This window comes from Carettochelys insculpta, chromosome 19 (genome assembly GCF_033958435.1).
Source record: "Carettochelys insculpta isolate YL-2023 chromosome 19, ASM3395843v1, whole genome shotgun sequence".
In the NCBI taxonomy this organism is placed as follows: Eukaryota; Metazoa; Chordata; order Testudines; family Carettochelyidae; genus Carettochelys; species Carettochelys insculpta.
This window is the reverse complement of record NC_134155.1, coordinates 6074150-6322530: the sequence shown is the minus strand read 5'-3', so window position 1 is coordinate 6322530 and position 248381 is coordinate 6074150. Positions and strand designations below refer to the sequence as shown.

The window sequence follows — 248381 nt, the reverse complement described above, 5'->3', positions numbered from 1 at the left end:
ATCATGAATGCAGCATACACCCACCTAACTCAGAGAGGCTACATCTACACTAGGACACTACGTCGAAGTAGCCTATTTCAAAGTGGCCGTGTCTACACTAGCCCCAAACTTCAAAATGGCCACGCAAATGGCCATTTCGAAGTTTATGCATTTCAGCGCTTCATTAGTAAACTTCGAAATGGCCATTTGCGTGGCCATTTCGAAGACTGGGGCTAGTGTAGACGTAGCCAGTAACAACATCAAAATAGGCTACTTCAACGCATATTGTCCACACGTCCTCCAGGGCTGGTGCCATCGCTGTTCAATGTGAAAGTAGCGACGGGGAATGTCAAAAGGGGCTGCCCCAGAAGGAAAAGCAGAGTGTCCACACACACACAAGCGTTCCCCTTCGAAATAAGGGGCTGGGAAAGCCTGCAGACGGGCTCACAGGCTGGACTAGCCCTTCTGGGGCAACAGCAAGCCGCTCCTTTCAAGAGCCTCTCCCCTACACACTCAGCCTGCAGAGCACTAGCCACACTCTCGCAGACCAAAGGCACAGCAGCCATGGACCCTCAGCAGCACCTGGAAGCCTTCCAAGTTGTCACCCAGGGAGCAAGTGCCTGCTAGTTGCTGCACGGGAGGCCAGCCAGCAGCTCCTGGCCGCAGAGCCCTCCCCAGGGGCAGACAGGGACACCCCTGACCACCAGGCTCCTCTGTTCCTCCACTGCTGGGTGCTCCACCACCTCTGGATCTACCCCACAAGCTCCAAGTGGTGGAAGCAGCTGGTAATGGGGGAGGGGGAATGACGACGTGGCTGCAGAACTTCCGCATGCGCCCGCAGACCTTCATAGAGCTCTGCCAGTGGCTCACCCCTGGACTCAGGACACCCAGATGCAGCACACCCTCCCCATAGAGAAGAGGGTCACAATAGATGTCTGGAAGCTGGCCACGTCTCAACCTCTCAATTGATTGCCACCATGGAGGACCCCACTATTTCAAAGTAGCCGGACGCAGATCGTCTACACCTGCCCTAATTCGATGTAGGGCACTACTCCCATCTTCGGATAGGAATAGTGATTTTGACATCTTGAAGCCTACCATCGATTTCAATGTTGAAGTGCAACAGTGAGCCCGCTACTTTGAAGTAGCCGGCTAGTGTAGACGCAGCCAAGGTGTGTCTACACTTGCATTCCTCTTTCAAAAGAGGTATGCAAGTGAAGGAAATTGAAAATGCAAATGAGGTGTGTATTTGGCACCTTATCTGTGTATTCTTATTTCAAAAGAAGAAAACCAGTGTAGATGCTGATCTTTCAAAAGTAAACCCCATCTTCGAAAGAATCCTTCTTCCCATTAAATAAAGAGAAGGATTCTTTCAAAAGTAAACCCCATCTTCGAAAGATCAGCATCTACACTGGTTTCCTACTTTCAAAAGAAGCTCTTTCAAAATAATATGCAAATGAGGTGCCAAATATGTACCTCATTTGCATTTTTAAGTTCCCAACATTTGTATACCTCTTTCAGAAAAAGAGGAATGCTAGTGTACATGCACCCAAATAGATAAGGGCAAGCACTTGAGAAAGAAGTGTTCTACAATTCTATAGCCACCAAATCTACCCTGCTGTAGACCTATGCTCCATTCTGAGTAAAGTTTATGCAGCATGCATCGTAGAATAAGCTTGTTCTTAGAGTGGTATGTAGTTGAAGAAGCAGTATGAAATTGTTCAGAAAGAGGTATTATAGAACCATTTAATTTTAAAGTTATTTTTAAATAAATCTTCTATTAGACCTCTCCTAGCAGTTCTATTCTATAACATTCGTTAGGTTGCAGGTAGAATATAAGCTTTAAAACTTTATTATTTTATGTGACTTCATATATATTTTTGATACTGGCTGTATTTTAAATATCCAAAAGTGCTCAGGCAGAAGATAGCTAACATATTTGAAGGTAACATATTTACATAAAAATATGTTTTCCTGCTAACCTGACATAATAGCTCAAATCTATGCAACATGACATTTCACAGAATCATAGGGCTGGAAGGGACCTCAGGAGGTCATCTAGTCCAGCCCCCTTCTTCAGGCAGGATCAACCCCCACTAAGTCATCCCAGCCAGGACCTTGTCCAGCCGGGATTTAAAAACCTCAAGCAATGGCAAATTCACCACCTGTCTAGGCAACGCATTCCAACGCTTCAGCACCCTCCTTGTGAAGTAGTTTTTCCTACTACCTAACCTACACCTTTCCCTCTTCAACTTCAGACCATTACTCCTTATTCTGCTGACACCACTGAGAACAATTTTTCACCCTCCTCTTTAGAGCTCCCCTTCAGTAAGTCTTCTCTTCTGTAAACTAAACAAGCCCAAATCCCTCAGCCTCTCCTCATAAGTCCTGTGCTCCAGACCCTTAATCATTATTTTTGTTTTCTGCTGAACCTGCTCCAGCAAATCCACATCCTTTTTATTCTGAGGGGCCCAAAACTGGACACAATATTCAAGATGTGGCCTCACCAGTGCCGAATAGAGGGGAATAACTAGTTCTCTAGATCTGCTCAAAATGCTCCTCCAAATGCACCTTAGTATGCCGTTAGCTTTCTTGGCTACAAGGGCACACTGTTTACTCATATCCGGCCTTTCATCCACCATAACCCCTAGGTCCCTTTCCATCGTACTGCTGCTGAGCCAGTCGGTCCCTAGCCTGTAACAATGCTTGGGATTCTTCTGCCCCAGATGCAGAACTCTACACATCTCCTTGCTGAACCGCATCAGGTTTCTTTTGGCCCAGTCCTCCAATCTATCACAGGCTCTGAAAATTATTTCAGGATCAGCAAATGTATTTAGTGTCTACCTTCTACACATCTTAAGTAGGAGCAGGAAGAAAGGATATTTTATAACTAAGTTGATAATTTTTTTTTAAAAACAAACAATGATCAGGTGTAGAATTGTTTCTAAGAAAAACTTTATAGATATACTTCTCACAGAAGGACTATTTTTATATGCCATTGTATGTATGCAGGACTTTCTTTTCTTAATTATAACTAACCTGGAATGTTTCAACCCAAGAGGTTCATTCCCTCAGTTCCTCTCCTTTCATTCCCTTGTAAATACAGGAGCTAGGAACAGGCATGGAGTGTTCCAAAATGCCCTCCTGCCACACAAGCCCCTTTCAACTGAAAGCAGAAGCAGATGGTTTTCTCCATAGCTGCTAAAGAGGAGGACAGCAGTAGCAAGATCTGTTCTGCTCCAGTACTCAAAACTGGCTCCTCTGGGCTGCTTAGGGTACTTAGATGCACACAAAAGGCCTTGGAAATTTCAGTAACACCACTTTGGTCATTAGAGTAATTATCTCCCTACACAGCGATAAAGAGTTGTTTGCTATGGTATTAAGTCACACCTCCCCAAGGAGAAATTCACCACTTTGAAGGAGCTAAAAGAAAGCAGTGTTCAGCAGTAACACAGAAATATGGGTGTGATTTCTATCAAACAGCATCTTTAGGAAATGAAAGGATTTGATTACAAGAGCAGAAACCACATACTGTACTGTAGGCCAGAGTTTCAGCTGGTATAAATAGACCTCTTCATTGATTGATTCCACTAGAGCAACATCAACTTCTATCCACCAAGAATCTGCCCATCTCCTTAAACAGCACATCCTAGTAGAGCAAATCCAGAGCATAATATTGGCTTTGCCACTGATTCACTGTATAATCTTGGGCAACTCACTTAACATCTATGCCTCAGTAGCACTTTAAAGACTAACAAAATAATTTATTAGGTGATGAGCTTTCGTGGGACAGATCCACTTCTTCAGATCATAGCCAGACCAGAACAGTAGTCTTTAAAGTGCTACTGGACTGCTTTTTTGTTTTCATAGTATACAGACTAGCATGGCTATCTCTCTGTTACTCTTCTATGCCTCAGTTTTCTGATCAGGAAAATGAAACTAAGAATTAACAATCTCGTATCACAGGTTAACTAATATTGGTAAAGCACTTTGCTATCTTTGTCTAAAAGGTGCCTTATAAATGCAAATATCTGTCAAAATTGATAGAAACGTGCACCTTCACAAGGGGAAGGAAAAAGAAAATTTAAGAAAATCTTCAAGTACTACTTGATATTACTTCTCTTTTCTCTCTCTGTATGTTTGTGCCATCTTCCTCCTGTGTTTTATCTATAGCATAAAATCCCCAACCCACTGACTTCTGTGTTCCGTGAAGAGTGATGCACACAAATGGGACTGCACAAACGAGATACCTGGACAATTATCTAAGTATATTCCTAATCATGTGTGGCAAGTTTTGACTCTTGTTAGAGAGCTTTGATTTGGATTTAATACTGCAAATGCAGTTTGAAAATAAAGCCCCTTGAAACACATAAGAAACAAAGCAAAAATGTGAAATACTGGTGCTGGAAATAAACTCTCCACTTTAGACAGCTCTCCATCACTATAGTATCTGAGCAACTTCAAGAAATTCATTAAGGAACACAATTAGCATCAGTCACATGTGCTTTATCTTTCTCCCAGTCCCAAGAAGGAAAGTGTGTTTTCTTTTTATTAATTTTAATCTAATATCTTATAAGTAGAAAATACACTGTTGTGTGTGCTAGCTAAGGCAAGATCAGAGAAACACACCTTACATTTAGAGCAGAAGAAAGCGAGATTTGTGGTGGTTCTAACACTCAACTTTGTGTAATACAAACTGCAAGAGTTAAGAGAATGTTGATTCAATTTAAAAATTAACCAGTCTTCAGAAAGGAGATAATAGGGAAATGTTCAGCATTGCACAAGATTTAAGACAATGAAAGTGATAGTTGCAGTAGAAAACCAGCAAGGTACCTTAACAGTTTACTCATTTATCCCCACATATTATATCCCCCTCACTTCACTTAGCTCCAAATCATCATCTAAATACCTGGACAAGAAAGATGAAGAATGGCTTGTTTTCCCAATAGGCAGAGGTGTATGTTTCACAAATAATGATTTATGAAGAAGGAACAAAAAGTTACTCCCTATTTGCCCAAAACTGTTTGCACTTCAAAACTGGAACAGTTTATGGTCCCCTTTTCTTTACAAGATAAAATATCCCCCTGTTGCATAAGAAAAGTCAACAGATAACAGCCTGTCATGGGAGATCTCTCCAAGGAATAGTTTTGAGGAAAATGGTACATTTTGAAGTGAATTCTTAAAAAAAACTGAGAAGGCAAGAGCATCATAAACATAGCTTCGGAGGGGAACCACATAACCAAGCATCTCGTCCAGTAGAACCATTAAACGTTTAACAAGGAGGTGAAAAATTATCCACGTGTAACTAGTTTATGATTGTGAACTAAAGGTTGCAGTAACTGGCCCTCCCTTCAAGTGCTACAGCTAACCATTCCTTTCTTAGCAGCGCCTCTCTCCAAATTCAAATGTCAACTTAACACTTTTTTAAATTTGCCAAGCATAATATATATGAACCAGCTAGAATTGCCTTCAGTGTTTATTCCCCTCCATTTCCCAACCATCTTCCCTCTAAGAATTCATATTTTTGTTTACAATGCCACTAATGCACCCTACACCAAGACCACTTCTCATCCTAGTCTAGACACACTGTAAGTGGCTATAACAGAATACGAGGGCATGTCTACACAGCAAACTTGTACCGGTATAAATATGAATTTAAATCGGTACAGTTATACAAATATAACTCCCCATTGTAACACTCTTATTCAGCTATAAGAATGCATTTTTTTGTTTTTGGTTTGGAAGCAGTTTTAAGTTAAACTGAAAAGGCACGCATGCCAAAATTCACACAGCTATATCAGTTTAACCATACAGGCTTAACTATGCCAGTATAACAGGTAAATCTTCCCTGTGTAGAAAGGCCTGGAGTCAATGGGAGGAAAGAGTCCAATTTGTTATATGGTAGGAAAAACAACTAACTGGAAAAAATAAGAGTAACTTTAAGTGCCAACATTCTTAGTTTATACTTTCTTCTGGCTGTTCAGTATGCAAAATGACACTACAATTTAGATGCCCACTTAACTACTTGTAATTTACACTACCTTACCCACCTCTAAATTTCACCCATTTGCTTTTATTTCACCATCTTTCTGAATGAAAATCCTTCAGGTATTTTTTGGGCAAACACAAATGATTACCTAGATGACAATGTATTCTGCTAAATTAGGTACACAGGTCACTGGCCAAGTAGGCAATGTTACAGCAGTATAACTGATCGTTGTAATAGTTCATCTGAATCACATGTCAGGTCATGTAAGCTTATGACAGATTTATGCCAACAGTTCCGGCTGCCTCCTTGGTACAGGCAGGGAATGCTATCATTGCTACTGAATGAATAACATGACATCAAGAAGTTTCAACACTAACAACGACAAGAACTAGTAATAGTGCAAATTAAAATAGTATCAACATTTTCTTTAACAACTATTATAGTTAGCCAGTAGAAGGTCCAGACATACCACAGCTGCTCAACACAGATGATTGCAAGCACAAGAAATATGCTGATGGCGACTTTGTTCCTAGTAGGATGATGACTTGGCAGGTGGCTACAGGGCAGGCCCAATCATCAATGGAAGATAAATTGTTCTTAAAAGATGACTGGAGTCCCTCATCCCTAATTTGTTTTTCTACTAAGTAACTTAAAACATTTTCTCTGTAAAACAATCTTTTGCAGAGTTATTAAAAAATGCCATCCTTTTGAGAGTTAAGGTTCTGATAAGAAAAAGTACCAGACAACTGAAAAGTAACAATATACCACTCCTTTTTATATGGATCTTTTTCTGATTTAGTTCCACTATCTTAAAAGAGAGATACTGAAATATAAGGTAGAAGTCCCACCAATCTATAGACATTTATAAAGTGCTCCCTACTATAATTTTCAAGTGGCGATCTTGTATTTCCTTCCCCCCCCCGCCCCCCAGGCTCCCACCCAGCCAAAGGGTCTGTCCAGACTGAACTGATTGCAGGATTGGGGTCTGAAGGACTTTCAAGTAATCTAAAGTTTGTATTATGAATGCCATCACTATTGGCTAGCATTTAATTTCCCTTCAAGCCCTCCTTAAATAAGTATTTTATTTTGCATTTATTTTATTTAAAAAAAAAACAAAACACACAGTTTGTAAGATTGTCTGTACTTCCATCTAGCTGAGGTAGGAGGTGAAGACTCAGCAAAAAAGCCCCAGTCACAGAGCTGGTAATTATTGTAATTGGTCCATGTGAAACATAATATATCGAGTGGTACAGAGAGTTCAAATTCATGCCAGTCAGTCTCAAGTTGGTACAGGCAGTACTATCAGGAGGACATACAGGTCTCGGCAGGATTTGTTACTGGCATCTGCTCAACCTTTCTCTTTTCCAAATAGCTTCCCTGCCACTAGCCCCCTTTTGAACTAATTTTTAACAATTTAAAGGTATCTAAAATGGATAGATTCTCGCAGCTACATCATCCACAACCGTAATTACTATCAACCATATTCTCAAGAAGGATTTAAAATTATAGCTGTGCAGAAATAGCTAGCAGGCTTTAACAAATATGCTGTAAGTACTACAAAGTTACCACAACATTTACTATGAACAGTACTGTAAGTACATGCAGCACTCCAGAGGACAAAGTACAGTTGAGTATTTACATATTGTGTGTTCTTCTGTAAACAATTCAGTCAAGTTACTGGAATCCTGGCATACTTATTGTATGTACAGTACCAAAAGTGCCTAGTAAATAAGATGTGGAAATGAGAGAACAATAATTTACTTTATAATGAAATAAAAACAAATAAGAGGTAGGATGGGGAAGCTACTTAGGTCCTATCTATTCTAAGGAATTTCTAGGGTACTTTCACTGAGGTGAATGCACTATGCACAAAAAATTCAGATTTTTATTGAGCATTTTTCATTGAGTGCTCTTCACTTCAGCTACCTTACAAGTGTTTTCATTAATAACTCCTTAGTTTTGGGTATTTTCAGCAGCTATTTCACAAGATAGTAAATTCTGTATTGTGGTCTGATTTCCATTGGGTCAATCAGGTTTTAGTAGAGCATCCTAATAGACACTGTGGGTACAGTATACTGCAGTGAACAAGAGGGAAGTCTGAATTTAGTTGGACCTTGATCCTGCAAAGTCCTAAACATGCATGTGAGTAGTCTTTTGAAGTCCAAGGGACTACATGTGTGTAAAGTTACACCTGGGCTTCAGGGTCTTAACTAGTTCCCTACTGTTCAATGAAAAAAAAAAAAAAGAAGGGAAGATTACTCCCTCTTTAGGCATAAGATTTCTGAGTATCTTAGAAATTTTACAATAGAACATTTCTCCACATCTCAAAAAAAGTACTTATGTTCTCATAGGTCAACGTTTTAAGGGGGAAAAGTGCATCACCTCAGATGAATGAAGGGTTGAGGATGCATTTTGAATCTACAGCAGGGAAGAGGGAATACTGGGTTTTAAAATAATAAAATTTACCATTATAGGCCTGCTCCTTTACTCACCCAAAGGTCCAAGTAACTTCATATGCTGCAGGACTGAGTCTTATATCCATGTGTTCTAAAGGCTACATGCTTATCAGATGAAACTTTTTAGTAACCACCAGTGTAACTGGAAATATTGCTGCAACATGACACAGGTTACGTGCTTCTGCTACAAATGACCTAATTAAAGGAACAATAAATCAAGTTAAAATAAGGCCATTTTACTTTAGAATTGCCTTTATGCACATGACCTACAGATTATTACAAGGAAAGATTTGGTATACTAAAAGAAAAAGCTTATTATACAACAATGGAGTGAAGAGAAAAATCACTTAGGATCTTTTTAAGCAACGAGGGGTCCTGTGGCACCTTATAGACTAACCGAAATGTATGAGCATAAGCTTTCATGGGCAAAGACCCACTTCGTCAGATGCAGATCTTTGCCCACGAAAGCTTATGCTCATACATTTCGGTTAGTCTATAAGGTGCCACAGGACCCCTCGTTGCTTTTGCAGATCCAGACTAACACGTCTACCCCCTAATACTTAGGATCTTTTTAATATTCATATATGTTATCAAGAAAATTAAAATGTACTCAGTACATCTGATTTCTTGAGTCATGAGAAAACGTTGATTATATGGCAACAACAGACAGAAGATCATGTGCTTTGCATGGTAAACTACCTTCTGGGCAACATTCACAAGTTACTGCATGTCAGACAAAGAATTTGATTTGTTTGGTGCAATAAATGATGGCAGACCTTTAGACATTTGAGGTGTAACAGATGGTTCTCTAGGAAGAGCACACCAAGTGGCAGACAGTACATTTCTTTAGAATGGCTTAGAATGTCTTCAGCAATTACACACTGAATGCCTCAGGAAAAAAAGAACTGTCATCTCTGTGATTCTCACCATGCAAATAATGTTCTTTTCCCCATTCTGATTCTTACAAAAAAAGAAAAAAGAAATCTTCTCATACCACACAATCTAATAACAAAAGTGAGTCTAAGCTGGAAAGAGGGGGAGGCATGGGGGAATGGTACCTCCAGCCCTTCAATGATTATAGTAAGCAAGGCTCCAGGCTGATGTTCTTCAAAGATACTGTTATCTGTGAAAGGAGGAGCACAAAGGAAAAATCTTAACATTCAAAGCAAACAAGTTTTGGCATGTAACTGTCAAAATACACTATCTATAGCTATCTATACTATGAAAATGTTGGTAGTTGGCAATATCCACCTTGACTGAATTAGCCTCATTAAAATTGGTCTTCTGCACAGTAATATAAAAACACCTATCTTTGTATGCATATATACCCCTATCAACCTGAAGTTCCCAGTTCATGCATCTAAGCCACGAAAGCTTATGTCCAAATAAACGGTTAGGGTGCATCTACACTTGCATTCCTCTTTCGAAAGAGGTATGCAAATGAAGGAAATCGAAAATGCAAATGAGGTGCATATTTGGCACCTCATTTGCGTAATCTTATTTCAAAAGAAGAAAACCAGTGTAGACGCTGCTCTTTTGAAAGTAAGCCCCATCTTTGAAAGAATCCTTTTTCACTTTATTTAAAGATTGCATCAACAGACAAAAAGCTGATCAAAAGATCAATTCACTCTTTTGAAAGATCATTCCACTCTTTTCAAAGACTTCAGCCACGTGGCCCCAGCCACTCTTTCAAAAGAATGGGGAAGAAAATGCCACAGATGGGGTTGCATGGTTGCCAAGACCTTCCAGGCGCCACAACTAGCTGCCCCCTTAAAAGGTCCCTCCCAAACACCCTCTCCCTGCTCATGCAGCTCAGGCCTGCTGAGCTGATCAGAGCAGAAGCCCCTTGCAGAGGCCAATGGATCTCCAGCAGCTCCCTGACACGGACTTCCCTGACACTATGGTTGGCCTCCTGGCCACAGTGGTCATAGCTGCCCTCCACCTCCTCTGGCGGGTGACCCCAGCTCCATTAGGGTTGTGTAGCCCTTCTCCCCAGGGCCCCGGCCACACCCTCCCAGTGTGCTCTGGTGCCAATGGAGCCATCCCAGCAGCTCCGAGTGGTGGGACCAACTTGTCATGGGTGAATGAGATGACACCCATTGGCTGCAGAACTTCAGGATGACCAAGTGCAGCTCTGCAACTGGCTTGCCCGTGCCCTCCGACACCAGGACACCTGCATGCAGCCCACTCTCCCCCTCCAGAAGCAGGTCACCATTGTGCTGTGGAAGCTGACTACCCTGGACAGCTACCGGTGCATGGGACACCAGTTCAGGGTGGCCAAGGTGATTGTTGGGGCTATCCTCATGGAGGTAAGAGATGCTTGGGTCATACACCCACCACCACGGTGACAGGGGATGGGGTCCCAGGCAAGGGGGACCTAGAGCAGGGGAGAAGGGGCCCTGGAGTGGACAGAGGAGGAGGGAGCCAGGCACACCCTGTCACACACCCATGACAGCATTGTAACAAAGTCAGTCCAATTCCTGGGCCTGTCCTCTGACCAGTCCACTAGGACCCCTTAAGGGCCTGTTGCCTCACTGGGGTGAGGAGTGGTCTGGAGGGAACCCAGCCCCCACCCACTCGTACCAGGTTCTGGCCCAGGGACCCTGTGCAGCTGCCAGTGGGAGGAGCTGACTCCCTTGGTCCTTGGCACAGCAACTCTCCTCCCTGGGCCACTTCCCCAGACGATTCCCCCGGTACCTTCTCCATGCCGTAGCAGTCGCAAGCCTTCTCTCTTGATCTCGTAGAAGCTCTCACTCTCTCTCTGAGATCTCCGGTGTTCCTGTTATTCTCCTCTGCTCCTCTCAAACCTGTTCTCTCTCCACTCTTCTCTCACTCTCTCTCTCTCCCCCTGCCCTTCCCACTGTGGACGGTTTTAAAGGACTCTCATTGGCCCAGTCATTCGGACCAGCTGGCTGTAATTAGGCTGAGCTGTCTCCCACCCAGCTGGCTCTGATTGCCCTGCTGGCCCTTCTGCTTGTTTAGGCTTCCTTCACCCTGGCCCTGCCACAGCATGCACTCTCCACCCCATATAGGTTCTCGAGGCCATCAACACTGTGCTGCTCCGGGGGGTCATCCGTGTTGGGGACCTGGACGCAGCTGCCACAGGATTTGCCATGTTGGATTCCCCAACTGCTTCAACACCCTGTATGAGATCCATATCTCCATCCATGCCCCAGACCAAAGCACAAGCTGGTTCATAAATTGGAAGGGCTACCAGTCTGTAGTGCTGCAGGCCCTGATGGACCATAATGGATGATTTATGGACATCTGCGTGGGCTGGGCAGGCCGGACCCACGATGCATGGGTGTTCCAGAACTCTAGCCTCTGCCACAGGATGCAAGAGGGGACCTACATCCCCCAGCGGGAGCTCCCAGATGGGGACATCACCATGCCCCGTGAACGGGAGCAGATGTGGCGTCAACCCTGCAGCCCTGGCTCTTGCAGCCTCACATGGCCCCCATCCAGGAGCTGTCTGACAGCTGCCTGCAACATGGTGGAATGCACATTCGGGCACGTGATGGGCTATATCAGGTGCCTCCTCATGTGCCTGGAGGTTGGCCTGCATAATGTGCCCCAGGTGATGGGAACATGCTGTGCCCTCCACTATATGCTGGAGAGCAAGGGCAAGGCCTTCATCCAGGATTGGGCAGTTGAGGCTGACCTTGGCTATGAAAAGCCTGCCACTGCCCCAAGTCGCCAGGCCCACAGCGATGGGGTACGAATCAGAGAGGCGCTCTGTGACAGCATCACCCACAGGGCCCAGTGAACCTCCCCCAGATCCCTCACCCCTCCCCACCAAGAAAAAGGGACACAGGGTGGTGGAAAAGTAAACTGTTTAACAAAATACATGAACTGTGTGAAAAATACACACTGTGCAGGTTACAATGTACAGCTGGGACCAGGTGAGTAACTATATACATTGGGGGGACTTGGGATGGGGGATCTGAACTTGCGGGGCTTGGGACAGGGGGTTGAGAAGCTTAGTTCTCCCACAGGGTGGAGGAATGTGAGTTGTGGCAGCTCCTACCGCCCTAGGTCTGGGGTCCATGTTGGGGCTGGGACCACAGGGAGGTAGGAGCCTTAAGAGGGTTGCAGCAGGCTCAGGCTCGGCGGGGTGGGGAAACGGAGGAGTAGCTGGGTGGGGTGGGAGGCTGGGCCAGCCAGTCAGCAACAGCACAAGCAAGGGTGCACAGTGCCTCCGCCACCTCGCCCCAGTTCTCCCCACATGCGCAGGCTGTGTTTCTGTCCACAAGTGTGGGCGGTGAGTGTTGCCTGTGGCCACTTCTGCAAGCCAGGAGGTGCAGCCTTCTAGAGTATGCCCGGCCCACTTCCAGCTGTGGCAGAGGTGGCCACCACCTCACCATTCCCCAGGGTGTGTGCCCCACCAGGTACTTACTGGAGGGTCCCTCCCCAAGGTCCAGCAACGCCCTGCTGGATGTCACCTGACTGGATGACTGTGAGGACATGGGGATGACAAGGTCCCTGTTGCTCAAGTCCTCCAAGGGCAGCTACAGCTCTGTGTCCAACAGAATGGTCCAGCTGAAGGCTGCTGGCTGCACCTCTGCCTTAGGGTACAGCTTGTCTGCCACAGTGTCAAGGACAGTGCATGGGAGAGAGGTGTCCCGAGGTCCAAGGAAGCTGCATCACTCCTGGTAGAAGGGGCATCTTGCAGATGCTGCCCCTGAATGCCCAGCTGTGTCCCAGGCATAGCTCTGCCTCAGCTCCTTCATCTTTGAACACACTTGCTCCTCCCACCAATCAGGGTGTCCCTGGGTGGCCAGCTGGGCAAACTGGCAGCCAGCTGAGCAAAGGTGGGGGCAGTCTGCCACTTGCCACATGTTTCACGGAGGACCTCCTCATCCCCGCATAGTCCAAGATGATCCCGGAAAACCGTCTTGGTCCATGAAGGGGCCCTTTTCTTGGTGCCCCAGGTAGGCTCCTGCAACCCCTTGGCTGCCTCCCGAGGGGCTCCTGGGTGTCATGGGGCAGTTGTTTGGCTGCCATGAGCAGGATCTGCGCTGCAGGGATGGGTGTGTGAGGATGTGGGGCTGTGAGGCTTGTCAACTTGCTACTATCATGCTCTCAGCTTCCTGCCATGGGGGTCTCTGAGGATGCCTGCAGCTGTAAAGCAGCCAGATGCAGGGAGCATAGAGGTCCTCTAGCAATGGCCAGAGCGTCTCCATGCACCAGCTGGCTCATGCCATGGAGGACTCCTCTTTCAAAAGAAGGGCCTGCAGAGCCTCTACACGTTTTCTTTTGAAAGAAGGAGCTCTTCCTGATCTGGGACACAAAGAGCACTTCCAAAAGAAGTATCACGTTCTTTCAATTTACTTTCAAATGAACATGTTTTGTGTGTAGACATTACAGGATCTTTCGAAAGAGCCCCTGATTGTTCAGAAATACTCACTAGTGTAGATGTGGCCAAGGGGGAGGGAGTATTTTCTCAACTCTAACCCCTCATGATAGATTAAGAGACATCACTGCTGGGCTATGAAGAGTCCTATTAATCTGGAAGATTACAGCTATAAAGGGGAATTTCCCACACATACCCCATGTAAGAAGACTGGCTGTTGCCTCTGTTAATACTTTAAAACCACAGACACAGAAAGAAATCAAACAAAATCAGAACTGCTACAAAGGTTTAACCTCTCTAATCCAGCACTCTCTTGTCCAGCAACATCCATAGTCTGGCATGATTTTAGTTAGCCAGGTATCCACTTATCATAAGTGTGTCCAAGTCTCCTGTGGTCCCATAAAATTTGTTTACAGCCACCAGTCCTGGCTCTCAGTGTTCTGTGCTGTAGTTTAGCTGTAATTTACCCTTAAGTGTCTTCTAAGCGCCCAATAAGCAGGGAAAAGTTGGTAATAGTGCTAGATAATATTGATCTCCCATGATTTGGCAAATTCTCTCGATCGGCACCGATCAGGTCTGAGGTTGCTGCACTAGCAAGGTTCAACCTGTATTAGTATTATAACAAAAGCTTCAAAAAAATCTTTTCTCCTTCTAACCTATTTATTTCTGGGGTAAGACTTTATCAATCAAATAAATGCTAACTAAAATGTGCCCTTTTAACTAACTATAACTTAAACATTGAGGAATCATAACTGCATTATTCCCTCTCCAATTAGCATCAGCTTTCTTTATGTTTGCTTATGAAGCATAAACTGTTCACTAGTCATACAAAGACCTCTGTAGAAGACTTAGTAAAACAGCAACAGCAATTAAGATGACAACAGCAGAGGTGGATTAGGTATATTATGCCAGAAAATACTCAGCTGTTTCCTTTTTAGCAAAAGGAATATGAAATACATATGAAATACTGTAGCCAAATTTTGCCAGTCCATATAAGCAACAGACATTATCTTAGGTATGGTAGGGGCTCCTGAGAGAAAATGAGCATCTGATGAAGTGAGTCTTTGCTCACGAAAATTCATGCTCAAAACTTTTCTGTTAGTCTATAAGGTGCCACAGGACCCTTCCTTGCTGTTACAGATCCAGACTAACACGGCTACCCCTCTGATACTTGAAAGAAAATAAAGAGAACATTGTGGAGTGAATGCAGGCATCTCCCTCCCCTAGTTCTGGGGCCCTAGCGGAGGGGAGGGGGCTAAATATTTGGAGAGAAGAGGCATGAAAAAGGGAGCACAGAATGGCTGGGGGATGCATAGCCTCAACCAGGGGAGGGGACTGAACTGTGGAGAGAGGTCTGAAATGGGGGGTCCTGGATTGGACAGAGGATACAGATCTCCAACCAGGAGAGGGGAATGAATATTGAAAGTGAGACATGAAATGGGGCATGTACTGCATAGGGGACATAGAGTTTGTCGTTTCAAGCATTGCCTCCGTTACCTCCATCCGCTCCCAGCCTTACACCCTGCAACTTCCCCCAATCTTAGACCCACCCACTGCATCCCTAAACCGCCCCAGCCTTAGACAGTCCTCCTATTCCCCCTGCAGCCTCTTCACTGGCCTCCTGCTCCCAGCAGGTAACAGTCGTTAAAACCAATTAACTCAAATGTTAAGATTTCAGCACCTAAGCATGAAGTAACTGCTATCCCTATTGACAGAAATAGGTGCCATCTCCAGCAGCTATCTCTGTTGATAGATATCTGTATGAGGCAGCAGTGTTAAGAAACTGCAAATGGCTTCTTTAACAGCCACATGCAGCTGGGAACTGCCCAGCTGGTGACCTTTAACAAATCTAAAGGGACCCATGTTTGGGTCCCGACCCATAGGTTGGAAATCCCTGCTCTACATACATACACTATATCCTATTTCTGGTGCCAAACTATTCAAATACATCAGAAAAGTACCTAAACTCAACTGGTTTATGTCAAGTTACAAGCACTTGGGACAAATTGGAGACTTCTACACATATTTTAATGGGAATTTAGTGTCACTCTTACGAGTTTTCACCGACGAGCAGAAATTTGGGAACCAATTGTGCTTGTATAGTGAGGGATGAGTGTAATTCCAAAAGGCACAGAGATGCCTATGCATTGGTTGAAGGTGATCTTCTGATTCTTTTAATGTGGCAGGAAGATCTGCAGTATCAGGATTCAGTCTAAACTAAAAGAGTTACAGATTTTGACTTTACAACACTAAGACATTCAGGAGGAGGTAACAGGAGGTAAGGTGAAAAATGGTCAAGAGGTAGACTAGGGTGTCAGCTGTAAGAGAAGAGGGCATGGATGAAATTTAGAGATTTTGAAGATGAAGAACCAAAAACAGCTGACAATAGCTTAAACATGGGGTTTAAACAGACAGAAGAAGCAAAGTTTACACGGAAGCAGTGACTCAACCATTTCTATTGATGAAAAGGAGATTTCATTTTTTCACCATTTTTTCACCATAAAACTAGAATGGGATGCCATAAGAGTATGGAGATGTCAGACTCCATATTGAGGTAGTAGATGGCAATAAAAAGACAGATTTGGTGTCAAAGTATGGAGATATTAAAGACCAAAGGGAGAGGATGCTTGTCTACACTTGCCCCCAACTTCGAATGGCAACGGGATATTACTAATGAAGAGCTGCAGTAAATAGATGAAGTTCTGTGATGAATACGCAGCACTTCATTAGGCTAATTCTCCCCCACAGCAACTTCAAAGTGTCAAACTTTGAAGTGCCAGCATGCATGTAGCAGCAGGCACTTCGAAGCACCCAGGCTAGTTCAAAGTCCCTTTTCTCCTCAAAAGGGTACATGGCACGCCAGCACTTCAAAGTTTGACACTTCAAAGTTGCCATGGAGGAAAATTTGCCTAGTGAAGTGCTGCACGTTCATTGTAGCACTTCATTAATAATCTTCCATCAGCCTAACTACCATGCCCCCTTTGAAGAAGGGGGCAACTGTAGAGGTAGCCATAAAGTAGAATTTACATGTAGCTCATAGTAGTTCTTTTCAAAGCAAAGACCATCCCAAAACTCAAGAGTAACTGCCAAAAGTTGACAAAAGCTTTAATGTCTTTTTCTTTATACCTTCAGTTGTAACGTTCTTCACTGGCAGAAATTCCTGAAAAATATACAGAAAAAAAAAATCAGCTTCCTCAAAGATAAAAAGATTAACCATAAACTGCCTATTTGCCACCCCCATAAATTGTCCTTCATTCATCTTTACACTTCAAGCTACTGTGCTGAAAGTTAGATGTAATATTTTGCAATGGCCGCCCCCCCGGCTGCAGGTGCACCCTGCTGGTGAAGTGGGGCTGGCTCACTCTGGTGGTGAGGTAGGGCTGGCCCAGCCCTCAGACAGTGTAAGTGTAGCTGTAAGGAAGACAAGGAGGAGAGACGGTGAGTAAGTCACACAGTGCAGCCCCTAGAGCCCTGTACCCTACTATGAGTAGTGACCAATACCCCCCAGTCCAAGGGTCGGGAATGTCCCAGGGGTAAAGCCATGCCCAATGGGCTCTGCCGCACACTCCTTGGACCCCTTGGTCTGCTCTCTCAAGGGCCAGGGTGGGTCTCGGGGCTCTCCCAGCCTCCCATCAGGCTGGCAGCAGGCTGGTGCTCATTCCTGGAGGCTGTCTGCTGGGTCCAGGTGGTGCACACTACCTTGCACATAGTTCCACATACCCGGACCAGAGCATGAGATCCTGTCCAAGCCAACCACGTGACACGCATTGCATACCCATCTGCACCCGCCTCCCATGCCCTGGGGCGTGTGACATACAGGGTACTCACTAAAGGAACCCTCACCCAGCTCTGAAAATGCCTGGGAGGTGGCATGGCGGGCAGGTACCAGCTCCAGGACAATTATGAGGCTGCTACTGGCCTCCAATCAGGTGTCTGGCTCCAGCAAGGGTTGGGGATCAGAGGCCTCCTCCTTCTCTGAGGGCTCCCCGCTGTGGTGGGGGGCCTCAAGCACCACGTCCATGCTGTGGCACAGCAGGGATGTGCCCCCCCACCACCCCAAAGGATGGTATGCAGCTCCTGGTAATCGGGCCAGGTTGCAGGTCCTGCCCTGGAGCGTCATGCAGTGCCCCAGGCCCAGACATAGTCCTGGTGAAGCTCCTTCACCTTGATGTGCACCTGCTCCACAGTTCAAGGCATTGTGGTACTTCGTCTTGGGGAATTGGAGGGTCTCCTCCTCTTGCTGCCCTGAAGTGGCTCCTGGGACCCCTCGGGGGGGTCATGGGCTGCCTGCTGCTCAGTCATAGGGCACACTGGCTGCTCAGGAGAGGCTGTGAGGACGTGGGACACAGCTGTGTGTTGCTGTGCCACTTGCACGCTCTCAGCTTCCTGTCACAGGGTTTCCCGGGCTCCCTGTGCTTTAAGAGGGGCCAGAGGCAGGGACCATAGAGCGCTGATTGCTGTGAACAGGGTGTCCCCCCAGGGCAGCTGTGCAGCACCCTAGAGTCCTTTTCTCTCAACAGAAAGCCCCCCAGAACATCCAGACCCATGTTTTGTTGACAGATCTCTGTGAACAGAAGTGTTCTTCCTTACAGGAAGAGGGTTACAGCTGGTGACAAAAGCGCTACATTCTGTTGACTTACTGTCGACAGAATGTGCTTGGAAATCTGGACACTCCCCAGGTTTTGTTGACAAAACGTTCTGGTCTAGACATAGTCTAACAAATGGATTGCTTGATTATTTGCTCCACTATCTTTCTGAGTACTGAAGCGATATTGACCATTCTATGACTCCCTGGGTTGTCCTTATTATCCTTTTTATATACAAGTATTATACTTGCCCATTATCAGTCCTCTGGGGTCTTTCTGATCCTTCACAAGTTCTCAGAGATAACTGCTAATAGCTCAAAGATCTCTTCAGCCAGTTCTTTAAGTATTCTTTAGGCAAGGGTATTTGGAATATTCTTTAGGGTATTTAGAGGTATTTCTTTAGGCTCTAGCGACTTGAAGACATCTAACTTGTAATTTTTACTTGTTCTTTTCTGATTTTAGCCTCAGATGCTACTCTGTTTACACTGATGTTTAGTACATTAGCTCTCTGATCACTACAGAAGTTTTTTTTGTGAAAACTAACAAAAGAATAATTTAACACAATGAGCATTGTTAAATGACGACAGCCATTTCCAAAGCTCCTGCTTTTTAATTCCAAGACTTTTATATTCTCTCCAAATCAAACAAGCAATTGATTTAACTTCACAATATTAAATCTTCAGGCAGCATGCCGATGCGACATCCAAATGGCAACATCTGAGGGATACAGTTTACAACACGGCCTTGTCGGTGTTTGGAAGAAGAGCTAGAAACACAACGACTGGTTCGAAGCTAACGCCGATGAGATGATTCCAGTCATTGAAAAGAAGCACGCTGCACTCCTGGAGTACAAACGCTCACCGAGCCAAAGTACCCAGGAAGCACTTAGAGAGGCCAGAAGAACAGTACAGCAGACAGCCAGGAGCTGTGCCAACAACCACTGGCTCCAGCTATGCAGCAGCATCCAGACCTGTGCCGACTTTGGTAATCTCAGAGCAATGTACGAGGGTATGAGGATGGCATTAGGACCCACCCAGAACAAGATGGCACCTCTGAAATCCAAATCTGGTGAAGTCATTGCTGACAAAGCCAAACAGATGGAGCGCTGGGTTGAGCACTACTCCGAGCTGTACTCACGCGAGAACGTTGTGGTTGATGCAGCCGTCAATGCCGTTGAGCTCCTACCAGTAATGGACGAACTGGATCAAGAACCGACTGTGGATGAACTGAAGAGAGCCATCGACAGCATTGCAGCAGGAAAGGCCCCTGGCCAGTATGGTATACCACCAGAGGTAATCAAATGTGCCGCAGATACACTCCTAGAACCCCTACATGGGCTACTGTGCCTGTGCTGGAAAGAGGGTGAGGTTCCACAGGATATGCGCGACGCTAACATTGTAACGTTGTATAAGAACAAAGGAGACAGAAGCGACTGCAACAACTACCGTGGAATCTCCCTCCTAAGTGTCACTGGTAAACTGTTCGCTCGCGTCATCCTTGGCAGACTCCAGAAGATTGCTGAGAGGTTGTACCCCAAATCGCAGTGCGGATTCCACACAGAGAGGTCTACCGTTGACATGGTCTTCTCTCTAAGGCAGCTGCAGGAGAAGAGCAGGGAGCAGAAGAAGCCACTCTACATAGCCTTCATCGACCTGACCAAGGCCTTTGACTTGGTCAGCAGGGATGGTCTGTTCAAACTGCTCCACAAGATAGGTTGTCCTCCACGGTTACTCAAGATGATCCAGTCGTTCCACGAAGACATGAGAGGAACCATCCAAGAGGACGGCGCATTATCGGATGCTTTCAGAATCAGGAGCGGCATCAAACAAGGATGCGTGCTTGCTCCAACATTGTTTGGGATCTTCTTCGCACTCCGCCTGAAGCATGCCTTTGGATCTTCAATAGAGGGCATCTTGCTGCACACAAGACCTGATGGGAAACTGTTTAACCTTGCAAGGCTGAAAGCTAAGTCTAAGGTGCGAGAAGTCCTCATCAGAGACATGCTGTTCGCAGACGATGCTGCTGTAGTGTCTCACACAGAAGACCAGCTTCAAAAACTGCTGGATCAGTTCTCCAAAGCGTGCAAGGACTTTGGGCTTACCATCAGCCTAAAGAAGACAAACGTACTTGGTCAGGATGTTGCTGAATCCTCATCAATCAGCATTGACAACTATACGTTAGAGGTCGTCCACGAGTTCGTTTACCTCGGGTCCACCATCACTGACACCCTGTCGTTGGACACTGAGCTAAATAGGAGGATTGGAAAAGCAGCCACAACTCTGTCCAGACTCAGCAAGAGAGTGTGGAATAACAAAAAGCTGTACACTCACACCAAAATGCAAGTCTACAGAGCCTGCATCCTCAGCACCCTCCTTTATGGCAGCGAGACTTGGACCCTGTATGCCCGCCAGGAAAAGAGGCTGAACATCTTCCACTTGCGCTGCCTCAGGCGCATCCTTGGAATATCACGGAAGGACAGAGTGACCAACACCGCCGTCCTCGAGCAAGCTGGAATCCCAACCATGCACACCCTCCTCAGGCAGCGTCGACTCCGCTGGCTTGGCCACGTCCACAGGATGAATGATGGAAGGATTCCAAAAGACATCCTGTATGGTGAGCTAGCCTCTGGCAAAAGACCTCCCGGATGCCCCCAGTTGCGCTACAAAGATGTCTGCAAGAGAGACCTCAGAGAGGTAGACATCGAGCTGGACAACTGGGAAGAACTAGCAGATGACCGCAGCAGATGGAGGCAGGGGTTACACAAGGGCCCTCAGAAGGGCGAGATGAAGATCAGACAGCTAGCAGAGGAGAAGCAAGCGCACAGAAAGCACAATAAGGACTTGCCAGACACCCACTACATCTGCAAGAGATGCAGCAAGGACTGTCACTCTCGTGTGGGTCTTCATAGTCACAATAGACGCTGTAAATTAAGTCCTCAATTGAAATTTTAAAGGGCGCGATCCATAGTCTATGCAGACTGAAGGATGCCTACTATGCTGTTCATAGCTATCCAGATGTCTTTGCTCTCTGAAAAACCAAAGTGTAAGAAAAATTGCTTTATCATTGGAAACATTTTAAATCTCAAGCTAACTACATTAAGAAATCCAACTCTATTACTTTGTATTTGACATTTTGTTACAAGATTGGTAATAGGAAGTTACCAAATAAAATGATATTTTACTTGGGAATTTTCTTCCATGGTTCTCGGGTAGTAGGAAAGACAGGGATCAAATTTATTCAAGTTTTCCTGTCAACAACATCATTAACCAAATCCCTCAATTTCCAAGTAAATAAAAGCATCTGGGTTTTTAGCACAGCAAGACAGACTTGCATATTTAAGCCTCATATATAGACGAATTTCCACTGGACCAGATTTGCATATTAATGAAGGACTAATTGCCCTTTGCAGTCAATTTTATGCAAATTAATTTACTACTCATTGTACATGTTTCGTAATGTTTGAAAACATCGACAAAAATCCAAAACTTAATAAAATGCACAAATATTTGATAACCAAAAGAAAATCACAATTACAGCAGACAGCCTTATTATGACATTTTATAAAATCAATTTTTTATGTTGTTGGTTTAACTTTATCCTGCAAAAAAACACAACTCGTAGAATAACTTCAGGCTTTCTCCCTGCCTTTTCTTTCAGCCCCTCAAAGTGTAACAGCTTGTGACTATCCATTACAACATCTCGTTTCCAGCTGGAAGGAAGATGAACCAACTCTAATGCTGCATATTTTCTTTTAAAAACTTTGGTTTGGAGGCTGTTATTGTTTTAACCTCCTAAACAGAAATTTCTTTCCTCTTTACCTTCTGCTTGCTTGCCCTGGGCCAGTACCAGAATCTAGTCTAAGACCTTGAAGAATCCAGCATCATTTTTTAGATGCAGCTTTCTCTCCAAAATAGTGGTAATAAATACAGAACAAACAGAAAAGGAATAAAGCTAGGTACCCAAGTGTTATGCATTATCAAGATGAAGACCTAGATTACGTATCCCCCCATTCAGTTTCTCACTCTTCAAGCTGAAATGCAATACCTTGGCTGTGTCTACACTAGCCCAAAACTTTGAAATGGCCATGCAAATGGCCATTTTGAAGTTTACTAATGAAGCACTAAAATACATATTCAGCACCTCATTAGCATGCAAGCAGCTGCAGCACTTCGAAATTGCTGCAGCTCGTCACCGCACAGCTCATCCAGACAGGGCTCCTATTCGAAATGACTCTGGCAACTTCGAAATCCCCTTATTCCCATCAGCAGATAGGGATGTTGGCAGGCATCTCTATGGCAGACTCTGTTCTGGTATGGCTATGGTCTGAAGAAGTGAGTCTGTCCCACGAACGCTCACCTAACAAATTATTTTGTTAGTCTTTAAGTGCTACTTGACTGCTTTTTTGCTTTGATAGTATATAGACTAGCATGGCTTCCTCTCTGTTACTAGGTTATTTTTGAGTTATTATTCCAAAATAAACTATTTCAGAATAATGCATCACACTACAGAGAAGCCCCAGAATAAGCAAAATGTATTCCAGAATAGCATGTCAACACACAATAGAGCCTATTTCAGATTAGAACCCCTGGAAGCCCCGCAGGCATTTACATTTTAATGCCTTTATCTAATCAATTTTGTTGTAGATTTCAATGACTCTGGTCCTTAAAGGCATACAGACACAATGCCAGAGTTAAAAATATAGTTTTTTATTAGCGTCAATCATGCTATATTTCCAGATACTAAAGTTTTTTGCTGCTTTGGATAGTCAGTGCTTGTAAGCTATAATAGTGTCATCATCATTACACATTTCACTCCATAACTTAGTAAAATTCTTCTTCTAGTGCTACTTTACTGCTTTTTGTTTTGAACTTATCTGGTGGTTCGTTCTAAAAACGGAGGAGCAGTAAGAAAGGAATGAGGAACAAAGAACATGCACTTGTATTCATAACTGGAGAGAAGATGTGTTATGATGTCCCCAGCTTAGATGTGGAGACTAATCACCTAGAATGAAAACTAAAACTTTGTTTGACTACCGTCTTTTATCTGCATTAACAGCACCATTCGTATACGTACAACTTTCATTCAGGATGTACACAGAAGATAATTTTTATATGAAAAATATAAAACTCTATGGCACCAGTTCAAAGGAAAAACTTGACCCATTTCAAGAAATGGGTAAATATTCAAGAGGAGTAGTTTAGGGCAGGGTTGCACAAAGTGGGGGGTTGGGCCCCCTCAATGGAGCACGAAATTTCATAAGATAGGGTGCAGCACAATCAGCTGCTGGGTCTCAGGCTCATAGGTCTCATTAAAAAACGTTAACTATGTTACTGTTTTTATATCTATGTATTCACATCTAAATCTTGATTAATAAAGATTTTACATTCTACAGATTTACTTTGTTACACATGCTGAAAGGCTTGTGGGGCCCAACCAAAAGTTTGCTCATCCCTGGTTTAGGGGATCCCACCTTATTTGCTTCAGGCAAACACTAATGGTTGCACCTTTTTTTTTTGTACTGTATTCACTCAAATTTTTCAGTTTCATCTGGGAAGTAATTCTCTCGTCAGGTGACCATTTGGCATTTTGAGCTCCAAAGAGTAGCAGCCAGACCAATAAATACATGTCTTTTGGTCTCTCAGTAACTTACTTATTCCTCAAAAGTGGATATTTTGATCTGTACATATGCCCAGTAGTCATCTTACCAAAAACAGAGTAGGGGTTCATGCTTTCCTGAAATGTATTAACTGCTCTGCAACCTAGTAAAGATATTTTCACTTCTCAAACAAAGATAGTTTGAATATACAGAATGGTTGGTTATGCATACCAAAACATATAAAAATGTATGTGTCATACAATGATGAGGAATTATTTTAAGAGAGCCTTCTACAAAGAAAGCTTTTGGGTCTATACAAATGTCAGTCGTTCACAAGTTACAGAAAACACATTCAGGCTTTAGAATCTCATTATTCAGCACATATATAAGTGTTCCAAAGAGGATACAGACATGCTGTGCTCTACACAACTCTCAATCTACAAAACTACTCAAATGGATCTCAAGGTTAGCATCTCCTGCTGCTAGCTGGTATATTACCATCCTAATTTAGAAGTGGGAGATGCACTTGGCAATGTAATCACAGTTTTAAAATCTACAGCTAGTTCATCTAGTTATTAATGTTTTCTTGTGACAAAAGCCCAATTTTTTGCAATTTTAATAGTTTTAAAAATCCATTAATTTATACATTTAGCAATTTTCCCTGTCGTTGGCTAAAACTACTAATGAATAATATAACCATCTCACTGAAAATCTGAAGAGTTTAAGTTAAAACCTAAGCTTCATGAGAGGCTAATGGAAATCAGGAATTCAACAATGCCATTGCAGCAATACAAAGAACCAGATCAATGATTTCTCTGAGGTAACTTTAATTCCTCCACAGGTTGTAAAATTTCTCCATTCTTCAACAACCACATAAATCAAGAAAGTCCAGTGGATTTGGGTTTACAAAGGTCAGTGCTGGTCTGGCAAGTCAGAACACCCTTTGAGATAACACTATACTTAATTAGCTGAAAGGCATAAAGTGTGGCAGTGGTGGGCATCAAACCCATATCTTTAAAGTCCTAGTCTAATGTCTGAACTACAAGTTCACTTTTACTCCCTGTCATTTTCCCCTCACATAGCAGTTGGATAGGTTTTTTTCATACTTCTGAACTTCATACATCTGTAATTGTTGTCACCATCAATTTCTGAAGACATTTGCAGGGCCAAAGAAAATAGGTTAAACTACTAGCCCCTATTTCATAACAATTTATAGAGACATATTTTTCACTTTACCTTTCAAAAAAGAGGTACAGCAGTCCAGCCTAACTGTGAATATGTATTAATCTCCAAGATCTGACCATGGTGACCTGTTACTTTTCCTGGTCTCTGTTCACTTGGATCTGGAACATAAACAGCATTCAGGCCAAATATTTGAATTAAAAGTACACTGATCAGGATCTGTCAGAATGACAGAGGCCAGGGCCACTTTGAGTTTAGAGGCCCCAGCCCAGCCCCAGAACCCCCCAAAGTATCTAACTGCTCATCCACAGGGTTATACTAAAACATCATAGGAAAATTAACCCTTGAGACATTTATTTATTAACAATTAAGTCATTAAACTAATAGCATGTATATTAAAATGTAACAAATTGTGAGTTTCCATTGCCATGAAAAATTCTTCATTTTAGGAATGCTTTTCTGATTTTGTTGTGTGCAAACTTGTTCATAATTGAACAAAAATCTAATTTACATGCAACATCACCTGTTAATGTTAAGCTTTGCAAGCCCATTCAAACGCTCTTGTGCCATTGTAGAATAATGGTAGTTCTTTACTGAACACGTACATCAAACTCAAAGCCCACTGAGGGCTGCACAAACAAAAACTGATAGCTTTTAGGTCCACCAAAGAAAATGTACTTCTTTTGGAAAGTCCTAACTATTTATTATTATAGATTATGTTTTAGACAATAATAGTTATAATCATATGCTTTTCAGGTCTTGTTTGAATATAATATAATATAATAATTTTAATTGTGAATATTAATATGCATTTTATTGTCTTAAAATGTTACTAATACTTCACAAAATTTGACGGGTAAAATTGTTATTTGCTCGTATATATAATAATTTTTAATCTCAATATAAGTTTAAGGTACTTTTTAATTATTTTATGACACATAACTTGTTTTGTTGAAATAAAAACAAGTAAAGATAATGCTCAATCAAATAGAACAGGCTTCTGTGAAAATTTGAGATATTTTGTAAGTTTTAGATTTTGCATAAGCATCATTTGTGTGATTGCAAACATGGACATACATTTATTGATATAAAATTTATATAAATATATTGTGATTTTATTTGTGAATAAATACACAAAATATTAAATAAAATGAAGACACTGACAATAAGATTAGTGGCTGGGGGCAGGCATAGCAGGGTCTGTCGGGGGGCATGGTTGGAGGAGGGAGAGATGGTCATGAAGAACTAAGCACTGGCTGGGGAGCAGATGGGTGAGAACAAAGGGTTGGGGGCTGCAGGGGATGTTAGGCTGCATTGTGTGGAAAACTCAGATGAAAATGTCAGTTCCCTGTGCTAGTAATTTGGACTCAGAAAGGATTGCATCCCATTGATCACAAATCTTTAGAAAATCTTGAAGAAGTTGTTTAATGTTATGTCTCTCAACATCTAATGTAGCACTCTGTGCTTCAATTACAAGATTCGTTTCATGGATCATTTTTAGCAGCTTCATCCAGATTAATTAAATTAAAATTAACAAAAAGTAAACTAAACATAGAATGAAGCATTATGAAAAGGAGAAATGTCTCAAGTTGTTCTACCCAAAAATATTATACTTCACTGACTTCTTCTGTACAAGACTAGATCTTTGCTTCTAACCATTGAGTAAAAATTAACATGACACTACAATTTAAGTGCATCCATTACCAGTGACAGATGATGCCATGTGACGAAAACCGACTTAAAAAAGAAAAGAAAGGAATAATTTATATTTTATCAATCAAAACAAATAGAAAAAATAATGAGAAGCTGATAGTACGAGATCAGTAAAGAATATGAGAGCAATATTAAAATGTTTACTGAGAACTTTCTTTCTGCACGTTAATAAAATGTACCGAACAATAGCAACAGCAACTTCCAAAACTAACAAGCCATAGATGTAATTATTTCTGAACAATGTGTTTTGAATTAATAGATTAAATAATCAAGGCTATTTGTCACTTTAAACTTGTGTTTGAACAGAAAGAAATTATGAATTCTTGATAGCCAAAAGAGCTAAAAAATGCCTCCTCACCTCTTCATGAAATCACCATTGCTTAGCTAACTCCTGTGAGGCAACTGATGGAGATTTTGACTCTTCTTGACAGTTCTCAGCAGTTAAGTGTATGTTAATAGCTATTTCTCTGCAGAACAGCTGTTTTTAAGTTTTGTGTGTGTTGTAAATATTAAGATCTGTGCAGTGTATTTTAGAAAAAAAAGGAGTTCTCATTAACTTTTAACATTCAACGAGAAGGAGTAAGAATATTTAAAGAGTTGGAGAGATGGTTTTCATGTTTGAATTTGTCTATTTATAGTCAAACACAGTATTAATCTAACTTTGGAATATGCTAATCGTGATGTGAAAGTTTAGCACAATAGCCATAAAATCCATTTCTGATAACCAATTGTTTTCCCCCCGGTAAAATTAAAGTTCAAATGCCTTTTAAAATAAGCAATTCTATACAAACCAATGTATCTACTACTGATTTATTTTATTCTTCAATGGTAAAATTCAACTTAACTAAAAGTTTAATGAACTTATAAAATCAACAGGACAACTTAAGCTAACTTGGCATGATTAAACAGCATGTGAGAAAAAAGCACACAACTTTCAATTCCATTATACTAAAAATCAGATATTGAACAAAAACAGGCTGTATCCATTTTGCCTTTTGCAATGTTTTGACAGCCATAAGGGGTGGGTGAATTTATCATTTAAAAAGTGCAGACGGGAATCAAAACTTAGCAAGTACAATTTAGTTAATTTTTTCTTGGCAATGCCAGGGTAAAAGCTCTCATATCAGCAGCCTTACAATGCAATGCCAGAGGCTGTAACTCAGTTTTATTCTAGTATAGTTCAAAAGAAATCTTTGCTGCTTAATATTTAAACTGTATTGTTCCTTTAAGTCCAAAGGAGACCATGTGATCACACAATGACCAGTGACAGTGAAAACAATGGTGTTTCAGTGGTACTGGATGGCCTAGATCAGGGCTGGGCAACATATGGCCCATGGGCCTGATCTGACCCCGCCAAGCTGCCAGATCTGGCCTGTGGACGCAGCGGTGAGCCTCAGGGAGGCTTTCCGCCTGCCCTGTGTCCGCATGCTGCTCATGGCCACGCAGGCTGGGGGCTTGCCTGAGGCTTAATCTACACTAGACCTTACAGCCGACTGCAAATACTCCATTCTAGCAATGACAATTGTATAGCTAGAATCAAAAGTATCTGCAGTCGAATGTAAGGTCTGTCCTCTCCGAGGGAGGACGATGGGAGCATTTCTCCCATTGATCTCCCTTACTCCTTGGGAGAGCAGGCGTACTGGGGGTCGACTGGACCACAGGGAGACTGGTTTTGTGCATCTTTACCAGATGCACAAAATTGAACTCCAGGACATCAGTGCTTTGACCTGGTAAGTGTAGACATACCCTGAGAAATCAGCTGGGCTGCAGGCCGAGTCAGGTGGCCAGAGCCTACCTCTGGCACCCCAGGCTCACCCTTCCCCCCACCTGCCTACTCCTGGCCTACTACCCCACATAACCAAAACCCTCTGCCCCTCCTCCTGCACTCATATCCCCTCCCAGACCCTGGACGCCAAGCCCCTATCCCAAGTCACAACCTGCTCCTGTCCTAGTCACAATCCAAACCCCTGCACCACAGTTCCATGCCCCAGCTCACAACCACATCCTCCCGCGACTCTTCCTCCGAGACTCCACACCCCCTTGTGCTTCTAACACATACTTCACTAGTCAAGTTTAAAGATTAGGGCACTCCTAAGGATCCTACTTCAGTTTTACTTCAATTAATTCAACAAATGTTAAAAAGCATGGTGTGTCTTGTCTAAATTAGGCCTTTAAAAGTATTTATTAATGCATATTAGCAAACAAGAGTTAACCTCATCCTTTAAATTCGATCAACATAAGGTTATAGGACTGATTTGCACAGTGCAGCATGCATTTCAAGCAGCCAGAGTAATTATGGCTGAAACTCCACATACTTTCCTGTGTGCATGCTAACAATTGAAGTAGGATAGTAGTGCAGCAGGGAATGACTAGATACTGATTTAATGTCCATTGTGTCAGAGCTGTTGGTGTCTTGGTTGGCATCCTTCCAAACCCTCCTATGTTTAGCTTCCCAAAATTTGTATCTGCAAAAATGAGCAGTGGATACCCACAGATTTGCAGAGGTCTAAATATAATTTCTGAAGCTCAAATGTAATTAGAAGAGTGAAGACAGAGGGGATGTTTTGTTAGGGTCCAGCTAACAGGAAAAAAACAATGGTGTATTTTTTTTCCCAAAACTTCCATATCTTTAAATAAAAAGAAGTTAGAATGTCTGGAAGTAAACAGTTAAAGCTATTTTTAAATTTTATCTTTGCACATATTTTTCCAAATTGCAAGGAGTTAAATTAAAGTCAGTTGGATGGTATAGATCAACAGGAGTAATACTAATTGAAAGCTTATATTACAGTTGGGAACTCCATCATCTCATAAATATATTTTATTCTATCAGCCTTGCAATGTGAAATTAAATTCAATCTTATGCAACTATTCTTTCTCCAAAATGAACATTAAGAATAAGAAAAGCCTAACTAACCAAGCTTGCTTGATCACTCTTCATTATTACTTCTTTTCCTCCCTTTTCATCACACTTCTCAATTCTTTCCCTTTCCAGTAGCAAATCTAGATGTCCCAAACAAACATTTATTATCACAGTTGCCATCTGCTTGCTGGTAAAATACTCAGTATATAATTTAATTCACTTGAGGAGCAGTTATGCCTGACTTCACAGTGTGATCAAAACAAACTGTGATTTTCTGGAATTATTTTCATATCCAAAGTTGTCACAAATGCTCTGCAGAGTGATGAGTTATATCATGGTAATATAAGGAGTATAAATACAAACCTGGCAAACATTATGGCCACGTCTACATGGGCAGCCGCTGTTCAGAGAAGTCACTGTTGACAGAAACCTCAGCAGTAGCTCTGTCAACAGATAGCATCTGCACACAAAAGCAGATCAAAAGAGCAAGCCGCTCTGTCAACAAAGAGCAGCCTGACTGCCCTGCCCTCTCTTGCAGAATGCCTTACCAGAAGGTCTGTAAACAGGGCTGCCTGGGGAAGCAGAAGCCCTCTCTGTTGACAGAAGTGGCTACGCCAGCACTTTGTTGACAAAAAATCTGATCAGGAACAAGGATAACACTCCCGACTGAACAGATGAGTTTTGTCGACAAAATGTCAACAGAGCACATTAACCATGTAAATGCTCTGCAAGTTTTGTCAACAGAAGCTGCCCATGTAGAAGCGAGCCATGTGTTCGGGATAACTGACCAACAGTCATGAACATTAGAATCAGCTTTAATGAGAGATATTGGTATTCTCTAGTGTACTCTCTAGTGTAGCACTGGCCAAAAATATGAGGCATAACAATCGCTGGCCAGAATACTGTCGACAAAAGTGCAGCGTAGCCACTTCTGTCTACAAAGAGAGCTTCTGCTTCCCTGGGCAGCCCTCTTTGCACAGCTGTCATTCCGCTTTCTGGCACCAGAGGGCAGTGCACTCTGGCAGTTCTCTGTTGACAGGGCAAGTGCTGTATAGATGCACTCTGTTGATAGAGTACTGCCAAGATTTCCCTGTCCACAGTAATTTCTGTCAACAGATGGTTTTAGCGTACACATAGCCACTGAGGGACAATACTGTCAAGGAAAATGCAGAGTTCTGTCGAGACCTTGTTGACAGAATTCCTTAAGGCTATGTCTACACTACAAGCATCTGTCGACAGAAGTTTGTTTTCGGATAGGCTGTGTCTACATGGGAGCCCACCATCGAAAGGGCAAAATCGAAATTCGGAAATCGATATACCGTCTTTCGAAAGAACATGACCACACGGCAAAGGCGGATCACAGTCCCGACCCACTCTTTCAAAGACCCCGTCCCATTATTTCAAAAGAGAGTGTCCACACGTCTACGAGTGCTCTTCAAAAGAAGGGAGACGGAGATGCCACGGATGGGGTCGCATGGCCGCCAAGCCCTTCCGGGTCCTGCAGCCAGCTGCCGCTTTAAAGGGCCCCCCTTCACCTCCCCAGCCCTGCACTAGCCGAGGCCTGCCGAGCTGCCAAGACCAACGCAGGACCCCACCACAGCAGCACCATGGCCGACGACACCCTGCTCCTCGCACTGGATGCAGACATCGTGGGCACTGTTGCCCACATTGTCTGCACAGTCGCCGCAGCCACTCCCCTCCTCCTTGGGAGACAGAACAGCCCCCCCTCGGGGACATGGAGCACGCCCAGCCTGCACCCCGCCCCCTTGCATCCTGGCGCCTGTGGAGCCACCCCAGCAGCACGGACTGGTTGGAGCTACTGGTTCTGGGGCAATGGGATGATGTCACCTAGCTCCGGAACTTTCGCATGAGCCGGGACACCTTCCAGGAACTGTGTCACTGGCTGGCACCTGCATTGAGGCATCAGGACCCCACCATGCGGCCTGCGCTCCCCCTCGAGAAGCGCGTCGCCATTGCGGTGTGGAAACTGGCCACCCCGGCCTCCTACCGCTCAGTGGGTCACCAGTTTGGGATGGGCAAGGCCACTGTTGGAGCAGTGCTCATGGAGGTAAGCCGGGCCCAGGGCACACTCCCACCACGGGAAATGGGAAGGGGGCCCATGGACACAGGGACCCCTCAGGGGTCGCCGGCCGGGGGGGGGCTGGGAGTGGGGGTTGCTGGCTGGGGGAGGCAGGAGAGGGTCGCCAGCTGGGAACATCCTGCCACACCCTCACAAGAGTGCACAGCCTCCCTCCTTGCAGGTTGTCCGTGCCCTGAATGCCAAGCTTCTGCACCAGGTCGTCTGCGTTGGGGATCTGGACTCCATAGTCGAGGGTTTCTCTTCATTGGGGTGCCCAAACTGCGTTGTTGCCCTGGACAGGATGCACATCGCCATCTGCACTCCACCACACAGTGCTGGCCGCTATATCAACCAGAAGGGCTACCACTCTGTGGTCCTCCAGGCCCTGGTGGACCACAAAGGCCGGTTCATGGACATCTACGTGGGCTGGTCGGGCTGAACCCATGACACCAGGGTCTTCCGCAATTCTGGCCTGTGTCAGCGTATGGAGGCCGGCACCTTCATGCCGCAGCAGGAAATGCCAACTGGGGACACCACCATGCTGCTATGCATAGTTGCAGATGCAGCATACCCCCTACTGCTGTGGCTGATGCGGCCCTATACTGGCCACCTTGACCCCAGCAGGGAGGCCTTCAATGCCCACCTCAATCAGGCCCAGCACGTGGTCGAGTGGGCCTTTGGGCGCCTCAAGGGGTGGTGGCCGTGCCTTCTTGCCCGCCTCGAGGTGGGGGATGCACAATGTCCCACAAGTGGTGTGCACCTGCTGCATCCTCCACAACATTGTGGAGGCCAAGGGGGATGCCTACATCCAGAGGTGGGCAGCTGAGGCCACCATGGGGTTTGAGCAGCTGGCTGCTGTCGCCAGCTGCCAGGAGAACTGCGACAGTGTCCGGATCCGAGAGGCCCTTCGTGCAAGTCTCACCCTCGGGCCGCACTGAGCACCTTGATGCCCACACCTCCCCCTCCTCCCATACATCCACCCTCCCCATCACATGCACCGCCACCACCACCGTACCGTGCCTCCCGCCCACGGGGCATGGGAAGTGGTGCACAATATAAACCTTTATCAATAATAAAGTGTAAAAAACTGTGGTGTAAAAGTTCAACAACTATGTACAATGTGCGTGGGGGGGTATGGAGCAGGGGCTAGAACTGGGAGAGGGGGCCTGAATTCGGAAAGGGGTGGAGAGGGGGACAGATTTGGGAGGGTCACTTGGGCAAGGGGGTTGTGGGCCGAGAGCCATGCTGGTCCCGAGATCCCCTCCCCCCACAGGAGTGGGTTCCATGGCGGGGCTGGGACGGGGCGGGGAGCACTGGAAGGTATGGGCGTGGTGGGACGGCAGGGGTGGCATCTGTGTGAATTGGGGTGGAGGACTCTGGGGGGGTGTGGGTTGGGCAGGGGACCCTGGGTGGGACCTTTCGGGGGGAGGGTCCTGCGGGGGGCTTGGGGATTGGGCAGCTGGGGGGGGTTGAAGAAGGCCAGGGGTCAGGCCACATTGCCCACGTGCTCCTGCAAAGTCCCATGGATGGCATCCAGGCAGGACATAAGCCTGTCCCAGGCCTCCCTTCACCACGCCAGGTCGGACTCCTCCAGCCAGAGACAGTGCTCCATAAGCTCTGCCTGGGGGAGGTTGGCGGGGTCATCCACTGGGCACTGCTGTGACCTCCAGCTGCGCAACCGGCGTAACGCTGCTGCTGAGGGTGCCCGGCCCCAGTCCGATGCCTCCGGGGGGCTCTTGGGGACCACCAACGCTGATGGACTGCGTGGGCCCTCACTTGTTGCACCTGCAAGGAGTGATGGATAGCATGTCAATCTCCAAGCATGACCTCGTCCCCATTCCTCCTGGGACCCTGTCCCCCTGAGGCCTCGCCTCCCACAACCCGCCTAGGGCCTGGCCATGGTGGACATGGCACCCCATGGCGTCTAGTGCACATGGGCTTCCCCCCGGGTGGAACCATCCCTGGGTGTGGGCTGGCACAGGCGTCCCACTGGGCAACTGGGTGCCTGGAACTATCCATGGGACTAGGTGCTGGGTGGCGCTGGCAGGTGCAGAGGGCATGTTCCAGGCTGTGTGGCCTTGGGCCTCCAGGCCACTGTCAGGGGTGCCACCCCTGCCCTGCCCTGCCCGCAATCATGCTGGCCCTGCCGTGCACTTACTGGGGGGACCTCGAGGATCTCCAGGGACGCCCAGCTCCCTGTGACCCAGCTGGACAATCACGAGGGGATGTCGATGACGAGGTCGCCCTCCTTGCTAGACCAGTCCCGGATGGTGTCTGCCCCCTGGCTCGGGTTGGCTGGTCCTGGCTCCTGCAGCTGCTCCAACTTGGGCTGGTCTGCCGAGCTGTCCAGAACCACTTTTGGTAGGGAGCTGTCTACTGGGGCTCCAGGATGCTATGGAGCTCCCTATAGTAGGGGCAGGTAGAAGGGCCTGCCCGAGCCCCCAGCCTCGTCCCGGACCCGGGCATAGCCCTGCCAGAGCTCTTTAACTTTGCTCCGGACTTGCTCCGTGATCTGCCCCGGGTGACCTTGGCTGGTCAGTCCCTGGGCAAGGCGGGCAAAGGCAGCGGCGTTCCTCTGCTTTACCCCCATCTCCCGAAGGACCTCCTCTTCCCTCCAGAGGCCCAGGAGGTCTCTCAGTTCACGGTCCATCCAGGAGGGGGCCCTTTTCTTTTTTTTGGGGACAGACCCCTGGGAGCCCTGTGGGGGCTGTGAGGGGGGACCCTAGGGCTCGGGAGACTGCCAGGCGCTGGCCATGTGCCTGTCTGTGTTGTTGAGTGCAGCTGCGAGGGCGTGCTGCCTGGAGCTTGTGCTTTCACAGCTTGCCTGCTCTCAGCTTCCTGCCACAGGGTTTCTGGGTCCGTGCGGCTTTAAGAGCAGCCAGACATGTAGGTCATAGAGCTCCACTTGGTGGGGCAGGGTGTCTCCGCGCTCGGACTGGGCGCCGTCGTGGAGGACTCCTCTTTCAAAAGAGTGGGCCGTGGCATGTCTACACATGCCTTCTTTCGATGTTGTTTTTCAATGGGTGGTGCTTTTCCCATGCAGGATCGGGGTCCAGCTTTCAACATCTGGGCTACGTTCCTTCCATTTCACATTGAAAAAGTGCATGGCACGTGTAGACGCTCCCTTCACTCTTTTGAAAGAGGGTCAGTCTTTTGAAAATACTGTGCACGTGTAGACACACCCATATTGTTTTCTGTTCAATGAATTATGACAACAGAATGTCAAGACAATTATTCAGATTCTTGGGTGGTTTTCTTCACCATTTTATTGAAATGGTCTATTTCTCAGGGTATTATATTATATTTATGTTGCTAATTTTATAATGTACAGAATCTTCCTCCAAGATATTTTTCTTGTAACTATCTAAAAAACATATATATGACACAACCAACTCTCTGGTGAATAATTTTTTTGTCAGTTATCTCTTTAATTTGGCCAGTTTATTTGCAGATTTGGAATCTGTTGACTTTCAGAATTTGAAAATTAATACTCAATCAATACTTTGTACGAGTTTAGGATGGTTTTACTGTAAATTATTTTGCAATACATTGTTTGTCTGAGGTTGTGCAAAACTATATTGTATATAAATGAAAACATTAACCAAGTTGAAGGCATAAAATCAGTTAAACTCCCTAATACAGAGGCTTTAGAGCGAGAGTGAGAAACTGTGTAGCATTTTTATTTAGCATATGGGAAAACGGCTGCATGGGAGCTGTGAATATTAATTCTGCAGCTGTACTAAATCTACTATGTTCATCCTCTAACTACAAGCAAGCCAGATTTACAGAAGTTAATTTTTTCTCTAAAAGCTGAAAATAAATAACTTGGTAAAGTACAAAAGAGAGAGACAGACTTTTTTAAAAAGTAGACAAGAATTATATAGTATCTGTAGAATAATCATATGTATAATAATTCTATATGTATAAAATTATGTGAACTATTTAATGGTCCATCCAAATTTTTAACTTTAAGCAATTGTTACAACCATATTTCAGCACATCAATCGAGCAACAATAAACACATCAGGATCCAAACAAAGAATGACAAAATTAATATTTCTGTTGACCATCATTTTAATTATCGGAGGGGTAGCCGTGTTAGTCTGGATCTGTAACAGCAACGAAGGGTCCTGTGGCACCAACAGAAAAGTTTTGAGCATGAGCTTTCGTGAGCACAGACTCACAGATGAAGTGAGTCTGTGCTCACGAAAGCTCATGCTCAAAACTTTTCTGTTAGTCTATAAGGTGCCACAGGACCCTTCGTTCCTGTTACATCATTTTAATATTTACCTTTTTCTTTTCATTTGGCTATTTCTTTGTATGTCTTTACTTGGATGCATCATAAACAGCTCAATATTTGAAGAAGCCTGAATCAAGTTTGTAAATGTAATTGATTTGTCTATTGGTTTTTATATTTTTATATTTTCTGATACATTTAAAAATAGCAGACTATATGCCCACACAGAAACAATCATACTCAGAAGATCATAGGCTATTAAACTGCATATCATTTGGGCAAATTTAATATAATAGCATATTGAAAAATCAGTTCAAACTGTTAAAACAAAAACCCCGTTGTAAGAGGATCATCTCACTGCATGGCACCTCCTGCTGGCCAGTCCTGGTAATTAGTTCTCACTACCCAGAAGTGCCCCCTTCAGGTCATCATCTCATCTCACCTGTCACTTCACAATCTCCACTACACTGAGATCAGTGGTGCCCCTTCCCCTGGGTACTGCCCTGTGGCAGTGTCCACATTCTGGGACCATCTCCTTCTGGGGACCCACTTACCCCTAAGCCCACCACTTGCCTCAGTTCCCCCCATTCTTTCTCCATCTAGCACCTTCCCTCAGGGGAACAACTACCATCACTCATCATTGGCAGGGGGGCGGGCTGCTGCTTATCTCTTACCCAGTTGCCCATTCTGCAGTCCTAGTACCTCCTTGGGTCTCTGTGTCAGGTCCTCTGGCTCCCCTGGCTCCCCATGACTTTCCTCTCACTGATCTGTCCAAGGTACCTTTCCCTGTATAGGCAGCTCAGTCCCTCTCGGTCCAAAGCCTGGAGAGAGAGTCTCTCAGGCCAGCCACCCTTTTATACAGTCCAGGCAGGCTCTAATTGGCTCCTCATTGGCTGCTACCACAACCCTCTCCAAGGGTTCTTTAACCTCTTGCTCACCAGTGGAGGGCAACTGCTCTGTCACACCCATTCTACAGTGTTAACTGTCTTGCTTTGAGCTGGTCTCCCACTTGAAGAAATCATTCTGCAGGCCCTCTGTAACAAAAGCCACTAATAGCCATTAACAGCTGAGATTATCTTCTAACCCCTGACCAGGCAAAAATCTTGATAGCTTGAACTACAATCTGCATTGGAGGCTCTCTCACTGGGGCTGCCCTTGGCCAAAATGCAGAAAACATCAATGCTGCTTTGGCTGTTTTGAAGATCCAGTATAGCTATTTCGATACACCAGCCAGAATACAGACCACTACTTTTTAAATTTCATATAAAATAAAAATGAAAATTATTTCGGTGTTTTGCCTGGGTATTTTTTCCTATTTCTTACTCTGTTGCTCGTTCCTTCTCTCTGTTAGTTTCTCCTTTCAGTATACCTTTCTTGTAGCTATTCTGTTCCCTGAAATCTATTCCTGGTTCCAGAATTATCTGTTGGTCTGCCTGTCTCCAAATCCCAGTATCACGCGTTCTCTGTCCTCAAATCTAATTGCCACACTTGACACCACATTCACTCCGTCTTTACCGCCAGCAACTTGCAATCAGAGCTGCAACTGAAAGTAATTTAAAAAAATTTTTACAAGAAATGATGTGGTCCACTCAGTACAAAAGCCAAAGGCAGGACTTACAAAACAGTAGTTGTTACGTACATCTTATACAGTGCCCAGAAGAGCATCTGTTTTTCAGTCCAGGCTTAGCTACTTTTTTGATGTGTAGTCTTGACCGAGTGTCTGAAGCCAACATTTAAACATTTGTGTGCCTAGATCCTTACATACTGTAAGAAACCTGATTTTCCAGAGGTTTTCAGGTATCCTAAATTAAGTTAGCATGAGATACAAGGTGTTCAGCAGCCCTCAAAGGCAGACCTCTTATTTAGGTACCTGTATGATTTATTTCAGGAAAATAAGATCTACAATTTTTACTTTGCTGCATAACTCTCATTTGCCACATCTATAAAATGAGAATATTAGTCGAGTTATGTTGGAGGAATAAAGTAGAGAAATTATTGAGCAAAAGAAGGAGACAGTAAGAGAGGCAACTGTAGTGTGGTCCTTAGGGAAAACGAGAGGTGAAAGCATTTTGGCCAGACATTTGAAGGATATCTTGGCTATTGAGTCAAAAACCTGGATATGAAAAAGCAACACACTCATACTTTTTAAAAAAGAACTTATTTGAAAAAAAATTTTGACACTCTTCCTGTTTTGCTACAGAACGTGGTCAAGGTCAATGAAGATTAACTTAACTTTGTGCTTACAACAAAACAAGAATTCCAGGTGGTTACTTTAAAAACAAAACAAAAAAAGAAATTCAAAACAACCCCAGAAAGTCTGACTCTCTGTCCACTGCTTAGAATCTGTGTAATCATTTACTTGTGTGTAAAGTGAATGCAGAATGAACATAGAATGCTTCCAAGTCAGAAAAGTCCACTCAGACTGGTGGTAGCATTTTATGCACACTTTGAATAGGTATGAATGAGCACAGGATGCAAGACAGCTAAATGTCAAACCCATCATCTTCTCAGTTTTCCATTACTTAATAATGATATATAACTCGTTTTGCTGAAATAAAAACAAGTATAGATAGTCCTTAATCAAAATATAATAAAAAATAATTTTCTTTTAAAAGTGCAAGAACAAAATAAAATACATAATAGGTGGTAGATTAAAAGATGCATACCATTGAACTGAACAGTAAACTCAGTGGTTTCATTTTTTCTTCTGTTTTTCCTTTGGTTTTTCTATACAAGCAGGTCAAACTCTTTCAACAAAGTTTCTTTTAAAAAGTTAAATCAATTAAACAAAACAAAAAATACTTTGCATCGTCATCACTAGTACAGGTCCTATACCTATTATCACAATGAAAATGACTCATTTTTCCAATTCATATGGAACCCAAAGGCCTGCTGATTTTATGGTTACTTGTGATGTGCAAAAAATTAAGTGTTTAAGGGGAAAATTTTCTCAAGATATATGAAGGATTTGACCAATGGTAACTCCATTAATATCGCTATGGGCCAAAATCTGCTTATCATTAAACTTCTGCAGTTCTCCTTCAGTCTGATAATTTAAATAAGTATATATTGCATACCACTTGGTGATCTAATTTTTTATATATTTGGCTATAAATATTTATTATGTTGTTTGTCATTTCAGTTCCATGAAAATCAGAGAAGATTCTACTTTAACATGCAAAACAAGGTGTAATAAATACTCTATGGCTGTGTCTACACTACATAAATAACTTCTAAGTTGCTTACTTCGAAGTACAACTTCAAAGTAAGCAACTTCGAAGTTGAGCGTCTACATGCACCCTACTTCGAAGTTTGACTTCGAAGTAGGGCACTACTCCATTCCCAGGAATGGAGTAAGGACTTTGAAGCTGGGCTCCCTACTTTGAAGTAAGGGAAAATGTGCGTAATCTCTCTCCTGGTGACTTCAAAGTAGTGCCTAACTTCGAAGTTAGTTCCCAGTGTAGACGCACCCTATGGGTTTCTAAAATCATCACTATATTTATTCAATTTACCAATTTTTCTAATTTTTTGTCCTTATAAACTGTTGTGGTCGTAATCCTGTTAAATTTATTGTATGTTAAACAAATTGCTCCACTTGTGGGAAAGGCTTCCTAAAAAAATAACAGACATCTTTTTAATTTATCATGGAAGAGAGTTTGGTTTAAGACTCCAAACTGTCAGAAATACAGAATTTAGTACATCAGCAAATGACTAAAAATAATAAGTAAATATTGACTTCTGTTAAGGTGAAAACAAACTTTTTAACCAGACAGGTAAATATTGACTTGGAATGAAGCAAATATACAATGTGTACTGAAGCTAATGGATCAAGTCCTTCTCAGCTTGGCAAAAGAAAGTCTGGCATAATATATGTTTTATTATTTACTTTCAGAAAGTCTTCATCAGAAGTATCTGAAAAATCTCTCAATAATGGTGAAGCAGTCCAATGATGTAAGAGTTTTTCCTCAGAAGCTAAAAGACAGATGCACTCAGAGGACCAAAAAAAAAAAATTCTCCTTTAGAGTGAAATAATAGTTTTCAATTAATTTTTCCAGCCTGTCACAGTGTATTTATTTGCTTAAGTGCTCTGACTGGATAACTGAAAAGATTGCAATTTTATCAACATCTGAAGAGATGAACAATAGAAACTTATTGAAGCTTCACATGACAATTTTCAACCAATCACAATCTAAGATTTTTCTTGTGCATGTAATAATTAAATGACAGAGTACTCTTTATCAGTTGATTGTTTAGGTCTTTGTTCATTCAGAAACATTCCAAATGACAAAAAGTCTCAATAAAAAGAATACTAAACCTTTTTCTTTTGCAAGGATTAGTGTAATTTGCCTAACAAAATATACAGGTTGAACCTCTAAAATCCATGATTCTCTGGTCCAACATCTGTGGTCCAGCACAACCACGGACATTGCTGGAGCAGAGAGCCATGGAGCCCTGACAGCTGAGAGCTGGGAGACAGGCTGAGGCTCCCAGGCTGCACCGCAGGCTGCCCCTTCCCTAGCCCCAGCTGCATGCCACAGCTCCCTGGCTCTGCTGTGCATCTTTGCTCTCTGACCTCAGCTGCGGTCCACCGGAGAGTGGCACCCTGCAGCAAGGGCAGAGAACTGATGCCAGGGTCAGGGAACAGTGGCCGGGACCAGGGAGCAATAGCCAGCAGCGGAGTCAGGGAGTTGTGGCCTGCGGTGATCCGGGGCTGGGGAGACACATTCAGAACTGGGGAACAGTGACCAGGGCCAGGAAGTGGCCAGCAGCTGGAAGGGGAGCCTGGGAGTGGGGTTGGAGGCCATCAGGGGATTGGCCTCCCTTTGTCTGGCAAAATCCCTGATCCAGAACTGTGCAGGTCACAAGGGTGCAGGACCATGGAGGTGGAACCCTTACAAGCTATAATTAAATTACCACTTATAGTACGTGATTGCTCAACCTGAAAAATTAGTAAAACTGACTTCAGTAAAGCATCCTTCACTCGACTGGCAAGACGTCCTGGAAGCCAGGAAAAACCTTTCCAGTTATCAAAATAAATGCACCAAAAGTGCTTAGCCAGTATAGTGTCTAAAAGGTTTGATTCTTTGTTATAAATTATATTAGTCATGTTTTTTGTTGGCTTCTGGTCCTAAACAGAAGTACAATTACATTTTTATCCATGAAATTAAAGAAATTAAAGAAAAAGATGGTTTTCTTCTTGCTGCAAGGAAAATCACAAAGGTTGGATTACAAAGAACCAAATATAAGAGATCAAATATAAGACATTAAAGCAAGATTTCTAAGTCTCCAATACTGAAAGATAATATTTACAATTACAAAGTGGGTTCTAGCTGCAGGGTGAAATGTTTAGATTTTGAATAATATCTATTTTACGCACAAGAACTTAAATTCCATAAACGGAGCAGTCCAATCTTTTCATACAAAGTTTTGGTCAGCCCATCCCAAGCAACTGCTCCACCGCCACCAGGGACCACGATGGAGAGAGCAGAGGAGTGAGCTGCATGTGAGTGCAGCGAGCAGGCTACCCTGCTCTCTCCATGCTCCTACCTAGTGTCCTCTGACCAGAGCTACTTGGGTCTGAGTCATGCCAGTTATTTGAAAGTGCTGGTTACTCAAATACCAGTTAAATAAGAGTTTGCTGTAGTGAGCTAGCAAGATAATTAGACGTTTCACACACCCGGATAATATTCTTACATTTAAAAATAATTAGAACAGCTAGCTTGACTTCAGCAAGACCTTCATCCAATATGACTTACAGGACTGAGTTCTAGTGATGAAATTACAGTCCCAATAGATGTTAATGGAGCTGAGATCAGGCCTTTTTATGTCAATGGGGCCAGAATTCTACCTTATATATGTATCACTCTTAAACGCCAAATATAACCAAAATTTTAAAAAAGTGGCCAGTGGATTCAGACACCTCAATTACAGAAGCATCAGACCAGCTTTCCAACATGCCAGGCCCTCACTCCTAAAACTGAAATCAATGGAAGCTGTGGGGGCTAAATAAAACTTTAAAAATCAGGATTTATGTCAGGGCTGCCTCCCCACTTGGACACTCTAAGTGCAGAAAAAGGGGGCCCGCCAAACCTTAAAAAAAATACCTTGCCTCTAAAAGGCTTTGCTTTAAAAATTCCCCAATGTCTCAGACTCCCTGACCCTTGGGTGGGCTGCGGGGTGTAAGGTAGGTAGCTGCCACTACCCACGTAAACAACCTTTAATCCAGGAAGACACACCTGGGTATACCTTCCTGCGGGATAAGCCCCAGCTCTTATCCTTTCCTTTGGAGAGATCTTGGGAACAAACAGCTGTAATCTGATAGCTGGCCTTTCACTCTGAGGTATGAATATTCACAGACTCTTCTCTGGACACAAAAATCAGATAATTTGCTTTAAGAAAAGATAGTAATTTATTCACAAACCAAGAGAAAATAACTCAATCATACCAATTGCAGCACAGAGAATTACTTCACCGAGATTCAGCTTAGAAGTTACAGAATACAGGGGAAAGAATCAAGTTATTAACCAGACCCACTGAAAGAAAAATAGTCCACACCAAATGCAAAATAACTATAACCTAATTGCATCTAACTACACATTTCCCTTCTACTTACATATCTATGACTGATGATGAGATGACCAGGATAGTTACTGGATTCACTCCAGCTACTTAGGAGCAATCATCTCTCCCACAGCCACACAGACAAAAACCACTCAGAATGCAATTGTTGTCAGTTAAAAAAAGTTTCTCTTCCCTCCATTGGCCTATCTGACCACCTTCTGCTGAGAGACATTTGTTAACCCTTTACAGGCATTCATTCATGACAATTTACGAGAAGACTTAATTATACTGTTGAAAATCTGGAGTTTCTTGGCAAAATTTTAAAAATCCTTAGAAACAAAATTTACACTGAAATTTTTGAATTTTGCACAAATCTACTTATATGAAGCATTATTTTCTTAAGACTAAAACAAAAAAAGAAAAATCTGATGACTATCTTCTGCAAATTTACATGGAAGCAAGTTTAAAGCACATTAATTGGTTGTCTTTTTCACATTTCAAAATGTTTCCTTCAAATTTCACCAAAATGTATGCTATTTTTCCAGTTTTAAAAGAAGAATAATTCATTCTATGCATTCCTTTGAAAAAAGCATATATTGCAGAAGTCCAGCATTTTTTGGTAGGAACACTATAACGAAGATTAAGGCTTTAATCCTATAATCGGATTGGCACAGGCAAATCCCTGCAGTGAGCACTATCAGGATGTAGGATGGGGTCCTAAAATACTTTCTTCTAATATTTCTGGGTCGGAACAATGGTGTAAATAAACTTTTAGACCTATGCTGCATTTTTCATTATATCTGAAATTTTGCCATTATATGAAATTATTAGTACCAAAGACATGCTCTTATATAATAGCATAAAAAGACAAACTGTTACATACCTTCCACCAAGATGAGCTTTGGAGACAGATTAAAAAGTAGCCTGCACATACAAACATTGCTAATTCATATGTTTTCATAATTTGCTAATTTCAGTGCATTAAAGCAAATAATCTGAATTAAATTTTCATTTTAAATACTTTGGCTCACTATTTTGCTGACTGTTACAAACAGAAAAGAAACAAAGCAATATCCATTTCTATTCAAAATGTTTTCACAGATCATATAAAAGGCATTTCCAGGTATAAGATATTAATTGTTCTCCCCAATTCATGAGTAAATTAAGATTAAAATACGGTTTCATACAGCATTTCAATGTTCAAATGGTATGAGGAAAATCCCACAGGCGAAGAAACATGGGAAGCAGTAACACAGTACGAGGTAGTCAACACTATAACGTGAATTATTCCACTGAATGATGTAGATATGCACATGGGAATCTGACAGTGCTCTTAGGCCATGTCTAAACTACCACTCATGTCGGCATGAAAAAAACAGTACTACACTCATCCATAAGTGATGCAGATTTCACTGGCATAAGTAATAGCACGAACAGAGCTATGTTGGTGGAAGTGCTTCTCTCTCTGGCACAGCTATTGCCACTTATTGAAGATGGTTTAATTATGTCAACAGAAGAGCTCTCTCCTATCAGCACTGAGCAGCTTGGTACAGTTGTGCTTCTGTACGGTCTCAAGTGTGGATAAAAACTTATGACAGCATGTGAAAGCAACACTGCCGAGAATGCAAACACAGGATCAAGACTATGTCTGTATCTACACTACCAGGTCAATTAGATTTTACTAAATTCAATTTTATAACTCTGAGTTTTATAAATTCGATTTTGGAGTATTCTTGCTTCCCACAAAGTCCACATAAAGTCAAGTTAGTGGTGCCACACTAGAGTGGCCAATCATCAACTGTTGCAGCAGTGCATTGTGGGAACCTATTGAACAACTCCCTCAGCCCTGCATTCTGCACCCACCCCACAGGCCCTGCTGCACCCCCACCACTGGCAGCACTCACCCTGCTGCCTGGTTCCTGGATCCCCGCAGTTTGGGGAAGCTGGGAAACTGACCAGCATTGCTACACCTGGTTCATGGGAGGCTGGATCCAGGTGCAGTAGGGAGCGAGGAGCTGTGATGGTCAGCTTCCCGGATCCCACAAGTGGTGGGGAGCTGGGAGATAGACACAGGAGCCCCATGAGTTTCCCAGCTATCCACCACTCGCAGGAGCCAGGAAACTGACTAGGGCTGCTGCACTGGTCAATTTCCCGGCTCCCATGAGTGGCAGGGAGCTGGGAGCCAGGTGCAGCAGCATCAGTCAGCCTATGGAGGCTAATGAATTTGATTCAAAGACATGGCACTTCCACACTAGCCTTCATTTGAATAGTTAAATTCAAACTTGAAACTATACCAACCCAGGTCCAATGACATTATGATATTGATATTAGTGCTCCCTAAATCAAGCTAATGATACTTACAGTGAAGACAGTCATGTGGTACAATCAAGCTAACCGCCTTAAATTCAAATTAGTCTCATAGGGTAGACATATCCAGAGTCTGCCTAATATACAATGTAGGAAAGACATGCAAGCCTACAAATCTTAGTACTTTAGAGTGCTTGAGAGCAATCTGTGATGGTTATCTCTAGGTTTAATGTTTTGTCTTCTTTCCTTTAGGTCAGACATGTCTCAGATGGAATGCAGAGGATACTCCTTTTAACCTTTCTTCCCCCGCTACGGCATACATTGTAGCCACAAATCTGCAGTTAAGACAGTCCGGATGAGGTTCCTTTTGAAGGCTATCAATAATGTCCATTAATTAGATAAGAGAAGTCACCGCAGAATGCTTGTTCTCACCCATCCCCAACAGAAATAAAGGTTTGCTCTACCATACACAGCTTCCTTTGATCTGTTGTATAGTAACAGAGAGGTAGCCGTGTTAGTCTGTACTCCAACAAAACAAAACTGCAGAAATGTAGCACTTTAAAGACTAACAAAATGATTTATTCGGTGATGAGCATTCGTGGGACAGATCCACTTGACGAATAAATCATTTTGTTAGTCTTTAAAGTGCTACATTTCTGCTGTTTTGTTTTGTTGGATCTCTTGTGTAAGGCAACGGGTTTCTTGTTCTGTGATTCATAATGCTGATGCTAGGTCATTTTATTTATGTAGGCATTTTTAGATACTCATAACAATATGTGTCTTCATCTACATTTAACTACTGTCACATAAATATTATCAAGTCTACTGAATATATATGGCGGTTTAACAAACTAGATCCCAGTTCAGTAACGTAATTAAGCACTTGTATAACTCTCAGCACATTATTAGTTCAACTGACATCAAAAGACCAAATTATTTGTTTAAAGAAAAGCATGTACTTTGAGTGCATTGCTGAACTGGGGTCCTACCAAGCAGCCTATAAAATCTTCAATAGAGAGTTGCAAATGTTTTTTAAAGGCAGCTCTTTAATTTCAGCAGCATTTTTCCAATAAGTAAATCCTTTTATCTGTGAAGTGAGGGATACTCTCTACCTTTGATTCTGCTTGCTAAGCCCAGGGACGTCAGCAGGTAAACCAGATTGCTTCAGGTGAATCCAGGCCCTTAGAATATCAGCTGTAAGATAAACACCCCAAAAGGAACAAAAACCCCTGAAATGAGGGGGAAAAAAGATTTTTCTTTATTATACATCCATGTCTACACTTGCCCCCTTTAAAGAAGAGGGCAAGTGTGGACATAGCCTACATGAAATAAATTGGTTAATATTTCATGGATTCTGAGAATGTTTCCTGGCTGGAAGTGAAGTGTTGGTGGGTTTTTTTTGTTTGTTTGTTTTGTTTTGTTTTTTGTCTGTTAAAAACTGTTTTAACTATGCACTTTAATCACCAAAAACTGTCTTGATTTTACGTCCCTATGCTCATTATTTTGCTGACAGCCTAAACTGCACTTATTCAATAAAAGCTTTATTTTTCTTTTTCAATAAAAACCCAACAATTTCCGTTAACTCTAGAAATTTCTTCAGTTTTAGAATGAATTTGAAGATATTTGTCTTTTAAAGTGGTGCTTAATTAGCTGCAAACCTAAAAAACAAAAGAACAAAAACAAAAAAATCCACTCATTTGAGCCTTTCAAACTGGTCTCAGGGGCACTTAGTTGGTGTAAACATAATTTTATTTCAGCAGCACTGAAACATGAATGTAAGTCTTTCCGCATTAGGGATGGATTTAAGCATTGTTTAAAGGTGAGTATATGCTTAAATGCTACGAATTAGAAGTTTAATGAGAAATATTTTGGTGCAACCTAAAACGCAATTGTTGATGCTAACAAATACGGCAGGGAATATTTTCTATATTCCATAGATGCGGTATTCCCATTAATTTTAAATGGAAATTCAGCATGTAATTCAAGAAAAGTATTGACCTTCCTAGGGCTGGAAATAAGCACACTTTGGACAAAATTTGGTTCCCAAGTTACATCTATGCAACCCCACTGAAATCAGTAAGGTTGGATAGGTGAAAGAGAACACAATTTTGCAAATCTCAAAAAATTATATAAATAAAAATGTGCATCACAACAATGGAACTGCAACTGGAATTTTCTGCTGTGAAGGAATGAAATGTTCTCAAAAATATTTAAAAGTAATCTTTAAATAAAAACATGTCTTTGGTGATTATTTTTATCAATAATATAGATAAGTAGTTGAAAGGTAAAATGAAGCAGCTCTCTTATAGTTGGATAATCACTGGCCATAAATCAATCTGTTAATAGTATAAGGATTGAGAGAGAAATTCTCCATCACTTTTCACTTCCAATCCCGCATGTACAACTGATCCAAATCAACAGCACTGCAGGAAAATCCAATGCACTCAAAGCCCTACACAAAATTACGAAATTTACTGTATTAAAAATATATTAGGCAATTTCTAATTTGTAAAACTACACCAACTCTTGCTGTTCCTACTCACAGAGGTATCTATACGGCTTAACACTTTGTTACTGATAACCAACTTCCGTAAATGATCACAGCTCTACTGACATCTGAGAAACTGTACACATTTATAGTAGCTGTTTATCTGGTCCTTAAGTTTTCATTTAGAGTGTCTCACACCTCAGTATTTATTCGACTGGATCATTTGTGGCTTTAATAGTGGCCAAAGCATGTAAAGTTTAATCATTTAAAATTCCTGAGATAGTTGTAATAAACTTAAGATTTTGTTTTCTCAGTATAAAGGTTACAGTAAAAATAAACATGATGCAGGTAAACAATTACTTAAAGCTGCCCTTGAGTAGATACATATTTATATATGCGGAGAAGAAACCAAAACAAGAGGCTTAGACAAAACACTTCATATGATTTAAATTACAGGTTTTAACTGCAAATCTGTTAATAATGGGAAGACAGGCATCTTCATAAAATACAGAGAATAATATTTTGCTCCTTTTTCTATTGTTTATCTTTCTCTTGCGCTATTTTTCAACAGTGCAAAAATACATTCATTTAAAAAAATTAACAAATTTTGGTTGTGTAAAACCAGAAAACAGTGATCCTGATTCTTTTCTCACTAGCACCAGTTTAACTCTAGTTGGTTTTAGTAGTCACTCCTGATTTGCAACTAGCAGTGTTGTAGGAATTCTGCAATTTTTCTGTGGCTTCAAAGGCAATAATTGCAGAATTACCCTAGACTAAGCATAATATGAGAGCCAAAAATCAATCTCTGCACTTGTTTTCTTAATTCATTCACATAAATTAGGATCTCTTACATCACTCAACCATTTCCTGAGGAAAGTGACTGGACTTGCTTGTAATTCCTTGCGTAGGTGTTTGTTTTGCTCAGATTTTTCTAAGGATGGAGAGTTTACCACTTCCCTAGGTAATGCATTCCAATGCTTCACCACTCTCCTGGTGAAACAGTTTTTCCTGTTATTCAACCTACACCTCCCCTTCTGCAACTTCAGATCATTGCTCCTTGTTCTTCCATCCATCACTACAGAGAACACCCTCTTTCGAGCCCCCATTCAGGAAGTTGAAGGCTGCAGTCAAATCACCCCTCACTCTTCCCTTTCGCAAAACTAAATTATTTATATATGTGGAAAAAATAGAAACATTATACAAAGAGCTAAAAAGATAGGCATATGTACAGATAATTTAATAACTGTACTAAATCATATTTAAAAGTATAACTTTATTCCACATACGTACCTTTACTACAGCAAACATTTTATTTTAACCTTCTGCATACTATAAATGTAGAAGAGTCTACAGTTAAAATAACAGATTATACTTTACGGGCAACTGCAAAATTATTTCTGAAGGACTGCTGAAGATGAGTGAATAATTCAGTGTCCTCTCTCTCCAGAAGGCTCATAACCTACTCAGAAATTGCCAACATTACTATCCATGATGGGAATAGCTATTGATGTAGGGAATAAAGGTACACACCCAATTCACACGGATGTTCAGATAAACATTAAAATATCAATGAGTCCATAGAATAGTGAAAAATCTCTGTCAAAGCCCTGAGGTTTCGTGATCAACTATCTTCACCAGCTTTAAGTCCCCAACCTTCAATAAATGGTATCATACCATTATCATTTGGAACAGGTGATTTTTAAAATCCCAGTTATTGTTTAGCTAGACTATCACTTTTTAAATTTTTAATGTATTTATTGTGTTCACTATGTAGTGCCTAAGGCTAAACATGGCCTCTTTGTACTCAGAACTATCCAAACATGAAATCAGGGACAGTCTGACCAGACAAGAGGCAGGGAAATAGATCTAATATGGGAGCAGAGTGAACAATAAAAAAGTGGCAAAAGTAATTTTGCTTCCAAATTATGTTGGTTTTGTTATTTTATTTGAATCCATTTAGTGGGGTTATAACAGGATGGGGACTAGGGAGGTGGAAAGACAAAGGTAAGGATGGGTGTGGAGCCAGACGGCTTGATGTTGAACAAGACAGGCAACACCACAGAAAGAATGTTCAGAGTGAAAACTGTAGAAAGTAGTCCAGTGACATCAATGTCTATTGGATCCTCTCTTGAACAGCTCTCTGCAACTGTGCCAGCTTCTGTATGTATCTGGCTTCTCTTTGGAGTTCCTAACTCAAAGCTCATATGACTTCAGAGAAATGAATATTCCAATGGCTCCTTGTGCATCAAGAAGGGAAATCGCTGAATCATCTTGGGTTGGATCTGCACTACTTCAACAGTATGTAGCATAACACTTTCTATAACCAATTCTGAAAGGACATTTGTGATGTATTTAATGTAATATATAAGAATATAATATATGAACTAGCAGTAAGTTTGAGTCTAAAATTAGGGACCTTTTCCCTTATAATGAGGCAAACCTGACAGCCGTACATTAACGCTGGGTCTACACATGCTCCTTCCTTTCGAAAGGGGCATGTTAATGAGTGGGTTTGAAAGATGCAGTGAATATGCAATGAATATACAGCACCTCAGTAGCATAATGGCGGCCACGGAGATTCAAAAGTGCAGCTTTTCGAATCGCGCGCCGCCCGCAGAGACAGGACCTTCCGAAAGGACTCCCCCAGTTTTCAAAAGCCCTTCTTCCTATCCTTCCGATCACCAGATAGGAAGAAGGGCTTTCGAAAACTGGGGGCGGGGGGCCTTTCAGAAGGTCCCGTCTCCACAGGTGGCACAGGATTTGAAAAGCTGCGCTTTTGAATTGCTGCGGTCACTATTATGCTAATGAGGCACTGCATATTCATTGCAGCGCCTCATTAGCATCTTTCAAACCCACTCATTAATGTGCCCCTTTGGAAAGGAAGGGGCATGTGTAGACACAGGGTAAGGCTATGTCTACACTAGACACATCTGTTGACAGAAGTTACTGTCGACAGGGAAGCCTCAACAGTAGTCTGTCGATGGATTGCATCTATAGGCAACTTGCTCTGTCAACAGAGAACTGCCAGGCTGCCTGGCCCTCTGGTGTCAGAAAACAGAATGGCAGCTGTGCAAAGAGGTGCGCAAAGTGTCTACACTGCATGTTTGTTAACAGTATTCTGTCCAGCGATTGTTATGCTTTAAATTTTTGAGGGATAATACTGTTGAGGAAAATGCAGAGTTCTGTCGAAACAATGCTTTCAGTATGTGGATATTTCCTGAGTTATGTCGACACCCCTTCTGTCAACAAAACTCTGTAGTGTAGACACAGCCTAAGGGTATGTGTACACAGCAAGGTTATTCTTGAATAGTTTATTTTTTTAAACAAAAATGCACCTTGATTACTGTTTTTGCTTCCCTTTGCCTTAAATACTGAGTCTGTTCTGGTATGCCTATGGTCTGAAGAAGGGGGTCTGTCCCACAAAAGCTCACCTAATAAACTATTTTGTTAGTCTTTGAGTGCTACTTGACTGCTTTTTTGCTTTGATAGTATATAGACTAGCACGGCTTCCTCTCTGTTACTAGGTTATTTTTGAGTTATTATTCCAAAATAAACTATTTCAGAATAATGCATTACACTACAGGGAAGCCCCAGAATAAGCAAAATGTATTCCAGAATAGCATGTCAACACACAATAGAGCCTATTTCAGATTAGAACCCCTGGAAGCGCTGCAGGCATTTACGTTTGAATGCCTTTATCTAATCAATTTTGCTGTAGATTTCAATTACTCTGGTCCTTAAAGGCAGACAGACATAATGCCAGTGTTAAAAATATAATTTTTATTAGTGTCAATCATGCTATGTTTCCAAATATTAAAGTTGTTTGCTGCTTTGGATATTCAGTGCTTATAAACTATAATAGTGTCATCATCATTACACATTTCACTCCATGACTTAGTAAAATTCTTCTTCTAGTGTCTCTTTTTCTACACTAATGGTAACTTCTGAGACACTGAGGACAAAATTTGTTTTCCCCTTGTTGATGAACATGAAAACTTTTCGTGCTGTATGTGTCAAAAACTAGGTTTTTTCTTTCTTTAAATGAACTGTTGAACAAAGTAAGAATATAAATCAGCCAAAAAAGTAGCAGTCCAACTGTGCTTTATTTTTTGTCTATAAAATTTCTTGGTTGCCTTTTGTGGTTACTTTCCTCAATGACCAGTGCAACAGTGAGGACATAATATGCCCTCACATTACTCCATTTGTCACTGCATTGGCTGATGTGGTCATCATCTTTGACTCAAAAATCCTTAATTAGTCTAATTATTTTGTTGGTATTCTGTAGTATGCCATAATTTGCCAAAGACTATCTCTGTGTATGTTATCAAAAGCATTCTGGCAATCAAATTTATTACAGGAAACGCATTCCACTTCATACTTCTTCAATAATATCTCTAAGAATTACAATATGTTCTGCACAATATCTCAATGGTCTATCACCTGCTTGTTCCTCTCTAAGTTTCTTGATGTTACAGGATGTCATTGCATCAGGCTTACTCAGGCACTGAAAATAATGTGATTTCTTTCCATACTACTGCAGGTCATATAGTCATGCTTCTCCGGCAATTTTACAAAAAGGCCTCTTTTCTGTCCAGGTTGCTTTATTTTCTTTATTCCAAATTCTCTACAAAATTCAAGGAAATCTGGAGTGCTGTTCCATCACTTTCTTTGAGCATCTCTCCATAACATTATCCTTTGCAGCCTCTCTCTCATTACTGTAATGTTGGCTTTTCTAACTTCCTCATTTATAAGATCACCTGAATCAATATCAGGCTCTAGTGGCAGGTTATCACATCTTTCTAGTAGTTTGATTGGGCGTAGTCTATTTAAAAGAAGCATAAAAGTGTTCTGCCTATCTTTTTCATTGTTCCTCACTACGAGTCTGTTTACATCTTTAAGAGGGCTTCTGGTACCGCTAAAGTTTCCTGTTAGCTATTCCTCTTGAGATTCTTGACATTTTCTATCAAAATATGCCCTCTTATCTCTTCTAGTATTCCTTTTCAGCTTTCTGTCTAAAGCACTCATTCTTCACGTCACTTGTTTGCCTCTTTAAAGCAAAAACTCATGAATGCTAAGTCATGTACATTTCTTCTTTTTGCCATAGCTGCCCAAGTAGTATTGCTAATCCATTCTTCCCTTTTAGATTTCATTGTTATTAGAACTGACTTTCAACTTTCTAGATAACACTCTCTGATGTTTCCCAGCAGAATATCAATGCTGTGGGTTTCTTCACTTAACTCCAACAGAATGAAAAAAAGCAGTCATATAGCACTTTAAAGAGCAACAAGATAATTTATCAGGTGACGAGCTTTTGTGGGACAGACCCACTTCTTCAGATCTGGAAATTTTGTGTGACTATCCAACAGAATACTGAACCTGTTCTTCAGGTCGTGCTTTAAAGCACTTTTTGTGTTTGGGTCTTTTAATTGCGTACTTTGATGCACAGCTGTCCTTTAATATTCTTCATTGTCTTGAATTTGATCCTCAATTTAGAGCCACAAGGGTTATAAGCACTGCTGTGCCCACATCAACTCCCTGTCCACGTGTACATCTGCCAACAAACTGCATAACATTTTAAGACTGTAGAAGTGATTTATCTAGTTCTTTGCAATAGCATCTGGGGAGTTCTATGTCACTTAATGGATTTCTTTATGAGGAAGTATCGCTCCACTAGTTTGTTCACTGCAAATTACTTTTGGAATAAAACTGATGTTCAGTTTTATTGTGAGTTATAGATCCCTGAATTATTTAATGGCACCATAAACAGTATGCTTCTCTCTACTGTAAGAATCACTTTAAAGTGTGCAAAAATGACAAAGTTTATCCCATCTCATGGACTGGCTGAAATCATATTATGGTATTTGCAGTGAGAGCCAACCAAAGAAACAAACTTGGAGAACATTACCAAAATTACCACCAATTAAGAAAAACCTGGAAGTCATATGATAAACATCAGCAATGAATGGCATAACAATAGATGACTTGTTTGGACATACACAGCAAAATGGTAATATTGCTATGACCAAACTAATACAGTTTCAATCACCATTATACAATGCAAATATTCATTCTCGGGATAAGTACATACTCAGGACAAGGAGGAACAAAACATGGAATAAAAAAATTAATAGTTAGCATGCCTGGTTTTACATTATCTGACTAACCTCCACAATCGCATTTTCAGTAAGGCCTAAAATTGGTAATTGGGTAGAATTTCTGATTTTCAGTTTAGCAGTTCACTATGTGTCCAAACTTCACTCTAGCCTCTCTCTCTCAAAAATTCTGAGAAGATGAAGCACTGATTACATAAAATTTTCAAAAGCTTGCTAATGAATGGCAATGAATTAACATGACTATACCTAACAACTAAATGCATCCAAAGTACTGAGTTTTCTCATAAGCATTCAAACAAAATTCAGTCTATTTTATTTGGATGCAATAGTTCCATAAATCCCCATTCATCATGCCAGTGAACCTTTCATAATATGTCCCTTTCACATGAAATGCAAACATTCTGGAAATGATGGATGGGGAGGGAAAATAATAATTCACAAAGGGCCAGATTCTCATTTGGCATAAACAGACAAATTACATGTATCGAGCAGCTGGTCAAAAGCATCTCCCTCTGGGCTGAGAAACCTCCAGTATGTCTGCCAAACATGGGACCCCAGGATTAGTTGCTGGTGGACCACCACACTGTTTATGTGCATGTCCACAGGTACAGAGCCCTGCTGCTCCCAGTGGCCGCACTTCATTGTTCCCAGCCAATGGGAGCTGCAGAAAGTGTTGTGAGCTGGGCCACCACTTCCCACAACTACCACTGTGATTTCTTTTTCCCCATCAAGGGATATGCAGGATCACTGATCTCATGGCTTTTAGAACAGAATCAAAACATTCAACTTAAATTTCCCCTCAGTAATTTGCGCACACACAAACCCACCAAAACAAACAAAATGTTTTAAGTGTAGTCAAATTATTGCCCTAGATGTTGGGAAGGGAGAAACAGAGAAAAGGACAGTTATAGGTTTTTTTTTTAAATAATAAAAGGCATGAAAGTAGACCTGCACAGATATTTTGCAACAGAACATTTTTCTGTTAAAAAATGCCAATTAAACAAAACTGAAATGTTCTGCAGAAATGCAATGATTTTGACAAAATTCTGGTAGGAATCAAGCAAACATTGAAACTTGCCTGTTTTTTGCTAGTTTCCCTGGCCAGATCCTCAGCAGACCCGCTGTGCAATCAGTTCTGAGTGAAAAAGCAGATGAAATTTGAGAGAAGGAAGAGGTAAAGAAATCAGCTGTGTCTACACTTGCATTCCTCTCTTGAAAGAGGCATGCAAATGAAGGAAATCAAAAATGCAAATGAGGCACTGAATTATATATCTGGTGCCTCATTTGCATAATCTCTTTTCAAAAGAGCTTCTTTCAGAAGAAAGAAAGCAGTGTAGACAGGGCTCTTTTGAAAATATACCCCATCTTCGAAAGAACACTTCTTCCTGAAACAAAATAGGAAGAAGGGTTCTTTCGAAGATGGGTTTTGCTTTTGAAAGAGCCCCATCTACACTTTCTTTCAAAAGAAGCTCTTTTGAAAAGAGATTATGCAAATGAGGCACCAGATATGTAGATCGGTGTTTCATTTGCATTTTCGATTTCCCTCATTTGCATGCCTCTTTCAAAAGAGGAATGCAAGTATAGACACAGCTACCTACCACTGAGTCAGTTACCAGCCATTGCCAGAAGGGGCAATTCTATGTGTGGAGAGATGAGAGCCAAAGCGGCTCCATAACTACAATAGCAGCTACAGATAGGACCTATTACCTGATTCCTTCCTTATGCCCCAAAGGTGCAACTCTCCAATGCGCCAACTTCAGCCACTTGAACATACTGCAAAGAAATGCATTTACCCCACAAGCAATGGTTCTCATTCATTTTAGGGGGCATTCTGGCTGAGCAAGTTTTCATTTGGCCCATATTTTTGATAACTAGAAGCTGCTCTGAGTTGTTTCATTCATATCCGCTCTTGCTTCACATTAGACCATTAGACAATGCGCGAGAGGAGATGGATTAAAAATACTCATTTGAATTAAAAGTAACATTGGAATTACATAGGTCTTGGCAGGCAGATACTGAAAGTGTGCTGGAGCGTGGCAATTCACAGTCAAATATCACTAAACTTCTTTCTTGGATATTCCAAGAGGTGGAAGTTCATTCAAATTTCCAAAAGGAACTTGTCTTCTCCTTGCATTTCAAGATGTTAAAATGGTGTATTCCCCTTGGCAGTTTGAAGACTGTTCTGGCTAATTTCATGTAAGAGATTCAGGGATTTCTTTGAATATATTAATAGTCCAAGAATTAAATGTCTGCAGTCACTAACACCACAGTATTTTCCAGCAGAGGAAAATATCTATATTAGTCTTTCAAACTTGTCAACTTTTGTATTTGCTTTTAGGAGTTTAATCACTCCAGACAAACTGTCAAAGTAATTTTCCCACCGACCCTTTCACACACAGTTAACATACAATCATAATTTAACTCGATTATGGCACAGATTGAGTCTCCCGGAGTATCACTTACTGGCAATTAAGAGTAGGTGGGGGTATCTCAGGACCAAGACGCATCTTCCCTGTAGCAAACATAAACAATGACTAATAAATTATACCTACCCTTTTTCCACTCTTTCAAAAGGATACCAATTGGTAGTAACACAAAAAAATGGAAAAAGGCTATCTAAAATAAAACTGTTTTATTCAGGAAAAATATAAAATATTTGAAATTTATTTGATTCAAAGCAGAGTGTAGATCTAAGACCTACAATAAGAACAGTTATTTATCTGCACACTCACAGTAGTTGTTGTCCTTTGAGATGCATTGGCCACCTATGTATTTCACTTCAAGGGTGGAGGTGCCTTGTGCACCTGAGCCAGGGATTCTCAGCAAGCAACATCTATTGGAATGGCACCCTGAGCGCCACCAACAGAGGACACAGCCCTTTCAGTTCCTTTGCACCAAAGCTTTGTGACATTAGACTCCAAAGTAGTGGGGAAGAAGGATTGCTCATGGAATTTTATATATGCACAACATAACTCAAAAAAACCAGAGTGGAGTAAAGGAGAAACTCTCCCATTAGCCTCCCTCTGTGAAGACAGCCAGATAAGCTCATCCTAGGTATGTCGATTTCAGCTATGCAATTGCCTATCTAGGACTGACTTTCAGATCTAGTGTAGACCTGGCCTAAGACTATTTAACTGAAAAAGGTTCTCATCATCACTAAAAAAAAAAAGTGAGCTTAAGGACTCACTGAGAGCCACAAGCACTGAAAGGAGAAGTCAGGGCCGTTCCACCCTTTATGACCTTGGTTGGAAGCAAAAGCACACTCAAGGCACAGAGACTACTGCAATGGAAACCCCAGTCTACAAAAGTCTTTGGCTCTAGTGCACTGGGCATGTACACATCTGAAGTGGAATATATAAGTGCAACAGCACAAAGAAGAAACATTGTTATAAAAGTGAGGTGAAGTGTATTGTTTTGCAAAATGCTGCACATTCTGCAGTAAATTGATCTATTTTAAAACTACTAGCTGATCTTGTCCCGAGTTATATTAAGCCTGAATGAATAAATGAAGACTCTCTGCATTAGCTCAAAAACCTTTATTAGCTCTCATGTCTGTGTGAAGGAGCACTTTTCTGTGTTTGAAGTGGAGGGCTTTTTAGGTTTTAATAAAGGAGAAAAATAACACTTTAAAAAGGATTTGGCACTCTTGACTGGCAGGGAAAGCACAAGTGAAGCAGTTCTGTGTTCTCAAATTATCTCAGAATCACTGACATAGGTTAAGAACTTTTGAAAGGATAAATAATATAAATGTTTATTTTTCAATAGGATTAGAGTAGTTGTAGTATATTTAAATAATGTTAACAGTCTCTGTAAATCCTAGTATTTGAAAGGTGGGGAGAAGGAAGGAGCGAGGGGCAATAATCTAAAAACAGGATTAAAATTTGTAAAACTTCAAAATCTAAATTTTAATTTCAATCTGGATATCACAGATATTCCTACTTTTATAACAGGCTGAACCACAAGCTGGAGCCAAACATCTTTATATTTTGGAGGCACCAGATATGAACACTTTCTTTTGTACTTGGACCAATCTCAGAATACAAAGTATCAACCAAATCACCTTTCCCATTCATGTAATCTGATGTGCTGGGGGTCTCACAAACTTGCAGATCTGTGAGATCCTCCGTGTACGGCTAAACCGGGGCCTCTTCTTTCAACAGAATTGTGTGTCTGCAATATTTGTCAATGATAATTTTATACTTTCTTCTAGGTTAATAATAAAAATCAAACATAGGGGCAAGAACCATTCCCTGTAGGACCCCACTACAGACACACCCCTACTATGATGATTCCCCCTTTACAATTACATATTGAGACCCATCAATTAGCCAACTTTTAGCTCATGTAATGTTCACCATGTGCATTTTATATCTTTCTATTTTTAATTGAAATATCACTATATGTACCAACTCAAATGCCTTTCTCCTTCTCTTCTAGATACTTATGTGGCCTCCATTATCACAATATCTAAGCATCTTACAATCTTTAATGTTTTTGTCCTCATAACACCCCTGTGAATCGGTGAAGTACTATTATAATTCATTTTACAAAAGGGGAACTGGGTCACAGGGAAAAAAAAAGAAGATTAACTCAGTCTACACATGAAAATAAATCTGTAACAACACAGGATGTGGATTTAAAGCACATTCCTTATTACCTTCATGCAAAGATGCTTTTACTCTGAAATAAGAGCACCCAGACATGGAGTTATCAAGGAACAGCTCTTCCAGAATAACTTCATGTGTACACAAGCCCTAAGTGACTTGCCCAAGTTCACAGAGGAAATTGGTGGCAGAACTGGCAAATGAACCCAGATCTGCTGAGTTCCAGGCTAGCACCCTAACCACTGTATCATCTTTCAGTGAAACTGTAAGTCCATATCATATAGATCTGAACCCCAACACCACCGTACCAAATATATTTAAACATTTACAGAGCCTCAGGTGAGCGTTTCACTCTAACAACAATAAATCATAATACTTTTGCGCCGACAGTACTGTGATTCAAAGCACTGGTCCTTTACCCCTGCCCCGTAGGTAGTGGCCCCATTTTAAAGAAAAAACTGAAGCACGTAGAGGTTAAGTGACTTGCCACCATTGGGGTCAGTGACAGAGCCTGGCTCAGCAATCACGACTCCAGGTGCTCAGTTGTTTCCTCTCCCACACCTCACAGCCCAGTAATTTCAGACCTGTGTCTAACCCCCCCAACAACAGACTCCCCCAGTGTCACTGCTTCTATCTTCTGCCCTCACCCGTAGCCTCCTGCTGCCCCTTTCACCCCCATGGGCACCCACCAGACCAGCTGCCTTCCGAATCCCCACCCGGCGCCCTCCAAATCCGCACGCCCCGCATCTCTCCCCCTCAGCCGCCAAGCCCGGCTCTTCTTCCCCACCCTCCTCACAGCCTCATGCCCTCAGCGCCACCGTTCTAACCACTCACACCCCGGCCCGCCCGTTCCTCACCGTCTGCCTCCCCGCCGCCTTGTTGCCATGGTGACAAACACCTCCGCGCCTTCTGCCCTCCTCCTCCTCGTCCCCAGCTCCTCCTCTTCCCACGGCCGGTAGTCGCTGCTCCTTCCCCCGCCCCCAATTTAGCTCAGGCGTCAGCGATGGCGGCCTGGGGAGGCCGCGGGCGGGGCAGTGGGGCTGAGCTTGGGGCCCCGGCCGCCTGATGAGGGGTAAGGCTGCGGGGAGCCGGGCCGTTGGCCCCTCCGGCTCCGCTCCGGGCCGTGTCCGCGGGGGTTGGGCCTTGGCTGGCTCGGGGAAGGGGGGCGGGCGGATTGCCCCTCGCGTTTTATCCCCCTTCCCCTACTAACCGGCGTTCCAAGGGAACTGGAGGGAATTTGCCCCTCGCTATTTCTGCCCTCACCTCTCCCCCCATGCAAATGGAAGGGGCATTTCCCCCTCCGCCATTCTTCCGGGCAGCCCCACTCCCACACCCTGGTGGAGATGACAGAGGAGGATTTACCTCTCCCTGCTGGTGCCGCCTACCCAGGCTGGCACTGGAGGTAGAGGGGAGGTCAACAGGGACTGGCCCTCATCTGGGCGTCTTTTTCTTCATACCAATATCGACCTGGCTACACGCATCAGCCGAGTAGCCGTGTTAGTCTGATCCTGCAAAAAACAAGGAGGCGTCCCGTGGCACTTTAAAGACTCCCAGGTTTGGGCTTGATCGTCTTCGTCAGAGACATCTTTTAAGGTGCCCCAGCACCTTGGCGCAGTCTTTGCCTTGGGAAAAGCTGGGCAGCAGTGCCACCCCAAAGCAGCAGGGTGACATTCCAATGGGATGGTGACAGGCCAGGATGTTATGTTGTGTTGGGTCAGGTCATCACCAGGCTGTGACAAAGAGATGTTTTGCAAGGCAGACTGGTGGCCTTAGAACCTCTTGTTTGCAGGCCACCATTTCAGATAAACCTGGGAGCATCCCATAAACTGGGAAAGAGGATATCATGTTCTGAAAAAGTAAAACGAAAGGAGGGAACAATATGTTTTGGTTAGTTTTTTAGAGAGTAGAGCGGAGCTCTATGAATTAAAATACAAAATGTTTGATATAAATAACATTAGGATGCTTAAATACTTAAATTAGGAAGTGAAAATGAAAAAAATAAAAATTCTCATAACAACGAACTCAGCCATATTATGCATTCTGTGGGTTTCATACTAATGTGATAAATGCACAGTTACATTTAAAGATCCTTGAACAGGTAAACTGCCATGGGTTTGTGCTGTAAAGCCTTACCATTAATGCCTGGTCTGTATGTACTGGAATATCAGCCTGGTCAGGGTTGAACTTCCAGGGTTCGATTTAGCGCACCTAGTGGGGACGTGCTAATTTAAACCGTTGGGGCTCGACAGTTGACCCTGGTATGCCTCATTCTGATGGGGAGTAAGGGAGGTCCATGGGGGAGTTTCTCCCATGGACCTCCCTCTGAGGATGGCCTGATAAATCAATCTTAGGTCAATTCCAGCTATGCAATTGCCATAGCTGGACTTGCATATCTAAGATTGACTCTCAGAGCTGCTGTAAGATTAGGGTGAAGTTAGCCACTTTAGGTCAAATTTATAACAGAGCTCTGTTAATATAATGAATTACTTGCAGTATAGAAACTATTTCTCTTGGTAGTTTTTGCAGGAGTAGGTCATAAACCACCCAGTTGAGTGCTAATTAAAGTTTTAGCAACATAAATATTAAGGGCCTGATCCTGCAAACACATGCATGGAGTAATTCTATTCATACAAGTGGTTCTGTTGACTTCAACTCATTGGATTACTCACACGCACTAAGTACCTACAGTACATGAGCTTTTGCAAGACTGGCTTAAATTAAGCCAACAGATATTATCATAATACCTCTAAATTTTAGTGAGACATTTTGCTATACATGCAATTTTTCTTAAATGCTTGTAATTTTTTTAAAAATACAAATTAGTAGCATCTAGTTTTGTTTCAAATTCTAGGTCTTCGTTAATGTAGCTATATGCAGAAATATCATATTGAGATTTTCTTCAATGCAGATGGTATCTTTTTCATGTTTGCATAACTGGAAAAAATAGGTCAACAGACCTTACTCAACCTTTCCTACAAATCCAACAAAACATTTTTTAAAAAATTATGAGCAACCAAAAAGTGTTTATCATGAAAATCCCAAGGACACAGTAACTATAGTATTTGCTACAAACACAAATTCTGTAAAAATGCTTTGCACTTCTGCACTATTTTAGTCCAGTAATCTCAAAATACTTTCAAATAGATATCTATTGAGACAGTGTACCATTCCTGGGAAGTATATAAGAACTATTATACCCATTTGACAGATGGGGAGACTGAGGTACAGAAGTGAAATGAATTGCCAAGGGACACAGTGAGTAAATGACAACTCTTGGAATAATCGCCAGGTCTCTTGGTCTAACCGGTTAAATCACTCTTTATTGACTGCATTTTCCTTTGTATCTAAATTCTCTACCAGCCATAAACCAGTTCTACACACTTGCTCTTTATTTCCTGCTTTCTTCTCCTTGTCAGATCACATTGCTTATGCAAAACCTCCATAAGGTCCAGGCTCTTCCAAGTGCCTTTCAAAATGTAGACTACCCTGCTTCCTCTCACTTCCCCCAGACAGCATAATCTCTTTGGGTAATTCCATAATGGTATTCACATTTCAATACTCACTGGATTTTGATTAGACTTGTCTAGGTCTAAATTCATGCCATTTTATCATGCCTGCATGTGCAATCCTCTCCCCCATCTTTTATTTTCATCTCTAATCTCATGACTGTTCCCAACCTTTTTCTGTAAGCTTATAGATCAAATTAAAGCTTCTGCCACATAAGCTAATGTCTGTCTCCTATTCAGCTGAGTGCTTTTTAATCTTCAGTGGAGCTTTGGCTGTTCTTGATTTTATGTGTGGCAGCCCATTGATGGTTACAGCATGCATCATTAAATGCAAATAAGTCAGTGGTTGCTCTGAGTGACTCAGAGAGAAGTTTCTCGTTAAGATAGAGGGTTGGAGCCTAAAATGCAAGCCCCCATTGCTAAAAAACCCAGTATTTGTATATCTTTTACTGGACCAGTAGGCTGTGTGCCTAGATCAGGATAGCCGAATGGCTGCACATTTTAGGCAGACAATTCTCTTTTCCTAACTAAATGAGCACTGCTCCTTTAAACATGGCTTTTTCCTTCCCTTTAGGAGACACAGCAGTGAGACAAAAGAATCTGGACCAGAGAGAGATCTATTCAACACCATGCAATCAAATTGCAGTCATCTCCACAATGGCTCAGGAAGTGGTGATGTTCCCTCATCCTCACAGAGTGCCCTAGCAGCAGGGATGTTGGGAGAAGGCTTTTGCCACCGTAGTGGAGATGTTCACATCCAGCTAAGCTCTGCCTTGGGAGAAGCTGGGGAAAACCCCACTTTCAGGCACATAAGGTCTGGTTCCCAGGGACGTTCACATGGCCACTCCCACAGTGAAGCAAGGCAGCCTGAAGAGTCCACCTTCGATTCAGAGGAACACAGTGGCAGTTCTATCTCCGAGCTCAGATACCACTTCCAGTGGCTGCACAAAAGTCTTCCATACATCTTGATTCTGTCCATCAAACTGACCATGCAGCATATAATCGGTAGAGTATAACAGAATATGGCACAAGGGAACCAGCCCTTTTTTCTGCATTCAGTGTCTCATGAGTGTTTGAAATATAATTTGATTTGCTTTTAGCTTTATTTTGATTTGATTTCTTCATTAGCAGAAATTTCATAAAAGAGATTTCAATCACTTATCTGCTTTTCTTTTGTTAGCATATCCCATGTAGCATAATTATTTTAGCTTGACTGCCTGACCTGTTAAAATTACATTGTTATTACAAGTATGTGTTAGAAATGCATTTATTTTGTTCTTATTTTATTTTAATCCAGTTTCTTGTTTTCGTGCATATAACTGACCCATTTTTCCTAATAGGCATTTCTCTTGGAATTGGGCTGCTAACAACTTTTATGTATGCAAACAAAAGCATTGTAAATCAGGTTTTTCTAAGAGTAAGTATTGCCCACAGCAATGAAGTTGAAGTACTTTTATATTAACTGTTACCCAGTACTTTCAGGCATCAGTTTGAGAGAAATGTGAAATGATCTTATATTAATTTAGTAATCAAAACAGATCAATATACTATTTGAGATGTCAGTGTTTTAGCTATCAATACAAATTTCACACTAAGCCTAATTTAGCACTTGTCAGAGAAGCATATGCTGTAAATTTAAAAAAAAAGGTAGTCTTTTTTTGGTCTTTGCATATTAAAATCCCTGACAATAAATCTCCCATTATGAGACCGAAATTCTTAACTGTATTTTAATAACTTAAAACTACCATTTCATATGCTGAGTATCTGTTATGGTGCACAGAAGTTACTGGGAGTTTTGTTACGCAGAAAAGTGATTGAGGAGATTATATAAAATACCATTAAACTATGGTTTTCTCGAGTTTACTGCTGGGGTATTTACACCATTAAAGTGCTTGGAGATCTGTGTGAACACTGTCATCCACCCGTGCACTTCTTCATGGCTTAAAGTAATATAGTAGCATCTTGTACTCGTGGCTATATTAAAATACTACCGTTTTAATTTTATTGAGTGTGAAATAAGTTAACCTGAGACTTTAAAAAAAATAGTAACCAAGAACTACTGAATTTTTAATGTGTATTTTACAGGAAAGGTGCTCCAAGTTGCAATGTGCTTGGGTACTGATATTCCTAACTGGGTCATCTCTCCTCTTGTATTATACCTTCCACTATCAGTCACTGTATTACAGGTAATTGGAGGAACATCTGTGTAATATGTCACTTAAAAGGAAATGTCATTTCATATGGGAAAAATCTCATCTGTGCTCCTAACATTTTTAACAGAATCAAGAAGTTGGCTTCACTTAACATAATTAAATAAATAAATTAAATAAAATAAATACAAAGGCTAACTACAGAACACATGTGAGTAAGGTTTGCAAAAATTAGGCCCTATGTCTGGGCTTTACTGGCACAACTTGGGTTTGATTCTCAGCCCTGTCACCACCTTAGTGCAGGAGTAAGACTCTAGCAGGGCATGTCTCCATTTCTTCTGTCACTAGTTTACTGCATCTGCATTGTAACTTTCCTCCTGCCACACAGGTACCTGATCCCTTCCCTGTTCTGCCATTGTTGCCCCTTATCCAGCTAGCAAGGTTGTTGTAAAGTGGATTTGAAATGGGGAGCTCTTCATGGATGACTGAAGATCTCTTTCCCGCTGCTAGAGAAAAGCATTACACTGTTTAAACATGTTTCTTTAATGTACTATTTTAAATGAACTCATATGCAAATATCCAGTCATGGTGTATATCTCTGAGTCCATTCTTGTAACTTTAGTTTTTTTTTGTTTGTTTTTCGGTAGCTTAATTTTTTTAAAACCTGCTGTGGATTTTACAAACTTCTGGGAGGTACTTTGGATTGTGGGAATCACAGACTTTATTCTGAAGTTCCTCTTCATGGGCTTCAAATGTTTTATTCTCTTGGTGCCTTCTTTTATGATGTCTTTTAAATCCAAGGTAAGAAAATAATCCACCCATCACTTGAACATGAATATCTTTTTAGAGTACAATCAGCCAGTCATGAATTCCATGTAGAGGAACACTTTTTTCTTAATTACATCTCTCTACATTATTGTCAGAGATGCAGGGGGAGGGAGAAACCATTGTCAACTATTCTTTATATGTGGTCTTTCAGCTAGTTATCCACTCGTTCTATAGTAATTTAATCTAGACTGCATTTTCCTTGTTTGCTCATGACCCTTTGATATGAGACTATGTCAAAAGCCTTATTAAGATCACGATGTCATATCTTCCTTCCCCCATCCGCTAGACCAGTAACTTGTTTAAAAAAAAAATTAGGTTGGTTTGACATGGCTTGTTCTTGACAAATCCATGATGGGTATTCTTCATTGTATTATATTTAGGTGCTTGTAAATTGATTTCAAAACTGTTTGAAAGGGCAGAGCATAGAACTTTTAAGGAATCCAGAGTAAATTATGGGGGATAGAAATGGAGTTCTGATTTACACATAGTTGTAAAAGAAAAGGCCTTTTTTTAACCGCCATTTCTCAGCATTATGTTTACAATTTTTAAACAGAAAGTTGATCTAAGTACTCTTATGTTTGCATTTTTCCTTTTTTAATGCTTATGAAAGCAAGACCGATAACAGTGGTAAGTGGTTAGGTACTCTGCAAAAGCACCCTTATTCTGATCTTACAAATCCTGTTTTTCCTGACCTGCTCTTCAGCAGAGCTTGCCAGTTGTGTGATTGTTTTACAATATGCACAAATGTCAACTTAGGACTTTGCAAAGATCATCAGTTTTGTTGGTTTTGACACCTGAATCTCTAATTGGTGGAGTGTTCATGAATTAATCTCTGATTAAAAAAAAATCTTTTAAACTCCTTTTTTAAAATCATGATCTTGGCCCCATTTTTAAGGCATATAATGTAACAATGTGCAGTTTTCTAACTCTTCCACATATAGGATTTTAATGACTCAAGTTTTCCACGCAATATTTCAGATCTTTTGAGACACTTGTTAAGATACAATGAGAGCGAAATATTGAAAAGAGCAAATATATAGCAAACATACATTGGCTTTACATTATCTGCATTTTAACTGTATTTTAAATATTCCTCTTGTTGTTCCTAGGGCTACTGGTATATGCTGTTGGAAGAATTCTGCCAGTATTATCGTATGTTTGTCCCCATACCAATATGGTTTCATTATCTCATTGGCTATAGGGAATTGGATAGTTTGCTGGGATGGAGTCTTGGAGTATTGCTGGGTCTGCTCTACTTCATCCTAAAAGTATGTAAATGTTATCTTTCATCTGTATATTAATGAAAAATGATACAGCAGTAATTTCAAAAAGAGATATAGACATATGAATGGATGTATCCTGAAATGTTCCCCAGAGTCTGAGCCAACCTGCTGGTTTACTTCAGCTTTTCAAAATATTAATTTCCAAGGCCAGGCACTAAATCTATTCACACTCTCTTTTTAAAGGAACATTAGGAAACTAACATCTTACAGAGTCCAAAAACTTCTTGCCGCTTCAGAGTGTGAGAATAGCTGTTTCAGACAAAATTCTTGTTAATGCCAGGATGGCTACATATGTTGTATGTCCTTCACACTAAGATCCACTGGATTGCGCTCACTGATGGCAAGTTCAAATTCTGAATTTCACTTTAACATTCCAAGCACTAAGGCATGCTCAGAGTGGAGGGCCTGGACTTCTGGAACCCACTGTGTTGGGGAGGTCTGCTGGAGCCTGAGTTTGGCAAACTTCATGGCAGTATTGTGCTTTTGAGGGAGCCTTGTAATAACAGAGAATCAGGCTGGTTGCTTCATTGAGCAGAATAACAAATTTCTACTTACTTTTTGTAATTTTGCAGTAGAATGCCTGTGCGCCTTGGTACTTCCAATGTAAAATTCCATACAGAGTGGTTACATCAAATTGAGGTTGCTTTTGTCAAACTCATAAAGACTTCCAAAGTAAGACCATATTGAATGAGGGTTTAACCAAAAAAAAAATGACAACCAACATTAAAACTTGTGGACAGAATGTAAAGTAATGCACCAAATAATAGTTTTAACTGTTACTGTAGACTTCTTGTAGCAGTATGTATGAAGTCGATGAGGGAGATAAAGAGAAGTTACTCACCGTAGTAACGGTGGTTCTTCGAGATGTGTCCCCGTGGGTGCTCCACGTTAGGTGTCGGGCTCGCCCCAGCGCCGCAGGTCAGATCTTCCAAGCAGTTTCTGTTGGACCGCGCATGCGCCGGTGCACGCCGCTCCTGGCCACATGCGCGATCCGGTCCCCGCCAGTTCCTTGACCAACCTCCTCAGATGCTCCTGCAAAACACTAAACAGAGATCCGAAGCGGGGAGGATGGGCGGGTGGTGGAGCACCCATGGGGACGCATCTCGAAGAACCACCGTTACTACGGTGAGTAACTTCTCTTTCTTCTTCGAGTGTCCCCGTGGGTGCTCCACGTTAGGTGAGTACCCAGCAGTAACCCAAAATAGGAGGTGGGTAATCGGATCATGTGCAGCTTGTCCCCGAGAGGACTGCTGTCGAGAGCTGGGTATCCTCTTGGAATACCCTGTGAAGGGCGTAGTGCTTGGCGAAGGTGTCATAGGATGACCAGGTCGCCGCTCTGCAAATGTCTTTTAGTGCAACGCCCTTGAAAAAGGCTGTTGATGCCGCCACCGCCCTAGTGGAGTGAGCCCTGGGCGTGGCCAGTAAAGGAGTCTTCTTGAGTTCGTAGCACATTTTTATGCAGGATACGATGCGCTTCGAGATTCTCTGCGAAGAGAGACCTTCTCCTTTTGATTTGGGAGCGAGAGAGACTAGGAGTCTATCCGTTTTCCGGAAGGACTTGGTCCTGTCTATATACAAGGCTAGCGCCCTCCTCACGTCCAGGAGGTGTAGGCGCACCTCTATGTTAGAGTTATGAGGCTTTGGATAAAACGAGGGTAAAACAATAGGTTCGTTAATATGAAACTCAGAAGAAACTTTAGGAACAAAGGCTGGATGCAGCCGTATGGTTACCGCCTCCTTGGAAAATACTGTGCAGGGTGGCGTTGCCATAACTGCCGCAAGCTCGCTCACCCTGCGAGCTGACGTGATTGCGAGAAGGAAGGTCGTCTTTATCGTAAGGAGGCGGAGGGAAACCGTGGCTAAAGGCTCGAACGGTGGTCCCGTTAGCGCACTAAGCACCAGGTCCAAGTTCCACGAAGGTGGAAGCAGTTTCCGAGGGGGGTATAGGTTTACCAACCCTTTGAGGAACCTGGTAACCATGGGATGGGCGAACACCGTGTGCCCTTCCTCTTCGTGTCTGAACGGCGAAATGGTGGCAAGGTGGACCTTTAACGAGGATAGTGAGAGTCCTCCTCTCTTGAGGTCCAGTAAATACTCTAATATTACAGGTATAGGCACCGAAAGGGGGGCTAACTGTTTGGTGGAACACCATGTCATGAAGCGAGTCCACTTCTGCTTGTAGGTCTTCCTGGTGGAAGCCTTCCTGCTACTTTCTAGGACTTGTTGCACTTCCTCCGTACATGTGCTCCCTAGGGAGCTGAGCCATGGATTAACCACGCTTGTAGTCGCAGGCCTTGGGGGTGCGGATGCACTATGGACCCCTGGGCTTGTGTGAGCAGATCCAGCGCCACCGGGAGGGGCATTGGTGGACGGTCCGACATGCGCAGGAGTAGGGGGAACCATTGCTGTCGATCCCACGTTGGGACTATCAGGATCATTCGGGCTCCTTCTCTCCTGGCTTTCTGCAAGACTTTGTGGATCAGCACTGTGGGAGGAAAAGCGTAAAGCAGGGGGCCCCTCCAGGAGATCGCGAATGCGTCCCCCAGGGACTCCTGTCCCAGTCCTGCCCTGGAGCAGTATCGTGGGCACTTCTTGTTGTGTTGAGTGGCAAACAGGTCTATTTGGGGAAAACCCCATGCGTGAAAAATCGGTCGTAGCAGATCGGGACGGATCTGCCACTCGTGCGTGAGTGCGAAACGCCTGCTCAGCTGGCCTGCCTTCACATTGTGAGCGCCTGGTAAGTATGAGGCTTTCAAGGTTATATTGTTGGCGATGCACCAGTTCCACAACCGGACTGCTTCCGCACATAAGGCACGGGACCGAGCTCCTCCTTGCCGATTTATATAAAACATGGTGGAGGTGTTGTCTGTACTGATCCCGACTACTTTGCCTTGTATATGGTCTCGAAAGTGTCTGCAGGCGTTGAACACCGCTCTGAGCTCCAGTATATTTATGTGCAGTGACTGTTCCATGGAGGACCACAGTCCTTGCGTCACCTCTTCGCCCATGTGTGCTCCCCACCCTATGTGGGAGGCACCTGTAGTAAGAAAAACTGATACTTGTGGTTGGTGGAAGGGTACCCCTGTTAGCATGTTCTTGGGGTTTACCCACCATTGCAGGGATTTGCGCACCTCTGTCGTGGGTGACACCACCCTGTGAACGGTGCGTGCTGCCGGTTTGTATACGCTCGCCAGCCAGTGCTGCATGCTGCGCATGTGTAACCTGGTGTTCTGTACTACGAATGTCGCTGCTGCCATGTGGCCCAGCAGCTGTAAGCACGTCAGAACCGGCACCGTAGGGCTGAAGGTGATGACTTGCACGAGGGAGCCGATGGCCCGAAAGCATGTCTCTGGTAGATACACTCTCGCTGTAATAGAATTTATGCGTGCCCCTATGAACTCTATGTCCTGTGTGGGGTCTATCTTTGATTTTGCCAGATTGATAACCAGGCCGAGCGAAGAGAACGTGCCTGCTGTGACGCGTATCATGCGTAGTACCTCCTCCTTCGAGGCCCCTTTGAGTAGGCAGTTGTCCAGATACGGGAATATAAATACCCCCTGTCTGTGCAGGTAGGCTGACACCACTGCCAAGGTCTTGGTGAAGACTCTGGGAGCCGAGGAGAGGCCAAACGGTAGGACCTTGTATTGAAAATGTTCTTTGCCTACCATGAACCGGAGGAATCGTTGGTGAGCCAGATGGATAGTTATGTGAAAATACGCGTCTTGTAAGTCGAGGGCTGCGAACCAATCTCCATCGTCCAGTGCCGTAAGGATGGAGGCGATTGTGATCATCCGAAAGCGTTGCTTGCGCAGGTACCGGTTGAGGCCTCGAAGATCTAAGCTGGGCCTCCAGCCTCCTGTCTTTTTCTCCGTGAGGAAGTATCTGGAGTAGAACCCTTTCCCTTGCAGTCGCTCTGGCACTCTTTCCACTGCCCCTATGAGCATAAGATGGTCTACCTCCTGCTTGAGTCTCACTTTGTGGGAGGCATCCTGCAGGTGGGGCCTGGGTGGAGGTTGTGGCGGTGGGAGCGACTGGAAGGGGATCGCGTACCCCGTGGCTATGATCTCCAGCACCCATTTGTCTGCGGTGATCCTTTGCCACTGGTCGTAGAATGGTCGGCGGCGATGGTGGAATAACAGCTTCGGATGGCATTGTGCGATGGTAGTGATGGCGCAGCCCTGGATCTGTGTGTCAAACTTGTGGTCTTTGGCCCTACCCCGAGGACGCACGGCTCTGTTGGGAACGTCGCCTGGGAGTTCTATATCGTTGATGTCGCCCTTGCTCGTAACCCCTGTGGTACTGGGGACGCTGTGGCTGATACTGGTACCATCTTTGCTGAGGGTAGTACTTTTTCTTTCTGTATGGAGGGGTGTAGATCCCTAAGGTCCTAAGAGTGGCTCTTGAGTCTTTACTGGAATGCAGGACCAAGTCAGTTGATTCAGCAAACAGCTTCTGCGTGTCGAAGGGGAGATCGACGATCTTCGCCTGCAGATCTCTCGGTATACCCGATGTTTGGAGCCAGGACTCCCTTCGCATTACCACTGCCGTAGCTGTTGAGCGTGCTGCTGTGTCCGCAACATCCAGGGCAATCTGAACTCCTCCGTCCTCGAGGCTGCATAGTCCTCTTGCACGATAGCCTTTGTCCGTTCCCCCTGTTTTGAACTGAGACGTTTTTGATCTCTGTTGAGACGATTCTACCACCAGAAAATTTGGTTGCGGGTGGCTGAATAGGAACTCCATGCCCTTTGCCGGCACGAAGTATTTCTTGTCCGCTCTCTTGTGGACAGGCGGAATAGTCGCAGGGGTCTGCCATATCGTGGTGGCGGACTCCAAGATTGCTTCGTCAAGCGGTATGGCTATTTTAGAGGAGGCCGGAGGTCTCAGATTTTTAAGGAGCTTATGGTGCTTCTCTTGCACTTCTGCTATCTGGATGCCTTGCATGAAGGCTACCCTTTTAAACAGCTCTTGGAACTGTTTGAGATCGTCCGGAGGATGGACGTCCCCCGGGGCCGTAGCCTCATCCGGGGAGGACAGCGAGGAACCGCTAGGGTACTCCTCTCTGGAACCCTCCAGGTCCTGTTGACAGTGGTACATCCACTCGCTAGAAGCTTGCGAGGGAAAATCCTGGGGTTCCAGAACCAGCTCCCCCTGAGATATCTGAGTCTCTGTCCCCGTTCGCGATTGCCCTCGGGGATACGGAACCGTCTGTGGGGATCTGTCCCTGGTAGTATGCCTATGGTGTCTATGCCCCGCATGATAGGGGCGACCATGGCAACACGGGCACTGCTCCTGGGATGGTGACCTGGACCACACCCTTGGTGCATACCCCTACGTCTGGGGGAGCGAGATCTTCTGGAGACATGGGACGCTGGAGAGACCGATTTGTGATAGTACTAAAGTGGCTCGAAGCCCAAGAAGGGTGAAGGTGGTCCAAGCCATGGGGAGGCTGGCTGTAGAAATGGAGATGGGGGCTCCGGATAGGCTAGGGGTGACCCCTGCCTTCTCGTTGGAGTCCGCAGCACGAGCGGAGGGCTCAGAGAAAGCAGCTCTTCAGCCCTGTCTGGAGAGAGGGACTGCGATGCCATGTTTTCTGTGCTGCCTTTCTCCTCCCCTGTGGGGGTGGCTCCGCCCCCTGATGCGTCGGGGATCTCAGCCCCATAGTCTGCACCGTGCTCGGCACGCTCCTCAGCGGTGCTGCGCGGGCGGTCTCCCTCGGTGCCTGCAGGCTACGTGCCTGTGCACTCTGCGCCGCCGGTTCCCCGGGGGTCGGTGCCACTGTTTGTGGAGCCGCCGGTTCCGGCGCTTGCTTGGCTGCCGCCCTGCCCGCGGTGTGGGGCGGCTGTTTGATCATCGGAGGCTGAACCTCCGCCACGTGCGTCTCCGCGCCGTTGCCGATCAGCTGTAGCTGCGGCTGGGGGCTGTGCGCTCCACCCGTCCCGCTCGCTGTTGCTGCCGGCAGGGATTGGGTTGGGGAGATTTTCCTCCGTTTTTGCGCTGATGGGGTTAGGGACGCGGCTTTCCTTTTATGGGCCCCGGAAGGTCCCTCCTGCTGCGGCTGCTCCGGCACATGTGGCTGGAGGGCCTTGTCGAACAGCAGCATTTTCAGCCGCATTTCCCTGTCCTTCCTTGCTCTGGCTGTTAACTTGGCGCAGAAGGAACATTTCTGAGTGACATGGGATTCCCCCAAGCACCTTATACACTGACTGTGCCCATCAGACGCTGGCATCGCCTCGCGGCACGACTCACACTTCTTGAATCCTGAAGAGGACATTGTGGTGAGTCTTTGAGTTGTTAATAGGGTACTTAGCACCTTCTCTGTGCTTGTTCCCCTCTTGGATAAAGCCTGCTGCGGCAGGAGTGCTAATGGCCCTAGGCTCCTGGCCTCCGGTGCTCCGCTTGTTACTAGGATTGGAAGCTTTGAATTCCTTCCCTTTGTTTGTTTTTTTTTTTGTTTTTGTTTTTTTTTTTTTTTGAAAACAACAACCGACTAACTTAATCTAAGACTGAAGAAACTTTAAAACAATTAAAAACGTTAAATACGCTAACTCTGGCCATAGCCTGAGCGGATTTCGTCTGCAGCCGATGGTGGTTAAAGAGGAATTGGCGGGGACCGGATCGCGCACGTGGCCAGGAGCGCGCAAGGGAGCGGCGCGCACCGGCGCATGCGCGGTCCAGCAGAAACTGCTTGGAAGATCCGACCTGCGGCGCCGAGGCGAGCCCGACACCTAACATGGAGCACCCACGGGGACACTCAAAGAAGAAGCAGAATTCCAATTAATGAAACCATCTCCTTTTGGAAAATCTTGCCTTATGTAAAATTATTGCTGTGGGCTTTCATTTCATTATTTTAACTTGTCAGTTTAATTTGTCAACATGACTTAAAACTCACCCCTTTTTAAAAGTCATGAAGGGAAGTTGGGTATCATCTCCCACTGACTTTCAGTGGAATTGTGTCCTTAGCTTCCATTTGACATTATCCTCCTCTGTTGTTTTTACACTAGGCATCTCCAAAACGATCTTTGTTCAATACAGTGTCTACATAACATAGCAGCTGTGTTCTATTTAATATACATACACAAAATTAAAGGATCATTATGTTAAAAGAATATGATGATGATTTCAAAGTCAAGTACTCACAAATTAGGCAATGCTAGACAAAGTTGTCTGTATGACCTTAATTCATCCCCTTGTGGGTGTGCACTATAGTTCAGTCTTTCATTACATGATCCTGTATTATATATTTCCACTGATGATAGACTCTGAGATATCTGTTAAAATCTAAGAAGTCTGAACACACATGAATTAGAATTTTAAGGTTGACCAAATAGGGATGAATCTTCATGGGCACATCCCTGACACAAAGGCAGTCTGCTGCCAAATTTCAACTCCCTCCTCTAAAACATGGGGGTGTTAGAGCATCTTTAAAAAAATGGTTAACAGAACTTTTATAGCATGGACAAAAAATAAGAAATTTTACTCTAATCTCATTTTTGGAATAGTTGCACCATTGTGTTAGAAATTTTCCACAAGAGTTCAACCTGAGACAGACATACAGCATCAAAAATTTAAGACTTAGCAGTTAAAATTTGCAAGGTTTGTAAGTGACCAAAATGCATGATTTTAAAAAGGGGAAGCATTGGGCAGCTCAGTAATAAGTAGAGTTACCAGTCCCACCTATAATTGTTTAGTTACCAGATAAAGATAAAACACCAACGGCCAAACGTGCAGTGTTGCATAGAATTTTAGCACTGTGGCTCTTAACTTCAAAACCTGTACAAACTATGAAAATCTAGCTACTAAAAATTAATATTAAACATAATTTTGTTTTTCTTGATTTCAGCTTTTGAGCTTGTTTGGACATCTGAGGAACTTTAGACAGGTTTTGCAGATCTTTTGTACACGACCAGTGAGTATTGACTTTTCTGTTATTTGTGAAGCTACAGACTAGCATGGCTACCCCTGAGGCTTTGTCTACACTAGACATAGCAGTCGATGGCTGATGTATGATTTTAGCTAGACCAATTGCGTAGCTAAAATTGACTTTTTAGCCATTGACTTCTGTGGCTCTCTTCATGGAAGGAGGTCGATGGGCGTGCACCTCCCATCGATGTTCCTTAATGCTCGTGGCTTGCGAGGAGTTACATGGTTGACTTAAAATGGCACCCCAGAAGATCGACCCTGAGTGGGTCAATCTTACGAGGTAATGTAGACATAGCCTGAGACTATTTATTTTTCTAGAATATTCATGTGGTTGGCAAAATGTATTGTATTTTAATCTAGAACTTGCTGTGCACGTACCAGAATTTATAAGTGGATTTTGATGATTAATTAGATTAATACTAACCTATCTTATATTTCCTATGTAAGCAATATCCTCTGAATGGTAAGTGATGTGTTTTAATTCTGGTCAAAGTGTAACAGCCTGTACCACAACTTTGCTGCAGAAGGATCACCATTGTAGTAAATTAATTTCAAAGTCCTCATGTTGTATGCTTAATAGATGACACTCAAATACCACCTTGCTCTAGAGCATGTATCTATCAGTGTAGCAGCTGGAGGGTTAAACACTTAACATTCTGGTGCTCCAGATATTTATTTCCTGTCTAACCAAATCCTTTCAGTCTTAGTTTTATCCTTACCCTTTCCTGTATGTTAACATCTGCAACAAAATTTCTTTAACAGCACTATGGAGTGTCAGCTAGCAAGAGACAATGTTCTGAAGCAGATGATATTTGTTCAATATGCCAAGCTGAATTTCAAAAGCCTATTCTTCTCATCTGCCAGGTAATTCTAAAGAGAATCTTGAACTGAAGAATCACAATGTGGGGAGACTTCTGGTCTGAAACTTTTTGAATCAAGTTTATGTTGACAGTGTCATTTGAAAAGCAGTAGCAACTTTATAGAAAACACTTCTAGATGCTTGTATATGGGAAACCCCATTCTGGTAGAAAAGACTTGTAGGCCTGGCTAGCTTATGTATTTTTACCTGCAAGTTTTTTTTTCCATGTTTGAAATGTAATAGTATATACTAAATACAGCAGCTGTCAATAGTATACTATATTGGAACAGTTGTTTAATACTAGGAGGCAAAAACTTAGAAAGCCTTCATCAAGGGATTGGACTCTTACATAGAAGCATTTAGTTCTAACTGCAGTCAGGGACAACATACTGGATTAGATGGACCATGTGTTTGATTTAATACGGCAATTCCTATGTAACTATGGGTACGGTTAGTAGCACTGTTTATTGTTAATATTGCCCACCTTTTACGCTTATGTCCTCAGTTTGTTGCTTATAACTTGCAAATCTTTAGCCATTTGGGATGAAATTTTCCACATTGGGTGCCTGCCTCAGGCTTGTTTGTATTTTGGGAAAATTTCAAACAAAACATTTCAGCCATTTCTGAGAATGAGGCTAGCTTAAAAATGCATTGTTTACCCAGGGTAAAAAAATTCGTGACTTTATTTTAGCAGCTGTTTAGCTCCTTTGTGGTTTAGGGCAAGAACTCTGTATTAATTAGGGGCTGGCTTAGTGTCAGGGATGCACCTTTTGCTGTCAATGTGAAAATCTGCCCAGGGCTTAGGAGGATATTTTTTCTGCTGCTGCAGCCAGGTCTGGTCTGGGAACCTGAAGTGAATTCAGGGAGCCTGTCTTTCCAGTGTGTTCATTGATCCCTTTCTGAGTCCAGGCAGCATGGAGGAGGAATCCACGTAATTTGAGTGGTTGTGTATGTGGGTGGAATAAGAGTTTGATCTGCAAGGGAAGTAGACTGGGACAAAGAACACAAGCAGGGGAGAGAGAACAGGGACTGCTAGTTGGGGATGGGAGGATAGGCTGGGACAGGTTGTCACAAGGAGAGAGAAATTTGGAGTGGGAGTTCTGGTAGGGGCATACTGGAACTGAATCCAGTGGGGCCAAGAGATAAAGGAGACAGCTTAGAATTCAGGGTGTGGGGGTTAGAAGCGGAGCTGTCTGAGTCAAAGAGACTGGACCAAGGAGTGAGTGGGACAGTAAGCTTGAGACTAGGAGCTAGTGGGGATTAGGAATGCGTATGCAGGGGGACAGGTTAGACTAGGAACTAGCGTAGAAAGGAGCTGGGACTGGCAGGTTAAGGTGAGTGGGACTGGGGTGAAGAGCCTGAGAAAAGACATTTGGACCTGGTTAGCAAGGAGAACAGGACTAGGTAAGGAGTCCGCAGTGGGGAATAGACAGGGACTGGAAACAAGGCATGGATGGGTCAAAAGGGTCACACTTGGCAGAGGAATGAACCCAAGAATCACTATTCTTGTATCAGCAAATAAGCATGAAACATACTGGCACAGCGTGTGTCTCCATTACCTCTAGTGCTGACTCCTATCGAGCAGGGAGTTTCAGACTCCAGGCCTGAGCATTCCCATAATCCAACCTGTGCACAGCTGCTGGCACCTGAGCCCCTCTGGTGAGGGTGTATGTACCCTTCCCCCAAGCCCAGTCCCTGCTCTGCCCTGCTCCTCCCCATTTCACCCCTTCTCCCCAAGAAATGTGGCCTTAGGGATTACTGGGGAGCCTGGCACAGGGCAGCTGCAGGCATTGCCCCCAACCCTTCCCCACAGTCGCTACAGCAGCGGGAACCACAAAGTGAAGTGATGCCCTCACCTTTGCTCCACTTTGCCACCATCTCCCAGGCCAGCCCGGTTGCTCCACTTCCCTGGGGCATAAGTGGCGTACCCCAGCCTGCTACAGTCCACTGTGGAGTTGGGTGCTCTGCTTTCCACTGCTCACACTGCTACGGCGAAATGGAATGACTGGGCTGGCCTGCAGATGGCAATGGAGCAGAGCAGAGGCTGCTGTACTACTCTGCTTCCCTGATGCTCCTGCCACCATGGTGAGTACATTGGGGGGGCCTGACTCCCGCTGCTGGCCCCAGCCTGCCCAGGGCCCAAAACGCTAACCTGAGCATGGAGGACTGTCCTGTCCATAGGACAGTTGGAATGGCTGCTGCGGTGCCCCCCAAAGTGGCAGGGCCTAAGGTGGCCTTCCTGAACATCCTGTGAATGGTTCAGCTCTGCACATGCCTCCCCATGCCACAGGGACTTGTTAGCAGCAGTGCAGAACTAGCAGCCAGAAGCTGCTCTAGCCATGTCACACTGCACTGCTGGTGGTGATGGCAGTGGCAAGGCTCCTGCAGGATTTTAAATGCCCAGAGACACCACCAAGCCCTGCCAAAGAGGAGTACCCGTTGGCCCACTAGGAGGTTTGTAGGACTGGCACTAGCCCTAAGGTAGACCGAATTTGAGACCCCCTGAATAGAGAATGACAAGCTACTGGAGTGGCCTATGTTTTGTGAGGTGGACCTAAAGGTTTCAGATCTGCTGATGAACCAGGTGGATGTCATCACAAGGAAATTTTCTAGGGAAATTTGCAACTATTAAGTTTGCAAAGTCTAGTGTTCAAATCTAGGAAATAACATGATGTCAGTACAACCTTAGTGCAACCTCCCTGTGTGTAAGCATCATGATACTATTTAATTGTGTGATTACAAATTATGGGTTTTTTCCCACCCAAACTCTGCCTCATTAAGTGCACAGGCTGCACCTGCTCTGAGGATGAATCAGAGCTGCATAGAATTCTTTAAAATATCTGTAGGATTCTGCATTACTTGTTGCAGAAGTTGGACAGTTTGTAGCAACTGAGGCAGGGTAGTGCAGGTAGAGAAATGAAAACAATGGGCTCATAGGTAAAACAGGTGAATTCTGTCCTTGAGAATTTGGTTCTGTCCCTGCCTTTGCTACAGAGATCTCATTGGTGCTAATCATGTGAGTTGAACAAAACATTTCAAATGTAGTCACTAGCTGTGCGTTCCCTCTTGTCTAGGTTCCTGACTTGCGACCCTGGGGGCTGATCTGCAAAAGTTCTAAGCTCTCTCAGCTCCAAATGAAGTCAGGGAGAGCCTTGCTTTGAACAGATGAAATACTCTATAATGTTAAAGACCGTTAACGGTCAAGTCCTATGTGTCTCAAATTGGGCACCCAAATTAGTGGATACTTTATACCTATAGTCTATGATGTAGAAAAGCTCATGAGAAAATTAATATTTCTGTTTTCAGAGCCAAGTTCAAACAGTGGTCAGGAAATAAGGAATAGGGCCACAAATGCAGCAACAAAACAAAACATTGAGTGGTTATTCACAAGTGTGCACCCTCCATTTTGTGCATTATGTGAGACAAGAGTTCTCTGCACCAACCCCTTCCCCTGGGGGAAAAAAAAAGTGCAATTACACAGAGGGGCTGAAACAGTACTGCACAGGTAACCTTACTTGTGGAATTTTGTAAGATCTGACTGCTTGAATTTTCAATTTTGATTTTTTTGAGCTTGGTTTTATATATAGTTATATAAGTTGAGTAGTTTAGAACCATTTTTTAGAAGGGTATATTTAATATTTTATATGGATTTGAAACAGGCTGTACGTTTCAGATCTCTTGTGATCTTGAAGTTTAAAAAAAAAAGTGCATGTCATTCTTCTCATTACAGCACATATTTTGTGAAGAATGCATCTCTTTATGGTTCAATAGAGAGAAAACATGCCCACTCTGCAGAACTGTTATTTCAGACCACATTAACAAGTGGAAGGATGGAGCCACTTCTATGCATCTACAGATTTACTAAAACGTGTTATACTTTTTTTTTTTTTATAATGTAAATGCATTTGTATTAAGTTTTGCAGTTTAACATGGATACTAATGTGTATAGTAAAGGGACTGTGTTTAAGATTAGCAAAGGACTATTTAAGATCTTCAGGTACATCTCTCAAATGTTCTAAAATTTGAGTATTAAAGCAGATTAAACTTTTCATAATTCTTAAATTTAAGACTAATATTAAATCTAGTATTTTGATTTTTTCATAATACTTGAAACGGTCAAATATTTGAAAATGTTGTGCTGTTATTTACAGCAACCTCTTCACTCGTTGTCTTACATGAACACCTACAACAGTTTGCAGCATTCCACATTGTAGAAACTGCATTTATTATAGTGTGACTGTGCCAAACCCAGTAGCTAGAAAAGTGGACTATCATCTTGGGATGCTGACCACTTACAATTGTTACAGGGTGGCGTGGAAGTTGCAGAGCTATACATCACACTCGAGGAGGTTTTTTTTTTGAATGCTGAATCTGATAATGCAGAGAAATGAGCCTTCTTTTCCATGGTTAGATCTGCATCATAAACTGTTCTTCATTGCATTTTGAGGAAAATCCATGAGAAAAGAATTTCTCCCACTTATATTGCAGTAGACTTTTCTCCATTTTATGCTTACCATATAGATTACCCAACCACTGATGGAAGATAACATTTTATAAAGTTTGTATTTTTCAAAACAAATCTTTAATACTATATTTTTGTCATATCAGATAACCAGATTTTCTTAAAGGAGAGACTATTTTTATTTACAACTTGTAGTGTGCATAGAATATACAGAATAAATGCAGTTTAAATTGTTTTGTCTGGTGCATATTGTATAAGACTTTTTACTGTTCCATTGATGATAGCAACTTCAAAATGTGTAATATGTGAAGGATCATTATTTGCCCTATTAAACTAGGTACGTTTTTCAGACAAATGTGATGGTGATTGTCTCTGTACTGATTTTGCAACAAATTCATTCTCTTTCCTCTGCTTACTCATCTCTCCTCACCTGTTCTATTCAAACATGATGTGCAAAAACTATCCTGCTAGTAGAATTACAGCAGGCCTGAATGTACTTTTTGGTTGCTTTGCTGCTTTCTTACTTGAACCCTTAAAAAACTGCCCATTTGAGAGGTGGTTAGTTTTTTGTTTGCAAGAGAATAATGCTCTGTTATATTAGAAATGAGCAAAGGCAAAGCAGATTGAAAGGAATTAAAATGTTTGCTTACTTGCAGCCTAGAAGTAGTGATCCCAGCAGCTTTCAGAAACAAAACAATTACTACAGAGCTGCAACTGTTCCTTCCCATCAAATTTAAAGAGGCAACTAGCAGAAGAGCATGCTGGGAAAACTCTTAAAAAGACAAACCACAATTAGGGAGTTAAATGATGATCTGCTAATTAACAATTTTTAAGGAAAGGGCAATTCATCCAAAATGACTGAGGTTGAGAAATCTGAATGAGTAGTAGCCTGAGACTTCCCCAACAGGAGCCTAGGAACTATTAATGTCAGTTGTGTCTATGTACCTTATTGATACAATAACCAGATGCTATTTGGTGGTTATGTGGTTTTTGCTTGAGGTTTGCCCTCAGCTCAGAGTAAATACAGTGGGTTTTTCCTAATGCATATATAATAGTAGTGGCCAGAGGATAAAAACTGTAGGTGAAAACTTGTAGGCAGAAGATGGGCTCTTGCCTGGAGAGCAGATTTTTTGGGGGAAAAAAAATCTGTTCTGATTGCTGACTTTATTATTAAGGAGGTAGAAGATAGACCTGGCACTTTGATATGTAACTGTGTTTTCCTCCTTGTCCTATATGGGAAAACATGCTCATAATTTCTTTAAAACAAAATTGCTGCACTTGTAGTTTCTTACAGGTGATTAAGAAAAAAAGCAGTTTGGGGTTATTAAACTACAGCTGTGAAACTATTACTGCAACACTTTGCATTTCAGGTGATTTAGGCAGTGCTCCTGCTTGAAAAATCAGTTAGGGGTTGGTGCACTGACCAAAGCAAAATCCACCTGCCTTAGTCACTTAAATCTTCAGCAACACTTTGAGTCCCTGCCAGTCCATCTACTGCTGCCAGACCAGCTAGTTTGAGTTTAAAGCCCTCACTTAAGCTAGACTTGTGCATGTGTGGGCATGATAGGGAAGGGGGTAAGCCTTGACCTAACTACTGTAAAGACACACCCAAAAGCAATCGGTTTAACTTTGTATGCTGATTGCAACATACTAAAATTTGATTGCAAAATACTAAAGTGTTCTGACCATCTCTACTAGCCAACATAATGAATGAGAACTCAGACAGTGTAATAAAAAATATGGTATTGCTAAGACACCACCACACCATATGAAACACCTAGGTACACTTCCACCTCATGTGTTACAGACTGGAACGTGAATTTTAGGTAGAGATGTTTGGTAACATAGCTTGAACAGCAGTTGCATGACATGCCAGCTGTACCTGTGATATCAGTGAGGGCCCTCTACCTACACAAACATTTGTGTGGGAATTCCTCCCCTGGTAATTAAGTGGAGCAATTTAAAAGGTAGCTTTCAGCAGAATGTAATCTTACTGAGAAAGGTGTATAAAATTGTACTCAGTACTTCAGTTCCCCATGTTTTCTCCTTTTAGTTTTATGTGTGCAAACTTATTTCAGAAAATAGGGTTGAAAAACATAAGTGGCAATGGGCCTATGCAACCTTTTATTGGAGGCAAGAAAAGCTACATAAGTGTAAAATTTGGTGTGAGATATCACTTGAACTTACCAGAACAAATGCTGAGTGATAACTTGTTGACCCACAAGGGAAGTTTTATAATAAGTACCCATTTCTGTTAATACCCAGTGACCCCCACGGTCTCACGTTCTGGCATACAAGCAAGTAGCTGCATAACAATAGTCTCTCTCCTGTTTAGTGAACCACAGTACACCTGAACTGCTAGTGTACTGTGGGCAGCATGGAATGTCTACTACTGGACAGTTACCATGAGCCATTCACACTATGATGTTACCATTAAGAATCAAGCACAGTACAGAGACATTTAATTGAGATAGTCTGAAAGACTAACCAAACCTTCACTTGTGGGTTATGAACCACTTTTTCACCTACTAACAGAACACATTGGTAGAGTAATTTGAGAGTTAGTATTTCTCTAATTGGAGTTGCAAGTGCTACCAATAGCAGAAACCCATAAAGACTAAGTAAAAACAGGTGCATTTTATGGCTGCGGGACCACAAATGCGCATTTCCCATTTGTTGATGTTGTGGAATATGAATTCTAGTGAACTAGCCCCATAAGTCCTTCACAACTAGGTTGGACATAAATGGTTTATATTGTCTCTCATAAGCCCCTTCACATCCACACAAATCCAGGCTTTTTGGAGAGAACAGAAAATAGCATTCTAACAACATTTCAATCAATATAATTCAATGAGTGGGTACAGATCTAAACTACCACTTTACTTTTAGATTTACCCACAGGGAGAGTAGGAACCATGACCCTAAACCATCTGACTAATCAAACACACATAAAACTGTTTTTGGAACATTTAATAAGGGAAAGTTAGGTATGTAGGCAACAGCATTTTAAAAAGGGCTTTAACAAGATAAATCCTTCAAGACATTAAAATAAAATTCAATGACAAGTTTGTCAAAGCATTCCCCTATAGCAAAGGGTCTCTGAGTTGGGACCCCAAAGTGGGTCATAGGCAGCCTCATTTTAATGGGATTGTCAGGGCTGGTGTTAGACTTGCTCGTGTTTAGGACTAACATCAGAGATTTTCAATCCCAGGAGGCTGGACATTGGCTACAGGCCCCCTTCCCAGGATTGAAACCCTTGGGTTTCCCTTTGGCCAGCTTGCCCCCTTGGGGCCATTGGGGTCAGGCTGTGGGCACAGGCTTTGGTACCCCTTCCTGAAGTCATGTAACTTTTGTCACCAAAAAGAGGTTACAGTGCAGTGAGGTTTGAGAACTGCTATCCAATAGCATAAAACCCTCAGAAACATGTTTGTATATGAGAATCAAAAGTAAAACCTTCCTGATTATTCATAAGTAAGAAATTGTATTTAAGGCATTACACATTGGGCTAAGGAAATTCAACAAGTTTACCCAATAAAGGACTCTAATCCACAGAGATTACTTAGAAATTTTCCTGTAAGGCAACCACTGAGCTATGCTCAGCTTGAATTGGGGAAAAAATAGCAGCCTGGTCAACTTGGCTGCCAGCTCATCTCTGGCTTGGTCCTTTGGTGTTTGTTCCACACAGGAAAAGGACACAGACAGTAGATTGCAGAAATGCTGTACACTGGCACCACCTTTGTCTATAGCTTATGGTCTCAAGTGGGGAGAACTTAGTGCAGCTATCCAAACCATGTAATCTTATTTTTATTAAGTTTATTACAAAAACAAAGTAAGGAACTAAAACAAGTTTGACATTTCTCAGAAGTGAGAATGTATTTTAGCTTAAAAAGTGAGAACTTACAGCCTGGAATACCATCCTCCCTTGTCTGCCAGTCATTTTCTTGCTTGTCTAGGGAAAGCAGCATCTCCCTTCCCTATCAGACCTCTTTGAATGCACAGCAGCCCTGCTTTCTAAACCTCCGCGTTCACTGTGCGCTCACCCACCCCCACACCTTACCCTGCAAGAGTCAGATCACTAAATGACAATTCAAGGCCACTTTTCACACAATTTGAAACTAGGTGAGGTAGCACCCTTCATAAACCAGGTTATCTGGTAGTGTTCCCTGTAAGCTGAGTGCTTGGGTGGCTGCCCAGGAGAGATTTAAATGCTGCTCAGCCAATCAGCAGAGCACTCAGCCACTGGGCACAATGTTTCTATTTGTGGTACACATCTGCACATGCCTTGGTGCACATAAAATTTATTCATGCCTGGATGGAAAAAAGTAGAGGGAACAATGTTACCTGGGTGTACCTAGCATCAGTTAGGCCTTTTCTTGAGGTTTTTCACCATTTTATGAAGTATAAATTATGAAGGTCCAAACTGCGATACCACCTTATTTAAGGGAACAAAAAGTCATTGTACTAGCACAGGTTCATTCAAATTTGCATTTAATTGCTATGTACATCCATTCAGAAATCAAGTATATTTTATTACAGTAAACTAAATACAAAATGAAAAGCAGAACGGGGATTACCCTCATACCACTCCTGATAAGGCAGCTGAAGAGTTTTACAGATAGATACAAAGTCAATTTGATATAGCAGAAAAGAACAGTTTGTAAAAATACACAATTAGCCACACACCCCCAGTCCCCCAAGAATCTACACATGTAGCATAGAAATGTCTTATTTCCTTGAGACAATACTTGTGCTGTTCATGATACGGACAGACTCTTGATTAACAGGAATTTCTCCCCAAGTAGATTAAGTGTAGCAGTTCATCCGTCTACACCTGGAACAATGGAACACACAGTATCTTGCTTTGTGAACATAGACTTCTTGAGACTATTGCTACAGAGACAGAGCAACAAATGCTTGGGTTTTCTGATACTAGAGTTGCAGTCTCCCACCTGATCTGAATATATGCTCTTCTGTGACTGTTAACAGATCAAGAGTTACTCATTTATTAAGGAGACAAACCCAAGAAAACCAACATCTCTAAAATCAGAGTGGACATAAACATTTGTATCTGTTCTCCATAAATTTAGCTTTTCTTGTAGGAATACACTCTAAAAAAAGGATATTCAAGAGAACAAGTGACTTTTTTTTTTTAAATTATCAGCTAATATCAGGATGACATTCAAATGTCAGATGGCACAATTAAGACAGTCTAGGTAGGAGATGTTTCAGCGTTCCCAAAACAAAGTTTAGTACATTAATGGAATCAAATGTGTGCATCATTCTTTCTACAGGGAAAGTGTTGAAAATGTTCCACATCAAATGGGAAAAGAAAAAATGCTGGTAACACAGCCAACCTGTAAGTCTTTACAGTTTCTAGAATGAACTTCAGAACAAAATAGCCCTCTAATTTAACATCTAGTAAAAAACAGAATCTGCTTCAAGTTTAAGATTTAATACTTTTACGTACATAGTTAACCACAGCAGATATTAACCTCAGATTTGCTATGTTTTTGTAATGCTACAAAAATCCTATAAAAGTCAAATGATAGCAAAATTTTCAGTGATTTAATTAAAAAAGCACAGCTTGTAAAAATAAAAAGATTCTATACTCTAAAGAAAAATTTAAGACCATTTTTTAAATGAACAAAAAAAGCACTTGTTAAGCTCTCCAATATTCAATGCATTCTGTATACTAGCATTTGCCTAATATTGACACTAATATATATATGTGTGTGTGTATATATATATATAGTAGATAGATCGATCTATGTCTGATTTTTTACAAATAAATACAGGATAAACCATATTGCATAGTGTGTGCTTGCTGTCCGAGTCACACTGAAAATTTCACAGTTGTTTAGGGTATTAGACTTATGTCTATAGGATGAAACATTTGTAATAGAACATGAAAATTACTTCTTAAAAATAATAAACTAGATATGTAATTAAGCAATGGACTCTGACAAACAACTCTTGCCATTCTTGTCAGCCATACTAATCAACTCTATTGGATGATTATATCCAGCCAACCAGAGCACAACTGTTACTTGTAAATAAGAGCAAGACATAATTGTTTGGCTTTAAAAAAAAAAATCATTGGGTTTTGGTTTTTCGTATCACTTCTGCTATACTCAAAACTTAAGGTTCAGAATCCTCTATAATACAAGTGGCACAAAGCAGATACTGCTTAAAACTATGCCTTTTGCACATGTGCTTTATATGTACAAGAGTGTGAGAGTTATGACCTCAGTTCCACAATGTGTCACCAATGGCTCTGTTTTTTAAAAAAAAATAAAAAAAAAAATGGCACTTCTTCCAGTACAACATATGCACCAAAGGTGCTGGGAAGCTTAGAGCTTTAATATCATAATTTGATCTTCCTTATAAAATTGAAAAACAGACCATCACAAAAGGCTCCTCAGAAAACTGCCAATTGTATTTTTGTATTGTATTTTCATAAGAAAATTAAAACATCAGGTACTGATATTTGTATTTTATGGGGGGTGGTTAATGAGATATATTATTCAAGCCAACTGACTTACAAGTTGTAGAAGATGTTGCCTCTCTGACTGAATTCAATGTATTTGGATAATTTTATGGCTTGGATCCTATGGCTCAAGAAGGTTCACTATACACAGAGCAAACAGAATTATAGCGAAATCCCTCCTGTTGTGAAACACCAGAAGATGACTTTGCACTCAGACTGAAGATAATGCAAGATGAGGCAAGCAAAAAGGGATGAGATTTGTATGCAGTTGCATGATCATTTACATACATACACACACACACACTCAGTCACTCACGTAAAGCTCTGCAAATATCAACCCTTTCACCAGCTATGTTCATGGAAATGCTTTCTTTAAGGCAGGAAGTATTTAAGTAAGGTAAAATTACCTTTATTTTATTCTTTGTACCTGTAAGCCATTTGTACAGATTTAATGACAATTTCAAGAACATAAATAGTATCTTTAGAACATGTTTCCTAAATTAAGTTGCTAAAGTTCTGACCCACTGTGGAAGACATTCATTGAAAGGCCATCTAATACTTCTCTCTCTCTCTCTCATTAAATACAATCAGCAAACCTGTTGTCCAAACACAGGGAAGAGTTGCTTTAATTTCATGGAAATGTGAGACAAAAATCATACAAATATCTCTAATCTAAATTCTTACCCACTACCTGAAAAGGTTTTATTCGCTTATGTTGGACTTATAGATGTTCATTCACTGTGGCAATGCATTCCCTACCACTGACCCATGCTTTCTGATGGATTTTATCATGCCCTGTTTAGATGGATAAGAATCTGAACATGTTCAGTTATCTTGAACCAAATGACTGGCATATAAATGAAAAGCAATTTTTTCCAGTGAAATGTCTGCCATAGATAATGATGAAATATGCAGGATGCATGTGTAACTCGTGGCTTCCAGTTAAGCATAAAACATAGCAGCACTGCCACTTGATTAGACTTGGTTTTTTTTTTTTTTAGTAACACAGATGGTTAGTTATTTTAGCTGGGTAAGCAAATAAGACAATTCTCTCCCTCCTCTTACCTTCGACAGCCATCTATGTAATTAAAAATGATTCCGTTACTAATGTACTTGTTTCTCCAGGAGAAAAAAAGAATCAAGTGAATCTCTCTTTTCTTCACACCAAATTGTTTTAAATTTTGGGATACATAATGAGCTGAATAAAAAAAATCTATCTGAAAAATATATATTTATATAAAAAAAATAAGTTGCTTGCACATGAAACATCAATTGTTAAGTTTCTCTTTCGTCTTTGATTCCACATCATTGTAGGAAACAACTGGACCAAGCTTGCATGCCAATTCATCCTCAGACACAAGTATTATAGGCATTTCACTCTGTGCCTAGTGAAAGGGCTAACCCTTCTTGACACAATCATGACTAAATGGTGATTCTGGAGCAACATCCTACCCTTAATACTGTCAGTTTCAAGCTATCAACCTGAAAAATCCTTGATAAGGCGAGACGATGTCACTGGGAATCAGTCAGCTGATTTGCCTAGAGTTCTGCAATACCATTTTGTTTAAGTGTTTTTATGCACCATTGATTAATAGAAAAAAAAATCCATGGTTTTTTTTTTTTTTGTTGGTTTTTTTTTCCCAAGTCGTTCTGTGCAATGACTCTGATACTGTCACTTTTTAAAAGTAAACCATACGAGCCCTCACATTTCAACTGGCAGGGGACTTCTGTCCATTCTTTGTTTTTTCCACCTTTTCAGGTTTGTATTTAAAGAAAAAAAAAAAGAGCTTGAATTGTCATAGATTCATGCGCAAGTGCTCTGGCCGTTTGGAAATCATGGGAAAGGCTTGTTTTTTATATGGCCCAGAGTTTGGCTGCCTTATTGGAAGTGGTGCTGATGCCTCTCCACAAACTGTCACATCCATTTGTTCTATTCCACTTGTCTCCATTGGATATTCCACAGGTGTCTGTGTATTTGATGCACTGGCTGAAGCACCTCTTCCCCAGAAATCCCCAGGGGAGTACTTTACAGGGCTTTAAGACAAAAAATACAAGTCACTTAGAACTGAGAACACATGCAATGCTAAGACTTTTCTTTTACATGGTAAGAAGTGGAGCATATAAACTTGTTCCCTTAAGTCAGATGTGGGGAGACTTTTTTTGCATTGGGGGCCACTAACCCACAGAAAAATGGGTCAGGGCCACATGTAAATGAGAGGCAAAACCCCTCCCCCCCAAAAGCCCACCCCCACAGATGTGGCCCCCAAGTGAGGCTAGTCAATTTTTATGGGAGCCCCCAGACTCTGGGGTGAGGACAAAAATGAGGGGTTCTTTGCAAGGGAGAGGCTTGCCAGGATGCAAGGTCTGGGTGGGAGCAAGAGTGCAGGAGTGGGAGGGTGAGGTCTGGAACGGGGTGCAAGAGCAGCTAAAGATGGGGGTTGGGTCTGGTCAGGAGGGAGAGTGCAAGAGCAAAGGCAGGGGTGGGGGTCTGGGTGGGAGGGATGGTGTGGAAGTGCAGTGGGGGCTCTGGGTGAGAATGCGGTAGGGTGGAGGGGAGCATGGTAGTAGTGCATGATCTGGAAAAGAGGGGGTGGGGATGGGGTGGGGTGCTGTCTTGCACAGCTTGGGAGAAAGGGATGAAGGAGGTAGGAATGAACAACACTTTGCTTTGCATGCTGCAGGAAAGGCAGCTGTCTGTACTGTCCTGTGCCACTCCTATTGGCCACAATTCAGTAAATGGGAGCAATGTGGAGTGCTGCCTGCATGAAGCACTTTGCTGTAGCACACAGAGGTACCCCCCCACCAGCCTGATCCAGCCACAGCTTGTGCAAGTCAGGCAGTGCTGGTGATCCAGTTATAGTGCCCCGGACATGCCTGGCTTGCACCACTGCGGGAGGGAGCTGATGGGCCAGATCCAGGCAAGACATTGGCTGGATCTATTTATAGTGGAACACCTAGATGCACACACTCGAGTTGCACATATCTCTGGTTAACATGACTAAGTGGTGGGGAGCTGGCACCTGTCTCCAGGCTGCCTGCCACTCAAGGGAGCTGGGAAACTGACCAGAGCAGGAGCATGGGTCAGTTTCCTGGCTCCATGCATGAGGGGCAGCCTGGAGCCAAAGCACCAGCTCTCCACCACTCAGAAGAGAGGGGAAACAGGTCAGTTTCCCTGCTCCTGTCAGGGGCAGCACCCTGACTCTCGGCTGCTGTCGCTGACAGGAGCGGGGAAACTGACCAGCACAGGTCAAATTCCCCTCTCCTGTGCAGGATGAGCAACCCAGAGCAAGGCTCTTGGCTGCCCACCACTCACAGGAGACAGGAAACTGAACAGCAGTCAGCAATTTGACTTGTGGGGTTGTGCAAGAGTATAACCTCCACGTAAGTTGGGGGTCTACTGTAACAGGCTTGTAGGAGTGTGGGAAGAAGAGAATTCTGCACTGACATTACTCTTATCTTGAGCAGCACAGGAATATATAGAGGATCCAGTAGCATTTTTAGAGGATGGTGTATTGCAGTAACTGGAATGGCAGGTGTTTCCAGGAATGTGTATCAGGCAGATCAGCGATTCCTGTGCTGCCAAAACACAAGCTCGCCTGCAGCGAAGCTGCTTGTAAAAGGTGCAGGCCATGTTTCTAAAAATAAGCATCCTAGTTCTTCCAGAAATTGCAAACGTTTAAGAATTTGACCATTATTAAGACCATTTTTAATCACTCACTGGAAAGTAAATTGCTAAAAAAATACCTGACTGGTGTCCTCGGGCTGCCAATGAATCTGCGAGGTGATCGAATTTTTGGTTCAAAAGAAAACTTCTCCTTTACACTTTCAAGTACAGATGGAGCCACATATGTAAACCCCTGAAACACAGAAATAACTGAATTGTAATTGGAAAGAAAACTTTTTTTTATAACCATGGCATCAAAAAGTCAGTCTGGAAGGGACCTCAATAAGTCTGCTAGTCCAGCTCTGTGTGGAAGTAGGCCAAGTACCTACCTGCAGTCCTATTCCAAGAACTAAGCAGCATCATAGATAGAAATTTTTCCTAACCTGTGTTTCCTTCCCTTCAGATTAAAAACATGGACATGAACAACTGATTACTATCCTCTCTGTAACAGCTCTTGATACATTAGAAGTCTTATTATGTTTCTCCCTCAGTCTTCTTGCCTCAAAGACCAAACCCGATCAGTTTCAACTTTTCCTCATCAGGCTCCACCTGAGGCCTCACCAGTGCCGAGCAGAGCAGGACAATTACCTACAGCCTCTTGCATACAACACCCCTGTTAATATGCCCCAGAATGCTATTAGCCATTTGCAGAGCTGCATCATACAGAATCATACTCAATCTGCAATCCACTAGAACCTTTACGAACAGTATTTCCACCTTGCCATTGGATATTTTCCGCCTGAGTATACTACTTTAGATTTCTCTTTACTGATGCTGCTTCTACACTCGCCTCCTCTGGTCAGAGGTGGCACTGTAATGAGGCAATTCAAAACAGGCAAACGAGGCACTAACATGCACGTTCAGTGCCTCAATAGCACAATGGCAGCTGCACAAATTTCAAAGTGCAGACTTCAAATTGCAGGTTGACAGTGAAGATGGTGGCAGCTTTGAAATAAGTGCCCCACTTCAACACTCCCTTACTCCCACAAAACTAGCACCTCACTAGCCTGCTTTGAATTGCCTCATTACCTTGCCACCTCCGACGGGAGGGGGCGAGTGTACAAGTAGCCTGAATTTCAACTGGTTTCATTCAGACAAGTTCTGCAGTTTTTAAATTCAAATCCTGTCCTCTAAAGGGCTAGCAGGATGACCTGAGGGATGGCTGGTACTGACACTCCTTATTTCTTTAGGTGGGGCACACAAATGTAATTTCCCTCCATGGACAGAGAGGCAAGATACTTTTGCAGCCCAGTCGTTATCTTCAGATTATCCATCCATCCATCCATATAGACAAAGCTCAAAAACGATTTTGGCCTACATTGTAAGCCCCTTTGGACATAGTTCCCTCTGCATTCCTATTGATGTAATATGCCATTTCACTGCTACTGCAATTTAAAATTAGTATCCATTTTACTACAACGTGCAAAGAGTCCCTTTTTAAGATCTAGAATCCTGTTGTCCTATACAAATGTGTAAAAATGGGGCTGTAACCCATCTTAACTAAATATCAAAGGTTGCAAAGGCAAAATGACTAAACAGACAATACCCCACCTCAAGGAATAATATATTTAAAATTTTGATGCCTCAGACCTTGTTTGACACAAATAGTTGCCAGTCAAACGATTCAACCTTTTCTTTCCAAGGATGGAAGGAATTCATTTGAAATGTGCAACAGGTTGAACCTCTCTAGCCCAGAGCTCTTTGGTCCACCCTGATTTTAGTTAGCTTGATGTCCAATGATCACAGGAATGGACAGTTTCCCATGGCCCCATAAAGTTTGTTTACAGCCACCAGTCTTGCCTCTCAGTGTTCTGTGGTGGTGTTTAACTCTAATTTAGCCCTAAATGTCTAAGTGCCCAGTAAGCAGCAGGAATGTTGGTAATGCTGCTTGACGATATTGACCTCCTGTGGTTTGGCAAATTCTCTAGTTCAGAACAGGCCAAGTCCTGAGGGTGCTGGACTAGAGAGATTCAACCTGGATACCATTTCCAAATAAGAATACAAAGCACCTCTCCAACGTGAACACAGACAGGTCCCTAGCTCGCTTACCAGAAAGACCTGGTTGGCACTTTCACTGAGAGTTGAGTCATCTGGGCTATCAACAGGTGTCTGACGTGTAAACTTTGAATCAAACTGGCTCACATCTTCTTCGGATTGCTTTGCAAAAACAAAATGATTAAGGGTTTATAATACAGATATCAACCAAATGGCTTAGCGGCGATCAGTGAAGCCTCTGGATGTAGTTCGTTCCATAGGTTTTTGGACAGAGTTCTGCTGTAGTAAAACCCGGGAGAGGAGTCGGAGTCCTGCCGTTGCCAGTGAGAGGTCACTATGGGCACTGACACTGAGAAATAAAGGCAAGGGGGAGGGGCAAGAATTATGGATCAAAAAGGAACACAAATTAAAAAGATGCGTTTAAAATAACCTCAAATTACAACAGAAAGAAATGGCAGTTTCTAGGTAGAGCAAAACACGCGAGCGAGTCACATCAGTTGGCCTACTGGAGTTTCACACCAAATACACATTTTTAAAGAAGTAAAAATGCTTGTCTTGAAAATGATGGAAAACAGAGGAATGAATGACTACCAAGTAAATGTCTACACTTCAGCTGAGGAAATGAACAGATTACTCCAATGGCAGTTCTCCCAATGTATGTCTTCTCACAGATTCCTGCAGGATTGTTAAAGTAAGCCAAGATCACTGTGCAACTGTCAAGCTAAAATTAATCTGATTAGTACAACTTAATAGCATACTACAGAATTTGCTGATGTTATAAGGTCCAAGATATTCAGTCATCTTGTACAGGTGACATTTTCATAAATACCAGCCTCATTTTTAAACTGCAGTACAAGAAACTTGAGATTTGAGTTTTATTCACAATATTGCCATTTTAAGGTTAAACTTAAATGATGCTTGTAAAACTATATGCAGGCTAAATATTAGAGCGGTAATACTCAAGATGCTGAATGAAGTGAGTTGATTATGTTTTAACTAACAGACTACTGAAATTTTCAGTCTCTGCCAAGTACTGACTGAATGTTTGATGCTTAGAAAACAAATTCAGGAGAACAGCACCTCTGAGCCTGTACAGCCAGAAGGTTACAAATGGGAGGATGTAAAATTGAAATGAACTGCTCCACTTCTTCCACAATCTGGAATTAAAGGAAAATAATCAGTAAAACTAAGAAAGAAAAGTCTGCACTTGTTCAGTGCTAAGTTTTCTGCCCCATCCACTTGTATCAAGTTCCTGCCCTGTGGACAGGGTAAAATAGCTGAGGCAGGAAGGACACAGTTATGCTGTCCAGTGTCCTTTGTATAATAGCAAGTGTCTGTGGATGAGCAGTCATGACAAGGCCTTTTAATTCTTACGTGTTTATATTGCCATCAGTCCCCAAAAACTGTATGGAATCTAAAACGGGTGGTTTCTTCCAGCCCTAGCTCTGAGTACCAGTAACTGAAGTTAATTAAGTATACAGCTTTTACAGTCCTATAAGCAGGGTTCTCAATCTGCAATATATGGGTCAGTTTATCAGAGTATATGTACACCCCATTATTACTGGGTAAAGTTTTAGAGGTAGCATGATAAGCACTTTTGAGTATTAGATCCAATTTGGTATGTCAAAGTTTGAAAACTGCTGCTAAATGCATACAAGGAACAACCAATTTACTGTATTCTCGATACGTACCAATAATGGTTTAAAGGGAGGTTCCACCTTCCGAGCTAGTAGCTCTTCCCAGTTAATGTGTCTGAAGAAAGGGTGAGCCTAAGAAAATTCAAAAAGAATGAAAAGCCACAATGAAGCCTCCTGGCAGAAGTTAAGACACTTGTTAACCTTGCAGATAGAAAATAAAGCTGGCTAAGACTGTCTGGTGAATAGTAAGATATCTCTCTCTTTAAATCTCATCTTAGGGCTCCTTTACTTCCAAAAGTGTGTGTGCTTCAAATGTAGTATCTATAATATGTCCTACAATACCCCATTACAATAGCCATGACTAGCTTAAAACTGACATTGAAAAATTCTTACTTATAAGCTTTCAGAAAAATGTGAGATTGTATAAGGATTTCTTCAAGCTACCAAAATTAAGTTCTAAATTCACAGTTCTTCACGGTGTACATTTGTCACCAGCAGTAAAATAGATGATTAAAAGAAAATGACAGTTGGCAGTTTAGCGAAAAGAAATGTAGACTGAATTTCTTTTGCTTGCACACCAAATGTGATATCATCCTATTGAAAATGCAGAGATGCTGTAATACCATGGTCACTCAATAGTTTATGATTTCAATTTGAAAGTATTTAAAAACTTCACAGGAATCTTACGTGCTGAATATTTTTAACTCTGAACATGCAAAAATCTACCACCACCACAAGACTGGTCCCTATGTTTGACAGCTAATTACTTTTTAGAAAGTGTCACTTTCTAAACAGAGAAATCTGGGGAAAATTTGCCAGCTTTTAGAACAGTGTTTCCCAAACTTACAAATTTTATGTACCCCTTTTGGGACTTCAGCTTTATCAGCTTACCCCATCTCCTAGTGCCATCCCAGTGCTTATCTCCTGATTTTTAGTAGTTTATTCTCTGCCAAAGACCCCTTGAAATCCTTTCGAGTACCATCAGTGGTACACACACCACACTTTGGGATACACTGTTTTAGAACATAAGGATGACTGACAATGATTTGTGAGAGCTTCTCAGTAACTGAGGTCTTACCATCTGATACAACCTGCTGGGAATGGTGGAATATTGCCATTCTGTACATTATGCCTATAATTACTATTACAGACTTCAATTCTGTTTATTCTTTTTGTTTCTGTTCAATTTACAACAGAAAAAATAACCTAGATTGGTAGCACAGAGTTAGTGTGCGATGCATATCTATATCACTTTTAAAAAAATCTTTATTTCAGGCAAATTTCTAAATAGTAATATCACAAAAATCAGCACAAATAAAACTATTAAAAGATGGAATGATGTGAATTGTACTGATGAAGTTTAAATATAGTCAGAAAACCCAATCCGCGTAGGCTGCGGACGAGCTTTAAATAATTTTGTAGTAGGCGAAAGACTTGAGCTACATCTGTTTCACATTATGAATGTAAATATAACAATACCTTTCCTGACTCTCAACCTCTGCGTGGGCTACCAACTCCGTAGACTACCACAATGTATCAATTTGTTCTCTTAGTAACTAATAAAGAAAGGAGGACATGAAACACAAGAAAGCTTAAAGGGAAAAAAAAAAAAGAATGGGGACGAGAGGGGAAAAAATCTAACACCCCATCTTTGACCCCAATAGCTATTTTCTTGAGCTGTCTCAGAGGAAACATTTGTCTAAATCCCTGCCACTATTCTTACTATGCTTCAGAAAATAACATGTTCTTCCATGGTGATTCTTCTTGGATTGTCCTTATATCTTGTTCTCAAAGAGAAATTAAGCAAGATGTACCTGAACTTCTCCAGCATCTCCAGAACCAGCTCCAAGACGTGAGGCAGCATTTCTTTTTAGCAGCTTAGACAAGAAAAACACCAAGGGAACAATGTATTGAAATGATAAAACAGGTTTAAAACAGTATTTCTACCAAGACTCATTAATAGAAATATTTTACATCTGTGCTAAAATATTATTTGGACCAACCACTTAGTAGCTAGCATACAGTGAAATTACAAACATTAATATCTTCTCTATATAAATCCATGATATGCTCACATCTTGAACACTGCCTCACCTCAGAAAAGACGTCTTTGCAATGGAAAAGGTTCAGAAAAGGGCAATAAAAATGATTAGGGGCTTGGACAAGATGCCATATGAAGAAAGATTAGAAAGAAAGACTTTTCAGCTTGGAAGAGAAGAAACTGGGGGGAACATAATAGAGATCTATAAAATTATGACAGGTATGGAGAAAGTGAATAAGGAAAAGCTATTTACTTGTTCCCATAACATAAGAGCTGAAGGTCAGCAAAAGAAATACGTATCAAGTTTAAAACAAATAAAAGGAAGAATTTCTTCATGCAGAGCAGTCTCAACCTGCAGAACTCCTTGCCAGAGAATGTTCTGAAGACCAGGACTTTACCAGTGTTCAAAAAAAAAAAAACAAAAACAACACTTAGGTAAATTTGTGGAAGATTGGTCCATCAATGGCTGTTAGCCAAGATGGATAGGAATGGTGTCCTAAGCCTCCGTTTGTCAGAGGCTGGAAATGGGTTACGGGAAGAGATCACTTGATGATTACCTGTTCTGTTCACTTCCTCTTGGACACCTGGCATTGGCCATTGTCAGAAGAGAAGATAACTGAACCAGATGGACCTTTGGTCTGCCCCTGTATGGCCATTCTTATATTCTTCTGTTTTGTGTACTGTTCTGGCTATGGTTGTCCTAGGATACTAGAGACAAGGTGGGCTGAGTGTATCTTTTACAGGACCAAATTCTTTTGGAAAGAGAAGCTTTCTAGGTTACACAGAGCTGCTCTTCTGCGCAAGCTCAAAAACTTCTCTCTCGCACACAGTATTTTGTCCAATAATACATCTCACCTACCTTGTCTCTAAAAGCAACGTTAAGACACCTCACAAAACTTCAGAATTGTGTTTTCAAACAAAGCCTCAATTCTACCTCATGCAACTTAGCACTGAACTGAGCTCCATTAAAAAATTAAGTTGACTGAAATATAGTAGCATTGAGTCAGCTGGGAGAAAGCAGTACATCAATATTGATATGTTTCTAACACGTGCATATACAAGTCTTTAAAACTACCTTTTTAAGCAGATCTCTGGCTTCTTGCGTGAGGTAGGGAGGCAAGTTGAGTTTACATTTGAGAATCTTGTCAATGGTTTTCTTTCGGTTCTCCCCAGTAAATGGGGGCTGAAAAACATAACTGCAGTGTGAAGAAAACCACAACATGTGAAAAAATTCTAGCACAGTTGCTCTCTAACATTATTGCCCTGCAACCCCCCGCCCTCCTGACAACAAAAACTACCAGGTGAGCCCAGTGTCCTGTGTTACTCCAGAATAGTTAAAATTTTACATGAAAAATGGATTGCAGGCAGATCAGCATCACAGAACCTTATGCCACAGGGCGCCCAGTAACAAAATATTGCTACAGCTTCAGCTTTCTGCTTTTGGCCCCCTGAGAGTCCATTTCCATCCCTGCTGAAGTGACTCCATTAAAACAAACTCAACTAACATATCTGTTCAGCTCTCACTTGAATACATGGAAAAGGGCTAGTTTCAGCCGCTTGTGAAACAGGGATATAGTTGTTTCACATGCGACTTCCAAATATTTGCTTGGGCTATTACAGAACAGCACGAGACTAAAGATTTAAAAAAAGTTTAGCCATTTTAATTAGATTTCTCACCAGCAGTTGATATAAGTACACAGATCTATCTATGCCTAAAGGATTCAACTAACTTCAATGACAAGTCATGTAGAATAAAATGCATGTAGTTTTAAACTGTGCACCTACTGCTCCAGTCAGCATGTCATACATCAGTGCCCCCAAACTCCACCAGTCCACAGCACGATTATGCCCACTTCTCATCAAGATTTCAGGGGCCCTAAAATGAGAAAAATTAGAAATATGGAATTATTTTATTAAACACTCTGTGACTGCTCAGGTTTCAAGTTTTTAAACATAATCCACATTTATAATTTGAAAGTTCCATAATTAACTGAACATATTGAACCATCAGTTTAAAAAGGTAAAATTTAGCCATTACCCCCAGACCAGAGTAATACTTTTCTGTTTCATCATGCAGCTCACATGTATTCTATTGTTCCACAGAAAGTGTGTGTGACTGTTCCATCATGAATAGACTCTTTACATAGTCCGAAGTCTGTTAGTTTTACGTGACCTGAAATAAAAGAAAACATTTAATTCTAAAACAGCTCTGAATTTTGACAATGGAGTTACATGGATATCAGCAACTCAGCATAAATTTCTAAAATGGAGAGTGCAACCAGGTCTTCTCTCAAACAGAACTCTTTCCAGTAGTCCACTTTTATTGTTCTCAGACTGATAAACGACTTCAATCATTTTAAAAATTCTTCAGACTATAGTCTGTGAAGTTACAGATCTTTGTCATTCAGTGTCTGCATATTATGTATATATTATATTGGTAAGTCCATAGCTCAGAATTCTCATATGTAGCTACACACGACATCACAGTCCAAATCCTGATGTACAGTCGGCCACACTGAGGGCATGGGAAGCATGTATCTATGATGTTTGATGATGCAGCTCTGTGGCACCTTTTACATGTACCCTGAAGATAAGTTTGTCAGTCCCGCTCAGATTAGTCACATGCTTATCTTATCAGAAACTGCCAGTGATTCCTGCTGTGAGCCATTTGCTCAAAATCTTTGGGATTGACTTCAACCCAAAGGAGACGGCTTTTCAGACTCTCTGAAGCGCTGACACAGATGACCTATCCTTTTTTCTTTTCGCTATTTGGGAGATGGTGGGGTTTTCCATTCTCATGACATACCCAGGCCACCTAAATTGTGCTCTCATTAATATTTCCTAAATGCTGGTAGGGTTAATATTGGTCATTGTCCTGCCAGCAATTGCTCATTAGTGAGCAGAGGAAGCACATGTGATACTACTGTTGAAGCTGTTTCACATGATGTCTGTAAAGAGTTCACATCTCACAGAATCATAGAATGCTAGGACTGGAAGGGACCTTGAGAGGTCATCGAGTCCAGTCCCGTCCCCTCGTGGCAGGACCAAGTACTGTCTAGAACATCCCCGATAGACATTCATCTAACCTGTTCTTGAATATTTCCAGAGATGGCAATTCCACAATCTCCCTAGGCAATTTATTCCAGTGTTTGACCACCCTGACAGTTAGGAACTTTTTCCTAATGTCCAACCTAAACCTCCCTCGCTGCAGTTTAAGCCCATTGCTTCTTGTTCTATCCTCAGAGGCCAAGAAGAACAAGTCTTCTCCCTCCTTCTTAGGACACCCGTCTAGATACCTGAAAACAGCTATCATGTTCCTCTTAATCTTCTTTTCCAAACTAAACAAGCCCAATTCTTTCAGCCTTTCTTCATAGGTCATGTTCTCTAGACCTTTGATCATTCTTGTTGCTCTTTTCTGGACCCTTTCCAATTTCTCCACATCTTTCTTGAAATGTGGCGCCCAGAACTGGACACAGTACTCCAACTGAGGCCTAACCAGTGCAGAGTAGACTGGAAGAATGACTTCTTGTGTCTTGTTCACCGCACACCTGTTAATACATCCCAGAATCATGTTTGCTTTTTTTGCAACAGCATCACACTGTTGACTCATATTTAACTTGTGGTCCACTATAACACCTAGATCCCTTTCTGCCATACTCCTTCCTAGACAGTCACTTCCCATTCTCTATGCGTGAAACTGATCGTTCCTTCCTAAGTGGAGCACTTTGCACGTGTCTTTATTAAATTGCATCCTGTTTACTTCAGACAATTCCTCCAATTTGTCCAGATTATTTTGAATTTTGACCCTATCTTCCAAAGCAGTTGCAACCCCTCCTAGCTTGGTATCATCTGCAAACTTAATGAGCATACTTTCTATGCCAATATCTAAATCGTTGATGAAGATATTGAACAGAACCAGTCCCAATACAGACCCCTGCGGAACCCCACTTGTTATACCTTTCAAGCAGGACTGAGAACCATTAATAACTACTCCCTGAGTACAGTTATCCAACCAGTTTTGCACCCACCTTATAGAAGCCCCATCTAAGTTGTATTTCCCTAGTTTACTGAGAAGAATATCATGCAAGACCACATCAAATGCCTTACTAAACTCTAGGTATACCACATCCATGGCTTCTCCCTTATCCACAAGGCTCGTTATCCTATCAAAGAAAACTATCAGATCGGTTTGACATGATTTGCTCTTTGCAAATCCATGCTGGCTGTTCCTAATCAGCTTACCACCTTCCAACTGTTTGCAGATAATTTCCTTAATTACTTGTTCCGTTATCTTTCCCAGCACAGAAGTTAAACTGACTGGTCTGTAGCTTCCTGCATTGTTCTTATTCCCCTTTTTATAGATGGGCACTCTATTTGTCTTTTCCTAGTTTTCTGGAATCTCTCATATCTCCCATGATTTTCCAAAGATGATAGCTAATGGCACATCTCAGATCCATACAGGAGAGATGTTAGAACCCACTGCACTGTAGAGCTTCAATGTGATGGAGAGATGGACATTGCATTGGCTAAAAACGTTTATTCAAAGTCAGCCTCGCTGGCTTTAATTCTGGAGGAGATTTTCTTATCAAAGGAGCCATCACTTGAGATGGTACCACCCATATACTTGAACTGATCCACATTCTTCAATTGGGTGCATTGAATGAAGAGGGCTGGCACTAAGACATTGGAAAGAGGTGTTGGCTGGAACAAGGCCTTTTTTGTCCCAAGCCTGATGGTGAGGCCAAAGAGCTGGCATGCTTCAGAAAAAAAAAACCCAAAAAAAACCAACGATGACCTGAAGGTTGTCTTGCCTATGAACCATCAAGGTGCAGTCATCCGCAAACAGTGTCGCAATGAGAAATCTCTATGGTGTCTTGGTCTTAGAACTGAGTCTTTAAAAGACCCAAGAGACAGCTGTGGAGACAGTAGCGGATGTGTATAACCCAATTCAAGTCCCTTGTATGGCTGAGAACACACGTAAAGTCAAGTTGAACAGCACTGGAGCAAGTATACATCCTTGCTTCACTCCATTCAAGATACCAAATGCATCAGAAAAGTCACCACTGGCGAGTACTTGCACTGTCATGTAGTCATGGAAAAGTCAGATGATTTGTATCAATCATCTTGGACAGCCCAGTTTATGTAGAAAAGACCACAGACCACCACCACCCTCCGCCCCCGGTTGACTGTATCAATGTTTTGGTCAAACTGATGAAAACTGAATACAGATCCAGCAGAGAGGTGAAAAGCCACCAAGGGAATATCAAAGCCATGAAAAAATAATGTTTCTTCATGTTTTGTTTTCACTGCTTAAACCTGTAGAAACTCACAATGAACTAAAATGTTCATGTCTTATGCTTTGTGCATTCTACTAGTTAGCCTCCTGACTCTTTATAGGAGCTTATTCCCCTTCATACAGAACCAAGTTGTTGATTACTGGAACAATTTGTTTTAAATAAACAATGTAACTACAAAAGACTGCACTGCTACACAGATGATATCAAGTCACCTAGTCTTACACTCAAATCCAGATTTAGGAAACTAAAATCAGTGTTACAATTAATTTCAATTTTATAAACTTTCACTCTTCAGAAACACTAAGCACTAGTAAACATTCACACTCAGTAACCATCTTACTTGAAAGTAGTCTTTTAGCCCTTTAATGCCAGGGTTTGCTGGAACTAATCAACAGAGGCAGGCATCAATACATACAGAACTCTGGACTTTTTGCTATGATCAAGTGATAGGTTGTTTCTTTTAAAATAACTAGAACTTCAGTCTTAACAATTATTTGTAAACATGAAAATTACTCAGCAGGTTTGAATTCTGATACCATGGCTAGCTAACTGAGTAGCATGAGAATATCCCACTAGTGAACAGAAAAGTCTTCAATGGGTTTATTCTAAAAGTCGCATGCTCCTTCTTGACCAATTTCTTCTGCCATGTCCAGTACTAAAGTACTGAAACTGCTCCAATGAACTATATGCCATGATTAGAGCTTAGCCAATGGCAGCTACTTATTTGGGTGTAGCAGAAAAAAAGAACAACAGTAATAATAGTTTACTGAGGTAATTTTATATTGTACTTTGACCTGTAAGAAAGGATTTTGAGAAGATTATTGGCTACACAATTGTTTACTATATTTCCACCTTGATGATTAAGCATGATGTTTTCCGGCTTCAGATCTCGATAGATGATTCCTTTTTGATGTAAGTGCCCCAAAGCCATTGAGATCTCTGCCAAGTAAAAGCTGAAACAAAAAGGATTTGATATGATTAAACTCATTCAACCACAGTGTCATAAACCGTAAAACAAATGTAACCTGCTAGGACATACCAACAATTCCTTGAAAGTATCATTAGATGTGCATCATAGAATAAATTTGTAACAATTATGCTATTGAGGTTAATTTGCCAAAGAACACAGGGATGCATTCCAACAACCCAATTACACCATCAACATTAAGTTAATTTTCTTAACAGTTACTCTGTCTTGAACATTTTTGTTGTGATCTGAATTTGCCAGTCATTAAGTCTTACTCTAAAACTCTAAAGGAAAAGGAAAGCTATGCCCTGCGGTGGTGGTTGTAGCATAAAGCTGCAACCCAGCATGTACACCTAAGCTGTTCAAAAACACTCACAGAATATGTTGAGGGAAGGTGGAGCTATCATATTCCCTCTTGCATGCTGTGTAAAACTTAATCAAAAAGTGCACTTCATTATCCTGTCACGTGTGAAACGTAGCTACTGAAAAGACTCTCTAAGCATAATGATTTACATAAAATTTCAGTTCATGTGTGCTCAGAAGTGGGATAAATACGCTTCCAAAAGGGAACATCAGCAATCAAAACTACAAATGTTTACACACATAGTGCACCAAAAAAGCAAGGTTTTGAACATTTCTTTCATGCAAAAGGTTCCTATGAAAGGCAGGTGTAGGCTGCCATTTCCCACTAACTCAAGCACCATCCCTCTGCACACATGCCTTAAAAGTTACAACACAATGCAGACACACCTTCAATAGAGTGGACAGTGAAACCTTGCCATTCCACCACCAGCTGGTCAGAGATGCAACAATGTAAGACAGAATGGAACAGCCACCCCCCCCACCTCCAAATAAACTGCTTAGCTTATTAAAATACAGCTGTATGTTTTAAGTCATAAATTATTTAAGGTTCTCTCTCAAATTCTGCTTAGCCCCAAAAGTGCCAATGTTATTTCACATACCAGGCTGTGTCTTCCATAAAAATTCCCTCTCTCTCTAACTGCATAAATAGTTCTCCTCCTACAAAGGAAAAATAAGATGTGAGAAGAAAGAATCCATACTTCTTTACACTGCTATTAGACAGCTACCTTCAAAGGACAGATGATGGAATTACGCTCTGCAAAAGGCTATTTTAATCCACAGTTGTTAATGTGTGAAAAGTGCCGCGGCCCTGGCCCCTTCAGTTTTTGTTGGGGTCAGGAAAAAATGCCACAGCTCTGGACCCTCTCTCCTCCTGCCTCCCTGTCCCAGAGTTCAGGCTGGGGGACAGCAAAGCATCCCATCCCTCAGCAAGGAGCCCAACCTCCCACTTCCTTGATTTAAATACCCAAGCAATGATGGGTAAATTTACTAATGCTTAATATCAGTTTTGCTACGCTGTTCACAATTATGAAAACATGCAGAAAAATTTAAGTTAACTACTAGTGCTTACCAGGGATTTTATAAACATCAGTAAGAACTTTTCCGATTCTGGATTAAACAAGGTATACTGAAATGCTTCTGTGTGGCAAGACAATGAACTTACCACTGAGATACTCAAGGATGAGGTAGAGTTTTCCACCAGTCTGAAAGGCATAAATTAAATCTACAATGAAGGGATGCTTCACTTCTTCCAGGATATTACGCTCAGCTTTTGTGTGCGCTGTATCTTTTGCATTCCTTACGATCATTGCCTACAGAACACAGAAAAACAACATGAGAGCAAACAACATGGGATTCTTAAGAGACAGAATTCTACATACAGCTCTATATCCAATTTATAGAAATCTCTACATCCATGGGGTGCAATGCCCTAGCAACGAACTACATGTGGCTATTTGGCCAGGTGAACGTGGCTAATTGGCTTGAATAATAATGTATTTTCTGAATAATGTGGTTAGCTCACTATAGCAGTTCACAATAGCAACCACTGCTTCAGAACTGGTTAGACACAGTGGGGGGACCTACATTGTACACACAATTGTCACAAACATACTCTAAGTTAGCAACAAGATAAACAGTTGCATTTTTCTTGCACTGTTAAACATGAAATCACACATTTCAAAATTAACTAAAAAAAAAAAAAAAATCAATTTTCCAGAACCACATAAATGCTATAGAAAATGTGATAAATATATATTCTAATTGTAAATAGATGTAAAGATTAATTATAGTATATGAATGACAAATGTTCAAACTTGGTACATTAGAACAATTATTATATAGTAGCTACATTATAAAGGTGACAAAACCCCCTTTTTGGATTTGGAAAGCAGTCAAAAGTGAAGACCAAGTTACCTTTTTAAGAACTTTCATGGCAAAAATTTTTCCAGTATTTGCTCCTGTTACTTTTCGTACTTGAAAAACCTATGAAACAAAAGTAAAAAAAATTCCTTACCTGGTCACAATGGCAGGTAGTACACTAAGATATACTTTAAATTCTGCTATTGTCAGTGAGTGGCAAAGCTGCGCAGCTGATTAGTCACTAAATTCAAATGTTATCAAATGCATTTACATGAAAAAAATTAATTTGGTTTCATCTTGGACACTGGTCTGCATCAGCTCTACAGCCTCTGGAAAGGTTGAATGTTTTGGGAACAGAATGTAAGTGTTAGGATATATAACAGACAGCCAACGAAATATTCTTTAATTGCCTCCAAGACGACAGATAAATGAATTTTCCAAGATGAAGATGTCATACCTTTCCATAACCACCTTTGCCAAGTACACGTAGTAACTCAAAGCATTCTGGTCGGATCTTTTCTGGACCTCTGTTTACACTAGTTTCTGAAATCTCAATTTTTTCACAATGTTCCATGCCACTGAATACAGACAAAACAGTTTATTACACGATTAACTCAAGTTAAATTAAAAATAAAAAAACCACACAAATTTATCTTTAGAAAGTGCACTATATGCAATGGCACAACGGACAGTCTACTTACAAGATGCCCAGATTTGTAACACCAGGAATTCTATTAACATGTACCTATACTGATGACTGGCAACTTGCATAATACAGAAATTCAGGAAGTGTCTAGGATTCACAGTGTCATGCATTTACTGAAACGACATTTATAAAAGTATACATGTTCTGAAGACAGGCAGGCACTCTTGGCAATTCAGTTAACTGAGGAGCACTGTTGCTACCCTTAAGATAAACAATAGATTTATAAATTTTATTAGCAGTTAGGGGACTCCCAGATGTGATTTGTAGGGTCATATTTACATGGAAGTCTTACTACTTTGCAAAAATGCCTGCAACACTGTAATCTTAAACTAAAATATAAGTCAGTCTTGCCAAAGTAGAGAACTAACCAAATACTTAATGTTTCTAAGTTACATTTGCAAAGCTGTACCATATGTCAGTAACGCAGCTTGGTCTTATCCATGCTGACAACTGGAACTGTGTTTTAGCTATGTCGCTACCGTATTCTCATTGAGTTTTCCAACATGATGCATTTTTGGACTTGGCCCCTCAGCAACCAAGTCAGTTTTAATAAGACGTCTAAACTACCTCGCAGCTTTTAAGACTTGCTACCACTGATTTGCTTGGTAAACTTGCCAGTATCAGAATTTCTCCATCGTTTTCAGGACTTTCTATAAAATGTAGATAAAATATACTACTTCACAGGGGCTGCAAAATTTCATACAATGAAATTGTTCAAACCAAATAAATTTTTAAACTGTTCCCCTCAGGTAATAAGCAATAGCAAAATATAATCACATTTTTAACAGTGTTTTGGTTTTTCTGTTAAAAAAACTAGGCTTGACTCATACTAGTCAGAAAACCCTGATATAGCACCTTTTGGGAAAAGCCATGTTTGAATGCATATTCAGGAACTTAAGGTACATAAAGTCCTTTGTGATCTCTGGATTAACTAGGTTTTATAAAAGTGCACTATATTATTAACACTTAATATAGCTGAATAAGCCTCATTACAAATAATATTCAAATAAAGTAAAAATGTAGGGACAAGTAAAATACATAATGTAAGATACCAGCACACTGTTGCCAATTTTTCCCCGGAATTCTTTTGTTACAAGATATACCTATTAAACTTGAATTAATATAATGACTCGACTATCATATTATGGAAAAATTATTTGTAGTTAACATGAATAATATAGAAATGTCTTCTAATAGAAGCTTACATTTCATATTGGCCAACTCCTCCGTGGTCCATGCTTTCACTTAACTGACCCTGGATGAGAGGGGGGAGAATGTTTAAAAAAATTACTACAATAACCATAAACAAAAAGTGGGCAGAGAAGAGTGTTTTATTTAAAAGAAAAACATGTCACAGTTTTACTGACTTAGCTCTAAAATCTGTCCAAGAAGTTATATGCAATATATTAATATAGGTTTTCACAAAGCATTGACAACATTCCGCAGGAAAGCTGCAAAATTCCCAAGGATCGCACAACAGCCAGGGGAGACTCTACATTTTAGCTAATTGCAGTTATCTGATTAGGTTTGTTCTTACAGTAATGAATCCAGCTCCAGAAAAATATTGTAAATATGCAGTGGTGCTGTAATTTTTTACTTTTACACTTGGGTTCACATGAGAATTTTGGTGAATGAGACTTAAACGTATAATTAGTGCTATACTGCACAAAAGTTTCTTCTAAAGGACTTTATGTTGAACCAGATTAGTATTATCTGTTTCCAATCCCCTTAGTTAATTGTGACATTCCTAAAAAATTAGGGAAAGGAAGCCATACAAAGATCTGACAGCTGCAGTATTCATTTTTGTACTGTAAAATATTCAAGCAGCAAGGCCTACTTAATTCACAATATTGTGAATCCTTCAATACTAGGTTTCCACTGTGATTCTAAATTTATTAGCTTACTTTGCACAAGCCACAACTTTTCATACATTCTGAGGTTTGCAAGACACTTTTTACCCATTAGTACAGTAGAAATCCATTTATCCAAGCTGACAGAAGTGGGGCTCCTGCTGTCAGCCCTGTGCATTGAAGACTGTAACATAAAATTGCACCAAAAAGTTTGGTTATCAAAAGAAAAATTAGCATATAACATAATAGTTGAGTATTAGTGTTGTTCCAGCAAGTTGCTTCTTAAATGAATAGGTATTCTCTGACTTTCGAAGAGTACTGCAACTAATAACAGTCCATTATTAATTTTTTAAGTCTTGTCTGCAACTCAACCACAATTATTTAATAATCATCCTGTGATTCAAGTAGAGCATCATCAATAAGGGTAATAAAAGTCAGATCAATATAAGCCTTCTATAGTTCCAAACCAGGTGATCATTAGAGAATACAAGGGAACAAAGAGAAGTTGGTTGTTTGTATTTGGGGAGGGGAGAATGGGGGAAAGAATGTAGTTTTCCAGGGTCCGACCTACAAAAAAAAGACACTGACAAACAGAGTCCCATATCTAAAATACAAGTTCAAACCCGGCTCAGGTTAGGAAAGTTATCTGAGAGATATTTTGAAATGTATGTGAAGAGTTTAGTTCAGTGAACAGATGTCCACTGTATGAACCAAGACACTACAATTTGCCTCCCTGCTGGAAACACAGCAGAGACTGCAAGGATTGACAAAACATGCAAAATGATCCTCTGTTTCTCCTCTAGAGGAGTTCTCTTCAAAGCAGGGCTTGAAAACTCATGGTTTATTCTGTGGCTAGCAGGCTTTCCGAAAGGTCTTGGTTTTGTAAACACAGGCTTTTATTGTTCATGTCTCATTTTCACCAGCATTAAACTTGTTTTGTTTTTTTAATTCTGTTTCATGTTTTTCATCCAAGAAGCTATGGGTCTTCCTTCTTGCCATCTCAGGCTACAAACCATTTGAAGATTAGTGGTACTTTAGATGGACAGTCTCATTCTGGTTTGCATTTACTGTAATTTCACTTTTTCAAAATAAGAGAAATATTAAAGCTGTTATGTTTAATAAAACTCTGTAGAAACCAAGAACAGTGGTTTAATTGCACACTCCCTAGTTAGAAGAAGGCTTATGGCAATTTCATTTCCTAACCCAGCATTATCTGTCCGCACACCTGTTACAGTACTTGTTCTTGTTGCAGCTAGGATAGCTTTTTGGAGTGAAAACTTTCTAGGCTGCAGGATTACCTAGTCTAATGTAGCCCACATCCAATTCACAGTTAGTTATCTGTCTGTTCCTCACAGTTACATACTATGCCACCTAGCGGTACCTTTTGGTAAAGCTCATGCTTGCCTATTGATCCTTCTCACTCATTTTATATCCTCTTGCATTTTACTCATTAGCTCTATGTTATACTAATTCTACTCTTATTAACTGCCCCATCCCATCTTACCAGCATTGAGAACAAGAGTAGTCATGAGCTGAATTTGATTGTCCCAAAGAACTACTAGTTTGCTCATCCTGCCCAAAAGCCAAGCTTGGTGGTTGATGGGTATTAACACTCATGGAAGTAATGATGCAAATATACCCACATTTATGGGAGAACACAGTTATAATAGTTGATGAACTAGGATTCTCTGACTCTCAGCCCCCAGGATTAAACTCTTGGGAATTCTAGGACTTCAATTTGCTCACACCCATGGGCCATGAGAGATCATTAGCCTTGAAGGTGTGAAGTGTGGGACATTTGTAGACTGGTATATTTTGGTTATGGAAAGAAATAGTGAGAGAGACATCAGACACCAATGGGTGCTGAACCCACGGTTGATAATTTTTTTTTTTTGGTTTAAAAAAAAGCCCTGAGAACAGCATCATTAAAGTGAGAAATTATATTGGCTACCATGAGCCACCAGAAAAATGTCTTTACTGTTTTTAAATTATTTACACTAACAGACAAGTAATTGTGTAAAAATACTGTAAGCAACCACTGGTTTCTGACTGTAGTGGTAGTATGATGGAGATGTAAGCTCAACTTTAGACTGGCAAGGTAATAGCGGTTTGACTTAACGTGGGGCTCTCGGTTTTATTTTGGAGAAGCTGTAGTAATCATCTCTTTTCTGTACCCGTTAAGTTCAACTTCTTGCAGTTCAACACCCGTGCACTTTAGAAAGGTGTGACAAGTCCCTGGGAAAAAGCAGCTTGACCTCAGTACTGCTAAATACTAGCTTAATCCCACTTTAAACCAGAAAATTATTACATTTGTGTCCAGCAACAAGCACATCAAGAAATCTTGTCAAACTCCAGATACAGTCATGCAAAACCGAGGAGCAGTCTCTGCCTATCCACTATGTCAAAGATGGTGTTCTGAAATGAGCCATGAAATTTATAACAAAATACTGAAGCAAAATATATATGTACATTCCAGTATTCTAATATTATTTAGCTTACAATCACTGCAGTTTTATTTTTCATTTGTAGAACTCCAACAATCTATGGACTATACTACTTAATATAACCACAGTTTGAATATGTTATTAATACTAAGTGTAACATGGTATGCATTTAACAAAACAGTTGTCAGAAGTAAAAAATTCCTTAAGTTAGGACTACTTTTTCCCAGTGTAGTAAAAATCACCTCTGGTAAATACCATGCCGTCTCTTGAGTATAAATCTTAGCACAGAAGCAAAGACTATAGATTTTTCAATATAGATTAGCATTTATGGGCTGATCTAATGTGTGGGACACTTACTTCAAACTAAGTCACTCGAGGTATTTTAAAAATATTTACTAAGAAATGCAAAACAACCTGCACATTTATACATAAAAGCACCCAAATTTAGTATGTCATTTAATCACTGGCAATTCTCAGTTCAACGAATCTATTCTTAGAAAAAGAAATCATGGCCAGGGAGTTTCTTAAGCTTTGATCACATTCAGGTGCATTATCTTTAATACAAATTTTGAGTTTTACCCTATTGGCAAATGTTGTAAGGACAAATACCAAGCAAGACGCCTCCTGGAATAAATGTCCCGCAACAGCAGTGGGCACGTCTCAGTAGTCCCCTTAAAAGCTGGCAAGGGAGGAAACCCCCAAATATGAAAGGAGCACGTTAGCTGAGGGGGGCACCTCGCCAAGCCACTGCCCCGGCAGGAGTTGCCATGCGCTAACGTCGGGTGAGCCGTCACCTGCCAGCCCCTGCGGCTGCACCCCCGGAGCGGTGTCCCCCGCGATAGGGGTGCAGCACCGGACACACAAGCAACTAAGACAGGCAGGACGCCTCGCTCCGTCGACAGGCCGCCTCTCCTCTCCCCGCACTAAGCCGCCCCTTCTCACCCTCCTCAGCACACCCTGCCCCTCACTGCTACGGACCCTTCCTCCAGGCCGTCTCCAGACGGGGGCTCCACCTCGGCTCCCCGCCGCTCATCGGACTGGGCCAGGTCCCCCCCACAACCGAGCGAGGCCGTCTCCCTCTCAGCCCCTCGCCGGCTCGGGCTCCCGCCTCTCACCCCCTCCTCCAGCTCCTCGTCCGAACCCGCGTCTTCGGGCTGGTCCAGGTCGATGTCGAACACGCCCGCCATGGCCTGGCTACGAGCAGCGCCTCCGCCGCCCCCGCCTCGCTGTGCTGAGTCCGCGGGGCCTGGGCCGCCTCATGGGCCCACAGCCCCTAACGCCGCGACAGCCGCCATCGCCGGCTGCCAGGCTTCAGCGCGGCTGCGCCCCCACCAGGACCTCCCCTAAGGCGCAGGCGCACGACCCAAATCGGTGACCGCAAAGGACCACATGGAACATGCGCAGAACGCACCCTGGGGATGAGACCTCAGGCACGACTCCTGGTGAGCATGCGTAAAAGTCACTCGCCGGGGCTATGTACGGGAACTGAGCATGCGCACGCTGCAGAGTGAAGCCGCTCAGCTCTCAGCATGCGTATAGGGTTCACTGAAGCCGCCAAGACTGAGGGCCTGCCAGATACTCCGGGAAGCCCCTTACGCCGCTGCTTGCGGGCTCAGAGCATGCGCAAACGGTCTAGGGGCGGGTGGCTTTGTCTATACTGGTGCCGGAGGGGAAAGGGTCTGTTGCGATGGTAACTGCGCGCGCTCTCTGAGGGAAGGGAGAATCCCGGGCGAGACTCAGGTAGAAGCTGGGCCGCGCCCCCCCATCAGTTGGGCCTGGCGTGGGGGTCTTTGGGGTTGGGGTCGGTGCTTTGTGACGGGGTTTGAGCGCTACCTGGGGAGGGGATAAGAACCGGCATAGTGGGTCAGACCAAAGCTCCTGTTAGCACAGTATCCTGTCTGCCAACCGGAAGCAGGCAGTGCCCGGTGCCCCGAGGAGATGAACGAACAAGGGATCCTCCCCTCCGCAGCCCCCCATTTCCAGCTTCTGACAGACAGCGGGTGGGGGCACCCGCCCTGCCCATCGAGGGACTGGTCCTCTGTGATCTTATCCAGCTCTTTTCTGATCTCCCTTATAGCCTTGGCCTTCCCACCATCCTACGGCGAGGAGTTCCCCAGGCTGACCTGTGGTGCGTGAAGAAATGCTTGCTTTTGTCTCTTTTAAACCTGTCGCCTGTTCCTTTCAGCGGGTGACCCCTCGATTTAGTGTTACAGAAAGGAGTAAATAACTTCTGTAGTCTCTTTTTTTCACACCCTGTCATTATTTTATAGATCTTTTTCATATCCCCCCTTAGTCATCTTTTTCCCAAGCTGCAAAGTCCCAGTCTTCTTAGTCTCTCTCCATATGGCAGCTGTTCCAGAACCCTAACTTTTTTTTTTTTTGCCTTTTTCCAATGCCAAGATATCATCTGGCGATGCTGGAGGGGGGCAGAGAGAGGTGTTGGTTTCCATGTGGCAGCAAAATGGGGAGTGCCAGGTCCATGACTGGAAAAGGTGGCTTGAGATGGGGGGGCACCATGTATGTGGCTAATTAAGGGAGGGGCAGGGACTGGGGAGAGACACGTATGTGACTGGATAAGTGGGAAGGGGGATTAGGGAGAGCCATTCTATGTGGCTGGATAAAGGGGGCCTGGGATCAGGGAGTGCCTATGTACATGGGTGAATGGGGAGGCATAACATGGGGGATACTAGGCCAACCCCTAGTCACTCCCCCCCTCCCACCATCTCTATGCAAAGATAGAATACAATCATTTTCAACACTCCTTTGTAGATAACTTGGGTATTAAACAGGAATTTACAGTTGTGAGGATAATGAGTAGTCCATGTAGTCTGATTTAAGAGAATGGTAAAAAACAACTTTATACATCCAGTTGGATGAATTATGTAGCGAATGGTTTCTGGCAGTTTAGCTTTTGAGATAAATTTTTCTCATTGATCTAGCTTGGTTTCATCCACCTGTTACGCATGCAAGAGTCTAAACTCTCACATTTTAAATTAGGTCCTGCAATCCTGCAGGTCTTTCAGCAGTAGGTTCTCTTAGTATCTGTGAAGAAGGGACTGTTGACAGAGTAATCCCAGGTCAGGCCTACTGTAAGAAGTCAGAAAAAGATTTGTTTCACTCAAAGAACATAAGGCTCTGATCTATCCATGATTGTATCCTGAACTTGTGTCTTTTGTTTGTAAGATTTCCTACTGTTGCTACACCAATGCAGTTCCATCAATGGGCACATTAATATAAACCATTTTAACTCCAGTGTTATTTAATTTGGTAGTCTAGGCATACTACTAGTTTAAAATACCAAGGTCTGGTCTCTATTGGAGCTTAAATCATGGGAACCAACTGCATAAATGAGTCACTGGAACTTCAGAAAAAGAACTAGATGAGACTGCAATGACACTGAAGGTCAGTAATTTCTAAGAAATGACAATAAAATCAACAGATGTGCACGTACAAATATATGGGATGGTACTGTTGTCCTTGAGTATTAGTCAGTGTGGTCCATAATGGACACACTTAGCCTTAAACCTGCAGTGATTGAAGAAAGGAAAATAAAATTTGTGAAATAAGAGGGAGAGAAGAGTACGATGGAAAACACCATTGTTTGAATTTTTGTGGTTTGTCTGTGCAGCAGTAGTGGGGTTACCAAATGCAACACCTGGTTCCACTTCAACCAGACCCATAGTGACCAGTGACAGAGAGAGAGCTGTGTTAGTCTGTATTCTGTCAGAACAAAAAAGCAGTCAAGTAGCACTTTAAAGACTTAAAATAATAATTTATTAGGTGATGAGCTTTTGTGGGATAGACCCACTTCCTCAGATAGTAGCCATTCCAGAACAGACTCAATATATAAAGAACAGAGGTGCAAAAACTGTTATCAAGGTTGGCAAATCAGAATAGCAGAGAGCTGGCAAATATAAGACACACTGTGAACACTCTTCGACAAAGAATGAAACATAGTGACCACTGTCAGTAGGCAGTTTGGAAAGTGACACAAATGCTCTCTGTACAAGGATAAATTGCACTCTTAAGTATGTTTTTCATGGGTTATGAAACTGGTCGAAAACCTTTCACCCTCTCCAGCTTGATGAACCACAGCAAAAAGCACAATATTATATTTTTTCTTTTTAGGATTAAATCCAAAGCGAAGGAGAATGTCAGTAGTCACAGTACAGCTTGGTCAATGTGGTAACCAAATTGGTTATGAGGTGTTTAATGCTATCTGTGGTGACTTATACAGTACACATGGACTGTGTTCCAAGAAGGAGAATGAATCCTACCAGGAAGCTTGCAAAGAACGTTTCTTCAGTGAGGAGAAAACGGGGGGTATAATTTTTAGGAACTTTTTTCATAACTGTTGAGACTGGAACTCAGCCTGTTAGAAATACATGTAATAATAAATAGTTACTTGCATTTATATTAAAGGGAGTGCTTTAGGAATATTCATGAATTTACCATCAATGAAGTGACTTGTCCAAGGTCAGATAGCAAGTCAATGGCAGAGCTGGAACAGGATCTTGCTATTCTAAACCCTTATTCAGTGCCTTAATCCCAAGGCCACCTTTCTTTTCCTTCCGGTAATAGAACTATTGCAGTGAGCTTTGTTTTTCTTGTTTTGTGCCTTTGATTGCCATCCTGCATTCTTGAGAACTACCAGAACTTTTCCAGGTTGGAAACATGATTTTTTTTCCCCCCCTTTTCAGATTTCTATTTATTGTATGTGAAGTAGATCAGATTAAGTAGTGAAGACTGTCCCTTTCAAATGCTAGCTAACATGAATGATTTCTCAAGTGAGACGGACACCTAGCTATGTAGAGCTTGCAACACACACAGTGGGATGGTGAAAGATTATGTAAATATAAAGCTTTGAGGGTCAAATCCCACTCACTTTTTTGTCATGTACTGTTCCACTGAAGCTACTGGGATGTTTTGAATGCATAAGAGAAGAATGATATTGCTTTTAGTATTTTTTTAACCTATTATCTCAATATTGTTTTGTTCTAAGGTTTAAGTATGAGCATTCTTCTTGATTTTACCTTTTTTCCTCTCTCCAGAACCTGTTGCCCGGGCTGTACTTGTTGACATGGAACCGAAAGTAATCAGTCAGACCCTATCAATGGCTGCTAGGTCTGGCCGATGGAAATATGACCATCAGTCACACTTCTGTCAGAAACAGGGGTCTGGAAACAACTGGGCAAATGGGTATATGATCACTGCTATCTTTTATAGTAACAGAGAGAAAGCCATGCAAGTCTATATACTATCAAAACAAAAAAAGCAGTCAAAAGCTCTCTTTGCTAATAATCATACAGCATATGAATACCTGGCAACTGACTAGATTCACAGACATCCTCTCTTAGAAGTGGAACTGTTGCCACTGTGAAATAATATACTGCATGCATAATATTATCCTATTTTTATTGTCATTGTAGACTGCTTTTGCTCTTTTTGCAAGGAACACATATTGATATTTACAGTGAAGACTTATAATCCAGTTGCAGAATGGTAAAATGTGAATAAAATGTCACCGACACATTTAGCTGTTTAATCTGTGGGTGCAGAATGGCAGGATAATTGTAAAGGTCAGTCTCTTCATGCAAAATAAACGGCCCATCAAAGAAACTGAAGATTGTTCACTTGAAGCAGCCTTGGTGATATAAAGAGTTAAAAAATTGATAGAAATTTTTAAAAGAAGGAAATAGCTTTATATGTTTGTGTGGTTGACGTTATTGCTTTAGTTTTGCTATAAGGTAAGAGTTCTTGCCCTTTTCACTTTTTCTCTTGTGCTGCAGTTACTGTGTTCATGGGCCCAGATACGGAGACGTTATCATGAACCTGATACAAAAGGAAGCAGAGAAATGCGATCGCCTTAGTGGATTTTTAACAGTAATGAGCATGGCTGGTGGTACGGGATCAGGCATGGGAGCCTTTGTGACTCAGTGCTTAAGGGATGCTTTTCCAACCTCATTTATACTCAACCAGGTTGTCTGGCCATATGGAACCGGTGAGGTAAATGTTGAAGTTCCATAAGGGTTCTGCAAAATTTTTAATCCATATTAAAAGGACTGTCTACTTATTAAAAAAAAACAAAAAAAAAACTAGACTTGGTTTACCATCAGGTGTAACAAATACCACCCACAATACCTATAACTGAAAGATAATGGAGAAGGGGAGAGAATTGTTTCTTTACTTCGTGTATTTGATATCACTTCATGTATAGTTAGTTTTATTGTTTGCCTGTAGTCAGTTGCTGGGAATCTTTCAAATGTTTAAAAAAAATGTAAACATGATTGTAAAACTGGGCTGGGTGGCTCCACAGGTGGCTATTAAGAAGCCATTCACGCTGAAATGGTACTCAACTTCTCAATTGGATTAACAGCCATCAGGCAGCTAAGCCAGTCAATTAAACTGAGAGCCACTTACCATTTCAGCTATAGTGGAGACACAGTTCCTATTGGCAAAATGAGATCTTTAGCCAGTATAGTCAAACCACCTCCCTACACAACATGACCTATGCAGACAAAAGGACCTGAGATGTGAAGGCAGGAGAGATTTGCTAGCATAGCAGAGATGTGAATTTTTTCCCAAGCTATGGGTCTGGACCCAAACATTGGTCATGATTACATTTCAGCCCTGGGGATACCTGTGCCTCCCTTAACTCCCTCCAGTCAGTGAGTGACTCCTAGCCCATGAGTGAGACACCTTTAGCCCCCTTCAGCCCAAGTGACTCCTAGCCTCTGAGCATGACACCCCTAGACCCCTCCAGCCCTTAAGTGTGATTTTCCCCAGCCTTCTGCAGCCCGAGTGACACCTAGCCCTTCAGTGTGACTCCCCTAGCCCCCTGAAGCCACTGAGTGTGACTTCCTTAGCCCCCTTCAGCCCGAGTGACTCCTAGCCGCTCAACATGACTCCTCTAGCCCCCTGAGTGTGACTCTGCTAGCCCCTGATTGTGGGGTTTAAGCCAAGGGGAGCAGTTTGTTAATGAGTGTCTTTCTGCCACAACTCTGATTAACTGTAGTAAACACAGTGTTATTTTATTAATATATTTCCCCTTTTCTATGAAATAACTATTATGACTATATAAACATGAGGGGGCACAATTTTATGTTCTTGCCTCAGGTGCAAAATTAGCTACTTATGGCTCTGCTCTCCCATCTTCCCTGTTTTTGAATTGCCGTGGGTCACCAAGTCTTCCTGAATTGTCTGGAAAAGGTTGGGAACCACTGCCCTATAGGGACGTAGCTACGACAGCAAAACAGTAGTACAGATCTGCCCTAATTCACACAGGAAGCCTATGGTAAAAAAGGGAATTGAAACCCGTTACCCATTAATTTCGTTGGGTGACCCCTACTTCTTATGTTATGGGAACAAAAATAATGATCTCAGTATCTTCCTATGAATTCAGCTGTGGATGATAAAATTAAGACAGTCCTTGTTCACTATCCAAGTGGACACTAAAATGGCTGCTGTACTGAGTGCAGGTAAAGGGGGAAGTCAGTCACTCCGTGAAAAATATCAAAACAAAAAAGCAGTAACAGAAGAGGTAAAGCTTTGAGGAGAGGATTAAGTTACATAGACAAAAAAACTGAAGGTTTTGTTTGTTTTTTTTAACTCACCCTTGTTGATGTGCATTTTTCCTTCCAGGTTATTGTTCAAAACTACAACTCAGTTCTGACACTTTCACACCTGTACCAGTCATCAGATGCTCTCCTTGTTCATGAAAATGATGCCATCCACAAGATCTGTGCTCAGCTAATGAATATTAAAAAGATATCCTTCAGGGATGTAAATCAAGTAATTGCACATCAGCTGGGAAGTGTGTTTCAGCCCACTTATTCCTCTGCAGGAGCCTCACAGTATAGCAGGAGCCCACTAGGTATCTAATTATAATAGTGCTTGATGCCAGCTAATGCTTTCAATCCAAGGATCTCGGCGTACACTTCAAATAATGAGTTGAGCTGCAGCCCCTCCGTGAATTGGGTATTAGCCCCCTTTTAAAGATGATGAAACTGAGACAGAAAAACTATGACTTGCCATTGTCATACATCAGTTTTACAGCAGAGTTAAGAGTAGCACTTCTGCCACCCAGTCTCATACTTTACTGCATAGTGATGCTTCCCCTTTCCAAGTGGCTGGTGTCAGCCTGGGACTAATTTACATTTTAGGTGAAAACCATGTGCAAGTCAGAGGTTTTGCTTTGAGTTTGAGGTTAGTTTTGAATTATATGCAAACCAAAACCAGATAACATGACTTACATAAATAAGACAGGTCTGTGGTGGGTCACCCGGGAATGAAAAATTGAATTATCCATAGTGCCAAGGTTTGTGTTGCTAACCCAGATTTCAACTTTGTCTTCACTGGTCCCTGCAACAAAAAACTCAATTGCAGCCAGACAAATGCAGAGCAGTGTATATTATTTTCTATACTTCCTGTCAGACAGATGAGAGAAAAAGCATGTGTTTCTTACATCCCTAGGGGTGGAACACAGGGTCATTTTCTCTGTTTGTGCATTTGTGGTGGATCTTACTTTTTTACCTTTTGTTATGGACTGTTTACCATGAAGGAAGGGAAAAAAAGTTTCAGTGATCTAATCAAACATGACTAAAGCTATTGTTGAGTTAAATATTATAAGACCTTTGGAATTGCTATCTTGGTTCAGAGTTGTGGTCTGTCTCATCTGGTATCCTTTCATCAAGAGTGGTCATTACCAGATGGTTTTAGATTTTGAAGGAGGCACACTCCTGGGTATTTATATCCCTCTGATTATGTACATACACATACACACAGATGCAATTTTTTAAAATCTTAAATTAATTTGAAAAAACTTGCCAGTGAGTTCTATAGGCCTGATTGTGCATCATATACAAACACTGCTTTTTATTTTCAATTTTGTCCATTTCAGTGTTGTATCGTAGCCTCATATTCTTGTATTATGAGAGAGTAAATAGGACCATTTAGTTTACCTTGTCTGCTATTTGTTATCCAGCTCTGAGATACATTCATTGGAACTTATTTATACTTTAACAAGTGCATGGTTATATTTTCAGTGTTTTCTATCCCATTCATTATATATACCAGCATTCTTGCTTTTTTGACCACTGCTGAACAATGCCTGGATTTTTTTCAATGATTTGTCTGAGACCTCCCCAGGGTGCTCACATGCTAATATGGAATCCAGCAACGTACGTGAGTTCTTCATGTTATTCACTGGGATGTGTTTGCCTTCCACATGTAAACTGTATACTCAGTTTATGTCATTAGGTCTCTATGAAATTCCTCACTATATTCTCCAAGAGACTAACCTAAATATTATTTGGGCAGTCATGGCAGCTGTTTTTTTGATTCCTAGGAGACTTGATGGAATCTTTAGTTCCTCATCCTGAATTCAAGATGTTGGGTCTTCGTAATATACCTCAGATGTCAGAGAACTCCCTGGCATACAGTACGTTTAGTTGGCCTGGGCTCATCAAACATTTAAGACAGATGCTTATTGCTAATGCTAAGATGGAAGAAGGTAAGGTGTGGGCACACCCTTGAAATCAGATAATCTTTCAGTATGTTTCTACATGTAGAATAAAGTTTATTCCCTTTGGGAACTCACTGGATAACTTTAACCTATTCAGAAAGAAGTAGCCTCCTTCACTTAGACAGTAGGGATTTTTTTCCTCACATACCTAACCAGCTCCTTCAGAGCTATCATAGGATCATCCAGTTCATCCCTGCTTTAGCCCAGACCTCTCAGCCAGCTAGCTATTAGGAATATGTAAATACACATTTGGGATTTACTTGCATGATTCACCTGAAACAGTGTTTAGTTCTTGGTGTCCTAGTTCTTCATTTTTTTTGAACATTTTAACCTGCCACTTCTACCTAGACAAGCTGGGAACAGTAATGTGGCTTCCAATTACATTGTTTAGGGTGCCACTAAGGGACAAGGCTGCTTACTGAGTACTTTTCCTGTAGAATGGGAATAGTGGCTGTAGTGGGAAATTTCCTTCCCTAAGAACTACAGATTGAGCTCTGTTATTGTCTTGAGTCACAAGACTGCAGTTTCACCAATGAATGGAGCCGATGTACTACAGCACACTCTCTGCTAAATGTCCAGTGCTAGGCACTGAATATTACAAGTACTACAGGTTGAACCTCTCTAGTCCGGCACCTTTGGGACCTGACTGGTGCTGAATCAGAATTTGCCAAGCCATGGGAAGTCAGTGTTGTCTAGCAGCATTACGAACACTGCCACTGCTTGCTGGGCTCTTAGGAGACATTTAGGGGGTAAAATAGAGCTGAATAAGAGCACTGAGAACCAGTGCTGATGGCTGTAAACAAACCATGGGACTGCATGAAACTTGGCCATGCCCATCATAAGTGGTCATCTAGCTAACTAAAATCATGCCAGATCATAGATATTGCTGGACCAGAGAGTTTCAGACTAGAAAGTTTCAACTTGTACTAGACTGTCTCTAAGTAGCCTGTAAAAACCTCTTTTTGACTGCAGTTGTATTTCACCTCAGGAAGCTAGTAACTGAAAAATTAAACACATGATGCGACTAAAATATGGATTTTAGTTTGTTTCAAAAACTTCTGTGTCTAGGTATCAATTGGCAGGTACGACCACCACTGCGAGGGAATCCCGGTGCTGCAAAAACCTCTCCAGATAAGGCACTGCATTTTAACAGTTCCATTGCCAACCTGGTTGTCCTGCGAGGAAAAGATGTGCAAAGCGTGGATCTAGGTGAGGGAAAAAAAATACACAGTTCATTAGTTATTTCCCCTTCCCTACCCCACTGTTTTCATTATGTCAGTCACTGGCAAAAGTGTAAAAAGCCTAAGGTAACATTCTTTAAAAACTAAGATCAGTGTTCTCTCTGCAAACACATTCTAACATCCAAGGCTGTGTTATGCAGCCATGAAAGGTTGCTTTGTTTACATATGCAGAAAATACACTGGGGCTTCCCTGCGCACCTTATGGGAAAGGAGAGACACCATCATGGCTATGTGTGATAGGATATATTGTTGTAATATAACTGCTATGTACAGGTTTAACCTCCCTCCTCTTACACCCTCAGGACCTGAGCAGTCCAGGATGAGGGATTTTGCTGGATCAGGGGTGGTCAGTTCCGCTCCTGGCCTCCCTTCCTCACTGTTGCCAGGGCTTCTTGGCCCCATGGGGATGAGCCCCTGGGAGCCACTGCTCTCCAGCCAGCGGTTTTGTGCACAGACCCTATGATAAACCACTGGGAGCCTGGGCCACCAGCTTACCAGCCTGGTTCATTGCTCTCTGCTGCTGCTGTTCCTGGCCTGGGATCCCTGGCTGCTGCGCTCCCCCTTGCTACCAGACCAGCTGCCCCGCCCTGCGTCCCTGCCACTCGTCTGGCTGGCACCTCCTCCTCCCAGCTCCAGGCCTCTCTGGTCCTGCAAGATCAGTGATCCTGCCAAGTGACAGATGTTGCTGGACAAGAGAGTGCTGGATTTGGGAGTTTTAACCTGTAGGAAGATGCTGAGGGAGTGGGGGATATCATAGTTTGCTTTTCTTTACAGAGCGTTGAAGTGGTGGTGGGTTTTTTTTATATCTGGCGCTCACCACATTGTGTGAGAAAGAACCTGTTTGAAGAGTTACACTTTTACTAGGCCCTTCAGGTGAAAATACTGCTCGAAACTGACTTGATCTGCTAACAGCAGCTGAGGCTTGAGAGAATTGGTGGAACAAAGATAACTTACATTGCTGTTTTTTCTTTCACATCAGGGTTTTATGAGAGCACCCACTTCATTCTACACCACTCACAAAGCTCCAGCTTCTAATAATGAGTTTGGACACAAAGGCCATAAGAACAAATTGCAGTTTCCCCCCTCTGTGTTGGTTTGTGAGGATAAATGGGCAGTGTCTGCAACAGCTCCTTGCTGCTCAGACAGGCCAAGGATCAGCCCAACTACCCTTTTTCAGGATCACTTTAGTCTGTGTATTCATGCAGCAGACCGAAAGCAGAACTTGAGTTCTAGTGTACAATACTCAGTGTAACTTTCTAGGTGAAAATTTGAGTTGAGCTTGTAAAAGAAGTCATGTTGGTAAAACTCTTCATTAGTCAGAAAAGACTGCTATATTCTTCTTGCAGGAGGTTTTGAAGACCCAGCACTGTACACATCATGGCTGAACCCTCAAGATGCGTTTACTGTGTGGAAAACGCCAAGAGCCTTTAACAAGTATGAAAAATCTGCTTCTTTGGTCAGCAACAGCCAGTTCCTGCTGAAACTTATGGACAACATTGTGGAGAAAGCTTGGAATATGTTTGCTTCCAAGTAAGTGAAAATAAGAATGGTAATTTATCATTCTGACTTTTCAGTATTTTCACTGGAAGTAAATAGTAGGTAACATCTCAGTTTAAAGCACTTCATAAATCACTTCTAATTTGTAATTTAAAAAGGTGTCCCTTACAGCCACAGTAAAAGAAACCACAGTACCAGCTCCATTACAGAATGTGTGCAAATATGCTGGCAGTTTTTCAAATAGTGTTCTTGAGGGGTTTAGAGATAAAAGTCTGTCACAAGTTCAAATGTAAGCCAGGGTGGTAGTGACTGCAAGTAGCTGATCAACCCTGCAGTAAAATAGAAGCACAATATATACACATTCATTCCTGCAAAGAGAAAAAGCAAAGCTCCCACTGATTAAAGCTACGTAAGAGGAACCAGTGCTACATACCTTGTTTCCTAGAATGTTGCACCAAATACATTTCAGAGAAGACTTGCTGGAACAAAATTTTTTGCAGGGCACTTGACAGTAAAACTAGGTGAATCTTCTTCTGGTCCCTTACCTTCGTCAAATAGTTGGAGACTCTGAACCATTTCTCCATGGCACAATTGCTTTTTTTCCCCTCAATTCTGGAGAAACCACCCCTAGGGGTGGTCACTGTGGCTGAGCACTGTTTGGAGGCTTGCTCTACCTATGTTATATTGTTTTGATAAATAGGAGAAGTTTCCATTGAGGTCAAGTTGGCACTTTTCACGAGCACTAAAACTCAAAAGTTACTTGCACATTCCAGAATATCCATTCTAAAAATAGAACTCTTTTACTGATCTCCCTGTTTCTAGGTTGTACACAGACTTGCTGCTTATTCCAGGAAAGAGTAAGATTCCTAGCTTGTTGCAAAAATATTTTGGGAGTTTGTGTTTGTAAAGGCTCTGAAACCCTGAGGTTTGCTTCTCCTTAAAACCTGTTTTTAACTCCAAAAATTATTGCCTCTGTCTTTTCATCATAGGAAGCCAAATTTATGGGGCATCAGAGAGCAAGTGTCCAGCAAATGTTAGTTAACCACACATGATGTGTGTGAATGAGAGCTGAATACCTTTGTTCCTAAATTTACCATCTGTTTAAATTCATGCAACAAACAGGAGCTTTAAGCTGTTCTGCATAAAACCCTCGATGCTTTTACATGATAAACGAGTAAGCTTCTGCCTCCAAGTACAATAATTGAATTGAGTAACTCTGCTGAGATTTGGAAAGAAGCCAGAAAGTGTTCTGTGTTTCTCCAAAAGCCAGCCTTTGGTACCTGAAACTGTATCCAAACAATGTACTAGAAACAATTCATTTCTGGTTTACAGGGCTGGAAACAGCTCATTACAACCACCTCAGTTTGATGCTGTACCAGGTGTCAGACTTTTTGAGAACGATGATTTGTAATGTTTTGCTGTCTAGTTCTCAGTTGCTTACCCAGACTTTTTGCCCCCTCAGAGCCTACGTTCACCAGTATACTAAGTTTGGGATTGAAGAGGAAGACTTCCTGGACTGCTTCACAACTCTAGAACAGGTTATCTCTAGTTATGCCAGTCTTCGATTTTGAACTACAGTAGGGTCTCAAGATTTGCAAACTTAATGTTTCCAGTGAGGTCAAGTTAGCACTTAATGTTCATGAATTCAATTATTCAAGTGCCAGCAGCCGCCACTTCCCACAGGCAGGAGCACTGGCAGCCAGGCTCCAGGTGGAAGGCGTATTCCCAAAATTCAGCATTCGCAAGGATTCCCAACATGGAACCTCTCAAATGTTGAGACTTTACTGTACTTACAAATGAGGAGATTATACACTGAAAGGCTTTCTGTTTCAACTATCCCCAAGTTGAAGTGGTTAAGGAAGGTACTGGACCTCACCTGCCTTTTTTTTTTTTTTTTGATGCAATACTAAGGTGCATCAGGACTGAATGTATTCCTTGTCTCCCATACAGACATGCATATTGTGTAGATAATGAATTTATGTATTATTTAATACAAAAATCAGTACATTCTCATTCATTTGAAGCCCTCTAACTTTTTCTCCTTCTCCCCCTGGCTGCTCGTAATTTTTCCTTAGGTGTTTTCGTACCCTGAAGGTTTTTTTTCAGGTTGAAATCTGTAATCTGAGCTAATATTAGCTCTCCTGCCATAGTAGGGCTGAAGGATGCTGTTAGATTAAAATGAAAGATCAAATTGTGTTACTAAACTTTACTTTCTCATACTTAGCCCTAAAAGCGTTTTACCAATAGCCACCAAAATATTAATGATCAAAATAGTAGTAATAAAAATACACAAGCATAATTTACTTTGACTTATTTGCTAATATTCACTACTTTGTTAGGGAAATAACTAAGATCCCATATGTTGTGCAGAAAGCTGGTGTTAAATTCTGTGGCAAGTCCCGATTGTCATAGTACTCCAGTATGACAAATTCTGCAGCATACTAAAAGATGATTTTTAATTGAAGTTCTTAATATGAAAGTAAATGATAAAGTTACACTTAAGGTTACTGTGCTGATTATGGTAAATTCAGTTTGTTTTTGCTATCTATCCTGTTTTCCAGTGTGCTGCATTTAGGTGTCAGTTTTTCATGGTTCAGCATTAGCAATCCATTGAGAAGAACAGAGCAGTTCATCTGTCTCAGTTACTGTTGTAAACTGCCTGCAGATTCAGATTCACTACAATCATTTATCTTTGGTCTGTGTTTAACCTTTTTTCTTCCCCTCAGAGATGCAGCTTTTATAAATGAAATACATTACAGCAAGATGCTGCTGCAAATTCCACAGAGGCAGAACCCTGAGTGTTTGGTAACTTAAAAAATCCCCCTTTAGAAATGTGTTGGACTGATTTTTCCACAGCCACAAGGTGGTGCCATTGTCAAGCTACAGACACTGTGTGTTCCCATGATTAATTCAATAGTAAAGCTGCTGCAATCACTGGCAGGATATAGCATCAACACACACACTGGAAATAATACCAATTTAGGAACTTTTGGGTTGTTCCTTGCTCTGCTTTTTGCTGTAGCACAAGAGAAGAGGGGGACGGTACATGAATTCAGTTTGTACTAAATCACTCAGACTTCTTCCTCTGCTGCGTGGAGTCATTTTTATTTTCTGTTGTTTCCTTTGTATTTCTTTTCCTCTAGTTTTAGTTTTTCTGTCTACATGCACCAGGTTCTTCATTACAAATAACCCCTCTTTCAGCTGTAACACTGTAAAACTCAATTTTGAGGACTGTTCCCGTCAGATAGCTCAGTAGCTACATACAATCAACTTTCTCTTAGGTTCTGATTTCCCTGTAGTCTAACTAAAATGTGAGCAAGCCCATACCATGGTGGCAAATGTGTTACAGCACAGGTCATTTTCATATATGTATATTCTCACACACTTATGCTGTGACTAAATAGCTGACTATGAGTTAATCTTAACTCTTCTCCCTCTCTCCCTCCAGATGTGTTGGTTTGTCAGTATGATTATAAAGTTACTTTAGATTTAAAAAAACAAACCACCTTTCAAATGAAGTCTTATTAGCAGTCCCAGATACAGGAGTAATCTTATGATTCAGGTGGGCTATAGGTTAACTTGCAGAGTGTTTGCTGCCTTCCTATTTTCCCAAATTGCCTCTGCTGGAAAAAAAAAAAACCAGTTCTGTACCACCTTAAAAACCTAAAAAAAACTATTTCCTACGTAATGAGGTTTCAGGGACAAGCCCTGCTTCAGATTTGGAGCAGAGACCCTTTGCTGGTTTACTCACCTCTGCATTTCTTCAGCTTAGGCCAGGAACAGTAGCACAGGGATCCCTTGGGAACAGCTGTTCTCATGGTAATTCTGAGCTGTCAAGAAAGAGGAACTGGTAGATCTCATGAATCTTCTTGCTAAGGGTTGAATAAGCATGTGACTGATTGAGCTCGTATTGGCGCTAAATTTGCTGTTGCTTAAGTGTATCAAGGTAGCTAATTATTGCACCAGTGTTAGCAGTTTCAGAACAAGCCCCAAATGAGCATAGCAAAGATGGAACTAGCTGCTGGGAGCTGGAGGTTAAACTCTGAGACAGACATGTCTTTCTCTCCCTAGCCCCTTCCTGATAAAGGAGATGATTCTGGCTGTCTGCATTTGGAAGGTTTAGGGTTGCTCATTTTTTTTTTTTTTTTTGGTGTGTGTGTGTGTGTGTGTGTGTGTGTGTGTGTGTGTGTGTGTGTGTGTGTGTGTGTGTGTGTGTGTGTGTGTGTGTGTGTGTGTGTGTGTGTGTGTGTGTGTGTGTGTGTGTGTGTTTTCTGTTATGCACTAAAACTAGCTCTGTACACACTATTCATGCAACAGTTATTTACACAGCTAGAATTAGGGAATTTTATAGCTAAAGCCTTAACATTTCTTGGGATGGCAGCCCAGTTATTGGTTTTTTCAATAGTAAATGTACCACTACTGTTCTCACACAACTGTACTTACATTTTTTTTCCTGCCCATGCTATGTCACAACATTGCATCATAGCATTTTTCCTCCAGAGCCCTAGCAAACAACCCAGTCTAACTTAGCCTCTCTCACTTGCTTTTTCTTAGCCGGTGTTTACTTAGCCACGCTGGTTCCTGCTTTTAGGCTCATTCAGCTTCTCCTGGAGGTGGTGGTGGTGAGGCATTGAATTTAAGCATGAATATTTCTTTTATACTGATCCCCCCCTCCCCGCCAGTTGTTTTGGAATTTTTTAAATTAGAGTTTCTTCGTACAGAAAAATACTTCTCTGTGAAAATCACTGTTGTTTCCTAGCTTCTAGGTTGCTAATTTGATTAAAAAGGGGTTTTTGTGTGTCTGTATTGTTTTTAAACTGTTCTTGGACGTCTCTAACTTGCTTATTTATACTCAAGCAACTGGAACTTCTTCAGAAGGAAAGATTGCACAAGACTTAAGATAAACACCACAAACTGTTCAAGGAACCGGAGGGTCGGGGAACAACACTATGAACAGAGGAACTTGTCCCTCTGTTAGCAACAACACAGGAATTCTGTGCTTAAGGATCAGAAGTTATTTCTGTATCAGAAATTACAATTGGTAGCCAAGAAATTGATATCTGAAGACTGATAAAGTTCCAGGAACACATGGTCTAACACTAAAGTTCTGGAAAGCAGGGCACAACAAGATAAAAATCTTTATCAGATAAACCTCTTTGGAATCAGAGAAGGTAGCACTGAAGTCTGTTACTGCGACATCAGCAATAAGCAGACACTTCTTTTTAAAACAAAAAGCAGTCAAGTAGCACTTTAAAGACTAGCAAAATAGTTTATTAGGTGAGCTTTTGTGGGACAGACCCACTTCTTCAGACCATAGCCAGACCAGACCAGAACAGACTCTGTTCTGGTCTGGTCTGGCTATGGTCTGAAGAAGTGGGTCTGTCCCACGAAAGCTTACCTAATAAACTATTTTGCTAGTCTTTGAAGTGCTACTTGACTGCTTTTTTGTTTTGATAGTGTATAGACTAGCATGGCTTCCTCTCTTACACTTCTTTTTGTTTCTCTTCTGCATGATTATTATTCTGAGCATGGGCATAATGGATCTTTATTGTCTGTGGAATGGATGTTTGATGTCATAGTTTTTTCAATTTCAAAATTAAGAGATTGGTGTTAGGATCAGCAAATTTAAGCAATTTAAGGTGTGATTTCAGTGCTCAGAAAAAAACAGGCAGTTCCAAACAGAAGCAGGAACTTCTGCAGCAATAACTCAAAGACAGAGCAGGACCCACCCACTAACCTGTGCTTTATGAGGACACCTGCAAGAACTTGCTCACAAATGGGATTCAAGGTAAATATTGCTAATTCCTGCAAGGAAAGTAGATCTTTGCAGCATCAGCATGGGATGGCACCCAGTGACCAGAACAATGTATTTTCAGACAACAAATTGCATGTCAGCAAAAATGCACTTGAGAAAAAATTGCGGGGGTGGAGGGGTGGAGAATGGAAGTATGGCTTTTGCACCAGCAGTCAGTTGCATTGCACAAGAAATTGGATAATTGGGTATGAGTCAGGTTTCATCCCTAAGATACTGTTTGTTAGGGTGTTCTTTAGTAGAGTCTGACTTCAGACATGACCCTTCTGTTTTCCCAGGAACTGGGAGAAGAGTGAAATGAGAGTTAAGAGGAGCTGGATGACTTGTGATTTTTTACTACTGTTCCAAATTAAATTTATTTAGCAGCCTGAGCAATCTCCCTTTTTAATTTTACTGCAAAAAAATCAATCATGTAGGGCAAGCCAGAACCTGTTGTGTGGAGGCCTTCAACTTTTTCCTAAATATCATTAAATAAAATAAGTGGCATATTTCTGCAGTCCCCACAAGCAGATTAACTGAAGGCCTCACTCCAGTAGTCATGGACAAAACAACTCAGAAACTACCAGAGGTAGTGCTATTTCAATAGGTCCATTGGAAAGAGACCAAGGAATGGTACATAATGCAGGCACTACTCTTATTAGTTCAGTATCCCTCCATGTGAGCGTTGAGGCGGACAAGTTGGTTGGCAGAAAATAGCTTTTGCTGGGATTGAGTGTTGCTGGCATGTTTGCTGAATATGGGAATCTTTCTTTGGTCCCACTGGGCTGGTGCTTTTCAACAGTGCCAAAAATTTACCTGTTAAATGCTGAGACGAAAGAATTAAATTGTTTGAGGAAATGACAAAGCCTCGAGGTGGCTATGGCCAGAATCTACCTGATACCAGTGTATTCAACTACAAAAGAACCTACATGGTTAAGTATTGCAGCAGGTTTAGTCTGCCCTACTTGAACAGATAAAGAACTGGGTTGGGTCTTGATTGCAGAGGCTACTTTAGCAAAAGCAGATCAAGATTAAGGAAGGCAGGTAGTTAACCAGGAAGAAGGAGATGATGTGCTACAATCAGCTAATGAAACGCAGATACAAGGCACCCAAGGTGTGGGTGGTTTTTTTTTGGGTAATATAAAATTCAGCGTAGGTGGAAGAAGTCTTTTGAAACCAGGCATGAAAACCATGAAAGAAAGCACACACAGGACAAAGTCCATGAAAGAAAGCACACTCAGGCCCCCTATAGCTGACTCAGTCCAGCACTTCAGTTGTAGACACCTGCTTTTTAGGTCAGATTAGGTTATCAAAATAGCCCCTTTTGGTTTTCTGAGCCTCTCCCTCTAGACAGCCATTTCCCTTACACCCTGGGATCACCTCTCTTAGGTTATGTCTAGACTAGCATGCTCTGTTGACGGAAGGGATCTTCTGACATAACTTTTGCCAACAGATTGCAGCCACACAGGAAAGACATGAGCGCATGGCTGGCAGTCCCTTCCAGGAGCCCCAGCAAGACAAACCCTTAAAGGGTTCCTGCCCAGATGCTTGTTCCCTGCCCATGCTGAAACATGCCTACCTCCACGAGGGATAGCACAGCTGCTAGAGCATGACTGACACTTTGTGGGTGGGGGAGACAGTTCTTTCCAGCAAGCCATAGTGCCAGAGCAGCCTCTGAGCTTGCACTGGCCCCATGGAGAGATGCTTCAGCACCTGCTGCAACTCTTTATGGCCATCCTCCTCTTCTTCACAAAGGTGAGCCCGACACCATTTTTGAGGAACTCCTCGGTTCGGCCAGGCAGTTGCACCCATGCCCACCCTCAGGTGCACTAATGGATCTGGAGGCACTGCACCAGTTCTGATTGGTGTGCCCAGCTGGTCATGGGGCAGTGGGATGACCAGCAGGGGTGGGAGCAGCAGTCACATGTGTCTGGGCCATCATGTCCTGCCAGATGCCAGTGGCAACATCAAAATGGGAAATTAATTAGTCCTAGGCCCACAACCGCCACTCCAGGAGGTCAGTCATCCTGCAGAGGGCAGCATTGTGGTCCCTCTGGAGGTCCTGCTTGATGTGGCAACAGCCCCTTCAGCTGCAGGCCCGTGCTGGTACTGGCTCGCTTTGCCCAGGAGGTGGAGCAGGCCAAGCCCTTGGACAGTGTGGGTCCAGCTGTAAGAAAAATGGTGTGCGGCAGGAACAAAACAGTGAGTCCTACAGCCTCAAAGGCCCTGCCCCCACTGTGAGCAGCAACCAACACCCACCAGGCCAAGGGTCAGGAATGTCCCAGGAGCAAAGCCATGTGTGGTCTGCACAATGGGCCCTGCCGCACAGGGGCTTTGTGGTACCTCTGGAATGTCATCCAGCATCCCGGGCCTGCACATGCCCCTGACAGAGATCTTTAATTTTCACCTAGACCTCATGGGGGCAGGGGTCTGCCTGGTCATTGAGGCACAGGATGGGGCATTACAGCACTTTGCCTTGGGGTCCCAGAGTAGCTCCTCCTGACCCCACAGGTCCAGGTGGGCCTGCACCTCAGCCTTAGTCCAGGAGGGGGCCCACCTCTTAGTGCCTCAGGTGGCTCCTGGGACCGCTCAGTCCACTCCCTCAAGGGCCCAGGGGGATCTTGGGGTTGTTGTCTGCCATCTGCAATGGCTCTCAAGACAGGAGTGGTGGAAAGGGTATGGGGAATCACAGATGCTCTCAGCTTCCTGCTCCACGGTTTCCCAGGCTCCCTGCAGCTTTAAGAAGGGTCATAGGCAAGCACCATAGAGTGCTGATTTCTGTGGGCAGTGTCACCTGGGGCACCTGCCAGATGACCTGGATGTCTCTTCTGTTGACAGTGTCCCCCAGATTGTCTAGACTGGCTCTCTGTTACCAGAAGCATTACTCCTTGTTGGGAGTGGTAAAGTGTCAACAAAACTGCTGCATTCTGTCCATTTAGTGTTAACAGAGTGTCTTGGGGAGCTGGATGCTCCCTGGATTTTGTTGATAAAATGCCAGGTTTTTTTTCACCAAAACCCTCTAGTGCAGAAATAACCTTATCGTGAGTCAGCACAGCCCTACATAACCCTACCTCAGTAGGTTAAAGAGCTGCAAACAGGGTATGGTGTTTCAGGCGACTACTGTCAGCCTGTTACATGGAGGGAAGGGTAATGATGAAAATAGGAACAGAGATGGTCAAAAAGCATTCCTCCCTCAGAGTAATTAATGGAAAACAAAACCTCAGGCAGCTGTATGTACAACTAGAGATATGTCTGCACTAGGCCAGTTGATTGCACATAAGCAATTCTAGCTACAGCAATTGCATAGCTAAAATCCAAGTATTTGCAATTCACTTACCTGGCTTTCCTCACCGAAGAAGGTCATTGACCTGATAGGTCGATTCCCCTACCAGACACGCAAAATCAACCCATGGAAGATTGAGCCTGAGCAGGTTGGTCTTCCAGGGTAATGTACCCTAGCCTAGAGGAAAATGGGCCTGATCTTCTAAAATTTATTTTATTTACTCACAGAAGTTGTTCCATTTAAGTCAATAGGGTTATTCTTATGTGTTAGGGTTGCAGAAATGGGCCTTTAAGAGTTAAATTATATCACAAGATACAAACAAACAGCAGCAAAAAAAATTGATAAAGGGTGCTTGGGTCTCCCCTAACTTGAAATTCCTTGTGTATAAGACATTGAGTTGGATGTGTGGTAAAATTAAGTACAGGAACAAAGTTTAGCTCATGATTCAAACATACAAAATACAGCAGAAAGCTGCTGTAGACCGTGTTGGGTATTGACAGCTTCCTGTTTGATCTCCACTTAATCTTTGGGGGCTTTTGGTCCATATTTACAGATAACAGGAAATAAACTCTTACTGGTACATCATTTGTGCTTTTAAAAAGGCATGAATTCTAGTCTGTGATCTCCTTTGAATGTTAGATTACACACAGATTCACAAAAATCTACTTCCTCTGCTTGAGAGCAGTGTAATTTTGGTCAGATGGCATGATTTAATTCGATCTTTTGCCCAGCAAACTCCAATATGTAATAGATCATTTTGTGGTGCATGTGAGTAGACCATCACCAAAGGAGCCAAGTGGAAAGCAACCCTCCTCCCACACACTGTAGGAGGTGTAATAAAATACTGACTCTTTGTGGTTTTTGTTTGGCAAAGGCAGCTGCACAATCATTTTATAACCTTCTCAATTAGTAAGACTTAGGCGATAGTTCAGAACTACTCCTCTCCAAGCCAATCAGTACACAATTGGAGCTCAAGAATACTGTTAGCGGGCAGTATTACTCATTGCTGGACCGTCATTGTCATTTGTATCTTGTGACTTGCAAGAGAAAAGAAAACAGAGGGTTTTTCCCCACTGTCTGGGCAGTTGCAGCTTGTAGTTCTATCTACGCTGGTACTGCCACATGATCCAGAAAGTGACTATATTACTCACCAGGGTCAACAATGTAAAGTAACAACTTCTCGTTGCTCTACTGGATTTTAGGTGAGAAAGCAGAACACTAATACATGCAATTGATGAATGTAAATTCAGCTGAACACCCTTAACCTAAGAGAAAATATTTGATTCTTTTACATCTGCTAATTAGGAATATTTCTACTGAGTTCTCTCTCTCCCTCTCCCTCTCCCTCTCCCCCTCTCTCCCACACACACACACACACACACACACAGAGAGCTATTTTCTTTCCCACCAACCAAGTATTTTCATTACAGACTACTGTAGTATAGAAAAAGAATTTGATCCAAAGCCTACTGCTGTCTGATGATATTCTGATGACATGACAAATGTGGGTTCTACTTTTACATCCACACAGGTGGATACTGCGCTTGAGCTGAGCCAGGCTGAAGTCAACAACACTCCAGCCAGGCAGAGGTCACAGAGCACCACCCAGTCTGCTCATGCAGAGGTGGTTACTTAATTGGGGCCTACCAGTGCAAAGGAAACAAAGGAAAATATACCTCCAGGAAAATCACAGAAAAAGTAGCTGGTTATAATTCAAGGGTAAAAGCTGAAATTATGTTTCACGTAAAACAATACCTGGTTCTTCTATCACTAAGTTTTCCTCTGCAGCTTTCCAAGCACTTTACAAAGGTGGTCAGTATCTCTATCCCCATTTCACAGAAATAAATGATTGAGGCAGCCTTAAGCAAAACACTGTGACATGGGAGGCCTAAGATGTAAACATCTTACTGGTGTAGGAAGTTGTACAAAAAGCTGGGGCAAAAAAACCCACCTTTGCAGAGCACTTGATCATTACTGACTAAACATCTTGCAAATGCAAAGCATGATCATGGACATTTGGGCAAAAAAAGATAAGTGCTGCAATACAGAGCGTAAGATCTCTCTCCAACAAGAGTCAAATCCTGAAGTCCTTACTCCAGGCAAAACTGCCACTGAAGGTCACAGAGTTTTGCTAAAGTATGATCTGCAGGGATATGGCCCATTGAACAAGGACCGAAAGCTAAGCTATTCCGTGCCTATCCTAGAAATAGCAGTTGACCTCCAATACGTAATTTTAGCTATGCCAATTGTGTGGCTAAAATCGATGTAGCAGTCAACTGCTATGGTTGTCTACATGGAAGAAGGTCAATGAGAGCATTTCTCCCATCGACTTTCCTTAATCCTTGTTGCTCACAGAGAGTTCAGGGGTCGACGCTGACCCTAGAAAGCACCGTTTCACGCACATGGAGAAAAAATTAATGCACAGGAGATCTACCCTGAGCAGGTCAATCTTGCACAGTAGTGCGGCTGTAGGCTAAGTTTGCATTGGTCTATCTTGGAAGCTTGCCCTGAGGCTAATGCCCTTCCCAGCACCAAGGCAGGCATCCATAAAAGGGTCTGTGAATTTTCCACCCTACGGCTTCACTTAAAAATGCTACATCCATTCATGGGCAATAATCACCCGCTTGAACACAGCAACTATAGTGTTCAATAGAAAAGGTAACATGAATATACAGTAATTACGCAGATAACTCAGCTTAAGAGAGATACAAGGTTCAACATCAGATACTGCACCAACGAACAGTCATTCCCTCTAAGCAACGCTATTGAAGTAATGCCCTTCCCCGCCCCTCCATTGACCTTTTCAGGTGACGCTCTTAGTAATAAATAGCCTTCGGATTTCTTTAGAATTCATCTCTTCCTCCTGCCCGGTTCCCCACCTGCAGCGCCTCTTATGCAACATAAAAAATCATTTCCCCAACAACCACTGATGTCGCAAGCAGAAGTCAGTAGGACTTACATGAGGAATAAGCAGCAGGAAATAAGCCTCTGAAACCAAGAGGCTGTTTTTATGCAAATAGCTTCTGTAAAAAGGCCCCAAGGAGGAAAGGAAAGACTGAGAATGACTGACATAGAGGCAACGATTTTTGGCACAGAGAGAGCAACTTAGGTCAGAATCAGGGGCAGAGATGGGAATACAACCCATCTCGACCAAGGATGAGCAAAGTAGGGGTGTGTGAAATTTTGCAGGGGGCAGGGGCCACCACACGATCAGTTCCTGGGTCTCAGGCTCATCCATCTCATTAAAAATGTTGAAATACATTACTGTTTTTATGTATGTGTATTCACATTTATATACCAATAAAAAAAGTTTCCACATTCTACATACATATTTTCTTACACATGCTGAAAGTTTTTTGTTTTGTTTTTTAATTCTAGAATATAACCAAAATTTCCCTGGGTTGGGTTACATTAGACAGGTTGCAGGTGGTGGGGCTGCTAATTGCAGGGACAAAAAGTGGGGCCAGGGGCCAGACGTAAAACGTTTGCTGACCCGTCTAGACCACCACTGTAGTGACCAGTTCTGGGGAACACTGCATTAATAGGAGAAAGGGAGTAGGTGAACTAGCTGGCTTTTCCCAGTCCCGGTTGTTATGTTCATAATACCATAGAAATAGGTAGTGTTTGATTGCAGACTGTGAAAAAGGTTAACTCTACACAGAAGTCTCCATAACAATGCAGGCTGCTTATATACACCTGCTAATTTGTCCACATTTGCAATAATTTGACTATGGTCACATTCTCTAAAGCAACTGATGAGGCCCAATTAACAGCTCAGGGAAGATGCTTGGAGACAACAGCATAATGAGTAGTTACCGCATTCCCTGTGGAGGCTGGGCCCTATGCAGAACGTGGCTTCAGGAATTCTGCAGTCCTGGGACAGCCCCCAGCCAAATCTTGCTAAAAGCACTTAAGTGAGAACTGAGTGAGCCTGACTCCATGGATATCTTTTGCTAATAATGCATCAGGTTTTATTCCCATCACTGTAGGGCACCAAGACCCAGGCAATTTGACAGATGGACAGCTACAATATAGTGCTTCTTATGCCACAGGCTTTGAGGCTGTCTTGACACCAATCTAACAGATTGCCACCAAAATGTGTTGGCATATAACTGGGATCTCAAAACCTTTTATTTAGATCCATGGCTACTAATTCCCTCTAAATAAGGCTGTTTACAGATTGGTGTAAAGCTCTATGCAGAAACAATGTCTAAAAGCAATATGCAAGGCAAAAAGAAGGGGCAGTGGTCTAACAGGGATTTTTAGCAGGACTGTTTGGGTGAAACAGCTTAATACCACTGGCTCAAAAGATCAGAACCAACATGTCCTGCGAACACTGAGGGCAGATTCTTACAGCCATTATGAGAGGGGTGTGGCTGTAGGGAGTTTATCAAAACAGGACCTTCCTCTTTGATTTGGAAATGGCAGGTAACACATTAGTTAAGAAGTTCTTGACCAACCCAGTTTATATTTATTTTCTCAGAAAGTCAAAGGAACAGCAGTTAAACCAGGGTCACTGCCATAAAATGTTGAATGCTGCTTCTTTTGTAAGCCACAAGATATTATAGATGAACAGCTTAAGTGACCTTTAGAGAATGCTGACGTTTAGTTTTAATTGTTAACGTGTTCCAGATTCTCATGCAGAACGATGGTACCTTACAAATGACTAAAATAAGTTTCAGCCCAACTGACTACATTAAAAAATAATCTACACACGTTTAGGTTCATTTTAGAGCATGTATACGTCAAAGCACTTTCTTTTCTCAACAGTTCACCAGATGCCCAGCACAAGCAGTGAAGCAGGATGAATGAGCTCTCAGCTAAAATCTTGCTTGGTCTGGGTTAGCACAGAAATGCACAACATTTTGACTGCAATAATATTTTGCTGAACATGCAGCAATAAGAGTAGGCCAGTCTCCTGACTTCATTACAAGCCCCAGTATGAATCTGGACCCTATTTATGACTGTAGCTTTTGCGTTCAGCTAGCATCTTAAATATTAGGTCTGGGGTTTTCAAAAGAGCCTAAACTTAATCGTAATTGGGCAGCTAATTCCCTGAGGCTCCTCTGAAAACTCCAGCGTCTGTTACATCCTTTTCTTTCATCCAAGACAAGTCTAGCAAAACACATTGTTACGTTGCCTTGAATGAAGCTTTTTTTTGCTTTCCAGGGGCATTTCACCCACTGTGTGGTGCAGTAAATGTGAAGAGGGTGAAAGAGGAAGGAATGCATTGTTGATATGCTGTGCCCTCCAGGTCTTCCATCAGAGAAGAGTACTGCAGCAGGCTCAAACCAATTTTGCATAATTCCACTTAAAATGAGCCTGCAAAAGCATATGCAAATGCTGCCTGTTGCATGGTTTGAATGTGTTAGCATAGCATGTCTTATCACAGGCAAAGTATTTATTCCATTCAAAGAGCTGATCTACGATTGCAGAGAGAGGATGGTTGGGAAAAAAATGTTTTTCCCTGAAGGAAAAGAGCGTTCACATTGCCACACATGAGAAGTCGAGATAAGAGGACTTTCCCCTGAAATAACTCTATCTCTGTGAATGACTTTCATCAACTCCTGCCCCCCTTCAAGGTGAAAAATCAATGTGTGGGAACGAAGCATGTGAACTCTTCTTTTCAGTGCTGTGGCTGTGACCTGTGGCTATAAACAAGAATGCTCCATTTCACAATGGTGTGGGTGTGTGAATGTGATTTTTCGACTTCACTTATTTTGACTTTGGGACACCGAAAAAAGTATCATTAAAAAAAAAATACACAGTGTAGATACAGCTAAACAAACTATAAGGAACACACCTCTCCTCTCAAAGTTTCAGCAATTTAACTCCTTACCTAAGCTCATCTGTTACCTGAGGAGGGTCAAAGCCTAATAGATAACATTATGAAAAGTCAACAAGAAGTTCTGGAGCAACTTATAGACTAACAGAATTTTTGGAGCATAAGCTTTCGTGTGCAAAGGCCCACTTTGTCAGATGCATCTGACATAGCGGGTCTTTGCCCATGAAAGCTTATGCTCCAAAAAGATCTGTTTGTCTATAAGGTGCCACAGGACTTCTCCTTTTTGCAGATATAGACTAACACGGCTCCCCCTTGCATTATGGAAAGTGAAAGGACAATAGCCACTCTGCTACGATTGCAGCCCTGTGGGAGCTGGGAGTAGTAACTAAAAAGAACTCTCTCCTCTCCCACAAAAATAGAATCTGAAATCCAAGGAGGGTGTTAAATTTCCAATTATCATGCATATGAGTAATTTCAACCTTTTAGCACAGTGCTGCTATTAAAAGGTATTTTTAACTATGCGCTCCAAGGAAAACTGCAATTTTTATTGTTGCCTCAGAGGAATACACATAATCGCTCTTCTTTATTTTTGCACCTGCAGTCAATTATGGGCACAGGTATTTATATTTTCAATTGTGCCTGTTAATCGGGAGATAGCTAACTGCTGTTTGTGCTTGCAATCTATTGTACTTGCAAAGAGACCGAGGCTGGAATGAGAACAATTTAAAAATTAGATCCAATATGGACATTAAGAAAGGATATTATACACAACTACTCAAGAACATCTGATATTGGTTAAACATTTCTGCTAATATGAACGGGGCAGCTGCATAATCCCTTGGGCAGCCATTTTAATGATAATTCCAATAAGAAACAGTGCAACATATCAAGAAAGGTGGTTCAGAGCTACAGGGAGAGAGTCAGTGAACAGGCAATTTCCACAGCTATTTTTATGGGTGGCAAGGGAAATACAGTGCTTGCCTATAATGGAAACATTTCTCATCACAGATGGTTTTCTTTGAGATCCTCCAAGCCAGGTCAGACACTGGGCCTGGCCTAGAGTCCCCTAGATAACAAATGAGGAGGATCTATTGAAATCCCTTCTGTGGCTTCAGCTCTGATTCACTATTCTTGATAATGATAGGTTGATTGGCTGCCTTGTTATTTCATATTTACAGTCGATAAGTGAAATCAGTGATTTAACCACATTTTACACTGGTGATTTACCTATCAATATTTCTTCATTTAATGTAATTCAGCTAAGGTCTATTTGAATAATTTCCTCCTTTAGTACGGAGTAGCCATGTCATCTAGAAAACACAGAAACAATAGGCATCTTTTGTTTTTCAAATTACCAGATCCCATTTCCACATGTGTTAAAGGCTTTGGACTTTCCTTTGAATTTGTCAAATGGCAGTTGTGAAATCTCTTCTTGGATCATGTTTACTACTGGATGTCTGTGTTGGTACCGCACACAGAAGATAACATAAAAAGGGCTAAATATGAAACAATGGACTCTATTCTGCTAAAATGAAACAAAAGGAATCGCTATACCACTTCGATATATTTATTTTTATTCGAGCAAGCATTAAGACTTCAAACTCAAAATCTTTATTTTTTTACCTTGTATTAAATATTAAAGGCTCACCATCCAGTGTCCGATAAGATAGTAGTAGGTATAGGGTTTAGTCCATTCTCTAAGTATCAGATAAAAGATGAACTTTAGAAAGTTCGCAGAATTACAGCACAGTTCATCAGAATAGGCACATATAGAGGTGGCTTCCAGAGCAATCTATATACACACACAGGGAAAAGCGTAAAATCTTTTTGGATGTTATTCTCTAGGCAGAGTCACTGCTAAGACTTTGGGTAAAAGAGGCCACCAGAAGCATGTTTGAGAAATCACCAGAAGACATGCTGTGAGGCAGAAAGATCTAGGGCCAGACTCTTAATTACACAGGTCCCTTTCACCTCACTCTACTACCATGAAGGAAGGGATCTTAAAGTAGGCCAAAATTAACTCATTTATGGGCCCTTTTCACCGACAGGAGTGGTGCAAAGTGGTTTTGGTTTAAGTGAGAGTAGCATCCCATATGTTTGGTAGATGTTAGATCTAAAAAACTCAAAGCTGCTATTAGAGTGATACAAATGGCGAACCACAATGTTTCCCTAACTCAAATTATGTTGGGAGAAAAAACAAATGCCTCAAAGCTGTTGAATATAACACATAATTAACCACAAATTGCACAATTTAAGTTTTTGCCAATTTAAATCCTTGCTGTGAAATATCAAATAATGATGATTTTATGCACATATAATTAGTCATATGAATTTGTTGCTAGATTTTGTTCTTTTTCAAATCTCCAGGCACAAACAGGAGTGGGGTCTCCAACACCCATTGGATTTCAGTGGGAGTTGGGCAACTTACCACCCTTTGTAAAATGTCCCATGGGGATTTTTTTTAGCTGGTCTAAAAGAAATCTGCTTCTCAGAAACAATGTTTAGAGAAGTCTATATAAAATCCTCTTTGCACATTCAATTAACAGTCACCACTTGTTTAAAATTAAGTATGATGCACAGAAAAGCAAAAATAGTATAAGTTTCACACGCTTTGTCCTGTACTTTTAAGATGTTTCTTATGCAGAGTGCTATATTTTAAGAAAAATAGTTATAAAAAGTCTTTACATTTAAAATCATTTGCATTCTAAACTTTAAATACTTCTATGCCCGTCCATGTTCAATGAAAGACAGAATTTGAGATGGATGAGCAAACGGTCAGATGAAAGATACCAAAATGTCAGACAGCCTACCGACTGTTGTTGCCATGAGATCCAACAGTCAACATCAGTCTGATAAGCTATCCGACAGGATGGTACAGCCATGGAGATGTCACGACGGTTGGCAACACAAGTGAACATTCAGAGAGGAGACTGAATAAAATGCACATTTACTGCACCTTGCTCCAGAGCCGCCCTACATACATCTAATTTAAAAGGTGTTGAGCCCGTTCTAGCCTAAAGAATCCATGTACCACCTTTTAAGAACATCTTATTAAATGCCAATTATTTTATTTTCCTTGTGGAGACAACAAAACTGCATTTCTACTAGTTCAGGGACTATGAGAAAAGCATTGTTCATTGTATATACATGGTAGAACGGAATGATCACCTCTCTACTAAGACGACAACAAGTCTAACCCTTCAATGTAAGTTAATTTCACACACTGATTTATAACAATATGTATAAGAAGAGTGATAATTTAAGGTATACATTAACGTTCTTCACTGTGGTTATTAACTGCCATTCTTGTATTTTACATCAAACCTAACTTAACTTCTGATTTCTGCGCTTCATGGTGCTGTTCTTTGTAGTCCTGATATTAAGAAAACATCTACAGTGTATGATAAAAAAATTAGTCAGGTTGTTTTACTTGCTTATGTAAATAAACCAAACCCTACTGGAAGGTGCCAAGTAAATGGTTTCTACTTCCTTCTGCTGAGCAAGAACGTCCAGTGGAAAAAAAGTCGAGAACAAAAACATTTCTGTACTTATTGTACAGGAAGGATTAGTAAGCATGCAATGCACTAGACACAGGTTTAATAAAGAAACTAAAAATAAACTAAGTATACCAAATGTGTTGAGAAGAGAGTTTATAAAGACCAACACAAGAAATTCTGGAATGATCAAAGATGACTTTATAAAGTTTTATCTTGACGTCATTCTAAATATACAGAATAAAAAAAGTCAACTGCACCAGTCTGACATCAACCATCTCTGTTTACACCATGATGAAGTTGGTGAGGGCGGCTTTTCCAACTGAGAGTATGTGCAATGGGACGGCATTTCTGAGCACTCAGATGGACTCGTATTACCATGAGGGACATGCAAGACTGTTACCCAGTCTACTAGCATTTACATGAGTTTCAATTACTTTGAAATTGTGAGGCATGACAGCCATCCTTAAAAACTGTTATTTTTAGGCCAGGCTGCAAGTTAATAATCTGGAGTTCAGCTACGTATTAAATCAATGTTGGAATTAACGTGAATGGAAAGCATTTATGTTCAACGTTAGTTAGCATAACACGTGCCACTCCAGAAAGTACAACTCAGATGGAATTAAAGAGAATATATACATTACCTTAACATACATACGTTTGCAAATGGGAGTTATTCGCTAAAAGCGAGTTACTTTCAAAAGAAAAAAAAATTAAAAACTTGTTACAGCTGGAAACTGATGATTTTAAAAAGTTTTTCCCTGTTTTGAATAATGCCAATTTTTAGAACATATGGTAAGACCTGTCACTTGCATGTCTGCTACAGCCCATTTCAATGGGCTTTGCCCATCTTATTTTGTCTTTTCCTCAGAGTACATCTTCTGCTGCACTCGTTTGGCATAGCTTTGGGCCATGGAATTTATTATAGATAAGATGAAATAGCAAACCATGACAATCACAAGTTTTTCAAACATCCATGATAACCAGTTCTCCCCCTGCAAAAACAAAACAAACAGAACAAAGGAGAAATCAGATTAGCAGAACACCAAAGAATTCTCCTCCTCCTAGCTGAAGGGAAAGAATCTAACCATCTCAGGAGTCTGTCTAATTTATCAGACTACAACAGGAACAAGCACAAACTAACAGGACTCCTGCAGGCATCTTTGCAAACCTAACTTTTTTGTCTTTTAATGCCAGCTGCTAAATCACTGCGGGGCAACTAATCATTTCTAGGGGGTGAGTGGATAAGTAATTCATTTTCCATTATTTTGTTTCTTTTTGTTGCCCTTTTATAAAGTTCAAGATTAGCCAAGCCTGAAGGGAGTCCTACTCAGTTGCAGAAGATACACTACAGCCACTGGTTAAATCAGTTTTTACTGAAATGCCTGTAGAGTATCAGCCTCTGCTCAGTATCATTTTCTAGTTAATGTGACAGACTTAAAAAAACATGCTTCTCCTGCAGTCTTCTTCAGTCCTGTGCTTTTTTCTACTTTCCCTTCTGGTCAAAGGAGGGCGGCAGTGTACTGCATAGAGCTTTCTGCAAAGGCCAGCATTTGCTTCCCCAGAGTTATTCCAAACTGATCTTCCCTTAATTGCTCCCCTTTTTCTGTTAAGAATTAGAAAAAGCAAATGTTTACAGAAAAAGGGTGCTGGGCTTGAAATATGTTATTAGTTTGTGTATATTTATATCTTAGTTATCCTAAAAATAGCAGGTCTAAAATTTAGATGTTCTTTAATCCTTTGGCATTTAAAGCTGTGGAACATATATTTAAAAGATTTTTCAAGAAAAGCCCCCTCCCCCCGCTTAAACATCAGCTTTTCCTTATATTTTCTCTTTGACCATCAAGATATGATTTTGTTGGTTAGGTTTTTTGGGGGAATAGGGGCAAGTAGGAAAAAAAGAAATTCAGATCTATATGCTTTAATAATATTTGATACAATAGGGAATTCTTCACCTATAATCATACAGGTGAAGTGAACTTTTCCCTGTCTTTTGTTAGCTTGCCCATTGTAGGAACAGATCTGAATAATAAAGAAATGAACAGAACACCTCAGGGCAAACCACCAGCTTGCCTTAGCTGCCTAACTTACTCCCAAAGGGACAGAATGTCTAATCCACTTGTATGTAGCACAAAAGCAGTTTTTCCTCTGAACTTTTTGGCTTTTTTTTTCTCCCCCCCCAATAGATTCAAAGCCTTATCTCCTTTGAGAGTTGCAAGTCTTGGAAAACTAGAATAAAAACTTACCCAGATAAAATGGGTAAGATGTCCAGGGAGAGCAAAGAGGAAAGGAAAAGGGGGTATAGGGTATAATTCTTACCTGTGGCACTCCATCCTCGGATTTATGGTGAAGTTTTATTCGCTGAGCTTCCAAGTACTCTTGAAAAGGCTTCTGAAGAGATGGACCTATTCTTGGGACAGCACTGATGTATATTTCATCCCAGCGAAGATGACAAAATTTGAGAGGGGAGGGGAAAAACAAGAAAATAGTTTATTTTTATTTTTTTTTTAAACTTACCACCTTTGGCTGAAAAGGAACCAAATTCAGATTGGAGCCAGAGATCGGAAGGCATCGCCCCCCATGGGATAATTGGGAGACCCATACAATATAGTGTGTCTTATCAGGTCATCTGAAGAAGAGGGACAAGTGAGCCCCCCAGACTTTCAAAAAGAAAAAAAACAAAAAGAGGTAAAAAAAGAAAAGATGTCACAGCAGATGGATAATCAACTCAGAGGTAACACAGAGAGCAATATGCTCCAGCACTTCCTCAAAGTCAGGGAGAAGCTTAGCTAAGGATGTGCACTGGTGCACGGCTGAGACAAAAATGAATGACTTCTCAGAAGTCCCACATTTATCACCAGCAGTTCCTGTAAGAACTGGTTTGAACCGATTAATAAGGAAATGACTTGTGCTTGTGTCATCCCTCAGTTAAAAAAGAAACTGCCTGCCCTGTGACTTGCCCCCATCTTGACAAAGAAGGCGGCTCCTTTCTCAAACTAAGTCCTTATTAGGACAATCTGTGCGTCATCCTTATCCAAAAAGAATGCATTAGCAAATTCTAAAGGCACCTCCCACTAGTCAGTGATTAACAAAGGAACAAAGAAGGAACGATGAACCTTGTTCTGATTCACTCCATGTTTTATGGCAGATGACTTGCACAGAAACTAACAGTACGTTACTGAACACCTTGTTCTCAGATGACTGTAATAAGAATCACTGATAAGTTTACATACTCATTGCCTTCTCCCGTCTATAAAGAGCTCCAAATACTAAACTGGATGGGCTTAGCAATGTAGCTACTCAATGCCATTCTGCAGACGCCAAAGCATTTCTAAAATTGTAACTTGAGGCTGCTCAAATGAATGAGTATCATTTTTGTATCCACTATCTAACCACTGGCAGACCAGACCAGTCAAAAGTAATGCAAGTCAGGAACTGTAACCTCTCTCCCATAAGGACTTACTTGCTCCTAAATACATGGTTCTGGATGCTGTACAATTACTCAGGAGAGATATTTTAAGCCTGTGTGTCCACTGTGGCAACTTCCTACTAGTGGTGACAAAATTCCTATAGCTGGACCCTTCACTCCACTAGGGACCTCAGTGGGATTTTATGAATTCCTGTCATAAATTTAATAACATTTTGCCAATGCAGACATGTACCAACTGATTTCCATAATCATTTAATGTGCTTGAAAAAGAGGGAAAAAAGCACTTCCCAGATTAAATTACATGTATTTATTACACTACATTTACAATTGACTCCTTTTCACGAGATAGGCCAGGAAAACTCAATCTGTGTAAATAATACTAGTTAAAATGCAGGACAACATCTTGCTACCATTTAGAATTTCAGTAAATCCACAGAATCAGAGAAGTACAAATAACTCACCATCAGCCACACTGATAAGATTTACTCCATAAACCTGGGGCAAGCAATCTTACTGAACACCAAGTTAAAAAAAAATCTTCAGTCATTCTCCTTCAACATGGATAAACTAGCGACTACATTCTGCAGTTGGGCTGGTAAATTTTCCTAAAAATTTTGCAAGATGACTGTAAATATATATCCATGTATTTCAAGTAAGGGAATAGTAACTTTAAAAAAACCTATTTCCAGTTCTTCAGAAACCTCCTGTAAGGGCTGACAGGTTAGTTTGCGGTAGAAGCTCTCCCGAATGACTCGTTTGGTCCGTACGAGTGACTGTTTTAAAACTCTCTCATGCTATTGTTTTTCTTTTAATAACTGACACCCTGAAGACAAAGGCAAAGGTTACTGAAAGGCAATTTTTTTTTAAAACTTTACATATATTTTATGACAAAGTGTTTAAATGATAAAAGCTAAAAGTAGTTGTCCAAGCCCTTTGCTTAAAACAATCATCTGCTCAGCCTCCAAGTTAAAATGGCTATCACAACAGTAAAATGAAAATTAAGATATTGACAGGGTTCAGATTAGGGCATTTCCTTCTGTTACATCAAGAGCCCATTTTAAACATTCTTTCATGAAAAGCATTCGGCACAATTTCTGTAATGGTGAGTGATGACTGAAGTTTGCTTTATGACAGAAATTCATTAAGCTATTTTATGGCTCTCTGGGCCATGCATATATGGAACATGAGAACCCAGAACTAGATCCTGCATTGCTAAACAATTAACTGTGGCATATTTATACTTACACACACAAGTGACAAAGAAATTTGCATTGCCTACATGTTTTCTAGAGTGAAACATAAGTAGCAGCAAGCATATACATGAATACTCGCAATACTAGAGTGAAGTTCTTCCTAACCTGGTGGTTAAATCCTCTAGTTTTCACTATTTCTGCAATCGTCCAGTAAAAGACAGCCACTGAAATAGTACTAATTCTATATTTCCTTACACTCTATTCTTAACATTTTATTGAAGGACCCAATTTCAACTCCATTTTTAAGGCTAGCAGTTGATCAAAAGCATTTTAGTTACAAATCACAGCTCCCCCATTCCTAATGAATCTTTCAGAAAGCATGTTAACCCACTAACAACAGCCATGCATGAGATTTTAGCAGTTTCAAAAATTCAATTCATTTGCTGGATGCAGTTGCAACTGCAGAAGTGACAGCATTTTGCATCACAGTTCTGCGCCACTCAGCAAGGGATTTAAGACGTAGCCTCAGAACAGTATTGCGGTTCCAGCTTTCTAAACTCAAACCACATACATCACTGCACAATTGGCTGAATAAAGGAAGGTGAAATACATCCTTTACAATAGTAAGATGGCTTCAAGACTCCTGCCATCCTCCTTCCCATCCCATTTACCATCCTGTTCAGATTTTCTCAGCTCTCATAGTTAGTAAAGCCTGTGGGTCTCTTTAAAGAAATGAAAATAATAAAAGTCAAAAGGAGAGGAAATCAAGAACCTAAATGTACAATAGAACTTCCCTAATTATTACACTTTATAATCCGTACACACGCAATAAAGCCGCCCTGCTTTTCAAAGCTTTAGCAACACAGGTAGCGAACTGACATATGACCTACATTTTTGTTTAAAAAGAAATATCATTCACTAAGACATTATGAAACATCAAAAGCCAGGAGGATTTCATAATAAGTGAACAAAGGGGAGTCCATGAGATATTCTTTTTTATATTTATTCATTAATTAGCAGAATTCATGAATTCTACTGCATCCCTAACATTGATGCAAGGCAGCAAGACAGCCTTTATTTTTATATCAAGCTTGAGAAAATATTTTTAGATTTTATTTTCCTTGCAAAATTAGTTTAAGTTTGGATTCAATGAGAGATTTTAGAAGAAAATACAGACAATTTGCTTACCCTGAAACTATGCTTTTTATTTTACTTTGTAACTCTGATTGCTTCTTGAGGTATTATGACTATATTAACAAACTTATCAAGGTATACACTATGAGTTGTTGGAAGCTTAAATATATTTGATACAGATCGTGGCTTCATTTATAACAATTTGTTCAAAAGATATTTATTTGCACTGTGACTACAAAACCAGCTCTCTCATTACTATATTTTGCTCCAATTGTAGGAAATTTAAAAATCTATTCAAAAATCACTTTTGTGTCTGGAAGCTACAATTTGCTTAAAAAGACTTCTTATTTTCATTCACCTGTTTTAAATACTATTTCTTCAGCCATTCATCTGAAAAACTGCTTGACAATTTTTTTTCCAAGCTTCATGACACTGCTTGGATGATCCAGCATTGATGAGCTTAACCATTTATAGAAAAATATTACTAATTCAAGAGAATTTGTCAGCATCAGCTGAATGGAATTAAAATTTCTCTTAAAGAATAGTGAAAAAATTATCATTTTAGTTTAAGAGTTTGGAACACCCATTTTTTCATTAGTTATCAATACACTTGTAAATCACTGAATTTATTTGCGGGCTATAAGTAATCAAAAGTGATTTGTCAAAGTCGCTACATATTCAAGTTACAAAATCATCTCTATAAAACTCCAGATACATGATGGTGATAATGAAATGGTGATAATGATCTCAGCAACAATAAGAAGTCCTGTGGCAACTTATAGGCTAATTAGATATTTTGGATTTCAGCAGAAATCTTAGCCTGACTTGCTGGGTTAGACACATACTTTTCTCACCCCCCCAAAAAAATCAACTGCTTGGAGGTGATGCACTTAAAAAAAATCATTGGAATAATTTATCAAGGAAAACGGTGCATTCTCCATCATCAGGAATTTTTAAATCAAGACAATTTTTTTTCTAAAAAATATATTATAGTCGAAACAGGAATTAACTTAGGGAAGTTCTGTGACCTTAGTTCTGAAGAAAGCCAGACTCAACAATGGTAACCATGCTTTAGAATCTCTGAATATCATGTAAAAAGTGTTTTTTCATGGATTTTCAACAACTCCACACAACTATAAAATCCTGCCACACCCAAAGTTACAATGTAATCATAAATTTAAGCAATATTAAAATCTGAGCTTTTTTTGGGGGGAGGGGGGAAGCTTTACTATTTACTGATCGTACCTCTTCTACTGTTGGTACCCTTTAGTGTTTTATTTACTGATATTTCTATAATATTTTCTTTAAAAGTAGTCATTGAACATCAAAAATAAACTATTTAACTCTGTCAAAGTCTGAGGTTACTAGATAATCTGTTACTGTACGTCTATTATGCTAATATTGTACCAGTACTTTACCAAAAAGGCTACCACCAAAGCATTTAGAATTGGGCTCAGTTTTAGTAACACTTAGGCATGTATGTAAATTTTTTAAAATTCCCAAGTTTCTGCAAAATAGGAGTCTCAAGGTAAATAGATAAACTGGGTAGCATTGCGAGTGCAATTTTATTCTCCCCTCCACCCCCATACCTATTACATGATGTAGCAGTGGAAGAATTAATGAAAGACAACCAATTTACCCCAGAACTCAAAAGCAAATAACTTAAGATGATCTTGCTTAACTTCAGGCACGTGCTTACAATATTAAACAAGTTGACATTATCCACAACAGTCAGGGTGTTAGCAACTTACATTAATTTCATACTCCATTAGACAAACGAATTGAACAACAGGAATTAAATTCTGAGCTGCACTCAGTAAGAAATGCCAAGCGCTTAATATCTGAATATACGCAGGCCATTTTTATCATGGAAATAGTTTCAAAGGGAAAAAGAACAAACCAGAATGCAGAATACAGTATGCAAACTATCAACCAAGCCTCCAGACTTAAAACAGATCACTTTTAGCATTAAAGGTTTTGATGCAATCCTGAATCAGATGTCATATTTGTGAATGTTCTCTTTAAAACTACACCCTTTCCAATTAGCTGGAAAGACTCATGGCTAATATCCGGACTAGGCTTGTCCAGACTACATGGCTACCTACTAAACACACAGGCACTGTGCTTGTTCAAGAAGAGACAGTGTTCATAAGAATTAACAGTTCATAAGAAAATGGACCCTGCATCACATTCTGGTTACCAGATCAACAATCCTACAATTTTGGCCAGATGTAGCATAAGTACAGTACTGTTTTAAATAAATCAGAGTCAGAGTCAGGTAGATGCCTGCCTAATTTCATCACAACGGGTTACCCATGTGAGACTTTCCTTCAGAGAGTATTTTCTACAGGACTTCCAAGATAGAGAATGTCTGTGTGCACATCTGTGAACATACCTCTTACTAACCTGGCTCTTTTCAGCCATGTGTAGCCTTCATGGTTGACAAAACCACAGAGACCAGATTAACACCTGTAGAGCCCAATTCTGAGTCAGGAAACAAATATCTACCATAGCTATGGGAAGAGCTGTTGAACTGGCCCCTTTTGGAGTACCTGAAACACTAAAACTGATGGAAGATCAGGTCATGATCACGTCCTGGGGTCTTTAGGGGCTTGCGGGGGAGGGTGCGCAATGCCAAAAGGGAAGAAAATCCCTTTACTTTTTGCCAACAGGAGCCAGGAACATATTCTGATTTCACTAGTAAAGTAAAATTTAGCTGCATCCAGATTGCCTCTGCAAAACCAGAAAGTGTTAAGTTGTGACAAAGAGTTAAAAGCTTACTAGTAACTAGGAAATTCACCTCTCTGGGCTCTCCTCCCCCATTATCTGTGGATCTGAGGAAGACTGGTTCTGCTTGTTGATCAAACTAGTAATGGCAGACAGAGAGCAATGGCTTTCCATTTCCACACAGCTGTGTGAAGTTTTGCTGTATATCATGTACAACTCCCAATACACCCAGATTTAGTTGCTCAGTTCTGATTTCATATTTCTTTTTAGGTTCTCCCCAAAGAACAGAGAAGCAGCCTAAACAGCAGTACGTTTTAACGTTCACATTGCTGCAAAAGAGGAATGAGGCATTCACCAACCACTGTTAAACATTCCGAGTTACCTTCCTTAACAGGGCTCATGATGCAATGATTTTGCATGGCTTAAATTTTCTTAAAAAGCGTTTTATGACTAGGTTATAAACCCCTGACAGACAGGTTTGAATGAATATCTTTTGAGTGCCACTGGACTAGTAAGTAAAGCTGACTGATTTGCACGCTTCCATCACCACCCAAAACGTGCACCTTCTTCTGGCAAGTTATCTGAACCTACAAATAGTTAATTTTTTTTTCCAGACAGTGATCTAAACAGGCCTAACGGTTAGTATTTTAATGAGCTGTCATTTCCTGTTCTGATAAAGATTCTCACAGTATTTAAACCATGCATTTCCCTGAGGCTCAACCAATACCAGGACACAATTCATGGTGAGTCAGAATGGACCTCAGACTCTTTGCCTGACTCAACCATGATAGATTACACTGCAGCAAATCCGGACTCCCTCCCAAGGTGCCTATGGCTTAAACTACAGACCTGAGCAAAGCCACTGGCTTTAATTTATAGCAGTACCGCCTTAGCTTTCAAAACACTGAGGTAAACAAAGATAAGTCGTCTGTGTTATTTATAATTGGAGAACAAAACTGGTGTTATTTAATTAAATAAATCTGGTTTAGGCTCAGAATCAAGGGGAACAAAGTTGGAGTTAAAAAGCTCTTTTGCATTTTCATTTTGATTTCACATGAAACACTGTTAGTACTAGTTTTCAAATAAACCACTCGGGTGACCATGACATTAAGTGGCCTTAAATTTCACCTCATTCATGTGGGATGTCCTCAAATACAAAGTGACCTACATGTCACAAAAAAACATTTCACCCAGAGAGATTTTTATTTTGGTATGTTAAACAGTAACTTTAACAGAGTTGTTGCTACAGTCTGTAGTAAATTTCAGGTCTGTTGGATATTGTTATGTGTCAAGCAATATGTGAGGGTAAGAGAAATACAATACCCTTTTATGTGAGGGTAAGAGAAATCAGAGTCCCACCTTTAAGAAGCAAAACTACAGCTTTCACACATTCGCTTGCTAGTTCAGATTTAAATCCTACCAGCCCTTTTCAAACAAACTCTTAATTCTATTGTGATCTATCTAAAGGTTTTCACATCAAAACAGCTCAAATTTCATTCACATCTGTGTCCTTTTCAAGCTTTTGAAACCTTTTTTGTGCCAGAGTTTCCCCATTGTGTACCCGACTGTATTATAAAAGCACAATCCCATAGGTTTCAGAAATAGTTGTGGGAAGAGAGCCATTGATTTACTGCATCAAAAAATGTCAGGTGTAAAGCTGTAAGCTTCCAAAAGCATTTCTTCCTCTGGAGACTTCAAATAAAGTCACTGCTAAATTACCTACATTAGCCATTTTGGATTACTTTCAACGGAGTTTTAATAAACAGCAAGTCTTAGTCAAAAGGGTAATTAGACGAAATTTTTTTAAATACAGATTTGAATTCTGGTGGCAATTCAGCAGGACATGGTCATAGGAGATGGATTACCTGCACCACATTAGCCCTGAAGCACTTACACAAAACAAAGCTCCACGCAAAGAAAGGAGATGTGATTGGTAAATCAGACAGTGTTCTTTTAAAAGCAAAGCAATAACAGTTCTGCCAGTCTAATGCTCACTGTTGCACACTGTATTGTTGGGATCCTCAAACTGATAAAAGGCAGCATTGCTTTTGCACATTAAGGAGAATAAAACAGCCACAAAAGTAAAACCAGTGTTTCCCAACCAGAGGCACATGTACGCTAAGGAGTACATCAAGGTTTTACAGGGGAAACGTCAAACCATCTAAGACATTTGCTTGGTTTTACAAAAGCTACGTAAAAAACACTAGTAAAATCAGTACAATCTAAAAGTTCACTCAGACAATGACTTGTTTCTACTGCTTTGTATGCCTTACGCTGAAATGTAAGCACAATATTTCTATTCCAATTCAGCAATAAGATGGTGGAAAGTCAGCAAGTTTTCAGTAGTAGTCTTCTGTGATAGTTTTGCATGTTTTTGTAATTGAGTAGTTTTTAAGTGAGGTGTAACTTGGTGGTACACAAAACAAATTTGACTCCTAAAAAGGGGTACAGTAATCTGGAAAGGTTGAATTGCACTTGTTTCAGATTACTTTAGGACCACGTTTCTCAAGCAGTAATATGCATACCCTTAGGGATAACACAGGAGAGTCTGGGGTCCTCTTTTTCCCCCCCTGAAAAAGGGGTGCTTTATTGAAAAAAGGTAGAGAAACAGTGAATTAAACTATTCTGGTAGAGAAGTCCACACAATAGATTAACTATTATTGTCAGTACTGCTAATCTTTTTTTTTTTTTTTTTTGGGGGGGGGGGGGGGGACAAAGGAAAAAATTAAAAAACTCTTTGAATGGCTGAAGTTTTCTGAAACATATTCAGAGGAAAAAGTGTGTCAAGAAGAAAGCACTATGTCCTTTACAGCTGAAGTCACACGAATCAATTACGACTCATTTGCTGCTGAGTCAGAGGGTGCGTTGTGAATTGTAACATAACGAGGAGCATCACAAAATTAGTTCATAAAGTCAGTGATTCAAGTACGAATAAGGCTGGTTTCATGTAACTGCTTAATTATTAGTGTGAACCAGTCAAATTCCAAGTGGCCCATGGGCTTAAAAGCATAAAAAAGGCTCATGTAAAACCCCAGATTGAGAAATTGTTCTGAAGTCTTTGGTACTTGAGGTCAGATTTTCAGACCTATGTTTTCTGAATCATGTTTCTCTGTAGCATTAAGGGAAATTACAAGTCTAATCGCCAGGGCACAGCAATGACAATTTAGCCCTTAAACTGTTTAGAAGTCTACACTTTTGCATAACTATCACTGACGGAACACACGTTGCTTGTGTTTGCCTTTTGCAACTAATTAACCATTACTTTCCTCAAGCACTGTTTTTAGAGGGGAGACCTCTAAATGGAGCAGGTATTCTCACTTCCCCAGCTCAAACACTGTCCCTACTTTCCTCTGATTACCATACTGTACATACAAAAGACTTCAGTGAAAATTAGAGAGGCCACATCTCTTGTACTGTTTAGGAAGCAGAACTACACTTGAGCTTAGAATGAGCTTCTTGCTGGCAAGATCCAATGAAGATAATTTGCACTGGATTCATGATGGATGCTTAAATGTTTTATTAACAGGTTTTACTATCTACATATCTACTAAATCTTCAATTATGAAAGTGCAGCTACTTCTGGGGCGAAACCTGGCTGACATTTAACATTACACAAGAGCTTATGACAGTTGGCCATTTCCAGCAGGTATCTAGAACACATATAAAAGCTTTTCCTTCTCTTCTCTTTTTCGATCACGAAGCAATGTCAACTCCTTAACAGCATGATAAAAACAAGACAGTGGGCTCTCTCTCAGAAACTTCATTTGGCACTGTTACAGCTTGCCAATCTTCTCTGTATGGTGGCTTTGAGTAATATTTCTTCACACACTTTCTGGAAATTCCTAGTGCCCACTTGAAATCACCGCTTCAAAGACAAATATGATTATGTTTAGAAGCAATATGCTCAATGACTTCATAAACATTCCTGCAGTTGTAGTAAAAATTAAATTGGAAGATTAAAAAAACCAAAGAAAACCCACAACATACATACTAATTAAACAATTTTAAAATGGGCTAATTGTGGCCTAAAACTAGAAAAAAATATGTAACTTGGCTGCTTAGTAAGCTAACCTAATTTTTAGGTTCACAGAATACAAAACTAATAGTTAATTCATCCTCCTCCCCACATGACAGCATCCTCCATTCCTCACTTTGTATCTGTAAGACCCTTGCTAAAAGATTTCCTCTTTAACCATCAATACTGCAACCTCCAAATTGTTAGCTGATGCACTGGTAGCTGCATCATCTGAGGCTCACCCTGCCAATCTTTCTACAGCCTTCCACCTTTTTTCAGCCCACTTTGAATAGCAGCAGCAATCCAGACTTCAGCATGTGCAGAACACTAGTACCCACCTTCTTGTACACACAACAAAATACAAGTACACCCTCTCCCATCCTGAAATAATTTCACTGGCTCCTCATTCCTTTAGACCAGGGGTCAGCAAGTCCCAGCACAGGTGCCAAGTGTGGCACACAAGCTGATTAGCAGTGACATGCGAGGGGGCAGCTCAGCCCTGCCTCTCCTCCCCCATCCAGCCAGGTGCTTGCTCAAAGCCTTGACACCTGTGGATTACCAAAAGACTAGAGCACCACCATCTAAACAGTAAAGCTCTGCATCGTTTTTTGTTTTGTTTTGTTTTTTTATTAATGAAGCTGTTGTAAGTAGGACTATTAACAACTTTCAAAAGTATCACTGACACTGGGTCTGTTCCTAGAGGTCAAAAAGTCAAATTTCAGCACTCCATCTCAGAAAGACTGCTGACCCCTGCTTCAGACGACTCTTCCGGGCAAAGGTCTGCCATTTTCTTTGGTGCTTGTACAACACCTAGCACAACAAAAACCTGGGTCGTGAATGAGACTTTTACAACAATACAAATTCATAATCAAATTATTTCATTATTTTTGTTGAATACTAGCCTCCTTGTCTTTAAAATCCTCTGTGATCTTGCTCCAATTTCTTAGGGCTGTCTCTTACTCTCTGTGCTCTTTCTCCTTTGCTGGATGCTTCTACACACAACCTGACTCAGGCTATGTCTACGCTACCCCGGAAGATCGACCTACTTAGGATCTTCCAGGATTCAATTTTGCCTGTCTTGTCTGGATGCGTGAAATTGACCTCTCAGGGGCCACAGTCAACCTCTGTACTCCTTGCAAGATGTCAGGGAGGTCAGCAGAAGAAACTCTCCCATCAACCTTCCCCAGTAGTGACGGGCAAGTTAGCTGAGTGTAGATACATCGATTCTAGCTACGCAATTGCCGTAGCTAGAATTGTGTGTCTGTGGTCAAACTTACCTTGCCTAATGTAGACATTCTCAGGTTGGTGTGATAGTCATTTTCTTCGCTGTTCCTACCAGTGAGATTTGACTACATGAAAACACTGATCAAAACACCTGTGGCACAAGAGCTATTCCAGAACTGGCTTTCCATGTGGATACTCTTATTTCAGAATAAGAGCACCTTTTTCTGACTTACACAATCACCATTTTGGAAGCAGATGATGCTAAACAGGAAAGGGCACGCCTCTTCCAAAACACAAGTGTCCACATGGGAATAGCTATTGCCCTTTCAATTCACACCCTAGCTCAATCCAAAATAACCCTTAAGTCTAGCCCTTAGGTCTTTGTGCCTCAAACTTCTCCATTTTATTTCAAAACGTGGCTAACATTTCCCCTTGCTAAACCACTTGCTCAGAATTAAAAACCAATTACAGAAATCAAATGCTGAAAAGATACTGAAGTGTTTAGGTTGGTGATCTGTAAGAAAAACTTTCTACACAATAAAATTGTGAAACCAAAGCACCATGAAGTGTATTCAAGGGATGGCTTTACAAATACAAAACACCATGAACACAGAATCTGGTAATATCAGTAAACAATTGCAGTCCTAAGGAAAAGGGTTGCACACAGCTCTGTTTTTCATTATAGTTTAAGACTCATCTATCTAACAAAGAGAATATGGTCTAGTGCATAGAATAACAACAACTTCAAGGATGTTAATAATTCACTCCTTACAACTCAATTTAATATTCCATCTAGGCTTTGGTGATCCTGTACATCAATATCCTTTTAAAAATATTTCTGCTTAGACACCTCTTTTTTACAAAAGGCCACGTCTTGGAACAAGAAACTATCTCAGGTCAAACTAATGGAAAGAGTGTGATTACAAAGGTTAAACTATTCATTGAGTATTCTCTTTATACTTAATAATGATTAAGAACTTCTAATACAAGCTGTTGCTTAAATATTTTAAACTACTGTAGAGAGAAATTGATGAGGTAATGCAAGTGTGTTTGAGAAAAGTCAAGAATACTGGGACAGGCCAAAAAAATGTCCCGTCTCCAGAGAACATTTTTGAACTCTGACATCAACTATTTAATAAAAATCTGAATCCAGCAGAAATCTCGTGAACATGTTGAAAGTAATTTGATGCAAAGCTATTTCCAAGACAGATGAAGTAGGAAAAAATTAGCTTTCCCCCAAAGAGTGTATTAGAGGAAGTCTTTGAAAATATCTTACTCAGCAGTATTGTTGATCAAAGATAAAGTAAACCAGCTTGGAGTGGCTAATACTAAAAAGACAATGATTTCTAGCCAGTAGCTTTATTTTTAAAGGAATATTGAAAGCAAAACATTCATTCTGAAGTTTGTTACAATCCAGACTCCTAATGAGAAACTCAGGAAGCAATAAAATCAGATGGTTTCATCAGTGAATTGGTCTAGAATGTTGAATCAGACATGCCTATTTCTTTCTACAGCATCACTATTTCAAGTTTACATATTTAAACAGCAAAAGCTTCCAGACATTTCTACATAGAAATGCTTCCTGAAACAATTTAAAAATACCAGAAAAGTTGTTAATTATAAAATGGAAAAAAAAAAAAAAAAAAAGAAAACCTGTCACGTGTCCTCAAAAACATGGAGCAAGTAAAAATGCATCTTTAGAATTTTTTTTTCAAATCAGATTGTTAATACCTGATGTCTATCAGAAATCAGATGAAATACAGGATTTAAGTCCATTTAGAGACAAATAAAAATAATTCCTTCCAAGGTCGGAGCAGACCGAACAATGCATTAATAAGTCTGCAACATTTGTTTAGAGCACATAGATGTTTTGTCTGAATAGTTAAGCACAATTTAGTGATGCAATACTAGGTGATTTGCACTAAGTCATATATATGGACACAAATGAACTGTTTTTTGTTTATACGCCAGCAATTTTAATACATTGCTTAAATTTTAGGGAGGCTGTGCTGGGAACGTAATTGTTGGAGTGCTGATAAAGGATGTTCAGACTGACTCGGGCTCTTCAAATTACACTAAACTCTTTCATATCCAGCATTATATCATCCTGAACTCTCAAATAACCAGCATTTTAACTATAAGTAAATTTTAGTTATGTTTTCCTGTAAGTACAGTATAGTGAAAGTAAATAAAAATGAATATAGCAAATACAGTGTAACTTTACAGTGTTCAATACCACTGTTGCTGGTAAATAAAGTACTCTGCATACATTTGTGTGTGTTTCTTAATACCTAATCTTGTTTTTCTTTAGTGTTACGCATTGCTAGGTATACCTCTCTATTATCCAGAATATCTGAGTATCTGGCAGCCTCAAGGTCCTGGGGCTGCCAGATATGAAAGAGTTAACTATATACAGCATGAATGATTGAATTGGTAAATCTCACAAGTGAGATGGTGAAATCCAGCATTTCATTAAATGTACTTTTCAGTCAGTATTAAAGCTCATCCTGCCATTTGTATTTTAAATAATATTTTATTCACTGGTTATTTCATGCATTTCTTGCCCTATCTCCCCTGACATTTTCAATCAAATCTTAGCTTAAAACAAGTCTGAATCATTTCCTAAGAAATACACTAGTCTGGAAAAAGACAGGTAAATTCTCAAAATAGGAACAGTTTATCCGTGAACAGCTTGCGACTTTCTCTAATAAAAAACATATGTTACAGAGAAACTTACAATTTCCAGGTTTTCGCCCTAACACTTTATGAGGTATTTCATATTGTAAAATATATGGAATGGCCCTTCTAAGGGCCTCCATCTTTAGTTATATGTGAAAATAGTGTATTTTAAGTAGGAACCCTTTATTCATTTTCTGACAGGGAATCATGCTATATCATCACAGAAAGCTGCCAGATTGTAAGTATGAGAGTGGTAGCCATGTTAGTCTGTAGCTTCAAGAACAACAAGAAGTCTTGTCTTGTGGCACCTTATAGACTAACAGATATTTTGGAGCATAAGCTTTCGCGGGCGAAGACCCACTTTGATCTGACGAAGCGGGTCTCCGCCCACGAAAGCTTATGCTCCAAAATATCTGTTAGTCTATAAGGTGCCACAAGACTTCTCGCTGTGCCAGATTATAGTGCGGCTCTTTAGCAAGCATTGGCACTAATTCATAATAGAAATATGGTTTGTACAAACTACATCCATCTAAACTTCAGAGTTATGTCACTTGAGACAGTTGAAACCTTTGGGATAAGACACGACAGCTCAGATAAGAGCTAAACCAGCTTGACAGGCCGAAGATTGCACTACTGGAGAGTAAAGCACTGCTCCTGTAGCGGAAAGTCAACTTGCAGCACACTAGATGGGATATTGTATTTTTTCCACTCAGACAATGAAAGTATTAGTCAGTTATAGAATTACTCACCCAATTAGGGACACCATCTGTTCCACTATATGTTTGCTGAATGTTATAATAACGAAAAGTTTCTGTAGGAAGGAAAACATCAGTTAGAGAACTATTTAATCAAAAGGGAAGCAAGGACAATAGAGTACGACAACTTATGTTCCTTTCCAACTAAATGGCTTCTTCTGCACTTACAGATAATTTTCCCTTTACTTTTATTTCAGTGTCATTGTTTTTCAATGACCTTTTCAATGAAAGAGGCAGAACAAAGAAGTGCTAGATACTTTTAAACTGGTATTCCATTTCCTCATACGTTTAATTTCTTGCTATGTTTTTCCAGCCTGCATTGCTAACCATGTCACATTCTACCTAAATCTAAATTCCCAGAAGCTCAAGGTCAACTCCATCAGTGTTTTCATGGGGGTGGGGGGGGGGTGGGGGGGAAAAACCACACTCGTCACTGTGTACAAAGACAAATTTATGTCCCTATTACAAATTTAAATTACAAATTTATACATTTGGACAGATACAATTCAAAATTTCATAGAAATTAAAGATAGTGAATCTTTTTTGTTACAAGTCCTTATCTCCTAGAATGGCAGTGTAATGAACAAAGACCTACTAAGTCCGGGACAAAATAAAGGAGACCTTGGGTATCCAAATTTGCCTAAGAAAATTAGACTACTTCTCCCTTTAGAGGCAGTGACCTGGTTGAGACAATTATCCTAGATACTGAAAGGTAAAAATTTCAAAGAATGTATTTATGTGACAGAAAGGTGATTGATCATAAGTAGACAGAATGCCCTACATGACAAACCCAAAGCCCCATGTTAGTTGTATCACTCTACTTGTTAGAGTAACCATGATTAATCCCAATTTTGTCAGATTTGTTAGCCTGTCATTTTACAGATTGTAGGTGAGATAATGTTTATAGAGTCTCCAATAAATCAGTGCATGCATGATCTGATGAGAAGTGAATTAACTGAACTTTGATTAAGGATATTAAATAAAACTGTATGAATTGATTCAATCATCCAGATTAAAAGGGCCAATTAAATGCTACAATAGAATAGCTACATTTATGGACCCACTGGCTCCCAGTCCAATTTTACTGTAATGCATTTCCATGACCACTGCATTCCTAAAATTTCAGATTACAGCAAGATCATTATGAAGTTGAGATTACTGAGCAGCAACTTGCTTGAAAGAAGCTAATGTATGAAATGTAGTTCTAATAGCTAAACAAGTGTGTGATGTAAAAGGGTTTACCAAGTGGACAAGGCACTGGGAATATTTTCTGCTTTCACAAACCTGTGCAGAGCACTATAAATTACTTTGCGAAGCAATATGGGACAGCAAACTCTCTCCAAATTAACTTCACTGTGCAGATTTAAAAAGCCCAAGGAATTACTTCACACAGACGTTATTTTATTTTTACTCTTTTCTAAGTCGACATAAATGGATCTTAACTACATATATCTAGGTACTAGCCAGAAAAAAATAAGATGGAAGGAATATTCCTTTATCATAGTCCTGGTCTGGGATGAGATCCTTTTGGCTCGTGTATTAAAGGGGTAATTTCACACAGATACCCACTACCAATACTTTAATGAAGTGACAAAAATTTTCAAGTTAATGCGCTGGCCACAGCTGTAAAGTACTGGGGAGGTATAATTAAAAAACATTGTTCCAATGACTACAAAGCCGATAGGTTAGCTAGGGACACAACATGTATCCACACGTAGCACCCTTGATAGCTACAGTGTAACTCAACACAATATTGAACTATCTTGCATTGAACAGAATGAGGACAAGCTCCTCCAGTTTGAAAAGTAGCACCAAGATTTGCAGAAGTGAGTAGTGATTTTGGGTGCCTGTGTTTCTGCATTCCCAACTGAACACACATTGGAAGGGCTTCATTTTCAGAAAATACTAAGTACCAACTCTCTGAAAGTCAGACCCCCTTTGAAGTGTCTCAGCCCCAGTCACTTGAAAAATCATGGCTAAATTGTCCAAAATACCGCCCCCACACCCTGCCCCAACTGGCTTTAGCAGAGATCAGGCAGAGAGAGAAAAAAATTTGAGATTTGCTTTAAAATTTAATTTAAGCAAAAGTGAACATTTAAAAATACTTCCTCACTGATAAATGCTCGTTCCAGTGCTCTTTGAAAATGAGCATGTGTATGTTACCAAAAAGGCAAGATCATTATGAGTACGAAGCCTTTTCCGTCTGGTAAAAACCCTAGGTAAATAACTTGGCTAACCACCAATTTCCTGAGTGGCGTAGGCAGTGAGTTTATTAGTTTGTAGCCATAGGTTACTTAGTTGCCCAAGGGTTGAATACAGTAACTCTATCAGAACCTTTATTTTATACCTGTTGCACCAAATTTCCATCACCACAAGTCAAAAAGGGGTTACCCCAGGCTCACTGAAATACTGCAGATAATGGTGTAATTCTTTCACAAACCAAATCCTCCCCAGTGTTTTAAAAGAGGTGTAACGTGTACTTGCCTGAATATGCATTTTAATTATTGCTTTCCCGATAAGGGTGGCACCAAAGAAGGTCCAAAAGGGAACGAGAAAGTGGCCACATGTTATCCCTGCCAGGTCAAACAGAGGATTTGGAATCTATGAAGCATAAGGAAAAGAAAAAAAGAATCAGAAATCAACTTTAAATTAAACTTTGCTTAATACCTCAAACTTGAAAAAATGATCTCTTTCCCCTTTCACAAAACAATCAAAAATTGTGCCTTAATACATATAAAATACCAATATTATAGCCCACATCATAAATTATGACACTTCAACTGCATCGCAGACAATTCCACCGTGATAATCTCCTTTTATCCTCAGATTAAAAGAAAAGTTTACAGACGCTTTCCATATGAAAAGCATAGAAACCACAGTAAGCAGTTTGAGGGATATATCAAATTCTCTTCCTGACAAGCATATTGCTTCTGTGAATCAGTGTTCACAACGATCTCCAGTGATTTCTGTCAGAAAGATATAAAACCCCTCATAGTCATAGTCATATGTACTCTGTTAAAAAGCAAAGGTATTTCTTTAAAGAACAGAAGCATCTAATTAAAAATCAAAGGGTTTCATCATTGTTAAACTCTTCACTTGAGTTATTTAATTTCAGAAACATTTTGGAGAAGAGCTCATAAAAGACAAATTGATTCCAAGATTTTAAGCTTAACATACAGCACACAGCATCTGTCAAATGCAAGTAAACACACAAACGCGTTTTGTTTATATAGCAGTGAATTACACTGCTTGTTTCCCACACTATTTGTGCTTTCCCTATTTTATTACTTGAACAAATAAAGGCAAATTAGATACTGAGAGAGCTATAAAAGTAACATATAAGATTTCAGGCGTTAATTATGGTTGTCACTTAATGGCTTGTTACAGACTAATAAATCACATTAGCCATTATTTAACTACTAGATGAAAATACTGCCATCATTCGCTATTACTGTAAGCAATTAACACAGAACAAAAGACAAGATTAACAATATCAGAATACCAATTTAAATTTATTATAAATATTTTGGGTGTTCCACATTTTCAAATATATTGGTTTGAATTACAATTCCGAATATAAAGTGTACAGTGCTAACTTTATTTTTATTACAAATATTTGCAGTGTAAAGTATTTTTCAATTCACTTCATAGAAATATGTTAATGTAATCTCTATCATAAAATGGCAACTTAAAAAGGCAGAATTATTAGTATTACTTTAGTGGTTCCAATTTGAAGGAGCACAGGAATGTTTAGTATATGTCACACAAAACCTTGCAATACTAGGTACCACAGTGCCATGAGAATGCCTGTTCTCACTTTCAGGTAACATTGTAAATAAGAAGCAGGCAGAATTAGCTCCTGCAAATGTAAACAGCTGGCTGAACAAGAAGTAGGACTGGGTGGACTTGTAGGCTCTAAAGTTTTACTTTGGTTTGGTTTGGAGTATAGTTCTGGACCAAAATAATTCTACATTTGCTGATTAAACATGATTAATTATGATTATTTCTTGTATTCATTTGACAGTCCTATATGAAAACCATACCACAGATGGAGACAAGTTGTATCTGAACACGTACTAGCTAGGGGGAACTGAGGTTTCCCCTCAGATCAACTACGATGTTAAAATACAAGTTGACCTGCCTACATTAGAGTGTTAATATGTTGCCTAACATGATTTGTCTTAACACACCTTTTATCCAAGTATAGACAGCATCCAAACTCATTCAGGGTAATGCCACAAAAAACACCTTGCTATAGGATGCAAAATTCTCATTGGCCTACCACAGAGATCTCTTAAGGCTGCTTTTGCTCTTCTATTCAGAAATGGCAGAATGTTCAAAGATCTAAGCAAGTTATCTGGGCTCAGGATAATGGTAAAAGACTAGTTAGTTGATAGGATGCCAAATAAATTGTTGTTAATGGAATCCAATAGAGGGAAAGTCCTTGGGGTTTAAGTGGGAATGCCTGATACCACAGTATAAAATAATCCTGCTGTGGCCTTGTCTTCACTAGGAAAAGGTGTGCTAGACAACATGTTAAAATTCTAATACAGGCAAAATAATTTATAGTTTTAATGTGTGTTAGTTGGTTGAGGTCTATTCTATTCATTAAAGCTACAAACTGCATGGTCCATGAGGATTACAAGTTTAACAAATAGGTTAATAACATGCTTCCAACCCACCCATCCCTCCCCAGTGAAGACCATCAAACTCCCCAGGGTTTGCCCAACAGCATGCACAGCCCTGTCCAACAAACCAAAGAACCTGAACACTGGGCAAATACAATTTATGGACAAGTGGCTGCAGCTTCCTCAACACAGGAGTTATAGGAATTGTCTTCAGGATGGTAGCAATGGTTCATCTCAAAATGGCCACTGACTAAACTGTGGGCAATGATCTTTGTTGGCTGAGTTGTGAGGCTTTTGACACACATGTGAAATTCAACGTTTCTCTAATGTGATCATTTTTGAATGCTACTCTACGTCTCCTCAGCTTAATGGCTCATCTCTCTGGCAGAAAAAAAACCCATAAGAATGACGGGGGAAAAGAGAATGCACACAGAGCCCCTTGCATGTGGCCAGGAAGAGGGTGCAAATCCTGTGGTACAGAGAGATTCAGAGAGTCCCTGAAATAGAGTGGAGTGAGGAGAGGGCACACAGGGAGCCTGTGGTGGGAATAAAGGAATACAAGGAGCCGCTGTTGTTCAGAATGATTCTGGGCAAGAGAGGCAACAACGCACGCCTCCTTGGATTTGTTCAATGTCTCCCTTGAAGCACTGCTCATGCAAAGTTCATATAATGCTGGCTATGTAATGTTTTCATATGCAAACTTAAGAGATTACATTTTAACAAGGAATTCATCCCTCAGCATACACCCAAGTCAACTGGAATTTCCACAGGCATGAAACAAATAGCACCGTATTAATCAGAAGCAGACAGACAGGAAAGGTGCATTTTTATGGTAAATGTGAGTTAGCCTAAGTTGATATTGCTGTATCACACTAAGAAAACAATTAAACATTAAGCAAAAAACATTACTAATATCCTCCCCCATGTTCACACATTCTCCTGTTTTCCTGATACCCACATTTCATTCAGTCCAACTGCTCCAGTAAGTCACCCTGGCCATTTTTACATTGCTTTTCTCATAAAACAAAGCTGACAAATTGGTCTATTCGGTAATGTCTCACGAGAGAGTGACTGCAGAATGATGAGTCAGACCTAACAATTTGGCAGTCTAAAGCCTTACTCGCTGGGAGGGATTTAGAGCATCACTCAGCTCCATGATCTAGAGCTGCACTCTGGACGCCAGACAGTCTAAAGTTCAATAAATTGGAAAGAGTTTGTCAGCTACAGGGTAATGAGGTTATGCCAGAATTGTCATTTTCATCTTAGCAAGTAACCTAACCTGCAAAAATAATAAATAATACTTGCCACCTCTAAAGTTTTAAAGAAATTATGCTCCCAGGGAGTGCAGGCGGATGGAAACGAGTCCCAACTGATATGCAACTCATCCCCAACCACTAATCACGTCAGCAAAAGCAAGGGGGAAAAAAAAGTCCTGGCTCTACACCTTCCAGTTTGCTTTCAGGATGCTGGATTAAAAGCCTAGAATTTTGGAGGTGCTACTACTTTTACTTCTCAAACGTAAGAGCACCACCACAGCTACTAGTGTAGATGCTTGAGCCAACAGCCCCATGGTTTAGAAAACAGAGAGCTGCTAGAGAGGTGAGACTGCAATTCACTCCCATTCCTTAGTTTAGGGTCTCAAACACACGGTATGTGGGAGTCCCACAATCTGGCCTACGCAGAGCTGCCAACACACAAATCCCTCTGGCCCTGAGAGGTGTGGGCTCTTACTCTTTACCCGAAGCCCAGCCCCTGCTCTGGCCTCACCCCGGTTCTTCCTGCCTCTGCTCTGCCCTCTCCCCACATTGCACCCCCTTCCCTTAGATTACCAGAGGACCTAGCATGGGGCAGAAGCAGGGGTGAGGCCCCCTCTGCACTCATGGTGACAGGAGCCATGGTGAAGTGGAGGAACCAAGCTGGCCTGGGAAGATGGTGGTGGAGCACAGAAGAGGCTCCTGCTGCCCTGGTGAGTGCAGGCGACAAGCCCTTCTACTGGCCCTAGCCTACCCAGGGCCCAGCTGACTAACCTGAGTATGGGGGACTGTCCCACCTACAGGACAGTTGGGGCAGAACAGTGTGGGGCTGGCAGCAGTGTGTAGCTACCAACCACAACCTTCTCTAGCCCTACTGCTCCACCAGTGGTGGCCCCTGAAGGGTTTTAGTTGGCTCTGGGGCAGCAGGAGGGACTGGGGGATGCATGTAGGCCCCCCAACCTCCTGCCAGAGCCCCCCAGAGGGGAGTGCTCCCTGGCCCGCAAGAAGGATTTGAGGACTGGCACTGGCCCTCAGGTAAATGGAGTTTGAAACCCCTGGCTTAATCCATTTGCGCTATCAGGCTCCTTATGACAGGGTGAGCTGAAGGCATGTGTTGTGGATATAGTTTGGGGAATTACTGTAAGCAACTATTTTAATCTGGTTGTGTTTTGTATAGGCAGCTTTATGTATTTGGGGGATGTTTATATTCCTGCTTCTTGTATATTTTAAAGCACAGATGTATGGAGAACTATTGGCACAGATAGGTCATAGACATCTACAGAAATGAAAACAAAGTTCTAATCAGGACCTCTGGGTAGAGCCTGAACCAGCCACAAAGATACCAGGATACAAATACTTTATGATGAAGCCCACAGAAATCAGCCCTGGTTCACTGTCTGGGAAACCAGGATAGGAACAGTAGGCCTGTTTACTCCCTAATCATGGGACAGTCGACAGCATGCACTGGACAAGACCTATACAGACTCCGTTGCGTGCGATAAGGTAAAAGCTTATGGACATTTAAACCAGCCTTCAATGATTCCTCTGTTCATCCTGCTGAAAACTTCAATGCAAGGCACACTGGGCCGTGAATCTTTCCCATTCTTAGGAAGCAGAGCCATCACAGTTACATCACGTTTTACTGTAACAGGCTCTATCCTACAACTAATTAGTGCATCTAATGCATAGCTACAAGCTATCCAGAAACTCATAGGGAACCCCTGAGTTCTGTGTTGTTGGGGTTTTCTTAAGTCTACTAAAAATCTTCCTTGAAAGCATGCATCTCCCTTGTTTTGTTCTCACTGCCTCATTAACCAACCTCAGGTTTTTGTTTGAGATGAGAGCTGAGATAGCAAGGACAAAAAACATTAAGCTGTTTGGGGAAGGGACTATCTTTGTTCTCTTTATCTTTGTTCTCAGTTCTGTTTATACAGCATGTAGAGCAATGGGTCTGGTCCATGACCATGGCTTCCAGAAGCTACCACAAATAATTACCACTGCCAACACCTCTTCCCCTAAACACGCACAACAGCTCTTATTTGATGATTGTGAAGGTTAAAATTGGGCTGCTAAAAAGAAGACTGAGCTGGGGCAGCACAGTGTTATTTCACTGTAGATAAGTAATAAATTCATCATGAGTGATTCACATTTCCACGACGCTTCTTTATCCCGACCTAGTCCACACTTTGTTTTTGGAATTAAACTTACCGAAGCACAAGCCAAAATGCCAAAGAATCCAACCTTCTGCACCAGGTTCTGGACAGCCAGTTTAGCTCGAGAGGCAAAGTCCTGGAAACAAGAAAGCAGGGAATTAATAAGGATGGAAATGAAAGTATCTCTAAATACCGCATCATTTCATATGCTCAAAACTTCCCTCTAGGGTTTGTATTTTTACAAGTGAGTAATTAAAGAACTGTTAAGACAATAAAGTAAATTTGACATGTCATTGAACCAAACTTTCATTATGTTTAGCCGAGCTGAAATTCTGAACATTCAAAGTTACTTGACTTTCACTCCATTATAGAATAATCCTTCCTAGTATATTCTCCCTTCCACACCCTTGAGTTGATGCTGTCATTTCTTCCCTAGTAATCATACATACAGAAGAGGTTAATCCTGGCAAAGTCATTATCACTCTAAGGCTATGTCTACACTAGGCAAAGTAAATTAATCACAGATAATTCTTGCTACGGCAATTGCTGTATTGATGTATCTACACTCAGCTATCTTGGCTGTCTATATGGGGAAAGGTCAACAGGAGAGTTTCTCCCATTGTCCTCCCTTGCACAGAGGTTGACTGCGATCCTTGAGAGGTTGATTTTGCACGTCCATATGGGACATGTGAAATTGAACCCCAGAAGACCAATCCTAAGAAGGTCGCTCTTCCAGGGTGGCCTTAGATGGTGGAGGATACTTTTAGAGGGTTAGGTTAGCACACAGTATTCCTATAAAACCTCACATCTCTACCAAAGTGGAAAGACTCTCAAACCAGGGTTCTGCAAAGCGTGCTCCTCGTTGCCACAGCTATTAAGATTTTAGGCCCCATCAAATTTAACATTAAAACTTATACTGACGTTACTGGAGCTAGAATTTCACCTCTGAGATTTAAAAAGCAATGAACAAGGTGATCATGTCAATGTTAAGAGTATATTCTCCATGCATCGGAGATACTCTAACTGCCTGAAGCCTATCTTGAAGTGTATTTCTATGAAGTTACATCATTTAAATTACTAAAGTCTATAAAAATGATACCAGTGAACAGTTCTGTTCCATTTCCCATGAATTCCTCATTCTACATGCTTTATCATGAATACAGCTGGGGGGGGGTGTGAGTTAATATCAAGTGACTGTCTTTCAAGTAGCCTAGGACTGTTTTTCAGGTCCTCTTCAAGACCTAAAGAAGAGATATCTATAGCTGAAAAGCTTGTCTCTTTACCCAACCATAGTTGGTCCCACAAAAGATATTATCTCAACTGTTCGATCTTTTAATATGCCCTGGTACTAACATGGATACAATTAATTGCTAATAAAAGACTGAAAAAAACTGATTTCAGTCACTCAAAATGTAATAGCTTTGTTATTTATTGTATGTGCTATTTACTTACTGATTTTTTAAGTCAGAGAGACATTTGACATAATAAACTTTCGAGTGCCAGTCACTTTATCAAACAGACATTAAAAAACCTGTAAGACATAGCTATAAAATATAATCTCACAGAGATAATTTAATTTAAATGTAGGAAGAAAATAAAATATTAATTAAAATAATAAGTTGCTCCATGTTCAAACTATACAACATAAAATGGGACTATTTTGATATTAGGGTGCTTAGAAATAGGGTAGTTCTCATTAATAAGATAACTTGATTTTTATCTACAGTACGTTATTATATTCTGTTACAAAGATTGTGAGACCACCCCCATGCACAGCAAGCATCCTGCCTAATAATCTAATTATAAACCCACTCCCCTTTTATGGCTAGATATGCCAATATAATTAAGTCTATCTTTTTCAAATTTATTCACATTACAACAGAACCTTCAAAACCGTATGCTAATGTGTGTGAACAGCATATATTTTTCATGAATAATAGCATTAAGCAAATGGACGCAATTCACATGTGCACACATTCAGTAAAAAAATTAAGTATTTAAACAACTTAGTTATTACACTTATTTGTCACCTTTGTTATGAAAAGATCTTTTTTAGAACATTCTTTCTTCCCTCCAAACTAAACTAAAATTTTAGTAAAAGTAAAAATAAAACTACAGTAAAATAAGATCCATTCATTATGGCACTTTAACCAACCAAACTTGGAATATCCTTGGTAATTTACTGAGTGCTTTAGGTTGCAATGGTAATTTTAGGTTTACAGATGCCTATCTGACTATTAGAACATTAAGTTTTTCACATGTTTAAAACAAAATTAGGCCACCTTCAAAATCCATACAACAACTATATTTAATGGGGACTTTATACTCTGAGAAAAGTTCCCTATTTAGAAATCCTATTTTCATAGAGTGATCATTGAAATTTTCTGTTTTATCTAGTTTTTATAACACTTCCAAATTAGGAATAACAAAAATTAAACACTATACATTAAAGAAAAATAGAAAAACAAAAGTAGGATTTTTATACTTCTCATGGTGGGCTATTTAGTGTTTATGCGGTTTTTTTTTTTTTTAAACAAATGTGCCCATCTAATGCTCTATTTTGTTGCTCTCTAGTGCGATACATCTCAAGCTTCCCTGACCTCCCTGCCCCACACAGACCCCTTGAAAACTGCTGATGGACTCAGCAGACCACGTAATGATCTTTCCACATGTTTTTTTCTTTCTAAACTGTTAGCTAACGATTGTACAGCGCTTTGGATAAAAGCGCTATATTAAAAAATCCTTTAATAATTAATGCTTTTTTGTCCTACAAATAAAAGCAACAACTCAGATTTTAAAAACATTAGAGGGTCTCTTCTCCAACACGGAGCTACAGAACTGAGGCTGGGAAGGAGAGCCATTTCTCCTGGAGAGCTACAGCCTTAGATATGGGGAAAGTCACTTCTTTCTCTGGCCACCTCTGCTCTGCATGGCCTAAATTCCTCCCAGCCTCTCTTTTTGTCTCTCTGTTCCTCCTCTACCCCCTCACCTCAACCCACTGACCCTTCCCATCTATTTCCTATTCTCATCTTCACTTGAGGGTCCAGGCACCTACTTAGTGGACCCACATCTGCAAGCCACTAATTAGGGGGCGGCCCCTCCTTCTCTCATGTAAGACTGACCAGGTGAGCACCTTAGAGGGAACTATCCATGGACAATCTGAATAGAGTTCAGGCCACAGTTTGGGAACCTCTGCTTTAGAGGGAAATTTTGCTTTATGAATAATAATAATTTCTCTTATATAGCACTTGTAAGAGAAGTGACACACATAAGGCTCTCATTTACTCAGTACACACACAACTTCCACTAAGGTTGACATGAATTAAGCCTGAGCAGAAAGAGTTCCTTTTAAAATTTCATTATGATTACAAAGCAACCAATCAAAGTTAAGAATAACACAAATTAAGGATTAAAAACAGCAATTCTAATAGCCTAATGAAGGTCAATGTGGAAATACTGTTTTAAAGGTGTACCCACTGGCAATTTTATCTATGTCGGAAAAAAAATAAAGCTATTAAAACATTGTTTAAAGAGGCAATATTACTTCAACAACGAAATGTACATCTTTGCTGGAAGGATAAACTAAGAAAAATGCTGCCTTCTAAACAAATTTCAAAAGATGTTGCCCTATGTATATTATAACAATACTGGACATGACCACGACGTTTTCAGTTCCTATTTTGCCAACCGTTTTACACTGTTGATAGAATTAAAGTGACACCAAACCTACTTAAGTTTTTAACCATTATTATATTAAACTAGATTTAATAACTCTTTAAAATAATTTTATAAAACCTCAAATTCAGTTACTCAAACATGTACTTGCTATATTACATCAGAAGCAGATTGCATTTAGATTTTACTATTACATGTTTATGGGTTAGAATTTGAAACAAACCCCCAGCAAAAGTGCTGTGAGGTAACATTGTGCAAAAGATTTATAGCAGTTAAATTACATGTAGTAGATTTTGAGGCTATGCTAAGTAGCATAAATATACATTAACATTCTATTTTAATTTTCCTTTAAAAACATACACACTTATGCTTTAAAGATGTTTGTAGCCTAATATAATCACCTACAATTCAAAAAAGTGAACAGTCTGCCTTAAATTACTTTCTTCCACAGAGGAACAGACATTTCTCATTTCAGGAAGCGTGATCTACTAATATTAAGGACAACTGTAAAAATGTTGTTTTATTCTTTTTCAAAAATATTTCAAACTTTTTCCTCAGTCACTTCTTAGTTGTTATTTTATGGATTTTGGGAGGGGCTTTTTTATTTTTAAATTTACTTCACAATATTTTAGTCTTTTTCAGTACTAGCTGTAAAATATTCCATGTTACAACCAAGTGTATTTATATTTCATGTCAACTATTTCCAGTTTTAGATTCTCCCATTTTCTCTCTTTTTCATTATGTTTAAAATAAGAGACAAAACTATTTTAAGTTGAAAAAAATTAAATAATTTTAATTATAGTCTGTATATTTCACACTTCAAACTAAAATAAAATGGCAGCTACATAACTATATTGAATAGCAATATACAGGTTAGGATCACTATATTTATGCATTGCAATGCTTCACAGTTTAGTTTAATGAAAACAAATGCAGAAAACTTGATTGTTTCCTCAAATTTAATTTGTCAATTCTTTAGAACATCTGCAATAATAAAAAACCCCTCTGAAGTTTCATTTCTCAGACACTACAATCATCAGTTTCACAACTTTTACCTATTTCACAATACAAGCGCACAAAAGAAAAGACTGATGTTGGGAACACTTTTTTCTCTAATATATTCTTTAGTGTTTAATAAAACAATTAACGTTCATGTAATTAATCTATTTCTTATTTTAAAACAAAGGAATACATAAAGTTCAGCTACTTACAGGCAAACCATAATCCCCCAAATTAAAGAATCTAGACTTTCTTCTCCTCTCCCTCTCCGCTACTATGATTCATTCACCCTAACATTACAGTATTTTTTTTACTCACTATGTTGCTATCAAAGAAGATTTGTTTTTGGTTTGGGAATGGATTTCCTGTGACTACTGCAATACAGGCCAGGGAAGGTTAAATGATTATATATTACTTCACTGGGTTAATCATCAGATCACAAAAACAAGACTGGAAATAAGCATCATCAAAAAATAGTCAGTGTTGAAATACTTAATCACAGGTCTCAGTTGGCGGCTTGAAAATGTTTGCTTCAAATCTGTCTTTTGTGAAAAAGTGACACCCTTAGTGCAATTTCTTGATGCTAACATTTTGTTATAACAGTAATGCTGATTAGTTGTTATTACTGTTGCAGACAAACCAAATCAAGAGGAAATTTAAAAAAAAAAAAAAATCTTTTGCTTCTCTGCAAGCCTTACCAAGAGGATCCGGCTCAGTCCTACTGCACTGTTTTGTATATATCTTAACATAGACCATTTGCCAATAAGAAAACCCACTGTCCATCAGACAGTGCACAAATTCTGTGCTCCATTTTCAAGGCCTTGGATCATTCTCATGGCCTGTTTTGTTTCCATTTTTATAAAATTTGTAGTCACATTTCCTTTCTTCTTTCCTTCATTTTAGAAGGAGAGCATTTCCTTGCTTTTACAAGGACAAAATTATACTGGATTTTCAAATACTCTTTGCAACGTATTAGCTAAGTAAATGCAGTTCTTGCAGCATCGATCCTTTCCTGATATTGATTCACATTTTGTACATACAAATATGCAGTAAACCCTCAATTTAATGGACTCTGATATAACGGACTTCGGAAATAATGAACCCTGTCTGTCAGCCTCCCTACCACCCCCACCCCCAAATAAATGCTGGAGACTCACAAAAGCCGCCGCGGCTAGAAGGGCCACCGGGGCCAGAGGAGCGGGTGGCTGCGGTGGGTTGTAGGAGCTCTCCTCCCACAGGACCGTGTGCGTGGAGCATGTCAGTGCCCAGCTGCCACTGTCTGCAATGGTGCTGAGCAGCAGCCATGGTGTTGGAGGCTGCTGCCCACTGGCAGGCTGTGAGCAGCCATGCTCTACCCTCATGCAGACAGCTTGGAGCCGAGGCTGCAGGAGCTACAGCATTGAGAACCGCAGGAGGTGAAAGGAGCCAGGCCAGCATTCAGCTCCTCTCCTGGTAATAGAGGGAGGGAGATGGAGGTGTGAGGGGAAGAATGGGGCAGGATGGGGAAAGGAAGGGGAAGCAGAGAACAGGAGCAAGTGATGGGCTGGGAAGGTCAACGCATCATCATACAGAGTAACCATTCAGATAGAATAGACTGTCAGCATTAATGGACACCCCTTCCAGTAATCCATTAAATCGAGGATTTACTGTACACACAAAACAGTAATTGCTGAATCTTAAAGGACAGATTGGTTTGGGTTTCAGATTGTGAAATGGACAAAATTCAGGCAACTCTATATTTTCCTTAACCTTTAAGAGAGAGCCAGACTCATCTAGCTAAACGACCTCTAAGCAATAACAATATGGGGCTGCAGCTGGTAATCCTTACATAAGCAGTCCCTAAAGTGTCAATGAGACTATTCATGGGAATAAGCACAGTCCCTTAAGGGACTACACACTGGGCCTATGGAACTCGTGTAACACTCCAGAGAATTCGCTCTTCCAACATATTGAAAGTTGCAGTGAGTTGTACAAAGTATCGTGATAAAGTGAATATGCCTCCCCTACACAAATTTACACACTACTTGCTGTCCACTTGAGTCCAGCAGAAAAACTGCTGCTATGGTGCTACCAGTAACAGAGTCAGTGTTAGCCTGTATCTTAAAACAAAAAAGCAGTCATGTCGCACTGTAAAAAGTAATTTATCAGGTATTGAGCTTTTGTGGGGCAGACCCACTTCTTCAGATCTGGAAATAGCGCTGTACTGGAAATAGCGTGCACTTTCATTCTGACCTAGCACAAGTTAGTCCTGAGGGAATTCTGCAATAGTTACATTAGGTGCCATAGCAAACTGCAGAATTCCCCCAGGACTGACAAGTGCATCAACCAGCCCACGTAAGCATTTCTAAGCATGGTGCTATCATGTGCAATATAGAGGAGTGACTTCCAAAGTGAAGTGTTTCCATAGACCAATTAACGTGCAACACATTCATTTGCGTTGCTGCATCTTGTAGATAACCCCTAATACATTCATCATTGTGATATCCAGGGGCATAAGCATTAAGAAGTGTCACCACATTGAAAACTATACAGGTATTTCCTTTCAATTTGTGAGGGTAATTGAGCCTTCTTACAATGCACAAAATGCCAAATTATGAAGAGATACATATTTTAAATAGAATTTTAAAGGGTTTGTGTGTGGATTAGTTTCTAGGTTCATGTGTAGATTCATTCAGCAATTTTAAGGCCAAAGAGAACTATTGTGTGAGCAATTTGGTCTCAATTAGCATTTCTGGTTTATAAAGGTTTGAATGGACTAGGCCTAATTATACTTGGGACCTCCTCCTGGAGCGCCACCTAATGGGTTTTTCCACTCACCTATCACCTGCACTTAAGATTTTGGCCAACGTGCCTCAAGTCATTAGTTGACTTTGGTGACAGGACCCAGAATGAAAGATTGGGTCACGCCTTCCATCACTGACTTCCACCAAAGCAACCACACAGCTGGACACCGCTTGCTGAGAAAAAGAGGGTTTTAACAGGTTAAACAAAAACATTTCAGGGTATTTTATGAAGAGCAGACTTTGTTTTTTTGAACTACAAAAGCTGGGAATGTTGTGGAAGTTTAACAGCTGATATTAAAACAGGAGAAATTTGGGGTCTGAATTCAGTAACTGTGGAAGGTACCCAGCATCTTGTAAGATCAGAAAAGTTGGCATCTCCATCTCCCTGTAAAGACCTATGCATAGTCAGGACCTACCTCAAAAGTTGACCTAGTTGACTCACCTCGCAATATGAGTGTCTAACTCACATAAAAGGCAGTTCTATGCAGGAGTGCATAGACCTGCAAGGTTTTATTTCTAATTGGGCTGTAATGTTCGTTACTTGCTAGAAGTTTAAAATTAAATTTAAATTGTGTGAGAACATAAAAATCATCTAAAGGAGTATGTTCTTCCTAATGAGACAAGATATGACATTACTGTTATGGATTATTGAAATTACAAATTCTTGATGTTTTAAGTGCTGCCAACAAAGACAGAGCTCCTTTTTCGTTTAAACATCCGAGGTATGTTAAAAATGAGCCTCACAATATTTTGTTTCTTCTGGCTTCCTATCCTAACACAATGGAATCAAACAGAATTTATGGAATACAGACCATGTGTGGTTAGGCAGTCAATTCTTGAATTTCAGTGGAGAGGGAGGAATTATTAACTCATCGGAATAAGATGTTCCTAAATGCAAGGGCATTCTAAAAGCTGGCTATTGGTTCATATAATACGGCATACATAAGCCAAGAAAGTAAAACAGAGGCTACCATGTCTCCTGATTAATACACCATAATCTAGACCTAAAATGCTCAAAGCGATCCCTGTTTTTGTCTGCAAAGTGATGAACTCAGAAAGGCAGCCGGTAGTGCACATTACAAAATGCAATTCCCTATAAACAACTCTAAAGAAAAGAGATTAGCATGCAAATGCTCACAAGAACATCAGATGTCAGAGAACACAGAGCGCAATATTGGGAATTTATAAGAATAAAGGGAGGGGCTATGTAAACCCAAGTCTGATACTACAGTTCTGCAGCAGGCAAGATTCTCACTGCCTTCAATGGAAAGATTCTTCAGTACATAGTGATAAACCGAAAACACTGGTTAGCTATAGAAATAGAAGATCATCAGCAGAGTATATCAGGGTACAGACTGCCTGCCCCTGTACTGCACACACTGAAGACTATATGACTACTCATTCTGTGGCCAGATTGGACACGTAATGCACCTGATGTAGAGAGCGCATGGTTTCCAGACCCCATGGGTAGCAGCTCAAGACCAGAGGTGCTAAACTGAAGTAACAGATGGTGAGATTTATTAAGGGGGAAAAAATTAACCCAGCAAATGAGCACCTTGTGGAGGGTGGGTGGTCATCTCCCAACTGTTTGTCTCAGTCCTCCAAGTGAGAAAGCCAGTCTCCCAGTGAGCGAGAGATAAAATGGAATGGAAGGTCAAACTTTATCTGGAACCCTGCTTCTAACAGAGGTAGAGGCAGCTGGTTCTGCCTCACACTCCAAGGTGTTAAGTTCAGAATATTGTTGTGAGATGCACAGGCCCTGGTGAATGAATGACCTTTGATTAGAAATAGCAGCAACAGGTAATCAGATGACCACAACAGCAGCTTGTAACTCACCTGTCAGGTGTGAAGGTGGCAGAGTTCATAACCCACCTAAAAAAATTCTGGTAAGTGCTGTGGCGGGGGATTCCGGACCTTTTACACCAGGCATGTCCAACCCGCGGCCCTGGACAGCTAGTAATATGGCCCCACAAGATTGTAAACTTTTAACATTATTATGTGATTTATATACATTAACTATATTATATATTTTATATGCGGCCCAAGACAATTCCTCTTCACTCAATGCGGCCCAGGCAAGCCAAAAGGTTGGACACCCATGTTTTACACAGTGGTATCGATGCAGTAAGGAACAGGACAATGATGCTGGAAGCTGCATTTAAATTACTAGGAAGGAACATTTTCTCTAGGTCCTGTGTTGTAGGTTTCTCGGAAACATTTTCATTTCTACGCAATGGGCCAACAAGATGAGGGAACCTTCAGAATTTGGGAGAGAAGATGGTGAAAAGAGAAGAGGCTTACACTTATTTACCACAAAGAAATTATTTATAGAAAGTGGGAACCTGGGCAAGAGGAATGGGATCCATTTAGCAGACATGGAACCAGAAAATTAACAAGGCTTTGGAGGATTATTTAAACTACAAGCTAAGGCAGGGCTGGGCAAAATATGAGCCGTGGGCCACATCCAGGAGCCTCAGGCATGTTCTCTGCTTGTCCTCCTCCCCATGCACACCCCTCAAAAGTGACCTCAAGGATCTGTTTGTCTTTCAAAAATTGCCAGCCCCAGGGAGGGAAAAGAGGCTTCACACACTGCCCCTGCCCTCAGCCCAATCCCACTGGCTGGTTTCTGGCCAATGGGAACTGCCTGTCTGAAGCAATGGCAGTGCAGAAAGCACCTTCCCCCAGCCCGTCAGGCTCACAGCTAATTCACAGATGTCCATGGTGCCTGCCATGGCTGGGGAGGCAGGGCTCCTGCCTGAGAAACCTGCTGGACTGCTGTCCAGGAGTTGCCTGGGTAAGTCTCCAGGCCAGAGCCTGCCTCTGGCACCCCAGGCCCTCCCTCCCCTCCCCTGCAAGCCGCTGCCCCCACCACTCCTGCTCTGATACCCCACATAACCCAAAACCCTCTGACCCTCCTCCTGCAACCAATACTCCCCATCACAGAACCTGCACCCCAATCCTCTGTTCCAGGCCACAACCCCTTCCTGTCATAGGTCACAGCCCAACTCCTGCTTCCCCTTGTACACACCAGTCCCCTGCCCCAGGTCACAACGGCCTCCTTCACCCAAACTTGCTCCCAGACCCCACACCTCTTTCGGCACTCAATCACTTACCCCTAGCTCCCTTCTGTACCCAACCTCCACCCTGGATCATGTACCTCCTCCATTAACACTGTGGAAGACAGTGGTCCTTGGGCATTTACCAAACTCTTTGAGTGCTCCCCACATCAAAAATGATTGCCCATCCCTGAGCTAAGGGAAAGCTGACAGATGCAAAAAGCATTGAAGTTGGACAAAGACACCTGCTAGGGATGCTTTAATACTCAGATACAGTGATGGAGACAATAGCAATCCTGGCTGAACAAGAGACTCTCAGACACTAAGGTGAAGACAGTTTAAGTACCTAGAGAAGAGAACAGGTTGAGATCACAGAGGTAAGTACTAGAAAAGTAAGAGTAATTATACTAAAGAACCAAAATAAAAACAGCCACATAGACAAAACAAAAAGATCCATTTCTGTACACCGAGTTCAAGATGCTACTATACAGACTAGAATGTCTGGCAACGGAAGAGGTTGATATTTCTAATCAAAGGGCGTTCATTCACCAGGGCCTGTGCATCTCACAACAATATTCTGAACTTAACACCTTGGAGTGTGAGGCAGGGTCCCAGACAAAGTTTGACCTTCCATTCCATTTTATCTCTCGCTCACTGGGAGACTGGCTTCCTCACATGGAGGACTGAGACAAGCAGTTGGGAGACGACCACCCACCCTCCACAAGGTTCTTATTTGCTGGGTTAATTTTTTCGCCCCGCTTAATAAATCTCACCATCTGTTAATTCAGTTTAGCACCTCTGGCCTTGAGCCGCTATCCGTGGGGTCTGGAAACCATGAGCTCTCTTCATCAGATGCATTACGTGTCCAATCTGGCCACAGAATGAGTAGTCATATAGTCTTCAGTGTGTGCAGTACAGGGGCAGGCAGTCTGTACCCTGATATACTCTGCTGATGATCTTCTATTTCCGTAGCTAAATGGGATTTTACCACTATGTATTGAAGAATCTTTCCATTGAAGGCAGTGAGAATCTTGCCTGCTGCAGAACTGTAATATCAGACTTGGGTTTACATAGCCCCTCCCTTTATTCTTATAAATTCCCAATATTGTGCTCTGTGTTCTCTGACATCTGATGTTCTTGTGGGCATTTGCATGCTAATCTCTTTTCTTTAGAGTTGTTTATAGGGAATTGCACTACTGGCTGCCTTTCTGAGTTCATCACTTTGCAGACAAGAACAGGGAACACTTTCAGCATTTTAGGTCTAGATTATGGTGTACTAATCAGGAGACACAGTAGCCTCTGTTTTACTTTCTTGGCTTTTGTATGCTGTATTATATGAACCAATAGCCAGCTTTTAGAATGCCCTTGCATTTAGGAACATCTTATTCCAATGAGTTAATAATTCCTCCCTGTCCACTGAAATTGGCCTACCTATAACAGGGAGTTATGACAAGTCAGTAGCACACTATCACACCTGACTGTAAGCTATAAGAAAAGGCCTGATTTAGTCATGGAAACAGGGATTCATACAAATGCTTAAAAGATTTCATACAATTTACTGAGAATATTTTCTAAGAGGGTGACCATTCAGGGAAAGTAATGCAATTGCAAGGCAGGCTCTCAGGCACCACAGTGACAAAGGCCATATATAACTACACAGATAGGTACCTAAGTAGAAAGGCCAGAACATAATGAAAAAGAGGTTTTCCTTGCAATGGGCACGACCATATATTTTAACTTTCATTTGAGCTGAAATAGGTCTCTTGTGCACAGTAGAATTAACTTGTGTGAAAAGTAAGAGCTCTAACTAAAAATCTGCAGATTGATTAAATGTACCCTACACAATTAACTACTAAATGCTAAAGCACAGTAGCAAGAGAATGAAGAGTTCTGCTTTAATCGGACTCTTTGGAATTAGTAAAAAAAGCTAAGTTTCTTCATTACTCTGTCCAACTATCATATAGTAGGAAAAGCTTGAAATAATTCCCCCAAACCAGCAAGGATCTTGGGATAAGGACTAGCAAATGGACTCGTGAACAGCTGGAACAAATTCTGAGAACACCAAAATTGTAATAATTTCCAAAGCCTGCCTTACAAGCCTCAAGATAAACAGCAATCCAGCACTACTTCTATGGCAGTGATCCACGGGATTGAATGTGTTTAGGTCAGAGCTCAAAGTGAGTGGGAAATCTCACAAACCGAGCTCTGGCACTTCTCTCTGGTGAGAGCTGAAGCTCTCATACATGTGAATTTAAAAGAGTTCTACTGGTCATTTTAACCAGAAAGAAATTATGCAAAGAATGAGACACAATTAAGGGAAACAGTTTAAGGAAAGAGGAAGGAGTGTGTCATTTAGAGTCTTATCAGATCTGTCCTCTACTGCACTATCGTGTTTTACCACATCCCCAGGCTCCAGTGTGCTCCCAATCTCAGACTGGTGCAGGAGCAATACACTACTGACCCACATTTACATTTTCAAAGTGCTATGCAGGCATTACATGCTTCGCTCATCAAGGCATTAAAGGTTCTATACCCAGTTATTCCAGAGATTCACTTCTTGTGAGAGACCTGGCAGTGTGTGGATCCCACAGTTTGCTTCATGGAAGACAACTAAGCATTTTTTCCTATACAGTAAAGTCTCATGATTCGCAAACTTAATGTTCATTAATTCAATTATTCACAACTGCTGGCAACCGCCACTTCCCCCAGAGCCCCAGGCAGGAGCACCGGCAGCCACCGCTTCCCCCAGGGCCCGGGCAAGAGCGCCGGCAGCTGCCGCTTTCTCCCCGGCCCCCCATATTTGGGAAAAACTCAACATTTGCGAGGGTTCCAAATACAGAACCCCCACAAATGTTGAGACCCTACTGTATTTATCGATTTGCAGTGAAAGCACCTAGGCCACTGTTCAGGACAAGGCGGAGTCAGACACCAGTGTTAAGTTAGTTGCCACCACTCTACTACTGAAGAATGGATAAGCATAAAAAAAAAACCTGCCAGATTCATTTCCTCACATTAGAGAGTGAGCCCTAAGCCTCGTTTTGTCCCCTTCTTGAATGAACTAACATCAATATGGTCTATTGATACTACTTTTGACAAGTTGGTGGCTGTTCATAAACTATTATACAGCAGCAAATTAAGGGTTCACCCATACCAAGTCTCCAATCAGATTCCCTTGGCCACAGGCAGCTCATCTAACATGCTGCTGTAGCTAGCAGCTGTAGAACATCCTAAAGGTCTTGCCCTACCCACACTTGGAGAAGAGAAAAAAAAAAAAAAAAAAACAGGATTTGACTAAGATCTAGTTATCATAACAAAGGCTCTTTTTGTGCGTGGAATGCAGTAAGATTGATTACCTACCCCGAATGCCCACAATAAGGAAGGAAGTAATTTTGGATAACCGGATGAGCGTAGCACAACGCTATTTCGTCCCCAGACAAATCCATGTTAAAAAAACAAACAGGATTTTATTTTATTATATATTAGTCCTTTCACAAGGAACTTGAAATTGGGGCGGGGGAGAACAGCAAAAACCCAAAACAAAACATAAGCAACACAGACACAAATAGTTAAAAACAGGCAAACAACCTATTACTTAACTGACATGCCTCCCTCCATGCAGCAGATCCCCCAGATGGGCAGATGATATACAGAGCTCAGACTATCTTGCTACTTATTGTTTATGGGAAGCCGCCATGGCTGCCAGGTGACTTAAAGAGAAGTCATCTGTATACTACTCTCCTACAATGGTAGGGATTTCAACTGGGTATGGAACAAGAAAAAGCTGAGCCATTTACTAGGCGACACAAGAATTAACCTCTGTTATTTACTGCAAATTCCAGTGAGAGGAAGTGGGTGGATGAAGGTGGTACTGCCAGCATCCCTTTTTAATCTCTGTCCTAGACACAAAACATTCGGATGCTCAGACCCTAGCAGAGAAAGTGGAAAAAATGAACTTGCTTAATGTAAGAATGGCCATAGTGGGTCAGACCAAAGATCCATCCAGCCTAGTATCCTGTCTTCCGACTGTGGCCAATGTCAGGTGTCCCAGAATAACAGAATAAATCACTCTTCAAGTGATCCACCCCTTGTCATTCATTCGTAGTTTTTATAATCCATACCATCTTTTAGAAGATCTTTTTTCCGAGGTAGAGAATGTTTTTCCTGTGACTTGTCTCTTTCGAGTTATGTAAGGCCAAAAATTCGTATACAATCCACATATGGAGTGATAACTAAATGTTTAGGATGAACCTGACTGAAATGAAAAGGGAATGCTAAAGGAATATAAGGTAAAGAATGAAATAAATGAGCTAAGAAAATCCTGGGTAAGGGAGAAAGCACAGCTTTTACATCAGAATTTAAGAGGAACAGATATGATTGCAATTTTCTGACTGGATCCCAGTTCCTAGAAAATGGAAACTAAGATTCAGAGATTTACGTAGAAGTCACGGATTATTCTGCAGAGAACATAAGTAGAATTAATCTCATCCAAGATTGCAGTGCTATACATCAAGTATAAAGGACAAATCATGCCCTTAGATATGTATCCTGAATAGAAATGGACAACAACATGAATTCCCCATGAACATCCCAGATGGGCGTTCTAGCTGCTCATTCACAATGGCTATACAATAGCAGCTAGAGCAGGATCAGGAAGTCACGTTGTACTCTTCTTGGCATAATGGGCTCTTATTGCAAAATAATATGAGATTTACAGCTGGGCTAATTTCTGCTTTTGATGCAGACACTGGGCCAAGCCACTTCTAGGGGATGAAGATTTCTGACTTTGTAACTTTGTATGAGGATGTTACTCTTTTGCATATTCCAGACTTTAAAAATGTAGATGCTTGTAAAAAAATTTTAGCGCATAGAGCTTCTACCAACTTTTGGAAAGGCATTTCAAACGCATCTGTAAATTAGTTTAAACAAAGGTAACCTAATGCTTCTGTTTTTCTTTTTTCCCTTTCCCCCTCCCCCCTTATCGGTAAACAGGTGTGCCAACGAATAGAACAATGCAGGCACAAGGTTGCTGTATTTATTGCCTATAAACCAAAGAAATCTAGCAAGAAAAAAAGCTTACATTATTACTCATAGCTCCTACTGTCAACAGTCTGACTACCTTAACCCTTCATTGTCTCCTTTTCTTGGAAAGTCTTCTCCAATGTGGTTTTCACTGATAGTTTACAAAGCCCAGAAAAATCTATCATTCATCTCAAAGTTGCTAATGCTATTTAGCAGGATCTTTCAAATTTCACTCCTAGTTCATGATAAAGTCCCATATATAACAAAGTTTCCATTTTTAAGGGGATGCTTCACCACAGTTAGATCAGTTTAAACTGATATTTTTAAAACTGGCCCACAGTGAAAGGGTTAAAAAAAAGAACTCCCATGCAAGTATTAACAAATGCATGCCTCAAACTTCAGGAATGCATAATGTGCAGACAAGCCTCCTGGTGGCCACCCATTAGGCAGCCTAGACCAAACACTGACAATCTCTTTCTTCTACAGTACAATTAATAAAGAGAGGAAGCTGATGAGGGAAGGGGGCAACTGGAAAACCAAAAGAAAGATGAAGAATGGCCTTTGGAATTGGGTTCAAACAAATACTTTCCGGTGAAGGAAAAATGTCAAAATTTCCACTGTACTGCAATTATGGCATTTACATTTTCTTTACAGTTCTCCATGCACTATTTTAAGCACTATGTTTTCTTGTTAAAAAAAAAAAAAGATAACCTTTTGATTCAGCAAGCTGGCAACCAAGAAAGCCCTTCAGAGAAATTCGGTCTGAACATGACGGTTAACATTTTTTATTTTATCAAGAAACAGATCAATATTTAGTTTAACCACAGACCAGCTCTACTTTGGTAATTAAGTAACATTTCTGCTTATTCATGCCATGTGAGTGAAGTAAGAGTGCCCTGTCAGAACACACACTGCTCCCATTCTCAAACCAATCACGATTGGGGGCGACAGGGTACTTTGCACTCTTATTTCTGAAAGGAGAAATTTTACACCACATTAAGGTGTGGAAAAGCAATCCAGCTCCAGGAACAAGGCCTTTAAGAAATGCAAGGAAGATGGGTTTAACACACGTCTGCTGGCCAATATCGCCAAGTTCATTAGTTTAACTCGTTGCCGACAATCAACCTACTCTCCAAGTGGGAAGCTGTTCGATGGAACCCCTGACGCAATACAAACCAAAGCTGTTACAGCTAAGTTTTATACAAACCCTCTAGAGTCCACGTTGACAAATTCTTTAACAGGCCCTGTGGTTACAGGGAAGCTGGTTTCACTCTGAGTCACTCCTGTTCAAACAGTTTACTGGAAATGGAGGGGAGGGGGAATTTTCGGAGAAGTCATGTGATGGCCAGACAAACCACAACCAGTAAAGGTTCAGTGAGGCAAAAACCGGTCCTAGGAATGGCAGATGCTCAGTGCACAGATGGCACTCAATTATTTACAAGTCCTGTTTTATCTCAGGGTTTGTGTGGTATTAACCCTTTCTCAAGTTTGTATTCTTTACAAGAAGCCAGAACATAATTTGGAAAGTAAACAAACAGAAGTTACTGATAGTAACACAGGCAACTAGAAAATATTTTTCAAAGGAAACTTGGCTCATGTAGCAGTGCACAGAAGCAAAGCCCAAGTATTCAAAGTGTAAATCATTAGTCCTTAAAGAATATGCCACTTAAATATGAATCCAAACATGCAAAGTCACTAACGATCAGATCTACAAGGAAGATGAAAATAATTACCAGGCCCTCTTTTGTTGCTGTCTCCTCTTAGCAGAGAGCAGCATGATAAAGCAAGGACCCACGCATTCAATCCTTTCATAGTTGTATTAAGTTGCACAAAGCTTTGTTTTCACCACACACTTCTATTAGCTTTTAAGTTCCACAGTATAACACACAAATATTTAGACATCAGAAAATATGATCAGTAAGTATCATATAGCAAAAACAGAGACAAAATGTCTATAAGGACACTGCATAAAGTTACATTTTCACTGTGCTATTATTACCCCTGCACTGCTCTAGCACTGAGTAATAGATTCAGCTTCCTTTAACTGAGAGGTTCCTTTCAAATTTTCATGAGTGGTATTCCTCATCTTTAGAGCAGAGAGCCCTGATAGCAAATTTCCGGATAGTGGAGCTTAACTGGACACAGCCATTGGGAAAAAAAAAAAATCTATGAAAATCCTATAAAAAATAAAATTCATAAAATAGAGAGGAAATATATGCCATATCACAGACCAAATTAGTCTAGTTAAAATATACAGACAATTGTGCTTTGAATTTACTAGAGCGTTCCATGAAACAGCAATCCTAATTGGTCAACCCAGCATTATAGTATGCCAACAAGACAACGAAGCAGAATAAAAAATGAGGTATGAAGAAATAGAAGATATGATGCTTTCTTTAGGTAACTTACACTAACTGTAACGGACAAAAAAGAAGAAGTGGTGTTCCAATAAGACAAGGGGCTTTTTCTAAATATATTAATGGAAAAATACAAAACAGAAAGTTACACACGAGCCAGCTCAGGGTTTCTCTCAGTAAGTGACTCAAGGAGACAGGTCGCTTGGATTGACATCTTATGAAAAGAAAACCCACTCAAATGCAGCCTTTAAACTAAAGGTGACCATATTCTTCCCCAATGCAAATTTTAACAGAACGATTGGTCTAACCTATCACACTGTATAACTCACTTTAAATCACTTCATTTCTCATTAGTCTCTTTCAAAATTCCCAGTGAACATTTTCTCTGTCAGTCACACAAACGTGGCATTCTGTCAAATAATATCCCAAGTACCCCCATCTGTTTCTCAAAAACAAAAGGTATTTCTCACCACCTGTTGTGACAAATTTTCTTAATAAAAGAATTCAAAACATGCAAAATGCCAAGCAATTTGGCTCCACTTTGTAGATAGCCATGAGAACTAAAGGAGAGGGTGATCTCTAAGGCCTCGTTTACACTACAAGGGTAAGTAGACCTAAGTTACGCTACTCCAGCTACATGGCTAACATAGCTGAGTCAATGAAGCTCAGGTGGACATCACCTTACTCCTGTCGTTCCAGTGGAGTAGCGGAGTTGAATGGGCAATGAGGTCAACATAGCCCAGTAAAGGGCAACCGGGGCAGGTGAGTGGATCGCATGAGTGGCTCTCCATCTCAGTGAGCTGCAACTTTGTCATAACCAAGACGGTCTCTTGGGATAGGGTAGTTTTGCTAACTGCACTTGCCCATCTTGAATTTGCAGGGTGCACCAAGTGAACCATAGCAGCACTTTGATAGGTTGCAGAGGGAACCTGCACTTCACGACCTCACTTTACGTGTGTGACTTCAGCAATACCCTTCAGAAAAAAAACGACACGAACACAACCCCACAGAATCTGGTAATCCTGTACATTTGCAAGTGTCTTGAGGGCCACACATAGAAACCTGATGGGCCACAGGTTGCCCACATTGATGTAGGAGGTCTTTGCTAGCTTAGTGGTATGCAGTGTCTATTATAACACACTTATTTTCACACCTCCCAAGGCCATGTTCTCTACAATCTTGGGCACAGAGGATCAGAATTAGATAGTAAGGTAAACTGATTTAGGTAATAAAAACATTGCTATTCAGCAATTATAAGACGACTTCAATTTGCGCATCAAGCAGCAATCATGCAGAGCAAATAGCCACAAAGGTTCACTTTTGTGAACAATGCCAGGGTTTCCTCCAGGCCATAGGAAGAGACGTTCATTCATGCATGCCTCTCACAGACATCTAGCAAAAACACAACAGAAAGCCAAAAACACAAATGAAGTCATATTAGTGAGTGTAAAACACTGTCCAATTTTAAATATGGAACTACTAATTTTTTTTTTTTTTTTAAACAGCGGTACAATTTAACTAGATTCTAGCATGAGGCTCTGACAGGGTTTTACAGCAATCAAAATGCAAATAAACGTTTTAAGAAACTTCATCTGGTCACCCATCCCCTAAAAAATGTCCTTCATTTCAAACTCAATTGCTGAATAAAATGAAATCAAAGTGTTGATAAGTACGATGTCATTTTTTCCTCAGTGACAGACACCATTTCATTTACTAATCACACAGTCATTGTAGGTAACAGTATGTTATCTTCGGTCTATCTTGACAAGCTGCTTACTAGCAAGGAATTTATATATAAGAATCTTACCACACATTTTGCGGGGGTTGGGGTGGGGGGGGGGGGAAAAAAAAAAAATCGATCTTGGTTGCACCTAGAACTTTAAAAATCTCAAGAAACTTGCTGGAAGAGTCACAGCAAATAAATATGGATAGTAGTCCAATCCTGACTCATGTATTTGATTTGTTTTATGTTTTGCTGAGATTTTTAAACAGGTATCTGGACCAAGGATTGGCTTGTAAAATAAACACCTGACAATGGGGCAGAAGTCCAAATAGTTGAATCTGGCCATATGCCTTTAAAAAAAGTTGGATCTCTTCATTTGCTATTACAGTAAACTCTTTCATATCTGGCAGCCCAAGGACAGGGAGGTTGCCAGATCTTCAAATATTCTGGATATGTGAGAGGTATACCTAGCAATGCATAACAATAAAGAAGAACAAGATGAGATATTAAGAAACAAATATGTATGCAGAGTATTTTATTTACCAAGAGTAGCAATGTAATGCTGTAAACCTATACTGTATTTGCTGTATTTATCTGAATTTACTTTCACTATACTGTACTTATGGAAATGTAACTAAAATTTACTTATGTTTCTAGACAAGTCCAAGGAAACCAAAAGCTGTTTACAGAAGAAAATTTTCATAGATTCTTGGCTATATGCAAATGCTCTCTTTTTCCTGCCTGTAAAAACTTCTCAAAAGAGGATAACAAACACTTATACTTCTTAGAAGACAAGAATGAGTACTTTCTTTGTGACAGTAAAGGGGTTAGTCAAAGAGAAAGCAGTGTACACTTTTGCTGTGTGTAGTAAATAGCATCAGCTTGATTCTTTCATATAAAAATCTATTTTGACCTTTTACATCTTGTGGTTTAATAGACAAACAGGAATAAAAAAGACAGAATACAGAGGAGAAACTCAGCAGCATGTCATTTTTAAAACTTTTCCCTCGCTCCAGAATTGTATATTTAGAAACTGTAAATAATTTCTGAACTAAGACACACACAGACTAGTGATCTGATCAGAAAGCTATTAACAGTCCTATATTCTTAATTAAGATACATGAAGAAATGCAAGTCAGATCAATGAACTTGAATTAAAAAAAAAAAAGCAAGCTAAGGACAAAAACATTCAAACCAGCTGGGCTGCTTTTCAACATCAGAAAGAATATGTTTACTGGGGCTGTTGAATCGGTCAGGCTGCTGGCAGCACAAACGGCCAGTGGCAAAGCAGGTGAGTACTATCTAGCGAAAACATGTTGGCTGGCAATTATCTCGCTAAAAGAGACAAACAGTTAGGCAGTTCAGCTGTTTCATAATCACAGTTGGTTTAATGACGCCTACATCATTTATTAGTGGGCCTCACCTTCCCTCTAATGTTTCTTTTGCTATATTTGTAAAGCAATTATTCACATGAATTTCTGTGTCTACAATAACGCATCCCTGTGTTAAGTGACTATAAATTCTTGTTTGGTTTTCTTCACATCTCTGTAAGCAGTGCAGGTTCATTTCTAACCCACGAGCAGCCCCTCACAAAGTCACAGTGACTGCTTTCTTGCAGATTTAGTTCAGTGGAACAATTGTCTGTTGCATCATAATCCTACTGTGTTTTGTGATAATTAAATGCATTCTAATATTTTGCAGTGTTCTTACTTGTGCAGCCTCTGCATGTTCCAGCATCTCCTCAAATTCCTGATACTCTTCATCATCAGGTTCAGCACCAGACAGTCGGGCTGCCCTGGCCATGAAATAAGGAGGCAACTCTCCAATAGCTGTGCCAGCACCCTGGGAAGAAAATAATGATTTTCATTTTATTGTTCCTGATTAGAATGCCTTAAAAAAAAATCTCAACTTACACTGACAATTCTTGAAAAAAGTTACAAAACTAATTATAGTAAGAGTCACAAACAAGTTGCATGGGTCAATGGCTTCCAATGAAGGATTATTACCACCACCAGCTATACAAAGTTCTCTCAGCTTCAACTGTTACCAAATTTACCCAACAAACTACATTTTCCCCCTCTCATAGTTTAGCCATATGCATTCCTCTCTCACCCAAACTATAATTCTCTAAGTTGTAATACAGTTTAATTGTTAGCCAGGAGATCTGGCACCATAGTTTATTGGAAAACACTGTCTCAAGTTCTACAGCAGTTCAAGGTCGAACAGGCCTTAATTTATGTAGTATTTCATCTGTCCACAAAATGCGGTCAATAACACAAGAGATTTAAGAACCAAAATAGGGTTCCTTTTCACTGCTGGAAAATGATTTGTTTTCACAGGACATCAAATGACTCATTTCAGCCTTGTGGGTAAATACAGCTTAGTTTAAAAAAATGAATAAATCAGTATTAGCCATACGGATAAACAGAGGTGAATGAAACAGGAACTTGGATTAAATGTAAATGGTTTAAATGTAGGACAGGTAATAGCACAATAGTTGGGTCCTTTGTTGGAAAAGTGCTAAACCTTAGACACGAAGATGTCTCTTCCCATTAAGGACCATTAGCAAATGACAAATGCTTTTATATTCCTTTAAAACAAAGCCCTTTAATTTTCTTTGTCTATATTAGGCATGCAGTTGTATGCAGGGAAGTACCCTAACTGCTTTGTAAATGAACAGGTTGAATTTAAATAGTACAGGTTGAACCTCTCTAGTCTGGCACCCAGTGTCAAACCAGAGAATTTGCCGAACCATGGGAGATCAGTATCATATAGCATTATTACCAACACTTCCCCTGCTTACTAGGCTATGTCTGTATTAGGAAATGAAGTCGAATGTATTAAAGTCAACTTTATACCACTAGATTTTGGCTGTGTCTACACTACGAAATAAAATCATTTTTATTAAAATGGATTTCTTAATGCTGGGTTTTATCCATTCGATTTTGAGCATCTTCCCATGTGTTCTCTACAAAGTCAGCTTACTGCTGCCACACTCAAGTAGCTTAAACAGAGTGCTGCAGCAGTGTATTGTGGGAACCTATCCCACAGTTCCCTGAGCCCTATGGCATTCTGGTCCCGCAAGTAGATGTGGCTATGAGACGACATCTTCCACATTTCATTCCCCTCCTTCCCCTGCCATGTTAAGTATGTTTAAGTAGACACGGGTGCTACACTGAAACACGAATGAATCATCAGTAATGGCTGGGGGCTGATAAGACAGTAGACTTTTGGCAGCCACAAAAATCATGACCAACCATGGAGACCCTTTCAGGAACCTGAATCTGGATTTGAGGCCTCCTACCAAAGAAGACCCTTATGCTTAAGTAGACATGGTCGCTACACTGAAACTTGAATGATTCATCAGGCTAAAAGACACCAGACTACAGCCAGGTTTGGACCTGGAAAAGACCACCCTAAGGACAAGAATATTCCCTGCTAGCCTTACTTCGACAGCTTGGTAAATTGTATAGCTAATACAGTGCCTTCACTGAAACGTGCATGGCTCAGGGTGGCTACAAGGCTCCTGGCTACAGCCAGCCCCGAAAACCATGACCACCGAGGGAGACATCCCCCAGGCAGCTACAAGACCCCTGGCTACAGCCAGCCCTGAATATCGTGACCGCTGAGGGAGATTTTCCCTGGGTGACTAAAAGACCCCGACTACAGCCAGCCCCCGAAAATTGTGACCCTGACCGTGTGCAAGCTGCCTGACACCTTGCATAGCACGTGCTTTTATTGGTTTGGGGATCAAGCTACGTGATGCAGCTGGGCACAGGAATGTTCCAGACTGCGTGGCGCCTCCGGGGGTAGGGAGGGGAAGGGATGTGGGAGTTAGGACAACACGTAAATAGCTGAAAAGAAGTTTCTCATCCTACCGGAAAAGCATAACCCCCACCCATAGCCTAGCTGACACATGGTACGGGAGGGCCAGCAGCTGGCACCATGCAGCACAGAAAAAAAGGCAGCTAGCAGGGATACACACAGAACCACAGACCTCACAGCTGCACTCCTAGCAAAGAAAAAAAGATTTTTTCAGCCTCTCATGACCCTACAGCCAGGGAGTTCCAGGTGCCAAATTGTAATGGTCTTCCTGTTGCCTAATTCCTCCACATCTGAGAGCAGTGGAGATGTAAGAGGCCAGAGTGGACCACTGTGGGGCACAGATGCGACATCTGCGCAGGCTAATGAATTCAGTTTAAAGACATGGCATATCCTCATTACCCTTCATTTGGAAATTTAAATTCAAACTGAACGCTACACCTGCCAAGTTACTAAGATTTTAGGATTTCAATATTATGTCAATTTTAGTGGTCCATAAAATCAAGCTAATGGAATTTACAGTGAGGACAGGCACTGGGAAAAGTCAGGCTAACTGACTTAAAATGGATTTTACCGTGTAGTGTAGACACAGCTTTTATAAAGTGGATGGTGTGTGTCCACACAGGTTTAGAAAGTTGATATTGTGTGTCCCCATTACCATTGCTAAATTTGACTGTGTCAGCAGTGCATTGTGGGTACCTATCCCAAAGTTCCTGAATACCCATTGCATTCTGGGTTTTTCTGCCAGTGTGTTATGGGGAAAAAATGCGCCACAAGTAGTTGTGGGTATCTGATGTTCTCATCCCAGAGTGCACTGCCTTCACGCCCCACTCCCATTGAAAACAATCTGCCAAATGCATTTCGCACCATTTTGCTACAGCCTGCCCCGGCACACACAGTTACAAGGCTAGCAGGCCAGTCCTGAGAAATGTCAAATGCAGTAATTAAAATCTGAGAAGTTTTAATTTGGAGCCATCGAAAAGTTGTTTTTTGGTATGATTGAAATGCTTCATTTAATTTTGATACAGGAGCCACATGGTGGGGAGGCAGCCGCATAGTGCGGGGGAGCAAACCGAAAACCCAGAAGCTGCGTGATGGTGGGGGCAGCTGGAGAGCCTGTCAGCTGCATGATGGTGAGAGGTTGAGCCGGAGAGCCTGGCAGCCACATGGTGCAGAGGGCAGCCAGAGAGCTCAGGCTGACTTCTGCTTCCTGCTCACCTGGAGAGCAGCAGAGGTGAAAGCGACAGTCAGAACAGACATGTTGGAGGCATTGTGGGATACTTCTGGAGACCAATAAAATCAAATTAAATAACATTAAATAACGCTGTGTCTACACTAGCATTAAGTTGACCTTGTAAATTCGATTTTGGCATTACTCCTCGTGAAAAAGCTGGAGTAGAAAAGTCGATCTTAGGACCCCTTAAAATTGACAGTGATATTTGCAGAAAAGACAGGTACATTATAAAATTGACCTAACTCCCTTAAAGTTGACTTTATGTTGTAGTATAGACAAAGCCTGAGAAGACAGTTAGGTGTACATAAGAGCTAAACAACAGCAGAGAACACAGAGCCCAAACTGGTGGCTGTAAAACTTTATGGTACAATGGGAAAGCATGGCAACACCCACTCTAAGTGGACATCCAGCTAACTAAAATCACGCCAGATTACAGATATTGTCAAAGAGGGTCAAACTAGAGAGGTCCATCCTATAAAGAAAAATATATTATCTGTACTATTAGCCAAACTCTTCAAAACTCCCTGTTTGTGTAGTGTATTAATATATATCCCCATGTTTGTCTTCTATTGTCCACGTGTAATAAATTTACATGACTACACCACCACCAAAACATAACTATTACTGCTACATAGGAAGTTAAACTTGAAAATAACTGCAGTTATTTTTAAGAAAAATTAATGTGGGACTATGTTCTCAAGGAGATGCAAAAACCAGGGAGGTATTGTTTGCTTCATAGCAATGTGCAAATTTGCTTTGGCTTCATCTAGTTAACCAAGGGAAACATTAACACGTGTGCACTGGAAGTGAACGTTCCTTAAATTGGTTAAATCACAAGTTCTTTATTACAAAACATCTCAAAAGTACGAGATCATATGATTCCATGTTTACTCAAGACAGATTGCCTTAATATGTAAAAAAGGAAGCATTTAAGTGATCCAAACCAGCAACTATATACTGTCTTTTGCAAACATGACTGTCCTCTCTTACTCTTAAAATTTCTGTTTGGAATTTGCTTAGAGTTTCCCCAGCTCAAGAAGGATTTAGAAAGAGAACGGCTAATTAACATTGTTTTGCAAATACATACAATTAAAATGGGAAACTAGTCATCTAGAAAACTTTTTAAACTTTACACTGTTCAAGACACAGACTGCCTGTTGTGGCACATTTAAGGTGCTATTCAATTCTTAGCTTCTTTGGGGCAGCAGGCTCTGAAAACTGGCCTGCCCTCAGTCCAGAGCAAACCTTTTAAAAACACTTTTTGCAAGCCAGGATTTTCAAACATTTAAAAGTTTATGCACTTCTGCTCTCTAGTTAGCAAGAGGAACATTCAAAATGTAAACTACATTTCTATTGAGGAGGATGCGGGTGGGTGTTGAGGGTTACAGTTCTTTCCTTGTAAGATTATCATAAGTATTTTTACTTCTTAATCTAGATCATATGTTACACATTTAATTTCTTTGTTGGAGAGAGGGTCACTGATAAGTTTTAAAGCTTCAATAACCAAAATATAAAAAATCTATTAGGTATTTTTTTCACACCTTTAGGCTTCCAGAAACGAGATGAGATATCATTCCATCCTCTACAACTGAATTGGAGAAACAAATATGTAATAATTAAACCAATGGTCAGAGAAGGAAGTCATCAGCAGCAATATGAAGCATTTTGGCATAAAAACAGCTCATAACAGAGGTGTTTGTATAAATTTCAGTCCAAAATGGTTTGTGCTTCATGGGGAAAAAAATTCTCTTGCTCGACAATCTTCAAAAGGCCAAAGGAGTGAACAGTAAAGTATGACTAGAGGGCCTTTCCAGGGACAAGCACCCACAGCCACATGACTAATTCCCTGTCCTAAATGTGCTTTAGTAGTTAGCAGCTAACTTGGGCAGGAAGCACAATAAGTGAATATTTTCATCAGGAAAACCTGGATGTTTAATTTCAATTCAACGTATACATATGCGATGGGGCTTGGGATCCCCCAAGCTCTGCACCCCGTCTGCAGGCAGGAGTGACTCTCACTCAGCAGGAGAACAGCGGGTTTATTAGCCAACAGGACACAGCATTGTACAGAGGAGTCAGTACAGCAGGCAGAGACAGCCAGTCAAATCCATGTTGGGGAGAGGAGGCCCCGAGGGGCCCCCAGAGCTGGGGCCTTGCCCCCTACTTGGTCTTGCTCTCTCTCAGCCCACACTAACTGCTTCCCAACTCCCAGTTCCAATTCAAACCCCTCAGGCTCCACCTCCTCCTTTGTCTGTAGTACAAAGGTGTTACCTGGTCGTCAAGGTTACCCTCAGCAGGAGACCCACACCCTCTGTGAGCCACTCACACACACACACACCCCACTCCATCACATCTCTCCCCACTGCCAGACCGAACTGAGCGGGGTCACTCAGCCGGTGACCTGGGGAAGTTTCGAGGCCTCCCCTTGTGAGAGGGTATCGGCTGTACCCTCAGTGCTCCCCTTCATGTGCACCACCTCCATGTCATAATCCTGCTGGGGGAGACTCCAAGTCAGGAGCTCGGTATTGACCCTTTTCATGTGATGCAGCCGGGCAAGTCCCTTTAGTTCCCTCAGGTTGCTTGGTCTCCCTGCTTCGGTGTCCGGTCCATCAGCCACGTTCTCAAGTCAGGCAGGCAAGAGCCCATACAGCTGCTGCAGCACCAACAGATCAAACAGTTCTTTTCTGGTCTGGGCCCTGCCCTGGCTGACCACCATTCCATACAGCTGCTCTGGCCAATGTTTGGAATTCAGTTACAGTCCAGTAAAGGAAGGTACAAATGCTTCCACCCTTGGCATTTAGCCAGACCACCAAAATGGTTGTGTGCCTCAGTTTCCCCTTCCATGCCACACAATAGGTTTGGAACGTTCCTCCTCATGTGAGAGGTTGCAAGACTAGTTACAGGGAACAACGGTGACATTTTAGAATTACAAACTCCTTCAACATACAATTCATGCTTATACATCAATGTCACCATGTTACATGGCTCTTTCCAAACATTCAGTACATGGTACAATTCTACAGCTTTGGGTAGCAGCACCCCTTGGTTACAGCAGTCAGCGTGAGTAACAGAACAAACCCATTGCAATTGTACATTTACGTTGCTCTTTGGTAGACCACAACCTTTGTGTAACCTCCTTGAGAATCTGGTATTTTGGGGCTAAATGGCTGAGGCCTTTCTTTGCACCATCAAAGTTCTAATCTTCTCTCTTGCCCCCTGGGGTGGAAATCTGATCTCTCTGGGTGTGCCCTCCCTTCTAAGGAGAGCTGGGCCACTGATGATCTCAGGGAGACCGCCTCCTCCCAGCCAGTCTGGAAATTTGCAGACCAAACTGGTTTCTAAAAAAAAAAAAAAAAAAAAAAGCAGTCAAGTAGCACTTTAAAGACTAGCAAAATAGTTTATTAGGTGAGCTTTCGTGGGACAGACCCACTTCTTTAGACCTTCTTCTTTGGTTTCCAAAAGTTGTTTTGAGAGTCCCAGATGCAGAATCCACATGAAGGAATCCCTTTTCATCCCTTACTGGCCCACCAGGCACAAAGCTCCTTTGTCCTTCCACCTCCAACTTCTGCTTCCCCCATGGAATCAGAAGTGTAGTCCATTATGAAAACATGTGTTTCCACCATCTGGAGATGGGGAATTGCTGGCACTCTCCTGCATCCTACAGAGATTGACTGTGCAGCTGTTTTACTTGGTTCTCACAGGGCTGCTCACCTTCCGTGATAGTTTTCACTTTATTTGGACCAACTTCCAATTCCTGAGAAACTTTTACCCTGCCTACTTTGGACCCTGCCAGAGTACAGCCAGTGGTGTAGCAACAAAGGGTCCTGTGGCACCTTATAGACACTCAGAAAAGTTTTTAGCATGAGCTTTCGTGAGCACAGACTCACTTCATCAGATGGGTATCACACTCAGGCAGGTCCTGGCCATCAGGAGCTGAAACAAACTTCTCCCCAGGCAAAGGGCTGCTCTGGCTCTTACAGACAAGCACCTTTCCTGTTCACTCCCCTTCACCTCACTCATATTTTCTGCAGTCCCCACAGACTGCTCAGGAAAAGTTTCAGGGAAGTTTTCTTCCTCAAGAGCTCCCCCAAACAACAACTCACCCATCTGCCTCCACAGGGGCACTGCTCCCTTGAGCCACAACCAGCTCCTAGGTTTCACCTATGGCCCAGGATCACTTCTGGCCCACCAGGCAAAGAACAAGTACTAGAATCATCTGGTTCCTGGGATTCCGTGATGATACTGATTGGATCAGTCTGATCCAAAGCATCGTCCTCTCTGAGGGAGACAGAGGTAGGCCCACTTCCCATCTGGGCTTCAGCTGCACTCAGATCCAGCTCTGGGATCCTGGCTCCATCTCGAGCCCCCACAGGCTCAGACAAAGAATTCTCTTCCCCAGAAGCAGAAGCACCTTTCCTGCACTAAGGACCAGCATCCTTATCAGGGATACCACTGCCCATCCCAGAGCCATTCCCTCTGTTTCGGCTGCCACGGCTGCATTCAGAGTCCCACCTGGAATGCTCTTTCCTGGTGGTTCCTTCTCCAGCCACCCCAGGCTGGGGGAATCTTCTGCAGTCAATGGACTAGTTTCCTCATTGGCACCTTTTTCAAATGCAGGCTCTGCTCTCTCCCCAGGCTGCTGCTGTTCAACACAGACAGACAATCGGAGACACTCTCTCCTTTGTTCCAGCCCCACTGGCTGGTCTCACACGCCCAGAAGGTGAGACAGCTTCTCTCACAGAAAACTTGTCATTCCCAGTGGACAAGCTGCTTTCCTGCACAGACACACAGGCACCTTCCTCGGCCCGGGCCTGGAAACCTCTTCGCAGATCTGTCCTGGCCACTAGTAGACGATGGGTTGGAATCGCTCCTTCCTTCCTTGAGCTGCGGCAGGCCCCTCGGTTCAGAGTTCCATGCAGTCCAGGGTTCCCTGCCCTGATCTGGGCTCACCTCTGCAGGAGTTTCCTTAACCCTCAGCTCTGTCATTGCACAACCACGCTGCCTTGTCCAGCTCCTTTAATCTCAATTCGGTTTCCAGGTGCTGCCAATTCACAGCGGAGTTGCTGAGCGTGGTTGCAGGCTCTCAGGCTGATGCCCTCTGCACCCCACGATTCCTAGAAGAATCTCTTCAGTACGCTAGACTCCTTGAAGGTCACAAGATCCCCAGGGTTAGGCCGTAGGCCCCTTTGCCCTCTGGTACCAACGCCAACAGACTCCCAGAGGAACCCCTTCTTCGCTGTGACACCCGCTCTCAAGGACCCTGAGCACGCTGCCTTGGGACGAACTCATGAAGCATGTCAGCCTCCTCACAGGTCACTTGTTCCTGGGGGGTTGGGCCCTTGGCCCCTCCACTTTCTGGGACCGACTCCAACTGACTCCCAGGAGTAACCCCTCCTCGGGTGTGACACCCCCTCTCGAGAACCATGACCACAAGTTGCTTGGGTACGGCCGCAGGCCCCTTCGCCTTGGGGAACTGTACCTCACTGCCTGTCAGCACACCTGGGTCTCGCTGGCCCCCCTTCTTCTTCCTGGGCCCCCGTCTTTTACTGCTGCATGCTCCATCCTTGGGGTGCAGTACATCCTACTTCTAACACCAGTGTGATGGGGTTCAGGGTCACCCAAGCTCTGCACCCCGTCTGCAGGCAGGAGTGACTCTCACTCAGCAGGAGAACAGCGGGTTTATTAGCCAACAGGACACAGCATTGTACAGAGGAGTCAGTACAGCAGGCAGAGACAGCCAGTCAAATCCATGTTGGGGAGAGGAGGTCGCCAACAGCCCCCAGAGCCAGGGCCTTGCCCCCTCCTTGGTCTTGCACTCTCTCAGCCCACACTAACTGCTTCCCAACTCCCAGTTCCAATTCAAACCCCTCAGGCTCCACCTCCTCCTTTGTCTCCAGTACAAAGGTGTTACCTGGTCATCAAGGTTACCCTCAGCAGGAGACTCACACCCTCTGTGAGCGCCCCCCCCCCACACGTATCCCCCACTCCATCACAACATGTAAACAGGCTACATTTAATACAACAGAGAACTCATGCAACCTCAACACAAAGGCAACTGCTGCACCATTAAAAATTGATCCTTTCAACACATATGAACAACTTCATTCACATGAACAGGCCTATGGCCTTCAAAAGGGAATATTCATGAGCATGAAGTCACTCATTTGCCTAACTGCTGTCATGAGTCAGTCCTTAACCTGCAAGCACAGCTGGGATAAAGAATCTCCTTTCAAAAACTTGTCTTTTGCACTGCGTTCTTCATAAATGTCATGCATCTTCAATTGCAAGTACCTCAAATAATAGCTTTTTTTAGAGCTGATAAAAATTGACCCCAACATTTTCAGCTGCACCTAATGAATGCATTCTTAGAATATTCACATCTAATAGAGACATCTAAAGTCAATCAGCAAATCATGCCTCCAGTGTGAATAATTGTACATTACTGCTGTTAGCAAAAAGCCAGCATTGCTTTGCTTCTTTTAGGTAAAATTGTGTAAGTTAAACCTTACCCACATGCAGGCCTCTAGCCTGACTTTTGAGATTATGGTCCATAAAGAGATGGATCCTTCAATTCCCTCTTCATCAGGGCAGATAATTTGATCAGGATATGGTGGTTCAGGAAAATTAACTGAGTTACATTCATATGCAGCAAGCGTAACTGACGCTATGTGTGGACCCTGAAAAACACATTAGATAAGAAAATTTTAGTAAATTTTGTGTTCATTGAAAAGGACTTAGCTTTACCCTAAATATTATTAGCAGGAAACCTATCAGGACACAAATGCATGCAGAAACTGGACTCCCACACTGACATTAGACAGGATATATAATATTGGATACAACAGTCATAGCATTTCAGATGCGTGGAAGTGAATAAACATCCAACTTCAAACATAAGATGAGCTAAAGTGCTCCTGCTTCAGTTTTAAGGGACTATAAATTAAAATACATGTTTCCTTACCTATGCTATGAACAACACTATAGAGTTATAACAGTAGAAGACCTTTGAAAAAATTAAGGTCAATCGATCTGCTTCATTTAATTTCACATGAGCAGTTAGTAAAGCAGGGGAGTAGTCTTTTAGTTTCTCATGCACAGAGAAGCCCTGTGATTGTTTGAGATCCAAATACTGAAAAGAAATCCTTACATCCTGACAAAAAATGAGATTACTTCTATCTTTTTTTAAAAACAAGATTCCATAAAAGTATATCTGATTTCAGTTTGGGGAAAAAATGCTTTTATAAAACCTAGGTTTTGACAGCTGGGGCAGACAATATTTTGAAGCATTCTTCCTCTTCTCACCACTTTCCTTTAAGCATCAATTAGGAAGCCAGCAATCTCTTGTGCAAGTCACAGTTTTTCTTTAGTTTCCCAGTGTGTAAAATCAGAATGGGCTAATTGATCTGCTCAGAAGATTGTTTGTAAAACGCTTTAAAGTTCAATGGTGTTCAGGTGCCAAGTATCACTATTAACAGAATTAAGTTTTACTGGACCTCTAGAAGACGCTGCCTTCCAATAAAGATTAGAAATGTATTTTACTGAGGCCAGATCTCAGGCACAGATGGCTTCAAATCTGTACAAGAAAATAAGGTGCAACACAGTCAAATAATGGAACAAACTGACATATGATTACAAAATAGTAAAAGTACTATTAATCTGGGAACGCAGTTCAGATTTATCCTTATGCTGGACATTAGGAATTTTGAAACAAAGAATCAGCTAAAGAAAACTCACCTTCCCCGTCTACATTTCAGCAACGCGCTCAAATTGTATAAACAGTTTAGAAAGTTTACAAAAAAGCCTATTTTAGTAAAAATAACTGAATTTCACCCTAAGTCTTAGCCTTAGCAGAATAAATTCATAATCAATCATATTTACATACCCAAAGTATTGTAAAGCTTTTAGCTTCTGCTATCAATTACACGGTGGGTTTTGGTTAGCATTCTGGGAGAGAGTCTGTCAATATTTTCCTTTGTGTTTTTTCTTTAAGTGAGTCATGGTCTATTAGAGCATCATGGAATCACAGCAGAAAAAAAAAAATCAAATCAAAATGACACGTATTCTACAACAAAAATCTGTGACTGTAATGATAACAGGAACAAGAGAAAGCTCTCTGTGCAAAAACACATCCTAGTGCTTAGACAGGTCTACTTCTTTTTATGTGGTATTTTAAACACAGGTACCAGGGACTATTTGGGAGAGTTTATGGGTTTGACACAGGAATTATTGGGTGAAACTCTATGGGCTGTATCAGGCAAAGAATTCAGAGCAGAAGATCACGCTAGCCTTAAAGTGAAAATGACCTATGAGAATGAACAACTTACTGTGTTCTTTTCCAGACTTTGGGAGGCGTTTTTTAATTGGACTCACTTTTGTCAATATCAGCAGTTTCTCTGAACTGACCGGAATAATGGAATTACATAATTTCGTACATGTAGGAAATATCTGGTCTATTTTAATTTTCACATGGCAACTTAGTGTAACAAACAAGAAAATACCCACAATGCTGTCAAGCCAAACCTTTCACCGTTACCTCTCTTTGTTATTTTCTGGAGGGGTCTGACATTATGCTCAATAACCACGAACTTGAACTACCTTCTTAATTGTTTAAATAAAGTTATAGTTCTGATCTCATGGTAAATTGGGAGCAATTACGTCAAAGGAATTGCACTGAAGTAAAGCCAATGAGTGAGCAGATTCAGACCTGCTAAATACCAAATAATTGTTTTGATTCTGTAGGGCAGAGCCACTGCAAATGACTAATTATCCGCACTGCAGTACTGTCTAGAGGTCGCTTTGGGTGGACCTTGCATATATCTACAGTAAGAGACAGTCCTTGGCCCAAAGAGTTTACAACCTAAAGAGACACAACAAGGGAAAGGCAAAGAAAGTAGCCTTTTTTTAATATATGGAGAACCAACATCAGAAAAGCTTAAGTGACTTGCCCAAGGTCAGACAGTAAGTCTCCTGCAGAGCTGGGTAATGAACCCAGATCTTGAGTTCTAGACCACTGTCTTAATTATCCCTTCCCTAATACTTCAAACAATCTTGATTTCCACCCTCAAAGCCGATACCCAAACAGCTTAAAGCACTGAAAGACCTTTTAAGGCCTTGTGCTTCAAGCTGTAGGCACCAGCCATTCAAAACTTCAACATCTGGAAATTTGCATGAAGGAAAACCCCAAAGTCAAGTGCGTGTGTTAATTCTGAAGTACCATTTCTCATGGTCTCTTGAGGATAAAAGCAAGTTCATTGCCAAGCTTGTTAGAGACATGGTGTGTGAATCAAGAAGTCTGATTTTCAGTTCCACAAAATTTAGAAGATATACCACAGTATAATGTAACTGTGACCATCTGTGACGAAAGACTGCAAGTGCAGAACTGGTTAGTTTCAATCTTAGGACAGCATAGGTTGAACCTCTCTCATCCAGCACCCTTGGGACTGGACCAGTGCCAGATGAGGGAATTTGCTGGACCACAGAGGGTCAATATTGTCTAGTACATTACCAACATTTTCAGGGCTTACTGGGTTCTTAGAAGATATTTAGGGGGTAGACTGGATCTAAATAACAGCATCAAATGCTGACAGCCAGGACTGGTGGCTGGAAACAAACTTTATGGGACCACTGGAAACTTGGCCACATCCACGATAAGTGGTTGTCCAGCTCATCACGCCAGATCACAGATGATGTCAGACAAGAGTGCGCCAAATTGACGATATTCAACCTATACAAGAAAAATACCATTGCTAGCAAAATAAATGTCCTCTGCCATGGTTCCCTAAGTGAAATTACTGCTCTCTCAGTAACTGAGATTTGAAAATGTAGGCTGGCAGACAATACAAGATAGGTTACTGCCTGCTGAAGCCTACTTTTAAAAATTGGAGCACAGTAAGTAATGCCAAAGAAAACACAATAGACGGTCTAGTGAGGATAAATGTTTTTAAAGCAAACCACCCACAGACACAATTCCTATTCAACACTTAAGAACATGCCACAATTAATACCCTAAGTTCCCTCGTCTCTTAACAAGTGTTCCCATCTCTCATATGTTTGACATGGTCTCAAATGCACATCTTCCTACTAATCCGGCTCTGACAGTTTCAGCAACTGAAGTCTGCAAAAGGAAAAAAATTCTAAAGCAAGCAGCAGCCAATGAGGGAAAAGGAAATTTCAGAATACAGCTCTACACATCACCTGACAAATAAACCAATTTAGCACATCTCTTCCACTGAAATGTGAACCGTTCTATAATGGAAAAAAGTTCAAATGATGGAACCCACAGAAACCACATTTTAACTGGAACAAGAAATAAAATGTAAAAAGATTCATTTAGAATGATGATCACGTGTGGAGTCCTCAAATTCAGAGCTAACCATGCAACACGGGCAAAACGACCTCGTGCCCTTTGCCTAATGCAGATGAGCTCTGTTCCTTTAAAGTCAACTGGACGAGATCTCATAGTTTGGATGTGATATTTATGACACCTGCTGTTATCCCAGTTCAAATCTGCAACGCCCACGTACAATATCTATTCTCAAGAACCAAGCCACCATTATAAACAAACAAACATACATACATACATGGTCCTGAAAGGGCAAGAGTGTGGTAAAGTTATACAATAAATGCTTTAACCAAGACAGGTGATATTCTATTTTATATTTAGCAATAATGATATTTAAATGATGTGGGTGGGGAGATTTTTTTAAAGACAAAAACGGGAGCTGGAATTCAATTCCCATTGGCTTTCAATGTAATTACAATGCATAGCCCCAATAGGTCCTTTGAAAATACCAGCCTAGTTTCTTCAAGGTTTTTTTTTTCCTTTTTTCTTTTCGCTTTGTGTGTCTTATTACAGATTGAACATCTCAAGTCTGGCACTCTCTTGTCTGGCAACATCTGCAATCTGGCATGATTTTAGTAAGCCAAATGACCACTTATCACGGGTGTGGCTAAGTTTCCTGTGGTCCTATAAAGTTTGTTTACAGCCACACGTCCTGGCTCAGTGTTCTGTGCAGTTATTTAGCTCTAATTGATCCCTAAATGTCCTCTAAGAGGCCAGTAAGCAGTGGACATGTTGGTAATACTTTCAGACAATATCGACCACCTGTGGTCTAGCAAATTCTCCTGTCTGGCACTGGTCAGGTTCTAAAGGTGCTAGACTAGAGATTCAACCTGTATTAATCCTCTCAGGTTTTTCACCTTTATTTTATTTGCTTTCCAATCTGCTTGTTTTAAAAAAAGGTATTGATGGCTTTTGCAAATTTCACTTAAGTTTTATGGTAGGTGTATTTATAACCCATTAAGAAATATCTGCTGCTTGAGTCTAAATTCAGGTCCATATTTAAATGGACATACATTTAAAAACACTTCAATCTGATGATACCTAACAAGCAACAGCAAAACTGAGAGGTTTAGTAGAGACATTGTTTGTCAAAGAAGCAAGAAGAATCATTAAAATGTTAAGTTAATTAATATTATAATCCTCCATTTTTTCCTCTCCCCTCTTTTTTTTTTTTTTTAATTTTTTTTTTTTTTTTTTAGTTGAGAGCGCAAACACAGACGGACAAAAACATATGAATCAGTGGTCTCTTCTGATTCGGAGGAGAAACATCTGCTCTCCACAGTCTTACGACGACCAACAGGAGCCTGTGGTTAGACTGGAATGTGATTTGTTAGAAATATTTGTGCAATTTATAAAATCAAATGAGACAAGGGATGGTCATCAACAGTAAGGACCTGATGCAAATCTATTATTGACAAAAGTAATTTAGGGGAATTTAGGAATTACTATCTGAAGAACTCTGGTTATAAAAGGGAGCTTTATTTGAACTCATGGATACATTTGGAGCCATAGGTTTATTTTTAGTTCAATGCTTTGATCAATCTCCAGAGTTAGGCTCTACCCATTGTTATTCTCAGGTGGTAGGTTATTTTGGAAGGCGACCTTTGGACTACAGCTAGTAGCAGTAAACTCAAAATAACGCAACACAATTGCCTCAATTACTTTGAGCTGACTTACTTCAAACTTGGTACCATCCAAGCGACACTGAAGTTTGACATAAGTGGCTATTTTCAAGTTTCCGATACCCCTCTCAAAATAAGGGGTAGCAGAAATGGAATACTGCGCTCAAAATAGCTGTGCTATTTCAAGCGCAATGTTTAGGCATGGTGTTGCTATTTTGGGATACATTTGCACCCCGAAATAGCAACTATAGTATAGCCATAGCTTTAACATATTCAGAAAGCACAGATTTCAAAATATGCACAAAACAGTTTTAAGCAGAAGAAAGTAGATTATTTTACTACCTTCTCCCTTAAATAAAGGGAGAAATGGCATAAAAATTAAGGATGCATTTCAAGGTAAAAAAGTCAAATTATGTCCTCAAAAATGTCAGCCTGTACATGATATTAGAAATTGCTTACGATAAGAGAAAGTGAGTGAGTAACGAAAGAAATATTTATGGTATTTCTGTGTTAATTATCTTGGTATCTATACAAAGAACAAAATTATCTAGCATCAAACAGTATATCAAAAGGTAGGTTTTTCATCCCTTCCTTTACAGACCATTCATACTGGTGAAATGATGCCAGCCTCACATATATAATTAAATCTAATTTTAACGTTTTATAATTTGGAAGATATAATTTTGGCACTAATTTAAAAACACTGTATGTCACAGAAAAATTAAACTACTTCCACGGGAGACTGAATATCTTTGGGTGGTCTAGAAAACTGTTTTCTTCCTTAGATAAGGAATTTTTAGTAGTTGGTACAAGACTCAACCCTGACACTAAAAGGGGAAAACGTGTCATTCTATATTTAAGATAAATAAGAAAAACAAGAGCTAGTTTCTCATGGGAAACAGCCTGCTAGCTTTGCCACAGCCTGCGACTCATCTCATAGTTATCTACTAAGTCATTACACCTCTCAGGAAAGCAAGACCAACTTACAGCACCTTTTATCTTCAGGACTGGCGGACAGCTAAACACACAGAAAACTGTTAAGTTCACTTGTGACTAAAAAGGAAAACTGGCAGAGAGAGTTGGTTAATAAGGCATTTTCCCCCCCCCACGGCAACAGCCTGGAATCAGAGAGGCTGCTAGTCAACATTCACCTAACAAGTACAGACTGTAAGCACATGGACATTTCTGACTATGGGATGTTACTCCCCACACCCACCCCCTTCTGTAATCAACCCAGGCTGTTCATATATCACTAGGGCCAAGAATGTCCAATGATTTCGCAGTGTCTGAGCTTCAACACAAACTGTTAAGCAGGAGTTAAGAACAAAGTAAGAACAAAGAGTCTGAGCTCTCAGCTTCTTAATCTTTCCAGATATACATCAAACTGTTTGGGATATCTGATGTGCCAGTTTTATGTATCCATCTTTCCACTAATTTTAACATTGGAATCCTCTAACTTTAATCTAGCACTTTTTTATTCCCACCTCAATACAGATTTTTCCCAACTGAGCATGGTCCCTGGAAATCCCAGATGATGAACAAGTTCCAAATATATCTGAACATGGGGATGATGCATGTGGTGCCATTAAAATGTGCAGTCCCGCCACAATGTTACATCAGGAAGAAACGCTGGTTTTGGCACGATAGTAAAACAGAATTCAGCCATTTTACAAGGACACTTACCAGAAATGAAAGATGCCACTCTGAACAACCCCCCCACCCTCGTCTCCCTCAATACACACAAACACACAGCAGCAGTTATAAGGAGATTTCTGGTCCTGCGTGGGCAGAATTGGAATGCAAGCAAGGGAATGTGGTAGTTTATACTCTATTCCTGCTCTCTCTCAACATCCATCTGCCCTGAGGTCCGTAGTCTACCGCTCCACTTCTTTAAGCACTGATATATTTTCATGATCAGTGAAGAGCACATTAAAATAGTAATTCAAACTGACAGTGCGATAAAGCCTATTCTTAAGCCTTTCCAGCTGCATCATGGTATGTAGGTTTATGCTGTGCCTTCTATCTGTCTTGTTCTTACAAGGAAAGAGCAACATGAAACATACAAAATTCAGTCTTGCATAGTGGAACAGAACAGAGAAATATCAGGGTGTGTGAATGAGTGTGACACCACGATATATTAGGTTTATTATTGTAGGGTCTCTCAACAAAGCAGTTTGAATTGCAGGCACAGCCTGTAACAGAACTGAGTAAATAAAAACAAAACTTGGTTTTCAAACAGTTTGAAATATCTCACTTGCCAATCTTTGAAGGACCCAAATATTATGCCAAGCATCTACTCTCCTTCCTTACTAGAAGAAACTACAAGTCACCACTGCATCCTAAAATGTCCAACATTGTCTAAGTATCAGAGAGGTAGCCATGTTCGTCTGTTTCTTCAAAAACAACAAGTAGTCCTGTGGCATTTGATGTATCCGATGAAGCAGGTCTTTGCCCATGAAAGCTTATGCTCCAAAGTATCTGTTAGTCTATAAGGGGCCACAGGACTTCTTGCTGTTTTTCAATATGGTTTAAGTGCCATCAACACAAGAACATTTCATAGACTTACATTCAGTGATTTTTTCCTTTCAAAACAGCATTTTGCTTTCTTGCACATCAATTTCACATGGGAAGAAGACTTAAGAAAATTAGTATAAGAGATTTACTAAACTAAATTGGTCGCACTCTTGCAGTGCAAAATTGCGTTACTAGTCTAAATGACGCCAGCATCAAGAATAGAAGCCATGCACAAATTAATAAGGAGTTCCCATCACACACTAACAGAACTAATTTTCTAAGCTCTGTGTTGATCCATGTGTTCCAGGACGTTTCAGTTCACTGCAAATAGCTCAGGACAGCTAAAGGAAGTTGGTTTTAAAGGCATGAAGGAAACAAACGAGACAAACAGTCACAAACAATCATCATATAAACAGGCTCCATTCAATATATTTTTTAATCATGTCCAACATTCAACACACATCATTCTTTCTTTCATCTTTTACCTGATGAACAACAGTAATCTGAGCTTAGATGTTGGGCAGGACGGAGCTGACCCTTATTTAATTTGTTCTAGGTTTGTAAGCCAACAGGCAAACTGAAGAATGAGGCAGACTGGAAAGGGACACTTTCTTCAACTGGAAGAATTACATGCGGGGGGAAAGGAAAAAGAAAGAAAACACATTCCCCATCTTGCTAAAGCAGCAAGTTCTTTGTTTCTCACATTTTTCTACGCACATGGCAGCCATCAATCTTAATTACCAACATTAATTTTGAAGATTCCACACCAGAAAAATAAGACTCTTTGCAATGTAGCAGGGAATCAGTAAAAGCAGAGTCAACAGCTGGAAAGGCAGGAAAATGTACAGGCTTTGTTGGCAGAAATGAAAAGAAGTTTGGTGGTTCACATGAAGAATATGGACAATTCACTAAATTACCACACAAATGGACAAAACCCGTTCTCCAGGTTACCAACTCCTGCAGTTCTACTGTGAATCTTTGGGATATTTGGGGTTCCTAAAAGCCAAGCTCCTAGAGTCACATGATCACATAGGAACTGAAGATGTCACTTATTTTTCTTAAGCTTAAAAAAAAAATGAGATGACTATCCCAAGGGCTCAAAACTCAAGGGCAAAATAGGAAGAAACCCACATCTGTTTAAAATTTCATTATTTAAAGGCAACTTCATGATTTCAGGAGGCCCGACATGGTTTTTGAATGTCAATAGCATTTGTACAATTAAATTAAGCAGTGATTATTGCACAAGATGTTCGAATTTTAAGTCTGCAGATCCCAAGCTCAATTAACTGGCATTCAGGTCAGACCAAACGGATCTTTTTTTCAAATTCCAAGCCACTGAATTCCTTAAAGAAAGCTTGTGAGCTCCTGGCCCAATCAAACAAACCTAGAACTGATTCAAACACAAAAATATGCCAATCCCCAACCGAGAAGAAATCCAAAGACACTCCTTCTTCTCACTCAGTCTTACTGAGCCTGTTTTTATCACTTGTACTAGACGGCAGTTACTGCAGTGTCACTTCCTTTCTTTCCTTACAAGATTTTTCACTGAGGTTTCGTTACAGAGACTAACCCCACGTACGAAGGCTTTGGGGAATTTAACTTCCCTTCCCTTATCCACACACAACACATTCCTGCATACTACCACTGTGGGTGAGGCCTGGAGGTTCTCATTACACTCTTATATTTCCTGTTTGTTCTGTTTCATACCAGGACTATCAATGAAAACCTATTCAACAGTTGCTGCACTTGGCTCTAAAAAGTAATTACACACAAAAAATCATTTTAAAAAATCCCCCACAAATCCAACAACTGAAATTGCCCTGCTAAGTGAACCAAAAGGTAATTCACTTCTATTTAGCCGTCAACGTTACACATGACAAAAAACAAATTATCAGCTCCACAAGGCCGCTGACCTTTTGTTTCTGTGCAAGCTTTTTTTTTTCGGGCGGGGGGGGGGGGCAATAATTCTGAAATTGTTTTCTGTTTGTCTCAGTTTCACCTACTTTTGCAATTTCTGTGCCAGAGATGAACTGAAACCAAGTCACAAGGCAAGGGGATTTGCTGAACACTACACAGCATTTGCAAGCCATACTTCAAAAACAGATGCTCCACCTAGTGTCAAGTCATTATTAAAGCATGCCCTGCAAACCAATCATATGGTCACAAGGTCAACTGGCAGCTCATTCATTATGTTTTGTAACAGCAGAGACCTCTCGAAGAGAGAAATTCCTTGTATATGACTAGCTACCTTTGATCATCTGCTTCTCTGGTAATTCATGCCGTTTCTGTTTGAAAACTTCAGCAATATTTGAGAAGTTATTTTTGACAGCAGCAAAAAGCAGGGTGTGAAGAAAAAAAGCCTGAGTTAGTAGGGAAACAGATTTTGAATCCTCAGCTAAACTATATGTCACTTTTTATTTTTAAAATAGTCTGAGAAGGGTAATTGTGTTATTCTGTAGCTTCACAAGAAAAACAAGCAGTCCTGTGGTGCCTTAAAGACTAACAATTTTATTTATCAGGTAATGAGCTTTTGTGGGTCTTACCCATGAAAGCTCATTACCTAATAAAATTGTTAGTCTTTAAGGCGCCACAGGACTGCTCGTTTTTAAAACATAACAAAACAGAAGAAATGTAGCACTTTAAAGACTAACAAAATGATTTATTCAGTGATGGGCTTTTGTGGGATGAAGTGGGTCTGTCCCACAAAAGCTCATCACTGAATAAATCAATCATTCTGTTCGTCTTTAAAGTGCTACATTTCTGCTGTTTTGTTTTGCTGCAAAACAGACTAACATGGCTATCTCTCTGTTTTTAAAATGTTATTTTCAAGAGAGATGTAAGAAAAATAATGTCTTAAGGAAATTAAGCCAGCAGACTAGTTTTGGAAGGTATCAGAATGAAGATGTATTGAAAGAATCATTTAGTCATTTAGTCTTTAAAACAAAAGGCAGTAAAGTAGCACTGCTTTTTTGTTTTGATAGTATACAGACTAGCACAGCTTTCTCTCTGTTATTAGTCTTTAAAAATACTCAATTCCAGCCTTGTGCCAAGAGTGACACGTAGTGGCAACAGTGAGCATTGACTACAAAAATCCATTTCAAATGTTGCATTTTCCGCTGGATAAAAAAACAGAAGCAGCATGAAACTAGAAACCAGATTAGAAATTTAAAATAGTGATGGGCAATCTGGACTTGTGGCTCTCCTTCATCTCAGTCAGCCACAAGATTGTTGTATCCAAGAGAGTCATCCAGGACAAAGGTAATTTTTCTAACTGCTCTTGAATACCTAGAGCTTTCAGAGTTTGCCAACTGAACTGGCTCTCTCAGTCAATGGTGCAAGCAATCAAAAGGCACCTCACTTCACACGCTCTTGCTTTATTACTGTGTTGCTTTAGTAATACCAACTGGAAAATGACGCAAATGGAAACCAGAAGACTGGCAACCCTGTGCATGGGTAATGGCAAACAAAATGTCTTGGGGGCCACACATGGAACCTCCAGCAGCCACATGCAGACTGTAAGCTGCAGGTTGCCCACCACTGATTTAATTCAAGGCAGGATCTCAAGATAACCACTAAATGGCAATTAAGTGTAAGACTAAGAATAACCTTTAAATACTACACATTGGCACTTATGCACACTCAGTAAGACCCCTTTAGTAGTCAAAGTGCAACAAAACCTAAATACAGGTTGCATCTCTCTAGTCCAGCACCCTCAAGACCTGATTGGTGCTGAACGAGAGAATTTGCCAGGCCAGGGGAGGTCAAAATTGTCTAGAAGCATTACCAACACTTCCACTACTTACTTGGATCTTTGAAGATATTCAGACGTAAATTGGAGCTCACAGAGCACTGAGAGCCAAGACTAGTGGATGTAAACAAACTTTATGGGACCATGGGAAACCTAGCCACAACCATGGTAAGTGGACATCCAGCCAACCAAAATCATGCCAAACCATGGATGTTGCCAGACAAGGGAGTGCTGGACTAGAGAGGTTCAACCTGCACAAGCAATCAGATTTGAACAGCTACTAACCACAGTCTTTTATGGACAGTAAGCCTCCCCAAAAGTCGAGATTGCTTTAAATTTTACAACCTCCCCTTACTTGCACACCCGCTACCCTGCAATGCTCTGACATGATAATCTACTTCTCTGCGGCTTGCAGGATGAGTATGTAGCTGGACTGAGATCCTCTGAAGGATCCAGACAATAATTGTTTTAACACTTGGAAAATAATCAACTAGGCCAGAGAGCACAAACATCTAGGGTCATTCACAGATTGGATCTAGTGTACACAATTCTACTGAATTATTTGCTGAGCTTGCAGCTTGGTTGTGCATAGTTCTAATATTACTACAAGTGTACGCATCAAAAACAGGACTCTATATTTTTAAAAGATGCACCTGTCTCATATATAAGCTAACAGCTCCTAAAAATTAGTATTTAGTAGCAAACATATTATTGCAAGCAGCACCAAACTCTCATAGGCTGGACATTGTCTAATCACGTAACTGCATTTTTAACAATCTCACCCTGCATTCAAATTTGTTAGGAGCAATTAATTACAAATAATTTAAACACACTATCTGCTGCTCTACTCTCCACTCCCAACAAATCAAGTCACTGGGGCCCAATTTGATTTTTTACATCATTTATAAGTGCTTTCATCAATGAAAAAAATCTTATCTGCTAATAAAGTGCACAAGTAATTTTTTGTTAGATATGGTTTAAGAGAGTATGTTACAAATGGGAGGTGACTATACAGTAACAAAAGGAGCATGTATAATTTTTTTAATCTAGAGAGCTTGTGCATTATTTAAAAATATCTGATATTTTGGACAGCCAAAGGAACCAGTTTTTGAGATCTAATACAGGTGTGAGTTTGAGAACTTCTGAATACACCTTCACATGGACTAATAATTTTATTGCTCTTCTGAAAGACTTCCATTAAACTCTGCAGTTGCACCTTGGAGTCACAAGTTAGACCTTTGTGTTTCCTTTGAGGCAGGGTATAAATTTTCAGGTTGAGGAGATATCAGATACAGAATTGATAATATACTACACATACACTTAATTAACTCAATAATGTCTTAGCAATATGGAGAAAAAAATACCTGAGCATGAAGTGGAGAGATCCTGCATCAGTGTACCAATGTCCAGGTCACCTATACAGAATGCTTATCTTGCAATAGTAAATTATTAACACGTTGGAAGTTAATGACTGGACAGTATGGTAAAGGCAAGCTTAAACCACAATGCTCACACACACAAACTCTAAACTGCAGAACAAAACTCTGATGTGACTCTCAGTATTACTTATAAAAGTCTCCAAAGAAAGACTCAGCTCAATTTTTAAAATATCACTTCTACTGGGCAACCCATTTTTGCTGGTTCCTTGAGTGGTTACATTTCAATTAATTTAAGCACTATCTACATGTGTATGTATGAAGGTAGTCCGTCGTGTCCGACGAGGACATCTTGAGCTTGCACAGGCTCATTGGTTGTGGACTCACATGTGGCTAAGGAGTCCAAGCTTTGAATGGCATGGGCGTTCACAGTGGGGGCAAGGGAACTGTCCAGGCTCTGTTGGTGTGGCTGCATTTAATGTGATACATTTGAGTTCAAAACTTAAGTGTGGTGAACACAGAAACTAGGGACAGCACCATAGGTGCCGGAGCCCAGGCAGATAACTGTATACTACCAGCTGGCTTTGCACCTGATCAAGTCACAAAGCCAAACTGTAAATTGAACAGCTGTATCTATATCAATGCAAAAATAGTTACTGAAACAATATTTCTATATTCTCAATATCTTTCACACTAGAAACTAGGTCAGACTGCATTATGGTACATGCCCACCAGCAGATCATGTCTGTAAACATCTGTTTCATCAGACAATCAGAAGAAAAATATTTCCGTAAACTACAGCAGAAACTTATAGTCAAAGAAAAATGCTGACTGAGAATTTAAGAGTTTAAGGATATTTAATTTGTATTTTTCAACATTTGATGCTGACAGTGTTTTAATGATTAGAAAGCTTTAACTTTTTGCATCTCAGTATTCACTGTCATTAAATAATTAGTTCCACCACCCACCCTCATTTTGTGCAACTGTGAATATTTAAAATATCAACCTTGTCTTTCCAAATTACAAAACTAAAATTTCTGTCAAGCCTACATACATCATAGATTTGATGGCAGAACCAGCACTACGGTGCATAAACATACTTAATGCAACTAAATGACACCATGGTGAAGAACACTCAAGAAGAGAGAAGCTCATGTCCACAGAACAGTCCCGTTTTGTACCTCTTATGTTTGCAAAAGAAACATGACTTACCTCTGTAACGGTTGTTCTTTGAGATGCACTGCTCCTGCCCAGTGCAACATGGGTGCGCACATGCCCCCATGCATGATCCTTGGAAGACTTTTCCCTAGTGGCACCTATGAGGTCAGCTGAAGGGCCCCCTGTAGTAACAATAACCTGCCAACTTACGTCTGGTTCAGCTCCTTCTTGTTAGAAAGTCCAACGGAGGGGAGGCAGGAGGGTCTGGAATGGACAGGAGCAACACATCTTGCAAAACAACAGCTAGAGAGGTAAGTAATTGTCTGTCTGTCTTCAAGTGCTTGCTCCTGTGCATTCCAATATGTGACCTGCCAGCAGTATGAAAGAAAGAGGGGTTGGACCTCATCTGGTCCCAGACTGCAACACTGCCCTGCCGAACACGGTGGTAGCAGCCTACCCCTGCTGGGTGGTGGCAAAATGCATAGTGAAGGTATGGGCCGAGGACCACGTTGTTGCCTTGCACATGTCCTGGACTGAGACCTGAACCAGGTATGCTGATGAATAGGCCTGAGCCTGGATGGAATGTCCTGTGACCTGCGGGCCTATGGAACCTTAGCCAGGTCATAGCACAGCCAGGCAGAGGAGGTGATCCATGAAGAAAAGCTCTGTGATGTAACTGGAAGCCCCCTCATCCATTCTGCCACCGCCATAAAGAACTGCAGAGATTTACGGAAAGCCTTGGGACACTCGAAGTGGAAAGCCAGGGCTCACCTCCCATCCCAGGAACGTGGAGCCTGCTCCCATCAGTAGCATAAGGTTTTGGGGGGAAAAAAAACCACTGGAAGAAAAATGTCAATTAACATGAAAGGCTGACACTACCTTTGGAAGAAAGTCGAGGTGGGGTCAGAGCTGCATCTTGTCTTTAGGGAACACAATACATGGGGATTCTGAGGTAAGAGACTACAACTCCAACACATACCTGGCCATAGTGATAGCAACCAGGAACACCACCTTATATGACAGGAAGGACCGGGGCAGAGGCTAACATTTCCATCCGGCGTGAAAGAACCAAGTTCAAATCCACAGGTGGAACAGGGACCCAAACCTGGGGATAAAGTCTGTCCAGGCCCTTAAGACAGCATCTCACCACAGAGTTCCTAAACTAGGAATGCAGCCTCAGGCTAGGGTAGAAGGCTGAAACAGCAGCTAAATGCACTTTAAGGGACATCACCAGCAGCCCCTGGTGTTTAAGGTATAACAGACAGGGAGAGGCACTGAAGCCATTTTGCCAGCAGCACATGGAGAATCGCTTCCATTTATCAAGATAAGTAGAACAAGTGGCTGCTTTTGGCTACTGAGGAAGACTTTAAGTGAGTTTGAACACTGCAGCTCAAGAGGGATTAGTCACGGAGCTTCCAGGACATGAAACACAGTAACATGAAGATCAAGTGTCAGAAGTGGCCATGATACTGCATGATCAGGTCCAGGTACAAGGGAAGAGGCATCGGCTTGTCCACCTACAGGGACAGAAGCATAGTGAACCAATACTGTCTAGGCCATGCTGGAGCCATTAGTATGACCAAGGCCCTGCACCTGCAGATTTTGAGTACCACCATGGGTAGGAGGGAAAATGGGGGAAACAGGTAACAACCCTGCCCTGTCCACGTTAGTAGGCAAGCATCAGTCAGGGAACCCCTGCTATGCCCATAAAACAAACAGAAGTGAGCACGCTTCCCGACATGCCTGGTCATGAACAGGACCACCCGGGGGATGCCCCAGCAATGCAAAATGGTGAGGGCCACAGCCACTCTGAGGGACCATTTGTGTGATTAAAAGGAAAGACTCAGCTGATATGCACAGCTGTTCTGCACCCTTGGAAGACACGAGGCCTAAGGCAGGATTGTGTAACGAACGCGAAATGAGGAGAGGAAAGAGCATCACTCTGTCTGTTGATGTAGAAGAGCCATCAGCACGTGTTTGCCCCTGAGGTGTTGCAGGCAGACTGCTGGGAGCTACTGAACACTGATGTGCAACAATAGCTCCTTCCTGGACCGCAGGCCTGAAGTATGGAGGTTGAGTAGGTGCACACCCCACCCTGTGTCCAAGGCATCCATGACAAAAGTGACCTTCGGCTGCACAGTGGATAACGGAACTCCCACATAAACAACTTGGGGCTGGAACCACCAACTGAGTGAGGCAAGGGTCCCGGGATGACCTGAACACCAACGCCAGCCATGCCTGAAACGCAGAGGCAAAGACAGGTGCACTGCAGTACATATGTGCAGGTTACCATATACTTGAGTAGTTTTATACAACTGAATGCTGCTGTAATTGAGCAGTGCTGTATGTTCTGGATGAGAGCACCCATGGTGTGGAAGGGGGCCTCAGGGAGGGAGAGGCCGTTGCCTGCATTAAGTCAAGCAGGACCCCTACAAACTCCATCCTTTACACGGACGTGAGGGTGAACTTGGGTGGATTCAGGGTCAGGCCAAGCTTGGAGAAAGTGGCTCTTGCGAAGTCCACATGCCAAAGCACCTGCTCCCTGCAATTAGCCAGTCATCCAGATGGGAATACTTGGGGCTAGTGCCTGTGTAACAACACTGATGCCATCACCATGAATAGCGTGGGGGCTGGGGCCAAGGGGAGCACCCTGAACTGGTAAGATGGTTCACTATGACAAAGTGGAGAAATCAACTGTGGGCCAGGATAACAGAGATATATCAAAGTACACACCCTTGAGATCAAGGGTGGCAAACTAGCCACATTATTCTCAAAATGTACACTCACCCCTTGTTTAACAAGTACTTTACTTAAGAGTACTCACTAAAACAAGGGACACATACCTACCTTTCTTCACTAAACGAGTGAACTTCCCTTGCTTATTGAATCAGCAGCGGGGTCCCTGGCCAGGGGCTGGGAGACCTGCAGTCCCATTGTTGGCTGTGCTCCAGCTGTGGGGTCCCTGGCTGGGGAGCTGGGAGACCCACAGCCCTGCGGCTGGAGCCTTTTCCCTCCCTTCCCTCAGACATGCAGCTCTCTGACAGCCCTTGGGCTGTGGGGGAGTCAGGGAGAAGGCTCTTAGCCTGGTTCCCTCCCCTGCACTGGTGGGAACGTGAAACTAACCATCCATGAGCTGATGAGTTTCCAGGTCCCGCAACCCATGGGGAGGCTAGAACCAGCCTGCCCCTGGTTCCCAGCTCCTGCCGCTCTGGGAGCCAGGAAACTGACCAGCCCTGGTGGTTCCTGGCTTCCCTCCCCTGGCAAGAAAATTTGAGTTATGCAGAGGCTGCAGGAACAGCCCCTGGGTAACTCCAGGGTTTACTTTATTAGTCCTCCACCGCCTGCCCCACAGACCTCACCCTCGGCCAGGTTTTAACCCCACCCCCAGGTCCCAAACTGCCCCCAGCCTTAGACCTCCCCCCGAAGCCCCAAACCGCCCCCAGCCTTACACCCCCCCCAGCAGCCCCACACTGACCCCAGCCTTACACCCCCCCGCCAGCAGCCCCGAACTTCCCCTAGTCTTAGACCGACCCCCCCCCCGGACCCCTAAACAGCCCCAGACTTCGATGCTCCTCCTCCTCCCCCTGCAGCCTCTTCACTGGGGCTGCTAGGTTGGGTGGCTGCCCCAGCCCGCTGGCTCCCAGCAGGTAAGAACTGTTAAAGCCCATTAACTCAAGCATTAAGGTTTCAGCACCTAGGCATAAGGTAATTGCTATCCCCAGTGATAGAGACAGCTGCCATCTCCAGCAGCTCTCACTATTGATAGATATCTGCCTGAGGTAGCAGTGCTAAGAAACTGCAAATGGCTTCTTTAATAGTCACAGGCAGCTGGGAACTGCCCAGCTGGTGACCTTTAACAAATCTAATGGGCCCCGACCCATAGCTTGGGAATCCCTGCTCTACATACATATACCACTTCCTACTACTTCTGGTGCCAAACTATTCAAATACATCAGAAAAGCACTCAAACTCAACCGGTTAATGTCAAGTTACAAGCACTTGGAACGAACTGAAGGCTTTTACATGTATTTTAATGGGAATTCAGTGTCGCTCTTATGAGTTTTCGCCTACAAGCAGAAATTTGGGAACCAACTGTGCTCGTATAGCGAGGGATGAGTATATTTCTTGTTCAATCCAACTAGTCACACTCAACTGATCAAATACCTGCATGTGGCTAGCATGTTGGGGACCTCGGTACTGGGGTCTTGTCTACATTGTCATGAAAGATTACCACGGCTGTGACTGAAGGAATGGCATTGATTTAGTGGATCTGGATAAGAAGCAATAAGCTGATGGCAGAGTGCTCGCTTACCAAGTACAATACTCTACATCTGTGACATGCAGAAGGTAAAGACACGAGACAGAATCTCTTGCTGACATAGCACAGCATAGACAGTGCATGAGGCCAAAATAAGGTCCCTCACTCAGGAGTGTGACTTTTTTCACATTCCTGAGCAACATACCTTACATCAACTGAAGCAGGAGTGTAGACCAGTTGCAGGACAACTAGTGGCATTCCCTCAATATACATGGGGAATTATTTCTCTGCTCAATTTATCCAAAAAGAGTATATAAACAGCACAGACTTTTTCTTGTATAATTGGACTTAACGGTATTAAAACACCTACTGAATTGTAACACACTTCTAGTTATTCAGAGCACTCTATTTTATCTGTTCTTTTACATGGAGAGAACAGTATTTAGACCAGTGGTGTCCAAAAGAAATGCAATAGATTGCCACAGACCCTGCCATGCCAGGTGCCTCCCCCTCCTCATGCCAGGCACCTCAAGCATCTGAGTTAGCTTAGGCAGGCAGCCGATGTACCCTTGAAGGCAGCTTTATTGGCAGAAGGATCTTACAATTCCCACAAGTACCTGCACCAAACCAGCACTAATTCAAGCCCCCCTTTCTACGGGATGCTGTCTTAAATTACATTAGGACAGCTGATCATTAATTCATGCTGCAGCCAATCATGACACCGTTAAGCCAGGTTAATGACAAGACAAATACTAAGTGAACCAAACATCTGTCCCTGAACCTTGTGGGAGCGCTCTTCAGTGATGCTGCATCTCCAACTTTTCTTTCTAGTCCCTATGAATTTTCCACTATGTTACAACAAGTTGACGAACTGCCCCTCTCAGATTTCAGGTATGTTTAGCTGTTATGTGACTTTTCACACTTCGCAGAACTAGCAATATATATAGACTAGGATTAATCCTCTGATGCACTGTGGGACAAAATGTCCACAACATCCCGTTTTGCAGCAGTCCTATTCAGTTATGGTTTTACTATTATACTGTCAGCAGAAAGTCTAGGCAGGAATCCCAAGAGCTTTGCCATTTTCCGTGCACTCTCTTCTGCTGTCAACCACCGTCTGTGCATGTAACCCTATGCTTTAAACTTCCCCCTGCAAACAACCATAGTATCATAGAACACTAGGAGTGGAAGGGACCTCGAGAGGCCATCGAGTCCAGCCCCCTGCCCCAATGGCAGGACCAAGTACTATCTAAACCATCCCTGATAGACATCTATCTAACCTGTTCTTAAATATCTCCAGTGATGGAGATTCCACAACCTCCCTTGGCAATTTATTCCACTGTTTGACCGCCCTGACAGTTAGGAACTTTTTCCTAATATCCAACCTACACCTCCCTTGCTGCAGTTTAAGTCCATTGCCTCTTGTTCTATCCTCAGAGGCCAAGAAGAACAAGTTTTCTCCTTCCTCCTTATGACTCCCTTTTAGATACCTGAAAACCGCTATCACGTCTCCCCTCAATCTTCTCTTTTCCAAACTAAACAAGCCCATGCATTGTGCATTGGTTTTTAAGTGTGGGGTGGACAAATACCCTGCACTTGATAATAAAAACAGAACCTCTTTTTTATTTACACTTGCGTATACATTCTCCTTTAGCAAGTTCTCCATCCTACAGAGGAGAAAAGTAAAGTAAACCAAAGCCAGAATGTATTAAAACATTCAATGTAACTCAAATTTACAAGTAAACATTCTTCACAATCTCTTTTCACTTTAAGTCAGAGTGGAGATGATAGTTACATCTCCCCCATTCTGGAGGCAAAAACGTTAGGAAAGCAGCTAGGCTGCATACATATCCCTAGTGCTCAGGGAAAGACATCCTCCACAGCTGTCGTTCAGTCTGCGTGACAATGCTCTACTGCATTGAAAACAAGAGCTCACTTGTTTCCTAAATGCTTTGTGTGTGATTGTTCATGGTTAAAGCAGTCCTAAAATTAAACCAGTAACTATTTCAATTACAACCCAAATTGGTTGCACAATGTGTTTTTAATTATTTTTTGCAGTCAAAGTCTTTTTTAAAACCCATGACCATTGTTTTTGAAAGCAAACAACTAAAACCGAAACAAATCCAATTTTCCTAAACTTTCAAGCTAGTGCAGTAGAGACAAAACACTACAATGTAGTTTTCTTCAGAGGGATTTAAAGGTTAATTTAGTGTGGTCTCTATACATGTTTTCCCTATACCTTGTTATTATTTATGCATCAGAATTACTGTGAACTGAGCCACAAGAATAATTTGCTGCATGTTTCAAAAGTTTCAGCTGTGAAAATTAATATTTTGATCTACAAAAAACAAACAAACAAAAAAAAAAAACCAACACCCACAGTCCAGGCCCACTTTCTGTCTGTCATACTATAAAAGCTCCTCGCTTATTTAAGTGAATGAATTAGAGAGCATTGAAAATTAGCATTAGAAATTACGAGCCTAACTCTGCAAGGTAAAGGACATCTACAACTGCAGGATTTTGTCAAGAGTTCAGTATGATACACAGCATACAGAAAACAGAAAGTGGTCACAGAACACCATCTAGCAAAGATGACATCACACAGACTCAACAGCATGGATGAATCTTTCTGAAGTTCAGAAGTAGGTATCACCTAACGCTGACATAGCACTTTTCATCCACAGATCTCAAAGCAAAATGCTTTCTAAAACAAAATCATGTGACTGTAAAAATATAATTGTAGGTTTCTTACCAAATAGAGTAGAAAAGTATGAAGCCCTGTTCCAAGTCCAACAGAGGACAGAATGCCCAAGCCTACCCAGTAGGCACACCATAAGAATTTTTTCTCCATATACTGCACATACTGAAAAACAAGGAAAAAAAAAATCACAAAAGAAAATGAGAACGAGTGAATTCTCATGGAGGAGGAAAGAAAAGTTCTTGGCTCCTGCTAAGTGCTTAATATAATTTATCCATTTTAAAATGAGCAAAGTGGAATTCTAGACAGTTCTTAAAAACAGACTGATCTATATAGAGGTACTGCTGCTAGGGTTAAAAAATGTTAGATATAAACAGCCATGATCCAAAAAAGGCTACTGAGTGCACTCAATGGTATAATGGTAATTCAGTTCCAGCCACCATTAATGTTTGCATGATAAAGCAGACGACCTGATAAAGCACCCTATGGAAGGTTATGGGATGGTTAAACAGAATCTACAGATCAGGTATAGAATTAGTGTAGATTTCTGCACAATGCTCTGCCAAACAACTTCATCCCAAATCTGTCAGAGCCACCTAGTGGCGAAATGGAAATTCAGTTGATCTCTAAAGCAGAGGTCAGGAAGGGAACCTTTTTCCCCCCCACCAGTGACCACTGACCCCCATAAAAAAATCAGTCTCAGACCACAGGTGTAAGGGGATGGAGGAAGCTTGGGGCTTTCCCTAGTCTTTGGGATCAGGATTGCCAACTCTCCCAGTCAGATGCCACTACAATCTTCAGGCTCTGGGAGGGGGCTCAGGACTGTGGCAGAGGGTAAGAATGCAGGCTCTGGGAAGGAATTAGGGTATGGAAGGGACTTAGGGCTGAGTCCGGACTTGGGGTGCAGGAGGTGGGCAGGTGCTTCCTCACACAGCTCTCACCTGCAGATGCTGCCCACACAGCTTCTATGGTTCGTGGCTAATAGGAGCTGTGGGGGTGGTGCCTATAGCCGAGGATATCATGAACATTATTATGGCTCACTAAGAGCTGGCCCTCATAGCTCCAGCCTTGCATGAGGGCGCCCTAGTTACAGGCTGAGAGAGACTGTTTTTTTTGTGCATATCAGTTTTTGTGAGGTAGATATTTATCCACTGGAAAGTGTACTGAGCTGCTAACTCATTTCAGAGGCCAAACAGACTTACAGCTATGACAATCACGATCCATGTAGTATGACTGTGTGTTTCTGTATCTTCTTAACAAAAGCATTAATAAGAGTACACTTGGAAGGGGAAGTCCTAAGGGGTTATTCTACTAGCCTCTGGATTTAAATATGGTACGTCTGTGTTAAATATAGAACAGTAAGTGTAGGAATTCTGCAACATTACAGAATCTTGATTTTCTAGGTCAAGGATAAGAACAAGATGAGTCACATGAAAGGACAGCAGACAACAAGGACTAGAGGCCATTTTTTTTATACTGAATGCTAGCCAATGAAAGGGACTGACACCAATCAGAAAATGAATCTCCCGAGGTTGGGAGTCAAAAGCCAGTTGAAGTGCAAAGGGTGATCTGTTTAGCCCTGCCAAACATTTCTACAGCAACAATGAGGTTCTCGCTATGCCTGTAAAAGTACCTAAAGGCAATTAGCTTAACAGCGTGGCAGAATGAAATGTACTTTAACACTTCACTGTTAACACTGTTCAAGATTCTTCCCCATGTGCATGACTCATTGGGTTCACCTAGTCTTAGGTCTCACAGAATTATACCAAAAAGCTATTGTACCAGATTACTATAAGATCTGGCATGGGAATTGGGATACTTCTGGCACTTGCAACACATTGCAGCAAGTACCACAGGTGGGCAAGCCAGATCTCTGACTGGAAAAGTGCATGGAGGTGAAATTTAGGCAAGATTTTAGAATCTGTAAGGGCTGCATGGAAGAGATTCAGAGCAAAAAGAAGGGACAGCTAGCAGATGGCTTCCAGTGAGCTAGCTTCTTTGCAGGGATGGGCTGACAGGGCTGCCACCCACAAGACAAGATCAGAGACTGTGGGGGGGGGTGTTCCTTCCTCCCTGCTGTACACATATTTTCATCAGTGGGGGGGGGAAAAAAAAAAAAAATCAATCTTCATATCTCCTGAGAGACAGAAATAAAAGCCATTTTAAAAATGGAGGGAGACAGCATAAGCAGTAAGCTAGGATTCAAACTAAGTGCTCTTGGTTTCTCCCCCTTGCTCGGTCCATTAAATCATTCTATGTTCAGAGAAAAAAAAAAAACTAGATGGTTTGGGAAGTCCTCTGTGCAGAGGAAGAAACAATTTACCTGTGAGCCCTGACATTTTGGTAGACTGTGGTCATGTTTAGCTTTTGTTTACCTGACAGCATGGTCTGGGGCTGATCACTCTGAAAAGCAGATGTGGAGTGGCACTACAGCTTTGCAGAGAATTACTTATTGAGAGATGGATGACAGGTAGAATACATGTGGCTACAGAGGCATGTATTTAATAATCTGATACTTTAGAAATAGGGAAGACCTATGATTCATTGACCACATGGCAGAAGGGAGCACACTACAAAGGGAATTAACAACTGAATAAAATGAACACTCAGGGGAATGCACTACCATTCCTGTACGATACTACTCAATCCCCTCAGTGAATGTTTTGATAAGGTAAGGACAGAAAGTTCCCAGCACACAAAAAAAAATAAACTTGGATAAACTGCATACCTGTTGATGTGTTCCTTCTATATAATACGCAGATGTAAGCACTGCAAGCAGCAGCAAAAAAGACAGCACGATACTTCGACGATGCCACAATCTTAAAAGACAAATTGCAATTAGGTCATTTATATTTTTGCAAGCATTGCAAAGTCACTTCTGTGTCACTGAAGAACACATTTGTTGGGGTTCATAAAAAAAAATGTAGCCTGACAAATTTGTAATTTTAAGATACAGGTAAAAGCTCTCATAAAATAACTCAAGAGTCTTGATTCTTTAATGGGACTCTCATTTCATGTGAAACTGGAATAAAAGGGTTCTACTACACACACTGAAAAAATTTTTCATCCAATAAACTCCATGTTCTACAAGTATTAAGCCTTGACACCCAAGATAAGTGGTAGTGCCATATTATTAACTTTACTGAGAGGTAGAGCAAAGTTCAAAGCAGTTAAGTAAGTTACCCAGGGTCACAGTAAGTCGGTGAGAAAACTGGGAACAAGAAGCTAAAACTCCTAGCACATGCTTTGACCAGTAGGCCAAAGTGGATTTATGAAGGGTCGTTTTATAACTATTTGGGTTCTCTCTTAATCTGAGAAAAACAAACCTTGAAAAGGTCTCTTATTGCAGGTTAGAAAAATGTAATGTGAAAACCATCCAGTTAATTAGCAAGTATAAGGAAACTAACAGTGGGAAGGAGGAAGTGGTGAAATATTTCTTAATGTAATCTGAGATTCAGCCAAACTGGCTCTTGTGTCTGTCTAGCTTTACAAGGCTGCAATAAGACTGTTTCTCACATTCCGCTGTACACATCTGGCTAAAGAGATATCATTTATTTTATCCTTTTCTTGTCAATCTTACAAAGTTACAATCTCACTTAATGCCATTTTACAGCACATTCGGATTTCTCTTTCACCATGTTTTTAAAATGACACTATCAACGGAACTGAGTAAATTTTAAAACAGATAAAGTTTCAGCTACCACTCTGGTCCCCTGCCAATTTTTGTGGTTTTTTTTTTCCATCCACACCTGCCTTTATATGGCATTTTTCCCTCCCTCTGCCACAATGTGTGAGCCTCCCACAATTAACTGGGGGGAACCTCCACACAGGGAAAACACTGAAATTTACTTAACACCAAGCACTCAAATACATAATAAAACAAAGTGAAAATTCACTAATCTCTTTCAGTTGTAGAAATAACGACGTTACTTATAACACTAGGTTAAGAATTCACATAAAAGTGCAATTCTTAGATTGACAGTCACTTTTTAAAGCATCATTTAACAGTATATTATAACCCAGCATAGGACAATCTGAATTTGTGTCTGTTAATAGATGATAGTAAAAATCAGGAAAGTTATTTTCTATGAATTCTGCATAATGTCAGCCTCCAAAATATTGCTGTGTTACAATATAAGATGGGAGACAGATGCACACAAGTTTAATACATAGAACACCTGTTAACAGTCAAACTGGACAAAGTATCAACCTAAATGTTATCTTCCAGAGTGTACTTGAGAGAATTTTAAATAAGCAGCTGTCACAAATGCATAACACGTGACACAGAAAAACAGTTCTCAAAAGGAACAATCCAAAGAAAACCGAAAGAAAGCAGGACATGCAAAAGGATGCACTTTAGGACTATGCTATAAAAGAAACTATTTCTTCAGATGTGTCATTTCAGAAACTCAGCTTTTAAGTTACTCATTCCTCTGAATGGGCCCCTATTTATGTGCACTCTGCTTCTGGCCTGGAATGTGAGTGAACGCAGCTTATCATCACCAATCTCAACCGACTAAAGGATTTGTCTGCACAGACACTTGGTGCATAGCAAGTCAAGACATGACTATGCTTGAGAGCCTGTTGTACAGTAAGTGGCCACATGGGCCCTGCAGCTGTGCACTAGAAGTTCAGAGTGTGCATCCATGTACATAGCAGGCTGGTGCAGGGTAAATTCACACCAAAGCTTGCTGTGCACCAAGTCTCCATATGGACAAGCCCTCAGTAAGGGACATTCTAACAGTGGCATTATTGATATTTCCCATGACCACCTCACAGCATACCTACTGAGTTGGAAAATAATCCCGGGTTCATTTCTGAACACAAGTCTATTAATTACCCGCATGCTAGGATGGCTTGTTATAATAGTTTTCTCCCTTGAGAACTTTATTCATAGTCATCCTTCTCTAATACAAACATTTTCATATTTAACACACAAAGGCTTGGTCTACAGAAGACCTTACAGTCAACTGCACATATGCAATTCTAGCTATGGCAAACTCAACTGTAATGTCTGTCTCCACTGAGGCAGGTTGATAACGAGTGTTTCTGCCATCAACTCTCTTACTCCTCATGAAATCAGGAGTACATGGGATTGACTGTGGACCCCAGAGATATCTCCCATTAAGTGTAAACATACTCTAAGAAACTTCACTATATATTCCCCCATTAGGAAGGGAGGTTAGACAGGCTGGGGGTAAGATCCTACTCATGGCAAGAGATAAGTCAATGTACCATTTGAAAGTAATGGTTTAGAAACAACTCTACTATAGAGTCTTTTCTGTGGAAAGGAGCATGCAGGTTAGAAGCAAAGTCCTCTCTAGAGTCTCAGCAGCAGCAGTACAATTGCCATGTAATCTTGAACTTTGCCCTGATATGAAGTTACTAATATCCCTTAATGAGTTTCAAAGGCAGATGTTCATAAAATCTGAGCTCGGTTCTAGATGTAATCCTTAATTCAATAGTTCATGTCATCAGGGCTCCTAAGCATATCTTATCAATGCTAAGAGGGATAGTCAAACTATTCAGAAATAAAGACTCTGCTTCTTTTATCTATCCAGGTAATTTGGAGTTTGATACCAACATAATTTACACACAAGTTTTGGTGAGCAGCTGGGAATATGATTTGTTTAAAAAAAAACAAAAAACCTAACTCTCTTTGAAACAGATTTATAAACATGAATCATCACAGAATTTGAGATGCCACAGTGAGCTATTGAATCAAAGCATGGGTTCCCCTGCAGAGTTTAGGGGTGGAAATGAAAGATGATCTTTACTTTATGGTCCATTCCTTCAAGTTTATAAGGGTTTCCAGGAAAAAATACTGCAAGGTAATGAGTGGTTGTCTCCAGAGCACAATATTTTGCCTCTCTTCTCGGTCCCTTCGCATCCGTTCGCTCAGCAAAGAAGGGTCTGGAAATGAAGACGGATGGAAGAATAAATACACTGACAAGCTGACAGTTCACATCCCACCACAACCAAAAGTTCCACAATATTAAGTTCCCTGGGAAATTAACACGCGTGCTCACAGCAGTCATCTCCTCCACCTCCCCCACCCTTGCACAGGTTGAGCCTCTCTGGTTCAGGATCCTGGGGACCTGACTAATGCTGACGGAGAGAATTTGCCAGATGATGGGAAGTCAATATTGTCTAGCAGCATTACCAACACTTTCACTGCTTACTGGGTGCTTAGAAGACATTTAAGGGTAAATTAAAGCTAAATATAAAGCACAAAACACTGATTAAATATAAAGCACAAAACACTGAGAGCCAGGACTCATGGCTGGAAAAAAACGTTATGGGACCACAGGAAACTTGACCATGCCCACGATAAGTCCAGCTAACTAAAATCATACTAGATTACAGAGTTTGCGAGATGAGTGTTCTGGATCAGAGAGGTTCAACCTTTAGACAGTTCCATGGAAATATTTAAACAAGGAATGTGTCAAGCTGGGCTGCAAGGATCTTAGGGTTTGTAAATCTTTGTGCAAGAGACTAGACCACTTGTCTCCATAACCAGTTATGATCAGCCAATACCTTCAGCATTACAGAAGCCAACTTGTGTCTTGAACTTTTTAATTTAGTCCCCTTCCATGACTATATCTGGACTTTTCCAATCAAAGTGGATTGAACTGCATGTGCACACTTTTGTCTGCTGGTCACTGTGTAAGTACAGAAGAACATGTTTCACTGGGTACTGAACCTCAGGCCATGTTTAAATGGTTACTTACAAAGGCTCATCCCCTCTATCACACAAAGTAAATCCACTGGGGTGGGGTGGGGGGAACAAAAATAGGTCTCATCTAGAAAGCACTTTTTTGTTCAAACTGCTGTCCTGAGCCAACTAAGACATTATAAATGTGAAGAGGTTTCATTGCAATAATTCAGTTATAAGACTAAACCCTGAACATGGTTTAACAATCCCTGATGTTACACATTAAAAGTGAGAGAACAAGAATGGAAGGATTTTTATGGGCATTATTTAGTGTAGTTATCGAGACTACCATAAACACTAATAAAAACTAACTACAGTACTTTGGATCAGGAGGATTTGTCCAAGACAGTGTAAATCAAGGATTTTGCCAGGTTTGTGAGAAGAGCATGGGTGCACCAATGTAAGCAGATGAATTATGAAGCAAACCAAGATATAGATCTGTTACCCTCATATTCCAACTAACAACGACTTTTCTACTATTTTGTACATCTAATAAAGTCAAATATTTCTATAGTGCTTTACAGGCTGAGAACGTTTAACACACTCTAACAGGTAAATCTCACACTCCTGCAAGACAGATGTGGCCGTGGTCTGCCCTATGCATGGCATAAACAGAACTAGAATCCAAGTTCAGTTCATTGCTAGTCCTGAATTTTATGCGCTGGTCTATGTTCCCTTGTAAGACAGCCTCTGATACTTCACAAATGAACGGCATATTGGATGAGCCACTGGTTCTATCTCATCCAGTATCTTGTATTTGACAGTAGCCAGTTTCAGATGATTTAGAGGGGCGTGCAAGAAACGCTGTAGAAGGCAGATTTGGAATAACTTGCCTTCCAGGGAAGCCTCTTTCCAACTGCTATTAGTTAAAGGCTTGTTTAAGCTGCTGAAGCAAGGACTTCTGTCTCTCTTCTGAAACACGAGTATAAAGAGTCTACACAGTTTTGTTGTCTATAAAGACATCCAACCCCTCTTTTACAAGTAGTATATTGTTGGTTTCAGAATCTGTTCCATTCTCTGCCATTCCACAGACCGTCTTTAATGAAGATGCTACAAGACTATGAGCAAATACCAACAAAAGGAACAAGGGACTGAAAAAGACCATACGCTTTGCAATAGAAAATAGCATGAGGAGGCATAGGATAATTAAAAAGCAATAAATGAGTGGATCTGAAGAAATTTGGCAAAGACACCACCAAAAACAAATGGTATAACAGCAGGAGATTATTCTGTTCAAGAACATGAGAAAGAAGGGAAGCAAAGCACTGGAATGTACCCACTGGTTTCAGAATAGTGAAGACCAGAGTATACATTTAAGGTTACCCGTTACTAAAGACAAAGCAGATAAGAAAAAGAAACAGAATGCTGAAATGTATATGATATGAACTGGCACATACAAACCATATGAAGCTGACAGGAAACAAGATAAGATTGTGATAATTTTTCTCAAATACAGCACAAAGCAGCCAACACTATCGTTTCATAAGATTCCATAATCTAATATGTTAGTTCAAAGAAAAGGCCGTTGGACAAAAAATCTGCAAAGAATGACCAAGAGAAGTTACTTGTTTTGTTGGTAATTCACCCTGAGCAAATGGCAAGCTATTGTTTATCGATGGACAAATTCAGAAATTCAAAATGTGAGTTTCTCCCAAAGCAGGGCAGATTTTTCATTAGCCAAGTACAATCTCTGTAGTACCAAAAGGCTGGCTTGCTTGGAGTGCTCTCTAAATCCAAATACCCACTAAAAGGTTTTGGGGGTTTTCTGTTTTTTGTTTTGTTTTTTTAAATTAGCACCTGACACTGCAGCTCTTAAGCCTAAATTTATTTAAGTCAATAGGATTAATGCACATTAAGCCTACAGAAAAGATTTAGGCCACACCTTTTTACATCACTAACCCCTCAGCTCTACCTGGGCCTGTTTCCCAACCCATACATTCCCCGAGATTTCTTTTTGAGGGAAATTGCAGGTACCTGATTGACCAGTCTGCAAGAGGAATAGCCATTTTCAGCTTACCTGTGAAGCTCCCATTGTGCTGTTCTTTGACCATTCCTATGCGTCTCTGGTCGCAATCTGTTCCATTCTCTGCCATTTCATAGATCAGTCACTTATGAAGCTCTACAAGAAGAAAAAAAACCAAAACCGTAAGTATAATGTTTACCTATAACAGACAAGATCCCACTAAATACTTATTCTGAGGATGAAGAGGCGAGATCCTGCATCCATGTGCCAATGTCCAAGCCACCCATAGCCACACTGATTTATCTTCCAATAGTATTACACAGGGGCGTCCAACCTTTTCCCCCCGCCCCCCATCGAGGGCCACTTGGCAATTTTTTACATGCTGAACATAAAATAGCTCCAAACCACCCCACCACCCAGCTTAACCCCCCTTGCAGCCCCAAACTGCCCCCCTCAGCTTAACCCACCATAGCTGTGTCTACACGTGCACGCTACTTCGAAGTAGCGGCACTAACTTCGAAATAGCGCCCGTCACGGCTACACGCGTTGGGCACTATTTCGAAGTTAACTTCGACGTTAGGCGGCGAGACGTCGAAGTCGCTAACCTCATGAGGGGATCGGAATAGCGCCCTACTTCGACGTTCAATGTCGAAGTAGGGACCGTGTAGACGATCCGTGTCCCGCAACGTCGAAATTGCCGGGTCCTCCATGGCGGCCATCAGCTGGGGGGTTGAGAGATGCTCTCTCTCCAGCCCCTGCGGGGCTCTATGGTCACCGTGGGCAGCAGCCCTTAGCCCAGGGCTTCTGGCTGCCGCTGCGGCAGCTGGGGATCCATGCTGCAGGCACAGGGTCTGCAACCAGTTGTCGGCTCTGTGTATCTTGTGTTGTTTAGTGCAACTGTGTCTGGAAGGGGCCCTTTAAGGGAGCGGCTTGCTGTTGAGTCCGCCCTGTGACCCTGTCTGCAGCTGTGCCTGGCACCCTTATTTTGATGTGTGCTACTTTGGCGTGTAGATGTACCCTCGCAGCGCCTATTTCGATGTGGTGCCGCGCAACGTCAAAGTTGAACATCGACGTTGCCAGCCCTGGAGGACGTGTAGACGTTATTCATCGAAATAGCCTATTTCGATGTTGCTACATCGAAATAAGCTATTTCGATGTTGGCTTCACGTGTAGACGTAGCCCATAGCTACAAACCTGCCCCCATAACCCCAGGCTTAACCCATCATAGCCCCACCCCCCACCCCCACTACCTCCAGGCTTAAACATCTCACAGCCCCAAACCACCCCTCCACCCTGAAGCTTAACCCCTCGTAGCCCCAAGCCCAGGATTAATTTCTCTTACAGAGGAGCTCTGGGTACTGTACCTCCTCCCCCGCACCTTCGCAGGGCCAACATCTCCTCCTCTGCATCACTATGAGGCTCCCCCCAACCCTCTGACTCCCACCCCTACCTGAAGCACATGTGGCTCCCTGCTCTGCCACGCTGAAATAATGGGACTCAGTTTAACTGGTTTAATAGCTGCATCCCTCCTGTCAGCCGTTAAACCAATTAAATTGAGTTTTAATTCTTTCAGCGCAGTAGGGAATGGAGTAGGAGGAGCAGTGAGCGGCAGCAGCCATAAATGGCTACTTAAAGAGCCACATGCACCTAGGAGCTGCCCAGCCAACTTTCAAAACGGTGCTGCTGCCGGCTCTACGGGCTGGATTCTGACCCATGGGCCATGTGTTGGACACCCCTTGTATGTGATATACATGTTGGAAGTGAATGACTCGACAACATGGTGATCTTAAGCCACAACTCTCTCACACACAGAAACTTAGAACTGCATAATAAGTCTCCGATGTGACTCCCAGCATTATTTACAGAACTCTCTATGGTACAATGCTGCTCAACTTTTAACTGCCACTTCTACTAGGCAACCCACTGTTGCTGATTCCTTGAGCTGTCACTTAAGACATGCTTTAATTTAAGCACTAGCTACAGTTAACGTGATGCATCTGTGTTCACCACACTTCAGTTCTGAACTCAAAAATCAGAAACTGCTGTGCTGGATCTCAGGCAGATAACTGTATGCTACCAGCTGGCTTTGCAGAGAACCGAGTTACAAAGCCAAGTTATAAATGGAAAAAACTACCTATATTATTACTGAAATACTTACTGAAACCATATTTACATATTCTCAGTGTCCTTCACATTAAAAACTAGATCAAACTGCATGATGGCACATGCCCAACACCTAATCATGCAGGCAACAAGCCATCAAAATAGCTCACATCCTTAATAAAAATAACCTAATTCAAGAACTAGGATACAGATTTGCTGAGGCACAATCTAATAAAATAAAATAAACAGTAAAACCTATCTGAAAATCACACAGTTCCCTCATTATTTGATCTTTTCATCCTTAAAGAACTTCCTTATTCATGAGTATAAGCAATGCCACATGTAGGTCGGCCTAAAATAGAATATTGCAACAGAGGTTTTCTACTGACCAGCTGACAATTCTTATGCAATAAGACAAACAAAACCTCACCCCCCATGCCCCCACAGGCCAGTGTAGTTCCATACTTTAAAATTTAACTCTTGTATCTTAAAAACAGCTTTTCAATAATTGTTTGGAAGAAATAGTCCAATAATATTGTCTCAGTTGATAAAATAAAATTTACAGTTTTTGATAGAAGGAAAGGGGGACTACATAACTGGTACATTGGAAGGAAATGCACGTAGTTTGCAAAACAGATATTTCTCCTTTCATTTATGTTACAAATATAGAACAAGAACCAAGCTGGACACAGAGCTGTGCAGGACTAAGGGGAAGCAGCAACTTTAAATCTAGTCAATTTAAAAACATAAGTTAAAACATATTTCAGATACTAAGACTTGTCCCAAATGTCCCTTCCTGACATTCGGAGTTTTACCAAATCTCATTTTCCCATTTTAACAAATGCTTTTCGCAACATAGTTGCTGTGTAAGAAATCCCACACAAACTAAATAAAAACAGAGAGGAAGCCGTGCTAGTCTATACACTATCAAAACAAAAAGCAGTCAAGTAGCACTTTAAAGACTAGCAAATAGTTTATTAGGTGAGCTTTCGTGGGACAGACCCACTTCTTCAGACCATAGCCAGACCAGAACAGACTCAATATTTAAGGCACAGAGAACCAAAAACAGTAAGCAAGGGGGACAAATCAGAAAAAGATAATCAAGGTGAGCAAATCAGAGAGTGGAGGCGTGGGGTGGGAAGATCAAGAATTAGACTGAGCCAAGTATGCAGACGAGCCCCTATAGTGACTCAAAGTTCCCATCACGGTTTAAACCATGTGTTAATGTGCCGAATTTGAATATAAAAGTCAGCTCGTCCACTTCTCTCTCTAAAACGGAGCGATAATTTCTCTTCAGTAACACACATACCTTGAGGTCATTGACAGAATGCCCCATTCCATTAAAATGTTGACTAACTGGTTTGTGGATCTGGAGTGTTTTTTGATGTCTGTTTTGTGCCCGTTTTAGACAAAGGGTCAAAAATACCTAGGCTTCATGAACAAAATCAAGACAAATGCCGGTAAGCACTTATGCAGTTTTTCCTTCAAGAAATATTTTCCATAATTCACAAATGAGCAAGAGAAACACTGTTTGCAAAACGGTTCTAGTTATTGTGCAACAGAAACTGTTGTTTAGTCCAATGCCAAAGGGTTCCAATAAGACAAAGCTACCAGCAGACAAAGCAATGTGACCTTGCAAAAGCTTCCTTTTGTTGAATAACAGATACCTGAGAGGCAACAAAACCTGCTAAGCCTTAAGGATCACTGAAGGCAGAAATGAGACAGCAGCAGCTCTGCAGCATAGCTATGCGGTCACATGAGAATCATTAGTTCAAGGATGTTCTCAGAACTGCCACCAGGGCAGACAGACAAAGACTCTCCCAGTTTGTCATCCACCCCAGTTTTACACTAACATAAGGCCATTGTCTGCAGTGGAATTGCATCAATGCACAGAAGATAGCCACACCCATGCTACATGACAGAAAGACAAATGCTTGGTAACATCACCAGGGCAGTATATCCACGAGATGGCAGATTGTGTCATTTCTAGTGACTCTATTTATTAGTTGGTTATGCAAGAGAGATTTAGTGGGCTTGCGTCTGAAAAGAAAATGCATTCCATATCGAGATAGTAAACAACAAAATACAATGCAATGACCCACAAACGTAGGGCTAAGTAGTTCAAAGTAAGGGGTTCAAGAAGCCAACTTTCCCTTAGTTTTCCATATCAGTTACTCACCCTTTTGGTGTGTTAGCACGATCCTGAGATTTGCTCCCAAAAGGATCTTGGCAAACTGCCCACCCAGCCCCACAATGCTCTGTTCAGCCTTTGGGTGATTCATAATGTTTTTCCATCACAATCACTACTAGTCAAAGTGTTACTTTGTCAACAACAAAAGACTCACAAAAGCAGTTGCTGTTACTGTGCAGTAAAATAACAAATAATTTGTAACAATAAGCTATTGTAGTGTCCAAATAAAACCAAATAAAAAATCCGGATTTAGAAGTCCAGTCAACTATATTGAAAGCATAGTCAGCCTGGTTTTCAGGAGGCGTATAAAAATTTTTCCTTTTAGCATTGTGGACCCAGCCCTCAAGCTTACCCAAAGCTAATCTCCAGAAACACCAGCCTGGAGATGTTCCGTTTACTCAGGAACTCACTACAGTATCTTCTTCCAACCACAGTGACTGAAGTCATGCAGGAGATGTACTTGGCACTCCAGGGTGGGGGAGCTAACAGTGCACTGCAAGAGGTAAATGAATGTTTCTTGAGAACCGCTTTTCTCCTTTTAATTACTGTACCTCAGATTTTGGAGCTGCCCTTCCCCATTATGTTCAAACATCAGGGAAATTTCTAAATGGTTTTAACAACTCCATGGTTTTCAAAGACAATATAGGGCAAGACCAAAACCTCATTAGAGCCAATCATCCGAAACTAGGATGATAATCCTTATTCCAGTGCTGGGCAGGATACAGGCCATTAGAAGTCCTACTCTTGGGCCTGGTCTATACCTAAATTTTAAGTCTGCTCAGGGATAGTTTAAAAACTAAACAAAAACCAACAACAACCAACAACCTATCCCCTCTAAAGAGTTCTACACTGATCTAGATACCACTTTTCACAGGGTGAAGTCTGCCACAGCAATGTAAAACCCCTTCTCTGTCTGTCACAGTCACATATGTGCACACTACAGCCACATAACTGCAGCACATGTAATGTAATCAGTTTAAATCTGTGTCCTGGGAGTACATTATGTACATGATCACTACTAGGTCCAAAACTACAATATAGCTAGTTTCTCAGACATTTCTTTCTGGATATCTCATCATTCGCATGGCCAAAACTCAACTCCCTCGCTTTCCTTCCAAATCTTCCCCCATTCCATATCACCATTCTCCTCTTCAGAACTTAGGCCTGTAACCTCCTGATGAGCCTTCTCCTTTCACCCATCTTAATCCTGCTGTTTCTTCATCAGCAAGGTTTTTAAAATCCAAATCCTTCCTTCCGGCTGAAATGACAAAACACTGATCCAAAGCCCACCTCCCATCCCTCTCCTGATGCCCCTTCTTTTTTGGACTCCCATTCATCCAATCCCTTACTCACTAGAAGAAGTTCAAAAGTCACCTTCTTTACCTATCATTCCATCATCAGTCCTTCACTGGCTCCCCTTTCGCACCTCTTCAGCATCTCACCCCTTTTGAAACCCATCACATCTCCCCTTATTTATTTGCCTGCTCCCACATATGCCAACACCCTCTCATTTAAAGGTAACCTTGATCCTGTTCATTTGTTTCTTCCATAACCACCTCACATTACCTTCCATGCTGTCCCATACAAACAGAAAACAGCCCCCCAAAATTAGCCCATAAAGCCTGTGCGCTCTCATCTTTCCAATCCCCCCTGGAGAGCCAACTCTATTGCCTACTGTGACAAAGTCAACCCTATTCCTGGGCCTCTGGCTTCTACTCACTCCATTGGGCCCACTCAAGGGCCCAGTTGCCCCCACTGGGGCAACGGGTGGTCCGGGGGGAACCTGGCCCCTGCCCACTTGTGCTGGATTCCAGCCCACGGACCCTATGCGGCTGCTAGTGGGAAAGGCTGACTCCCTTAGCTCTTGGTGCAGCAGCTCTTCTCCCTTGGCCACTTCCCCAGACAATTCCCCCTGGTACCTTCTTCAGGCTGCAGCTGTAACAATTCCCCCACTCAATCTGAAGCAGCTCCTTACTCTCCCTCTGCGGTTCCTGTTCTGCTCCTTTCCAACCCGCTTTGTCTCACTGCTTCTGGTCTCCTTGCCTCTCTCCAGCCTTCCCACTATGAAGGGTTTTTAAAAGACTATTATTAGTCCAGTCATTGGGGCCAGCAGGCCTCAATTAGGCTGAGCCATCTCCCACCCAGCTGCCTGTGATTGTCCTACAGGCCCTTCTGTTTGTTTGGGCTCCCTCTGAGGGGCCCTCCACCCTGGCCCAGCCATACAAGTAATTATCCAACTAATTATAGCTACACAGAAGTAACTATGGTGCTGGAGTTAACTGTTGCCCATACAAAACAAGAGTAAGTTTGAATTCCACGTTTCTACTTCTCATAGGTTGTTTGTTTTATTGAACTATAAGCACTTCAGGACAGGACCATGTCCTACTATGCATTTAAATAGTGCCTAAAACAGTGGCTGTTACCATCACACAAATATTAAATGTAAATGTAAACTGCGTGTAACTACAGATCAATACTGGACAATCTACATGATGTACAACTTCACAATTTAGACATGTTTTTACAAGACACAAAAAACTCCCTCCTGTCCTACTTGTAGTAGGAATAATTCTACAGAGATAACAGAGTATAAATGGTATGATTTGTCACAGGTGAACTAGACTGTAACCACTAGGAGTCTACAGATATCTGATACTGTTTGGGAGCAACCCTAAAGGAGAATGTTACTAGCATCAACTTGACAAAGCCACTTGAAGGAAACATCTTCACAAAAAAGGTAGCCAGCCAGTTCTGACTCACCTTCATAACACTGACTAACACAATTCACTGCAATTCAAGCATGAGAGGTCACTAAAATCCTGCTCACAAAATAGTAGGAGAACACCGAAACAATTTTGAACAAATGGCCAGTTGTGAGTTTCTCTGTCCAGTAAAGGCTAACGTTTCCCTTTTTAAAAACGCCAAATGGCCAATTAAACATTAAAATCTATTGCTTTTGCAGTCATGTACAAACAGGGACCGGGACACAGACACATTCAGAGACAGTGATCTAAAACAAAGGGTTTTTTACTTTAGATTAAACTGCTGCCCTCCACCACTCCCACACACTTTACTAATTCATTGACTTCAAAGTAGGGTTGATCTACTCTACCAGCTTACCCACCTTTAACTGTGTCGCTTTGGAGTGTGGAAAAACCACATCCTGGAGCAAGGCAGTTATACCAGCCTAACTCCTGGTACATACAGCACTCTGTTGATAGGAGGATTTTTTCCAACCACACTGCTACAACCTTCCAGGAAGATGAAGTACCTGTGCTGACAAGTGAAGCTCTCCAATCAGCATTAAGTAGTGTCTTCCCTGAGCAGTGCAGATGCAATGCTGCAGCACTGTAGTTATCAACAATCCATTAATGAAGGCTAGGTTGAAAAGGCCTTGGTCCTTATCAAACTAAAGACACACTTTCCTCTCTCAGAGAGTCATGCATTATCTGTTCATGAATGAATTTCTCCCATTAAAGAACAAAACCCAGCTGCAAGTGAAGCATTAATATACCTCCTGGCTTCCTGTTCAGGAATCTCAGATCTTTTGCTCCTCTTCTGTCTGTAAGCCAATGGGACAGACTAGTATCTTGTCAGCTCTGTAGATAGTCAAGACCCAAGTCAATGCTCTTCTCCCAGATCTTCTGCCCCCTATAGAGGAAAATATTGCCTGCTCGTCACATGATAGAAAACTGACAATTCATAATTTGGAGGTTAATAACTCTCTCAGAAGTCCATGAAAAATATAACAAGTAACAGTTTCAGATGTTTTAATCCTTTGAAAACTCAAGGGAAGCATTCAATTAAAATAAAGAATTAGGACACATCTTAAAGGCATCAAAAATCTCCACAGATCTACCTATAATGGGTTCCTTTCATGTGAGTGCATATATTCCAGTACTAAAATGGTCTTCCAGCTAAAACTGTATAATCCCACAAAGGAAAGCAAAAGTAATTTAAAGACCACAGGCCTCTATTTAATGGGTCAGGCCTCTGTTCACCAGACCCACTTTCCATTTTCTAGTCAGGTATAGTTTGAGAAAAATCATCTGGGGAAAAAGAAAAACTAACATTTTCATCTTTTCAAGAAAACTTCGAGATACCTTTTAAAAAGAATTAATCTGTATTCATCACAGCCTTCCAATTTTAACAGATATCACACATTTCTCTTTCCAAATGATTAAAAGTGCTGATCCTGCAGTTAGATCAACAGGGACTGAACTTTTGTGCATGTGAAGAGCCTCACTGACTCCAGTAAGGCTTTGGATGGGTTAAAATGGCTTATCTGTGTGTGCAGCTCCACATGGAGGATTGGAACAACTTAAGTACCAGAGTGATGCATAGCTGTATCTGTGTCGAGGCTGCACACTTTATCTTCAGTGATTCTTATTTGTGCAAACTCAGCCAGTCTCTCTCTCTAAAACACCCACAAATAGTTTTTAAAAAGTTATTTTTAGAATTGTTTTTAAAGGAAATAACTTACTCAGAATAATTGTAGAGAATGTTAGTATCACTGAATTCTGTACCACTTTCCAAAGGACAGACATCAGTTTAGAACCAGTATCCACACAGTTTTCTAATTTCACATTTTCCTAGTGAATTTCAGAATGGAAAAACAAAACAAAACAAAACTGAAAAAGGCCATTTAATTATTCCATTAGAAGAGCAAGAACTTAGCTGTACTCCATGTTAAAGAATTTCACACTCCAAACACAATCCCATTTTATCCATCTTTTTAGTGGAGATTCCCCTTCCAAGGGCTTCACGACGTTTTTCCTACCTATGTTTTTTCATGCAGTGAGTGAATTGGCTGGCCCAGCAGTCTAGTGGTACAACACCACATGCTGCCAAGACAGGATCACAGGTCAGAATCCTCACTCCATAAGCCGAGATGAGGCAACACGCCCAACCTGGAGGTGGATCATGAAGCAAGGAACCAGTTCTATGAACTGGTTTTCAATGAACTTCTCTAGGGTGCTGTGGATAGTGCTCTGAATGGTAAACATAAAAACAACCAAAAAACAACCATACCAGGTCAGACCAAAGGTGCATCTATCTCAGCATCCTATTTTCTGACAGTTGCTGAGGCCAGATGCCTCAGAGGGAATGAATAAAACAGGTCATCACTGAGTGATCCTTCTCCTGTCATCCATTCCCAGCCTCTGATAAACAGAGGCTAGGGACCCATTCCTACCCATCCTGGCTAACAGTCATTGATGGACCTAACCTCCATAAATGTATATAGTTCTTTTTGAACCTTGTTGATAGGTTGCAGAGGAAACTACTTCTAACCATCCAGAGATGGTAATGCATGCTCTTAGGAAGGGAGACTTGAGGGGATCCCCAAAGATCTCATAATTATTGCAGCTAAATTAGTGTGCAACTCCAGTGCCCTGAGATTCCAACTCAGCCTTGTGCTTTAACACTATGACCAAACCATGCTTCTTTAAGCCTGTTACATATCAAGTTACCACAGGAGAAATGGTTACACCCAGGCTGATTTTGATTCAGAATACACTAAGACAAAATCTGCCTTTATCACTTTACCATACCTTTACTTAAACCCAACGTCAAGAGGCACAAAGCAATTTATGGATGACCATCTGCAAATGTTAGTGCTTTTAATGCAGCTCTAACATAATATTCAACACTGCAGTAGATATGTTCAGAGTGCAGCAACCAAGCAGACTATTAGCAGCTTCCACAGACTTAGTACAGAAAGGGAAAATGAGACTGTCACAAGGTAGACATATGTTTAGCACCAAAAGGGAATTAACTGTGGATGAGTAAAAATACAGCAAGGCTACAGTTAGAGTGAACAGAAGACAGTGTAGTCCTGGCATAGTAGCCATGAGCTTCACAATCTCTGACCCTACCAACTACTGGCAGGTGGAGCAGAAGGGTTTTAAAGTTTATTTGACTCTATATTTAATTAGGGGAAGAAAAAAAAATCAGTTATGCATGTTAGAGTTGTTGCTACTGAAGAATGAGTCATCCAACTTGAAGGGCATGCCCTTCACATCCCAAAGTCTGTCCAGGTAACACTGGGACCTGTCTCAACAGAAGCCTTAATTCTCAGGTTGCAGAAAAAAATAAATATTACTTCCCAGATAACAAGTTGTCTCCCCACACATCCACATACCAAAAGAACGGCCACACACAGGCAGGCTTGCAGCTTGGGGACAAGAACTGAAACCAATTCCAAATCTCAGTTCCTTGAATGATGGAAGATAAACTGTAATAATTTTCTAGGTGAACCGGGGTAGTAACAACATGGCTTCTTCCAGTCCAGCCCTGCTGTTACCACAGGTCTGAAATAAAGGCAAATGGCAGAGATTTGGTCTGACTGGACGTAGAGAACAGTTAATCTGGAAAGCAAAGATCTGTTTACTGGGAGCAGCAAAATATTAAATCTCTAACACACCCAATACATAATTTTAAAAGTACTTTCCACAATATGATATTTTTTCCTATACGTTAAGCCTTGTAATCTGAGCTGATTAAAAAGACTGAAGATGATAGACTAAGATACCAAAAGTATTCCCACAGCAGAAAACAGTTTGTCAGTAAAGGATTTAAACATGGAAGTGTCAGGACATTCAGTAACAAGGCCAGCACTTTCTTTCCATCTGCTCTTTTCCCACTGCCACTCCCTATGTAAAAGCTGGAAACTTGACTCTCCCACTCCTAACCCTACTTGGAGACAACACGCACAACTGCCAACTTCAACTACTAAATGGAGGACAAAAAGCTCTGGCCAGATTAATAGATGATGCTGAGGGAAGATGACCTTTCCAATTGCACAATAGGTTTTTTCCAAACTCTCCATTCTATAAAAGAAAACTGAAATAACCACATAAACAACAGTTGTAATGATTACCATGGAATTAAAAAAAATATCCTCAAGCAGCAAAATCAACATGATATGTTGGGAGCGCAGGAAGGTTGGGGGGGGGCTGTTAATCTGAATTTTTCCAGAAATACAAATTCACACATCAGAAACATCTAGCATTTACTTTATTACTGTTGCGAAGGAATAAAGGTTTGCAACCCAGAACAGGCCTTACCATGTCAGTCTTGAAGTGAGTGGAATCATACCATCAAGACTATCATAATTTCTCTAAAGAGAACGTAAAGACAAAGAACAAATGCCTGGATGGATTTAGTACAATTTAAGCAATATTATTTTCCCTCCAACATGCTCAGAGCGCATTACTAAAGTTAATCACATCAGCAAAGACATTTGATAGGCAAGTGTTGTTTTCCTAGATTACAGATTAGCCTGCCATAAAGAAGATAACTAGAATCTTGAAAAAAACCCAGCACGTACAATATGTGTTTGGGTGATATTTTCAGTTCTCCCTCATGTGACCTGTTACAGAAGCACAGTTTCCCCTGTCTCTGAATTAAGGATAATGCTTCCTTCTCCTTTATATAATGCAGTTGGATGTCAACATATATGAAAAGTGCCATATAAGAGACCTAAGTATTAACACCTTCTTGACTGTGCAGGCAAATTAGGTCACTAGCAGATTGTGCTCACAATTACAGTTTCTTCACAAAACAAAAATGCTCTCTGAGACTATTCACCATGCAAATTGCTCTGTTTCATATACAAACAGTATTCACTACCAAAGTAATCATACAGCTGACTTTTGTCAAAATCAGGCCATAAGCAACTTATCTAAATAATGCAGGAGTCCTAATGCCCAATACCCTGCCTAAATAGCATTTGTTCTGGTGAGACAGAATGAGAACTAAAAGTCTCGATCCACAATAAGCGCCAACACCAGTTATTAGCCAACGGGAACAGACTATGACCCAGGTATAACAAGTAAGGCAGCATTTACTGGTTAAGATGGTGCTGTGGGTAATCCTGCTGATGGAGGATGAGGAAGGTGCATCCCTGGTGAAGGGGTAGTTAGGAAACAAAGTCTTAAGCTGGAAAGTACTTCTTGTGTGATCAGTGACTCTACCTGGAGCCAGTACACACAGATTCCCTCCTTCTACAGTTTCCAAAGTTTTGTCCAGTCTGGTTTGAAATGTCACAAGCAATGGAACTCTCATGTCCTCTCAGAAGACTGTGCCACAGCAAGACAGCTCATCAGCAAGGAGTTTTCACTGCAATTCAGCCTAAGATTTTCTCCCATTGTTTCTAGTCATATTCCCAATGTACCACTCATTAAATATTCATAATCTGTTATGCCCCCAGCCTTAGTCACCCCTCAGTCAAGCTACGAACAGTTAACTGTTTAAGTTTTTCCCTTATGAGTCAAATCCTACAATCTCAAACCATTTTTCTTGCTCTTCTTTAAGCTTCCCAAAATGTTACACTCCGGTAATGAGACGCCCAGCCACTAAGCACACCAACTGTCACACAAGAACAATATGGAACCCCCTTCTCAATTCATTCTGATATTACACCTGTGTAGTGACGCCCTGTTTTGGCTGCCATGTGTCACTCCAAAGTGATGTCTGCAGTTCACTCTCCCGCTTAGTCTCTCATCAGATTTCTATCTTCCATCGAATTCACATACTGAATTTTACTTTCATGCTGAACTTCATGAAGAATCCTTTTTGGCTGCTAATTATTGCCTATATATCTGGATCCTCTCTAATACTCCTCTACCCTTTGAATATAATATTAGCTACAAATGTCATTAGTGGACCCTTGGCTCCTTCCAAGTTATTAACGAAGACATTAGTGAAGAACAGCAAGTGCAGACACCTGCCCTGGCTCTAGAGACAGCAACTGAGCATCACTCTCATTTCACGGGCTATTCCTGCTGCTCTGACTGGACTTAGCTCGCAGATAAAGTGTCACAGAAGCACATTAGATTCGGCACCACGGTCGCTGGGGTGGGCTGCGCCGACAGGATTACCTGGACACTCTCCCTTGCCACCACCCCCACCCCACGAGGCTCCCTCCTGAAGTAAATCGGTGATGGGAGGAAGGTGTTCGCTCCACAAGCGGAGAACCGAGGCAGGTCCCTGCTCCCGGGCGATCCCCGCAGGAAGACGGGCTGGTAGCGGGAAAAGGGACGGGGCAGAGCGCGAGCGGTGCCCGCCGCAGGCTCAGATCCAGGGTAAAGCCACCAGGCAGGCCCGCGGCTGAAGGGAAGCTGAGGGCAGGACACGCGGGGGAGGGATCTTGTTGCCGGGGGGCGTTTCTGCTCCAGGGGCCGTCGGTGGCCCCACAGCGCAGCCGAGGAGAAGGAAGCGACCCAGATGGGCCCGGGAGCCGCACTCACCCCGCTCCAGCGGCTGCTTCTCCACCCGGCGTCTCTGTCTCCTGCTACAGCTGGGCGCGAGCCAACCCAGACCTGGAGGTAGGGAGGGGGCGGGCAAATCTCGCCCGCTCCACCTACCGGAAGTGATCGCAGTCCTCATCACTTCCTGCGCGCCTCAAAGATGTGGTCCTCGCACATCACTTCCGTTCAGGCCGAAAATCCGCGCTGGCTGGCTGGGTTTTTTCCCCCCTCGCTTTTCTCCGTTTCGTTTTTCAGCCCGTGTGGCGTCAATGACTTTTCACAAACGAGCCACGTCTCGGAGTCCTTCATTTTGGATTGATACGTGAGTGTGTGACGTCACAAGCGGGCGACGAGCGCGGCCGCAAGCGGCTAGACCTTTCGCGTGGCGGGGAAGTAGCGGCACGACGAGCGGCCTCCTTGGGGCGAGTGGGAGGCGGGTCTCAGGTGAGGTGCCTCCGCTTCCTGTCCTCTCGTCGTCATCCCCCCGTGGGCGTTGGGCCTGGAGGAGAGCGGCCTCCCTGCCACGTAAGGCCCGCGTCGGGGTGTGGCCTTGAGTCTCCTCAGCGGGATGCTGACAGGCCGTGCCCGGGTGTGGGGGATGCGCTGGGCCCTGTGAGACGGGCCTCGTCTGAGGCTGGAGCGTGCTTCGTGGGGGTACGGGAGATACACTTGGGGCTACCCGTTTAGACGGGCCCATGGTACCCAGTGGCCGGGGAGATACCAACAGGCTGTGTGCAAGGTGCTCTTATGGGCTGTGCCGCGATACACGGGTTTGGGAGATGGGACTTGTGTGAGGCTGGGACTGTTTTATGCGAGACCTTTTGAACGTTGCAAATCACAGAACCTAACCCACCCACTGCTATAATAGACTCTTAACCTTTGAGTTACTGAAATCTTTAGATCAAGATTCAAATAAAAAAAATTGACCCCTAAATGATTTCCTCAAAGATTGAACTCACAACCCTAGGTTTAGTAAGCCAGTGCTCAAATCACTGAGTTATTACTCCCCCCATATGGAGATACACCTCTCAGAACTGGAAGGGACCTTGGGAGGTCATCAAGTCCAGTCCCCTATCCTCTTGGCAGGACCAAGCACCATTCCTGACCAATTTTTTTGTTTGTTTTAAATGTGTTTGCCCCAGACCAACTCCTTTGATAGAGCATATCCATATAATCTCCCCCCCTTTTGAAACAATGGGCCAGAAATCGAAAAATCTGGTGCCATGATGACAGTTTTATTTAAAAAAAAAAAAAAAGTGCCCCCAAGGTGTCCAAACATGTTTTTTTCTGAAAGAATCTTTTGGAAAAAGGTGCTCTTGGGCCACCAGAAAAAGGGCTGTGTTCCTCTGATTTAATATGAAAAGAATGCATTTTATGTGTAGAGGCACCACAGGATTTTTTCAAAAGAGCCCCAGCTTCTTTGAAAAACAGACCGTTAGTGTAGATGTAGCCTCTGAGAAAGAAAAACAATGCACTGAATTGTGACATTAGAATTTAGTGTGTATTAACCACAAAGCATCATACTAGTTTGCAACTTCCTGTTGCTCCCAAAAGCCTTCCCACATTGGCCTAACTCTCAGAAGTGCTGAGCATCGCGACTCTGTGAATTTAAACTATAGTTGTGGGTGCTGAACAGCTTTGGAGATCAGGCCACTAACTCTCAAAGTATGTCAGCTTTTTTTTTTTTTTAAACAAACAGAAGAGGCATAATGTGTCATGTTTATCTTACAAGGGCCACCTCCAATCTGTTCTGCAAATATTTGCTGAGCATATGCAAGTAAAGTTATTAGAATATAGTCAGCCAAATAAATTTAAAAATCATTAACATTTTGTAACATCGAGGTGGGTGGGTGGTGGTGGGTTTTTTTGGCTTTCTGGACTCATGACCAATTATTCTTTATCATTAGAAAAAAAGGGATATTCAGAAAAGTGGAGAAACTGTTCTGTTCTCATGTACCATGAGGTCAGGAGAACCTGTGTGCTTGGGCAGTCACCCAAGAAAGATTCAGGTGCCACCGAGCTGATTAGCACATGTTTCTGCTGCTGGTATACATCCACATATGCCTCATTGCACATAAAAACTTATTCCACATATGGAAGGAAGAAATTAAAGGGAACATTGTCCCACACAGTATGAGGGTGCTCCAATGAAAGATGTCATATAAAATGAAAGGATATATGTTTAATTAAGATAATCTTAACATCTTTTGTTTTAGTCAATCTGCAATGGATTCTCTCTCTAAACCTGGTGTCCTCAGCGTAATTGCAGGAGTCGCATGTGGAGTATGCCTGGGCTGGGGCATTCGTGGGCGATTCTTTAGGCCAGCCAAAGCCAAGGCACTTGTGCTTGCAAATGAGCTGGGGAATGAAGCCAGCATAATGGGAGAGGCTGGAGAATACAAAATGGTGCTGATAGTCCGTAATGACTTAAAGATGGGAAAAGGCAAAGTAGCAGCACAGTGTTCTCACGCTGCAGTTTCTGCCTACAAGCAAGTTCAGCGAAGAAACCCTGAGTTGCTGAAACAGTGGGAGTACTGTGGACAGCCAAAAGTGGTTCTCAAAGCCCCGGATGAAGAGACTCTAGTTCAACTCCTTGTTGCTGCAAAAGACCTGGGACTGACTGTGAGTATAATTCAAGACGCAGGCCGTACTCAAATAGCACCAGGCTCCCGGACTGTACTGGGTATTGGACCAGGACCAGCTGATGTAGTGGACAAAGTTTCTGGTCATCTCAAACTTTTCTAAGATGGAGAACAAGCCTGACTGGAGCAATTGTACATTCCAGCACCAAAGTAGTAATGGGGTAAAATCCAAGCTGTGTTTTCATTTCTTTGGTTCTGGTTTAGTATAAATAAAAAGCATTGTTTTTCTTCATTAGACATCATCTTGCCTCATATGGTGACTTTGATTTTTAAAATATTGAACTGCTGGGATAAGGCCAATGAATTGCACAGGAAGAGCAATCCTAGAATTCCCCTTTGGAGGGAGAGGAACTCAAGTCCTCAAACAGAGTACAGGCAGAGGCCTGAGACTTGAAATACAACTATTGAATAGCATGCAACAACACTTGGACAAGAAGGGAAGACCTGTATCCAACAGAATTTGCAGGGAAAAGGGTAGGCAAATAAGATGTCACCACCCACACTGAAAGAACAAGTCTAATGTCTGCTATTCTTTGGAAAAGTGCCAACCACTGCTGGATTGCTGTAACTTAGAGGCTTGACTTTAAGCTCAGTAATGCAGAATAAACAAAGGTTCTGAGATGAACTCAGTTTCCTGTTCTATGAAGGTACTTACACAGTCAGGTTCTTTCCCTTTCCAGATGCAGGGCAGTTGAAAAAGGGTAGGTTCTAATGTGCTTGTAGGATAATGTGTTGGTGCAGGTAGGATGTCACTGATCATTTGTTTTTTTTCCAATCCAGTGCATATGTGCGCGCTGCTTTAGCTGCTTCTGTGCCAGCAGGGCTAACTGCAAATTAAGTGTTTTAGAACAATATCTGCAGAGTCTATATGTAGACATAAGCTCCCTTAGTGTAGTCTGAAGCATGCACTTGGGGAGATGAAATAAGAGCTCTGCAACCATAATTTACCACATTAGCAACTGTCTCTACATGAAACATTTGTAATAAATCAACTGATGCAACATCATGTAATTAAGTGAGACTGATGCTTAACTCCAATGACAATGCTATCCCAGCATTTAAGTAGTGAAAAGCAACAGATGGCCCTTGATATGAGGTCAAGCCATGTTATTGCACTGCCCCCTGCTGGTTAGCTTGTATTAAGGAAATTGGAACAATGCCAATTAAGATGAGCTTTTTCCCTGTTACTGCAACATTCCTTGCATCATGTATTGGTGCTAACCTGTAATTGGCAGGATAGTGAAGGTGAACGTGCCTTGCACTCCCATTCCTCTTTGAGGAATTGACTGGTTTCTTATTAGAAACAAATTCAAAGAAGTGAAAAGGGCATGTTTTAACTGTATTTAATGAACTAAGCGTAGTCTGTTTCTTCTTGGTTTAGGGTCAAGATCTCACCCTTAGCTCAATTTTAGCTGGTCAAGCTGTAGCACAGGGTAAAACATTGGCACACTAAAAGGGAGATGGGTTTTCTGTTGAATCTACATTAGGAAAAAGGTTAAGTTTTGAGCAAGTTGTCCATGCTGCCAGTACTAAAGGAGCAGCCGCCTTTGTTACAATTGATCATAGGTTTGATGACAACTGTGGTCACTGGGAAAACTGCCATTTAGTGGTGTAGTTAATTATTAAAGTGACCTCTTGGGGAGAGCTTAGTAATTGGTCTTTGCTGTTTAAAAGCCTCTTGGGGGGAAGCACAGTAGTGCTTTCTAAAAGTAAGCAAAGCAAGCTGAAGGGTGAGAGAGGGAATGAAGCACAGAACAATGAAGTGATTGGCCTTAGCTCCCTCAGTTAATAGAGCTGAGAATAGGAGCCCTGAATCCTGTCACAGAGGGGCTTGCAAGATGTTGCTCTGGATGGAAAAAAATGCATGGCTTAACTTAAAGACTAGCAGGTTTAGGAAAACTATTGACTTGCAGGTAGATTTTAGAATCTTGATATTCAGAGGCTAAACCTAATATTTAGCAAGTACAGAACCCCAGAGGCATTGAACACAAGACTAAAAGTGTGTAAGATTTGGTTAGTGCATTGATCTAACCTTCAGAACTATTTAATTTACAGGAGGTGGTGGTGGTGGTGATTGTTTTATGCGCTCAGCTATTACAACAGGGTCCATCTTGGTTAATTCCCACAAGTTATTTTGACAAACAGCAATATAGCATAGGAGATGCAGGTTCTATTCCAAACTTGGGTAAGTCACTTCCTCTGAGTTTATTTGTAAGATGGGGAGAGTAAGGCTGGCTTTCTTTAAGAGCTGCCACTAAAAAGGTGAATTAGTTATTTCCTCAGAACCTCTGCTTACTGCCAAATGGAGAGTCCCTGACTTGGTCACAAGGGCCTTCTCCAGTTTGAATAGCCTATCTTGCTCTGCCTTTCCTTCATGTTAAACCTAGAGGAGATAACATAACTTGGCATATGCTCTTTCACAGAGCAGTCATGGCCAGGGTGATTTTCTTAATAGCTGAAAGAGCGAATATTATAGCATCCTTCTATCCTAAATTAATTTGGTTGCTGCTGAACCCTGAATGAATGCTGCTAAGAGAAAGAAAAATATTTAGGGCAGCATGAGACCAATTTTCACCCAGGCCTCTATCCTTTCAGTTAATAGTCTATTGATTGCTTGTTTTACAAGCCCCCCCACCTCCAAGGTGGTGGAAGACACACTCCACAGCAACCTCTTTTGCTTATGTATCAGCTGCTCTAGTCCCCTCCCCTCAGTCAGTTGAATTACAGCTGTGAGCACATATGGACATTAACAGCCTTGTTCAGGTCAAGCTCATCTGGAGGGAACATGAGTTAACTACCTAATCTTGAGGCAAAAGTCACTACATTTAACAGTACTTTGAGCCTGTAAGAGCTTATTTAAAGAACTAGGGCAGGCAGCTGTATTCAGTTACAGTTGAGTGCCTGTTACAAGCTGCAGTTTCTCTCCCAGAAAGAGGAGATAGCTAAAAATGCTAATAGTAACAAAGAGGAAGCCCTGCTAGTCTATACACTTATCAAAGCAAAAAAGCAGTCAAGTAGCACTTTGAAGACAAGCAAAATGGTTTTAGGTGAGCTTTCATGGGACAGACCCACTTCTTCAGACCAGAACAGACTCAATAGTTAAGGCACAGGGAACCAAACAGTAAGCAAGGAGGACAAATCAGAGAAAGTAATCAAGGTGAGCAAATCAGAGTGGAGGGGTGGGGAGGTGGTCAAGAATTAGATTGAGCCACGTATGCAGACAAGCCCCTATAGTGACAGTTGTCATAGGGGCTTGTCTGCATACTTGACACCCCCCGCCCCCCTCTCTGATTTGCTCACCTTGATTATCTTTTTCTGATTTGTCATCCTTGCTTACTGTTTTTGGTTCTCTGTGCCTTAACTATTGAGTCTGTTCTGGTCTGGCTATGGTCTGAAGGAGTGGGTCTGTCCCACGAAAGCTCACCTAAACCATTTTGCTAGTCTTTAAAGTGCTACTTGACTGCTTTTTGTTCTAAAAATGCTAGTTCAGGTTGGCACTAGAAGCTGGAACACAGTTGTGGTTTTCATGCTTAGTTGATTTTATATTGTGAAGTCAAGAGTCAAGTTAATTTGCTTAGAGAAAGTATTTAAAAATACAGGCAAAGGTCAATGTGTTCAAAGTAGAAGTTAAGTTTCTCTTGTACAGGTATACTTTTAGCAAGTGGTCTCTCCACCCCTTCCCCTAACTAGTTCAGCCACAGCTTATTGCGATCTAAAACGTACCTTCTGCTGCGAACAAGGTTACAAGCATGGGGCTCGGAGTGAGTCCTGTTAGAACAGTAGCAAGGCATGTTCCTCTGGGATACAAGTCAAAGGAGAAAAAAAGACTACAGGAAGTCTCCAGCTCAAACTTTTAGAAGTTTGTAAGTTGGTTGTTTGGAACTCAAATGTACTTTCCCCATAAACTATGTAATAAATGGTCATTAGGTTCTAGACTAGCCCCCCAAAAGCCTGTTTGACCCACAAACTAGTTGAAATACTGTATGTTTGCACAACAAAGTAGTAGAAACAGTTGAACCTAGAATGATGGTGGTTGAGGAAAAGCAGGCAGATTCTGAAGGGGACCGCTGTGCAGCCTGCCCCAGCCTCCACCCAGGCCCTGCTCACCAGCAGGTAGCGAACAGCATAGGTGCAGGCTGGAGGAACAGGTTGGCTATACAGCAGGCCACTAGAGAAAGGGTAGTTTCCCCTTCAAAGGGCTACTTCTCTCCAGACACTGGCTGTGTGATGGTCCTGTGCTGCTCACCTAAGGCCAGGGTCATCCTTGCGCTAGGTAGCTGCGTATTCAGCAGATGGGCATCTGAAGATATGGGAACTATTGAATAGGAAGAGGTAGCTGAACATAAGACCCCTGTTCTGTGGCTCTGCTTCCTCCAAAGAGGATCTAATTAAGTGAAAAAGCCTGTCTAACCTATTAGGCCATGAAACCATTTTTCTGGAGGTTTAGTTACCACTTCAATGGCAACAGGCATTTGCCAAACCCCACATAAATACTGTGGGTTTCTGAATTTGTTAGACTACACTACCTTAGTTTACACTTTGCTTCAACACTAAACGAACCAGTCTAAAGATTTAAGTCACATCTCAAACCTCCCCTACCACCGCCCCCATCTCCAGGGCTGACATTGTGCACAAGTTTAGTAGTACTCCATAGGACATCCCTACTTGGGGCTGCAGGTGACCCTGTGTGTGTATGTTCTTTAAGTTGGAGGTTTGTAACTTGGCTAGTACCTGTCTAAGATGTTACTGTGGGTCATGGTTATGAAGTATGCCTGTGCTCCCCAGTTACTACTGCCTAGGTTTAACATGCATTAGTAACTTAGATTGTTTAAATGTAAACTTGAAGTACAGTATGTTGTGGGTAGTGCTCATCTCCCTCTGTCCCCTTCCTCTCACTAAGACCACCCGCTCCAGATCACCCACCCTAACCCCCCCCCCCCCATGCTGAAGCAGCACATGAGAAATTAAAAAAAAAAAACCACAGACAACCCCTTTTGGCAGCTCAAGAGGGAGTTGAAAATTAGATCCAGCCAGCAGAACCAAGATTGAAATAGCAGGTCTTCCTCATATGGCCCAAAACAGGACAGAGTTCCCCTACCAGGAAGGTTTGCATATTTCAGTAGGTTTAAGGATAAGACTAATACCAAAAATGGAAATAGTTTGACTTGCTGTGTTCTCCATGATCACCTAAAGCAGGGGTGAGAATCCCCAACTTGGAGTCCAGCTCTGGACCCAGAGGCTTGGGGCTCCCATCCATAAAATCTGCCCCACAGCAGAGTGGAAGTTTCAGCTTGCAAGGCTCAGGTTTCCAATCAGGCAAGTCACAGTCCTTATACCAGCTGTGAGCTCTACCAGGTTTTGAGGCCCCAAGTGGCAGCTCTGGGCTCTGCCGCCACTTACTGCTGTTCCCCAGTTGGGGGAGAGAAAAGGGAGCACCAGCTGCCTCAGAACTGGCTGCAGGCTTCCTTCCACTGCTGATTGGCCAGAATTCCAGCCAGAGCAGCAGCAGAGACATGCATGAGGGTGGAGCAGGCAGGTGGAAGAGAGCAGGTAAGTACATTCCCATCACTAACCTCTGCTGTGCCCCCTCATCCAGATGCCTTAGCCCACTTTCTCTGATCCCTGCTTCTTGAATCCCTCTGACCCTGCCACCTAGACCCACACCCCAATCTCGATCACCCACCCCCACCCTTGCACCTTTCTGCCAAGATCACCACCCCCTTCCCAGCCTGCTCTTGCACTCTTGCTGCCACCAAGACCCCATGGAGGTCAGGGACCACAGTGAGTTTGCTTCTCACTTGTGGCCCCACCAACTTGTGTCTACAGGTCAGTGACACCCCTGCCCCCAAGAAAGCTTCCCCACCCTGGACCTGGAGACACAAGACCAAACTAGGCCTTGGAGGGATGGTTCAATCTAAAGCAATCTAGCTTTGCAATTCTGAGTGAGCTTTCACAAGGGTCTAGCCAGAGTAGTGAATTTTGAACAGGATGTGTTAGTTGGGGGTGCTTCCTGCTTTTGCAAATTAGCTCAGCTCTGTTTTAGAGAGAAGGACTAAAACCATCCATGTGTGCCAGGGTCTGCAAGAGGGAGCAAAGGTAGTTTGGAGAGGACACTGCAGGTAGAGGACCATCTACATGTGTCTTAACTCCAAAGCTGAACATTTGGAGCACTTTGGATTAGATAACAAAATGGCCACACTGGGTCACACCAAAGGTTCATCCAGGCCAGTATCCTCTCTGAAAGAGGTCAGTGCCCCAGTGGGAGAGAACAGGCAATCATGAAAGCAATCCCTCTGACATCCATTGCTAGCCTCTGACAGAGGCTAGAGATACCATTCCTACCTGTTCTAGCCAAGAGGCATTCATGGACCTAACCTCCATGAATTTCTCCTTTGGCAAAGAATTCCACAGGCCAATTGCATAGCAGAGGACACCTTTCAGAGAAAGCTGTACCGCCAAACTCTACTCTAGACGATCAATAAATAGATGGCATGGTGACATTGCATTGGAAAAAAGGTCTCAAGCAGCAAGTTCAACCCATGCAGTGCTTTTTACACCACACACCTTAAATGCAATTATGAAACCAAAAAAGTAGGTGGGATTGAGTACTGGTGACATGCCACTACTGAACGGTCTGCACCAACAACTCATTGTTTCCATATACAAGACAGCCCTCTTTAGAGCACATTGTAACAACTTAGTCTTGAAAGGTGACAGACCTGATTTCAGCAAAACTAAGCAAAAAAGAAACCTATGGCATGGAACATATTTCGATTTAAGTTAAAACCAACTTCTGCTGAAACTATCCAAGTTCATAGCCAGCAAGTCTGATACTAAGATTGTGCTATGCCCAAAACAAATGCTAACTATTTGTGAATTGACTTGGTATGGGTATCAATGCCTC

General features: G+C 41.6%; 5 protein-coding genes and 1 long non-coding RNA gene across 21 annotated transcripts; 3 read left to right on the top strand and 3 right to left on the bottom strand.

The window, feature by feature from the left end:
- Positions 1–16862: 16862 nt before the first annotated feature.
- Positions 16863–59027, bottom strand: LOC142023273 (uncharacterized). The gene is made up of 5 exons (XR_012648191.1): positions 58962–59027; positions 55964–56012; positions 54579–54635; positions 25196–25302; positions 16863–16937 (listed from the first exon to the last, which is right to left on the bottom strand). It is a non-coding gene; the product is annotated as an uncharacterized LOC142023273 (long non-coding RNA).
- A 51-nt stretch (positions 59028–59078) lies between these two features.
- On the top strand, positions 59079–87290 carry RNFT1 (ring finger protein, transmembrane 1). Of its 2 annotated transcripts, XM_075014048.1 has the most exons (10): positions 59079–59176; positions 61313–61359; positions 62185–62615; positions 62951–63027; positions 63696–63796; positions 64408–64561; positions 65698–65856; positions 73712–73777; positions 74554–74655; positions 78381–87290. In XM_075014048.1, the coding sequence occupies exons 2-10, from the start codon at positions 61313–61315 to the stop codon at positions 78513–78515; spliced, it is 1272 nt and encodes a 423-aa protein (XP_074870149.1). In that variant the 5' UTR covers positions 59079–59176; the 3' UTR covers positions 78516–87290. The 2 variants fall into 2 exon arrangements, with proteins under 2 accessions (XP_074870149.1, XP_074870150.1); XM_075014049.1 differs by lacking the exon at positions 61313–61359 and having other exon boundaries at positions 59083–59176.
- RPS6KB1 (ribosomal protein S6 kinase B1) lies at positions 78484–109724 on the bottom strand. 3 transcript variants are annotated; one of them, XR_012648189.1, is made up of 16 exons: positions 109539–109724; positions 105335–105384; positions 103881–104001; positions 103478–103546; positions 102726–102873; positions 102163–102220; positions 101086–101186; positions 97019–97109; positions 96722–96812; positions 96012–96119; positions 94710–94772; positions 92950–93027; positions 91313–91420; positions 89344–89456; positions 86665–87633; positions 78484–83943 (listed from the first exon to the last, which is right to left on the bottom strand). XR_012648189.1 is itself a non-coding variant. In XM_075014046.1 (15 exons), the coding sequence occupies exons 1-15, from the start codon at positions 109608–109610 to the stop codon at positions 87396–87398; spliced, it is 1509 nt and encodes a 502-aa protein (XP_074870147.1). In that variant the 5' UTR covers positions 109611–109724; the 3' UTR covers positions 78484–87395. The 3 variants fall into 3 exon arrangements, 2 of the variants coding, with proteins under 2 accessions (XP_074870147.1, XP_074870148.1); XM_075014046.1 differs by having other exon boundaries at positions 78484–87633; XM_075014047.1 differs by lacking the exons at positions 78484–83943; positions 86665–87633; positions 89344–89456; positions 91313–91420 and adding an exon at positions 91435–92415.
- Positions 109725–110027: 303 nt separating this feature from the next.
- On the top strand, positions 110028–135574 carry TUBD1 (tubulin delta 1). Of its 9 annotated transcripts, none has more exons than XM_075013612.1 (11): positions 110058–110163; positions 110501–110551; positions 111695–111825; positions 112552–112746; positions 113475–113622; positions 114213–114429; positions 116065–116296; positions 117770–117934; positions 119015–119155; positions 120534–120717; positions 134928–135574. In XM_075013612.1, the coding sequence occupies exons 4-11, from the start codon at positions 112575–112577 to the stop codon at positions 135061–135063; spliced, it is 1395 nt and encodes a 464-aa protein (XP_074869713.1). In that variant the 5' UTR covers positions 110058–110163; positions 110501–110551; positions 111695–111825; positions 112552–112574; the 3' UTR covers positions 135064–135574. The 9 variants fall into 9 exon arrangements, with proteins under 9 accessions (XP_074869716.1, XP_074869712.1, XP_074869717.1 ...); XM_075013613.1 differs by having other exon boundaries at positions 110062–110163; positions 111700–111825; XM_075013615.1 differs by lacking the exon at positions 110501–110551 and having other exon boundaries at positions 110028–110163; positions 112552–112728.
- Positions 135575–137096: 1522 nt separating this feature from the next.
- On the bottom strand, positions 137097–238934 carry VMP1 (vacuole membrane protein 1). 4 transcript variants are annotated; one of them, XM_075013505.1, is made up of 13 exons: positions 238836–238933; positions 233099–233235; positions 225345–225446; positions 222390–222525; positions 219341–219431; positions 216667–216777; positions 195406–195573; positions 185551–185682; positions 164284–164364; positions 158679–158795; positions 156189–156250; positions 141357–141459; positions 137097–140032 (listed from the first exon to the last, which is right to left on the bottom strand). In XM_075013505.1, exons 3-13 carry the CDS (start codon positions 225418–225420, stop codon positions 139889–139891), a joined length of 1221 nt encoding a protein of 406 aa, XP_074869606.1. In that variant the 5' UTR covers positions 225421–225446; positions 233099–233235; positions 238836–238933; the 3' UTR covers positions 137097–139888. The 4 variants fall into 4 exon arrangements, with proteins under 4 accessions (XP_074869606.1, XP_074869607.1, XP_074869605.1 ...); XM_075013506.1 differs by lacking the exon at positions 238836–238933 and adding an exon at positions 234068–234085; XM_075013504.1 differs by lacking the exon at positions 233099–233235 and having other exon boundaries at positions 238836–238934.
- Positions 238935–239010: 76 nt separating this feature from the next.
- PTRH2 (peptidyl-tRNA hydrolase 2) lies at positions 239011–241719 on the top strand. 2 transcript variants are annotated; one of them, XM_075014081.1, is made up of 2 exons: positions 239011–239157; positions 241052–241719. In XM_075014081.1, exons 1-2 carry the CDS (start codon positions 239105–239107, stop codon positions 241578–241580), a joined length of 582 nt encoding a protein of 193 aa, XP_074870182.1. In that variant the 5' UTR covers positions 239011–239104; the 3' UTR covers positions 241581–241719. The 2 variants fall into 2 exon arrangements, with proteins under 2 accessions (XP_074870182.1, XP_074870184.1); XM_075014083.1 differs by having other exon boundaries at positions 239022–239279.
- The last annotated feature ends 6662 nt before the right edge of the window (positions 241720–248381 follow it).

Bases quoted from the DNA above. Each gene is read 5' to 3' on its own strand.
- RNFT1 (XM_075014048.1), top strand. From the start codon at position 61,313: ATGGGGAGACTGAGGTACAGAAGTGAAATGAATTGCCAAGGGACACA. The intron at 63,797-64,407 runs GTAATTGGAGGA...GTTTTTCGGTAG, and splicing joins TATCAGTCACTGTATTACAG to CTTAATTTTTTTAAAACCTG. The intron at 64,562-65,697 runs GTAAGAAAATAA...TGTTGTTCCTAG, and splicing joins TGATGTCTTTTAAATCCAAG to GGCTACTGGTATATGCTGTT.
- RPS6KB1 (XM_075014046.1), bottom strand. From the start codon at position 109,610: ATGGCGGGCGTGTTCGACATCGACCTGGACCAGCCCGAAGACGCGGGT. The intron at 105,385-109,538 runs GTGAGAGGCGGG...CCTCTCATCCAG, and splicing joins ACGAGGAGCTGGAGGAGGGG to GGTCAGTTAAGTGAAAGCAT. The intron at 93,028-94,709 runs GTACATCTTGCT...GAATTTTCTTAG, and splicing joins GAGATGCTGGAGAAGTTCAG to GCTCACCCTTTCTTCAGACA.
- TUBD1 (XM_075013610.1), top strand. From the start codon at position 110,362: ATGAACGAACAAGGGATCCTCCCCTCCGCAGCCCCCCATTTCCAGCTT. The intron at 116,297-117,769 runs GTATCTAATTAT...TTTGATTCCTAG, and splicing joins GTATAGCAGGAGCCCACTAG to GAGACTTGATGGAATCTTTA. The intron at 119,156-120,533 runs GTGAGGGAAAAA...TTCTTCTTGCAG, and splicing joins TGTGCAAAGCGTGGATCTAG to GAGGTTTTGAAGACCCAGCA.
- VMP1 (XM_075013504.1), bottom strand. From the start codon at position 225,420: ATGGCAGAGAATGGAACAGATTGCGACCAGAGACGCATAGGAATGGTC. The intron at 164,365-185,550 runs GTAAGAACACTG...TCTTGTTTCCAG, and splicing joins AACATGCAGAGGCTGCACAA to GACTTTGCCTCTCGAGCTAA. The intron at 140,033-141,356 runs GTAAGAATTATA...TTGTTTTTGCAG, and splicing joins CCGAGGATGGAGTGCCACAG to GGGGAGAACTGGTTATCATG.
- PTRH2 (XM_075014081.1), top strand. From the start codon at position 239,105: ATGACTTTTCACAAACGAGCCACGTCTCGGAGTCCTTCATTTTGGATT. The intron at 239,158-241,051 runs GTGAGTGTGTGA...CTTTTGTTTTAG, and splicing joins CCTTCATTTTGGATTGATAC to TCAATCTGCAATGGATTCTC.